A 288,358-nucleotide genomic window follows, 5' to 3' on the forward strand; every position below is an offset into this window, starting at 1 on the left:
GACACACATACACACACAGAGTGCTCAAAGAATGAGCTGAAGCTCTCTGTGCTGTAGAAAAAAAACCCACTTTTTTGAAAAAAAAGTAAATACTAGTTTAAAAAATATTCTCTAACTTAATCCAAATGTCAGTGTGGATGGTACCACATCACTCAGTGCTGGAGAGCACTTGGCTGATGCACACCAGCCTTGGAGCAATGGGAATGGCCACAGCATCATGCAGCTTCCCCTCCAACCTCCACCAGACACAGTTTCCACATCTCACCTGCTTTGTCCCACTGGTGCTTTTAAGCCTCTCCAAATCCCCTGCTTCTGGGGCTGTGGCAAAGGTTCCAGAGGATGTTGCAGCTGAAACGGGTCCAGACAGCGTGAATATGGGGCCAGGCAAGAATTCATGACATGAGTCAGCCTAGATGGTGCGGCTACCCTGACTCACCGCACTTTCACCAGTACTGTCCCACACCAGCAACCATTAAACTGACCCAACGCCAGGTCTTGTGTAACAAGCCACAGAACAAAAAAATTAACACTGAACAACACGACACTACCAGTTTCCAAACGTTTATTGTACGAGCCTAGGATGACCATAAAGAGAACCCAACTTAGCCAAAGCCGAAAGAAAAAGAGTTTTAGCTTGGAATGGAAGCCAAGTCAATTATTTTGTAAACAAGCTTGGTGTTCTTCCTAAAAACAGAGGTTGGATCCTTATCTGATGTAAACCAGTATGGCTCCACTGATATCAAAGAGCAGGGCAGGGGAAGGAGCCAGAACCAAACAGTAAAGCACTAAAAGTCACTTTATAATGGCTGTCCTGGTATTTCAAGGGTCTGGAGGTAAGATGCCATTTTAACACTGTTCGTCAAACATCCCCTGCCCTGACTCTTAACCTGTGCAGACTGCAGGACAAAACGGTCCTGAGACAGCTACATTTCCATCCCTGCCATTAAGCGTAACGATAAGCTATCAATGCAGTATAATAGCAGTTGAATAGCAAAATGCCTTAAAAAAGCTCAACATTGTGGCTTTTGCCATCGGAGGAATGTACCAATAGGTGATTAACACCTCCCTCTCTGTGCAGTTTGCAGCTTTCCTAGGGCTGTAGACAAAACCGGCATAGGAAGGTGAACATCAGATGAGATGACCCCCCCTCTCACGCTGCTCCTGAAGCCCACTAGGAAGGTGGCAGGATCTGGAAAGAGCCTCAGATGCCCGGCAGGTGACAGGCAAGGGAAAAAGGCAGCAGAGGAAGAGCCAAGCTGTTGCTCTGATGTGATTCATTCATTTTCCACTTGAGTTTGTGATAGTGCTTAGAGAAAAAAAGAGCAAGACTGCTTTGGAGTCTTATTTTAAATTTTTCTGACCCAAATGGAGCTTTACTTCATATTTTCTGGTTCCTCAGCTGCAATTTCATGCCTTAGTATGGGAGAGCTGGCATTTCTTTTCTTTTTTGTTTTTGTGCAATCTAATAGCTGCAAATGAGGTGGTGATATTTATTCATATTTATGTGAAACAAAATAACCCAACACAGAATGATTTTTATTTCTATTATGCCACAAATCTGGAATTTGGACTAAAACACATTTTGGATGGAAGACATTGCCTCAAAAACTTGCTTTTCTAACTCACATTTAGGAGATTTCAGTATGTTTACTAGCATTCAGCTGGTTTGTTTTAAGCCCACTATGCATTTTTTTGCTTTAATAAAATCAATGTGATAGGAAGTTATGCAGTATTTTAAGAAAAATAAAATAAATAACTCTAGTAATCTGCTTTAAAATGTAGTCTTTTACATTTCCTTTGACTCTCTTACTTAGTTATCAGGAGAAATGTTATACTCAAGCTCATTTTTTACTTTCTCTGTACAATACAATGTATTATATACCTTTATTATATCCATTTGTCTTCATCTCCTCTTTAAGCCAAGCAGCCCTGCTCTGCTGACTCTCTTCTCTCCTACTCTCTTCTCTCTTGCCTGACTTTCAGACTTCCCCATTCGCCTCTGTGGAGCTGTTCAGTTTTTGCAGTTTTTGAGAGTCCCTGGCAAATGTCTGTTACTTTTATTAAAATCTCACCCCTTCCTGACTAAAGATTTATATGGATTTTTTTTTACCTCATTCACACAAAACAGCCCTTTATATGTGTTTTTTCTCAAACACATGAAGAAAGGCTGTGTTTATTTCTGTAAACGGGGATCTGAACCTCTATTGACAGGAAAAATAGCAAAGACCCCCACACGCACACACACACAACCAACGGATTAATTTCTGCAAGAGCAGAAGGAAAACCTGGCAGATGGAGTTTTCATCCCTCTGAGGCATTTTGGCTAATTTACATCCCCGTTTCTGAGCTAAAGGCTCGGTGCTGAGAGCCCCCCGGCTCCCGCTGAAAGGCAGCCATGTGCTCCATTTACACAGGTAGATTGGATTAAAGGCTGGACTTCAGGGGCATGATCCTGCAGCCTCTGTTCAATCAGCTCCACCAAGGATAATGGGATTACTCCCAGGAGTAAAGCACCGCAGAACCAAACCCCAGAGTCTCACCGATTAATAGAAGAATATTCTCCTCTCCTCCTCTCCACCCCTTTTTTTATTGCCCTTAAAATACCAGGGGAGCTTCAGAGTTAAGGCAATTATTGTTATGGAGAACAGGGCATAAAATGAACTGTTATTGCCTTTAAAAGAGCTGGAATGTCTTTACCTTTCAAGAGGAGGGTATAAAAATCTGTATGCAAATGAATAAATATAAATGCAAATATAATCTACACAAGGAAAAGCTGTTTTTCCCTGAGCTAAGGAAGCATAACGATAATCACGTTCCCAACTGTAAATTGTGCTCAGTGTTTTGTAAGGGCTTTGGAACAACAGGGTGAGGGTTTAATCCACCTTCTCCTCGAGTTGGAGGAAACAGGTGTGGTGCCATTTGTAGGTAGATCATTATTTTTCATGAATATATTACAGGCACTCTTTACATGTTTCAAGTGGTAGCACATTTTGCCATTCCTGCTAATGGCAGAAATACTTGCTGGCTACAAAACAACAGGGACTGACTCAGAGGTTTAACTGTGCCGCTTTGCTCAACTTTGATGGTTTATGTAGATTTGAGTAGGCAGTAAAATGTCCTCTGGCAAACAAAGGCTTCCGAGAGGATGGAAGAGAAGTGCATCTTTTGCCTGCTCATGGACAAACAGAAGGGGAATTACAAGGCAGAATTTCTTGTGCAGAGGACAGGGAAATGCTCATGTGTGAGCATCCCACCAGGAACTGGGGTTCATACCGTCAAACCTCATAGACAGGGTCTTGTTATCAGTGAAGCCCCGTGAGGAAACACTTGCTTCAGTTCAGAATTCAGCACTGAGGCTGATTGTGAATTCACATCAAAAGCGTCAAGCACGCAGCTAAGCTGGGGCATGTGGGTATGTCCACAAGGCAAAATACAGAAACTTGAGCGAGTGTTGGACCAGGTAGAGCCCTGTTAGTCCAGCACAACTGAAAATACTGTTGATGACCTTGACTTCAGCACTAGGAGAAAAAGGAACAAGGTATTCTGTTTTGGGACCAAGACACAGGGAACAGTGTGGGGGAAACTTGACAATGCCATCGAAAAGGGAGAGAAAGTGGAGGAAAGAGTTAAGTGACTCCAAGTGTGTGGTATGTCCCAAAGTTCATCCTGATACGTGTAGTGAGTTGATTGATAGGAGTGAAGTCAACGTAATGGACAAAAAAGTAAAAGAAGCTAGAGAGCTACATGTGAAAAATAGACACATCATATAGGGAACAGGGAAGCAAAGGAATCAGAATGACTCAGAGGATACCAAACTTCTTAAAATTCTAAATGCATACACCAGTAAAATCTGGTTGCAAACAACACTCTGGGAGAAACTAAGAGTCCAGCAAACGAGACAGGTTAAAATCCTCCAGGATGTGACATAATTTACTGACAGAACAGAGAAGACGTTAAAAAGTGCCTGGTGGAACTAAAATTAAAGGGGATTATTTTGCTGCAAGGTTCACAAAAAGACAACAGGGAAACCAACATACATTTCCCATGGGGTGGAAAGGTCAGAAAAGAGACATGAACAGATGAACAAGAGATCGAAACTGCTAGAGACTCAATTGTAGCGATGGGATTGTTGCTAGCATTGAGAAGAATGGCAAACTTCTAAGAAAAAATTGGCAATAAGTTAGAGGGTCAGGAGAGAGTGACAAAAGTAGGACATGGTAATGACCTTAACTTCAACATTTGGGGTGGGTGAGGGAAGGCACAAGGTATTTTAATCTGGCACAGAATAAGGTACCATCAGGCTAACACTTAAGATAGGAACAGAAGAAGGCATTCTACAAAAAGGAAAAAGAGTCAAGAAGGAAACCCAGAAAGTTTCTTCAAATTTAAGGAAGACTTTAGCCGAACTGTATTATGGAGAGAGGAGATGGATGCTGAATGAAAGCAGGTGCACCCAAGGCCCACCAGCTCTACTGCCAAAATGGTGGCAAGGCATCAGCAAGGGTGACAGCCAGGAAAAAGCATGTCAGGGAGAAGCATACTTAGGAGATTGAAAAAACCTATAGATGGGTGGGAAGGACATAGAAGGTGGGAAGTAACTTAGAAGCTGCATCTGAAAAGAGAGCTTGGAGAGCATGTATAAGAGAGGAAAAAAAACAATATGCATCTCAGTATGGCTCTGTGCACTAGTTGATAAGCCTCTCATGTATAAAACAGGCAGAGAACACTACCTGTCCACAGCTAGGGAATCATCTGGGACATAAAGGCAGGGTGCATTTGCAAGGGGAACTGATTCAAGGCACAGAGCATGCCATCACAAAGACTCATAGCAGGCAAACAGATCTCATGTGAAGTAGGATGTAGTCAGCCTGGAAGAAACAATCAACAAATTTGGGGAAGCAATACCAACAAGATAGTTATCAGGTGTGACATATGAAAAGAGGCGCTAATGTTGTGAGCTGTTGTGCATAAGCAAGTCCCCAAACTCACTGAAAATACTACTGATTTCACTGATGCTCCATATCTCTGCTGGCATCAGTCTGAAGTAAGCTGGATGAGGGGCTTACGCACTTCAGTATCTCACTTTCTCTGCAGTGAGCTAAGATCCAAAACAAGAGCAGCCTCTCCATGGGCATCCACATATGAAATCCTGACCAGGATATAGATAAGTGGTTGGGCGTGGGGGGAATCATAGTGAAAGCCCAAAACAATAGGCACAGTTTTCAACAGAAACTGAAGAAATTATTCACTGGTGATTCACAAATTCTATGGCCAGAAGGGGCTGGTGATCATCTAGTCTGTCTTCCTGAAAAACAGGCAACGTGGGATGGTCTGGAGCATCTCTTTTAGGTTGAGTTCAAAGCCTCTAGAGACATAAATCGTCTAACCACGTGTGGGTGTCTGCAGTATGGCTTGGTGGTCCCTTTACATTTGGTGGGGATAGAGTCAATATAACCAATGAAGCTTTGGAGCAATGTGATTCACTTCATCCTAAATTAGATGCCTGCCTTTGGTTGGGTGAATAAACTCCTTTAACTCTACTGACTAGATCTTCACTGAATGGACACTAGACACAGAGCTTAGATATAACTGCCTGCTTTGTGGGCACTTAAATCTGGGTGAGATAAAGCACAGCCCAAAGGTCCAAGGGTCCAAAACATCCTTAAATATGTTCCAAATTATACTAGAAATGAGGTAAAATTTGTCTTCAGCTTTCAGCCACTGACTTTGTTATGTTTTTACCTGCTTAACTGAAGAGCTGTTCACTATAAAACCCTTCTGCTGTTATACTCTCCTTTTGTCTGGATCGGTAAAGCTCATTATGGGCTAGATCTGTTACCACTGAAATCTAGATGACCATACTGGATCACTAACGAGGAAAGAAATATCTAAAAGAATTTCTGAATCACACGCTGTTATGAAAGTTTTGGTTTGCCATTTCACTAACTTTTTGCCACCCTTCCTCCCAAAAGGACCTTCTACTTCCCAAACAATTATAAAAATAGAGAATGTGAATAATGACAGATAAAGCAGCAGTTCCTCTCACAGGGGAAGAAACGTGTAAGAAGCAAAGAACATGACAAAGGAATTTCCATTACTTGTTTACTCTGGTAGACTTCCTTCTGGATAGCATAAAAAAAAGTGTCCCTCTCACAGTGTGGTAGATGCTTCATGCCTCCAAAGACACCACTGGCAAACATAACAGCCATCAGGTGCTATTCTTCTCTCAGCATCAGATCAAAGTCTCTTCCCAAAGGCTGAAGATGAACCAAATGTTGCATCTGTATCAGAAAAGAAACCCTGAGGAATAAATTGTGAAATCTGCCTATAAAAGTTCATGTTCCATTATCATGCAAACCTACTGCGTGTTAGTGGAGAAAACTGCCACTCTAAATGTTGTATTCACCCATAACTTTCAGGAGAGGCCCTTTCTCACTAAAATTGTAATATTTTCTTCCTCTATTTTGTTTCAGAAAACAAAACCCCAAGTCAGAAGAAAAAAACAAACAAACCAACAAACAAACATAAATTGCCAGAAAAGTGATACATCATGTTTCTTACTGGTAAAGGATAAAATGAACAGCTTAAAAAACACAAGGTTAGCCTTGGTGCATCTTGTTTGCTTAATAAAAACTGATCTCTGCTTTGCAGTTTTCACTCTCCCATTCCAGAGAGCAGGAACGCAGGCTAGAGTTTCTTAGAGCAGGATCCTGGTGTTAATGATAACCACTGAAATACAGAGTTGGCAAGGACTTCAAGAGACCATCCAGTTCAATCCCTTGCAGGATCAGGAATACCTAAACCATCTCTGACGGACTCAGATAATGGATGCCCCGGAAGTGTTTTGATGCTGTTCTGGAGGCATTTGGTAGATCTGTGCCATGATAGCCCTGCTGAGACAGGAGGCGACTGGACAGCCCATGCATTTTGAAAATGCAGTTCACATCAATCTCAGGATCCTGGGAAGCTGCACACTAAATTTCACAGCCTGAGGGCTTCCCTTACCTCCACCAGCTGACCAGCTCCAGGAGCTCTAGAGGAAAACAAAGCCAACCACATCTCCCCGGATGGGATTTCCCCAGCACATGGAAAACCTTCCATGGATATAGAGCAAAATCTAAGCAGCTCCTCTGTCCCTCATGGAACTAGAGCTGGAGGGATGGTTAGGAAGTAGGAAAGTATATATACCTTACGGACCATTGGCTGACAGATATTTTTTTTTCATCTTCTTCACAGCATTTGTTACTGCTCCTTTCCTGCTTTAAGCCCTGGGGGGACTTGGTCATTATAAAATCAAACGAAGAATCCAGCACCTTCATAACATGGCCACACCCCAGAGGCCTAAAATATCCCTGACATCTCTTTTCCCCTCTCCCAGCATCAGGAGCAGGAGCATCAACAGGTTAATTCCATTTAATGCTTTGGTCTAGTTTATTGTCCCACTCTTCTTTTCATGATTGGGATCTATGCCAATGGGGTAGACTGTACTTCTGGGACATTGGGCACATAATCCATTAAAGGACCCTTTCAAATCCAAGTTACACTAGTAGCCACCCTGAGCCTTAATAGTGAATGCAGGCAGACATCTGATGCACTAAAAAAAAGAAAAAATATACGGTAAACATTAGAATCCCCCTGAAAATACCATAGAGATAACTCAGATTGGAAACTGGAAGTTGTCAGGAAAAAAAAAGCTTTCAGTTAAAAATAGTCTATGATGGTTTTATTCCACAGCATTTTCATCAAAATTTCTCCCATAAGAAAAAAATATATTGATGCTTTTGCATTTCAGGTCTGAATTCCAGCAGCTGCCAAAAAGAGCCCACAAAACAAATAATAACAAAAATAAACTAAAGGGCTAAAATCTGGACAAGAATAGTTACTAATTAATTATTATTGACAATTTGGATGGATTTATATAAAAGACCATGCTGAGCTATGTCTTCCAGTCTTTTTTAGGGGAGGAAGTTGCTGGGGTATTTTTTGTTTTGTTTTGTTTTGTTTTGTTTTTTTCGCAGAGGCCCACATCACAGAGATGGAGGTGAATACTCTGTGTAAAAATTATTCTTCACCATGGAGAGACACGTTCTGCTATTCCTTGTGCTTGTCTCTTCTTCTTTGTGTACGTCACTTCTGTGTTCCCTTCTCCTGGAATGACAATCTATTGTAATTTCTCAGAAAGCTGGTTTTACCTGTTTTTCTTCCTAGTTATCTCCCAGAGTCAAGCTAGTCTTCTGAACAGCAATATTTAGCCAGTTTTGAAATGGGCTTGCACTAAAGTATCTTTTAGATACCATCTATAAGTAATTCCTGTACTACTTTCATTTCAACAATTCTGTGTTCAAGCACCTCTGCTCAGGCTCAGGTATTCTGAGAGTTACTCTTCTCCCTCTGAAAAATAATCTTACTCATTTACAATTTCTTCTTGTTCTGATATAGTACTTTAATCATTGTCATCATCTTCTTTTAGTCCACTATAAAGCTTACCAAGAGAAGTGATGTTGCAGATATGCCTGTAGGGAGGCTGGATTGGGAACTAGACAGCCATCCAATTTACCTGTGAGCAGGTAGAATTACCTTTTGGTGAGTGATAGCTCAGGCTTCCTAAGCAACACAGGGCCTTTCTCTGATTAGAAGCTAATGTTATTTTAATTCAGTTATTTGTATTCAGTTATAGCCTTTGTTCTGGGAAGACAGCCAACTGAACTACTGAATACTTAGTGAGTATAATTAGAGAGGTAAGCAGCTCCAAAAGGGAAAAATAAACACACACACACACACACACACAAACACACACACACACACACGCACTCACAGAGTCATTATACAGGATGCATGAGGAGAAAGTTGAAGAGCAGAGGGCAAAGACTTGGGCATACACAATAAAACCCCCACACCCTAAGTGATTCATCTCTACAAAACTGACATCTCTGTCAAATGAACTCCATTCCCCTGATAATTTGGAGAAGTGTTTGTTTGTGGAGTGGGTGGGTTGGACTCATGACCTGTTTGCTGAAGCAACAAAAGCTCTTGAAAAAGAGCCTTCCTAAGATCTGACAGGCTTTGGCCTTCAGCAAACAGCATGTTCAAAATAAGCAAATAATGAGCAACCTTCATCGATGAACTGCCAGCACAGAATACCTTCAGATCTTGCAGAGCAGTTCTTGCTTGGCTGTCCTTCAGCTCTTTTCTAGCGGCCCCAGATAATAATGTGGCTTTTTTTTGCTCTCCAGCCTTCCTTTCAGTATTTGAGTCATTGCTACTTTTAACATTCACTACAGGTTCATAAAGAAACCAATTTATCTCTGGCCAGATTTTTCCAGGTATTTAGGTGCTATGTGGATCATGAGAATATCAACAGGAATCAGGTACCTAAATATCTTTGAGGATGTGGACCACTGTTCCTCCTGGAAATGTCTATCCATCTCCTGTCCCCTCCAGTTGAGTAAAAACATTACTTTTCTACTAATATTATGACACAGACTTTCTGTTCACCCACAAACAAAGATCTCCTCTGAGGAATAAAGGTTTTGTACTTAACTGGAACAGGTTGCAGTGACTAAAACTAGGATAACATGGTCAAAGTTGCAAGTGGCTGCAACCACCCAAACACTTCTGGGTGGTTTGTGTAAAATGGGCTTACTCAGATTGGCCCTTTGAAGTAGCTGTTAGACTCTGCTTGAGCATGTCAATCCAGTTTCTAAAACATCAGGCTGTCAGCCTCGGAGTTACCCGCCAGTTAACATGAAGAAATTCAGTTAGAGTCTGATGCAGAACCCACTAGAGGAGCTAGAAAGATTTGCACCAACTTAGATAGACAGCGCCTAACTGGTCTCTTTGTTGCCCATCTCAGTCCCATAGCAGTGACTAGGCAGGTTGCACAAAAAAACCCCCCTCTTCTTCCAAAAGTCAGGGTTGAAACCTGCTGGGTGAGGATTGGAATATGAAGGTATTTGCACTACTACTTCCCACCTTTTAGCACAAACATGACACAAGAGCATCGTGTCCGGGCACTATCAGTGCAAGACACAAGTTCATGAACTTCTGCAGTCCTCCTGGACCTGCCCTTATTTCTCAGGCTATGAGAAGCCGTTTCATTGTGCACGCAGGAAGCCCTCCTCCTCTCACAGTAGCGAAACATGTGCATTTCAGAAAGGAAATTCTGGAACCAACCCTTGTTCTCATTTGAAATCTCACATCTGACTTTACAGCCAGTCGGTTTCAGTGTCCTAGAAAGTATTTCTGAGAAGAGTCAACACCTGACAGAGATGGTTAGAGTACACACAAACTTCCAAATATGGCAACTTTTACTCAAGGGTGGACAAGAGTCCTGGTCATATAGCTCAAGAGTATGAGGGGGATAATCTGAGGTCAGGCTAACGCTACCAAATTTTCCATGCCCAACTTTGCTAGATTTGGACTGACATGTCTGAACCAATACAGGCCTACAGCAGAAAGAAAGAAGCACCATTGAAACAGTGGTCTTGTTAGTGGAATTTATTTTGCGATTGACCAGAAGGTAGAGGGGAGAGAGCTAAATTACCAGCCAAAGCAGAGCTTTAGCAGGATAAGTTGCATTCACAGCAGGAGAGCTTTTTGATATAATATCCTACCTGGCAACATCTTCCAGTGCAGACCTGGCCTGAGTATTTTAGAGACATACAGGTGCTGATTCCACCCAGGCTGTAGGGTTTGTTTTCCCTGACTCAGAGGTCACTCCCTAGAATTATCACCTCATCTTCTAAAATTGCTCTTAAACCATTGCATGTGTCATGGCCTCCCAGTTGCTTTTCTTGTTTCATTCCATTTCCTTTGTTTGATTTCACCTCCATCCATAAATAGTTTTGCACAAACTGAAATTCCCCTACCCCGCACCTTGCTGTTTTGAACCTTTAGCTTTTGCTGTGGCTGCTACCCATCAGAGCCCATTGCCACAGACCTCAAATGAAGCATTAAAGTTGAGCCAAACTCCAGCAGGCACAAGGCAGCCCCATTCAGTGTGGTAGCTATTCCACAGCTAGCTGAGGACCAGACCCAGGAATGACTCCTTTGATTTCATGACTATCTGATCCACTATGTTCAAGCCACCATCACCCACAACTGTGCACTTTCAATGCTCCTGCCTTCATACCAGGCTTCCTCTCATATCTACAGTCCGTTGAAGGGGGATATGTTTCACCTCCTAAGTAGCTGCAGGCTGAGGATGATCATGTGCGTTTAGCTCATTGAAGGTAAAGAACCTTGTGCAGGCACAAAGATATTGTTTCAACCTCTTGCCCTGTTTTCACTCTTGATCTGCTTCTCCTGAGCATTTTGGTTCTGTTTCATATCATCTTCCACTCCAGAGCTGCTGGGAGATAAGATTTCAGAGAGGAAACCAAGAAGATGTGTCATACTAATGAAGCCACTCACAGCCACCTAAATGGGAGGCTCACAGACACAGATGAACACACCAACAGAGCACAATACACCCAGCTGCCTCCCAGCTATATGATTTGCAAAGACAACTGTGTGTGCCTCACACACTAGAGAAATATGCCCATACACAGGAGTTTGCTTAACTTCTCTGCACCCATAGGACCCCCAGAACATGCTCCTGAAGGAAAGGGAGAAGGCCAGCGTGGGCCCAGAAGGGGGTGTAGAGATATCACGTGTTATGAACATATAACGATCAGGTGTTATGAACAGATGTTCAGGAGAAAGTCATGGGCAATGCTATGTCTGATTGCCCTGGACTTCACTAATTGACTCTCTGACTCCACTGCCATCTCCAAATTGACTTTCTGTGTGTGCAAAATATTCAGACTACAATGGTGGAAAATTCATTTGTATGTCTAAAGTTTGCTCTACACAGGTCATTGCTAAAATGCTATTTCCTTCCTTTTTTTTTCTTCAGTCAGAGTTCCATCTCTAGTAAAATCTCATTTTTGTTTATTTTTCTTTAAACCTAGGTTGCAAGGCAAGCTCCTGGGGCTGAGTCCACATAATCACTACACTTGTAGCATTTTAAGCTCCATAGAGAATATTTTCACCTTCAGCCTTTCTATTAGGTTGATTTGGACTGGGGCTGATCTCAAAGTCAGTATATTACTGTAGTTCCATTGCATTGCACTATGCAAAGTACAATCAACTGAATATCTAAGAGAAAGATTTACTCACCACAGATGCAGATCCGTTATTTTCAATTGCATACAATGTTTACATCCTTAATACAAGACACTGGAGAATATAAATTCTGTTATGTCAGTCTCCTGGCTAATATTTTAATCACTTAACCGTCCCTCTGCCTTTCAGTTGGAAGGGGAAGTCTTCACTTCCTGTCCTAGTATTTCTGCACATTGCTACATGCTGCTTCATTTTTATTCCAGGGAGGGCTGGTTTTCAGTTGTGGATAAAATGACTTCTGTCTGCAAAGAGATCTGGGATCTTTCTGGCTGAAAATGACTCTACATATCTGAGATCACTACCAATACTCTGATTTAAATCAGATTTTAACTTTATTAACAGATTAAAAAAGAAACCAAAAAAAGCAAAAAAAATCACAGAAGTACTTACACTACGCCCCAAAATAGTGCTTAGATTATACAGAACAGTACATCTAAACTCACCTTTGTCACACTGTGGTATCACTACCATTCATTGCCATCCTGTGTGATCTTTTGTGTCTTCTTGGTTAATTGCAATTTTCCATGGTATTTTTCTACTTATGAAAATGCTTTTTCATGAGCTAAGGTCAGCTTATCATCTATTTCAGTAAACCCATTTTGACTAAAGAGCACAGCTTGTGTTGGCCTCCTTATTCAGAAGACATCTCCCTGATTTAAACCAAGTCACCGAGCTGCAGCTCCCAACAAATTGTTCACAGTTTTGGACTTTGTGTTGCCTAAAAAGTATGTTTTTCACATAAGGATTAATTAAGGCACTTTAGTCATCTCCCAGAAGCTAGGGACAGGGCAATACGGTGCTAACACAACAAGCCTCAACTACATGGCAGAGCTGTACTTTAAACTGTGGCTAGTCATGTCACGGAAAAACTGCCTGAATCTTGCTTGCTATGGGACCTTATGCATTCTTGATGCACGTTTCACTTCTGCCTTTGGAAAAACTCCTTTTCTGGGCAATGAAACCCTTTTTCTTTTTTTTTTTTTTTTCAGTAGGTGGGTGTGAAGGTGATGAAACATGAGTGTACTGTGAAGTCACTCTGTAGCTTTCAGAAGTGTTAATTTTATATGCAATGTGATGCTAAAGTGCTAATCCAATGATAGACAACGGGCACGTGGGTGCTGGTCTGAGCCATTTTGATTGCTCTGTCACAAAACTGGCCCGAGTTTTGGCCCTTGTTAACCAGCAACAGTGAAAACTCATAAAGCTAGAGTATAACCATTTGAACTACACTTTTGGAGCTACAACCTTAATAAATAAAAAGTTCATCAACAGCACTTTCGCCTTTCTGGGAACTGACATGACCAGACAGAAAACTAATAGTTGCTTAGCTACTACTGAAATCTTTTAGATTTCATCAGGATTTAGCTTGTTGACGCTTAATTTGGTCTCATATAAGCAAAGGAGAACCACTGACCCTCCAAGAATCAATACAATTATATTACTGCAACATTATTTATATTAGTGCTATTTAGGCCATGTCTACAATACAGACTTTGGAAAACATCAGTCAGGGCGTGCTGGAGTGCAAAGTGTGACAAACATGACTGAGCGGGCAAGAGTGCCTAGCCTAAAGTGATCTCCAAACAGCTGTGATTAAGCCAGCACAGAATATGCAGCCCAGCTACATAGGCAAAAGAGTTTTGCACTATAACCTGCAACACATTTTCTATGCCCACAAAATGTTCCTTGAAAAGAGCTAACCTTATTCTGGCATAAAACACCCTTTTGCAAGTATAGGTCTATCCCTACTCATTTGTGCTCCAGCAAGTCTGTGTTGACATATAAAGCCTATTATTTAAGATTGGTGACACATCCTGTTTGACTGTACTTGGGAATGCCAAGCAGGGCCTCCCCCAAAACATCTGCTGATATTCCAGGGGCACTTCTGCATTTCCATCAGGTAGGATCAGCCAGGGTAGCTGAAACAGCTCCAATACTGTATCTAGACTAGCCCAGCTGATTTTAATAGAAATAATTTAGTCTGAGGGGACAGTAAATACCAACAGGAAGCCATGACAAATATATCAGAAAAGTAATCTCTTCTATAGGCACAACTAATCTGGAAGGACATCTGTCCAGCCCTCACCAGGTTCTCCTCTCTCTTTCCATGGCAGGCCAATGTACTATCATTGCTGATATTTTCTTTTAGCCTTCTTTCCTAAGCAAATGAGGCCTGTACGATCACACTGTGTGAGTTTGGGTGTACCTGTATGCTGGTCTTCTTTCTCAGAAATAATTTTAAAATCCATTAGTCCATTTAAAAATTAATAGATACATTGATAAAGAAGAGGAAGACTCAAAGACAGGAAGGTCCTGCAAATAAGTGGATGAGGAAGAGGAATTCCACTAAAAATCACATCAAGGAAAAAGCTATATTGCGTCCCATTTTAAGACCTCCATTATAAGGGAGGTAGATAAACTGGAGAGAGCCCAACAGAGGAGCACTAAGATGGTGAGGCGGCTGGAGCTCATGATGTCCAAAGAGGGGCCAGAGCAGCTGGGTTTGTTCAGCCTGGGGAAGAGAAAGCTAAGGGTGGATGGGGGGGATCGAATTGCTGTTTTCAACTACCTAATGGAAGGAATAGAGAAAATAGAGCCAGCCACTTCTCAGAGGTGCACAGCGAAAGGACAAGAAGCAACAATTGCAACAAGAGATATTCCAACCAGACATGAAGAAAATAATTTCACTCTGAGAAGGGTTCAGCACCGGAACAAGTGCCCAGAGAAGGAGGGCACTGTCTGTCCTTGGTGATTTCTAAACTTGCCTGGACAAGGCACGGACAAGCTTGATCTAATGCCAAAGTTAGCCCTGTTCTGAGCAAGATGGTGGACTGGAGACCTCTAGGGGATCCTTCCCACCTAAATCATCCTATGATTCAACTGTCAATAGACACCAGAGAGTCCACACAAAAATTCAACCTCAAGAAGTGACTCTATAGGAAATGAAACTTCACTGGCTCAACCACTCATGGAACTATCCAAGCTTTTCGGTTGTGGTTTTCTCTTGGTTTGCCTTTATAGAGCAAGCTGTGTTAAAGCAGTATCTTGGAAAATAAAGAATGGAAATATTTGTTCAACTTTCTCTTCATTAAGCAGAAGAAAGAAAATGTGTCTTTTTTCACAGTGAAAATCTGCTGCTTAAAGGATGGAAGGAATTTTACTGTATAGCTTGGAGTCCCAGGGACCCTAAGTAAGCCTATTGAAGACTGGGGTGTACCTCCATTTCCTGTGCAGGAAACAAAACACCATAACAGCGAGGTCCCAGACATCGCTGGTGATCTATGCCCGGTATGGCTTCTCTCTCTGTCTCATCAGAGAGGCCCACTGCCTCCGTATCCCCTTTGAAAACACTGCCTTTAGCTTTGGGTATCTGAAATGTGACCTGGCTCTGGACAGCCACAGGACACAGCTTTTGCCCCGGGAAAGCAGCTGTCAAACAAAAACACTAGCAAAAACTCTGGCTTTACTTTTCCCTGCATAGATAGGCCTTTGTGTACAAAAAGATGTCAGACCCCAACCTGTGATGCCAGAAATGGGGCAACGGTACAGACCTCTCTTGGCACTCCTAGAGAAAAACAAGAACGCTCAGCACCTTACGGACTCTCATAGAGTTTGACACATCCAAAATCTCACCAGTGTAGAAAAACAGGGCCTCCATTTTTGGAGGTTTGCAACACCTAAATGGATAAAGCCCCAAGCAACCTCACAGCTGCCTCTGCTTGGTTGGACTAGAGCCCTCCTGAGGTCCCTTCCAGCCTGAATTGTCTTATGATCATATGGACATTTATTCAAGAGCTCTAACCCCCAACTCATGCCAATCTAGTTCTGCACATCTCCACTCCCCTCCCTTAACCATCCACAAAAGAAAAGATGAATAAAAATTTTCATCCTATTCTGTTTGTTTTTTTAAACCCACTGAAAATATGAATTGGTATTGGCAATATTTTCCTGCAAGTTTCTGTCTATCCCATTGAATTGTTTTGATTTAAAAAATATTCCCTGGTCTAGAACCATTTCATTTAGGGATTTTTATTCAGAAAAGACATCTTTATACAGGATTTTCAACAGCCTTTATTTATTTTTGATTGAGAATGATTCAAAATGACATTGTTTCATTTGCTTGGACTTAACAAGATGCTTTCAGCTCTCTCCCAAAGTTTATTTAGATTGAGAGGAATACTATGGTCTTGACTTTTTAAGGTGCACATTGGGGGCTGTTAGTTCACCGAAAATATAGGTTAACATAATTTTTCTCCATTTGAAACAAATTTTGGCCCTAGACTTTCAGAGAACAGTCCAACCAAGAAGTGGTTCCTAACCCCTCTGTGGAGAAGTTGAAGGACAATGAACAACAATGACTCTCCTTGAGCATCTACTGTGCCCTGACCAGCTTGTGCTACCCCCAAATCTCTTGACCCTTTCTCCAGCTCACCACGGGCTTTTGTCTCCACCTCATCCATTTCACCTGAGGAACCGCTCTTAGGGTCATATGTTTTCCCAGCTTTCTGACAAAACTTTCCCAGGCAATTTATCTGGAACAACCCAACAGTCCCTGCCACAGTTCCAGATTTGCTCTCCCAGAAGACTTCTTGCTACCTCCTCCCTCTCATGGAGAAAAAAGGATGCTGTTGTTATTGCACATCATACCCCAACCCACTTCTACTGAGAGCTAAACCCTGACATAATCCCAAGGGGTTAGTCTAAGTAGGGCTGGTTACACAACACACTGTAAAAATGCCAGCAGACCTCTAAGACATCATCTGCACCAACAGCACTGCGACCTCCATAGAGACAGCAATATTTGTCAGTCTGGGAGAAGGAAAGGCCAAGTGTCTGTAAGTCCAGAAGACCAGAGAAAGTTTGTGTTGTTAGCTAAGATTGGAACTTCCTCAAAGAAAGTCCCTCACTTTGGTTTTCTTGTATTGAATGATATATTTGCATTAGACATGAGACTGATCGTAGCTATGCAGTTTGCAAAGGACAACAACTCCTAACCAAGCAATCTTGACTGACTCCTTAAATTATTGCTGAAAAAGTCACATATTGAGAACCAGTCAGCTGGTGTGCCTTCGCATCTAGAAAATAAATGTGATCAATCTTATATAATTACAATAATTAGATTTGTAGTATGTGTAGCAACCCATTTTATATGGCTTTTTTATCATTGTTCTTTAATTAAAAAGATCTCCAGCTATTGAGATCAGTGCAAGTGTGTCACACCCAAAAGAGTGAAAAAGCAACTTCACTCCAGATTCTAAAAATGAGTCATTTAGCATTTGGATACCCTTAAAGCCAGTACTACTTGTAGCTGGGATTTTGTTTCTCACTCATGTCTCTAGGTATTAGTCTATCTTTGGCAGATAAGGAAACAGTAGCAGAGCCAATGAATTTCCTAAGGCCACAGCTGGAGTGGGGATCAGCAGTGCCAGTTCTCAGTGTTTTGCTAAATCCAACAGACTATGCACCTTTCCTACTGTAACAGTTGTGCATATGAAAAAAAACAGATTATGCAACAAGCCAGATTTTTTTTGCCTTAACCTTTTAAAAATAAATAAATAAATACAGGAATTGCTATGTGGTTGGTGTATTCTGAAATGTATAGATTTGACAGCAGCTTGTGCAGTACGGTCCCAGGACTGAAGCACACAGTAAGGGTTTGAAGGTGCTTAACACTCATTCCATCTTTGTTCTGATTTAATTAGTAAACACCTTCAAAGGTAACTGACTGATTGCTCAGGCAAAGGGCACAAGCAGTCCAGCACCACAACAAGCAAACAAATGTTTGAAGAATGATATTTGGAACATAGAAGAGCTTGGGGTTTGTCCATGCAGAAATGAGAACCAAAGCCTTTCTGTGACTCACAACCCTCTTTAAAAACAAGGTAAATCAGTGCCTTATTCTGAAAGAAGTCTGCTATGAAAATAGGGTATTTATTCATAAAGAATTGTCTCTATATACAGATTTGCATTGAAACACATTTGGGATTTACAACTGCATTAGCTACATCAATACTGCTTTCCATGTAAACAGATTCTTTGTCATCAGTTATCATAACAATCTAAGACATATAGACCTGTTGGAAAATAATGTCCCAGGGCTCAGTAAACAGTAACTGGTGAGTTGTTTCCAGGTTTCTACAAAATATTTATGTGCACACCTCAGTGTTAGGCTTGGTGCAGAAAGACCTGAAGGAAGCCCCAATTCTGTAAGCCACAGACCTTGAAACCAAAGAGTTTCTAAATGGACACAGATATCTGCTTACAGAAGGACAATTTCAGGATTTGATCTTTAAAGCTAAATAGAAGTCTGCTTTCCTTCTCAGTTCCTAAATGTCCTGAGGAGTCTGGTAAGTCAACTTGATGATGAGGCCAGAAATGCTTGTGGAAATCAGTGGAAACTAGGAACCAAGATAACCTTGTGGGTCTCGTCCATAGTCTCTCCTGAGCACAGCCACACAGCTTGTCTCCTGCTCCTCACAGTGACAGAGTGCTGATGGCGAAGCTGCGGTAAGGCTGGGCTGAAGCAGAGGATCTGAACCATGAAACGGAGTGGCAGAAATGCAGGCACATATTCCCCTGCATCTGGGGAGGCACCTGGCAACCATTTCCTAAACCATTCCAGGAAGATTCACCAGAAGGTCTTTAGTCACCGCCCAAAAAAGAGAAAAACCCTTTCCCTAAATGCTGTGGTCTGACAAAACATGTGGAGAAAGACAAAATACTGAGTGGAGAGAAAGAGGGTTGCTGTTATGTCGTTTTGACTGCCATGATAAATTCAGTTCCTGATAACCTCAAATTTTCCCTGTGCTCTTAAATCCTTTCATCATTTCAATACAATTTGGATTCACTCTGCAATTCATATTCTATCATTTTTCCTATTTGCCACCTGTCAATCACATCTGTTTAGAATGTGAGCTCTTCTTGGCAAAGACTGTTTTACTGCAGAGAAAAGTGCAGACCTGCCACAACAGAGTTACTGTCCCATCTGGAACGCTTATATACCCTTGAAATGCAGTTTTAAAAATCAATGGGCTTATAAATCCTGTAAAAAGAACATTTAAGCAACCACAAGACATTTTAGGACTCAGACACTGATGACTCAAGAATTAATCATTGCTGATGAAGAACATTTTAGAAGACAAAATAATGGAGTAATAAAAATCCAAAGATTCTTTACTTTAAAATTATTATCTTGTAGCATTATTTCATAATCATATTAACATAGACCACATAACCAGTATGGAATTTGCAAGGAAGGCTTATGTCTGTAATTAAATGACATAAGCTAAAGCTAGTCAAGAATTTTGAGGCTTAAGTGAAAAAGCACAAATACTTTTAGGGTTTTTTTGTTTTGTTTTGTTTTAATACCTTCTCCTGTGAGATACACCCATGGCAAAACAAAAATTTTCAAATATTAAAAATGTGATTTTTTTTGGGGGGGGTAGGCTTTGCTCTTTTAATGGAACTTTCCCATGATTAAGAGAAAAACAGTACTGTTGAGAATGTTTCCATAGGAAGTACTTATCATTTCCCAAACAGCTCTCATCTTCTTTCTCTCGATTCATACTTTGGACTGAAGTTGACTAAACTCTGAGTCCCAAAATGATACTTAAGCACAGTAATAAAAACGGAAATAACAAAATAGTGTTGATGGACTATATGTGATGCTGCGAGTTGCTGGTTAAGAATACCTGTCCTGTTGTTATTTCTCTGATGCGGTTAAGCAGATGACCTCAGGAGAGCAGGGATTTCACTACAGTAATCTTTTCCTCTCCACGAGTTAAAACCCCACTTCTTGAACATATGAACCAGAAATCAAGTCAACCTTTGCAGCCTTCTCTTTGCCATAAAAGGCCTCCTCTCTCTGCAGCTAGCAGAGTCCATTAGCTGGGAAAGCAGGCAGGTGTAAAAGAAGTTCATGTTTAACCTCACTGGGTTTGAAAGCCAGCGCTGAAGTTTATCAGCTCACAGGCCCGTGAAGGGAGGAGGAAAGGCAGAGAATGGGATTTAGTCAAAGACTCACTCAGAGTTAACACAGGCCACTGGCGCTAATAAACAAACATTGCCAGACATCAAAAGGAAGTAAGTAAATCTGGGAAGGTTTAGTCCAAACAATGGAAGGGCAAGCTAAGCGTGTTACAGGGTGGGCAGCTCAGCGGGTGACATTGAGATGTTAACCCTTGCCTGGGCCACAGCAGCAGCATAAAGGGAAGGTTGGACACCAGATTTGTTCTAGGGAAGCAAGAACGGGTTTCCCCCTTGAAAGTGGAAAAAGACTACAGTCTGAACCTTCACATTTCTCTGTTTTCCATCCTAAATTAATCGGCTCACGTAAGCTCAGGATTCAGCCCAGTGCGGCCAAAAAGTCACTCAAGCAGTGACTTGCCGAAAGATTTGCAAAGATTGATGAACCCAGCCTGATTTCCAAGGTTGCAACCTGGCAAGTTTCACACAACCCCTAGAGAAGAAGTGGGTGATGACCTTACAGTAGATGCCATGGTCACTCATTGCACCAAAACACTGGTGGTGCTTTGTACGTTTCGAGGACAATATCTCCACTGCCATCAGGAAGTGAGATTGCAGCACATGTAGCTTGGAGACTGAAAAGCAGTGAAGATGCAGCAGCACAACCTGTTGCAAGTAGGTCCCCCAGGGCTCCAATAGCCTCATTCAGCTCTTTGAGAAGCCCACAGACTAGGTGGAAGTTGGGTTGTGTACCTCTCCACCAGTCGCCGTCACCCCTCCTGACAGTTGTAAATCCCCGGAGGCCAGCAGGACCTGCTGAAATGCTGCGGGTGCCAAGTCTTCCTTGTTAAATGTCTCTCTATCCTGGACCATGTTGATTCTGCACGCCGAATTACATACCTACATGCGCATTTCAGTGGAGGGGGAAAAGTGCCGTTTGATCATTTAAAGCTTCCAGATCTGCATAACTCCCTTCGCCTTTTTCTCTTCTTTCAGTTTCTATTTGCGTATCAGTTTTGCTCTGTCCATAGCATCGTGCCTGGTGAGCGCAACTCCAATCACGGCTCTGTGGAGGAGGGCATGTGCGCTCCCACCATCAGAAACAGACCTCTCCTGAAGGGGAAGGCATTGAGGAAGCACCTAGGAGCTGGAAGAAAGGAAATCTCTTTCTCAGGTGACAGCGCTCAAGGAGTAGGGAGGGAGATGGTTCACAACCATCAACAGTCTCCGACCCATCTGTGCTCAGTACGGTCTCCAGGACCAGCTTTCAGGACAGGGTTCACCACGGTCAGCCGAGGATCCTTGCCTCTTCCAGGTCTCTGCATCCTCCCAAGGAGCAGGAACTGCTGCCTTGCACTGGATGCCCTGAGACTGCCTGCCTCTCTGCAAAGCCAAGTCACTTCTTGAGTACTCAGGAAAGCTGGGAGCTGCTGCCTCTCACCAGGCAAGATTTTGCTTTTTTGGAGGCATCAACTCCTGCTGAGGGGGAACAGGAGACACTGGAGTTTGCAGTGGTGAGTAGAGCATCTGGCTGGCACCCCTGCTCCTCGTGGAGGTCAGAGCCCATCTCCCTGAGCTCTGGCTGCAGGAGAAGAGAGTTACTGACAATATCTGGCCTCATCGGAGGTAGATGCTCTCCAGGGACCCTGCCATGTGCCTCCTCCTGAATTCCCAAAAGCTTTTTTATCAGCTCATTCTTGAAAGAAAGAGCCGCACTGTGGTAATTCTATTGTAACGAATGGAGACTCGCATCACATCTCTGTACTTCAAGTGGGCTGGTAAGGAGCTGAAGCAGAGGGACTGCACAGCTTGTCTCCCTTTGCTTGGGAAGCATATAGGAGAGGGGAAAAGCAGAGCTCTCTTCTTGCCACTGGAGGCCTTAGACACAAGCCCATCCTGCCTAAGGGTCTTCTGCTCTGGCTGACTGCATAAGCACAGGCTCCTGCAGGCTATGAGCAACTTTACCCCTTAGGAAAGGACAAGCGTGAAAAAGGGAAAACAAAGGAGAAAACCTGAAGGATCCAGAGAGCACAAATAGAGGGCCCAAGCAGGAAAAACAGCCAGATGTAATCAGGTAGGTTTTGCTGCTTGCTGTGCCATTGCATCTGCCATTGCCTCAGCTCGCTACACCCTTTAGTCTGAGCAGCAAGAACAGCAGAGCCAGCAGTGCCTTGCTCCCAAAGGCAGGTGATATGTTAAAAAAAAAAAGAACAAAAAAGAACAAAAAAGAACAAAAAAGCCCATAGCAACCACGATCAAAATAGAGGTTTAAATAACATCATGCATAATACATTGCAAACTCCCACCTCCAAGCAAGGCAGAGATGACTGAAAGGGAATATAAACTGAGCCAAAAACAAAGTAAGGCTTTTTCCAAAAGGCAAGGGCTGGCAAATCCGTAAGAGCCTGCAATCTGCCACAGTGCAGGTTGTTTGAAGGCCGGGGTGAAGAACAGCAAGTCAAAAAGGCCCCAGTGCCTGAGGATTATTAACCTTTTTTTTTGTTATTCCTGCTTAGTCAAGGCTCAGTTTGGCACCTCATGAACTCCCATCTGCTGCGATGAGTGCAGCCATGGACTATCCGAAACAAAACAACCGCAGATCGCTGAGCCAGAGAGCTGTGTTGCTCCAGGCTGGGTCTTTTTCTCAAGCTCCCCCCCCTTCCCGCCTCCCCTTTTCGAAAACCGTGAGGCGGTGTTTGGCGTTGTGTCACCTCGCATCGCTTCAGCTCAGTCGTGCTGCCTTCCTCTGTCAGACAAGGTAACGCGATGACAGAGTGATGTGCAACATGTCAGTGTTTCTTTTATTAGGATCGTGTACCTGCTGTCACTTCAGATAAGGACTATCCATTTCAAGTGGTTTTCTGCGAAGTCAACAGGGCCGTGTTTCTCGAGGAGGTCAACAGAATTAGCTGGAAGCTCCGGTGTATCTATTTAGACCTTGAGCCAGTATCGCAGCGCGGCTGATTTCATTATTTCAAGATCATGTCAGATACACAAGCATCTAAAACAGCCATCAGCTTCTGATCCCAGGAATATAAGCACATATTTAACTTTGAGCAAAAGGATTCCTTTAGACTTCAATTCTATTACCCCTGTGCTTAAAGCTAAGCACATGTCTTTTGTGGATCCTAACAGCATCAATAATTTATACTGTGGAAGCAGCTAGAGGCCCCATTTAAGTTGAGATTGTTGTACAAACAAAATAATTGACAGTCCCTGCCCTAAAAATCTTTCAGACTAGAAACTGAATCTGCAATTCCCTTTGTAGCTTGCTCTTCTCCGATTTATTTTTCCCTCATATTTAATCCAACTTAAATATTTCCGAGTAGCAACATCAGCATGTTATTTTTAAATTCAGCTCTTATTGACTAATGAGAATAATTGACCCTTGGCTTTATTGTTAAAAGAGGGCAGAGGCAGCTGGACTCAAATCCTGAAAGATTTAGTGGAGAGAAACCAGTTCTGCTGAGACACAAATTCAGACGCAAGCCATGCGTTAAGATGCCTCTGAAATATCGCTGGATATTTTTGTGAGCTTTCAGCACCAGCCCAGACTCCTTGTCAGATCAGTCGTTTGCCAGTAAGGCAATAAAAATCTGCCCCCTGATTAACTCTTCTCCAAGGAGTTTGGGTTTAAACAACCCAGGATTTTTTCTGATTGCATTTGAATATATAGGAATCAGTATCAGCCCTCTTTTAAGTTGGATCAGACACAAAACCATAGTAATGACCAAAAGCAAGCATCTGGGATTCCATTTTCTGATCAATATTATCTCATATATTTGATGCATTTTTGCAGCTCTAGTCCAATACAGAGAGAGGTCCTGGAGGCACCTCTGCTAATCAGGTGCCTCATTTCAGAATCTGAGTATTTCAGTGTCTAATCGTCATGAGCTATTCTGGCTCACTTCTCTTCCCGTCAGGGGCCAGCACCCCTCCTCTGCAAAAACACCCAATCTCATTTTCCACAACTGTTCTGCTCTCTTCTCCAGACTGTCATTTGTCCTCTTTGATAATGCAGAGCCCAAAACTGAACCCCGTGGTCGAGACACTGCTGAGGAAAGCAGAAAACTGAGTGGCTGGGTGCTTTTTATCTGGTTTTTGAAATACACCCTGCACTGCCTGTTGCCCAGTATAGCAGCTTCCTTTAACACCATATTGCCCCACTGACTCACATTCAATTTGTCATTCTCTAAAATCCCCTAATTCCATGATAGGAAAATACTGGTTAAAAAACAGCTTATTTCCTCTTTTTGAGAAGACCGACAGAGCTATTTAAAGGCTTTTCGCAGTAGTCATTGTTTTCTATAGCCCCTTACAGTACATAAAGTTGACCAGCTTCAATATTCTTCTCACTGAATACCTCTGCAGCTGTAATAGAGTAACAGCTAGGAGAGTGAGCCAAAATAAATCAATAAATATACAAACATTCTGATTAGATTCCAGGTTTTCTGAGGAAAAGGACAAGTTCCTCCACAGAGTTATTACAGATTCACCACCACTTCCCCCACATTAGTCCAGGTGCTCTCCAGACTCAGATGCCATCCCAAAAAGCTAACATCCCATTTAGCGCAAGGAGATTAAAAAAAAGTCCCTGTTCTTACTATGCATCAACATTTCAGTAGCATCTGAAGGATCCAGTCAGAAATCAGGGCCTTTGAGCACTAGAAAAGGGCCAGTGTGCAACCCCACTGCCAAGCCTTGGAAGGGTTAGGTCTGGTCTCCACAGGCCCTTGCTGAAAAGCAGCAGTAAAATCAGCACTGTTCCCCACTCAAATGCCTAGGAGCATAGGTGAGAATCTCTAGGTGCAAGAAACATTTATTTTAGCAAGAACTGAATTAAAAACATGAAGTTCTTTCTTCAGTAAAAAGAGAGAAACAACGTATAGTCACATTTCCCATCTCACTGTTACCCCTCAAAGCATATGAAATAATCCTCCTGTTTTTGGGGGGTGATTGTTGGGGTACTGGCTGTTGGGGTATCCAGCCCTTATGGTTGCCCTTTACTGATATTTTCTTTGCCCAGACAGAAGCTGAGTTTCCAGATTTCACAGTTTTCCCTATTCTAGCAGAGGCTCCCAGGACTTGACTCCCAGAGGCACCCAGGACTTGCCAGAAGCACGACCTGATTCTCAGAGCAGAACCACCCTCCATGCTAGACCCATTCAGCACCAAGAGGTACAGATCAGAGGGCAAATAGCTAAAATTCAGGTCAAGATATCCCTGTTTCCAACACTGATGCTCCATCAGCAGCTAGATGCATCCACCTGGAGCTACTGGCTGTAGCTGCTATTTTTCCTGACCAGTCTTAGGCAGTAGTTCTCATAAGCTGTCCTCTTTGCTAGTTGCTCTCCAGTGATGTTTTGCTCTGAAGCAGGGATACCGTGGCATATACAATCCAAACATAAGCCATGACACAGAGGAGGCACCTGGAGAGCTTGATGCTTGGTCCTTCCACACATATCCCTGTTCTCCCTATGAAGCCAACAAAAACCCTCTACCCTTCTGCTCATCCATCCCTTTGGGACTTCTCAAGAGCAGCTGCTGTCCCAACTTAGATCTCTGACCAGTAGGACAGAAATAAAAAAAACCCTTCCCTTTTCATAAAAGACAAACCTCCTAAGTCATCAGGGTATCATTAAAAATAACATTCATTGCTAGTTCTCAGGCAAGATTTGAAGTCTGCTTCCTTAGCTAGCGATGTCAGGATTCCCAAGGTATTTGCCAGTACTGAATCAGACTCTTGGCCCATTTGACCATATTGGCATATATTAAATTGGGAGAGCTGACTAGTTTCATAGGTCTTTTATTGCAGTAAGGATAGTTAAAGTAGGTGGCTAAGAAGTCAACCACTATCATTCTGGAATCTGCCTGTAGAGCAGAGGAAGCAAGCTGTAGAGAAAGATTGCTTTATCTTCTGTGTTTTTCCATGTGGAGACAGAACCACAGCACAATGCTATACTAATCTGTTAGCTGTTCAATTACATTTCATAGAAAATACTAGAAATCATACTATATCTCAGAGAAAATTCTCTCCTTCGTTATCTCTTTTCTCTGGGATGCGCCACCCTTTGACAGATCCGCTTCAAGCAGAAGATCTAGATGCTACACTGAAGTTATTTGATTTCTGCCTTCCTGAGATCAGCCTTCTAAGAATAAGTTAGCTTGGTGCCTAGCGATTTCAGAGAGGGGTGCAAGTTAGGGATACAATTCGAAGCCAGCTGTTAACATTAGAAAGACTCCCCCCTTAAACTGAATGGATTTTGGATCAGATCCAAAGCCAGCTGATCTGAAGAAAAAGTAATAGAGTTAGAATATACCCCAAGTGTCAGAGACAGAAGCAAAGCTGCTTGTAATGGAAATAAGGAACGGCTGGCTGATAAAGATAGGGCAGCAGAATTTCCTTACAAGCTTTCCTTTGTTCCTACGACTTAGAGTATGCCAGTGTCTAACAGATTAGGCAAGTATCCATCTTCCTTCCATGCGAAACTGTGGTGAGCATCAGCAAAGGCTGAATATCCCACACTGCAGAAAAACTCTGCTATTCAAGGTAACAGCCCTTAGCAATGAGACTTGCCAGCTGGTCTGAACAGGAGGCAGGCACACGGCTACTACGCTGCTAGACACCCGGCCGTATTTGCAGGACACGGTTACCTGCAGGGCCACACAGGAAGGGCGATGCAATCCCTCTCATCCAAATACTGAGCAAAGGGCTCTGAGCTATTCCAGGCCACAGCAGTGATAATTCAATAGGCAACAAACTCCCACTATTCATATAGAAGCCATAACCCCACTGCAATCCAAAGCTGATGTTACTGCTGGTGCTCCTGCAGCCCAGACTGCACAGACCCATGAAAAAATCCCATAACCCTTTTACATGAGTGAATACAGCATTCTGACAAAATTCCATTTTTGATAATTACATGCTGCCTACCTACATCTTCCCCATTGCTAGCCTCTGTAAAAACAAGGCAGACTTCTTCCTTGGTGGTTTGCATTTGTGTGCAAAAAGGGAGGCATGAATCAATTACTGTTTATAAAATGCTTTTGGCTCCTAAAAGACTAGAAGTCCCTCTATAAACATACTGCACTATCATAAGCTTTCCTTTGGGCTCCAATGATTGATGAATTTTCAGGCCAGAAATGCCATTTTGATCAGCTAAGTCAACCCTTGGCTTAACAGAGGCCATAGAATTTCCTGTAGCAGTTCTAATAATCAGATTAAAACATGTGGTTATAGCTTGTGGCAACATCCCAGAGGTAGAAAATACACAAGAGTGTTTCTGTTTTTCCTAAAGAAAGAAAGAGGGATACCTGAAAGAGTTTTAGCATCAATATCTCGGTGATTTTAATCACGAAAAACATTTCAAGTGTTTTACACAAATTTTTCATTTAGGGACCGTAGGTCTGCACTGAGTGTTGTAAACTGTTTCTGTTTAGGGTAGAAGGTTTTTATCCTTCTTCTTCTCTTGCCCAAGAACCGCAAAATGTCTTTTCCTGGAATGGCTACATTGAGTATAACTATAAATTAAAGATGAGCTATCCCTATACTGAGGCCCTGTTCAAGACCCACATCAAAATATGTCCATGTCCCACATTTACAAAGTGCATATTTGCCTCATGCTAAGAAAAACTGACATTTGCAAGCAGCTGTGTGTTTTGCGTTTCGCTGAAAAAACATGTTTTAGCTGTGGTTTGTGAAAGGTGGGCTTCTGTAACCAAAGGAGCATACTTTCCCAGGAAGGGGAGAACTAGCCTCATTAAGATCCAGTTGAGAATGAATTGCCCTACTAAAAGAGGAATATTTTGCAAGTTCTGTGTCTAAATAATGAAGGAAAACACAGATTACCCAAAATAATAAGACCTGTCATTCATGCACAACTTTAATACGGAAAGCTGAAGCACAGCAGGTAGGAAGAATGAAAAACATTTCAAAGTTCTAGACAAAACCCTAAATGTGTCCTCCCACAGAGACATCTGCCCATCCCTTGTCATAGTGGTAGGGGTATCTTGATCTTATCGGTCTCTTCTCAAGTCCTCAATGCTTATATGGCAACACAGTGAAAAAAGTAATGCAGACAAATGTATATCAGGATGAAATTCAGCTCTCTTAAAATCAATGGGAATTTTTCCATTGATTTTGATAGAGCCAGATTTCACCTATAGCTAAAAAACCCAGACAACTGGTTTCCATGTTAGACCACTTACAGATCCCATGCATGGAAGTTATTCTTTGCGAAAGGAGCTTTCCACCTCCCATTTTAAAGTCCTAATTCAACCTCCTACTTAAAGCTCTTGAGAGAGATAATTCACAGCTTTACACAAAGCAAGTGCTTATCTTGTCCAACTGAGGCCTAAGATTGTATCTTCAGGGAAAATATACAAGTGAAAAGGAAGGAAAGCATCCTCACTAGGAAGATGACAAGACTGACTTCTCTGTAAACCTCACTCTCAGACATGTTTCTTTCTGGCGTCTGAGTGACCAAAGAAAGAAATGGACACATTTTTAATTTTCCACATTTCAGGGAAAAGTGGTGTTACTGTAACCTAGATAATGGTGGGACTTGAGGAGAAAATGCCTCCAGGGTCTCTGCTCAGTGTCTTATTCCTTTTAGCCACAACATCCACAATGCTTTAGGAGTCTCAAAGACCTGGAAAATCTAAAAACAAAAGTTAGCTAGGCATGAACAGAAGCTAGAGTAAGCTTCAGAGTGGCCTTTTCCAGTCTTGCAAAGTCTTCCCTCTCTGAAGCAGAGATCACTGGTGGGCTAGTCTCTGAGAACACCTGACCACTCTCCCTGGGAGCCTGGAAACCTGTCCTCTCCCCAGTCATTCCGTTTCTCCAGAAGGAAAAGAAATACATAAACACACGCTCTTGGCTAACAACACCTTGCTGCGTAAGACAGCAAGTAGTCCACTTTTTGAACTGAAGTGACATAGAAAAGGTCAATCAACACCCAACAGAAGAGCAAGCTGTTCTTTCTCTGTGTTTCCAGTTTTAGAAAGCCCCAGCCAGTTCTCTAGATAGAGCACATTTTAAAGAAAATGGGCCAGAGAGTCCTCTACAGCTGAGTCACAATGACTGAATATCAGAGCGGAACAATGGAGCTGTTGTCCTATCAGACCTGAGCCAAAAATAGTTGTTTTCATAAGCCTGTTACCTGATTCTTATTCTCATCCTCACTGAAGCCCAGTGGGGATGGGAGAAACAGGTTTACATCAACACTAAGTCCTTTGAAGATTTCTAGCAAAAGTATATTACACAAGACGATGTAGTCGAGACTGTTTGCAAATGACTAAAGAGTTAGCAAAGGAGGTGTCCTTAGAAAGGTAAGCAGAACATGGCATAATTTGAGGTTCTGTCTATTTAATCAAATGTTTCAGTATGCATTGCAAATATTTTCCTTTGCACATAAAAATCCCAAAATTTGGGTCTTAGCATAAATGAAAATCAAGCCTACTCTGGCTTGATTTTCCCCAACAGTCACATAGCTCCTGAAACACATAGCCAGAATGACTAAAAGTCTGCCCTCAGTTGTCTTTTTATTTCCAGTATCTCATGCTTATACAGGCCTTTCATAAAGAGTAAAACCCACTGTCTTGGAGGAACATGTGAAAGTGCCGTAACTAATATGGCCGTAACTAATGTAGATAGGACCGTAACTAATGTAGATAGGACCAAACTTTGTTATATCCTTGCAGACAAAACATGTAATATCCTGTCTTTTTATCACTCTCACCTTGATACAGATCTGTGCTAAGTTAGGTTCTGTGCCCAACCAAGAAAAAACTGTGTTGTAACATCGCAGGTGTGTTTGGCCTAAATTCAAAATGGGCTGCGGTTTTAGATGCTTGAACTGAGACACATTAAAAGGAGTAGATTTTCAGAAGTATTAAACATCTATCCATGAAGAGAAAGAAAAAAAAAAACTTGTTTCAATTTGGACATCAAAAAAAATCACTAAAACAAGCCTATATGACTTCCCCGACATGAAGAGCTCTTGAATAAGCCAAAAAATGCTCAAAGACATCGGAGAACCAGTATTGTCCTTATTTTACAGATCAACTAGCTGGCATAGAGAAATCAAGTGATTTGTTCAAAACTATCTTAGAGAGGAGAATAGAGCCCAAAAGTTAGGTATTTCAAGTGGTTACCACATATCCCTCTACTGGAAGCTGACAGCTAATTCTGCACGCATTTTTTTTAAACCATTATGGAAGTTGTCACGTTTTTGGACATGTTGATCAAGGTTCCCATCCAAGTAAGGAGCTTTTCTTAACCTCAGACCTGCTTTTGAGATGTGCACACAACCAGGCACAAACACACACACACACACACACACACACACACACACACACACACACACCCCAAGGCAACAAACCCACACTGTCATGGAACCAAATGATATTCTTTAAAAACATCAGGCTGGGAGAGGGGACCAAAAGCTTTTGGCAGTGCTCAGACCTCCCAGCCTGAGAAGAGAGGCTCCTAGGCTGCTTTGTGGCTGCATACATTTTGCCAACTGATTTTCAGACCACAGGAACATGACGAGAGCTTTAAAATGTCCTCTACCCTCTCCACCCTCTTCCCCCTCTTTGTTGTGAGTAGTCAAAAGATGGGATGTGCGAGGATGCAAGGCAAGGAGAGGGGGCATTTTTCCACATCCCCCAGTTCATCCTGAAGTGTTTGTCTTGCGTACTTTATGGTTAATAATTTGTTTGCATGGTTCTTCACTTCAGCATAAACATTTTGTAAACCATTGGGCAGATCCACTAGCTAGAGCACTTCATCTACAGAGATGCTTGAGTCAAGTTCTATGTACCTTTCTTCAGGGCTATTTATATTAAAAAGCAGAAAATACAAAAGACTGGATGGATACAAGACAAACAGCAAGAACGTTCAGGACTGAGAAAGGACCATCCCATACCCTGGGCCTACTGAGTTACCAGACAAATCCCTGCTGCCTGTAGATCTTCTCACACACTCACTCTCGCCCATGTGACCTATGATCAAAGGACCCATTTTTAGCAGGCTACGCAGGTACACTAACGTGTACAAACAGGACCCAGGCCCATTTCTGTTTTTCAAGTCAGACACACTATAGCCTTAATGCCTTAGCCAAAGCAATGCTAATTCCTCTGAAGGCATGGTGCTATGGTGCAGTGTAGGTAGGCAGAGTGCTGATGGCATCATGGCTGACCATCCTGGTTACCTGCTGTGACGAGATGACTGGCAGGGGAAGGCAGTGGGCGTTGTTTATTTTGGCTTTAGCAAGGCCTTTGACGCAGCCTGGCATTGTGTTCTTATAGCCGAACTGGGGCGGTATGGACTTGATCTACAAGAGTGTAAAATCAGCTGGAATGTCAGGCTCAAAAGCCAGTGATCAGTGGTACAAGGTCCCACTAGCAGCTGATTACTAGTGGCATCACCCAAGGATCAGTTTTAGAACCAATACCATTTAATGTCTCTGTTAAGTATCTGGCTGACAGTACGCAGTTCTCTCTAAGCAATTTTGCAGATGACAACAAACCGGGGGGAGTGGTCAACGTGCTGCTGGGCATGACTGCTGCTCAGTGAGACATTCACGGGCTGGAGAGGTGGGCTGATAGAAACCTCATGAAGTTCAACAAAGGCAAATGCAAAGTCCTGCCCCAGGATGGGAAACCCCCCTGCAACAGTACAGGCTGGGGACTGACTCACTAGAAAGAGGCTTCCCAGAAAAGGACTTATGGGTCTGGATAGATGACAAGTTGAATGTGGGTCAGTAGTTTGCCCTTGAGGGAAAGAAGGCCAGCCACATACTGGGCAGTATTGGCAAGAGTGCAGGTTGAGAGAAGTGACTATTCCCATTTATCTGGCACTTGTGAGACTGCATCAGGAGTACTGTGTCCAGTTTTGGGCTCCCCGGTACAAAACAGACATTGGCATACTGGACCAAGTTCAGGGCAGATTCACCAAGATGGTTAGGAGCTTGGACATACAAGAGATGCTGAGAAAGCTGGGTTTGTTCAGACTTGAGGACAGAATGCTGAGAGGACTCCTTAATGGGAGGGTATAGAGAAGATATAGCCAGACTCATCTTGGAGGTACACACTGAAAGGACAAAAGGCAGCAGACAAGTTTTAACACAGAAAACTCCACTTAGAAGGACAAAAACTTTCTCAACTAGGGCAGTTAAACAAGTCGCCCAGGGAGGTTGTGGACTCTCTGTCCTTGTAGATAATCAAGATGCAACTGGACAAGACCCTAACCAACCTGATCAAATTGGCCCTATTTTGAGCAGGAGGTTGGACTAGCTGACTTCCAGAGATCACTTCCAACCTAAATTATTCCACAATTCTATATTATACAGCCTGATAAGACACAGGCCAAGATTGGAGAATTAAATAATACACTGGATATAAGCAAGTGGAATTTATTCTGAAGATTTCTTTTTTCCTGGTATCTTCAAAAGGGCACAGAGAAATTCTGACATTCTAAGCAGCACTGAAGCCAGATAGCACCTAAGGACAGCAGGAGTTGGGCACTTGGCCCCCTGTTACTACTTTGCACATTTCATTTTTCAAAAATGAATTTCATCTGTAATTCCACTGTGCTAGATTCCAGGATTCATGGTTTAGGCAGAATGAGCATGGAGCTTTGCAGCATTGATTCAGATCACAATACAGGTTTTTCCCCCAGAACGTCATTCCTTAGAGACAAGACTATTTATTCATTTGTATCAACTCCAGCTGAGATTTTAAGGGCAGAAAATGAGTCATTTTTCAATAAAAACTGCAAGTACAACCAGTTTGACTGCAGTAGATGCTTTTTACTATGAGGTTATGCCTAATAAAAATGTAGACACAGTTACAGATATCTACAGACAAAGTCTACACGCTATTGTGTGAAGAATAAGTCCCCATACATCATTTTGCCTACTGTTTCTGCTAGATATATCCCACCTTTCTGTGTTGTCTTACCTTCTGTTTCTCATTCCTCTTCTCTCAAATAGGAAGATACCGAATGCTTTTTAATCATATCAGCACCAATCTGTGAATCTCTCACAGCTCTCTGTAGACCAGAACAAAACTTCCCCCCAGTCATTTCACATTTTTCATGTTATTTTGTTTTATGCTTACTATCTGAAGATGGAGGGTGTTTTCCTTTCCTTGCTCTATGGGAGCAATAATGTATATTCAGAAAGTGCAGGGATTTCAAAACAGACAAAGTGAACAGCACATACTAGGCGCAGTACCTGAAAGTTCAACAGAACGGTGTATTTCAAAATTGCATCCAGAATTGCAAACTTTGCAAACGTCGTATCTCACTGCTGAGGCTCCTGCATCGCAAAGTCTTCATCTTGTCCATACATGTAAATAAGACAAGCCAGGGACTGTTCCTTGGCACTGCAGCCAGCTGTCCAGCAGCTCATATCCAGACAGCTAAGCCCTTTCACCTCCTCAAAATAAGGTGCCTGCAGCCAAATTAGCTAATGGGAACAGCCCCTGGCCAGTACTAGTCCCCAGACAGTGCCCAAGCTTTGTCTGGAGAAGCACTAGCTGATGTGGGCTGAAACCACGCTAATAACTTTGCAATATGGACAATTACACAGCAGTGCTCAGGGCTATGCCTTGTCCCTGTTTAACCTATTAGTGTAGCTGTATAAGTGTATAAGCTATGTAAGCGTAGCTGTAACCTTCTAAGGCTTTTATAGTAGCATGAATTTCCTCTCTCTCTTTGTCATAGCAGAAAAATGGCCTCCGTTAAACCAAAGCACAACTGGAGTTCAAGAATCATGTCAGCAAGGGCAGAAAAATAGAGGGACAGTACAAAAATTCTTAGAATTTATCATTATTATTTATCAGAGCTAACTGCTTAAGGTGACTTTTCAGGTCTAACACAACTGTTCTTCAGGAAACAGACTGGTAGTCACATGGTGAGGAATCAGGGGTAAAGCCTAAGGTATCTGTCAAGTTCTGGAGGCACAATTATAGACAAGGTGGACCAGGAGACAGATCAAATATGGCATGTCTGTCACTTACAGCATGGTTTCTAAAGCTCCAAAAGACACACCTCTTCTTTTAAGGTCATGTTTCCAACCCCTTCCACAGTATCTTTGCATAACATGATGGAGCCTCATCCCTGAGGGGCACCTTTTATGAGCTCACGCTGCCTGCCATTTATCATCACGCTGGAAGTGTTCATGAATTACTCTCCACATATACTAGTTTATTTAGAGATAATTTGAGTTACTGTATGTGTGAACAGGGCCTTTCATTGAAAACCTGTGAGCAGCCAGACTGAGCAAGGGCTTGTGGGAAGCTGTGCTAAAGTGTTTCAAGCAAATGGCACCCCAAACAGTTCCAGCTCTGCAATGCCAACATGCAGCCCACAACGCGAGGGAAACACCGTAGTGAACAGCAGTCACTTTTTGCTTGGCCAAAAACAGAAATTCTACATATTTATTTAAACCCAGCTGACTGTTAAAGTATACACATGTAATACTGACCACAAATGCAGCAATGACATATTTCAGCAGTATCTTGTTTTCCATTAACCCTTTCTCTCCAGTCAAACCAGAAATGGGTAATTCTGGTGGAGGGGGAAAAAAAAAAAAAGGACATTAAATTAGGAAAGAAAAACCTTATTTCTCTCTATCTTGGAATAACTTGGGGTTTGTATTAACAGAGTCTGAGTGGATGTCAGGTTTCCTCCCTTCTAGAAGTAAGGCTTGAGGATATACTTCATTAGTAGAGATTTGAGAAGCCTATTACAGTACGGGCAATAGTTACCTGCTCTGTGAGTATTAATAGTAGTGTTAAGCAGTTTCACATCAATTGCTTCACAATTAAATTTGGATTCATAGCTGTGGAAAAAAGGATACCCATGTGCAGCTGTGCATTGGCAAATCACAGCCAATGATTTTGGCATTGGCCAAAATGCCTATGTGCATAGGCCAATCACTGCCTAGGGTGGTAGTACCATTCAGAGGCCACATGTGAACCTCCCTGGTCTTTCTGTATTTTCAGTTCAGCACTTGCTATTCTCCTTCTGCTCTTCTTAGAAACCAGGTTATGAGCTATCAACAGCTGATATATGGAGGACACCATCACTTGTTTAGCTGGAGCTGAAAAGTCCATCCTTCAGTAGTGGAGAGCACAGGCTAGTTCCTAGTGTCAGTCAACATGATGATTATTAAAACATAAAAAAGCAGTTTGCTATGCAATTACAATGGTATCATTGGATAAGTCCCGATATTTTGAAACTGGAAAATCTGGGCTAAAGATATTTAGCTTAACATCCAGGTCTGAGAGTGCATGTTGCTGTACTGCTGATGCTATAGTGGTGCTTTAACTGCATTGCCTATAACATACACTGATATCTATTATTATTGATATCGCCATCAGTCCAAAACTAGGCCACCTGCTGCATTGGTCCTTGCAAACTGATACCGACTCTTCAGTTAATAACTGACCTTGGGAGAAGGACTCTTGCTACTTCCTGGGAGTTGAAAACTCCATCTAGTGACCCCCCGCTCTTGGTACAAGACACCAGCATTCAATATCACAACAGCCAAGAGGCCCACAAAGCCAGGCTCACTCCTTCTTGTAGAGATCTGGTTTCCAGGTACACGCAAAGAGGCCAAAAACCTTGCCTGATGGATGCACCACCACCAAGTGGTCTCTGTCAATGAACACCTGCAACAATAAGGATGGAGGGACAAAACTGCCTGTTTTAATAATGGTTTATGCTACTCAGAACTGGATTTTATTTCACCTAGATTTGAAGAAAGAATTACTCATTATCTACCTTGATTTTAGGAAGATATCTGATATGGTCTCCTTGTTGACAGCTGCTGAGAAATGGACTGGACAGATGAAACACTAAATGGATGAAAAACTGGCTGAACTGCTGAGCTCAAAGGATGCTGGCTCAAAGTCAAGCTGGCAGCTGGTCACAAATGGAGTTTCAATATTATTCAATATCTTTGTAAATGATCTGGATGGCAGGACTGAATGCACCCTCACCAAGTTTGTGGATGACACCAAATTGTGAGGGGAGGTGGATATGCTGGAAGAACTACCATATATGCAGATCTTAACCAGCTGGAAGATTTGGCCAACAAGAATGAGGTTTAACAAAGATATTTGTAAAGGCCTGCGCCTGGGAGGGAATAATCCCAAGCAGTAGTACCAGCTGGGCACTGACTGCCTGCGTGGTAGCTCTGCTGAAAAGGTCCTGGGTGTCTTGGTGAACCTCAGACTGAACACAAGCCAACAGTGTGTCCTAGCAGCAGTGAGGGCCTACAGCACCCTGGGCTGGTTATCCCACTGCATTCGGCACTTGTTAGGCCACACCCCAGACACCTCCAGTTTTTCTCCCCCAAAGGTTGGAGAATCTGACAGATCAAGAAAAGTTGAAGGAACTGGTTTTGTTCAGCCTTGAGAAGAGAAGGCTCAGGGAGAATCTAATCACAGTCTTCCCAATACCTAAAAGCTAGTTACAGAGAAGATGAAGGTACTTTCTTCACAAGGATACGCAGTGACAGGACAAGAGGCAAGAGGCACAAGTTGCTTCAAAGGAAATTCCAGCTATATATATATATATGTGTATATAAAAAATTCTTTGCCATGCAAACAATTAAACAGTGGAATATGTAGTCCAGAGAAGTCAAATCTCCCTCACTGGAAATATTAAAGACTTGACTTGACAGGGCTCTGAATAACCTAATCTAAGGCTCTGCTTTCAACAGAAGTTGGACCAGATGATCTCCAGAGGCCCCCTCCCTAGACATTTCTATATTTCTATGATTCCACTCCATTTTTTCTTAATTTATACTTTGCTATGTATTTATGTCAGAGCAGACCAGGGAAAAAAACTGTCTTTGAATTTGGAGCAGAAAGCAGTAAGGATGCACCAGTACTTGTTCTGCACAAGAGTTCAAGACAAAAAGGGTTAAAGATCTCTTGCTAACTCAGACAGTAGCTCCAGCTCCTGCATACCCAGACGTATAGTGGCCCGGGTTGCACTCTAACCTGGACACCTGGCAGACATCCTCCACGCCAGGTTTTCGCCCAGTCGAACACTGCCCGGAGGGGCAGTGAGTCTCAGGCTCCTCACTGGCCCTGTCTCCCCTGACTGCTGGCTTGTTTCATGCTCCACGCTGTGTGCCAGGGCAAAGCACATGCCCTGCCCTTCTATCTCCTCCACAACGTGAGCCAGCACGCAGGGCTCAGCCTCTGAGTGGGTGAAGCAAGTCTCCCATGAAAGCTGTCAAAAGTTACTGGTAGAGTGTAGTGGTAGAGTAACTGTCTGCAAAGGGCTCAGCCCACCACAAGTCCCTACCACAGACTGATCTACATGCCATAATAATGAAAAGTCCATCACTGGTTATATCTTGGGGCCAGCAGCCTAAGGGTTAGCCACATTAGCAATAAAGCCAGAACGAGGCAAACAGGTTGCGCTGTGTGATTTTTGGCCGGGTACCATTAAACTCACAATCCCACCCGGCAACAATGAGCTGTTTCCCTGTTGGGATCCATACCGAGATTAACACGATAAGAAAGGTGGGTTTATCAATTGCATTAAAGCTTTCCTGTCCTGCACGTGGAGGCTGGAGGAAGCACGAGCCAGCGTTCAGCAGGAGACGGCCAGGAAGCAGAAGCAACAGCAAAGGGGGTGGCACGGAGCCAGGCCCGGATCAGCACGCATGTGCTTGGGGAGGCGTTGAGGGCTACTGAACGCCATGGCACACCTTTGGGGTGACTTATATCAGCTTGAAACCGTTTGTGTCACATAAGCCTCACCTGAAATACCACTCCAAAATTGCTTCAGACAAGCAGTGATTCCTACCCCAAGGAGTTAGACACATGGCTAATCCCAGCTCCTCCCTTCCCTGGCCCCGGCTCCTAATGTGCCTGAAGTGAAAGAGATACAGACAGCTCCATAATTATTAAACACAAGGAGATGTCTGAGTCAATGGGAGCCCAGTCAGTGCAGCAAACCTTGAGGTACTTGGGGTGATGCCCATCTCTGTTTTACTTGGCCCCATTCACGGGTTTCCAGTAGACCATACGTCACTATTCTCATCACATCATCACAAACTGGAGAGGAAAATGGGAGCATTAGTAGCTAGTCAGGCATCAGCCAAGCAGCAGCCAGGGAGCCATTTGGAAACTAGGAAGTGAGCACAGTAGGTACCCATTTTTTCAAAAATGATCTGCAACTGAATATCTATTAAGTGTTTCAGGCCACCCACAGGAAGACAACTTATCGTTGAAAAGGAGCATGAAACACAACTTCACAAAAGCAGGAAACTGATGGATATATATATATTTATACCAGTTTCCCACATAGCAAGGTCTAGCAGATCACTGTTCATTCTCCCCCTCATTGAATACATTTCCTGATTACGATAGAGCTGAAAGATAACAATATTTCTATCCATTATGTGAAAACAGCTGAGTAGAGCAGAGAAACCCCCAAACTGCCTGCCCAACTTTGGGAAGAGCTCCCACGCTGTCAGAGATCAGAGGTTTTGGATCAGGACTAGCTGTGGTACCTGAGGCTGTGAGCACACAGATGGCACAAATCCTGCTTGGGATCGAAACCAGCAGCTGGCAGGTGACCTGACTCCAAGGGGAGGTGTGACATGGGACTCAGCCCATGTTAAAGAGCAACTGCTCAGCGCTGGTCTCTGACAGCTCTTGGGCCGGGTGAAACATGTACAAAACTGATGTACCCAAAATGACAGCAAAGCTTGGTAAAAACAGCATTGCGATTTCCTCCTTACACCTATGTACACACCCCGTGGGATTCACTGGGCAGCATTTTGCATCTGCTAGTTTCTTAACTCCTGAAAACTTCCAAGATTGCAAATGTTTTCCTCTGCTCCATGCAATCAGAAGTCTTCAATACACGCACACAAGCACACAGCAAATAGCAAGGAAGGTGCAGCCACAGTGGCTGCCTCTTCCCTTCCCCATTCAAGAGCAGCTGAAACTGCTGAACCACCCATGTTTGCAGTAGTAGCATTTGGAGATAAATTGCCATGGCTTTGGGGTTTGTCCTAAAACACTTAGCTAGCAGCTCAGCAAGTGATTTGGACATAGCTCATCTCTCCCCTTGGATGTGGGAATCTGCACTTCAAATCCTCAGTACTCAGACATTATCATTTCTATTAGAGATCCCATCCTGACACACAATGACTTTTTGTAAAGCAGAATATCAGCCCAGGAGGACCACGCGTGAATGACACGGGCTGCAGTGAGATGGCAAATTCTGCATTCCTGATGATAAGAGAAACCAGAGCAGGCTGTGCGCTCACATTCATGGCCTCCCAGCTGGGGCAAGGCTCAACAATAAGCCCCAAAGCATGACGGAGACACAAAATAATGAAGACAAATGGTGCTGTCATGCAGGAGTGATAAAAAGTGGTGAGATTCCTCCTCTTATCCAAGCAAACCTTCAAGCACCTTGTCTTAGGAAACTATTTCAGTTCTCTCACCTATGATAAAAGGGGGATGTCCTAACTGAGGGTTAAAAATGGGAAATCCTGCAGCTGAAAGAAATAATGCTTCTCACAGGGAGGAAGATGTCACCTCCACAGTGACAGAAACACCAACAGTTTCACAAAAGTGCCAGACTTCTCAGAAATTACTACATTTTAAAGCTTTTCTCTAACCTGGGATGCTTTCTACATAACTTAGCAGACCCTCAGCTCCTAATCAGCACTGAATGGCTTGGCAATCTTCCTGAACACTTTTTTTAAAACGAATAAACTTGACAAGCGCAAAGCAAGTTACAAACTGCCTCGACTTCCAGGAATAAGGAGATGGTTCAGAGAATGCAGCCCTGGAGTCCTTGATGGAAAAAGAGCATATCTCACAGCAGTACCTTCCCATCCCCACCCTAATTTTTTTCATTCAATTTTCTACCGCATTCGCTTTGGTGATTAGGCGGTCGGGATGTCTCGGTGCAGCAGGACACATTCCAAGCAGCAGCCCTGGATCAAAGAGCACTGGAAACATTAATCACCCATGTGCCTAATCATTCCCAATCGCGAGAAACTTTTCTCTGTGACCTGGCATATAAACATGGAGTCATTTCATTCACTGGTTGACAGACCAGAAACCAAACAATCCTTATCGTGCCTAATTCATCTTACTCCTCCAGGTTATAGATGGATCAGACTGCAATTCTCCAGTGGTGGTGGCAAACTTGAGGTGCTTTACTTAATCAAACTGATTAGCGACCTGTCTGTAGTGCCTTTTATCTGTTGGTGCCAAAGTAGTTTACAAACATTAAGTGCATCTAATTTTGCGATCACAAAGCAAGATGCGGTTAGTATTTTCAAAAGCACCTCCAGGAACGAGGGAGAGTAACTCCCGTTTTAAAGGGTCGGGGAGGGGGAGGTTCAAGGCAGCAAGTTTAGCTCATGCATGAAAACCGCTTTGAAAATTAAATGAGCAAATGGCGAAGCCAGGGAGGGAGCCTAGGAATTTTGATTGCCAGCTATCTGTGCTGCCCGTATTACCATATGGTTTGTAGCAAAAGGAAAGGAGCAATCAGACGAGACATCTGTGCCCAAAGCCTTATCTATCTGGGCACCGTCCTCCGGACAGCCGCGCTCTGAGCACAAACAAAGACCGATGAGATCTCTCTTTTTGATGGGTCTGAAGAGAGACTTTGTGCCTCCTGTGCTGGTTCAGGTTAATGTGTGTGTGACAGCCACCTGTTTGGGAGTTTGCTCCCACGGTAACATTGATTTCTCACTTAATGCCAAAAGCAAAACAACAGCCTGGTTGCTGTAGCAAAGCAAGCTGACAAAAAGCTAAGGTTGCCTGAGCTTTCCTTGCTTTTCACTTGAGTGCCGCTGACTTGGGGGAAAAAAAGAAACAATTATGCCAAGGGTCAGCCTGTTCCAGGGCAGCTTGTTCCCGCTCTGAAGGAAAGAGAGGTGAGGGGTGGCACAAACCCTGGTGCTACACCTGACGGGCTCTCACAGATAAGCTGTGGCGACGGAGCAGGGCAGCAGCAGTTTGCAAGCTTGCATGACCTGCCTTGAACCTTTTCCAAATTGTCCTGTTTTCAGCTTGTACCTTCCTTGCTCTGGTGCATGGTGTCAGAGGCAATCTGGCTCCATTTCTGGTCTCTCCCAGGCACTGAACGATATTTCAGTACCTTTTTGCTTGAGAGAAGGGGTCTTCTGGGAGAGCAGGGCTGGGAGGAGGTGAGGGGAAGGCAAGACAGGGCTGGATGGCTGCGCAGCGACAGCTCCCTTATACTAATTCAAACCCTTTCAGTTCAGCGGATTCACTTTCCATTAAACAGAGGATTTCCTGGTGGTAAGGCTGCCAACCTGGAGCTTGGGAGAGCCGGGTTTCGACACCTGCTCTGCCACAGGCTTGCTGCCCGATTTTGCCCGAGTCACTCAAAAGCGGCACGTATAATGACAGTGACATATCTGGCTCCTGGAAGGAAGTCCATGACACCAAGCTGGCTGGCTGCAGAGGATTAGGCATCTATGAATAGGATTGGCAAGAGGCAACGCATCCAACAACAGGTGCCAACCTAGGCGAGAGGTAGTGCCAAAAGGCAGGAGCAAATCTCCACCAGTTCTCCGCGGTTTGGATCACAGCTCCGCGAGAGCCTGCTGTTGGTGCAGGCAGCGAAGGGCTGATTTACCCACCGCTGATCCAGCACCTGCAGTGGCTCAGGCCATCTTCACTCCCTGTGCCCATCCTTCTGCCCCAGGTTTCTGCAGCCCAACATAGACCCCAAACTGCGCTTTGTTTCTTTGATTCCCAGTCCCAATCATCTGCTGCACAGGCTAATAAACCAGACTGGGATGAAGGGACCGACCACAAGTGCCTGCTCCCTTCTGCTGCTTTTGCTCTGGGAGCAGCAACCAGCAGCAGAGGGACAGGAGGGACAGCTGGAAGCAATAATACTTTAACCTGCTCCAGAAAGCATTGCCAGGGCCCGTCCCTGGGTTGTTCTTCCCTCTTTGAAAATGGCTGGGGAGAGGGATTTTGTACCTCTGCTTGACACCTGCTGGTTGGACATGCTTTAGGAGGAGGGGGACGAGGCTTTGGAGCTGTAAGATTTTAGGCTTTGGTTTCACGTTTGTAGAGAAGAGCTGCAAACTCAAGGCTGCTCCAGGAAAGAGAAGCAGAGCCTGTCTCCCTGTGCTTGTGAGTAGAGAGCGCCATCTTGGTTGAAGACCCAGCTGAGATGGCGTTAGGTTAAGGTGGCGACTCACTTCCCCCAGGTGTGGGGGTCCCAAATGGGCAGGGGGGAGCTGGTCCAAAGGTGCTTGCTGCCATGCTCACTCCAGGCCTGGGCATTTCCAGCAGTGTTGCTCCAGGAGCACAGGTACTATGTTCTAGGCGCCTCTTGGGTTTGGTGCCCAAGATCTTTTACACAGCTGGTCATCTGGCCTGTTTCCTACCATCAAAATATGAACTATGAGATGTCTTGATATCACCGTGAGAGAAGCAGAGACAGCCAGAGGCTGGAATATTCCCACATCTCAACCATTTCAAAATATTCCTTCTTTGTAGGAGACAAGCCAGTACTACAATTTTCCTGGGCCTTGGCTATGGATATCTGTGAGGAAGGTCCCAGGACCTGCTAATGCTTCCATGCCCCTGACAAGTGACAAAAATAAATCAAGGGCTTGTATAAGGAAGCAGAAGTGCTGCCTCTTCTGCTGTTAGATGGAAACAAGGCATGCCAGCATGATCAGAAAGTGAACTGTTTTGACAAGGATGAAAAAGGCTGCTAAACCCTCCTTCACAGGATCTCACAAACATGAACCAAACTGCCTGTGTGAACAGACTTTGACAGAGCTCCTCAGAGCAGGGGTGTTTAATCTTTGTTTTTAGAAAAAAGACCCTCTGCAATGCTAAGCATATTGTGAGTGCTCATTAAATAATTACATAGTAGATAAATAAAAGCAACTACACCCTGGATGCAAAGTCAAGTGCTAAAGAAAGTCTATGTTCTCTTGTATGGACAACTGTGCTTGAAATAGTTAAGGTTTCCCAAGCTCTAAGCAATTGAAAACAAGGTCTTATAACAGGATGTATCAGACAATCAGCTACCAGCTGCCTCTAACACACATTGAGGGTCAGCTTCTTGGCTGGCATAAATCAACCCAAATCCATCAAGGTCAGTGGAGTTACACTGATTTTTTTTTAGGTAAATAAAGTGTGGTTCTCCTGCTGCTTCTTCAGGAAGAGAGTAACCGTGGGGTTGGCTTTTGCAAACCCATTTGAAGCTGATGACGTGCCTTCCCCACAAGCAGAAAGGCGCATCTACTGCGGAGAAGATAGGCTTAGCAAAATCTTGAATGAACCACAAGTAACCAAAGGTTCATTCACTCATGGGCCCAAGCTTGCTCTTCCCTGGGAGTTTTGTAACCATGTTACAAGCCTGAGTTAATATATCTTTCCTCTGAACAAGGCGTTTTAGTTCAGCCTTGGCAGTAACTACAGCTCTGGAGCTCACAGACCACAGCAAGCACCCGTCTGCCCTTATCTGTGTGGATGTGCCCTACATAAAAACAAAGTGCCTGACACACAGCGATGACGGCAAGATGCACGCTGGTGTCACCTGAGACTGAGCCAAAGTGGCTGGGGAATGGAGCACGACTTTTTCCTCATCACCTTCCACTTGCCAGAAATTCATACTGATAATACAAAGAAATGGTAAGGTGCACAAAGACACCCAAGTTTGGGCATAGTGTCAGAGCAGGATTGCTGCTAGTCCCTCCTGTCTCCACGCACGTCATTTTTGAAGTTTAAATGGTCACACCTCCCACTCTCTGTTCATTTGCTAATGAGATTTGAAAGAGTGTCAGAATGGAACATTTGCCATTTTGATTAGATTTAAGTAAAAAAGGGGAAAAAAAAATCAGGCATAATCAAAACCAAATGTTTGGCTTCTCCTCATCCTCTCCTTCCATTTGGCATCAACTGGTTTATCAGAAAACGTTTACAGATATGTACATCTTCATGTTTGAATAAATATTTTGATAAAAACTGCAGAAAAAAAAGGGGAAGAAAAGACCAACTTTCTTAGTCCCATGAAATACATTTGTATCTCAAAACTGAGAATGAAATTAAGGAATTAAAAAAATATATTCTCCCACGAAACCCACCATTCTCATGTGTTGCCGCAATGACTCACACTCTTCAGGCAGCTTGGAAATACCTCATGATTGTGAAGTTTATAATCACATTGTTACCCTATCAGCTAAAAACCAAACACAAAACCCTCCGCCATCCATCAATGAATGAATGACAAAGAGTTGAAAGAGAATTGTACTTAGGTTATTCACTCAGTCAGAAAGAAAAAAAAAAATCACAAAATCAAGGTGTGTTGTGCAGAGGGGGGAGGAGGGATTGCTATGTTTTGCTCTCGTCTTGCTGGAGTTTTGTGAGCAGGCGTGGGAGCATCAGCCTCCTGGGGAAGGGAGGCAAGCCTTCCACACTGCCTGCCTGGCACCTGTGCCACTTTCTAGGGTGAAAGCTTGGTGCTCATTTTGCAGTTCAGCAGCCCTTCCATGGAGGATGTGGAAATATCTTCTCAAGAAGGTCTCTTGGGAAGGGGATATTGATGAGAGCCTGCTGTAAATACTGTAAATATTTTCTCAAAAGGAAGCCCAGAGACTTTGGACTTGATTCTTATATTGGCATCGCTTTGTTGACTTTGATGCCCCAGTTGGAAGCTGGTGCCAAGCAGGGCCTTCACTTCCCCAGCACTCCTTAGGGGCCTCCACTGCAATTAGTCTTGCCTACAAACAGGGACATTCGTCAAAATATTCATGCTGCTACTTGCACCCATTCAGCAATCCTGATGGGAAGATAGTTCCCATCACCAGAAAGCCAGGCTACAGCCTCAATCAGGAGCAGCACCTTGATGCCAGGCCAGTAATGGCACTGGAGCTGAGCCATGAGGACAAACACACCGGCTTCCTCAGCTTCCTCACTTCATGGCTGAAGTCACTGAGATACGTCAGGGATGGATGCAGGGAGGGAACCAGGAAATCAGAGCTCATCATAGTAACTCGTTCAAATCTATCAATTGAAACAAGCTTTTAGGAGGCACGGCCCATAAGCAGGGCTGTGTTTTTCTCTGCTTAAATCTCTGCAGAAGCCATTTGATCAGGCTGAAAACAAATATCTCCAAAGATGTTACTCCTTTCTGAACATCTCTTTGCAGACAAAAAAAGAAATGTAGCACAACGGTTTGCATTTAGTACTGATCAAAATATCACTCATCACCTTTCCCAGAGCTGTGTTTCCTTTTCTCTTTAGATCACTGTCTCTTAATTTCTCCAAAAGGTAGTCGGCTCCTGGCGTCACACTGCTGAGAGTCCAGGAAGTGGGTCAGGTTTGGGTACAGGATCTACAGGGATCACTCAGCTTGTGAGAGCTGATTAAAGTTTCTGTATTATTTTCAGTGTGAATGGTGAGAGATCTTCACTAGGTGCTTTGTTGTAGTAGTTCCTTCTGACTAATGCAGGCAGCTAAAGCAGTAAGAGTGGGATCCATCTTGCTCCACTTCAGACATCCGAAGTGTAGAAGTTTACACCCGAACCGTCTGGCCTCCCTCAGTAGTCGCTGGAGAAAAGCAGCCATCATCAGAGGATAACTCACCTATTTTAGACATCTGCCTTAAGATGAGGTGGCTCTAAAGTCTTTTGACCGGATAGTTTAAACTACACGGTGAGTTGACAGAGAACACATCTGCCTCAGGGAGAATGCAGGGATCTGTGGAACAAAGTGCTGGGGATTATGGGAGCTCTGAATGTAAAGGCAAAAAGACCTAAGGATCCATCCTGCCTTCACTATACTGTGGGCCTCTCCCTTTCAACCCAAACCTCTACATATTAAACCCAATAGTTTAAATTGGACTAAAGCTGCAACATACCCAGACGACCCTAGAAAAATGGTGTGATTTCCTCCAAACTGTGGAAAAAGGCATAAAACTTCAAAGGGTTCCCTCTGCACCCTAAATCTGGCGATCTAATCTTTCTTCCATTAGACATGGGAATCAAGTCACCCCCTTCCAGCCATCTTTCCAATTAGCCAGATAAATTGAACTACTTAAACCTCACATCACACAGTTGTTTTGCAATCCCAAGTCATTTTGTGACTCTCCTTTGAATTCTTCTTGGCATTTCCCCATCCTTCTTCAAGTGCAGACACCAGTAACTGCATCTGCAAAGGGACAAAATCACTTCCCTGCTTCTACTTGCTCTCCAGAACTGCAGAGCTCCTTTATGTCACATTGTTCCACTGAGAGCTCATGTTCAGACAATTATACATGATGACCCCTTAAATTCCTTCTCTGACACTGTGTTCCCAAGCTAGTCTCACTCAGGCTTTAGACAGAACCTGAATCCTTGGTTCCCACCTGCACAGCAATATATTTTAACTTCAGTAAATGCATTTTTTTGGATTGGCTCTTTAACCAGATACTCCTCTACAAGGGCTGAATATATCTGTACTAATAAACATGGCTAGGGAATATACTCAGGCACTGGTACTCAAATCATCTCTGCTGTTACAGTGGTCCTTTGCATATTCTTGGCTCACAACAACTAGCACCTTCCTGAACAACTCCTGGATGTAGACTGGGAGTCAACATATATTATTCCCAATAACCAGCTGGTTGTGGTCACTTGATTGAGCAAGCTGGAGAGTTTATGCTCGGTGGATACAGGCTGTCCTGTGTTATTTTGACAAAGTGACAGAAAGCAATGTTGAATGCATCTAACTTAGTCACCACTTATTCTCTCTCTACCAAGTGCCAACTGGAAATTGGAAAAGGCTGTGGATAGCAAGTGCTCGGATTTATTTAGTGCTTTGCTTGTGCCTGCATTTTCATTCCAGTTGCATACTAGGAAAGAAAGCAACATTAGTTCACATTATTTTTCTTTTCGTTGTGTTTCTGCCACATCAGTTGTCTCTTCTTTTCTCCAATTACTGCATTGCTCTGGGCTTTCCTCAATTTCCCTATTGCAACATGGCCATGTGTAGGGCTGGAGTTCAGGGAGACTTAAACAGTCAAGTAACTAAGGTGTCTCTTACATTCCTGTCTGGTTTCCTGCAGCTCTCGGTTTGGCAGCTTGCGGATGGAGTATGTGACCACTAACAAGAGCAGATATGCTGCCTTCTGCGCTTGCCTCCCATCTTTGCCTCATTGCAGGATCACGTGGTGTGTAATTCCCATGGGGAACAGCAAGGAGATGGTTGCTGGTTATACTGTGGCAATGAGCTGCTCCTCAGATGCTGGTTGCATGAGGGCTGGCATTAGGCACCATCCATTCCTATGGTCACAGGAGGCCCATAATAATCAAGGTAGAGTTACTTTTGCCACCCATACTGAAATTTGAATAACAAGCTCAATTTTATCCTTCTCATAGGACAATTCAAAAGCAACACAGTATCATGAAAGGATGAGAAAACAGATGGATTTTGTTGTCTGCACCCTACCAAGGCAATCTTTTCATGGAAACTCCAAAAACCCCTGACTATGCTCAGAAAATGAATACGATTAATAAATTCTAAAAGCTGAGAGGAACCATTAAAATGATTTTGTCTGACCTCCTGCCTAATACAGACCACAAACCTCACCCAGCGATTTCTGCCTGAAGCCCAATAATTTGTGGTTCAAACAGAACATCTCGACTAGCCTATTGGCCAGCTTTGATGTGAGGACTTCAAATGAAGTGCTAACCACTTCCTGCGCTGTCTAAACTGGCTATTCTACAGGTTGTCAATATCTCTTCATTACTGCGTAACTTGACGTATCCTTCCAAAGGACACAAAAATTTTTATGTGTTTTTGCCCTTTCATAATATTACCAAAGGGAGAAAATGGAGATTTTTAAGCACACAACATCCAGCTAGCACGTGTCAAGAGAAATATAACTACAGTATCTCAAAGCAATCTTTTGCTGTGGTCATATAAATGAAATCTACATTAAAACGCAGTTCAAGGTCCACTTGTTTTACCACACTAGATAACACTGTGGAAAAGTTATTTTGGTTAGAAAGAAAAATTTTCCAAACATACAGCTATCTGTTTGTCTGACTTGTAAAGAAAAACATTTATTTGGTTATAAAAGTAATTTTTCCTACCACTTGTAAAGCTTGATACAGCTTCACACTGATAAATATTTCCACAGCAGAGACCTTGAAAGGCCAAAGTGAAATCCACTTCAAAAACCATTCATCATAAGATAGGCCCAGTAGAAAAACAGCTCTCTGCTAACTATACCTTCTGACTTTTTGCCTCCAGTTTTTTGTGGTTGGAAGCACCAATGGGGTAAAGGAGACTTTCTTTCTTCTTTCTTCCTTTCTTTTCTTTCTTCCTTCCATATATCTATCTTTCCTTCCTTCCTTCCTTTCTCTTTCATTTTTCCTTTCTTTCCTTTCTCCTTCCTTCTTTCTCAGGTTCCTCTCAGGTAAAAAAAAAAAGTATGTTGAGCACCAAATTAATACACATTCTTCCTTCCTTATATCTTGCAAGGCAGTTAAATATTTGATGGCAACCCTGGAGATTAAAGTTCTTCCACCCACAGACCTACAGGAGCCCAGGCAACAGCCTTGAGATTTCTCCTGTCTCCATAACATCAGTGTGCGTTCGAGGATGGGAAGAGAGTTCAGGCACCATGTCCTAATTTCACTCCCGTTCCTGCAAGCATGTGTTCCTCACTAAATAACCATATTCATGTTTAATAAAAACAAGCCAGAGGGTTCATTCCAACGGTGTCTCTTTTATTGACACTTTCAAAGAGACACCTTCTTGCCCTCTGTATCAAGCACTTTGCCTGCACTCGCTGCTATAGCAGAATCCAGGCTGAAAAGCAAATTCTCAGGGCAGTTATCTACGGCCTAATGGTTCAGACTCCTTCAGGAAGACCTTGGCTCAGTTTTCTGCTCCATCGCTGAGGAATCAGGGTCACCCGCAGAGCAGTTAAATACGCAGCTACCACTGGCGGACCTGCTCCGAGCTCGCTGCAGTCAGCGTGGTCACGGCACCGGGAAGCCCAACGGAGACGAAAGGTGCCGAGTGTTTACGTAGGGTCCCTCAGGGAGTTTTGACCCCCACAGTTAATTCCACGCTCTCATAGCCATACTCTCCGCGACACTTGAGCTAGCTAGGCAATGGCAGCTGGGCTGCAGCAATGCCTCTGGCTGCGCTTTTCTGACTCTCTGTGAGCTCCTGCTACCCACAAGGCGCTCGCGAGCGTGGTGAGAGGAGCAGCATACAGACCTAAAGAGCAGGTTACGCAGGCTTATGAGTTAAACACCTATCTAACATGCTAGGTCTACACAAAATATCTCCTGTTTTACTGCATATGAGACTTCAGAGTATTTTAAGGCACTGTTTAAGACACAGCCATTTTGTATGTGGATACTCTTAAATCAATTCAAATCTCATTTAGTTCAAGTGGACAGGTGCAAACTAACCTGATACAACCTGCCTGAAACCAAAATAACTGCATCTAAGCAAGAATGACTATATTCCATTTTTGTACCCATGAATCTGTGGAAATTAATGCTGCTCTCACAATTAAAGATATTTTATGACCATAAAACTGCATTGACACCAAGGGGATTCAAGCTGAAAAGGTATTACTTTTGTACACGGAAAAAAAACCTAAGGCACCCACTCTTTGGAGGTTCTGGGTAACCAACAGTTAAAGCTCTGCTTTTAAATCATCAATCATGAAGTAGTCATAGTGGGCAATATTAGCGATCCCAACAACACAGTAGCGTAGACAGACGACCGGGTGAAACGCCACAGCCAGTTTAGGTATTAGCCTTACAATTTCCATTACTGATACTGTAATGATTTTGCAGCTCTCATTTATTTTTCACTATTTAAGCTGCTAGCTTGTGGCAAATACTTTGCAAGAAAAAAAAAGAAAAAAAGAAAAAAAAAAGAAACAGAACCCAAAACCCCAGAGACTGCCCATCCTTGACAGGAACAGTCCTGGCATGCCTGGAATGTGTAAAACCACAAAAGAGCCATTTCTGTTCATATTAGCCCTTATGAAATCCCCTTTTAAAAAAGACTCAGCATTCGAGGCTTCAGTCACTTGACAGAGCTCTTTTAGGATTGTCTTTTGCTTTTAAGTACAACTTATCAGTTGAAACCCAGATGGGTTTGTGTATCTGACTGTTGCGTTCTTTGCTTTCAGCTCCCAGACCGTTACATGCACGGACACCAAACTGGTCAAGCCAATTTCCCTCCTTTGTCCCCACGTTCTGGGTAGATAAAAGCTGTAACAGGCTTCCTATCTACCAACACAATTTGACTGTTAATTTTACATAAAAGAAAAAAAAGAACACAAAAAAACAAAACCCAGCACCACACGCAACGATTATCACCATTACCCACACAAATGCCAGAGCAACCACAGTGTGATTCGATGAGACCCGGACCATGGTGAGCATCTCTGGACACAGACTGGAATAGTCTCCAGGCCACTAAGTTCTGCAGTTCTCTTTTGCTCTGAGATGTCCCGTTTTTTGAATTGCTTATAGAAGTCTTTTTTTGCCGCCCACAACTTCCCACTGTTACTCTAGCATCAGCACGCTGCCACTGAGGGCAGCAGGAACGGGAGCCCTAGGCATGCAGGGCTCGACTCAGTCCCTTGCGGCTATGGCGATATTTATACAGCGTAAGTGGGGCAGATGTGAGTTTGCTGCATCAGGGCAAGGAGGTGACCAAGCTCATGTCACCACATTAGTGCCGTGTTGAGCGTGACACCTCTTGAGCTGCTTCAGGAGGGTCAAATCCTGTTCCTATTTAAGTCACTAGCAAAACCCTTGCCAAGTTTTCCAATGAAACCAGGCTTTGCTTCTCGAACTGCAGCAACCTAAGACAGAAGGGACCCAAAATATATTGCTTCAACTTGATTCCTCCAGTCAAAGCATTTTCAGAGCTGGCTTCTTTTTGTTTTCCACCTCTCTTCTTTACTTTCCCGGGCTTCCTGAACAGTCCTAGGCACACCTTCCTGGACAGCTCACCACTACAGGCATATGGCAATTTGCAGTATGAGTTTCAAGTCTAGCCTTAGCATTAGGAAGCATCAGAGCAATGTGGAGCAAAGCTGAAACACAGGGACTGTTAATGACAATTTCCAGCACTTTCTGTCTTTTATTCATGTATATTGATATGCAGCCATATAAAATGCAAGAAACACTGTAATTGATAAATAAAAGGTCTGCCAGGACAAACATTAACTACTGTAAGAAAGAGCGGGGAAAGAAGTATCTTGCGTAGAGCTAAAAAAACCCCAAAAGTTAAAAAACAATAACCAGGAATGTCCCCATTGGTCCAAGTTTATCTTGGTGACTGCTTTCAGGGCTTTTTTTGTTGTTGTTGTACCACCTTGATTTGCATACAAAGAATCCACAGCAGATATCAGCTGTCTTGGAAAAAAATACAAAAATGATAAGGATTTCTGCTGTCAACACCGGAATGGGTTTTGGTGCTGTACGACATGCCAGAGAGCCTCTCTCATCACTAAAGCAATATGCAGCAGTACATTGCAGTTCTTCATCACTCCCAAATATATGCACACTGTTTTAGGGGCAGCAGCGCATGATGCAACTCCTCAGGAGAGCTTCCATAGTTAGAAAACCTGAAAATGAAAGAAAAACAAGCAGGTGAGTTTATTTGCATTCCAGATTTACAATTAACAAAGCACCAAATTAGCTGGTAGGAAGCAGAAGAGTAAAAAGGAAAACCGCCAACTTAAAATGCAAATCTTCACCCTACTACAATTGTAAGCCACAGCTAAGATTCCTATGGACTAGAAAGACATTAGTAAGAACACATTTTTCACCCCTTTTTCGATGCGGTCACTTCATGAACTTGACAGTGGCTTGTGATATGTGGTTTCAGTCTTATCCCGTATTAGTCAGTCTCATTTCCTGAAAAGAACTTTAACGGAAAAGCAGAAAACCTTTAAAACAATTGTACAGGTCTTTCTGTCTTTCCTTTCCCCTTTTTGTCTTTCTCTCTACCACACTCTACTGAAAAACACCATTTTTTGAAATTAGTACAGTATTAAAAAAATGGATCTTTTCCCAAGGCTCTTGGATCTTACAGAATATAGGTTGCCAGTGTCCTTTCAAGCTCATGCACACTAACTGTTGGCAGCACAAAATAAAACTTCAGTGCATTTGTTTCAATATGGTATACGTGGTTACTTGGAATCGGGCTTCCTCTTGCGTAGCAGGCATAGCAAGACAGTTTTGTTAAATTATACTTTGCATTCTTATTACAGCATCTCAGCACTTCATGGCCATTAACAGTCACAGCCCCACTGAAAGCACAGTGGCAAGTAAATACTTGCTTTACAGATGAGTAACTCAGACTGTGATAATTATACCACTGCACCTCTTTGCATTTTTCTGCAGAACTCAGTTCATCTCCTTATCTATCAAGGCTGAATCCTTCTCCCTTTGGGAGTCCGCTTCATTAGAAACAAGAAGAGGCCTTTGTTAAACTAGGGCTACTCCATGCTCACCCTCATAGCTTCTCTCCAGGGCACTGAGAAATATTAAGGCTTTCCAGCTGCAGTCACAGGTCTTGTTAAGAGCATCTAAGCACAAACCAGACCAGTAACCAGCAGCTCAGCTAACGCCGCACCGCTTGAGGGCAGGCTGGAGGAATGGGCCAACAGGAACTCTAGGAAATTTAGCACGGACAAATGGAAAGTCCTGCCCCAGGCAAGGAAGAGTCCTTGCTACGATGCAGGCTGGGACTGACTGGCCAGGGAGCAACTCTGTGGAAAAGGAGGACAGCAAGCTGGATGTCAGCTTGTAGTGAGCCCTGGCAGCAAAGAAGGCCAGCAGTATCCTGGGCTGTAGATGAAGGGAAGTGATTATTCCCTCTACTCAGCACTTATTAGATCAAATCTAGATACTGCTTCTAGTTCTGCCCCACCCCCCCAAATACAAGAAAAACATTGACAAACAGGAGCAAGCTCAGCAGAGACCACCAAGCTGGTGGAGTGCACCAAGATGGAGCACTTGCCCAGTAAGGAGAGGCTAAGGGAAGTCAGCTTGTTCAGGCTGGAGAAGAGACAGCTTCAGGGGCCTAACATCAGCCCTCAAGAACCTTTGAGGATGTTATTGAGAAGACAGAGACAGGCTCTTCACAGTGGTGCATGGCAAAAGAATGAGAGACAGTGGGCATAAATTGAAACAAGAGAGGTTCAGACTGGCTAAAAGGTGAAATTTTTTCCCCATGAGGAATTTTTCCCCCTTTTTTTTCCCCATGAGGTTATGCACTCTCCATCCTTGGAGGTCTTCAAGACACAACTGGATAAGGCCCTGAGCAACCTGGTCTGATCTCATAGCTGACCCTGCTCAAAGCAGAAGGTTGTAGAGATCTCCTGAGGTCTTTCCAACCTCAATCATCCCACAGTCCTATGATCCACCTTCTAACTGCCACCAGTCCAGAGGCTACTGAAGAAAGGATGGGAATCACTCAGTGTTTCAGTACTGTGATAATATCCAAGTGAAATGAGAAAGAAAAAAACACATCACAAATCTATGGTCAGGCCCATCATGAAGACAGCCCAGCCACACTACAGACAGTGAATCAAGGGCATGACAACTGCTTCTGTTTGCCCTTTCCTCACCTTCTCTCTAGACATAAGCCATAAGCTCTTCAGGATAGATCCGGTTCACCTCTTGAAGGCCAAAAAGGCAGCCCCTAAGGTCCATAACTTATCTTCCCCTTAGGACATGACAAACCCCACTTATGTCTCCAGTTCCATAGTGACCCACACACAAACTGTCCATCTCAGCTTGGAACGAGCAATTTGGGAATCAGTGGCCTAGGAAATTCTGTTCATTTTCCATCTACAGCACACATAAGAGCAGTGTTGGAGGGCAGTCACACCTCCTCCCTCCCCCATACACACATATTTACAGAACAAACAGGATTTCCTAAGACCAGTGTATAGCACAGACTATAAAAAGGCTCTCTGTATTGCCCAAGGCTGCAGCCTGTATTGCACAGGATCTAGGTGCTTCAAAAAACTTTCCCCAAAAACTACAAGTTGCAATGCTCTGGCTCAAGATGCACAAGCTACTCTGCCAGCATGGCTTTACCCCATTCTCCAGCCTTTGTGTTGTAAAGGGTGTTTGAGCAACATTTTGCTTCCAGTCAAAATAATTTATGTGGCTAAGAGACAGGAAATGTCACAACCAAGAAGATGAAAAGAGACATTATAGACATAGCTACTGAGTTCTTGCTTCTTAGAAGAATCCATAAAAAATGATGAGGCAACTGTCACATGTGTTAAGTGAGCAGGAGAGGAGGAGATGTAAAAGGGGATGTCCATCTTCTTGCCTGAGGTCACCCAACAGGGCAGTGGCAGAGCCACTGATCCTCCTCCCCTTGCTCCCAGTGTCTTGACACTCTCTGCCCTCTTCATGCCTCTGTTTGACAGCCAAGGTGTGCTAAGATATAAAACTACCTCCTGACATTGCACATAACCACATTTCTTTTTTGAGACCAAAGCCTAAGGGGATGCCAGCTCCCCACCAGAAGTCAGTCATGACCAAATAACATCTTTTAAAAATGCAAAACTGCGTGGACACTAAGAAACTGGTCCAACTTTGAAAATATACTTGCTAACATGTTTTGAAATGTGGTCTATTCTCACAGGGCCATAGAGGATTCTAAGGGTTTATCCACACGTGGTTTTTTTTTTTATACACTTGGAAGTGAGACCAGTAACCATTTTTATGCCTATCTATTCATAGATTTTTATTTTTAGTACAGAAGAGAGTATCGGATCACTGAGTTTCAGCTTCTGCTGAAACGCCTGTATAAAATAGGCTGGCCAATTTCAAGCAGCTATCTAGGTTTTGAGCCACTTTAATGACTTGTGCTGGCCTAAATTTCTGCAACTGCATCCATATTGAAGACTGTACAAATCAGCAAAAGAAGTCACAGCTCATGACAAAAAAAAAAGATACAAAAAAGATGCAGAAAAAAAGAAAGATTAAAAATCCTACCTCCTTCTCTTTGATAAGTGAGGTCTTCAAGCCAGATATGCCTTTGGAAACAGTGTCCCCCTCCTCTTTCCACCCTCCCACTCCTCTTTTCTTTGAGCAACGTCTTGGGGCCACACTTTGCAGCCTTGGTTGATGGAGGTGAAGGATGCTTTCTGTTTGGGAGGCAGGGAAGACTGTGCAGGAGCAGGGTAGAACCTGGGCACTCAATTACCCAAGCAGCAGCAACAATATGTTAATTCACTGGATCCGTCTGAAATGAAGTACAGTGCAAGTCCCTGGAAAAAGTGAAAAGGAGCCTGTTAAGGAAAATCTGTGAAGGTGTTGTGCGCAGCAGCTCCTTGGAGTCAAAACAAGGACAGACTTTGCACAGCCATCATTTTTAGACCATAATTAGCAGCCAACATGCCTTCTTTTCTTCCCTCAGTATATCAGAGCGCAGCAGGCAGGAGCAAGGGGAATTACCCTGACCACTGACAGGTCATTCCTACTGCGGCCCTCTGTGATGGCAACACATATGGCAAATGACATCACACATTCCCTTCCAAAATGCTGCCATTGTGTCTGAACAAAAAGAGCTGAACAAAGGACAGGGTCAGGGCTTTGACAGACAAGTTGTGCTAGATCCTGCTATGACAATATCAGCCTTAGCGAACCCAGCTGGAGGATGGGACAGAAAATGGGTATGTGTGCCCATGCCCTGGCTCTCCCATGTCCAGAGGGTGGGATTACCACTAGCCCATCTTCAGAGACAGATTAAGCTAAAACACTAGGCTAAGGACTTGAGTCACAGAAATGCAAGGTACATGCTCCTTCTGCCAACTCTGCTACAAAGCAGCTAACGCCAACATCTGATGTATGAATTTCACCTCTCAAAGCTTAATTTCCACACTTCTCAGATTTGAAACCACTGGTTTGAAAGGAGTTTCTTGGTCAGTTACTCTTTTGTACTTTTCTTTTTATCATTTTGACCAGAATTTTCAAAGGTTCCTGAGGAACCCAAGAGAAAGGTAAAGGAACGATTTTTGTAGGCAAAGGACATTGAACTGGTTAAACCATGGCAAGCTGATGCATCATTATTTAAAAAGCTGCACACACATTAAATAACCCCTGCAAGGAGTGCCTCATCTGTGGCAAGCTCACCCTGGATAGAGCAAGGCCATAATTTCAAGCACCCTCTCTCAGTGTCTAGAGGTTTCTCACACTTTCAGAAGTGCAGCTTCCTTATTCATATGTACAGCTGCCATGGCATTATCTGCTCCAAGTTTACGTCTTGAGTTTTGCCTCTCTGTTCAGGTGCCCAGAGCCTACAGCTCATTAGATAATTCCAGTCCTCTATGAGCAAACAAGAAAGCCAATGTAACAAGGAGAGAAGAAGAAAATTGAAATTGTCCTTTGATGAATTTACCGTGGGAACTCACCATCCTCAGCATGTTAGCACTGACTACCTCCTGGTGAATTACCCTGGAGGCTTCTGACTTTCTACTGACTAATTCTTCTAACACTCGATTATAAATTACAGCCCAACTCTGGTATTGTAATGGAAGTAGCCTTCCATTCCTAAATCAGAGAGGGTGCCTTGCTGGAGGCAGGAAAACCTATCATCTCTTCTCATGAAAAAGGGGCACAACAATGGTTAAGATCTCTGGTATCTCAGTATGCTTGATGGACTGCCCACATGCATGTTTTCAGCTTCCAGAGAACTACAAACCTCCTCAAGGAGCAATGATTTCCATCAAATACAAGCAAGGCTTTAAATTTGTGTAGCCTCTTGTACAGAGGTTTATGTTGTAATCAAGAGAAAGATTAAACCCTACCAGAAGAAACAGTTGCAAATTGAAGCCCTTTCTTCATAAGGAAATTTGACCAGTTGAACTGATATCTGTGCTGACACACTTGTTCAGAGACATAAGCACGGCCTTCATTCTCACATATAAGTGTTACCCTGGGAAGCAGGCGGCCAAACTGTTTAACTATAATAAGTTTAAATTCAGCTCTCAAGTTGCATCAAAAGGAAAACCACTGGGTTCCTGCATAAACAGGACCTAACAGCAGAGAACATCCACAGAAAGCGTTTACCATTTCTGCCACGTGCAAGCTTTTTTGGAGAGACTGTTTTCTGAGCACAAGACTAAGTAAAATCACATTGTTTGCCCTTGTTTAAAAAACACATGCATTTTGTATGGACTGACTTTTGACCTCCAAAGAGAAGATGGGGAGAGCAGAGAAGAACAGTGAACTGCAAAGGTAGCAGTAACAGTCCTGCCAGCATCTAGACTTGGGTCCTGGCATTTCACAGAGCTCCTAGTGGCCTTCCCTAAAAGACAGCACTTCATTGCAAGGTGACGTGTCTCAGATGAGATCGTTTCCTGAACAGCACTGACAACGCATGGTTAAAAGCTTGGTTCAGACAAGCGGTAAAACAAGTCTGTTTCTGGTTTTTGAGTGTCTCACACGCTGGGCTGAATATTCAGTGCTTTCCATGTTTGCTCACTCACAAGTTATCTGGGCTGCACAATCAGCAAAACTCCTGCGAAAACACTCGATGGGGCTCAGCTACCAGGCAGTCTGTAATGGAGCTCTTCTAGAGAAAAACAGAACTGTTATCGCACATACGACTGTCCCAATACAATTAGTCATACCTGATGGAGAGATACGAGTCTTCTCAGGGCTCTTACTGCCTTGTCAACAGATGAAGTCAAAATGAAAACATCCTAACTATCAACAACCAACTTGAAAGCTGAATCATGAATCCTCAAAGCAGCCTCAAAACTATGCAGAGAAGTCTCCTCCATAGAATCAGATAGCTGGTTCCTTCCATCTGTCCTTTCTTCTTCCACTATAATTTCCAGATGTTGCTCAGTGCAATAATATTTCTTCCTTCATCTCTCCCTCTCAAACAGCTGAGGGGTGCTGCAGGTTCAGGAGAAGAAGCCATGCTAGTGGCAGGAAGAGGAAAAGCCCAGCACTTTGATGGTGGGAGACGGCCCAGTTGTGTCCTCTGTGTGACCTCAGACAAGTTCCCTAACACTGCTTTGTCTCAATTTCCCAACTGAAATAGCAAGTTCCCAGTCATGTTAGGTGACCAGTATTACAATCTGTGAGGTAGCCCTGGTATTACCATCATGGGGTTAATGCTAATAATGCAAACATTAGGGGAACCTGCTGGCGTGCCTAACCAAACAACTTCCCTCCCATATCAATAAGCTCCTGCACAGAACCTAAATTAATCACATGAAGATCTTCAACCCAACTTAGACCACAGTTTCATACAGCACTTATATCTCTAGTACTTCACAAACTTCTCTGTTGGTCTCTTTTGTCTCTGAAGGTCTTGACAAACACTCACTACCACAAGACCAACCCTGTCAGACCAGTAGCTCGGGAGATCCATGTTCTCTCTGCACCACTTGACGGATGTTTTCTACCCTATAGGGCATTTTTTTGCATCAACACTAATGAATAATGCTTTTGATGAAAAGACTGGCAAATGAATGGAAGGAGTTAGACTCGTGACTGGTACAGGAGGCAGAACATCTGGATGCAATTCAGTTGTTCAAGCCTCTCTAGCTGGGAGGTTACCTGTCTGGGAGGTACCACACAGGGATACTGTGATTGCCATCTGCAGGGAGGACCTCAGGTCTTTGGCACAAATCTGCACAGGAGTACCACAAACAATACGGTGAGGCTGGGAGTAGAAAGAGTGGGATTCCTTCTGATAACCTTTATGAAATTTAGTTGGAAAGGAATTTTTTTATACGCCTCTTCCCACATACTGATAAATTCTTTACAGATGTAATCTACACTACCACCGCATCCGATTGAGGCAAGGGCTTGCATTAAGGTGCGATGTGGAGCACTGCTGGTTCTGAAGGGCTCACAAGCTGCATAGGCAAGGCAACAAGAGAGAGATGCAGAGCAGCAGAGCGTCTTGTTCAGGCTAATGGAGCAGGTCAAGGGCACAACTCCAGAGAAGCCAAATCTTCTAGACCTCAGCTCAGGGCTCTGCTGCTGATCATCTTGCAGAGATGGGCAATTCCAAGGCAAGTCTCTCAGCCAAAACCACACATGGGCGCACGCTAAAGAGGAGAGGAGACACACATCTACAGCTAAAAGCAATTGCTGTAGGTTGCCATGGTAGTGCTCATGGGTGATTTTGTCACCCTTATCAGCTGTAACAGCATTTAGGTCTATTATCAGAGAAGACTAGAGTATTTTTTAAGGGTGCAATAGGAGGCAGAAACAGAAAATCAGTGTCAGCCAGGAGCCAGCAGTCTGTACATAAAGCAAGAGCCCTCTCTCAGAGCAAGCTGTCTCACATGGGTACACAGACGTATACACGGCCCTGTATTTGTGTACAAGCTCAAGTGCGATTGCAGGGCTCCATGACACCCCCCAAGTGAAGGAGGAGAGCTCTCCTTTTTACGGAGGGATTCACAGCAGAGGCAGCACTCCAGAGAGCGGAGAGACAGAAAGGAAGCTCAGCGACGGCGGGAGGAGGGCGTTCATCTGCACTCCCTTCAGATCTGATAAAAGTAGGTCAATCTTTCTGCTTTGCTGAACCTTTTGGCAGGTTGGTACTGTGCTGCCGTCGCCGCTCGCAACTTATAATTTGTGCTGCGCGGCAGACACGTCATTCAAAAGTTAACGAATTCAATACATCTAATTAAATCAACCTTGGCATCCATTCAAAACCCATCTCGCTGCTTTTTTTTTTTTTCCGGTTGTTTTATTCTCTACTCTTGGCAGTGAAGAGATACACAAGAGGAGAGATGAAGAGAGAGGGTTGCTAAGGGGCAAGCTGGTTTCCATCTCTGGCTTATTTCCCTGTTGCTCACCCATCATCACAGAGGCACTTCTTCTTCCTTGAGGGAAAGTGACAAGCCCATGTGGCTTCCGTGTTTATGCCCCTCTTCTCCTCTCCTCCCCCCAAATAAAATGACCTTTTCTGTCTACTCACAGGCATTGTAAACAGAGTTAAATACAAGCCAACGGACTTTTGGCTCTGCTGTTGACATTTGCTATTCTCAATGCGTGCTCGGCAAGCGTGCATGTATAAACAGCGTGCCCGCCCCATCTCCTCCTCCCAACAGCATCTTCTCCTGGAGACAGCCCCAGAGACTTGATGCCTGGCTTAATGCATGCTTCTTTTGGTGGCAGGATCAGTTCACACCCTGCATGAGCACCCGCTTCGGTCCCCCAGCCCCTGCACCGCCTCTCTCAGCACCTCTGAATGCAGCACAAAATTAACCAGTACAGAAGAATAACCATTGCTCAGGCATGCCTGCACACTAGATTATTTTTAAGCTGGATCAGTTCCCTGGTTCAGCTCTCACAAATAACCATAGCAAGGGGCAAGCATGAGAGGCAGGGATGGGTAAGCCAAGGACTTAAGCTGCCATGGCTGGTGAAAGAAATGTACATCAAAGCATGGCCCGCAGCACTTAGGCTGTGCTGGACACAGTTCAAGGCATGAACACAATCTTCCAGCACCTGGCTGAGCAAAGCAAGAAAGCACCGGGTAGTCCTACTGGCCTCCTGGAGATTGTTCGTCCAGGCTAGATCCTCCTCCAGCCGCACACCCCCCACAGCTCCTGAGCTCCTCCGCATGTGAGACTTATCTGGCAGACACGGCCACATGGGCTCATGTGGTCCGAGCGGCTGGAGGAGTTGCCGTCTGTCAGCTGAGCCATGCTACTGGACTGCAGGGGTGCTCTCGCTTCACCCTAGCTGCAAGCAAAGGCAAGGAGCCACCGCTGGCAGCTCACCTGCTCGGTGACTGTGGACGTGCCCCACAAGCTTCCCAAGCCTGCCTTCTTCTGTGGCAGGACCGCAGATAGCGGGACCCTATCTGTCTGACTGTTCTGCTTCTTCACAGCAGCAGATGCTGCTTCTCAAACAAGCTGTTCCAATCCTTCCTCTCCTTCCTTAGACCACTGACTTGAAGGCAGGATTGTGTCACTGCCTGTTATGTTTTCTATGCTGTGACTCAAATTCCCCAGCAAAATTCCTATTTGTGGCTGTGGCAGTTTAATTAAAGACACTTGGATTGCCCCAGAAGAACACACCTGTCACATCCTCTGATCCTTGTAGCAAATTTGTTGTCTTTTCATATCCTTTAGTTTTTCCATATCCTTCCTGGGCTGGGGAACCAGAACTGCAAAATATTCCAGGTGTCACCAGATCAAGGCTATGTTCAAAGTGTTGTTTCCTCCTTCATTTGATATGCAAGATCTCTCTGGCAAAGATGACAGCATTTTGCACTGCAAACTCATATGCAGCCTGTTATCTGCTACCACCTCTAAGACATCCTTGGACTCACTACTCTAAAAACAGTTGTTTACCTTTTGGTATCTCTGCTATTTCCTCTCCTTTAACCCAAACCCACAGAAACCATTCCTAAAATACTAAAAATAATCTTGGGCAGCTTCCTTCTGACTCCGAAAATGACGACATATTGTGTTGTTGCTAGATGGCTGTTTTGCTCATCAGAAGAAGCAGCTCATTTCAAGAGCGACTGGAAGTTACTCCTGCGGCTGGCAGGGCTGCAGCTGCAGCGGTAGCTGCTGCTGCTCTGGCAGGGAAGGGCGTTCCACGCAAAACCTCTTGATCATCCCTTTCTCAGCAATATGAAAGCAGGCTGAAAAGCACTTTGAACTCCTCTGGGATGAAAGGGCCAGGGAGAGTGTAAAATATCACTCTTCCCCATGGCAGTGGATGCTACAAGACTCTCTCTGGGAATGCAAAAAGTCATTTCTCTGTAACCAAGCTCTTCCTGCTCACACAGTCATGACAATGTTCCATGTTCTCTCAGGTTCAGAGGGATCTCCCCTTTCTGCCCTCTTCTTTTCTTCCACCTGAGACACGCACACCTCAGGCTGAGCTCAGGTGGAGAAATACTCTTGGATCAGAGAAAAGAAATGGGAGTAGATGATACCAATTTAGGGAAATTACCTTGGCTGCTGTGAATCAGCACATCTTCACTGACACCACCACTACCAAACCATTTCCCACATGCTGGCCTGCTCTGTGAAAAATGCAGAACACATTTCTTTAATAACTACTGACTGGTTATGATCAGCACATTTATTGCCCCATCCCCAGATTCTGCCCTCAAAAACAAGGCCACCATGTGCTTCTGATCAAAAATGGCAGTATTCTGCTCTTCTCTGCCAGGTGGGATATGGCTATCAAGATGCAGCCAGTATTTTTGTGTGGTCATTAGTCCCACAAACATGGCATCTGTACTACAAAACTCTGTCCAAGCAGAGTGCCTGTTGTGCTAGGTGCTGTGCAAACACAAAGTTGGAGCCTGTCCGGGAGAAGAAGCTTGTGATCTCAAGAGCTGAGAGAGATGAGGGGCAAGAACGGCCCAACAACACGAGGCATCGAATTTCAAGCGGTGGCAAGTTGCTGAATTCAGCGATAACTGTCCTTCATGCAGAAAAGAATAGAGAGAGAATCCGGTGGTTTTAGCGCCTGAGTTGATGAGGGAGCTGTTGTGGCTTTCAAACTCAAAAAGAAATTGGAGGCGGTTTGCTGGGGGGTACAGAAGTTCACAAAAGGCCTTCAGCATTGTCAGAAAAGACCAATGTCTCTCCTGCACCTCCTCAGGCTAGACAAATCTGAAGGGCGATTGAAATTATAGAGGTGGGCTTGAAAAACCCTGCTCATCTGCTTCTCCTCACAGTCACAAATGGCTCCTTGTGAGATACCATGGCAGGGGACGTGCTCAGTGTATTTGATTTATTCCTGCAATGGGCAGGCGTTTCTTGGGCCATGTGAGAGCAGAGGGACCACGGCAGAGACCCAAGCCTCCTGGTGTGAGTCCTGCGAGCCTCAACATTGCAGCCTGTCAGCTGGCCCATGGCAACACAACCTCTGGTCCCCACATGTCAGGTGTAGCCCAGCTCAAGCCAACTGGCTACAACTGCAGTAGTGGGCACAGAGAGGGGAAGAAGCTATGGCACCTATTGTAAAAATGGAGGAAGCAGCCAATTTCACACACTTTGCACCCAGACAACAACCAGATCCCTGCTTCTCTCCATTCTCCTCCTTCCCTCTACCTGCCACAACTTTCAATAGTAACTCATGGAGCTTCTTTTCTGCCGAGATAATCAGACGGGTCACCATAAAGTGCACAGCAAACACCACTGCAGCCATAGATCTGACCTGTCTGCAGACATACAGTGGGGTTATGCAATAGGCTTTCTCCGATGGGCAAGCTAGTGTAGGAAACTCCCATCTCGGAGTTGTGTGTCACTGCTCCCTTAGCCATCAGAAAGGATACAGATTACAATGCTGTAAACTGGATTGCTGAAACACGTCAAGGTTCAAATCTGGTCTACAGCACGGACCAAACAGTTGTTACAGCACACACAAGAGGGCAGTGATTTGCAATTCCGGGGTGAAAAAGAAACCAGAAGCTGGTTATGGCACCAATAAAAATGTATTGCATAATTATGACCTCTGAGGAACAACAATCAGTTCAGCCTCTCCTTTGCACTCAGCTGTTTTCTCCACAAACTTCTGGGGTAAACAAGACAAAAAGATAAACCAAGCAAATTCTGATACATGCGCTCTTTTAGGACATCCATGGACCAAAAGAACCAAACTATGGACACGTGAACAAACCACATGTCTTCAGAGCAAACAACATCATCTAGGGAGTTTCACCATTACTTCAACAGCAATTTCTCTCTCTTGCATTCTCTTCTTGTGAGGTCCTAGGTAGAGGATCTAAAGTAATTTATTGACAGAGACAGGAAGAAAACGCAGAGGATCAATGTCCCCAAATCCTGTGCACCATCTCCTTCAGCAACTCTAGATACAACTAAGTAACAAACTTCAGTTGGCCCTGCAGCTGGCCTGGGTTTCAACAGATCTGGTTCCAGTCCAGACTCAGCCAGAGATATTCTGCATGGCCTTGCTACACTTTCAGCCTTTATACAATGGGATTGTCATCATTTCCTTGGGTACAGCACAGCACACTCACCAATGTCTACAAAGTACTAAAATAACTAAGCAGCGCAGGATAGCACACGATTGCTTCAAGCAGCCCAAGGCCAATGTTTAGAAACGTTTTGCACTACCAGTATCAATGGCCCAACGTCTATAGCCAGAGTGAGCCATATGAGGCTGCAACAGGAAATCAGTCTTAATCACTGTCTCACTTTTTATTCTCCACTTCAGTTCTGCTATTTTAGCAGCTGCTGAGCGCTGGCTCCACACTTTCAGATGACTAACCGTTATGACATGGGGTTTAGTTCTAGACTGTTTTGAGGTTGCAGCTCCAAAAGCAAAGAAAAATGTAAGGTTGTGGGGTAAAGAGGAAGAAATCAGACAGCACTCAAGGCTTTAAGACACAACTGAGCAAACACCAGACTCCTGCCCAGACTGACACTGCAGATCCATCTTTGCCCAGCAAATACAGATTTACTGAGGCCCCAACAGGACAACTCTCCAATTCCTGCAGGAAACCCCAGGTCATTTATTGATTTATCGTTTCCCTTGTCTCCTGGAGAGCAGTTACACCACCTGACTGTATTGCTTGGCTGTGAAAGCAATATGCACTGCCTGGTACAGCTGTAGCTGGTGCACTCCTCCCTGAGTCAAATTACCCTGCAGACCTCAGCCAGCCCTAGGTGTCTCCTGAGTTACAGCACTAGAGATGACATCTGTGGTTTACAGGAAAGCTGAACTCTTCAGATTCCCAAAGCAAGCCTTCCTCACAGCACAAGGTGCATCAGGCAGGGAACAGCCCATCTTTCTGCTTATCCACAAATTTGGCACTGGTTCAGAATTGAGTATAATATATCCTAAATCTCCTCTGCTCTTTGGGCCACACCAGATCACTCTTATGCCTTTGGTTTTATTCCTCTGCAGCCAGCACACCACCCTTTCGTTTAAGTTTCAACCCACCCCTTTCAATGTGCGACACCAGACCAAGTCTGCACTATAGTCTGTGCATGCTATGCTGTCCTCAGAGCTCAGAGTCTGGGAGAGAAGAGTCTGGGGATATTCGGAAGTAGCTCTGTCCATGCCCATTGCAGAACCAACATCCAGGCTGGCGAGTCCATATGTGCATGATACGGGCATTGCAGGGACTCACTGGCTTGGGTTGTTGCCTGCTTCGGACAACCTGCACTGGGTGACATGATATGATGCTATTGTGCCTTCAGGTGCTTTGCTTCCTCCTTGTTCACGACACATTTACAGACCTCTTGCAATACTGAAGCCAGACTTTATCACCGTAACTGCTCAACCTCAGCAGCAGCCAGGGAGAATTCACCTTGTGTTGGGGAACTCTGCTGCCACCCTAAAACCTGCACAGATGGCAGAGCCACCTCCTGTACACCCATAGCATCAGAGACCATCTAAAAAGGGACACAGGGTGATGGGACCCGGAAAGGAGCGTGGCCAGAGCTCACTGTCAAAACTGCACTGGAGGTGGATCACTCACCCAAGTGCACATCACCCCAGCTCTCCAGTGCTGTCATGGCTGTTGGCTTCCAGAAGCGGTAGCCAGTCCAGGAAAACAGAGGCTGAATTAACTGCCTGACTTCTTTCACTTTCTCCTTTTACAGCATCCCCACAGCAGCATGGCAATTATGCCAGTGGCTGTTTCTTCACTCATCCAAAGCCACTCAAAGATGCGTGCCTGCCAGACTGAACTGGAATAGGCTTCCCATCTTAATCAACATGAGCACTGAGGGACTTCAGCTGCCCTTACTGTGCTACTCAGATGAGCTGGCAGAAGATACTGGCTCCCCAAACCTAGGCACATTTGGAGGTATCAAGAAAGCAATCAAGGGATTGTACTTAATATCCCATGCCCCCAAAATCTCACCTGCTTCAGGCAAGCAACCCACAGTACACTGCAAGGAGCACTGCAGAACATATAAATGCTAGCGGTAAAGCATTACATGGTGGGATATCCACCCAGCACACTAAGCAGTCATTTTGAAACAGCACAGACCGGTGAGGACAGCCCAGTTCCAAAAGATGCTTGAGTAGCAGCACCATTTTGTTCATGCATGTGTGCTTCAGGGTAGTGAAAATGTGAAATGGAAAATCATGCTTATTTGGACATGCCTTTCAATACCTCCCATCAGAGTCACAGCAGCTCTTCAGCTCTTCTCATCTACACTGAATCAGCATGCCACAACCAGGCTCATCCAGACTGACACAACACAGTCGTGCAATTGCTTGGTGGTATTTTGAACTTGGGTTTCTGGGGCAGAAAGTTTTCTCAACATAAGTGCTGCACAACTCTTTAGAGTCCTGAGCATACAGACTTTGGCAGATAATAAATGGCCTGTGCATTTTTACATATGCTTGTGAACACACAGAGAGGCAAGTCTGCTACATGCAGCAACTGTTGGGGCAAGCAGAAGAAAGGGTTAAAACAAAAAGCAATCAGACACTGTTCTTGCTCTCCATTGCTTAAAAAAGAAGTCTCGACCCTCACCCGTAATAAACCACCTTCAGTGTGTTCTTGAAATACAGGAAGGTGGCAAGGAGACTTCTGTGGCCTTCCCCACAATGAGGGTAACTGGACAAGTAATTAATGAGATTTTCATCCCTTTCCATTCCCCCGAGCAGAGCCAGGTGACCCTGCGGTACAGCGTCAGAGCCCTGTCCGCGCTCTCACTTGCGGAGGCTGCCTGACAGGTCCAAGTCTTGCTGCCTGGGGAACGCAGGGCTGCTTTCAGCCTACCTCCCCGGCTGCCCACCTCGTCCCTCCTCTGGCTCCGCATGCCAACACTCCCTGTGACTTTTCTTTCAGCCCAGCAGGCCCCACTCCCTTTCCTCATTGGTATTCCTGGCACGAAGCAGGCTTGACAGCACATTATCAGGAATGCAAAAATACACCCTACACAGCTTTAATAGTAGCAGCTCCAAGCCCACTGGCATCCTCACTCAAATGCTACGCAGACCAGCCCCTGCGAGCCGCTTCCCAGGATAGGCTGGTATGCGTGGGGTGGAAATAGCGAGGGCAAAAAGGGGAGGGAAGAGCTGTTTTTGTGAAGCAGGATGGGGGTCCTCCTGGCTGAGTCAGAAGTAGGATGAAACCTTCCCTCATCTCTTCCGCTACCAGACCCGGCTCCCTAAGATAATCCTTTTGCTGCAGCTAGAATGCTTTATTTACTTATTTTTCCCCCTTCTGATCATCCATGACCCCAGTGGCCTCCTCCCTCCCTGACCATCGGCCTTTCCAATGTGAAGAAATCAATACAGACGATCAGAGCATAAGGAAAGGAGTCCTTCGCCTCACTTTCTGAGTCAGCAGCATTGAGTGGTACCCTGTGACATCCTTCCTCTCAATTCTGTCACACCACAATCAGTCGATATATAGAATTATAATCAGTATAAAATGATGGCATTCACTCCGCGAGTAAACGGCCCTTGCTTCTCAAAAGAGGATGACTGAGCTGATGTGGCTTATGGTGACGTAAATGTAAAAATCAGTCCCATAGCTGGGCGCTGCTTCTCTCCTTCTCCCCCCTTTCCCCCATAGGGAAACCACAGCACAGCAAAATGCAAATCGCAGCCAAGGAGGACAGAGAAACCTTTACAAACCTTGAATGGGCCAACAAAGCAGCGGAGGTGCCTGCCCCCACACGTCCCTCTTCCGACACAATACGCATGCTGGGCCCCGTCCCACGCAGCAGCCCGGCACCAGGGCTGGGCTGCGAGCGAAAGGCTGGAGCTGCCGCGGCACCTCTGAGTGGCACCTAGCTCGCACCAGCGAGGAGGGGAACGGGAGACCATCCTCCCCTCTGTCATTAGACACTGAAGGATTGCCCCAACGCAAGGGCACACCAGAGCCCTGCCCGTAATCCTGACTTGCCAAAGGAAGGTGGCGGTCTGAGGCAGGGCACCTCTCCAGCCACTGTCCCAACCACGCTCCAGAGTGGACGTGAGCTGGTGGCCTTGGAGCATGCTGATCCTCCACTGCCTTCACACGATTGCTCTGTATTTGCCCAGGAGGGACCGGGAGCTCAAGGGGGAGAAAGCTGTGAGAGGGCTTGGCTGAGGGCAGCTCCACGCACGCAGGCTGGAAGTCTTCCTGCTACCCTCACGTCAGGGCAGGACCAGCCAGGGTCACCAGGGGTATTACAGTGCTGCCTTCACTCGTGCTGGAGGAGCTGCAGTTAACCATGTTGCAGCCGTACAGTGCTAGAGATGCCAAAACTCTTCCCTGTTAATTTTTCACTAGCAAGATAGAGACACTGCACAGATTTATACTTCCGTTGCACTCTTGCACGCACACATTTCATCAGAGCCCAGTGCCAAGGCATCTCACTGGGCAAATACCAGCTCCTCCATAAGGCAAAGGGAATCTCATCACCAACTTACGAGGGCCTTGAGTTCCTCCCGCCGGCTGACTGCCAAGGAGGATGGTGATTCACCTCCCAAGACCCTGCCCTGGTCAAGGCCTCGTGTCAGACGGGAAAACATGAGCTGAAGTGGTTGTGATCTTGCCCTAGGTGAAAATGCGCTGAATCAGTCAGTTGAGGAGAAACTTCACAGCACTCCCTGAATGCGCTCCTTCATTGTGGTGAATCTCCTGAAGTCCACTAAGGCTCTTGCTATGGTGACTGATTTTAGGCAACAGGAATTTCTGTGCCACATTGATGGCTGCAGAGCAAAACTCTGTGACCGACCAGGAGAAGGAGCAGAAATGACTATGGTGTTTTAATAGATGGTCTAATACTTAGACAACGATGTGTGCTGGGTTGAGAGTTCAGAGTTCACTTTGAGCCTGTCACTTTCCTTTGATCACAGTAAGTGCCGAATATTTCTCTGCTGACTTCCCATCAGTTGTATGATTTCCCCCTAAAGCTATCACATAAAATTGACACCATTTAAAATACACTTCAGATTTACTGAGGTCTGCTTTGCAACTTAGATGGCCACTGATTAGCCTATTTGCTGTAGACCACTGTGATTTCATCCAAGCATTTTGTGACACTTGCACAGCACAATTTGCCCAGACATGATACAACACCTAGGCACCTATTCTGCATAACTTAGGTACTAAGAGTCATTAAACCAGACCAAAATGACAAATCTTAAATTATGGAACACTTGAGCCAAGACCCAAAGCAACCTTCACCATAAAACTAATTAAATCTTAGGGAAAGAAGAAAGTATTTACCTCTACCCCCCTCCCCCCCAAAATGCTTCAAGCAATATTCCTCATTAGAAGCCCTCTCCATGACTAGATGATCCTCGTGATGTGCCCTGAAGACTACAGTGGAATACCTACCCTGGCTCCCCCCTCACCTCCCATACCATGGCTACAGTGGATGCAGAGCCTGCGTGTGACAGAGTCACCCCTGAATTACAGCTGACTTATAGGAGTTTTCTCTTCCCTTCCCCAAGCTGGCCTGATATGACTTTCTTCTTCTCCAGAAATGGATGGAAATTAAGTCTTGCTGCAAGAGGGGCTCACAAAACTTGCTTTAAAAATAACCCTGAAAGAAACTACCATAACCTGGAGCATGAGCATTGCTATAGCAGGCGTAGGATTCATCTCACCTTCCTTATAGCCACCTAAAATGTATTTATCTTGTCTAACTTAGATGGCTAGGGCATGACACATCTGATTAAGGGAAGGTGTTTGCAGCATTGGTGTCTGCATCTGAACAAGTCGTCTTAGGCTCCTTTGGCAGCTGCTGAAGAGTTTACCAACGTAGCCCGTGAAGCTGAGGGTGCAATTTATCTCATCGTTCATCAGCTCAATCTCACCTTAAACCCACTGACAACACTGGCTAGATCTCCACTGACTATAATGGAAGCCAAATAGCTGGCACCTGCGCAGACACCTACACTGGGGACGTCGTGAGGCAAATGCTACCTAGGCTCACTGACTAGTCTGATGGAAACAGACACCTCCAGAAGGCAAAACTGCTCGCAAAGCCTAACTTCAGCATCTCTGGGCAAAGCAGAAATGCCAGCTGTTTTTCCTCTGGTGCCTCTCCACCACGTGGTGAAGAGGAAGGCAACCGGGAAGGACTCACATGTCCAGTTTTTGTAAAATGCCTGCCTGATGCCAGAGCTCCTCGGCAGTTCCCAGACGGCACCTGACCCTCCCTGCAGATATGCAAGAGCATACTTCCCCCTGCACTGATATCTAGACCGCTATCTCTGCCACCACTATACACATTCCCTATACACGGGAGCATGAAATGAGTGCTGTGAGCAACACTGGGAGCACGCAGGAGCATTGCGTTGCTCAGGGAGCTGCCAGCCTCAACTCACAACCAGACTCCCCTCTCCAACCCAGGATTTCAATCCAGCACCTGAAGCAACACCCCTGCATCCACCATAGTCCTTTGCAAGGTCACCGTCCCCACCTTGGCAGGTTGCCAGAGGTTGATTCCCATCTCCGTAGCAAGTGGAGGCAGAATAGGATATGCTCACATTTTGGCTTCCCTGCTTCACGGTCCAGCTCTCCCCGTGACCAGAGATGGCTTTGTGTCGACACACAGAGCTGTCCAGAGGGTGGTGGATAAGGTGAAAACACATACGTAGCCTGTCCTACTCACAAGCCTGTGCAGGGGGTACCTTCTGGCAACGGGGCAGGTAGGAACTGGGAGCAGCAAAGACTTACATCACTCCATCAAGATGCATCTATGGATAGTTGTCAGCGCACACAGATTTGAGTAGTACGTTCGCAATACGTATATGTGTTGCAATATGTATATGCGCATATCTTGGTAATACACCCTGAGATTCCAAGAAAGAAAATGCCGCATGGACAGCTAATTTGTTCTTAATAGTGCATTTACCTCTGGCAGAAGTTAGAGACTTCAAGTGCTTCATAAGCCATTTGGAATAACATTTGTAGGCATTATTGAGTAACTCAGGAATGTAATTATCTTTTGTGAAATGACCTGTGTGATTTAGAAACCCATCTGGACTTTGGGTGCCCCGGGATATGTAATCCCATCTAGTCACATGGCTGGCATGATCTTGAGGTTTACTATGCAAGTCATTCAAACTATTCTGATCATCCCTTCTACCTAGCCACCAAAACCACAGAAACACACTCCCTGAAATCTACTTTTTTCAAACAGAGAGAAGCAAAACTCCAACAGCCACGTCCTTATCCTTATCTGCTACCTGCTCGAACTTCCCAAACGACAGCAAGACTGCATATCCTCTACCGGGCTCAGAAAATTTTCAGCACATCTGAGTATCTAAAGACGTAAAATATATATATTTAGGGTAGTCATTACGCTTCTCGGAAACTTTTTGCAAGTTTATTATTTACAAGGCTGAGCAGCAGTTTTTAGAACTCACTGGCAGTTCACAGCTCTAACCAAAAGGCACATGTAAAAAGTGACTTACTAATAATGGCCTGCGAGGCTGGAAAGCCCCTTCTACATGCCACAGCAAGGCGACACGCCTGAGCGGTCTATTTGAATATGTATGGTTAAGGCAGCTCACGGGGAAGCACCAGAACCTGCCTGCTGAGCCGGAGTCCTGACACCCGAGTACACACAAGGGCAAAGGGGAGGGGCCGGGGCTTTCATTTCTCTAGCCCCAAAAGTATTTCCACTGAGCAATAGTAAAGAGCATTCATCAGCTCTTCAAAGACTTTTTTTTTTTTTTTTTTTGAAGGACATATACCCAAAGTAGAAAGCCGTGCCAGTAAAACTGCTAATTCCCCTACCTCGCATTCACCGGCTGGTGCTATATGAGCAAGGATTCCCTGAGAGCCACACTCCCACCCCTTCCCTAAAGAGCAACAGAATACCACTTAAAACAATTTAGTTGTGAGATCAGTTCGTGTCACATGAATATCTGATATACAGGTCTAAAGGAGAAGGCTTTAAAGGCATTCTCTGTTTTACTGGCAACAGACCTAACAGAGACTATGTTTTAAGCAGTCACACAGGGGCTTTTGCTGCACTGTTGTTCCCTAAGCTAGTTGCAGCACAGCTTATTTTTGTAGCACAAGCAGGTCACAGCCCTTTATTCCAGAATGACACAAAAACCTTTAAAGTATCACTCCCAGGAGTGCAAGTCTCCATATACATCTCAGCATAAAACACACTGTAAAGTGGATCTCATATCAGTTCTTGTAATGAGTACAGGAAAGTATCAAAATGCAGAGATACAAATCATGCAATCAGGATACAAGCATGGATACTCCAGCCAGACTTCTCTTCCAAATTAAGGCACTGGGGCTTTGGTTTATGTTCACTGAGAAAATGACGGCAGCACTTACTGTACTAGCACTGCCCCACTGGAAGCTCCTGACCCATAGCAGAGCTGGCAAAAGGCCCTGTGTTGTTTGTATCGCAGCTATTCAGGTTCACGGTCCAGCATCTTAATGGAAACCAAATTTCTTCAGCTGTTTAGTCGCAGTGTGAAGTGAAGGAGCTGATATGCAAGTGCGTGGACCTGCAGGGGCAGCTCAGCTGGCCCCGCTATCACCTCGTACGGGGCCATCAGTCAGAGCCATGCACACTCTGCCATCACTGGCATGTCACTCGTTTCAGTATTCCCCATCAAAATGTCTCTTCTGGACTCTGATTTTCCTTAATTCCTTTACAGAGCTTTGCATGCCTCAAATGATGTCTACCTACCCCCACAGTCCCCTGGCGACCTGGCCAAGTTAACCCCCCCAAGCAGTTCCTGCCGTCTCGTACGCACCCCATACCTTTACGGCTCAGCTCCATGTGAATCTCACCCAGGCATGCATTTTCCCCCCTTGTCTTTTGCTTCTTTAGTCTCATCACCTGCTGTTTGTACAGTGATAATGCCATTCCAGGAGGCCTCGTTGTACCAAACACTGCACAAAATGGATTACAGAGAAGTGTAAAAGCTCTTGGCACAAACAGCTAGCTACTGTACAGGGTGCATACAGAGGACAGGCCACAATTTCTGCTGGAGGGTGACACTGACTTCACTCATTCTTGTCTGCATTGAGGTTTCCTGGCTTGTGCATATCACAGCACCATGCTTGCGTGAATGAATACTTCTATTTCAGAAAAGCAGGGAAAATAAAACTCAGTATTTCACTGGTGTTTTCATAAATGAAGCATGGACTTTAAATAACGTAGGCCTAATCTGGTTTCATTTGGAGAGAAGCTTCAAAGAACGCTGGTGTTTTTGGAAGCGGAGGTGCATTCAGACGTACGGTTCCAGATAGTCTGCGCGTTCTGCCTCCAACATATTTATTCCAGACAGTTTAATGGGTCCGAGCATGTTCGGTAAAATTCTCACTGTAGTTGAGTCAATGGTGTTTTTTACACTGACTCTGCTGCAGCCAGTATTTTGCCCTTAGTGAATCAAATTTAACACGCTTAAACAGTATTTGTCTGTCTTACCTGTTTCTGGACCTTTTGGGTTGTCATGCTGGAAGTTGGGAGTAATGACTCTGGAAAGAAAACAAAAACACAAAGAAACAAGGAAAGCCACTAACTGCATATATTAAAAACAGAAAAACTGCATGTTGACCTGTAAAATAGCTACAATACTGCAGCCTTTCAACACTGTCTTCCATTTGAAGATGCCATCTACTAATGTTGATGAGTTGCCCCATACCCTGTACCCCCTTGAGGGGGGCAAAAACTCTTCTATGAGCTGTTTAGATGGCCAAACTAAGGAGTAAAAGGTGTCAGAGAACCAAAGCAAGTTAGTGGAAAAGCAAGGCGGGGGGGAAGCAAGTTAAGACTCCTGGCTCTCAGCATAGTGTTACAGCTCTTATAAAACAGTATATTCATGTCAGCTGCACATCTATCAGTATTCTGACATGAGTCATCCATAATACTTATCTAATAGTGAGTAAGCTGTTCTCACGGTTCATACTTTCCAGATAGATCTGTGAAGAAAACAAGGAGGAAAAGATTATCAGAACATGCTAATAAAGGAGTAAAATGAAGGAGGCACAGAGAGCACATCCGTGACAGCACCTATGCAGCAAGACAGCACTCGAAGCTGCAGAGAGAAACTGAACTTAAGAGTTATTAAAAAAAAACAACACACACATCAGAAGGATTAAGACAACTGTAAGAGAATTACCATGGTGTATCAGTGATGTACCACTAAACAAACCATACACGATTCTTCCTGCTGGTAAATGCTACAGCAAACAACTACGGCAGAGTCTGTGGTGTATGACACAGATTTTGTTTTGGGACTGGGACTCAGATTTACAGAAAATATTGTAGTTTGGGGGGTTGTGTTTTATCACTTCACTGTCACAAGCAGTGCTTGGCAATGAGCACTGAAGCATGTGTCAAAGCAAAGACAGAAAACCCGGTATGCAGGCCAGGACTCTTCAGCTTGGAGAAGACGTGCTTGGGGTTGGTGTCCATAAAATCACGAAGTGTGGAAAGCACAACTAGCCTATGTGTATGACGTGAAGAGATCCTGTACAACAGACCAGGTTCCTTATCTAAATGTGCTTTGACAAAGTTCAGATAGCAACTAAATTGCAAACATTTTCATTGTACAATTAATAAAAGAAAAAGACAGTCATCTTGTTTCAAATCTCTGTTTAATCAAAACAGTCCTAAAAGATCACGCTTACTCTTTCACCCCCTTTTCATGCGCGACCTTTGCATTCGCTGACTGACTGCACTTTGCCAAAGTCTGCTGAGCCACAGGAGCGGAGCGGCAAAGCCTCAGAGGACTTTCTCACCAGAGAAATTGCTCCAGGGGAGGCGGGGGAAATACCCCAAGGGTCTCCCAGCGGGGCTGAGTCATAGCATGGGGCCTCTCACGGAGATTTCGGAGGGGTAACTGGGGAGGGGGGAGGAAAGGGGAGAAAACTCCAAACACCTCCACAACTTCACACAACAAAAAGGAAGAGAAAACCCCAGCTATGAATCACTTGTGCTGTGCTCCCTTCTCACCCTGCCCCGACACCTCTCGCTACGAGCCGCTGAACCATTTCACACGAGCTGCCACAAAAACTCCCAAGAACAAAGCGTGGCCGGTTCGGTTTCCTTACAGCCCACTTTCTCAAGATGACTTTGTAAGGCAAAAAGCTACAAAAGAGGGCAAAAAAGCTTCTATACGAAACAGATATGTCTATGTTCATATATAGACATAAATATTCCACCTAAAAAAACCCAAAGACAGATGTCTTGCAAACACAGAAATGACCATTCATGTTAAAAATAATGCAGAGAAATACCCCTAATCGCATCTCAACACTGTGGTCTGATTTCTTGAAGCAAGGAGAAGCGACCAGGCCCCCAGGCGAGCGGGAAGCGGACACGCAGCCATGGCCGTGGTTTCCCAGCGCAGAATAGCAGGAGGCAATACCCAATTAGGGTGTTTCTTCCCCCACCTCCCCACGACCGATGCTTGCGGCCAGCCCTTGCCCTGACAGCCCACTCCTGCAGCCCACAGGGCGGCATGGCCCAGCGCTGCCGACCTCCCAATTGCCTCACCACCGGGGACAAATCCAGACTTCAAAGCCGAACCCGTCAAGCCCAGGCTATCCCACCTCCTCTCAACCTGGGAAAAATGCCCTCAACTACTGCCCCCAGCAGCTGCTGCGAAGCAAACTGAGCCCCAGGTCTCCTCCCGTCTCAAATCCCAAGCAACGTTCCAACACAACAGCCGTCACTGCTGACCTCCGTGATGACCACTTCCTTCTCCTTCCGCTGCTGCCTGCTCACGCCTGGAAAACAAAAGCACTGGTATTGCTTCCTATGTAATCAAACTGAACGGGCAGCAAAGTTGAGACAATTTAAGATTGGTCAGACTAGGGGATAATCCTTCTGCTGGGATGAACTTCCCCCTCCTGGGTTTGAGGGTCTTCCTTCCTTTCCAGTAGGACCTGCACAAGCTTGAAGGCAAGGAAGGCCCATTGCTATAACCTGGTTTTGCACCATCACTGCATTAACACCATCCCAGACTCGGGTGCAGTAGGACCTCCATCTTACCACATGACAGTAACCAAGCTAAACCTGCCTTTTACAGCCTTCCCAATAATGAGGAATTTTAATTTATACACCTGATTCAGACAAAGGGCTCGGGCTTTCATTCCACGTTTGATTTTTTCCTGCTGGAAAAGACAGTCTAAATGGTTCTTGTCTCCTCCTAACCCCAGCTGCTCAGCGCTATGACATGGCCTCCTCTGCCTGGAACTTACAGCCCTTTAGGTCTCTCGTGATTAATTCAGTTCTGTCCAAATGACCAGCGCCAAGAAGACTCCACTGTTCACAGGGTCTAGACAAATCCAGATCATTCAGCTGGAAGCAGGTCACCAGTGATGCACATGCAGTTGCACTGGCAGCTCTGAATTTGAGCAGGGGGGTGATACCACACATTTGGAGCAGCTACCTCTTAAGGCAGCCCCAATGTGCCATTCTCTGAGGAGACAGTTTCCCATCGCGCTCACCAACACCACTGAGGACTTCCACCCTTGTCCCGACCTGACCCTGTGACCATGTCCTCACAGGAGAGGTCAGATCAGCTCCTCGATCCGGTCAAAGATGATTCGTTTTGTTGGGTGGGCTCCTTGCCGAACAGCGGGAACGTGGCCAGAGCGTCGGCAAGCTCAGCCCAACACCAGCCGAGGCTCTGGGGAAGCTGCAAGAGGAGCTGCAGCCTGTGCACACGAGAGGAGCGCTCCTTGGGAGATCAAACTTTGTTCAAGTCAATCTTTTGATCCCAGTCACTGCAGGGCCACACGAACACTTACACCTGCACAAGGAATGGGTTGGCAATGATTTTGAGAGAGGAGAGTAAATGGGATCAGTCCCTTTGGTATTGGCACAGACTCACATCAGACGAAAGCGGCCCCGTACCCAAGGCCTCGGACAGTCGTTCTTGTCACTTAACCATCAACCTTGAAATAAACTGATTCCTTTATTTGAGCATGAGATCTGTATGGGGACAGTCATTTAGAAATAAAACTAGGCCAGTTTATTCTCTCCTGAATCCTGAAACTCATTTTTGTTATATACATTTTCTTCTCTCTCTTCTTTTTTTTCCTTACATAGGATTAGTAGGGCCTCCCAGGAGCATGAATTCCATCTACATTTATTTCAGGCAAACATATAATCTGGCCCAGAAACCAACCAAACATCCTGCTCCCACCACTTATTGAAAAGCTTCTCCAAAACCTCCTGTCTCATATGATTAAAAACTTTCTTCTGATTTCCAGCCCAGGCGTAAATCATACGAGGCAACATCCGTTTGTTCCTGGCCAACAACGTCCTTCAGCTTAAACAGTTCTCCTCCTTCCCTCATATACTTAGACAGCATCCATATTCCCTGCCAGCCTTCACTCTGTGAGGCTCAATAAGGCATGCTGCTCCATGGGCTACATGTGAGATAGGCTCTCCCCTCCTGGCCCTTCTCTCCAGCCTCTTCCCACTTGAATTTATCCACAGGAGGCAAGAACTGGATGCAGGAGTCTCACCACAGCTCGGCAAAGTGACCCGTGTCCCTCTGTCCTGCCAGGAAACCTCCTAGTCCTTTCTAGGAGCACATCTGCTCTCAGAACTTTCTAGCAAAGTCTTTCCTTCTGTTTTTGGGGTTTCTTTTTTCTTTTTCTTTTTTTTTTTTTTTGAGCTGTATGATCGAAATTGAACACATGTTTTAATTTCTAAATATACATTTCACAGGAAATCAGTATAGAGGGGAAGAGGGGAAAACCAGCCCCATCCTACTGTCAAGATGCAAATAAAGGGCTGGGTGGGAATTGAACTGGCCACAGCTGCAATCCAGCCCTAGCACTGCTTTTGCAGCACGTGAGATACATAATTAGACATAGATTAAGAGATTCTTGCAAAATAAAAGACCATCGTTTTGTCAGCTATAAAAAAACTTTCAGGAAAAAAGAGAAAAATAAGTCGTTCAGACCCAGATTAATTGAAAACTTGGCCTAACAGAGCATTTAGCATAGCCAGCTTTGTAGAAAAAAAGGAATCAATGATTATCTATGTAGCAACCTATCACAGCTCTACACATTTCTATCGGTAAATAAATGTAGTCATATTACAAAGACTGCCCATCTGTATTACGATATAAAGGCAAACAAATGCACACCGCCAGATTCTGACTGAGGCTCTGGAATTTACAGAGGCAAGGAAAAATCAACAGGAGTTTTCCCTGAATAAAGACTGCAGGTTTATGCATATATGGTTTGTGCTAGTGTTCAGTGAACCAGCTTGGCTCACATGCGTGTGTGCACAGTTAAAGATAACTATCTATGCATACTTATATCAAAGAGAGAGAGAAACAAAATCTTGCATGCAAAATGTGGTGACGTTTGCACAGATCTTGAAGATCTAGAGCAAAATGAGCAGTGCCCTCACAAGAGGTCACAGCTCTAGAGTTGATAACCTTTCTGACGCTGGCGTTTTTTGAAAGGTGAACACATCTGGCTGTCCCTACACCTTCTGCTTCATACACTGTTGGTGCAAAAGTCAAATACCAAGCACTCAATGAAGTGACACAGCACTGAGGTCATTTAGCTCCTCATTTTCTACATGCCTAAGCACATTTTTGTGCCCCTAATTTTAGGCTTTTAAGTCCGAAGACTGGATTGTTAAGAAAAAAGTCTGAAAAAAGTCTGTTCCTCTTAACCACTAATATGACCGTTTGTTTAGATAGTACCTTTACCCTGGAACTGGTAAAGCATTTACATTCTTTATGGGGAGAAATCACAGCCACCTTTGAGATATGAGACTCGTGCTTCAGCATCACCTTCTCTACAGCTAAGCTGCTTTTGGATATTCAACTGGTTGGGTTGCCCAGCTTCATACAGCTGCTCCCAACATACCTCCCAATCTCCACAGTAGCTACTAATTCTCATGTACACCGGGATGTAAATATAGCCATCACCCAGATGCTTGCAGCCATTAATTAAATTTCCGGGTTTAGGTAATGAGAGATGCTATCTTGATTAGAAAGCAGAAGCCTTGACGCAGCATACGGCAGAGAGGGAGAGATTGTGCTTGTTCACTTTCTTCAAAGGTCAGCAAGGTAACGCCCCGGAAACCCTGTGTTGTAACACCTAGTTCTTAACCAAGGTACAGTAGCAGCGAGCTATATTTATGCAGCTGCTTAATCACAAGAGCTACAAGGACACATATGTTCAACAATAACAAATGCAAAATACGGAGGCCTTTTATTAGCAAGCCTGGGGAAGAGAATGAAGTTACACAGCAAGCTTAAGTTTTGTTTGGAAGAGCGTCCTCCTCAGTTGGTGGAAATTGAAGCATCTGGAAGATCAGTTATCAGCAAAGTAAATTACAAATAATGCGGCTACTTAAGAGGGTTAAAAATAGCGTTGGTGTATTAATAGATGAAGCACAAAACTGGGACACTGAAGATGATTCTAGGCTCAAACACTGCAACATCCTACGTGATCTTGGGTAAATCTCTTAATCTGTGTGTTTCATTTTCACTGTTTACAAGGCAGTTAGAAAAAATTAGTTATCAGAAAGGCTGCAAGATACTGAATTCCTTCACATCCTGAAACACTGAAAGATACTCTGTTGTATCTCTACGCAAGTGTAAAATATTATCAAGTCGGTTGGACTGGCTCCTTGATAATAATTTCATGCCATTTATGTGGCAGCTCAGGTGACAATTCCCAGAGAGCCATAACATTTACCTTAAATAGCTGAGTTTACCAATCAGTGATCAAAGAAACAAAGCCTTTAGAACCAGTTTCCAGTTCACCAGCCTTTGCCTAGGCAGAGTAACAAGCAAAGCTTTCAGTGTAACAACTCTTTAAATAGCACCATTCTGGAGGCAGGAAGACCATTACTAAGGGGGAAATGTCTGACTCATTTACTCCATGCAAACTTTAGCCAATTTAAAAATCTTATGATTTGCATCTAGTTAATGACCAGAGTCACAAGGACTTTTAAAGACATTGTAAAACCCTCTGCCTCCTTACCAGAGAAGCACAGAGATTTTCAGCCCACCTCCTGAGAGCAGATATAAGAAATCAAGCCATCCCTTCCCTCAATTTGTAACCTCTCAGTTAAGCTGTAATAGCAAAAGCAAACAAGCCCCTGACTACACTTCCACGCTGGACAAATGACACTGCCCTGCTGGAGGACATCTCCTGAACGCAGGCCAAGCAGCAAGAGACCACAGAGGTCACGCTGAGAGGAAAAGAGCATGAGCACCCACAGCCCCTGTCCTGCGTTCCCTTGTCCCAGAGCAGCCTCAGCTCCCAAACACTCACTGGCCTCATGGGGGTACCAACACACATTGCACAGAGCGGCCCTGGGCGGCTGTCCTGCTCTCTGCCTGGGCTTCCAGGCTAGTGTCGAAGCACCGTATCGACGGCTACATGCAGCCTTCTCAGGCTCCTTGGAAGCGACCTCTGGTCCACCCATGCAAGCTGCAGGTGCATGGATGCAATACTGGCATTGCCCCAGGATTCAAAATAAGGCCCCTATTTCCTATCCCTCTGATGCAGTTGTTTGACCACTATGCAACACCATTTAAACACTTTTATTTCATGAAGATGCAACTGCTGCTCTAGGAGACTTGTCTCCTAACAACTATAATGCAATATATCTTACCAAGAGAATGGGAATGGAAAATTAACATGCTCCATCCTTTGCAGAGCACTTCATTTATATATTTAGAAAAGAGAGAGCTTGCGTCTGAAAAAGAGATGATGAAAACCCACAGTAAACTGACAGAACTTATCCTAAATTTGCACTGATGTAAAGGAGATAAGAATCTGCCCTTGAGTGTTTTGTTACCTTCTGCTCAAGAGTTCAAGATGATAAAAAAAAATCGGCAAAAAACATAAAAGCCACAAACCATAAAGGTTTCAATACAAACAAACAGGGGTGTTTTCTTTAGCCATTTTTACTTTGGCAGTAGTGAGATAAGTGGACCATTCATATGGGTATTGTGAAAATAGCTGCAGGAAGATAACAAAAATATGAAATATTTGTCAGACCTAACTGTCAGCTACCATCATCTCAAACTGCAACTGTTCCCACGTTTTATCTCCAAGAGAAGAAAACAAAAACACCTTAGCAGGGCTTGAAAAAGTCAACACATATTGGCCATGCAATTGGCCTTCTAACCAGAACCGCTGGTAGGATGCTCTCCTGGGCCAGAGCTGGGTCCTGAAGGCAGAGCCCTGAGCGGGTAGAGGAAGGAAGGAGCGGGGACAAGGAAGAGACACAGAAAGAAACACAACCTTCCTTCTTCCCCCACATTTCCCTTCCTTGCCCCTCTCATAGTACAGAATTACTCAGCCCTTCTGCTGCCCACAGTATTTTCTAGCAGAGGAATGAAACCTCCAAGAATAACACCAGTTTCATAATGTTTCAGGATGACAGCAAGCAGGTGGGATTTTGGAAAGGTGGCTCCGGCACACGGCACGACTGACATCTAAATTCCTCTCCAGCAGCACTGATATATAACCACGGCCCCACAGTCAAGAGCCTGGAAACAGCACTTAATGCTCAAAGTTTACGAAGCAATGTGACAAGCAGCTCTCAGTAGCTGTAGCTGCAGGCTTCCCAAAGCATGAGAAGTGCTGTGTAGTACTTATTTATAAGTACTTCCTTCTGTCATGCTTTTAACTAGTCTGCTATTAGCACAGAGACTTGCAGTGGAAGGGCTTGAGAGGTCTGGGTCAACACAAGTCTCCACCATCACTCACGTCAACTTAAATGGACTTCTCCAGATCTCATTCACCTGTGAAATTAGCATAACACCCAGTTTCTCTACTGGGATATGGGCATCGTATTAAATGTTTATGAAAGTTAACCTTAAGATCCTTAGATTCCAGGAATATAGAGGAATGTTATAATTCACAGAGAAAGAAATCACTATTAATAAAGATTTTTACTGCAGTACTATACCGAGGTCCTGATCATAGAGGGCTCTAAAAAGCACTACAGAAACATGCATGGGTGTAAGGGAGGGCCAGGCCATTTCAGCTTGTTCTTGCTAACAGGGAGCACTTTGGCCCAATCCATTCAAGGTCTTAAACCCATTCGTACTCTAAAAAAATGTGAGCAGGACTACCCGTGAACTTCAAGTTAAGTGTTTAGTGCCTTAAGAGAGGCTGGTGCTTGCAGAGTAAGGCCTTTATAATAACCCACACAGAGGTAATCCCTTATCTCACAGATTAAAAATTAAAAAAAGGTAAAAGAGACCCTATCATAATGGAAGCCGGGAGAGAAGAGCTCATTAATGAGGCTCTTAGGGTAATTCACACCCTGCTGGAAAAGAACATTATGTCCTTTATCAACCTTTGGAGCGGGCCCTCAAAGAAACCCAAAGGACTTAAGAGAATCAAGGATGGCCAGGGCAGCCCGAGCTCCCAGCTGAGCACCAGCAGCCTCAGGAGAAGACCTGGCACAAGCCCAGCTGCTGGGATGTCCTCCGGTAGAAGGGATTCAATCCCTCACTTTACCATGCAGTCATCCTGCTTGATTTCGGATGAACTGTGTAATCTCTTAGGACTCTACAGTGGAAAGAGGGATAATGCCTCTCTTCTGCACTTTGCCCATCACGGTCATCTCAACAGATGCATGGGGAATGCAGACCAAAGAGGGTCTTTGCTACTGCTTGGGACTTACGGGCAGTGTTCTGCAATACAAAAACAAGAGCGTGAAAGAGAAAGCTGCAGCAAGTTCCGACCTTGGAAAGAAAGAAGGGACACACCTGGCTGCTTTTTTTTCCTTCTTTTTCAATAGGTTGGAACATTTTAAGTCCTGTGACCTACATTTTTCTAAAATATCCCCAAGTTCCTTTTTGACAGGAGAAAGGAACACTCTGGGATGGAAGCACTCGCTGAGGCTGATGTCCACTGCACCTCTGATGGAACAAAGGAATTTATCTATTTCAAGGTAGAACGAGGCCCTTCAGAGTGAATTGCTTGTGGAAAAAATGCAGAAACTGTAAGAAAACGACTTTTTAAAGTGATTTTTAAAAAATAATCACCTAACTCATAAGCAAAGTGAAATTAAATTAAGAAAAGGGAAACTTCAGCTAGATGTCAGGAAGCATTTAACAATCTCATGCATCTTCCTGTCAGGAAAAGTTTCCCAAGGGAACGTCGGAGGCGAGGGAGGGGGAAGCTCTGTTACTAGGATCTTTCAAAGCCAGGCTGACAAAACACTAGGAAGTCGTACTGCATTGCCTAATCCGGCATTGGCAGGAGCCTGGAACAGCGCGGCCGGCTGATCCGATGGGTCTTTCCCGGCTCATGCGTTGCAGAACAGAGTTCAACTGATTTCATCGGAAGTGAATCTCTCCCCCTTTCTTTCACCCCCACCCCCTCATTCATATTGGGAATAAGCTTGACAAACGCTGGAAGAGATTACAAGGGAGTGGAAGCAGGAGGCTAAAATGCTCTGAGGCCCCTTTCAGTCTAAAGGACAAAGTAATCGTGAAGCACCTCTGGCTCCAAGGACCGGCAAAGGAAGGAAAGGCTACAGCTCCACTCACTTTCTGAAAGAGACGCTTTGCTGAAAATAAAGAGTGGTTTACGTGATTCTCACAGAGAAGCCAAAAAAGTACTGTAGAGTCCCAGGAAAATGTGAGCATCCTACTCTTATAAAGAGCAACAATACTTCAGTTTACAATAATATCATTACAGTATTTTGAAAAAGCACCGGAGGATTATGTATGTTGCTTTAAGTAAAGGACAAAATAGAGAGAGTACAAAAAAGAGTCCGTGCCACTATATCTGACACGATCAAAGTCCTGATCTTAAAAATAAATTTTTACAATTTATTTCTCTCAGTGGCACTGGGAAGACTCTGAAAAGAACAACCACCCGGGCACAAAGACGACCAATCACCTATTTAAATGAGCTCTGAACAAACAGAGCAACAGACGCCAAGAGAAAACACAAGGAGAGATAAGCCAGCAAATGCCACTTTTCTACGTAATTACGCTTGACTCCCATCTCATTTGGCAGGCAGATCTGTTTCCCTGGAGACCTGTAGAGCAGGGGATATTCCAAGGGAATATTTCTGTAGGTTCATGGACATTTGTATACACCTTAGAATTATCTTATAGAAGTAATTTTTTTTTATGGTCGCCAGAGTGAGAAGGGTGTTTTTGTGCGAGAACAGCCACAGCTCAGAGCCAAGGCACCGTCTGCCTTACTGGTGTACTTCAATCCAGCCCTGGTGAGTTCATCTGCACAGAAGAAGAAAAGACGTTCAGGCTCTGGTCACCTTCGCTCCTTGATCTTTCTGCTGAAACTGCCATTTAAGAGCTGCAGTAACTGCCAACCGACATAGCAGTTTCTTGCCGTGAGCACTTCTGCACTATCGAATGGACTGAAAATATTGAGTTACTTCCCCTTGTTTAGCGCGAGTGAATCAATTGCAATAGCTGGTCACGACTTGCAGGGTTTAAAAAAAATCACCAAGATAGATAAAGGCAGCTTTCCTGGAAGAGAACCCACCCATGGAGCTTAAGCTCTGTTTATTTATTTTATCTATTCGAAGAAGGATGCTTCTGGCTGCTGTGCTTGCTAACCTATCTTTCCGACATGCAAAAATGTCTCTGTATTGTCTTTCCCAAATCTTCGGGCTACTCCAGAGCTCCTGCTCCAGGCGAGAAGCTTGCTAAGCTGTGGAACGGCAGCACTAAGAGGCTCTGCTCTGCTTTGTGCTGCTTTCCAGGAAGCTGAAAGCACCCGTGAAACCATCTGGGGACCTGTCACTTATATTCTTCAGCAACCTGCGGGCAATTGCACCGAAGCTATTTGCTCTAGACGATGACCCATTCCCTCTAGATGCGTTTTTCAGTCACTGGCTACTAATATACACTGAATTTAAAGATGGAGAAAAAGCTTCCTAGTCTGACACCTTAAGCCATCTCTGCCTACTCTACCAGTGAGGTTTTCTGCAGACTTCTGTTCTGCATCTGTAGGTGATTTTTCATGCCCAAGTTCAAGCCGGCTCTGTACAGAAGTGACAGCCCCTATTGTTACATAGTTCTTACAGGGCCAAAAAACCTGCAGCTCACATTACAGCCGAAAATTCATCCTGTCCAGTGAAAAGAACTGCAAATTTTTCATACAGAACTCAGTGGCAAGCACTGGAGAAAAGGGAAAAAAAGCAAGGGGTGGGGGGGAGAAAAGGAAAAAAAGGCGGGTAGGAAGGAGAAAAGGGAGGGGGAAGGATAAAAGGGAGGAGAAGGAAGGGAAAAAAGGAGGGGAAAGGGAGACATTGACAAAGGATGGAAAGAACAAAAAGACCGGGGGGAACATCAGTAAGGCGCAGGCACCAATCCAGCACGATGGCGCTTCTTCGGCTGGCACACTGCCCGCTACAGAACAGGTATCACATTAGGTACCTGGTCCCACTGCGCAATACACCACCAGCCGCCCCTCTCACCAGGCCCATGGTTTTAGCCTTCATTCTGCACAGACGGCCTGTGATCATGTTTCAATCCTCATAAATTATTGACATCAGATATGAGGAATTGGAGACATTAGAGATGGAAAAGATGCACTAGCCCATCCCCTGGGAAAGAGGGTTGGATCCTTCCCTGGGTCACACGAGCAAGGCACTGATGCTCCATTTCTCCTTGGGAAGCTGTTTTGCTGCTCAACACCTTTAGCATTCTGCTCAGTGCAGAATCTCTTAAAGATAACTTTGCAAAAGTTGCTTTTGTTTTAACCTTTAAGCCTTTCTTCCTGGTATTGCTGCCTTCCATCTGCATCCCACACAATCCTCTGGAATCGTACAGCAGCACTAGGACACTGGTTTCTTTAATATTCTAGCCTAAGGTTTCCAGAAGAAATTAATAGTTCTGGAAACACCAGTGGAAGACACCATAAAGAAAAAGGGTTAAAAAATCCAAAGATCAGGTATTCAAAAAACACAAAAATTACTGACTGATTTTGAACACCTAGGCCCTTTAACTAAAACTTCAGTCTTCCTGCCTTCCCTTCCCAGAGGTCTAGCTAGTGATGCATTCAGTACAAAAATATTTCCAGAGCTACAGACCAATTGCTTTATAAGTTACTCTTGTAGCACCAAAGGAAACAAGTGACTTCAGCGAAGCTTCACCCTGTATCCTGAGATGCTCAGACAGCTGGAATTCATGGGACGGGACAGCACTGAACCTCCTCACCATTCAGCAAAGTTCAGAAGGCTTGAAACAGAAAACCTGTCCTTAGCATCATATTTTAAGAGCTAACTCCCTCCTGGCAACTAAGATACAGTATACAAAGAGCGTGTCAGGCTTTGAACTCCACAGTAATTCACCTTCTTGCCATAATTTACACACTCTTTTTGCTGGCTTGAAGAGTTGTCAATACTTCCTTCAGTTACACAAAGCTTCATGGAGATGAAAAACTACTGCCAAGAGTTTTTTGAGATTTACTGTAATTTTGTTTCAGATTAGGAAAACACACATGTGCTTAAATCACTACTGAAGTCAATGATTCATGACTGCATGCTCAGAGTCCAGCATATGCCTAAGGAAACAAGATGAAACTTCTTTTTTTTTCTTTAGGATAAAAACGTTTTGAGAATGTCAATTAAAAATAAATGGCAATTACCTAAATTAGCTGTTCATCACTGTGCACCTGATTTGTAAAAAAAATAAGGTGGGAAGATGATCAAGTACTGTCTCGATGTGAGAATAGAAACTGGCCATTAGCTTCCAGGGAAAACCCTGCACTGAAAGAGTTTGTCCAAGGCAAATATGAAATACAGAATAAAACACTGGTGAAGTTTCTTTGAAAATGGGCTCTACATTTTCAACAGACACTAAAGCTAAAGAGGGGAGGTTCCCAGTTCTTTTTTTACCAGATGACCTTCTGACAGACATTTTCTGACCTGCTGAAAACGAAAGGGACTGAGCTCATCCACCTCTTCCCTGTGGTGTACTATGTTTCTCCTAGCTCATCCTCCTATTTATGCAAGATCTAATGATGGCATTGGGAAGCCCTGAGCATAGAGCGGGTGTTTTGGAGACTATTCTGGACTAAATGACTCCTACCTGGCTGCCAGTGCCTGTGCAGAACAGGCTCAGTAAGTCGGGTATTTGGTAAGTCAGCCCTTTCCGTCCCACCTTCCTGCGTTCCCAGGTGGCTATGCGTGGGCGAGGGAGCAGAAGGCTGCTGGCTGCAGATGACCATGTCCGCAAGAGCTTGTCTGGTGGGTCTCTGCTGCAAGGTCTCCCCTGTGGCTGCTCCAGATCTGCATCAAAACCGTGGGACGGTCACATCCTAGCCGCTAGCCGGAACCGCTGCAAGCGTTTCCCTTTATGAATGTGCAGTCTAGCCCAGAAAATGGTTTCTAACATAGGCATTGCGGGTTCCATGTTGACTATGCCTTGGTGACTTCTAGAGAAAAAACATCTCAGCTGATAAAAAAAATGATAGAGTTTTTGTTGTTTTTTGTTTTTGTTTTCTTGGGGTTTTTTTTGCAACTGCCAGACCTGCAAACTCAATCTGGGAACCGAAACTGAAGAGGTGAGCTTTCCTCATCACCTCAAACACTGCTACCAGAAATCTACTCTTCACTGAAGTACTTGAGAGAGAAGCGCCACGGACATACTGACTTCGTATGACTCAGCGGAGGGTTATCAGCAATGGTTCAGAAGCCGCAGAGAGACGCTAGCTGACTTCCGAGATGAAGGATGGACAGTGCACACGGTTGGCAGTTAGCGGGAAATTCCTCTCATCTTTCTTTGTTTTAACAAGCCCAGTTTGATCCTGAAACAGGCTGAAGAGCGGGTTCCCAGCAGGACGAGCCAGAATGATTCAGCTGAGGGTAACCTGGCTGTGCCACTCATTTATACCAGTGGGGCAGTGCGTCCTCAATGCCGCGTTTCATGGTCACGGACTGCAAGAGTGCAGCGCTTCCCTGAGGCGGCCGCTGATTTTCCGGAGATGGGGCGGCTTTTTCCGCAGGAGGCAAGATTCGTCGGCAGCCAGCGGGCGCCGGGACAGAGCCTGCCAGCGCCGCAGCGCTTGCGCCCGGGCTCGGGAGCCAAGTCCAAGGGCTCTGGCTGGCCGCCAGCCCCGCGCCGCCGCCTGCTCGAGACCTCCGTCCCACCGTGAGGTCAGGCGAGGGCTACGCCGCCGGCATTGCGCAGCCCGCCACGGTGACTCAGCGGGATTTGGGGAGCAATCTGCCGAATCGGGGGAGCTCCAGCCCGTGAGCGATGGGACAGAAGGGCACCTGGGAGGGCAGTGCTGTCCGCCGCAAATGCGCCGGGTCCTCGGCTGCCGGACAGAGCGGGCAGGACACAGAAGAGCTTCAAAATCAACCTGCTGATGCTAACGAAGCTGTGCAATCTATATTAACATGATAAACAGCAGGTTACAAATTCCCAGGCACCGCGTAATCCGACAGGAGCACACCGCCTTGTCCCGGCCGGCGACCCAGCTACCGGGGCGTTGCAGCGAGAGGGGATTTCCAGGCTCGTCTCAGCTCCCGAGCGCCTGCTGCTCTCACACAACCAACCTGCCCCGCTTCATCCCGCCCCCACCACACGGAGATGTTTCATCCGGGAGCCAAAGCAAAGAATTTCTTGCAGGCTGAAGAAGAGGAGAGGCGTTGCAAATGGCAGAAGAGCCTCTTTTTAGAGTCTGCTATGGTGCAGGTTTGGCCTGGAGCCACACCGCCAAGGGCTGTTATCTCCTCCCATCTCACGGGGTGCTGCAGAAAGCGGTGTTGGTGGTTTGACTCTCTCTGAAATGAAGCGGTCCTCTCGCCCGTGCCAGGCAGCTGTTCCGCCTTTTGAGGAGCCACATTACGCTCCTGAGCCCATGTGACTGTTGAATAATCCGGGGCACTCACAGTTGGGCGTTCAGCCGTAATGTCCTGACCATACCCTGCACGGGTATTAACCTTCTGTCCACCTAAAAAATTCCTTTTGTTGGATTCAGGGACTTGACTTCCTGCTGTGCACGGTCAAACAGTTGCCACCAGCCAGCTTAAAGATAGTTATAATTCAGTAGTGTGTAAAATAAGTTTCTTTAAATAGTAACACAGAAAAAATACAAAAAAAATCATGTGAGACCCTTTAACAGAAAAAATCCACTGTGGACACTCAGATGTTCTCTGTGTATATAGGTGGAGGAGGACATTTTACTAGATTTATTCTGAGCTAAGAAAGTGACTCTGCTCTGGCTTTAGCACAACTCTGTAAGAGAACAATTTATCTGGTGAAGACACTCTCCCGAGAGGAGAAAACAAAGATGCAGATTAAGAGCTGCCTTTTCCAGGAATGTGTTACAGAGGGTTTGACCGCAATTGGTTTGCTGGTTTCATTTTCTACCTTTTCCCATTGAAGCCTCCTAGGGATAAATCCTGTCTTCATGGAAAGAGAACAGCTAGAGGAAAGGACAATTAATCAACAGGTCCCTCTGTTCTCCATCAGGAGCCTTGCCTGGATGCACTGGTGAAGCCAACCTCCCCCTACCATCAGCCCTGTACAGCAACACCTTCCTCGGGGCAGAGGCAAAGAAATGGAGGAGGACGCTATAAAGGGAGAAGCTATAAGAGAGAGCAGTCGTTTCGCCCTTGCTCTCCCCCATCCCCAAAAACCCAGAGAAAACTTTGAATCCTCAGCAGCTACAGGATGAACTCTAAAGAATGCAATAGAGCAAGAGAAAGAGAGGAAGAAAAATAATGTGTTATTATTTTAGTAGCTGTATGCAAGCTGTGGGTGAGTTTTGAGAAAAGTTCCTGCTGCAGGTGTAGAAGGGGAAGGTTATTCATTTCACCCGATTTTAAACACAGCCTTAGCACCCCGGTGGGAAAAGAGGGTCCCCTGGCTCCTAGTAGTCACAAACACTGAGGTTACCAGATGCACATACAAGGATGTTTTAAGTGAAGACGTATTTGCGTAGCTGTAGGCCTCTCAGTTTTGGTTAAACTAACAGCCTTGCTTTCCTTCCTCAATTTCATATCCTCTCGGGCATACAGACAATCCTCAGAGCATCAATTTGCAACAAAACCTTGACGCAAGCTGCTTTGACCTACAGACACAAATCCATTTATCGCCAGGGCTGGGACGCTGGACAAAGAAGAGCGGTGCCTCTGAGCTGGGTGCCAGGGCCACTCTCTGATTCAGCAAAGCCTTTGATAAGAAATGTCATCCTCCATTGAGTAATTTTAGCCCGTCAGATAAGAATCTCTATCAGGCTCAAACATATGGCTGGCTGCAAAGCATGCAGCAAAATGAGACGGGTAATTTATTTGCTTGTGCTAAGAGCACTCCCAGAGTCAGAGAAGCTGATGCAATGAAATAAGAAGTGCCAAATTACCCTCCATTCTTATTCGGAGATCCAGAAGAGGCTCCTGATAAATACAAGGGGCTTGTCTACCCAGCCAAACAGCATCTCCTTCTCTCTGCCTCTTCTCTTTTGAGCATCAAACTACCAAAGAGACAACAGCGCTATATGACTAATGAACAGAGGGCTGCACGGTGTTTTCTAAGGCCTGTTCCTCTCATTAAATCCCACTCATTTCCCAGGAACTTACACCCACAAGTATGCGTAGTACTTTGTTTGAAGCGTCAGTAAGTACTATTTAGGGGGGGAAACTGAGGGCTTAAGGGGCAGAATTACACAACACTGGCAGAACCATGAGTTGAACTCAAGTCTCCTGAGATAAGCCCTAGTCATTAGAGCACAGCTTAAAATTAATGGCCTGCAGCACCATCGGGGTACTCGATGCTTTGACATTCCAGTGCCAAGCATAACTTAGCACCTATGATTTAGGTGACTTGGGCTAATCTATATAAACATAATACTGGGCCAGGCATTGTCAGGCTTTGAAATCAGCTGGGCTACTCAGAGAGTAAAAGAACTATTTAACTTGAGTTACGGCTGGAACATCTGATCCATAGGAGCTATGCAAGGATACTCCTAAGATGCACTTAGCATATTTAACCACTGATTGCTGGAAGGATATACTGGGGAAGGCTCACCCTTAGTGAGCCCTGTTTCTTATATTCTTTCCTCATACACTCTCTCCTGGTTATCATCACGGGAGGTACCGGACTAGATGGTCTCACTCAGTACAACCACTTCTATTTCCTCTCATCTTCATCAGCACACCTATTATTAAAAATGTATTGAATACTTCCCCACCACTACCTTTAGATGGAGGAATTTCACTCCCAGACTGAAGATCAACATATGAAATTCCATTCTGAAGTAGAAACTTACACCTAACCTGCAAATACTTGAATTTGGTACTTATATGGAACCAGTCAGATCCAAACTTTGAAAGTGTCCTTCCTCCCTCTGATTCAAATCCACTGCAGAACAGTAGTAGCTACATACTTTTTCATAGATATTCTATTCATCAGTGTGAAATCAATGCTGTTTCCTGGTCAGCAGTATCTTCCCATCACCAGATCTACCAGTGTCATCAGCATTCTCACTAGAAATATCAGCAGTTAAACCAAAGACTGAATGAGTCAAGAAGATTAAAATCTTCTCATTAGAGATGATCCTCCCAGGTCAGGTCTAACACACAAGGGTAAGGCGAGCAGGGAAATTTCTGACCTGGAAAGGAAGAGGGGATTTTCATCTCTGGGGTGTTCAACCCAGTTGCTTTCATCACTGTCAAATTTATTAGGTAACCTTAAAATGACAATACGGGCCTAGAATCACATGCTGGCAGACTATCACAGCAGCTTGATACACAGCAACCTTAGAGGAAGGAAAAGTCTGATGAAAAGCATGATGCACTGCTTTTTGCTTTGCTGTTTTGAGGGTTTCCTTGTCACTTTGGATCTTACTGTCTTTTTGTCTCTGCTACTCTGCAATCTTCACAGGAACCAGCTGGACTGTGCAAAGCATTTCAGAAGAAAGCCAAGTGTCTCCCATGCCTGTGCAGCACTATTGCTAGGCAGGACCAAACCAGTACACCCTTCTAGAGCCCAAACCAGACTTCCTCTCACAGCAATGCTGCTGATGCACCAGAGCCCACTGGAGAAAAAGCGAGAAGACATGCATGTTCATTAGGAAATGAGAATGAGTGTTTGCAGCAGGAGGGAAGTTAAAAAATAAATCAAGCTTCAACTTTCCTTTCTGCAACCAACATTTTTCAATTATACAAAAGGTGGCAAATCTAAACCATGTAACTTTGCTCTATTTTTTCCTGCTCCTGCATTTTTCCTCTCATTGCTTTGGATGAGTTAATGTGAGAAGCCCAGTTATTTCAGCTCCCATTGAATCACATCAGTTTGGAAAATATAGCACTGCCATGCTCCAGACTTGGAGCTGCAAAGAGTGCAGATGAACGTGAGGGACTTGCCACCCTCACTTTAAAAAATAAAGAAGTTAGTTCCCCTGGAATAAAAAAAAAGGTACAAAGTCTCTTCTGGTAGTGGTATATCTTATTGTGTGTGGGGGGGCAGAGATGCTTGAAAAAATTAAGTCTGATATATGTGGACAAGTAAGACTGTAGAGATTTGATGACTGTTTTTACATAAAGCTTGTTCAAGAGTCTGCTGGCCTTTTTGATCTGCTCCGCAGAGGTAGGCACAGGTGACACAAAGTATAGGAATTGGGCAAGGGTATGTGAGGGAGATCAGAGACAGCAGGAGAAACCACTCAGCCGAAAAACAATGCCGGAACTCATACCACTTCTTGCCTGATGGATACTGGAGTGAGTCTGCATGGAGGGAAAAGGTTTGGTTGGGTTGGTTGGGGTTTTTTTTGTTTTTTTTTTTTAACCTCATTGTGAAGCATCACTCTCATTTTGGAGGTCAGGAAACTTCTTCATAGCATCACCTCGCCTCTCTTTCCTCCTATATATTCCCTCATGCACTCTTCTCTTTTGCAAAATCCATCTCTCTAAAGTGAGAGATATACTCCAGGCTCTTCTCCTTTTGAGGTCTCCCAACAGCAACACAGCATTTATTTTGTTTACTTGTGCCAAGCAGCTAACCCCGTACTTTCTCCTTGTGTGACACGGAAGATAAAAACTTAAAAATCATCCTGTTTCCAAAGGTTGTGGGGAGGGTTTGCTGGGACAATTCAAAATACCTTTTGGACAGTTCAGAATACCTTTCGAAAGGTGGTAATCCAAGCCAAAATCAGAGTTCATCAGACTTCATCATTCAAACTGTGGACGTGCCTATAAAGAAAGCACAATTTTAGGATCTGGATTTGGACAGATGAACAAAATTTCAGGTTTTACACATGATCTCTGTATTAAAGAGCTTTAAAGTTTAGTCCCATGGGAGAACAACGTCTAGTTCACTCTTCAAGGGATACCCTGACCTTACAGCACTAATGGAAGAACATCTTGCTCTTGCCCACAAATTCAGACAACAGAAGTTTCTGCTCAAACATACAGATTAACAAGGGATGTTAAACAAAGCTGGGAAAAAACAATTCTACCATCCTTGGAGGGTTTAAAGATCTTGACTTTTTTTTTTGTTCTAAATGAGTGCAAAAAATGGTCAAACCTTAAAACTTTGAAGGTCCTAAAATTCAAACCTGTTTTGACTTGAAGCACTTTGTTTCAACAGTTGGAAATATTCCCTTAGGTGTCATAAGCTTTTAATTTTTTCACTGTAAAGTGCATTAGAAACAAAGTCATTTCAAATGCAAACTGAAATACAAACACAGTCTGGAAAACACAGATGTAGAATCAACAGACATCCCTTTTCAAAAAATTACTATGCTTTTCTCAAAAAGGAGTATTTTTTGATACCAACTCTCTCTTGAGGGTGCATTCAATTTCAACATGTTAGTTTATTATTGAAAATCAGCTCCAGTGCTGAGAAAGGAAACATCTAGCTACTTTAATCAAATTAAATAGTTTTAATATACAATGAAATAATATTAGTCTTACATATAAATTCTATCCTAAATGGATTTTTGAGTTAAACGGCAAATTCATATACAGTTCAAAGAACAGCAAAATGACTACATTTTGTGTTGATTAATACCAATGCAGACATTGCTCCACTGGGCATAAAATATCGGTTCAATGAGGAGGCAAAAACAACTCAAAAATCAGATCTAGATTAAGTTCTAAGTTTTGTCAAAAATAGGAGTTGTTTGTATATAGAGTACTGGCCAGACAGGAATCACAGCATCTAGGTAAGTTAATGTGAATTAAAGTTTTTAATCTCCAGGAGTTCCTCCAGCTGACAATGGCCAAATGTAAGCAGTGGTAGCATAATGGTCCTGAGAAAGAAACAAGAAGCCTTCAATTGCTTCTGTAGGACATTTCAAAGAGGTGGCAGATCAACACAACAGAGAGGGTTACAAGGCTGCTTTGGATGGCAAGGGCAACAGAGAAGAAGGAACAGGCAGTCCATTCTCACTGGGAATAGACAGCAAACAGACTCCTACCCAACAACCATGGAGAACTGCCAGGGTAAGAGATAGAGAGACCAGGTCTAGGAGATAGTAACTCATAAATTGGTCTCACGGAAGAAGAGATCTCCTTTTTCAACAGGAGTGGGTGAAGAGCAGCACTGCACTGTTGGGGTCTGCACGCTGCAGACTTTGGTGGAGCGACAGACCACGACTTGGAACCACTCCCCCGCTGCACTGACGCAACAGAGTTGGTACCAGCACAGCAGAAATCAAACCAAGTAAGAAAGCCCAAAGGCGTCAGCAAGCCTGCCTTGCCCAGTGCTGGTAGTCACTACAGGGAGCCCCCAAGAGGAGGTACATTTCTATGCTCTTTTTTTCCTTAACTCAAAGGAGAAGCTTCCAGTGTGGAGATGACCTTTGTCTTGCAAGTGGCCACACAGACACAGGTTTTGGGTCAACTAACTGTCAGTCCAGGTATTTGCAGCACAGAGCCCCTTAAGAACTGATTTGTCTTGGCAGCTGGTTTCTCTCCTTCTCTTGCTTGTGTAAGAATCTCCCTCCTCCATGGAGTCAGCTGTGAAATTGTATCACCTTGATGAGGTTTAAGAGCTCTGACCCTCGCATAATTTTTCAGAATTGAGATGTGATATCCAGAGAGCACAAGTCTCTGCTGTCACATTACACGGGGAACAGACACGCTGCTGGCAATTCTCTCCCTGCACTCACACGCACACAGCAATATATGCACATGCCCACCAACTATCTTCATGAAGCTACTGAGGGAAACACCTTGCCACAAAACCACCAAAATCTAGGCCAAGGAAAGGTATTTCTCTAGCTGTAATTCTGATTTCTGCTTATGGGGCTCTCCAATCTGGAAAAGAGATGACTTAAGGGAGGTGGGCAATATGACTTGTCTACATATTCAGAAATGATATAGAAAGGATAGGTAATGATTTGACTGTTCACTCTTTATTCTAATATAAGAACAAGGATGTTTCAAATAAAGCAGGAGGAAGGCTTGAAAGAAGCAAAAGGAGGTGGTTCTTCACGCAACGGGTAGCAGATCTGTGAAACTCCTTTCCAAAGTATATTGCGGATACTCAATTTTATATGGACTTGAAACTAGACAAATACATGGCATAGAAACCCACAGAGGATTACAGAGTACAGCAAAAGTTCCTGAGCTGAAAACAGTAGAGTGCTGGTGGAGGGTAAGTATCATATATGCTTGTTTTGCCTTTATTTTTCCCTAAGCATCTGCTTACGGAAAAATACCACCATTGAAAAATACCAGCCACTGTTGGGGACCAGACTTTGGCCTGATGGGCCTTTGGTCTGACCTGGATCTTAGATTCTCAGCTACACTGATTCCCAGTGAAATGACAGGCTATCAGGAGAAGCAAAGGATTGGTCTCTACCTTCAAGGAAATACCTCCCTTGGGAGCAGAATGTGGCAAAGCAGGTAGAAAGCCTCTGAGGTTCAAATACATTTTTGCTAGAAAAGCTGAGAGATGTGGATCATCTCATTAGCAAAGGAAACAAGGTCATAACTGGGGGCATTAAAAGCAAATGGTTCTAGTGCTCACTGGGAGTGCAGTGAGGAGAGCTAGGAAGAGAGGAACCAGGAAATGGGCCCACAACGCAAGGGTGTCAAAACAATCACCAGCTCTGGAGAGGCATGTCTCTGACCTTCTTTCATGCTTTCTGTATCTACGTATCAAGCATTTACATGTCACACTGTCTCTCTTGCTCCAGGACCTGCTGCACTGCTTTTGGGGCGTAGCTCTCTAAAGGCCCCCATCACCATGTGCTGAGCCAGTGCAGGCTCCCAGTGGTCTGTATGAAGCTATACATCATGTACACCTCCACCATGTAAACCACTGGGCCAGGCCTGTTCCCTGCCATGTAACCAACCGCACCAGCCGACCCATTCTGGGTCAGGTCATGATGTCGTGTCCTTCATTAGAGAGGAAGAAACACGAACAGGAAGAGATCTACACCTTCAGGCCATGCATCGAATGGGCACCTACCACATCAACATCTCCTCCCCACCAAAGTGTTTTGCCATACCCCAAGTACATGCTTCCACCCTCTTCCCCCATATTAACCTGGACAACCTCCAAAGTCACCTCACCATCCCTGGAAGGTGTGACGCACTAGCCTAATTTTGAATGAAGGAGATTCTTTTTTTATTGAAAGAAGAACTTGTGGCTGCTGAGCGCCTTTCAAGATTGGGTGCCCATGGCAGTACTTAGCACCAAGCTCCACAGATTGGTCTGCTTGGAAGATGGGCTGTCTGTCATGCTGAAAATTAGCTACCAGTAGAAGTCATTGAAAAAGAAAGAGGTGGGAAGAGCGGAGCACTGTGAGGAGCTTCACCTCACACTACAGTAGGGTAGGTATCAGAAGAGCTGTGCACGTAAATCGAGGGCTTGCAGTGAGTGCCTATAAGGAGGCTGCCCAGCTCACGGCATCTGGAATTGCAGAGTGCTGTCCTCAGGCTCTAGAAATATTCCCCTCAGCAAGGCATGACGCTGACCCAGTGGCATTAAAAGAACAGCTTCCAGCATCCTGGCCATATGAGGCCACCACGAGGGACCCGATCTGTCCCGAACTCGACACTCCCCAGGAGGCACACTGCATGCTGACAAGCCTGGCAAGGGGATTAGCAATGCAGCGTTAAAGTGCTAAACACTGACACAACCACAGAGTGAAAACAGCTTCCCACAAATAAGAGGAAAGACCAGAATATCTTTTCACAGATCCACTGCTGCGTAAGTGGAACTTGCCCTGTTCTCAGCTGAATTCAAATACAGACTGTCAGTCCAAATAGACAAATGACTTGCCTGCATCACGGAGCTGCAACAGCACAGGCGCACAGCTACCTGCAGCCAGGCAAACCTACTGGGCACGGTACTCAGAACAGGGGAGGATTAAATGCACGACTACCTCCAAACATCCTACCTGAATGATAAAAGCAAGAACAATTTGGGTTAAGAACTGGATTCCCTTTCTCTCCTACCCTTCCTCATCAACTGGTTGTCCCCACCTCTACTTCAGTTTAAATTAACCCCTCCTGCAATCCTGCATTGCTAATAAATTAGCATCACACATAGCAGCATGTAGTAAAAGACACCAGCAGGGCTGCTGAATGCACCAACTTTGACAGTGGCCTAAGCAGACGTGCTAGAAAAACCTCCATATGTTACTAACAAAGGGCTTTCTAGGTTCCCCATCAGATCAACACCCTCATTTCCCCTGATTCATTATACATAAAATTAACATAAAAGTGATAATAAAACAACCTCAAATAGAAACACACTCAACCCTCTGTGTCTAATGTCTAGAAATATGCTAGCACTGACCCTAAATGCCCAATGGACGCAGCCAACCCATGACTTCCAAGCAGGGGGGTTGGTGTTACGCTATTAGACAGCAACAGTAGGTTTTGTTGGCACAGGGCTTTCAGGTTAACCAGATCTCTGGGAGAGAAAGCGATCCATTAGGATCTGATGAGGTCAAAAAAACTGCTGGACTCTGGGGCCCGCTCAAATGCACAGTCCGCCCTGTCCTGCCATGTATTACTGGGATCTTTTAGTGATAACTCAGTTTTACCTCCCTCCTGTGAACCACCTTCCTTCTCTCAACTCTGTAAAATACATATCCAGAAGCTCTCAGCCATATAAAGATTTTTGACATTTGGTTGGTACAGTGAGAAAGTTTGGACTAAAACTCTTTTAGAATATAAATTGAGAAAAAAAAAACATCAAAAATACTAATGAGATGCTTGGTGTATTAAAGAAATGGCTATATGGAAACTTTTCAAATGTATGAGACCTACAGGACTGGCTGAGGTAAGAGACATAATTAGCCCAACATGAGCTTGCCAGGCAGGTCCACAAGGCTAATGCAGTGCTTGGATGCACAAATGAGGGATGCCATGTACCAGCAGAGAGGCCCTGTTATCTTTGGGCCTTGGTGTTGGCACAGCGGACAGAGTATGAGGTTTAATACTTGTGCCCACACTTAAAGAAGAATGCTGGAAAACTGGAAAGAGTTCAGAGAAAAGCCATTAGAACAAAACCAGACTTGTATCAAGGAGCTCAAGGAAGTCAATCAAAGAGAAAGTTAAAAGGTACCTCACAGCCTGTAAGTACCTGTCAGGAAGAGGCTCTTCACTCCACCAGACAAAAGGATAACAAGACCAAAGGTTGAAAGTTGAAGCTGGATAGAAAACAGCCCAGAAATAAGACACGACTTTTTCAATACTGTAGTTAAATAACAGAGGGAAAAACCCTCCAGCTAGTGTGGTCAATTCTCCATCAGTGGCAATTTTTAGATTAAGATGGGATTCCACCTCCTGCAGCCTTTCTCCACCAAAGATGCATGTCTGAGTCCATTCACAGCTGCTGAACCCAGAGTGAAAATTAATTCAAGGAAGTCCTATGATCTCTGTTATACAGGAGGTCAGACTAGACAAGCACAATGACCTTAAAACCTAAAAGTCGATTAGGTACAGAGAACAAGAGGCCCAATTATCGGAGGTTTTGACCCCTCCAGCCTACAAGAATTCCTACTGGATTTGCAGGTCCTTTGCACCCCTTCAGCACCAAGACGTGGATTTTGCTTGTTGTAAAGCAGCAAAAGTGCCAGATCCTCAACACCAGTGACAAAGTGAGACACTATTAAACCAAGAAATCTACACTGATTTTTTTTCCAGCTAAGGAATTAGAAAAATCACTGTCAGACAAAACCAGAAACAAGTAAAAAATTACACTGACTGGGCAAAAACAAAGCATGGTGTAAGGCAAACAAAACAAACATGGTATTTTTCTTTTTTTTTAATCTCAGAGAAAGGCATTTAGAGGTGACTACTGGGAAGAGATTCTCTTTCACAGTCAGAAAGATTTCTTCTCAAGTGGTTTCCCAGCATGTGAATTCCCTTTAACTCCCCGGGAGCTGAGGTGATGGGACAATTGCTTCTCTCCAACGCTAGCTGTCCTTTGGAGGGATGTCCCTCCAATTAGCTTTCTGGCAGAGCTGAGTTAAGATGCTTGGCAGCCAGATTTATCAGTGGATGCAGAAATGTAAATAAAATTTAAAAAGGAATTGCTTTCCCCAGATGGCTATGCTAGAAAACCTCATCACAGAGCACAATCCTGCCGCCGTGCTGAGACCAAGAGGGTGGCAGGAGCAAACCAGAGAAGCCTCTGCAGGTTTTATGCTGCAGCATGCAAGAATCCAGTCAATTATTGGAGCAGGGTGACTTTCTGAGCTTGTTAGACAGCAGTTAAAGCCAGTGGAGACCAACTGTGTTTTGACATTGCTACTTAATTCCTCCCTTTGAGATTTCACTGGTTATTGTTAGTTTTTCAGGACAAGCTACCTGAGGGCTGTTGGGAGCCTCCGCTTTGACCGTAGCTTATGTGTTTTCATGGACACAGTGCTAATTTAAGCTGGAGCTGTGACGACTGCAGACAGGCAGTGCAATCTAGTATATAATAAACTGGACCAGGAGCCCTTTTCTTGCCTTCCCTGTGGTCTGGCTTATGGCAGTAGCAATTCAATTAGCTTGTGCCTCGGTACTCCATCTGCTAACGGTGGACACGAGGATAAATCTCAAAGAACGCCTCCAGGCTAGTCAGACGCGATGTTTAGGACAATCGTATAGAATAGCACAGCCAACGTGGCAGACTGTCCATCACCCCAAATCTGGTTATCAGAACCACGTCTTCCCAGCAGTTTTACGGCTGACGACAACCCAGGGACGGCTAAGGTGAGTCCCAGGATCTGCGTCGCTCCAGAGGCCCAACCAGACAACCCGAATGATCCCAAGCGGCCATCTCTGATACCTGGAGACTCTCAACTGCACAGACATAAATCAAGGGTCAGTGCAGTGAGTCAAAGGAGTAGTGCCAGTGATGACTGCGGTATGAATCAGGGCTGCGTGCATCTGCAACAGCAGCTGTTAAAGAAACCCTATTAATTCCTGCTGATCCATGTTCCTCAAAGCTAGTTTTACATTAAACTAATATTGGTGTTCTGAAGTCACTAAGCTCAAATGATGTGAAGTCCGCAGGATTACAGAACTGTCTCTCTGGCACCCAGCATTAGAAAGGCTCTGAATATTTTAATAAGGAGGATTACTTCTGACCACGCTTGGTCTTAATGGCTTTGGAAGAGGGTGGGGAAGAAAAGGTGGAAGTGGGAGGGCTAATTATCTTATACAAGGAATGGAGGCCTGCCAAAACTTTCTCCAGTAGCAGCAATAATGAAACAACATCATCAAAAGACAAATCATCACAGTCCCAGTCAATGTTATAGTAAGGCTGGCGGGAGGCCAATTTGGGATTTGAATGATGCAGATGATGACGTGGCCTATTCCCCCGTGTTTGTTTTTGAGGAGGAAAAGTACCCACTTTCCCCCTGAAACAAGGACACTGCTGTATTTAAAAGTGGTTGCTAGCACAACCTATAATACCTAGAGCTATACCTGCTCTGCTAGTGGGGAGGGGCAGAAATCAAAAGGACAGCAAGCATTTGGAGGCAATAACGTCCAGCATCGCTGCCACATCCAAAAGGAGCCATCTGTTCCGCAGCTGTGTATGTGTACGTTATCTTGGGGAAAGAAATCTCTGTTTTCCTTTTTTTCTTTCAACATGAGCATCACCAAATGATAAAGAAGATCTAGATCATACAATTTCATCCAGACCTGCACTGTCATATACGCTCAGTCACTCAAGATTTGGTGCATTTCTCAAAAGCTGTAGCTTCTGGAGTCATGTGAAAATATAAACAAAGATTTGCCTTTCTTTCCAAATGGGGGAAAGATTATCTAAATCCTACAGATAGACAAGTGTTTAAAGACCACAAAAAAATCACAGATATATAAGACTTCATATATAGTGTTATGTAAACATGCATATGGGGTTTTTTTTCAATTATCTGTTGACTTTTTATACCTTACTGATGATTTGACTTTGCTTGTATTATTGCCTTGCCTTAATTTTTCTGCCAGCACAGGCTGAATGTGAATAAGGTCCATATCCACAGACTAAGGCTACTTAAACTTAAGGTGCTTAAGCTCCTAACTCTGATACACTGAAACACTCCCTGAAGTTAATTATATTTAGGTTTCCAGCTTCCCTTTGTGCATCTGGACTCAAGGACTTTCACATCTGCTTGATTTCACTAAGACTCAGAAGACTGTTTCAGGCCATGGGCTCCTCAGTGGATCCGCTCACTTAGACATAGAGCTGAATACCCTTAAGGATTTAAATGGCCTGGGTCAGGTCCTTCCCACAACTGTGCAGAAACAAATAGCGCCTTCTTTCAGCCTGGCCTGCCTTCCTCTCTGCTCGCTCTCCACCTTCCCTGCCTGGATGCATACTCCAGGACAAGCCTGTCTTCAGTCCGCGCCTTCATTTGCAATACTTTCCCTTACCCTGGTCTCTTTCAGCTTTGGAGCTTTAAGTGTGCGGCCTCAACTCTGACATGTATAAGATTAAGAGACTAAACTATCCTGTAGGATAAAATCAATGAACTGTTATTGCCACCTAAGAAACTCGGAGGCTGCAGTCAAAATGAGGCACCCTCCAAAACGGCATGTTTAATGACAGCTTGAAAGTATGCGGGAACTAGGGATGAAGATGATAACAATTGAACATTTGAGGCTGTAAGGCATGGAAATTAGTTCATAAGACTTGAAGGATCATTTGATCATCCAATCTGATTCTTGCATAACAGAGGTCAGAAATTTCACTCATTTCCCTTTGATTTGAGCCTTACAGTTAGTGTTTGTCTAAGCCCCACCTTCCAGGCAGGCATGTAGGCTCCACACAAAGATTTCAAGATATGGAGAAGGTAACACACCTTTTTGATGGCTGGCCCAAATACTTAAAAGCCTTTGGTATTTAAAAAAGGTACTTTAACTCTGATTTATCTGGTGTTTCATTTGCAGATATGGGTTCCTGTGATATAGCTGCTGGCTGTAGGAGGTGCTTTGCCTGGTGATTTCCTCAGCTGTTAACAAAATACATCTCCAGGAAAAACGGTGGGGGCCCCTTGCCTCCCTTCCTGTGGAGACAGCCTGTCTTCTGCCCCCACCCTTTTTATTTATTTCTCATTGCAACGGGAGAAGTGGAGCTTTCAAAGGATTTAGTGCAAGTGTCTGGCAGTGTCTGACAGAGAATTGCAGCTCCGAGCCTGATGGGTGCCTGGGGATGACACTGCCATAAAAAGGAGAGAGAAGGAAGGGAAACGAAGGACCAAGCAAACACATCCATCCACACTTTTTCCATCCCAAGGTGAATCCATGCATTTTCCCAAACCACCTTTCTTTCCCAGGTTTCCAAACACCTCCTGCTCTGTAGCAGCTCTTTCATATACTCACACATTTTAAGGCGCCCTTCCCCAAACACCCTCTTCAGGTGCCTCACGACCACAAACTCCTGCAACCCCACTGCCAGTCTCCCTTGGCCTCTCATTAATAATAATTACCCACGTTATTAAACCTTTTGCCCTGTGCTCGCATCTTGATGGAGAACTTTAACCTGGCTAGCTAAGCTCTGCACTGAGTAGAGAAACCTGTGCCAAAAGAAAGGTCCTCAAAGTCACACAAAATAATTCCAGTAGAAAGGGGAATCTCATTCAAAACTCCTAAGTCAAAGTCGGTGGCCACATGGCTAACCCCTCTCGCTGAACTTGTTTTGTGTGCACGGCCTCTTTATTCCACTTGTAAGGACCAGCATTTTGAACCCATTGTACCAATGCTTTAGCCCGTCCATAAAAAAAACAACCTCTCACATTCAAAAGGTTTATTTTAAAAATGCATGCATTTATCTCTAAGCACAGACTAATTTCCAATTTATGCAAGCCAACGGAAAACACAAAACACAAAACAAACGCAGAAAAAAGAGCCTGCATGACTTAGAAGCCTAAAAATAGACCCACGTCTTGCAAATAGCAAACTGTCAGGTAAAGGCTTTGGATTGAAGGCTCGGATGAATAATGTGTTTGTTTTCCCTGCTTCAATACTTTCCTGCTGTTATCACTGTACAAATAAGTCAGCGCACGCTAATTACTCCGCTGTCAATTTCCTGGGAGCTGGTACTTAAGTACTAGGCCAAATTTATTACCGGGTATCACAGAGGAGTACTCGCCGCGCACGCTAAGCCAAACAAACACCGCCGCTGCCAAATCGCCCTACCGTTTCCTTCCTCGCTGCAAGCCCAGCGCTATCAACGGGGTCGTGCTTGTAACTTAGAAACGGGCCGCAAGCTCCGGCTCAAGGGACCGCGACGGCCCGCCTTTCCCAACAAGCCCGGCAAAAGCAAAACCGGTAGCGGAGAAGATGCTCTGACGTTGCCTGAACCCGGACTCGGCTCTGGCTCTGTGCAAACAGCTGATGTAAATGTTGAGGTGTTCACTGTATGCACAAATTACAGATCCAAAGGAGTATTTGGACCATAACAGCAGAGTCAGTCTAGGAGCCAAGAGCACAAGCGCCTCGTGTAAGAGGCCTCTACGTACACAAATTAACAGACAAAGGATGGGAAAGGAAACTTCTGTGAGACGGTTTTATAAGGCACCCAACAAACCAGTCTCAAGTCCCTGTTCAGACCTTTAGCCCCAAACCATCCCACGAGGCTCGTGGAGTTTATATTTACAGGTGAACTACATCAAAGAGCCACCTAAACAACGCCTGTGGGTTTTGTTGGTTTTTTTTTTTCTTCCCTACTTGGTATTCAAACAACCACGGATTTTGCACTGTAATTCAGTAAAACACATTAGAACAAAGATGAAGGGAGGAGAGAGAAGAGGAAAAAAGTGCTGCTACCTACATTACATCCAAAGAAGCATTGAGCTTCCATATAAACCTTTACTGCATCCCAAACATGTATCTAAGCCCACCACCCTGCTTTTGCAATACAAAACCAGCACCCTCCCTTTTGGCCTTTTTCAACGGTTAGTGTCTCTGGGGGTTGTCGGCTTGTTCTGGATTTAATGTGTTATCATTTCTTTCTGCTTTCGCTGCACTGCAAAGGGTTAAGCGACCTTTCAGATGCTCCCTGGATGCAACTCAATGCATAACAAGAAAGCTTCCAGCTCAATGAAAACAACTTGAAAGAAGGTCAATGACCCAGCCACAGGCTTAAATTTCGGGTCACAAAATCCCTGCTCAGAACCATCAGTCCTTCTCTGGCCACAAGTTTGCAGCAAGTCACCTCACATTAAAGTGATTCATCTCCAGGGTATACAGGAAAACACTTTTTCAGGGTCTAACTGTTGTTACCGCCCTGTCTTGAACCTCAGATCAGAACTGTGAACTAGCAGGGGACATAGCAGGTACACAATGATAAAGGATCCTGTTGCATCTGATAATAAGTGCTAAAAATACATGTGCTGTTAGGAAAAATAAATTAAAAAAAATAGTACTTTTAAGGACTGCAATAGCAAGCTTTAGTTTAATTCACTCTCAACTTCTGCAATACCAGATCAGGGAAACTTAACAAGGAAATGGGGGTTTATAACCCCTGACAACCTGGACACATGCACACCATATTGCAAGCCCGAATCAAAGCCATTTGGTGAGCGCAGGAGCACCATGCTGTTCTGTTAAAAGCCCTGGATCAAAGAAAAGAGAAGGTTTGGTGTTACTGCACACTGCGCCTGGGGAAACAGTACATCCCAGAAATACCATGCTCAGGGGGGAGGATGCAGAAGGAAAGGACATGCTCCCCCACCATCTCCCCTTTCCAAAGTGGACTCTCTCAGGCCAGTTAGGAAATAAACACCTGCCAGCAACAGGGGATCAGTTGCTCCATCTCTGTGCTGCAGCAACGGTGCTGGCAAGCAACCCGCTGCTGAGAAAACACACAGTGACCATCAGCAAAATGCTTAATACGCAGTTCTTCGATGGTGTTATGCTTGGTCCTGCACATTCATACCAAGGTGGGTGAGCACAGACCTGCAACCCAAGCTGCATAGAAATGAGGCCACTGAGAAGGGTATTGTGGCTAATCTTGGACCAGAAGGTCAAAAAGGGCCAGCGGGGGCATCCGGCCTTGACCCTGGCACTCCACTGAGTTCTTCCCTATCTCATTTTTGCTAGGTCTTATCTTGCTTTGGACTGATGCTGTTACAGAAAAACATCAGGATGGGATGCAAGTAAGCGAAAACATGAGGATGTGAAAAGAAATAGCATGGGAAACTCTCCCAGCCTCCACAACGTAGTGCTGTTGGTGCTGTTAACTCAACCCCAAGGTACAAACTGCATGTGCAGGTACCTGGTGCAAAGCTTTTTTCATTTATCATCATAAACAAAACAGCTATGGAGAAGGCAGCAGAGCAGAGAGGCAAGAAGCCCAAAGAGGTTCATGGCTGAGCTGGAACTCCTGAGGTTTCAACGTGATTACGCCCGTGACTCCCACACAAGATTTTTGGCACTAGTACCAGTTTACGATATTGTTTCCATTTTGTTTCTCCCTTTCAGCCATGCCCGCACATGCCGGTTTGTGATGCAAACCCGTGAACTGGATCGGGGAACCGATTCTACAGAATAACAACCTGGGGGAGAGAAAAGATAATAGTCATGTCAGCTGGATCAGTTCCCCGTTCCAGTTCACAGTTGCACTTTCACAACAGTGCGGTGCAACCTGACGGCAGGGAAAAGCAGTGCAGTGAAGCAGCACCGTATGCCAGCGGGAGCCAGGACAGCGCAGGAAGCCCCTGCCTGGTGATCCTCCTCCTAGGCTGCAGGTAAGTAGATTAAATGACATCGTTTGCAGTCAGCATCTGAAGGCACTTCAGGTAAAACAGTTAAGAAAGCTGCACAGATTTGTGGTGTTACCCTTTAATGTTGCTAGGTATAAATGACAGAACTTGACCACTTGCCTTTATTTTTAGTGACCAATAGTATTTATTTGTACTATCCAAACTGTATCCAAAACTGTATTGAATTCGGCTCCATGACCAAGCAATCTCATTTTTCAACTGACTGGCTTACTGTACTATTCCACAGCGCTGGAGAAACCAAGTATAAATATAGGCAGCAATCTCAGGCAAGTTATTTCTGACTAGATGCTAAAGAGTGAAACGAATGGCTAAAGCTCAGTACATCCTAGGGACAACGCCTTCACAAGCTAAAGTATTGAAGGACATGACTGCTGCACTAATTTTCCCAACCCATAGGCAAGAGAAGAGGAACAGGACACTGCTCCCTTCCAGTGAAGTTATCTCGTATGGCCTTGTATATGCTCAAGTGGGACAGATATGTGTATTTATTTTATTATTTGCTGAAGGTATTTATGCTATGTCCCAAAAATGCAAAGACGTCCTTCAGTGCCCAGGAAGAAACTTCCTGTGGAAAGCTAGAAAAAATGTGCTTCCCATCTGAACTAGGCTTTAAAAACAATGCACTTCACTAGCGAAGAAGGTGCATGCAAGCACAGGTCCGCGTTAACCAGCGCTGGCCTTTCAAGAAGGGTCCCAGGGACACCCAATTTGGGAATAATTAATCTCTAATTGAGAGATGTAAGCTCTCGCTCTCCCCTCCACATACACCAAGATCCTTTTGCTGCCCACCCAGCTGCCCACCAAGCTACTTTCGGTGGCTAAATACATCACAGGGATAAAAAAGGATCACATGAACCTTGCTGGCATTTCTGTTCACTAAGATTAAACAACTGGGATGACGCTACCCTGCTGGACAAGGATCTCTGCTGGCAGGTACCTGGCGTGGGAGGTTCCCTCTGCCCCGGGGCAGAGCACGGCTGCCCCTGCGGGCAGCGGGCACCTTGCCCCACAACCCCGCAGCTGCAAGCGGCAGACCTCACCCTTCCTGCGGGGCACGGGCCGCCCAGGGCCGGGATCTCCACTTGCCTCCTTTGCAAGGCAAGGGCAGGCTGCTCCAGCATGGGTCAAGGGCGAGCGGACCACGTAGCCACCTTCTCCCTCCAGAGCTCCAGCACCGCGGCAGCTCCCTCTGCTCAGGGCTGTTCCTAGGAGCTTTTGAAGCCTTGCTTTCTTCACTTGATTTTGAGGACTGAACAACTTACTCCTTGACATCAGCCACTAGGACACTCACAACTGCCCCTCTTTTTTTATTTGGGTACCCTATTTGGGTTTTGGAGCTACCTCAACCAAATTTTAAAGGGTCCAAGAGCAAAGCAGCACCAGAAAGGGGAGTCTTAACTTCTGCCCTGTAATGTTCATTCACCAAAATAGCATACTAGATTAAATATTTATCGACAATAAATCAAAAGAGGGAATCGCAGGAACGTTCAGGAACATCTGGGCAAGCGTTGTCATGTAACCCCAGAGGCCCAAGAAGCACAAGTGACTGTGCCAAGCTGGGAGATGGTGTTTTGTGCCAGCAATCTTTAAAACCACAACCATGGGACTACTAACAAGAAACTCAGGGAGAAGGGCATAATCTCAATCCCAAATCACAGAAATGCGCCAACAAAGTACTAGCCCAAAGAGTTTAGCTGAATAACCCGACATACAAAAGAAGGGTTTCACCATCCACGGCTACACCATCGTGTCAGAACATGCGTTAACTATAACGGGTTAATCACCGTTCAGCGCAAACCGGGGCTGCCAGCCAGCCAGGCTTAGACCCAGTGAGAACAAGCCCAAGGGAAGAAACCCAGTTCTCGCTGCCTGGGTTTGCAGCCTGTCTGCTACACAGCGAAATAAAACACGAGTCAGAAGGCGGCCTCTCTTAAGCATACGCCCTGCTAAATTAGAGTCGACCCATGAGCTATGCAGGTACTGCCGGGCGTCACACCCGTTCCCAGGCAGGGCTTTAATACCATGGAGAGCAAGTGCAGGAGCCAGGAAGCCTAGGAGAAAATAGAAGCAAATTGGTATTTTTGCTTTGATGCTGGCTCTCCCTTTGCAGCTCCCACTGCTCTCGGCACGCCGGCAAATTTAACCTTCCTCCGCTCCCCAGCTCTGCCAGCGCCGAGGAGGAGGAACACTAATCGGAAGGGTTGGCCAGCATTTACGCTTCTCCCCCAACACAGCCAGTGCGTGTGCGTACACGCGGGGCTGAGCTCATCCAGATGAAGATCACGGGAGAGAGGCACGCACCTGTAGCGTAACTGCTGAGCAAGTGCAGAGTCATTTCACCAGCTCGAGCTGCAAGTTCACTGGCACCTTGTGTAACCGGGCTTTTCTCTCCACTCTCAGCAGCCTTGTTTGGGTCGCGCATGATGGGCGCAGATACGGCTTTGGTACAAAGCTCGGAAATGGCAGCTGACCACCCGCTGCCAGATGATAAACCCAGTGGAGGACAGCTGGCACAACAGGACTGCTATTAAAGGACTGTGTCATATGACAGTGCATTGCCCTAAAACATTGTTATGACAAAAGAAGCACGTTTCAGTTTGTTTATTTTTTCAGTCAATAGAATCTGTACCTTAGTTACCACAATGGCGAATTCACAATCCAGAGAAAAGAACATTTCCCCAGGCAAATGATCTCAAATTGTTTTTTTTCTCGGCAAGCTCCTCCTTGAATGGAGGCATTGCATAGAGGCAAGTTGTTCTGAAGGGTTACTTGGGTGCAGGAATTATTGCAAAAGAAAACAAGAGACACATGCACAGGAAACTAAAAACCATTATCTGCAGCTAAATTTGGGCAAAGTGCAGTGCCAGGATATAAAAGACATCCTTTTTATCCTGAAAAGGTTATGTTCCAGAAGATAGTAATATTTTTATTAGTATTGCTACGGCTGCTAGCACAGTAATGATGTCAAGTATTACCCAGCAGCAACAGCAAGGTTCAGGGCCCTGCATTAACCACAGTCTTGATCTAGCTCTAGAAGGCTTACAGTGGCAACAGGAACAGAATAAATATAGAGATGACAAGATGGAAAAGATTTCCCAATTAAATTCTTGACGCTTACATCCTTTCCCTTCCCCCAGCACTTCTTGTATCTCTTTTAATTCTCCTCTATAGATCTCAAAGCACTTTAAGACTATTTAAGTCTTGCTGCCATCCTTTCCCTGATAGAGAAACTGCAAGATGGAAAGGTTGGGCAACCTATGCAACATTGCCCAACAAGCAGCTGGGAGAAGAGAAGACAGGGCTGGTTTAGTGTGAGTCCTAAAACAGTGCCGTATCCACTCGACCTGACTGTCCTCCTTGAGGGTACAAGTTACCAAGCGGCGATCCAAAGCAGTTATGCTGGAGCACTGTATTTCTCAGAGCAGGGTGTGACTCATTGTTACCTATGGTAGAAAGCTGTGGCCACTATCCCTGCTAAGAAGATGTCTGAAATATGTACCTTTTTTTTCCAGAAAGGAGCTCAGATTTTGAAGTTAGAGGAATGATGACTTCCTGGAGAGAGCATGGGCTCTCTGAAGGGAGAACAGGATGCCTCAGTTTCCCCATCCATGGAATAAGATCAATCTTTACAGGTGTCTGCAAGCAGAAAGCACCATCTGAGGTGCTGAGTATTTCTGCTCCTGTAATGTTCCCTCCATGGCAAATCTCCCGCTGCTCACTCAGCCTCATGGATCACAGCTTACACACTGCCAGCAACAGAAAGACACAAGATTAATCAAGTCAATTCCCAGGCTTTGGGACGTGTGCTGATTGCTTCTGCGGCAAGGCAAAAACAGTTCCCTTCCCTGCAATGTGTGCGACATCACAGATGTGGCAAGATGAATTACTGAGGAAGGGAACGTCTGCTCCCGAAATGGCAGGGACAGACAGCGAGAGCAAAACGCCAGGCTAGAGGGGTTCATCACTTGATGTGCAAGGGTAGTTTCCCTATCTTTTATTCCCCAAGCATTTTGCTTGCCATCAGCTTCCCAGCAGCATCCACTTACCACTATCCAGTTTTAAACCCTGTGGGTCCAAAGGGACCAGTCCAAATGTGCAACAGGATGACTGGGAGAGGATATTTCAGAGAAACAGGAGATACACAGCATGGATTGGATCTCACTGTCTGTAGAGTTCCTGTCAAAGCAAACAGGACTTACAGTTGCCCAAAGGTTGCAAAGTCGGATCCTTTAAGCAGCAGCTGAGACAAAACCAGTCATGCTTTAGTAGGCTAGCAAGCAATCAGAGGCGCTGCATGTTGCAACTCGTGTCCAAATCCTCAGCTAGAGTCCATCCAAACTGCTCCAGTGAGGTCAACCTGTGTAATTCAGCCGGCATCAGAGAAACAGCACTGATTTACCCCAGCTGCAGGTCTGGCCCACCACATCCAGCTCCCAAAGTTCATCTTTTCCCCAGTCTGCCAGCCAGACACTGCTTTGTTACGGCCATCGGAGAGACAAGAACAATACACAACGCAGCTGGTCGGCTCACGCTCCGAATGTGACAAACGGGCTTCCTGTTCCTTTCCACCGCGCAGCTCCCTGCGCAAATACGCCCACTCCTCTCCCACATGGAAAAGGAAGGGAAGTGAAGAGGAGACCTGAGCCCGCTCTCTGAAAGGAAGGGAAAAAGACGATAAACAGAGTATCACTACACGGATACGGAAAATAAAACCCGGGCCCAGGCCAAGCACTTTGGGACCGGGGGCAGATTTGCTGCCTGCTGTGGAGAGCGCTCCGGGTCGTGAGACAAGGAAGCTGCCTGCCCACCGCACGGCCCCTTGCCTCCAGCTCTGCCTGGGGAGGACAGAGGGATTTAATGTCTGCTTTTAATCTTCCCTAAAACTTAAGGGCTGAAGGTGCTCAGATTCTGGACCCTTTCTGAATAAAAAAACAGGAAAACCTGACAAAATGGCAGGAGGATGAAAGCAGCATTGAAAGCTAAAGAACTAGAGGTTGGCTCTGTTTTCCTATTAAGACAACAGGAATCATGAGGGGAAGGGAGGAAAAAGAGAGATGGAGGAGTTGGACTGATATAAAATGTATGGAAGTAGAAGGGGAATTTTTAGCTTCAACAGCGAGAAACTTGCTGAGGTCTTGCTGAGGTCTCCGCAGCTGTAGACTTTCACTAATAATAAATAACAGGTCAGTGTCGGAGGTCCCACAACCCAGACACTGCGCTCACCTGCACCTTACCGACCTTGCCTTCATTTGACTACAGTGCCCTAAGAAAAACCCAAAGCCTTCCCTAACTCCATGCAGCTCAAAGCATGCTCGAGCTGCTTCTCCCCAAGCCATGCCTCATGCGAGGTTACAGCTATGATGGATGCTCTACTGTCTAAGCACCATTACAGCTGACCATGGAGAATGTGCCACAGGGAAGAGGCCCACCCTGACTGAAGGACCAGCTATGATATAACACAGTACAGACAAAATAAAGTATTTCCGCTTGCCATATGTCTTCTCCAGAGTACTTTTCCAAGTAACTGCTTCTTTTCAATCCAGGGCATTAAATGTTTCACGGGGAAAGAGAGCAGCTGGAAAAGTCTTTCACCTCGCCACAGAAGCAAGAGTTTCTCATTTGTTCTTCTTTAAACCATCTAGTTGCCCTAGTGACCCCATCTCATCCATCCCATCTCCTAATCTTCCTCACCTTCCTTCTCTTAACCTCTTTAATTAGTATGCAAATGAACAATCAAGTAAGTATCATCATAGTGACTAAGGATGACATGTCCAAAGGTCATCCCTTCAGAGAAGTCCACCAACCTCATCAAGAAGAAACCGGACAGGAGCTATCTGCCAGTGATACCCATGACTAAAACCAAATCAAACAATGTTTGATATGGTGTACGAAGGAGCACCTCTACTATTGCTCTCGCTGCACAGATACGGAGCATGGGGACAAAGAAGCTTCATGTCTTGGCCTAAAATCCAGGAGTTAGCTACAGAAACACTACGCGAACATCCAATATCCAGGGCTGCTACACAAACTTCTTCCTTGTTTGATTCACCATCATCAAGTCCTGCTGGGAAAGAGAGTTTAATTAAAAAGTCACCATCTCAGTTTCAGTGAAAAAGTGAAATTGATATACACTGTCTGAATGCATCTCAACTATTAAAGTCCAACCAATTTTATTTAGTCTTTTAGGCACAGACTGTCTCCTTTTTGGTGTTGTGTAGCACTAGAAACTTTGGTGTCTCCAGCTAATGGCTGGTCATTAGATTGACTGAACTAGGCTGCTTCCATTCTCATTACAGACCTTACAGAACAGTGTCCTTTAAATGGAGACTTAACACTGTCTTAAATAAAAACCTACAAATGTCTGTATGGCTCAAATTCAACCGTACCAGCTTCTTCTATTACGTCGACACTTGCTATTGTATCTGAGTGGCTCATTTTTACCAGCAAAACCTCCAGCCAACCAGTCTGCGCATACACAGCTAACACATAACATTCATCTTCACCTTACAGATCTAGCGTTACCGGTTTCCCTAACTTCCCAGGCCCTTTCACTTTATGTGAAACTTCAGCAGTGGAGCTGAAAGCAGTCATGGCAGCGGCTGCCACAAGCAGGCGGGTTGCATAGAACACCGCATTCCTCTCCTGGGAATGTACAGCACGAATAAACCCAAAAGCTGATTTTATTGCATCTTTCAAATTCTTAACAAGCCAACAAAAATTATTGCCTTTTTCCCCCCATTTTTAAAGTGACAAGGCTTTTAAAAATCAATATTTAATTTTTAAATACAGAAATATTGTTAAATACATCTGGGGATGGTTAACCAGAGACACCAAAGAAATAAGAAAAAGGCAGAATAAATTCCGCAGCAGAATATACAAAAGCTAGAGAATGACTGTCCTCCTCGCCTGGTCTCAAGAGCAAAAGAACATACACCCCTCTTTTCTGCCCATGCCTATTTTGTGACAGCATTTTAAAAGCAGGGGTGGTATACAGGCCGGTGGTCTTGGCTCTTCAGGAAGCCGGGCTCCTCCAGGCTCAGCAGGGTATATTCAAACCTGAGCTGAGGACATTCGCAAGGCTCACGGCTGTAGGGGAGGAGGCGTCATCAGATTTTCCCTCCCTGGAAGAGTTAATACCAGGAAGAGCACAAAAGGCTTTTTGGAGGCAGGCAGCGCAGCCCGCACTCCCCGGGGCAGATAAAGCCTGGGAACGGGGTGTGAGCTGGGTGGGGTGCGCTGGGGTGCTTTCCGGGGGGAGGACGGCTCCGCACCAAATCGACAACCTAAGCTCTTTTGCTGCCTTCCTGGCTCCAGCGTTTCTTCCCAGTGCCGTGCCACCCGCATCTGCATAGGGAGGGCAGGAGTGGCAGCGATCCAACTGAACAAGTCAAGAGGTGTAATTATCATTAAAGCCAAGCAGGCTTGAGCAAGGGAGAGGAGATGCCTCCCAGTGAAATGAATAGGTTTAACGCTACTCACATTCCTACATTCCTGTGCTGCCATGTAGTGAATAAACCCTCACAACTGCTAAAAGCGAGGCGGTTTTGGTTAAGCTCTGTGTGTGCGTGAGTGTGTGTGTGTGTTTTGTAATCTTACACCTTTGCAGACAGAACCCTGCTATGTTTGTAATCTAGGAGCTGAAGTTTTCCAGAGCCAGGCTTGTGTAACCAGGCAGAGAGACGTCAGCACATGCCTATTTTATGGGAATAGTATCCCCACCACAAGTGCGCAGAGATGGGATAGAAAGTGGAGAGAGTCAACCAGACACCTCGCTGGACATGTATGCAGCACAAGTTCCCAACCAAAGCATTGGACCTACCCAAAGCATGTGTACACACACGCACAAACACACAAAACCAACTGTGATAATGTTATGCACTAACCTCTTCACTACCTGCTCCAGCTTATCTGCCAAGGATCCTGCCTGGATCTGGGAGCAATAATACTATTTATTTGTTCACACTTTTACTGAAAAGCTTGGTGACTCCTTAGCAGAAGCTCAGAAACCATAGGTCCCTCAGCTTGGCCTTGGCACGTCAAATCTGTCATTGATATCATCAACTGTAGTCTCTTCAGAAGCTTCAAAAGCTCTCCCTCCCAGTCATGCTCCCTTGCTACCTCTGCAGCACCCTTCAGGACTTTCTTCTGCGGATCTCCCTCAGGCTTCCCCCAACCACTCAGTCCCGTGGTCCTGTTTTCTTCTGTCTGCCCATCCACCTTCCCTTCTGGAAATCACCATCAGAAACACAAATTCAGCTCTCCTCACACAACTCACAGGTTTCCCTCCCTACACTGGACTGATCTCCTTATATTCAAAATAAAATCCCAGGACATCTTTTGGTGCTCTCGTCCAACGTCCAACTTTCCCATTGTCATCAATGCTCTTTGCCCTAAACATTTTCCTCTGTCTTCTTTCTGCATTGCAGTGTACATCGCTACAATCCAACTTTTCACCAATGCCCAAACACAAACCATCATCCTCGTCTTGGACCTTTTGCTAGTTCCACCTCCAGGCTGTGTCTGAATCTTACAGATTCTTCTCATGTAGAGCCTCTAAAACACAATCTTCCCCCTCCATTGACTCAGCTAAAGCTCTCACCTTCCCATATCACAGTCAACGCAACTACCCTTCCTGACCTTGAGAAAGGCAACTTCTCTCTACTCCTGACCGAAGAGTGTGCTGTCACAAAGGTCATTTTTTTCTATCCAACTTCACTCTTCACAAGGCTCCCCTCTTTCCTTACCTCATCACACAAGAGCTCCCAAACTTCTAAGCCACAGTAGCTACTCTCCGTTGTTTGCTCTTACAGTGTTGAATTCTACTTTGACTCTCCTGGGCCACTCAGCGGAAAAGCCTTTTAGATATCAAGTAAGAGTCTTAATATTTTCTCCCTGCCTGCCCTTTTCTTGTCTGGTTGGAATTCCCCTTTAATATCTGCCAAGCAACCTCAGCAACTTCATCAAAACTCTCTTTTGCTGCGACATTTACAAGAAAACTCAATAAATGTGAGGCTGCTGGTGTCCTGAGACGTGTCTGTCAAGATGATCAATACTGCCCTAGCATTTTCATTTTACTCCCCCATCTGCATGTATCCAACCATAATCCTCTGCCATTGATTCAGATTGTAAGCCCTTGGAGGGATGGATAGTCTTTGATTCAACATTTGTATAAAGAACAATAGGATCTTGGTCCACGGTTACTGTTCCTCGTGTTGCAGTGGTATAAATAATACATTTAAACAGCCATCCAGGTAGTAATATCTGCTCACACTAGGTAGCCTCCAATCCTCAAGGTTACAGTACGCAGAACACGGCCAAGAAGTTGATTGATGTAATGTTGCCAGTAAACCATGAGTTACTTGAGGGCATTTTGCAGTGCACCAGCAACCAGTCCATACCTCAGATAGCTGCTCTGCTGTTGGATCTAGTTACAAAGTCTTATTTGTTCTAAATCAAATCCCAGAACAAACCATTTTTAGCTCTTATTAGTAGTAACTCTTGACAGAGCACTTTTGGTAGCACAGAATGTATCCCATGAAGATTTTTAGGAAGTATGGAAGAACAAAATTTTAGCCTTGCTTGCAAGCACAAGCTCTAAACTGACTGTTGGACCATGACTGTACTTTAATAATGTTATCTCTACTGGACTGGAAATCAATGTAACTGCGCTCCTGCATGACCAGACTGGGTGGTCTGGATCACTGGATTTTTGTCATCCCTCCACTTTTGTCATCCAAAAGCGACCATGGCCAAGCACCCCCTGCTCCCGTGCAGCCCCAGGAGCAGAGGCAGCACAGAGCAAGTCCTGGGCGCCCCGATATAAACTCTGCCTGCAGTTCTGGCTCCCATGAAGCGCAGTGGTAGCTTTGCTAGCAGATCCTGGAAAGCCAGGAATTCACCCACTATGTAGAGCAGAGAAAAACAAGCAAACAGAGAACGTGCATGCAGCAATGGAGAGAGGAAACCCTTGTGAGCATGCTGAGCTGCAGTACCTAGAAAGCCCTCAGAGTTTTGTGAGGGCCTGCTTGTCCTTACACCGTGGTTCTCTACACAACACAGGTCACACCTGGGAGAGCTACATTTCATGTGGCTACACCAGACTATAAACCAAACCCAACCAGCAATTTCTCAATGTTGCTAGCACCAGAGCAGAGATGGAGCTTCAGACAGCCCCTGCTGTCTCCACAATAGTTGCTCTCTGGATTCACATGACAGGAAAGTCAAAATGCCTCGAACTAGCCTTGTCAGGAGCCATGACCAGCAAGAGACACCACTCACCAGACATCTGCTAAACTTGCAGAGCGAGATGTGGCTGGAGGAGACTTGCTGAGAGCAGAGAGAGCTGGAGATACAGAACTGGCCATGAAAATAACCCTGTAACAGCTCTCACGCCCTGGCCAGCTTTGACATTGAGATGCACAGGGAACTAGCTTGGCAAGGCTGCACAGATGCTACTCAGCAGCTGCTCAAGCATTAAAAAGCCCACGTGGAAGTGACTTTCCCTCAGCGGTGGATGTCTGGAAGATGTCTGAGGTGCACTGACACCTCAAGGCCAGTTCTTCCAAGCGGCTAAGAGGGCTAGCGCTGCCGCTGGCAGGAGTGCCGCCTGCCTCACTTCTCTCCCCAGCTAAAAGCAGCCCCGCGTGCTGCACCTGGCTCAGCTCAGCATGTCGTGCCTGTCTCACTGACTGATGAGAATCCAATAGCCACATGAGACCAGTGAGTTTCAGCACAAAAACGAGATGCACACGCAGCAGGGTTTTTTTTTCTTTTTCCTTTTTCTCTTTCTCACTCATCCTTTATTTGAACTTGGCCTGAACTGACACCGTAATGAGAGAAGCCAAGCTTGTGCCACAGACAACACACTAGACCTTAGAAATAAAGTGAGAGCTCTTCTAGCTGTTTTAGTGCTCCTTCCTGGGGCTGACCCACATCTTTGCAGATTCAGTATCGACCTGCCCCATGCAGGGAGGGACTCCACTGCCATTTCACTCCAGGAGGCACACTCTCCCTTCCCAGAAGGTATATTAGAATTGACAGCAGCCCCTAGAGAGAAGCAATACCAGACATTTTAGAAACATGCGCATGAAAGCATTCCTTGGGCAAGAACTTGCACTTATCTCCATGTAATCACCTGTCCTTCAGGTCATCTACCAGTGCTTTTGATCAGGGCTTCTCCAAAGAGTACAAAAATGAAAATGTTATCCTCTAAGAAACAGCAAAATTCTGCTTGGTTTAACACAAACAACTCCCTTTGTTTTATTAAACCAACAATTTTACTTTACAGGCATTTTCAGGATCACTTTGATTATAGCCATGCAGATTTTGTACATCCAGTGCTACACAGTCCACAGGTACAGCCAAAGGCAAGAAGGTCCCTTTAAGGCACTAATTAGAAGATGAAGTAGGGATCTCACAGGGTACTAGTGGGACATGACTACAGAAACAGGTGCAGACAGACCTGGGCTTGCTCTGCTGGTGCCCAGAGCTCACTGGACTCAATCCAGCCTACAAGAAAAGCCAGAGAGCCACATTAATGCAGCACACTGCCCAAGCGAATATGCTCAAAATGTGTGCCCTGGACAAACACCAAGCAGACGTTCGATTTTGTCTTCCCCAACAGTTACATGAGAACGTCAGGGTTATAAACCAACAATAACCCAGAAAATTCCTAACAACCAGAATTAATAAATATTAGAAAGAATAGAACAGATTCAGGGAAACAAGTGTAGTGCACTGCCTTGTTCAAATGGTGGCTTTCAAGCCAACTGGTTTGGGAACTCCTCAGAGAACTGTGTACTATACTGTAAGGGTATGTTGAAAATAATCAAGAAATGCAAGCCTACTATCAGGAGACTTTTCCTCAAGTTTCCTCAAATTTCCTCAAGAGGATCCCACACCTCCACCAAAAAAAAAAAAAAAAAAAATTAGGAATCCACAAGGTGAGAAAGGTGGAAAACCAGTTATAAGGTGCATAATGAAGGGAAATCCACCCTTGGGTGGAAACAGCTGCTAAAAATTCCAACCAAACAAAACCCCCACAACAACAATGACCTAATTGCTATGGGTGGTGAGGAATAGTTTATCCAACAAAAAAGAAATTGTTCAGAGAGAAGAAAGTGAGTTGAAAGTCAGACAACATGAAGATAAATGTGAATGCACAAAGAAAGGTTTTAAGATCCTGAGTGATAATCAAAAGGCAACTTCAACAATTTGTGTCCCTTAAACTGGGGGAAGAAGTAATTTGCAGCATCACCAATGTCCTTGTGTACAGACGGCCCCTGGAAATGCCTGATGAACCATCCAAGCAACCACCAGGCTCTGTCAAGTTTAGCTTGAATGGTTCAGCAAACAGATAAAAAGAAAGCATATTTCTATACGTACTTCAGTGGTGAGACAACTATATACTGAAATAAAGGGAGTTGATATTCTGTTACACTTTTCCCTTCTGTTTACTAAAATTATATCCTATGCTATGCTTAGTGATGGAGAGCTTTGACTAGTTTCAGGTAATTTAAACAAAAAATCAATGACCTACACCTATGCAGTTCCAGGACTCTTGATGCAGTTGACCTTTTTGGAGAGAAAGAAGGAAAAAAAAGAAAATCACTTCTTCAGATTACGAATCACACAGATGCAATCAAAAAGTGAGATGGAAATCGATGAAACTCATGGTTTAGTTCCACAATGCAAAGGGCGTCTAACTACCCACCATTGCCAAAAAATGGATACCCTCTCCCCATCTCCTAGAGCCACTACTGGCCCTGGTGCTTACCCAATCTCTCCAGGAGCTGACTTACCTCACTGAACTGGCAGAAAGCTACCCCCCCCCCCCAAAAAAAAAAAAAAAAAAGAATGATTGTTTTCTAACAGAGCAGCGGGCTCTGGACCGATCAGCACCAGAGGCAGCATGAGGAAGAGGAGCGCTGATGAATGGGTGATGCCATCTCCTTTGGAGCAGGGAAGGGCTATAACTGAGCACCTCCCCGCTCTCACCAGCATCCCACAGCCACCAAGCTGCAGAGTGGGGCGGGACGAGCAGCAGCAGGCAGAGGAAGGAAGGACAAACATATATGCATAATAGGCTCATTTTGTTTTCAGGAAACGGCTTACACTTAAAACCCCAAATCAGATGCAAATTTTGCACTTGAAGAGAATGATTTTGGGCTCCGTTTTGTTTGAGCTCCTACTTGTAGGTAGCTCATCCTAATGCAAATACTTCTGATTTTCCTAAGAATTTCAAATTGCTTCAAAGAGCAAAAACTATTCTCAGTTATCACCCATCCCCAGATTCCCTGGCCAAGAGCTGCTTCTTTTGCAAACACATTACTTTATCTTCCTTAAGGAAAACATATTTTGCTACTCCCTATTACTGTGTGAACAAACCAGCTATGAAAAAAGAGAAGACTGCTTAGCCAGGCCAGGAGAAAACAAAAATTGAATATATGCATGATGCTTTAAAAATTGCACAAAATACACAAGTGGGAAAGAAAAGCAAGCAAACACAGACAAAATACTTGCTCTCTTTCCTAGTCCTGTTCATGTCACAGCTATTGGGTACTGGGAAACATGAAGCTCTGATCACTCCTCCACGTATGTACAGTGCAGTAATTCCTGCTTTATAATCTATTCATTCTATACACCGTATTTTCTCTTTTATTCTTTAAAGCACACTGAAAGACCCTTTGAAGTGGTTTGCCAGCAAGGGCCCCGACAGATTTAAGGTGTGGCACCACGGCTGCTAGTCAATCTGAATTAGGGATGCTGCTCTGGGACCTCCCGTCTCCAGCCACGCATCTCCATCTGCTTCCTTGCACCAGCGCTGTCACCCCTGAGCAGCAAAGGTCACAAGTTAGCTGAGATGTCTGAGAGCTAACAGCTTTTTTTTTTTTTAATATATAATTTGGGGGGGGGGGGCCTTTTACCTGAACTGAATTCACAACTTGTCACTCAGCCATGGTTCAGCAATAGCATATATTTAACCGCATAAAAACTGGCGCGATTGTATACTGTTGATCCATTATAAACATATTCTGCTGCCTGAATTTGACTGAAGATTTTTTAACAGGTTAGCTTTGTGTTATCAGACTTTATTCCAGATCGGCCACGTCCATCTTCCCGCAAAGCTGGCATAAAGGTGCCACGTACGCCACCCCACGCAACGCGGCCAGTTTAACCCACGCGGGATCCCGCGCCCCCGACCCGAGCCGGCTCCCGGGGGCGGTGGGTGGTCGAAGGGGCAGCGCGCAGACCGAGCGCTGACGCCGTGCCGCCACGTCCTGGGCCACCCCGGCCTCTGCTAGCTAAAGCAGCGAGCAGACAGCACCGTGTGCTGCATTGCTGTGGCAGAGGAAGCGGAGGGATGAGTTGAAGGCCATGAGTTTGATGGAAAGACTCCAGCAGGCTTTGTAACAGGCCCCGCACAGGCACACAGGAATTAACAGCCACAGGCAAGGGAGGAGGGCGGTTTCAGCAGGGATGAGTCAGGGCACAGGCTGCGTTATACAGCTCTCTTCTGGGACAAGGAAGGCCACGAGCCAAAACTAAGGAGGAGATGGGCAGGAGGAGGCTCACTACAGGTAGAGCAGCCCAGCAGAGGCAGGAGGGTTCGAGCGAGCCCCTCCTGCCCAGGGAGAAGCTGCTGTGGTGTGTTCAGGACACCGCCAGGGACACAAAGGTGGCCGGCACGCCTGGGAGAGTAAAGCCACGAGACACGCTCAATCCCAGAGCGTGATTCCCAGCCCGAACGTGGGAGACGACCGTCCCATGGCCCTTGCTGCAGCCGGGACCTCACCTCCTAGCACAGCAGGGTAAATATGACGGGAATGAAGGAGTCTCATTGCAGAGTGGGAAAATAACAGATACAGAGGAAGGCAGATAAGGTGAGTACTGGAGGGACAAATCAGGCAGCTTGTAGCCAAGGTTGGTTGGATTAAGGCTCTGAGCTGGAATGAAAATCCCTAAGTAAATGACACACGAAAATCTACTCATTCACTTGCTTTTCAATACTACTTAAAAAAAAAAAGCGTTGCACAATTTGTATATCGTAACGTCATCTGTTGTTGGACAACAGAATAGACACAAAATCTGAGGCTGCTGCTCAGCAAGATGCTGAAATGGGCTTTCCAACATCTGTTGCCACTTCAGGACCTTTGCAAGGAAGTGCGATGCAGCGACTCCGGACAGACACACAGAGCTGGTTCAGATTTGTTCAAAAATGGTGGTGCATAAATTTTGCACTGGCAGGCTTTCTGCCACATCAGACATCATCCATGCACACCACTCTAATTTCATGCCTGATCTGGTATCATCTGTCCTCCCCCAGCCGGCGTAAAGCCGGCCTAAACACACAGAGCCAACATAACCTTTGTATAGAGAGTTCTGGCTAATCCCACTGAGAAGCAATTGAATGCCCATGTCTGATCCGGATCAAAGTCATACTGCTGGAGCCATCCAGCAGTGCCAAGGGCTGGTTTTAATGGTCACGAAACAGGGTCTGCACAGGATGTGGAAGAGGAAAAATATCGTAACGTCCAGTTCTGCTCCCTGAAAGCGGGTTCACACAAAGGAGGAGCAAGAAGTACAGTAGCTGCTGCGGTTAGTTTACAATCCAGAACACTGGGAAATGGTGGGTGTAAAGAAATTACAGAGGCTACAGTTTTGTGGCTTTTAGCTGTTCTCTGCATAAACCAAGTTAGGGTATTAAAAAGGAAAAGAAAAAAAAAAGCAGCAAAAATGATAAATGCCTTGTGTTTCAAAGAAACAATGCTCCCAAAATAAGCAGTGCATTGTTTTGCTGCTAACCTAACTTTGCAGAGAAATACATTCAGCAACCAAACAATAAAATAAATGCTTTACCCCCCACACCTTTTTTGCTCTTTATTTTTCAATGAGATGCTGACTTCAAAGACCAGCTGGAGTCATTTGCATGCTAATACTATTAAGCATCTGCAATCTAAGAAATAAATCATCCCCAAGAATCAACGCGCCTACCTAATCCACTCCCTGCTTTTGCTCTTTCAGTTTTTAGGTCCATCTTTCCCAAGGATGGCTTTTCTATTTCAGCATCCATCTACGGACTTTAACCCACCCTAACTCCCTCTCTCCCCAGCTTCCTTTCCTGCAGAGCCTGCAAACTGCCTGAGGCTTGTCCCCAAGCAGGAGCTGGGTACGGCACAGAAACAGCTGGATGATCTCAAAATCCTTCAGTGTTTGATTTTTTTTTTCTTTAAATAGATTTTTTTTCTGGAAATTGCTTCAGTGGGGTCACAGCTGTCCTATTTACCGCTTAGCCCAACCTAAATAGCACGAGGGTATTCGGGAAGGCTACGGAGGTTATTCCATTCCCAGGCACCTTCAAAGCGCTCTGTGCCTGATCTGTTTGCAGGTAACCATAACCCAGGGGTGAGCCTCCTTGCCGAGGCGTTTAGGTGACCAGCGTCTTAGTCTCCACCAAGGAATTCTCTTCTGTTGCTGGGCCAAGCGACGCGCTTTCCCTCGCACTCATCCATTCGCTTCCTCTCATCCCTAATTCCCACCTATTAGCTGGGTGCGGCTGGCTTGGCGCCTGCCCATCATGGACACTGCAGAGACTGTGACAGCAGCCACTCCTGCAAGGGGCAGAGTGGAAGTGCCTATAATGCCCAGAAAAACTAGGTCTCCCACCTTCTCCACAGGTCTCTCAACTCTGAATAAAATCCTGCACATGACATATCTCCGGGGAACCCCAGAGCTTTTTACGCAGCAGCACTTGAAGACCCACAAAATCCATGTGCTGGGGAAGAAACACCAGAGGTTATGCACCCCACGCATCATTCGGGTGATAACTCAGCCAGTAAAGTCACCGGGGCAGACTCCCTCTGTAATCCATGCAGAGAGGTTGAGTCACCCTCCATGAACCAGAGGCAGCCTGCACATTCCACTAAGTTGACTTCACAGGCACAGCTTGGTGCCTAAAACTGGCTGGTGTCAATACCTTCCATTCCTTTAATTTTACAAAGGAAGCAAGCAAAGAGAGGGGAGGTTACTTGCTCTAATTATTTCAAGCAGCATAATGAATGGACAAGGCTAGAAGTCAGGGGCAGGGCTGTGCACAGACTGTGACAGCTCCAGCGGGGTCGCGCCTGTCCTGCTCTCCCCAGTCAGCTCGCAGATCCCCAGGCTGTATTTCTGCACCTTGCCTACAAAAGGATCCTTTAAGCTTTCATCTAGCTTTCCTCACTCCCTGCAACTTTGGGAAAACATATACGTTTTGAAACATGACAGTTTGGAAAAGCTTTGGATCTAACCAAAACCAACCTTCTTTTGCAAATTCATGTCCAAAAGAGGTTCTCAGGCCACCACCTGGAAGAGGTGATGTTCTGCCTCTGAAGGTGTCCACCTGCCACCTCTGTATAACGCAGGTAACACAAGACATGAAGGTTAGGCTGAGAGGTGCTATGGCTATTCAGATCCATGCAAAAGTGGGTTATGTCCTTCATGGCTGCGGTTGTGCCAACACCGCACAGAACGAACCGCTTGACGTTCCCATCCTGGCCATTTTGGACGGAGGGCTGGGGAAACAATGAAGGCTGGGAGGAGAACACAAAGGAGAGAGCACGATGGGAGGAAAGGCGCAGATGTAGTGGGGACGACAGAGAGGAGGGCTAAGGAGCATTTGCTTTGAGCAGTTCTCCATCCTGTGCAAAGTCTGGTTGTACCCGCTGTATCCTCCCATGCGTATCCCTGCTGCCTCCAGAGAGGAGCTGTGCAGAGCCTTCAAGGGAAAGACAAGCTGCTTCAGTACAAGGAAGGAGAGGAGGTAGAAAATGCAAAAGCAGGAACAAGATCCAATGGATTACCCAACACTGTGTTTGATACTCTTCCGCAGCTGTTTGACCCTTTTTAAATCACAAAGGCAGGCATGGTTAGTTCAAGACTGGGCGTACAGACAATAAAAAGCAGTATTTCTTCACTCTGCCATGCTGCTACATTCCTGTGCTTTCTTCTTGGTCCCAGAAAGAGCTGTGAGCAAAAGGAGCTGTCTCTCTCAATCTCCACCTCTGCTACCTCCTACCGGGCACGGCAGAGCACTCGCTGCCATCTGCATCCGGCCAGGAGCAGCAGCAGGAGATGGCACGGCTTCCCCTTGAAGCTCTCATCCTGACTCCTCACCTCCTTGCCATGGAGATGCATTTGTCCCACTTCATGCCCTGAGCAAAACTAACTTAAGTAATACCATGGATTTAAGTAATTCCTTTAGTGAAGGTCCTCAAAGAGCTTAAAGAAAAGTGAGTAGCAAATTTTGATCTAGTCTCCCTTTACAAAGGAGGAGACTCATACAGAGAGATTAAGCGTACATGTTAGCGCAGGGTTTACCCAGACTCCCTGGCCGTTGCTGCTAATCCTCTGTCCATCTACACTTGGTGACCTCCAATACCAGCAGCTGCGAGGGCGCAAACTAGCCTGTCTCCCCTGGGCTTACGAGAAACTGTGGGAAAGCCCTGCGGGATGACTGGCACCAAGCCCCTCCGCAGTAAGGGCTCAGGTGAGCTCTGTGGGTGCCCGTGGTCCTTGCTGCTCTCCCACGATTCCCCATGCTCACGTAGTGGCCGTACAGGTTCTCCCATGATTTCCTGGGAAAGCATCGTAATGCAGCTTGGCTGACTGCAAACCAAACCAAAAGAGAGGACACGCACCCAACCGCCAGAGGGGCCAGCCACACTGCAACCGAGACCTTTGCTAACTGGTTTGCTCAGCGTCAAATAGCAAAAGCAGCGTGCACACAAATTCATACGCACGCGATATCAATAAAGGAAATCAGGAGTCCTGCTCCGACCCTTTAACTCCAGCCCCTCGATAAAACTGCATACCTGTTCAACAGGAGTCCCAAGCTGAAAGAGTCGGAGGTGGGATGGGAATTTTTATGGAAATCTTCCCTTTTTCTGCAAATATATCTATTAAACCAAAACCAGCCTGCAGGTAGACACTGGGAAACTTGAGGTAACAGCAATTATTCAATTGACATGCACTTTTAAACAAAATTAAAGGTAAAGCATTTAAACTGAATAAAGTTAATAGCACACCTTGAAACTTTTTATGTGAAAAAAAAAGTTAAAGAAACACAAAGCAGAAATACTTAAAATTATCAACAGAAATGGAAAAGGAAATAGAAGGGGAAACATAAGCAGAAATGGAAAAGGACATGGGAAAAGGAGATGGGAAATCTTTACAGAACACACTGGCTGTTTGCAACAGGCTATGTTGAACATTTATATCCTTTCCTTCAAAAGGTGAAGGAAAAAAATATCCAATAATATTTATTTTATTAACACAACAAAGTGAATTGGCAAGGACTTCCAATACACTCTAAATACTGGCTGTTTGGGCTTAAACTGCATCACAGACTCCTTGTGGGAAGAGCCTGCTGGGGACCGCTAGGGTTGGGACTTCACGCAGTACCGAGAAAAGATCCTCATAGACAGCTTTCTGCCAAGAGGCTTAAGGCCAATGGACTCCTGGCCAGTAGGTCTCTATCCCAACTCCAATCTCTTGGAAAGACATCAGTACATATTAGCAGAGTGCTGCAAGAAGTTGAGCTCATCAGCCCGAGCGAATGACACCCGCTTCGGTCTGGGAATGTCCACACTGCATCTGCTGTACATTTTTTAAAGTGCAGTCATCCTCCGGGACTGACTACAGGCACAACGCTAGGAACACGAATCTCCATGTTATCTAGTGCGTATCCTCTGTGGTTAAGCACCACGGGGACAAGCAACAGCACTCAGCAGCAAATTACACAATACCAGGCTGTTTACATTTTTAACTAACGTGCTGAAAATGGAGGGGGGAATTCACTGAAAACTAGTATTATAGTAACTGGAAGCAAAATCTGAGAAAGAACAGAGAGCCCGCTGCACACTAGCAATTCAGAAAGTGTCGAAATACTGGGTTTGCAAGGCAGTGGGTGTTGAGACAAGGTGGTAACACAATCCTGCTAATTTCAACCCTTCCTAGATAACTGGCAAGATAAATCCTGTCCCCTTGATAGTGTGAACACCATTGTGTGGTTCCCGGCTGTTGCATTTCACGCTGGCTGTGCCCTGCCATAAACTCCTAGGGAGCAGTCAGAAGGGAGGCATATGACTAGTCTGCCCCATCCACACCGAACAAAACCCCCCAATATCCTGTCAAACCCACATGTTTTAGATTAGCGTTACATCCTCTAGAGAAATTGCCTTGATTTAGGACCCAGGCTGGACCGTTCCCAGGACGTGGGTGGAGTTTGGATTCGTTGCGCTGGTTCAACGTTGCAGAGACAGATGGGAACCGCAGGGTTCAAAGCAGGAACCAAATCCCAGCTTCCACCCTTCCCCTGTGGTCAGATGCACATGGACTCAAGGAAAGGCACAGTCTGTCTCCAGGACCACTGGGGAGCAGGACACCTCAAATGATGGACAGGGCAGTATTATGGGATATACTGACAAGCCATTGATGGGGGCACCCAGGCACCTCTGCACCCAGCTGGCCCATGTCCAGCCGGTTTGCTTCGTTTAACCACCATGCAGTGCTGGCTGCTTGCATTTGAATTGCAACCCTGCAGCTTCCAAGCAGGGACCTCTCCGGGCTGCATCATGCTCAAAAAACAGCTCTGGTCTGGCAAAATACAACAGTTAAGGCTCTGTGCTGCTGAGATATGGCTGGTTCCTGGCTTGGACCAGCACAGGACGAGCCCAGCGGCACCCCCCCTGCCTCCACCCAGACCTCACCTCACCTGTGGTCTCTGCACCCTGGCACAACATGTCCACAAGTGAGTCAGAGAGAGCTGACTGCACGTGGGTGCTTCAGTTAAGAAATCTGGTCTGGGACTCTACTTCTTTGCATGGAGGCTTCTCTCCTCTCTCAGTCTGAAGCAAAAAGTAATGAGGTTAGTTTAGCCAGGGATGTTCAGCAGCATGGTAAGCAGGCACAGCGTTTCCCTTCAATTCCAGATGGACAAACACACGCTAAAAAATACTGCATAAAATCAACTCTTTTGGAATATGTTTGAATCTCCTAAAACACAGGATATTGCATCAGGCATTTCAACCGGGGGGGGCGGGGGGGGGGAGAAAAACCCAAAGCTCCCATTTTTGTTTTCACAACAGATTCTCCACCCTGTCAAATTAAAATGATATTGATTATAACACTCACTGGTCAATCAACAAGTCCAGTTGAGCCAACTGCTGCTTGAAGACCACTCCGAGGGCCCTGTGGTTCTCCTGGATGAAGACTGCCCACTGCTATGGGGGATAACTGACCACAGCACCTCATCCCGATAGCCAAACTGACCAAAACTCCTGCTACTCTTTTCAACTGCTTTATTCACCAGTTGCAATAAAGCTCCAGAGTGGTTTTCAGAACTGATTTCAGAGGTCCATGAGATATTTCCAGAGAATTTTTTTTTTACTGGCTACATATTTCTGGCTAAGTCAACAGTCAGTCATTGCTATTACACGCTGTCCTCAGGCTGAAGGCTATTTTTGCCCATGGCAAAAGAAAATGCAGTTCTTTCTGATTAATTCCACAGGAATGCCCATTGCTCAGACAGGAATCTGTAAAGCTGACTTGAGCTAATCATTGAATCAGTTCAAAACAATTATGCTTTGCAGACGAGCATCTTCTAGCATCTAAAATACCCTCCTGGGGGGGTTGTTTGCTTTTATGCTGTTTTTTTTCTTTGGTTTATTGTCACCATCAGCTTAATCACAGGCAGAAGAGAAACATCACCAAAACTAGTCAGACCATCGTGGCATAACCCAGAATAACACCACAATTTGTTTCCATGATTGGCCTCTCTGCAGAAGCACTAGATCAGATTCCAGTCCTGGCTCTGTGTACTTATCTTCATAGCATCATGATTCAATTTACAGGGGAAGAAGTCCACAAAGAAGCTGTATGAGTTACTGCAAACCTAAAAACTGCATCATGCAAAAGGCAATAAACAAGTGAGAGTCAACCTCAAAGGAAATTTGGCAAAGGAAGTGTTCTGGCCACGCAGGCAGCCTGCCCTGCTTTAACACTCCAGCACAGCTGAAGCAGTACAACTGGCTAACAGCAAGGACACAACTCAAGCAATAAATATGTTTCTACCAGTACAGACTTTTCATCCTCATGACAAGAAGAATAGAAAAAGCCAGGGCTGAAAAGCGCAAAAGTTGTGCAATGCCCCTTCACATACCTTTTCTCTAAAAGTCATGACATAAGAAAATAAGGCAACACACATTTCCCCATTTGCTGAACTTTTACAGGAGCAAAATGTCTGTCTCAGTGGTTTAAAGCTGATCCAGCATCAGCGCAGGTCCCCACCTGGGAAATGTCCCAGTGGGAATCCACACGCAACACAGGAACTTTCTTTTTCTCTCCTTCCCCCTTTGTTGAAACATCAAATGCAGCAAAAGCCTGAAAATGCATTAACTAGAAGAGTAAGAAACCAAATTATGAACTGAGCACGCAAAGCACATGATGACATTTAAAAGTGAGGCTGGTCTTACTCATTTGTATTTCAAAGGCCAGGTTGACACAAGACATTTTTTTCTGTTATAACTTTGTCTATTAAGGGAATAATATATGTTTTTGTCTGTTGCTGCAACACAGTATTAGCCAAAGCCTTACTGTAGAGGTATTACAATGGCATTCTGGTGGCGGGACTTACCTCCCTTGGAGAACTTAAGGTCTAACCTTGGAAAATCCCCCTTTTGCTGATATAACCCATGCTTACTTCAGAGGGTTTACCCATGTCAGCACGCTCACCAACCTCTCCTAAAATAGCTATGGCTTAAGTGAATATTAAGCTAATGATTTTGAGTGTTTTCTCTCCTACAGCAATTTCACACTGCTGAAACCTTTTCACCTTCAGCAGAGTTCTCACCAATTTAAGGTGGCACAAGAGATAGAAAATTCAGGCTCAATGTGTTAACACCTTTGTGGCCTGTATCAAACAGTAAGTTCTCTTTTTTTTTTTTTTTTTTTGGGGGGGGGGTGGTATTTTTGATACAATCAACAGTAATGACCCCAGTACCAAGGATGGAGGACCAACAGTTCTAATTGGAGTCATGGCCCTGCTGGTGGCAAGCTACGGTGCTCCTTAAAGCAAGAGCTTCGTCTTCCTTTCAGTCCGCCAATCTGATGGCAAAGTCGAGCTGAAATCCACTTCACAGTGTGCTCTGACATACCAGACCCACCAACACCCTTGTATAAGGTGGTGATACTCTGCTTTGCATAACACCAGCTTCAACTGACAATCTCAAAAAGGCAGTGGCAAATTCACACATAGTAATTTCATCTTCATATCTTCTTCCTAGCCAAAACCCAGCTTTCTCAGAGAAACAAACCATCCTCTCCACTCCACACCACACATATTTTTCACTTAAGTTGCCTGTTTTCAGCTCATCAATCTAGAAACTCCAGAGCTTCTTGTAAACTTTTATTTGCCAATAAGAAAGCAGCCTGTCACAATTCAGCTAGAATGTGATTTGCCATTAAGAAAACATGTAAAATTGACAAAGTCGCAACTGGTTTCCACTTCCTCTCCTGACACCCTTCTGACAGTGCAGAGACCTTAAAGGGATGTCACTGTAATAAAGGCTGTGAATGCTTATTCTATGAGAACATCTTCCAAGCAGGACAAAAAGTCTGGAAAATAAGTAGGCATCTTGCTCCATGGGTTCCTTCAGGTTGGAGATACCCTCTGAGGTCCGCTTTTCCTCCATGACTTGACCCCATGGTTCTTAACTCAGGCTCCTTTTCTGCTCTCAAAGCACGTTGGCACTGTCAGGTTCTTTCTCCCCTGTTATTACATTTGTGTACAGGATCCTAGCAGGCACACAGTCAAAATCCATCCTTAACCCTGCCCTCAGAAGGAAATTTTTCCTTGCCCCTGAACTGCTTCCCATCCAAAACAATGCAAAATTCCTTTTCTGTGCAGTCTCTCTCAACATCCCCCTGTCCTAAAACGTTTGGGGATGGAAGACAAGAGCGAAGGTGAGATTGTTGCGTCCAGTTGCAGATTGTTGCGTCCAGTTGTACTCTGTCTCCTCAAACCTTCTGTCAGTTGGTGAGGCAAAAGGGCAAACTAGGAAGGGCAAAATGAAGACTCAGCTGGCAAGAACAAACACTCAGCTACAGAGGGATTTCCTAGGCATTGCCATGGTGGTCGCACCCTGTGGCGGTATCTTTGGTTAAAACTCCAGCCGTTCTTTCTCTACTGCTGTTTGGTTACATGCTACACTTCTTCTCCACCTTGGCCCCAGCTGTCCACCTCAGCTTCACTCCAGGAAACTTCCCTACCCTACTTCCATCTTTCTGTCAAGCCAATAAACCCCACTACAACTTAGTCTTCTTTCCCCCCCCCCCATAAATAAGAACAATAGGCACAAAACATACATGTCTTCTTCCCTCTCCTAGACCTAGTGTCTTGCAACTTTCTGAAACAGTCCCTAGTGACAGAGAGTGGCCATCATTCTAGCAGGAGCGGACAGAGTTGCAGGAAGTTACAGGACTTAAAGGCTAATCAATGCACTTCCACTTCAGCAGAGCTCAAAACCACGTTCAGCCCTAAGTGCAGAGCTCCAACCACTGCAGGACCCAAGTTTTACCTGCAATGGGAATTAATGAAAATGTCGCAAACTGAGGTGTGCAAGTAACACCAGAGGAACCAGTTTCCTAGTACTGATCATCATATACAAATCAGGGTTTCCCTGTCGAGTTTCACACCCCGTGCAGAGTTCCTCCCTGCTGGTCTCTCCTTCACCCATCTCTGCCCCAGCCATTGGTCCAGCCTTCGCCCACACCCACGTGGCTGGAGGCACCCCAGGCACAATCCAGCACATTTCCCCTCCTCTTTCCAGGAGGGTTTTACCCCAGTTTTTAAAATCACCATTTCCCCGTTTCCGCTTTGACCGCAGGATGCAGCAGGAAGGCATTTGAGAACCCACGCCTGTTTGTACACGTGGCTGGGGAGCAGCCTTAACTCTGAGAGTCGGGGGCTTCCACGTGATGGCAAAAAAGCCCACGCACCCTTTGCCCACAGACAACTAAAACGGTGGATGGTCAATGTTTTCTCTTGCCCAGGAGGAGCAGTGACGTCAGCTGGGGATGAAGGGAAGCAAACGCGGACAGGCCAAAGAGAGGTCCAGCAACAGACTGGTTAGATCTGGCACATCTAATCCTAGATTCTTACCAGAAAAGTGAGAATGATTTCCCGGTGACAGCACAAGCAGTGCTAGGCTGTATATAAATCACATACAGCAATGCATACATGCACACTGAGCTATATATAAAAAAAAATGCACATCAAAATAACACCAAGGAACATGGATGCCAAAGTAGGGATAAAATTAGCTTATTAGAGAAGTGGCAAAATCTTATAAGATCATGGAAAAAAACTATTTTGAACTGTAATGATCATGTTTCAAAAATAGTGGCTATTCTTGGCTTGGAGCCCCACATACCGCTACAGACTATGATCAAGTCAGATCTCACGAGAAAAAAAATCAACCAGAATGTCCATGGGAGATATCCCAGGAAAAACAAGGTTTTGATATATTAGGGTTCTGCAACAAATGATTATCTTTACATCACACAGTGTACTAGCACGGTGTCAAAAACAGAGTTCTGCTGAAGAAATAATTTCTTAAAATCACATGGCCCTGACATGGCAAAAAACAGTAGAATCTCTTTAGGGCTCTTGAAAATGGATTTTCAAAATCCATTCTTTTATCACTAATTCTACTTTAACTAGATAAAAAGCAGTGTTGGCAGGGAATGCCAAGATTTCATTCCTGAGACTTAACCCAGACAAAGCAAAAATGTCAATAATGTTAAAGACATATAAATTAAGCTAAAATAATACCTTAGTTAGCTCAATTACTTCATAAAAATCAACTTAAGGTGCAAGATAAGGTTGCAACCAAAAGAAAATGTGTTGGAGTGTTTTCAACACTTGCAAATCTGCAACTTGGATAATGTGCCCAAGGACACACATCTGTACACCTGTCCCAGCACTGTAAAGCATTTAAGAACTCTTCTAGAAAGGTGATATTAATACATACAAGATAGTACTAATCAGTAATAAAACATATCATAATAGATTATATTAATGATAAAATAATATTAAACAATAATTAATCAAATATAAATTATAATAATTAAATTAGGCAATAATAAATGGAAAACACCTTACAGTCAGAACCACTGCACCCAAAAACTTTTAACGCATACCAAGAAGAAAGGGACAAAACGGGGCACATTTGAACAGGTAGGTGCTGCCGCAGGCTTCACAACCATCAGGACTTTTATTGTAAAACTTTGGGTAAAAATTCTCCCAGCATTTTTGGAAGAGAACGATATGCCTGATATACAAGCACAGCCCCGAGTGGAGTTCTCCCAGCTCACTTTACAGCAGTAAGTTTTCATAACTTTCCCATCCTTTTTGCTGCCATTTTACTGGCTTATTCGGTCGCCGGCACACAGGATAAATTACACACACACACAGTAACTCAATCCCTCACTCCCCCAGCGGAGCTGAACTGGCAGCCTGAAGCGAGGTGCTGACCTTGGTTATCTTACCCTCTTTTTTTCCCTCCCGTAAGAAACCACAACAAAAACCTCAAGTGAAATTGTCCTAATCTCTCCTGGAGACTTCGATTTCAATCCGACTTGGGTGCTATTTGAAGCTTCATGAAAGGAACATCCTGAATAAAAAGGTCTGTGGTGGCGTGCTGCAGTAAAACTGCTTTCAAAGCCTTAACTCATCAGTTCATCAGGAGAAACCCAAGTGCCTCCATTAACCCTTGGCAGGCCGTCATTGCTAAGAGGCTGCCCGCAGCAATGATCAGCGCTACCTGCGATCCCAAATGCGGTCACCCACTCGCTGCTGCAGCCAAGCAGCATCACAGAATTTTGCAATATTTATCCTCTGTTCCAGGAAAGCAAGGAATTGTTATTCTCATTTTACATACAAGCGACTGAGACATGAAGAAATAAAAGGTGGGACTGCTCTCTTCCTAACCTTAGCTGTCTAAAAGTTAGGCGTTTAATTTAAGTCAGCTGTCTAGAAACCTTCTCTGGTCAATGGAGAAACAGGCTGCTAGAAAGCATAATTTGTTCCATCTCCTTCCAGTGAACGTAAGCGAAGCTTAGGTTAAAAAAAACAGTCTTTCAGATTTATCACCTAACTTTACTTGAATCCTGTCCACAGTCATTTAGCAGTAGTTGTTTAGGACCCCCAAATGCCACGTCTAACCCGCACAATTATGCTGGGGAAGGGTTTTCAAGCAGACCAGCACTCAGGCTGCCCAAGTCCATTTCTGAAAACATTAGGCTGTGTGACCTGTCTGATGTCATGCATGAAGTTTTGTGGCAACATCAGAAACGGGGCCCACCTCTCTCACGCTAGGGCTCTTGCCTCCTTTTTGAAGATGAAATTACTTTAAAAGCCTTCAATTGGACACCCAAAGATGAAAGCATGAGCAACTATTAGTCACTCAAGAAAACTGTGCCCTAAATCATCTTGTGTTTTCAAAAAACACACAGAAATGAATCCCAACATGCATCAAGATTTTTAGCACAACTGCTACAGAAATATGAAAGTTCAGTTTGGTAAGACAGTCCTTTCTTTCCCCATTGCTTTGACAGATCTGCCCACACGGGCATAACCCGTAAGAATAACCCACATGGTAAGCAGTTTCCCAGCAAAAGGATCTGAAAAATTCCTTTTCTACCATGGTTTCCACCTTGTTCTGTTCAATCACTTGGCTGGAGGAGTAGGATCGACAACAGCAGCTTTCTCCAAGGGCAAGCTCTTGGGGAAAGGGGGTACAGCATTAGCTGCTTATTCAAAATACCAAACACATGTTCAGGCATTTGGGAATAACACAAAATAGCCGGGATCACCAGCCTGTCCACTCTTTGAAACCACATCTGGAAAGGAAATCTTTCCAGGAAAAGACCATTTACAAAGCATTACATATACAGTAAGACTTAATTAGTTAATCCCCATCACAATGTATATCTGGTGCATTCCCACAGAAGGGCACAACCCAAAGAACAGGTATTCTTGGTATGTTATTACACCTGGCCAATCTGCAGGAACATCAGCTCTCCCTGTCGTGATCCCAGGGAATGACAAGATAGAAAATCACCATTCATTTACTTCCAATTCAACAGCTCCTACTGTGCCTGCTCGGAGCAGTAAAACCCCACTTTCAAAAGTGTGACCCTTTCCTCCACGCCTTAGCTCCATCTATTGTTTTTAAAGACCTCTCAAGTCTTCTTGTTTTGGGAATCTAGATGACAAATTCAGGCAGAGAAGCAAATATGCTTGAATAAAAGAACAAAAAAAAAAAAAAAAGAGGAAAAAAAATACATACAGCCATTTGGCAGTGTTGCTGGTCTATGTGCTTTGCCACCTGTTTTTCAGTCCCCCCTTCCAAAACAGTATATTGAGTCTGAGTGGCTTTGATATTAGATACTCACCCACCAGCCACTTCTTGTAGACTCCTCAAGTCTTGTGCTTCACATAAGCATGCCACTTTCTTCAAGCTGATGCTGATCTGACTGCAGATTGCAATAGCACGGGCACTTCTGACTCAGGGTTATGGTTAAGAAACATTACCCGCTGAGCACTCATTTAAGCAGAATATGCCCCAGTTTTACCATTTAATCCTTCTTACTTTTCCCCCCACTTTCCTTATCTCCATATTGGTTTTCAATATACAGCTTAATAATTCAGAAAACAAATCTGCTTCTCTGCAGAAGGGTCAAATTTGTTAGGTGATATTATTCCCAGAAGGGGTTAATGGAGCCCCCCGCACAGGGTTGCCCAGCCCGAATGAGATGTCTCTGTGGGACACCTGAAGACCATTCTTTGTCCACCAGGTCCATCATTCATTGCCCCACGAGTGGCCCCTCAGAGAAGACCTCTCCCTGCCTCATCCCTGCCTCCTGCTAAAACCCTACATCTTCCTTAAAATTCCCATTGCAGCAGAGAGAGCAGACAAGATAACAAAAGGAAACATCCACAAACTGTGGTTTGGGAGGATCACATGGGACGCTGGGAATAACTTTTCTACTAGCAGGGTGGTGCAGCGTGGAAAGGGGTCACCCAGCAAGGTGGTGGCATCTCCATTCCTGGAGGTCTTCAAGACCCAGCTGACCTCATCCAGCGCTGGTGACAGCCCTGTGGGAGGTGGGACTCCCAAGGTCTCTTCCAGCCAACATTTCCGTGGGTCTTCCCATGGCCCTGCTGTGCCATACAAAGCCCCAACACCCCTGCCGTTCCCCCATGACCTCCCTTGCCTCCCATTCCAACTCCTCGCCCACTGCCCATTCCCCCCAGAGCTCTTCACTCCCCGCTTCTCAGTGGGGATAACGTCTGGCCATATGGTCATCAACTCCTCAATGACTCTTTCCCTGTTACATGCTCAAGTTTTTGCTAATAAACCTACTGCTGCTGAGTAATACTGGGGAGCTGACGGGAGAGCACTGGGGCAATCCAGGCACAAGCAAATCTGCATTGCCCGGGGAGGCTTAAATGTTGCAGCCGGGTCTGTGTACGGTCAGGAAGGCAAAGGCACATGGACAAGAAGACACTTAGAAAAGACATATAGCTGATGATACAAACCCCCTCTGAGAGCAGCTTTTCAGATACATTATTTAATCATCCATACACAAACTTAACTTTTATAGGAAGCAGCAAGACTGAACAATCCACTGATGAAAAAACTAAATGAAAGGCCAGAAAACATGTGGCTCCTTCATATTCGGCCTCTTGCCACCTCCAGAAGCAGATTCCACCTTACAACCAGTCATCTGCCTTCCTTTTTCCTTGTGCACATGCATGATCTACAGATGTTTGCTTTCCCCTGGATGTTGTCATCATAAATAAACTAGCCTACAGTCATTAGGTGGATCAGGTTTAAGCTAACAGTATTGTAACGTTCAACTGTCATGTCCAGTCAGAAGACATAGTCAGAATACTCAAATGACCATGAAATACATAAATATGGCATTTCTAACCTTTTTCTACATAAGCAATGTGCATCTAGCTCTGCCCATAAATAGCATACAATGCAGACATACACTTCAGTACTTCACCTTCTAGATAAAAAGCATTGTCAACTAAATATATTAATTCAACTAATTCACCAGCCAGAAAAAAAATCTACATCAGTCACCCTTGCAATCTGCTACTGGACCCCACGCACTAATACACGAGACCCATATGGACATACATGCCACACAATTTGCAAATGAGATTGTACCAATTTGTACCAATGCCGTGTTCTTTATAACGTGGACATGTGTAATCAATGAACGTGGCAAGTTGCCGGCTGCCTCAGATGATGGTGGGAACTGCTGATGAGGAGCAGCTGAATTTGAAGGGGAAAATTCAATGAGCTGAGGCAAGATGAGACTGAACATCACCATTTATTTTTTCCAGATTTATAGCAACTGTTTTGAGAGGATGTAATGCCCTGAAACCTTTGATCAAAGGTCTCCCTTTATAGGAGCACATGCATGCACACAGATGAAACGGTACAGTCCCTGCAGAACAGAATCCGCTAGTCCTTTCCCACCTTCAGATCTAGACATACACGCACACACATTTATAACCCCACATGGTTACTTTAAAAAAAGTAAAAGCACTTGAAACAGGAGACAGTTCAAATGGCTTTTTATCATTACATCCCGCACATATCAAACGAAATTGCAAAGGGGGAGGAGTAACCTACAATGTAAATAAAAGAAACATCGGTGAATAGGGTCAGACTCTTGGCTTACGGCGGGGACTGTGGAAGTGTTCACTAAACCAGAAAAATTAGACTGCTGCACAATAAAACTATCAATGAACTGAGGAGGACACATCATACTGCAGGACAGGACACATGACCACAATGACAGAGCGCAATGCAATAAAAATACAGCAGGGAGAGTGAGAGAGGGAGAGGATTATCATTTGTGGTCCAAGTGTTTGCTGAATAAGCTTGCTGGAAGGGGCACACATGCAGGCAAAAAAAAAAAACAAAACACTAAATAACTTTGTTAAGAGCTTGGAGACAGTGGCTGGCTATAATACTTGGCTGCAGCAGAATCAGGGCAGCATGCGAGGCAGGCTGGCTCCGCTAGCCCCAATCCCTTCCCCATTGCTCCCCATAATGTCACCCACCTCCCAGCCACTGTGCTGACCTAGAAGGGTCCCAAGTACGTATCGGTTCAGAGTGATGGGACACCAGTGGGTTATCACAGCTCAGTGAGTTACCACTTAGCTGAGCTGCTGTAACTGGTTAGCTTCGTGTAGTGTTATTGCATCAAACATGAGGCAAAACAGAGCCTACAATCTCTTTCAGTTAGGTTTAAACTAACTGCTCTCATGTCATATTTGCAACAGCGTCCCCCAGCTAACACACAGCAGCTCATTAAGTTCTGGTAATCCAACAGGATGCCTTTGAGTCCTTAGCTTGCATTTATAAAAGGTTTTAAGCTGCTATGCACACTCCTATACTAAGGATCAGCATTGATTCAGCTTAACCAGTTCACAACCTGAAGTGAGCTTCTTTGCTTTATTGTTAGTCATTGCCAGCAATCACTCACAGCCGAAAATGGTGCCCAGCCCAAGCGTGAGCGCTTAGCTTCCACAGGGACCCAGCCCACTGCCCATAAAACACAGATTCGGCCCTCCCTTTTGTGTTTCTTCAGCAAACGCCTCACACATATCCCCCGGCCTATCAGCAAATGGTCTGGCCTCTGGGCTTAGCCCCATTTTTTGCCTCTTTGCAAGATCCTTAGGTTTGAAAGAGTCTTCTTGTCATGTTAGACTCAACTGCCTTTTCTCAGGGCTGCAGGATGACCAATTTACATCATGCAAATTACTAGGGGTGGAGGTAAACTTATTCAGTGGTAGAAAAGGGCATTCAGATGGTTTCTTTTATGTTTTGTAGGTCATTTGCATCCTTATTCTCTGCCTTTAGGGCAACTCCCAGCAGGTCACACTTTATCTGCTGCAAAACAGATAAAAAACCTCCATCTCCACCCACCCCAATTCACATCCCTTCCTAATATTTAGCCTGTGTCTCTGAGACTTGCAAAATCCTACCCACCCTGATCATTTCAGACAGGCCACTCATTTTAATCTTCCTTAACACAAGAAGTGCAGGCAACCAGATCTGCAGCCTAGCTAGTAAGCTGTCCCAGCGATTTGGAAAACCTTCAGAAGAAGCACCAAGCTGGACCTCAGCATGCAGCGGGGCTAGGGATACGGAGATGTCACAGAGGCAGACGAGCCAATCCTCCTGTTTAATGCTGTGGCACTGGTGCCTAAACAACGCAAGCTGCATTTCAGAATCTCAGATTATCTTATATCTCTTGCTACCACCCACCCCAGTAAATGGAAACCAAGAAAAGTGGAGGCCCTTGCACAAGATTATTGGTTTACTGGACCTGTGGCAAATAGAAGCCAAGAGGCCCAATTTCTAAACTCCTCTCTCCAAGCCTTGACCCCCAAACGCTCTCACTGATGTCTTAGTTGTCAGTCCAGCACAAGCACACTTCCAAAGAAGGAGCGAAGAAGGAAAGCCAGCTGTAGTGTTGGATGAACTTAGTCTCAAAAGCACCAGCCAGACTGAGAACAGCCAAATAAAAATGAGGCTATTTGCTGCAAACCACTGATATTACAGAATGCATTGGTTCCGCTTAGGCACAAGGTTAGGATCTGTTGTTATATCGCTTTTCTTTAACATAACTATCACTACAAATCCAAAGACTCAGTTTATCCCTATTCTCTGGATGGAGAATCGAGGCATGACTTGAGAGCAAAAAGACCAGGGGCAGAACAAGCATCAAACCCACAGGGTAACTGCAACATTTTTCAGTCCACATGGCTGCAGTGGAAATGCTGCAACGACTAGTAACACAGAAAAGCTAACAATAAAGTAAATTGCAAAAGAAACTACTCACATACACTCTCTCTCTCTCGCTCTCTAGTTCTCTTTGCCCACCTGAAATCAAACAACAGTGAGGTAGTGCAGCACATCAGATAGGGCACACTCCTCAATTTAAGTGGCAATCTTGAGGATGGATTACCAACATCAAACCCTTTCTCAACACAGAGCAATAGGTTGCATCTCCAAGAGCATCTGGGCCACCACCAGAAACGGAAGCATACCAAAAATCTTCCAGAGCCCTAGCTGTTTAGGTGCAACAGCTTACATTTCTACATTTTAACCTTTTCTACTACACACTGCGTTATGGACTAGCCAGCACATGCTAAGCATTCTGCAAACACTGCAGAAAAAAAAAGTTCCTGTCCCAAAACTGCTTACAGTGAGGAGGTGAAGTGGAGGAGGCAGCCCAACAAAGGCAGATGGATATCTGGAGGGAATTTCCTGTGCAAGGAAGATGCAGTGAAATGCACAAAAACTCTCAAGGGAGATGCTAATCAACAAAGCCCTTACATGTAGGACTCATTTCTTCATATTTTTTATACCTGTGGGCTGTTACACCTTAGCCAAATTACTCAGAAGTCCTGCAGTTCAGAGCTACACTTCCACTACAGGTGTCAGTCTTCCACGGGGTCAGGATAAGCTTCACTCCAAACCTACCTGCGGCCAGAAAACCACAAGCCACATTATCCAAAAAGCCGAAGTACAGAGCAGTGCCTGGCCTGGTTCACGCGAGGTTCACTGTGAACCCCCAGGAGCCTTGCTGCTGCGCTGAGGGACTGAGCTCTTCATGCAGCAGCTTCTGATGCACGATTACATCTTGCCAGTCCCTATGGGATGCTGCAGCCAGTGTTAGGTGACCCAGATGGACTGCAAGTGCCTCAGCCTTGACATCCTATCCTCCAGGAACGCACTTACACTGCCGGTCAGGGTGTATAAACACTGAGAACAGGCTCAAAGGCGTGAAGACTGCTCAGATGTTTAGGCTGTGTCCAAACAACTCTCAAGAGAGAAGACAATTCAAGAGCACTTGGTGGTGTAGCAGAGGCTCAAGCTCTCACTCAGTTTGGTCATCCCAGGCCACTAGCAAATACCCTGAACTCAGGTCCTCCTCAGCATGGTGCAGACACTACATGTGATTCATCCAGCCAAGCACAGACCCTACATCCAAACCAGTCATCCCTGCTGCACTGGGAGTCAGTGCAGAGTGGCAGGTATTGCAGAAAGCGATTCATGCCATGCAGACATCTGCAGTAGGCCAGACTGCTCCCTGAAGAAAAAAACATTTCCCTCCACAGACTGTAAAAGGAGGCTGGAGGGGATGGGTTCAGTTGTAAATAATCACAACACAGGTCTCTAAACCTAGAGGAGCAAAGTTCCATGCTATAAATCAAAAATACAGTCAGGCAACAGCCACCAGCAAGGTCTGTGTGAACCACAGGCCTCAGCACGCTCAAGTTAGCCTTCAGCCCTTCTGAGACCCCGAGCTTATCATCAGCCTGAAATCCTCCATCAGGCCTGTCCCTGAAAAGGCAAAAGGCACAGAACCCCACAGCACAAAAAAGAAGTCTGAAGGTTCACTGACCTAACCCACGGGGTACAGGAAAGCCCAGGAGGGCTTGTATCTCTGAGCTTACTAGTGCTGAAAGCTGTCGCCACTCACCTCATTTCCTGGGAAACCCTGGCGGGATCTGAGCTCCCTTCCAGACGCTCTTCCTCTCTCCTTTCTGCAGTCAACCGAGACCTATACAACGTTACAATAAAAGAAGTGTCAGTAAGCCAAACCTTGCCCCCTCCCTCCAACCAAAAAGCTACATTTCCTCAGTTCTTCAAAATAATGCTGCGCTGTGAAGCAATTACATATAAAAGCTGTTTTTCTAGTCCCCAAGGTTGTTCTGTTTAAAAACAGTTTGCCAGCTTAGAGCAATCGACGAGGTAGGCAGTGAAAATCCCCCAGCTAAATGAATTTAATTGTACGCATGGCATTACCTGCCACTCATGGGGAAGAGAAGGGAGTACGCCTGCTAGCACCCGAAGAGGCAGCACGCTTCTCTGCAGCTCTGAACAGATCAGCGACAGAGCCCTACAGTGCTACAGCCCATCCAACAACACCTTTAATAACCAAGCAACGGGGCACCAAAATGAGCGTGATGCCTCACTCAGCTGCTGAGGTCCCCCTAAGATGTTTAGTGTCAGCTATAGAGGAATCCATCAGACATATGAGGAAAAACTTCTTTACTGTGAGGGCAGTAGGCACAGGTTGCCCAGAGAGGTTGTGGAGTCTCCTTCTCTGGAGATATTCAAAACACGCCTGGACGTGATCCTGTGCAACGTGCTCTAGGTGACCCTGCTTGAGCAGGGGGGTTGGACTACATGATCTGCAGAGGTCCCTTCCAACCTCAACCATTCTGTAATTCTGTGATTCCTATATGGAAAAAGGCTTTTATAAATGGAGGCAGCATGCACAAGTTGTCCAAGAACAGCAGGGAGCCTGTTAGGATGAAGAGATGCCTTCCGCCACACCGGTGCTACACTGCTGACATCATCTGAAATGCGAGGCCACAGAGATCCCACCCCATCCCCCCCAAAAAAAGAAAGAAAAAGGAGAAAAAAAAAAAAAAGCTCAGTGAAAATGGAGACAGTTAACGGAGATCAAAGATCTGCTTCTCCGAATGAGGAAACAGCATCTGGGTAGGTGAGCCTGGGGTACAGGAGACCTCCAGCTGTTGCACAGCTGCCCAGGACGCTCTGCTGAGGCAGGCTGCGGAGCCGGGAGGAAAAGGGAGGAGCAGAGGAACCCAGATTTGTGACCCAAAGCATACCCAGAGAATCCCCAGGCAGGCCAGGGCTTTTCCTAGGGGCGATCAAGTTCTCAATGAACGCTCACCCCCCCACATTACAGCCGTATCTTACACGACTGTGAGGTGCGCATGGATGGATATCAAGCTGCTGTTCGTGATGCCCAGCCCTGTCCTGGGCAGCAGATCTGACGGTCTGTTTTCTCCCACAAACTGCAGCGCTCCCTCCTCTTTTTCTCCCAGGCCATAGGACCCTTTTTAGGGCTGCCATATATCACACAGCCTCTTTGGTAGCATTAGCTTGAAACAGAGAAGGGTAATGGCACCTTCATTAACATCAAAATAGCCTCCTGGTTTGCACAACTAAATTTGGGAGAGTATGAGAAACATTCCTGAAGAATGGGACCCGGGGGAGAGACATCACTTTCTTATGGTCTTTTGGCCTCATTTAATTCCTCACCAAGTACTCCATAATTCAAAGTTCCCACTCTACCTTCAAATCCGGGATGCCACTCAAAACTGCACAGTAACGAACCAGATGCTAACGAACCTGGAGATATAGTGTGTTAACCTATTCAAGCCAACATTCGAGCTTGGTTATTTTAAGCTAGTGATCTAACTCAGGCTTTCTGAAACAGTGAAATAGCTACAGCTCCCCTTGAAAGATGAGGTTTCCAGGAGGTATGTGTGTGGGGGTGAACTCAGGACATCTACTTCAAAGTAACAAATGAGGTGCTTTACTTTACGTAATGAACTTTGAAGACACTGTCCTAAACTGAGATACTGCTTAGCCTGCTAACAGCTGGCAACAATCCTTAGCGTTCAAACTGATTTGAAAAGTTGTGAATGACAATTTTAGGGTGCAAAATCAGATGAACTACTCAGGAAAGATAGCAAGTACCTTCAGCAGGAAAGGGGTACTAGCACTAATATCACATAGTAAAATTACCCTCACCTGTAACACAGATACCTAAAAATAACCCATGACCAAGCTTCACTTTTGAGATCACAGAAGTAAAGCTGTATCTTGCTGATAGGTGAGGGAAGGAAACACAGGTTACTGTAATCTTTCTAGGCTTGTTTTCTACAAACAGTATCAGCACTTGCATTTTCAATTAGCTCCTGTGGAAGTCCACAGGACTCTGTCTCTGAAAAGCCAAGCCATGAAATGTCTTAGACTGTTTGTTGCCCACATCCAACAAATAACTATGTTAATTCAACCCAGACTGTGCCAAGTCTGATGGTGTACTAGGTGAGCCAGAAATCTTCCCTGGCATGCACACCAAGATATTAAAATGAGCTTTTGAGGAATCAAGGAGCGAGACCGTACAACCAGCTGCAGCCATAGCAGTTGAACTATTACTGCTCCCATGGAACATTTCCCAAACAATTCACATACAAAAGAGCTAGGCTTATTCTCAGTAGAAGTGGGCATCAAACACTGACATCAAGAATGATGATTAAAGACATTGAGTTATGAGGAAAGATTAAAAGAACTAAATATGTCTAACTTGGCTAAGCAATGAGTAAGAGGAGACATGATAAAAGACTCCAGGCATCTGAATGAAGGGAGTGGCACTGAATTAAAGAACTGAATAGTTTGGGTGAATAAAAATACCTTTCTGAGAAATGGATCCATCAGTGATCTCCCAAGAGATAAGGTACGAGCCTCATTTTGTAGGCATTTAAAACCAGTCGCTAGAACCTACATTTTTTGAGGAGAATTCCACATTGCCCTGAAGGGAGTATGCACAAAACTTTTCATCTCTGACACAGGATGCTATGAACAAAGTGTACAATGCCATAGGGAAGCACAATAAACTTCAGAAGGCAAGTGGCAAGTTTTTAATTCCATCTCACCCAAGAAACAGCAATAGGCCTTTTCACTGTAAAATAAAAAATCCTTAATCTTATAACTAAGGCTTTCAGTATCACCTATACATTGGACACTTTGCTGGTCGCAAAGTTTACAAGCAGGCAGGCACGAACAACCAAACTGATTTTCCTTCCTCATTTTTTCTTCAGTAGCCCTAATCCATAACATCTTGGGTAGCAAAGAGGAAAATAACCACCAACCCATTCAAAACTAACAGGTCTGGGGGCCCTAAAAGTAGTCTACTGTTTGCACAAGTAATTAAATATACGCGGGGTGTCAGATAGCACCATTAGCTACCGCAGAAGCAACACCACAGCTTAAGAGGGACTGTGGCATTTCCAGAGACTGCAAACCGGGCAGCTATCCCAGGCCTGCACAAGCAGCTGAGGTCTGAGACAAGCAGAGTGAAGCCACCAGTCGGAAACCCGGAGGTCATCAGCTGCACAAAGGACGAGGAGGCAAGTTCTGTGACGATGGACCTCGCTGGAGTCAGCAGTCACAACGTCTCTCTCCTCCCCCCACCTCTCCAAAAAGTCACTGGCGCCATGACATGATGAGGTAACAAAACCTTGGGAAGCACTGAAGCAGCTGGCTCTGCCGAGACTGTACCCCTGGGGACAGTACTCTGGCACCCAAGGATCTGATAAGCTGTATAAAGATCAGAAGCAAGACCTAAGCTCTGAGAAAACTTCCTGGGATGAGAACTATACCTGTTGCACCAAGTTTGCCCCCAAAAGCTGTATACAATGCAGGCACACGTACATACCTACCCATATCCCAAAACTACGAAGCCAAAATCAGTGGATTTTGTCCAATTTTACACAGACTATGACCCTAAAAAAGGTCTTATGAGGTTCTCCTGAATATCTCCCCCAGCATGGACAGGGAAGCATGTCCGGGGAAAGAACGAAGGAGTTACAATAGGCCAACAGTATTTACTGAATAAACACACCTGTGACAGTTAAGACAGGAGGGCAGAAAGTTTCTAGCGATATCCTCCACTACCATTTGATAAGCTATTTGGATATGCCTGGGGAAAGTCCGGTACTTCCAAAGGAAAGGATCTGCGCAGCACCCATCGCCAGCACGGGCAATTCTTCACAGCCACCCTCTAGCAAATACAACCATGGTGTTTATAATTAACCCACAAAAGTTATTTCAGGAGTTTCTGCCCTCGATATTCATGATGAAACTTGGTCATTGTAAGTCACTGGGTATGATTTACAAAGCTCTACAACGTCTCAGATTTGGGTACTTGAAAAACTCCTTCATCCTCAACAGGGAAAAGCCAAAACACACTTGCTGATGGTGCGATTCCAAATCATAGTTGAGTTCACATAACAGCTGTAAGTCATCAAATAGGTGGTTCTGTCACTTGTCCCCCAGTTCCACTGCCTCCCTTGTGCCGCTTGTAAGGCTCAGCCGACCTGGTGAGTCAATTCAGAGAAATCACTTCAGAAAACTAGCCGGGAGGGGAGTGAATAGTTTTCTTCTAATTAATTCCCTAAACCAGTTCAGTGGGGTTCAGACAAGTACTAGAAATCTTTCCCCTTTTGGCATGAGCTAGATCAGCTGAACTGTAACATGTGACCACAATCCAAGGCAACCTTTGTTTGCAAGACCAAGAGTGGATCTTTTTGATTTATTTATTTTTTCTTTCCCACAGCAAGCTCTTAAGTCTGTACTTGCCTTTCTCCATGGGAACAGGAGATCCACCATTTATTGACCGGTGAGTTTTACTGCGAAGTTAAGACAGGACAGTCACACAGAACTTGTGTGGGGTTTTTTGGTTTTGTTTGGGGGGGGGGGGGTTGGAAGTATGTTGAGCATTTTAGTAGGCAGTGAATCTTCTTGCTTTATTCTTGCATGTCTCTTTGAGAGGCTTAAGTACAACATCAGGCAGCCAGATTCATTTTATATACTGAAAATATATTAATTCTACCCAATCTGAAAGTAAGGCCAATATAACAAGACCCATTCAAAGTGAAAGAACCTCTGCACTTACACTTTGAGATGAAAAGGGAAAAATAAAAACATCTGAAGATATCATTATGTCTTCTATCAAACCTTCTGCTTCTTATCTAGAATCAGCTGTTTCCATCACAACAGCAACACTGATGCCCATGATAACCAGGCTTGGTAGTGTTAGCGTCATAAAGAATTAAAGGTTTGCAGGTTGTTTTTAGACAACGACTTCCTTTCCTTCTGAAGTTAATTTAGGGTATCCCTGCTCCGGCCAAACTGCAGTTACACTCTGCTCTCATCACGCATTCAGACACACATACCTGACAGCCCTTTGGCCCCTCAGCTCCTCCAGCCAGTGTGGCGGGAGCGCAAGGCCCCCTCCAGGACCCACAACCTGCCCTCACACAAACAGGTTTGGGGAGCTGAAGAATGAAATGTAGGAAGTTTGACATGGGCAATTCCCACCGCAGGGAGCAAGGATAATTTTTTCCCCACTCAGCTGGTTGGTAAGAAGCAATTGTCTCCCATCTGACTATTACACGGACAAGTTTCTGTGACCTGAAATAACAGTGGCTCAGGACATCGGCATATAAAATAAAACGGAGGGCAGCCTGGCACAGCAGCAGGCAGAGGAGGTCCTGGTACAGCAGTACACCATTCACCCAAACGCGCCGCGCTGAGGCAAGGGGTGACGGAGAAAGGTGAGGCCGAGTACAGTCGACTCACTACCACCACGGTGAGGGGGGCAGGAGGGCAGTCATAACCCAAACCAAAAGCGTGAGCGTCTCAGGACCGCGTCTGCACCCACGCAGCCCTGCTCCGGGCAGCTCGGTGCCCAGCATGACCATAGCTTGCTCCTGAGCTCCGGCACTTCCATGTAGCCTGTGTGGAAACAGCTTTTCAAAACCAGGGATTGGACAATTAATGACCTATACAGAAACCCATTTGTTGTTACTCCTTTTTGACTTGCAAAAGTGTCAACAGCAAAGTCAGCAGGAGAACCTGATTCGCACTGCACAACTTCCGGCCAGCCTGGGGAAACGCTCATATTTCTGTTTCTCCACCACTGAAAAAGGGTGGTGGACCTTCCCTGGGACACCCGGTGCAAGCCACCACTCCTAGCAGAAACCACCATTAGTCCCAGCCAGAATAGCAACTTCTGTATTCCTCTGTTGTTAGAAAAATGTAGCAGGTGCTTTTTGATGCTTAGCAGAGTTGATTGCCAACACAATCCTAAGAGTATCCTGTTCTCCACTAAACCGAGACTCGGGATACCTTCAGAGCTGCCTGGGAAAGATACGCTAATGTATTCATGTGGACAGCAAAGACACATGCACAAAACCCAGATGAATATGCATATTGGCAAGGAAGCATCTTTTGAGAGATGACAGGGAAATAATAAAAAGCAGGAACTGGCAAGGAAGGCCCATTCAACACCAAGGCAAATCAAAAGATAACCAGCCCCAGCACATCCTCCTCCCCTTCAGTTCTGCGCTATGTCCCAGAGGGATCCTTTAGTGAAAGCTCAGGGAGGGATGTGTTTTCTAGGAAGAGGCTGAGACCCAGGAACGACCAGTTCTCTGTGTCATTCCTAAGAAGTGCAGTTTCTCACACTGACACACACATTTTAGTATCTAAGTCAATCTCCACTGCTGGTCAGCAGAGGCTTTACTGGCAGCAGTTTTTCAGAGGACATTTTCCAAATGCTTATTCAGAGCTTCCCACAGCAATCCCAATTCTCTCACACTATAATAATTGTTATTCTATTTTTGTTTGGGATCTGAAAACACGCCAGGGAGGAACAAGTCCTTTTTGGGTAGCTGCCGGCGGTGATTTGGCGAGGGGAGCTGGGAGGACAGGCACCTTCTTTCACACTGCTGAACAAACAGCAGCGAATCAAAGGGCGATTTCTCAGCGGCGACGACCTTGCCAAGAGTAGTCCATATGGAGAGCTTGCCGTGACGGTGCCCCAACAGCGTCTGCCTCCAGGGACGAAGAGGGAGAGCGACTCTGCCTTCAGGAAACCCACGGGGCTGCTCACTGATTCACGGGGCTATCGACGGGGAGCACTGGATTTCGTTGTTCCCAGGACGGGAAAGCAGCTCTCTCTGGCTTCTCTCTTTAGCTCCCCTGAGTATGAAGCAGACACACTCTCTTTTTGCAAAGATCGAACGAGCAGGAGCGCTACGTAACAGCCCTAAGTGTTGTTGTTATGAGCCTGGAAAGAGTTACTCTGAGGCTAGCAGGATTTCTGCTTTCCCAACACTGGTAGGGGTGAAGAATGCAAGTGACGCAGCAGCATCCTGGCGGGGAGAAGAGGGGATAAAAAAAAAAAAGTAAAGCTCTTTGGATGAGATTCAGGATGACTACACTTTTACTGTAAGTGTTTAGTAACTCCGAGTCACATAACCCTTCTCTGCCCACTTTGGGGCCATGACACACAAATTACAAACTACAAGGAATGTTTCACACATACACTCACTCACACCTGAATCTTGTGTCCAAGGGAGGACAACAAAATATAACAAATTAAGTTGCGTTTCCCATTTAATAGAGACTGATCACTATTTATTTAACAATTTTAAAGTGTTATTTTAGCCTTCCAGGTTTGTGTGTGTTCAGAGGCTGTTTCTGGGACGCAAGCCAAAGTCGATTAAAGCAACTCGGAATCGGGAGAGGGAGGGAAAAGCAAAGAGGAAGAGAAAAGAAAGGCGAGCAGGCAACGATTCCCAGTGCGGGGACAGCGTGAGGTCTCCAAAATCAAAACGGAAGGGTAACTGGCAGCTCCGAGCGGCAGAGTTGAAAGGAGTCAAGCGGAAAACGTGGATGGCGGGGGGGAAAAGGCATGGAGAGAGGGCTTCCCTCTCCTGCTAACGAAGGCTAGGTGGTTGCACCAGAGCCGGAGGAGTCAGAGCAGGTACAAAGACTGATGCAGCTTCGTACTCGCTGCTTTTGCAGCGCTGTTACCTTGCTCTGAGCAAGCAGAGCCCTTCGCCAACACGTGCCTTCTCTCGCAAGGGAGATAAGCAGGTGGAAAACAAAGCAGCAGTAGCCATAAACTCATAAGCTCCCTTAGCGCAACCATCTGTCCAGCTCTTTGATTTTGGGTGACATCCTGTTACTCATCCGCACTTGCGTCAGGTGCTCCTGTGAACCTTTCAAAATGACGCCAGGTAGCAATGTTTGTAAATCAACATCCCCTCCCACCTTCTTCAGCCTCACCTGCCAGCGTGTTTTCTCCACCTCGGGTACAGTGAGACATCTTGTTGGGGGCGTTCCTTCTCTTCACTCAAAGCCAGGCAGGCCAGAACAAATCTCCTGGAAATTTATCTACTTCTTATGCAGCACTGCTTTTCTTCTCCACTCCAGATAAAAAGGTAGCTTCTCTGGATCCCGCCTATGCCTTGGTGTGCCCAGATCACACTCCTCCCAAGAAGCACTTTAAAACAACACTGAATGCCTTGCTGAAATCAGCTCGGAGCAGAAGTAACGACCTTGGGGGGAGAAACGACAGGGCTTTCCCACAGCAGGATGCCCCAGGCAGATACCGAGCAGGCAAGGCTCTGAATCCGCCAGAGAGAAACTTTTAAAGGAGAAATGACCACAAGATTGATTATCTACTTGGGTACAAACCCTGTTTGGTATTCACCTGCTCAACATGCAGCGCAGGAGCAGTGACCCTCATACAAACGTGTTGACAGAAGAACAAAAAAATTAAACATCATCTGGTGGGTACCAGGCAGGTACCTGGAAGTCCTGCACTAACCGCTGTCCCCTGTGCATGTCCACTAATGCATGGCATGGCCTTTTCTGGATGGCTGGCACCTTGTCTGGCCTTTGGGATCCATGGCTTTGCCACCCCAATCTGGGGTGAATGTCACTCCCCCAATTCGGAGGTGACTATTCACCCAACAAGTACCTACCATGCTTCCTCCTCTGCTCAGATGAGATGATACAAAGCACAGGACAACACCAGAAGCCCCTTACTGACTAGGAGGCAGTGAAGCAGCAGAGATCCAACAGAGAAAGGCAGGAGAAGAAAAGATGTCTTCTGCAGGGCTGCAGCACTGACTTTCTTAAAGCCTGGCAGAAGAAAAAGAGGCCACAATTGGCTGCAGTGGGAGAGAACAGCAGAAATACACATTTTCGAAAGGAAAGGTGCCTTTGAGTACCACAGCCTGAGCCTAGATAAACCCTTTGGCAGCTCAGACTGCAGCAAATGCAAAACAAAATGGGATGCTCAGGGAGCTGGCTGAGGAACTGAGCACCAAAACAAGAAGTTCAAGGGCACAAATTTGTTAAGAAATGCAATCTTCTCTTTTTGCCTCTCTCTCACACTCGATTGCTCTGAAGTTATAACCACAACAGCCATCAGGGCTGATTCTGGGTCAGGGGCACCCCTCAACTTCCCACCTCCTCCCTCCATCAGCACCTCCATTTGCCCCCACATTGGCGTTTCCTGACCGTTAAGGGTCCTGTGCTCATTCACACTCCTATTGTCACTGTTATTTCTCCAAATCTCTCTCAACTCTTTTAAGACAGGTAGAGGTGAGATGAGGTGAGACAGATGGTGGCTAAGGGGAAGTCACTCCAGACACGCAGCAATTGGTCTTACAAGGCACAGAGGGTTGCAGAGGTACATGGCTGGTTGAGCAGAAAACACTGCTAAGGTATCTCCTGTTGCCCACCTCCCTTGTCCGGGTAAGTAGGTTTCCTTCCCATGAAGGCTTGAACAGTCCCTCAAGGCTTGGAACAGATGAAATGCAGTGTTCAAATGCTAGAAACAAACAAAAATGCCATAAAATCAAATGCCAGGCCTCACCAGCTTGGCTAATACAGCTAGTAATGCTGCAGATTGCTAAAGCTACAAATGATAGCATTGGAAGCATACCTGCTACTTGCTGATATAGGTTTAAAAAACTTGGCTCAGACAATAACCAACTCATTTCACTTTCACACTAGCAAAGTAAACGTTTTATCAGTTAACACAAGATCCCTCTTTTGCCCGTATCAAAACATAAAAGCCTGCTTTCACTAGCAACTTTCTCCACTGTCTGGTCTGCAGCCTACAAGCCACAGTAAGACAGCTGGCTTGTGGTGTTGAGCAATACTTATTTGCAAGTATAAAGAGACAGTTCTTACTAGTTGCTTAATAAAGGTCTGATTCAGAGCCCATTGAAGTCAATGGGAGTCTCCAATTTCTTTGGATTTGGGCCTATGAGAACAAGGCTGAGCCAGGGCTACGAACTCTTGCTGCAAAGGAGCCATTAAGCTCCAGGGGCTCTTAGGTCATGGCTACCTGCTACTCCAAGCAGATGCGGTTTCTCAACACTCGCATGCTGATTACCAAATCTGCTGTCAGTCTGGGGCTGGCAGGCAGCAAAATGTTAGATTTTCTCCTTCTGCAACATAAGCACAGGGAGATTAAGAGAAGAAAATCCACATTAGCGACTAGTCCCCCAGACACCTCTTCAGGTGATCACAAACCTAAATCTCCAGCATTGCTCCTGCAGCCTGCAAGGCTTCTTTCCCTATAAAAGTCCCTCTTTCCAGTAGGTGTGTGTGGGTTTCTGCTAAAAGGAATGGAGAATTTCTGGTGAACGTGGGTGGAAAGACAGATGCAGACCTGGGGCCTGAACTAAGTGTGAACCAACATTTCCACAGGGGTTCAAATGGCTTTTGATCAAGCCCAAACAGAGTGAAAGAGCGCACACACCAGTGAGAACCCTGCTGAAACACGCAGGTCTTGAGAGCAACTTTTTAAAAATGATTATGGGATGAAAACCCACAGAAGAAGGGAGCCAAAACACAAGGAGTACCAGAGATAAGGCAAGATGCACTGACAGTTAGCAATAACTCTGACACCTGTAAGAGCCAGGCAAAAGGGCAGTACGCAGCCAGGGATTTAAGCAGCCACAACCACTTGGACAATCCCAGTAAACTAATTAATGCAAGCATACAGGTGTACCAAGGACATAATGACCCCATCCTCCAGCGAGGTTTCCAAATAAGACCTCAGCGTGAGTAGCTGACGGAGGACTGCCAGCCGCAACGCTGCTTTAGGCAGAGGAAGGTCAGGCACGGAGCAAGCAGGCCATCGTAGGGCACCACAGCACCGTATGCGCAACCCTCCCCGGTGCCTGGGCTGCCCGCCCAGCAAGACAGGCATCGGCGCGCCGAGCCCGCCCTGCAAACCCCGGACTGCGGAGGCATCACAGCCTGGTCCTGACCGAATTTCTTGACCCTCAGAGCTGCACAGTCCTCACCCACAGGGCAGAAAGTTCAGCGTTGCTTGCGCTGCTGAGAAACCCTGAGCTGGTACTGCCTCGAGGGCCAGGCGGAGGCTTCCTCGCTGCCTGAAAGCGGCAAGCACTGTTAGCATACGGACTCCATCGCGGTATTGCTGCAAAAGGAGTTTCTTCTTCCCACGGTGGATGGGAAAGTCGGGCAGAGACAGTGACCTAATGCAACCTGGAAGCTTCACAGCTCCTGTTAGTCCCATATTTATGTATGACACACGCTGCTGTACAGAGAAACACCTTGAAAATGCAGGGCAAGGGTGATGCTAACAAATACCATGCCTGTGCACAAAGGAGCGACCAATGGGCTATACGCTGCCCACAGCAGCGCTGCAAACTGCAAATCTCCGGGTCATGTCAGGGCAAGCGCACTCTCCTGCACCCATGCAGCAAGCCACTACTTCACCAGGGACAGGCGCTTTTCAGTCCCTGATCTCAGCTCAGGGTTGTCTCTGAAAATAAGCACAGGTTTCTGATGTCTACTTTAAAAAGAGAGCTCATCTCACTAACAATTTTTGGAAGTTCCGCAGAACACTGAGGAAGGTAAAACATGGAAAAATGAGCCACAGGCAACCCTAATCCAAAATTCATATGGGGGCTGGGGATGCAAGTGGTCAAAGGAAAGCAAATGGAGCTGAACTTAGGAACAGACACAGCAAACCCAGACACACTATTCTGCATGCTTTAAAAGTGCAAACTTTTAAGTAACCATAGTAAATGCTCCAGAGTGCACACAGTTGTAAATGCCAAGATCAAGGCATTGGGAATCCTTCCCTTACATGAGCAACACATGCCAGGACAAGCGGCCGCTTTCCTGACTTCCAGGCTGCAGAGCACAAGCGGCACAGAGCTAAGCGTAACTTCACAGAAGTAACACTTTCCCTGCATAAACAACAACCGGCTTATGTTACACAAAGACTTGGATTCTTCAAAAGCATTGAAGGAAGCACGGGACAAGTCCTGTTGAAATTCTGTAAGACCCTTAGAAAAACAAAACAAAACAAAACAAACCTCAAATGCTTGAGATTCTCCATGCCCTTAGCAAGCATTTGAGAAATAAGGACTTTCAGCATTGCCCAAATTACCCTCTAGACTTTGTACAAGCTGGGTCTTCTGTGAGCCCAAAGGAAAGTTCCCGTGATGCCACTCCTCTCACTCACACAACCCCAACTTGACTGACCACATCTAAAGAGCTCTAAAACTCTGCTGTCAAAAAGTCACACTATCCTAGCACTGTCACAAGTTCACTTTCCGGGCAAAAAGCATTTAGTGGTGATTTCCTTTAATGTTAGGCAGCGTGTAGGAACTGCCTAGGGAGCATTCAGTTGTTCTGCTGGCCAAAAAGTCTTTCCTCCTTTAGATCACATTCACGTGTGACAAAACTTGCACATGCTGTAAACCTGTCCACTTCCTGTATGATAGCTCTTTGCTTCAAGCTTCATGCTCAAACCTCTCTGGGTTTTCTTTACTCAGTGTGTTTCCTGCAGTCTGTCCAACGTCTTTGCCAGTTGCTTACCTCTCTGCAGTATGACTTTACAACTGCATTTGCATTTTAAGCCTCAGCCTGTTAACCTTGAAGAGGCTATGAATAGCAAGTTTCTTTTCTTCATCTTTACTGTAACCCTTTTAAGATAAATTACCTTCTTTTATTTTTAAATCAACCTAGATAAATACAAATCAGATTCAGTGCTTCCTTGCCAGCGTGTCACAATCAAGCTCTTTTTTCGAAAAGGGGAATTTTAGTATCAGCTAAAGCTAGTACTGAAACCTAGAAGTTCATAGCAAGGATCACATCTGCATTCTTTCAGACATCTGGCACAGAGGCTGTGCTCAGCTCCATACAGGAGCGCTGCAAAGCAAGGGAACCCTAATAAACATGGGGAAAGGTCTGTAGCCTACCAAAAAGATCAAGCATATCCAGTAGGTCTGCCTATCTATCATCTTCCTCATCAAGGTACTTTTACATCCTCCTGCGATTTTAAAACCCAGCACACACTATTTTAGCTTTGATGCTATGCTTTTATATTATCAACCAACCTGTATCAGAATATCCTTTCTTCTTGCAGTAAAATCCTTCTTTTCCCTCAGGGATACAACTGGTAAAGCAGAATAAACTAGGCATTTAGCATTTAATCATAAGCATAAGGTGTAAGTATCAACTTGAATCATCTAGGCTTGCATGGCTTGAGAGCATTCCCACCAGCCGCAGCAGGGAGCAAGCGCTAGCCAAGTAACCTCACTGTCAGAGGGCAGTTGCAGGGGTTTTTGGTTTAGGATTCATAGAGGAAGAAAATCATAAGCTTGCACCACAGCACAGACTGACCAATTTGTGGTTAACTAAACCACTCCCAAAAGTCAAAAAAGCAAGTGCAACGCAGTATGTTGGAAATCTAGACTCAGAATGACAGGAGACAACCCTGCAGTGTTCGGACGCCCAGCTTCAGCCAGACCCATGAGGGCAGCAGCCAGGAGCACACCAGAATCTGGACACAAAGACTGCAGAAACGCTGGGCCAGAAGGGACTTCAAACAGTCATCTAGCCCCGAACCCCCTTTTGGTTTATTTGTCTTCATGCCACTCTCCAAGGCAACAGCAGCTTAGTTCCTGCCAAGAAGGAAGCCAGACTCAGCTGCGATTCCCAGCTACAAGACCCATTCGCCCTACCATCCGGGAAGAACTGCTGTGCTGCTAACAAAACATTTTCTAATACTTTTTGGGCCTGCTCCAGAAGCATTCATTTCCCCCACCACCACCTCCAGGCGCTGGAACTTATACTTTGAGAAATACTAGCCTATCCCATTGCTATGAGGCACAACCGAGACGATGCACCGAGAGAGACTGTCTCCAAAATCACTTCCTAATATGTGATTTTCTTCTAGTCCTGTCCTCCAACAGACACGGAGAAAAACTGAGGGCTGTACTCTTTATATCGCCTTCCTGCACGTCTTGAATCTGTTATATTCCCTTCAAGCCTCGATTTAAAAGAAATGTTCAACCACCTGTCCTTTCTCTGCCCTCTTTCTTTCCTCCCACATGCTATCAGTTGTCAGGCAAAGCTGCGCAGCCCGGTATGAAACAATTTTTGGTACACTTTTAGGCTTTGTTTTCTTACATTAATATCAGCTCCTTGTCCCAATTCACACGGTGGACATACAGACCACATGATGAACTGCAGCACAGGGAACCTGAGGAGAGTAGAAATACCTGGCTCCATAATTACTGTTGAGGATGCCATCCCATCAAACCGTGGCCTAACACTTGCTTTTTTTCTAGGTCTAGCTTTTGCAAATCTTCCAGCTGTTTCTCAAAAGCAAAGTTTCCCAAATGGAGGTGGCTTCTTCCTGAGCTGCCTGATTTCACATTAAAAGTGCAGAGGCTAACACTGGATGCTGTACCCAATCGAGACTTCATATGACAACTGAGACTGAATTATTACCTTCTCTGCTTTCCTGTGGGCTATTCAAGACCTGCCTTTCTTGTAACAGCATCAGCCTGTTGATTAATGATCAGTTTTTGATTCACTGTAGCTCCCGCATCCCTTTCTGCAGTTAATCAGTTATTCTTCATTTTGGATATGTACATCTGATTTCCAAGTGCTCTATTTTACACTTGTCTTTATTGAATTTTCATCTTCTTGTCTTCAAAGCACCTTGGCAGCTCATTAAGACAATTTTAAAAGAGGATACTGTCACCTAAGGTACCTGCAGCGTCTCTGGTCATATTCCAACTTCTGTATCTTTTGTTGCAGTCTACCATACAATTCACTAATAAAACCAGATCCAACAGACCCCTCAAAAGGCCTTCCTGGTCTGACAGCATTTTTTTTTTTTTTAACATAAAGCTTTTTAAGTACCCACTTTGTGATGGTTTCATCTTCAGCATATCTCCCTAGTTTGCTTATCAGGCTGTCAGGATTTTCTCAAGAACTACTCAACAACTTTCAGCACTTTTTTTTTTTTCTTCTTTTTTTAGGTAAAGTCACAACATATATCAGAATTGGTATGAATTTTCCTGGTAGCTCTGCAAGCCCTCCATCCCTCAGGAGAACACACTGCACCAGGAGGTATCATGGTTGAGAGCTGGTAACTCAAAGGATATGAGGAAAAACTGAAGGATTCTGCAGTTATTTGAAGTTTTCTTAAAAGTCCTGGACAGATCAAGCAGATTATCAAATCTACATTAACGACCAAAACCACAATTTTTCTTCAAGTCTTGCCCTCTCTTACACTCCTTTTCACTGACCTGCTGTGTCTTCATTGAGATTTCACTTGGATGAAGGAGCTTACAAAGTGCTGCAGGAGCTTACAAAGAAAAGCTCTGATCCAAAAAGGGTTAATGATGCTCCTCCGTGATTTTTAAATCATAAATATAATTTCCACTTGAAAGTGGAACACTGCATTTAAAAGGAGCAACGACTCTGAAGGGAATGTAGGACTTAAAGGAAATTAAAATAAAATAAAGGAAGCAAGGGGAGAAAGCAAAATAACACTTCCAGAAAGTTTTCCAAAGGAAGTGAGTAACCACTTGTTATTAAGTGATAAATCACAGGCCTCGGGAAGTGGCATTGTCTGTGGTCTATTTTTAATGAGAAAACACCCATGTCACTAGCATGAGGGCTGAACATGCTGATGGGATGACTTTGTGGACAGTGGTAGCATTCACTAGTAACTATGATTTCATTCCTGTCATCCCCACCACTTATCAGGAACCAAAATGGCATGAAAAGCAAGTGCCTTGGAGAAGAAGAAAACCTCAAAAATGCATCCAGGACAACAAACAAGGACTACTATTTTCCAGGGAAGGAGAACACAAGGAAACGCTAGAGATCATGAGAGGGAACCAAGTCACATGTGTTGTCCTAGGGCTGGTTTGCTTTTATTTTCCGTGAGCAAGGGACGCGCTTGAAGCCACAGCCGACGCGCCTCACTGTCACCTCTCCCCAGGAAGCAAACCCGTGACAACCTCTGCAGCCTCCAGCAGGATTTAGGAAAGCGTCTCCCACACGCGTGTGCATCCTCTGGGGTGTCACCAAGCTGCGGGCTTCACACACGCAGCAACGGACGCAGCCTCTCAGCTGCTTTTCCCCGGGGGCTGCTGCAAAGACAGAGCTTTCCGAGGAAGCTCACGGGTATTATGGCACCGGCACCTTACGCTGCAGCTCCACCGAGTCTGACACAGAATACTTCAAAGCCGTAATTAGCCTCATTTTATTTCGATAATGAGCCTCAGATTCCTGTGTCAAAGTGACTCAGGCCTGCAAGCTGACTGGTAGGAAGGCACACGGGTGCAGAAGGGCCGTGCCAGGGAAGGAAAGCAAAAGTCAGCTCAGCTAGCTGCAGGCTCAGCTGCAGGCACAACCTCAAACCATTTCCAGTGAAAAGAAGGAATCTGCTCTTCCACTGAAAGCATTCGGGCTCTTGCCATCGCGCTCGCTTGAGAGCGGTTTGGCTATGCAGAACAATCCAGCAGCGCTAAACGAAGCGAACCGAGCGAAGGACAACCCTTCCTCGAGCAGCATTCCTGGGATGGATGGGGAAGGGCAGGGCACTGCAGATAATCTCCGCATGCCTCTCGGCCTCCACGTACGGGAATACAGGATACAAACCTTGCACAAAACACACTCTGCGCCTCCAGGGACTTTCTGATCAGACGGAAGATGCCTGGGAGTGACAAGCCAACGGGAGGCAATCGCCGACGTTTGCGCAAGTCAATTTGCTGCTGTTTATTCCATGATTCAGAACCACCAGAGTGACCAAGAGCTGTCAGACACGCTGCCTTCACACAGCAAACCTTCCTGCAGACGGGAATCGCAGGGATCGTTCCTGGCACCTTACACGAAGCATGACCGGCTCTGGAGCACAAATCGACCGCGTTTTTTATTGGGGAGCAGCCCAGGCCACAAAGTGCAGCGGCAGACCCATGTTCCTCCGAGAGTTCGGAGGAGCCTGCCAACGCTGACCAAAGCCCGTGCTCATCTGCGTATCACACATCTCTCACACATGTAATCACACAAAAACACACACGCACCCACTAACTTCTGAGCTGTATCAGTAACTGGTAGGAAAGTATGAATGGCACGCTGATCTGGGCAAAACATTCAGCTTAAACCACCCGAGATGGAATGTACTGCATTATTCTTAATTTCAAAGATGCTTTACATTGCAATTCTAAATCTTAGTTTTCACTGACCTGATGCAAAAAGACTATAATTATTCAATTGTTCAATTATTTCTGACATTCTTTCCATAGATGAGGTTCAAGCCTTTTTCTTCCTTCCTTTTAATAGGAATGAAACCCCACAGTTTGCAAGAGATTTTATAATACGCACACACACACTTTACTGTTCTAAAACAGTGCCTGAAAGCATTTGTTTGACGATTTTTTTTTTCTCTGTAAAACACCATCCTGCTGGTCTCATTTATTGTGTGGCATTTTGCAGTGAAGCGTAAAAACAGTATTAATCATAGCTCTGAAAAACACAAACTTCTTCCCTGAGGTTTAAAGTAACCATTTGGAAGGAAAACTTCCAGGAGCCAGCAGGACTGACAGGACTGGAGACTGAAGTCCCTCTTTTCAAAGGCCAAGTGTATCCCAATATATCCCTTGGACAGCTGCCTTAAGCCAAAGTTATAATACTTTATTCTTTCTGGTTGTCTGCGGATCAGTTCAAGTAGCTAGAAGGACATTTGGTACAAAATCAGGACAAATACCCAAAGTGAATGGGGAGGTTCAGCGTGCAACTGTGTCATAAAACTAATGGGAGGCTTTAGTCCTAACTACAGCTTTTGCAAAGGTAAACATCTGAAACTTCAGCTCTGGTCATGTCTCCCACTTCCAGGATGCTGCAGGAATTGTGGCCCCAGCAACCAGGTAAGTGGCCTTCTTGCCTTGCAGGCAACACTCAAGCATCCCACAACCAAGCGTCGGCATTCACCCTCGGCAGACATCGTTGCTTCAGCAACAATCAGAAATGCAGAAATCTGAAAAGGCTTTGTCAAAAAAACAAACAAACAAAAAAAAGTTATCATCCTAAAGTTTTCTGACCAGACATCATTTGAGAATATTACCTTCTACATAAATCAACCTCTTTCTCCACTTCTGCAGTTTTAGCACTTCTTGTGAACAGAAGAAGTGGCTTCTATCAAAGACGAAGTTGAGAAAAAAAAGCCAGGTTGTTTTCTACATTTGATGCTTCCGCAAAGATTTGCAAAAGGTTTTGGAATCTCTTAGCTTAGGAGGTAAAACATTAATAATTTAACCCCCCCCCCTTTCAAATTAAGAAGAGCTTTAAAAGAAGCTATTGAAAGAGAAAAACCATCAAGCCTGCCTCTGCATCCAACTTAAACATGAATATTTTCTCTCAGACCCAAAAAGTGGTTTCAATGAGCTGGCAACCAAGGAATTCACCTTTTTCTTACTAGCCCTTCCACCACATTTGCTCTGCTGCCACTATCCATTAATCTTCCACTCAAAGCAATCAAACATCAGGACACACACTGCATGCTGAGCAACGGGCACAGTTCACTGTTCGGCTGAATATTCCCCCAATGTTCAGCAGTCCAGAAAGCCAGAGGTTGCCAGAGCTAGGGGTAGGGATGGTGCAAGCAATCACAAAACATCTCACAGGGTATGCAAAACATTTGGTTATATTTGCTTTCCTCCTCTCTCAAGTTATCAGTTTGTTTTTTTTTTAACTTTGCAAGTTAAGATAAGATCAATCAAATGCTTCAGGCTAAAGGCTGACAGCAAAAAGGTTCAATTAATAATCTGGCTCTCTGGTTTTTCAGCATATGGTACAACTGTGTGAGTATATTCCTGGGCTTCTCACCTTCCTTTAAAGGATCAGGCATTAGCTGGTGGAGTAGCTTGGTTTTACAGCCAAGTGCTTTGCTCCTCAAGGCAATTCCTATGCCCCTGCGCATTCTGAATCTTTTTTTTTTTTTTTCCCTAGCGACATTAGAGAGCTCTTCATCATTGAGAAAAGCCTTTTCAGGCCCAGAGCGCAGGGCCTCGAGTTGGCTAGCACGCAGGAGTGATTGATGGGGGCAACGTGTTGGCAAAGGTTCTCTGGAATGAAGCAGCCTTGCAGGCACCAGGCAGAAAAGGGGAAAAAAAAAAAAACTATTGTTTTAGAAAAGCAAGGGAGGAGAAAAAGAAAATAATCAACGATCAACCTATTTCTCCTTAATCAACAATCCCAGACTTGTGCATGATGAAGTTCCCTACTCATTTGAAGCATGTGTGCGCATCTGCCCACCTCAGCTACTGATATGGTTTCTTATCACCGTGTTTCATTCTTTTCCATTCTCGCAAGAGCCTTGCAAGGTAAAAAAGGGATATTATCTTCACATTTAAGAGGCAAAGAAAGGCTGACTGGGATAGGTCTATGTCGCTATCAAGGTTTTTGCAAGAGCAGTAACAATGTGGCAGCCCAAGATCTAGCGCAGCCTCCACAAACCCTGCCGGGGACCCCAGCCACGAAGTCAGCAGTGAGCCTGTGCACAAGTCTCTGCCCTGGTATCAAGGTAGCTAGATGAAAGCACACTCAGATACGTCCTAAGGCACCACAACCACATCTCCAACTTCCATGCAGGTGTGCAGGAATGACTAGTCCAAATTTGCAAAGAAAAAACGCAGAGACCAAGAAAAATTATTTTCCCCCATACCCACGACAAGTACTGTAATGTGCCGCTGGTCCTCCGGGACACAGAGCTCGACCAGCTGAGCCCAAGGAGATCTGAGCACTGATCTGAATCCTTGGTGCTGCATCATCAGACTGCAAAGCCCCATTAACCTCGCTTAGTACTTTTGCCTGTTTCCCTGCACAGCTGAACCACTGAGCTCAACAACCCAGGGCTGAAGCCTGAAAGCCCCAAAGCAGGAGCCCGCTGGCCTCGGACCCGGCCCGAATGCAGGGCGGCGCTGCGAGGCGGCAATGCCGCCGCTGTCCCGCTTCCTCGCACATCTGGACGCTCAGACAACCGGAGAAATGCTGCTTCCAAAAGCCAGGACACAGTCATCGAGGTTGCCTCAGCCACGTCTGCCCATTACTATGCAAACAAAGGAAATTTAGTTACCCACTAAAGAAATTATAACCATCCTGAGGCAAGTCTTGCTGTCAGTGACTTTCAGGGCTGGCTTAATTCACCCATGACTTGCAACAGCAGTTGAGAAAATTGGAATTATTCTTGTTCTTTCCACTGGTATAGTTTTGGACAAGCAACATATGTAAATACTAAATCAGAGTGCAATCTTATTTCTCTCCAAAGGATATTTAAATATGCCCTTTTCTTTAGGGGGAAAAAAAAAAGAAGAAAATAAGGAGGGACTTCACAGAGGAAGAGATATCCAAAACCTATGTGCCGATCATGCCAGCTGACCAATGACCAGTGCCATCCTCCCACAGCTTTTTCAGACAGTCATGAACTTGAAATTTATTTTGTCTCCTGCTCTGAGCGGTTCCTAAACAGTGTGAACTAAATATTTATACAACAGGGACCGTTTGTTTAATTTTCAATCTGTACTTGCTGAAGTCCAATATGCCAAGATCCTGAAATGACAGCTGATTACAGAACAGCCTGAAAACCAGGGAGAGGAGACCCTGACACTTAACAGACCTTTCATCTGTTGTTGTTTTGGGTCGCCTTTCGTCTTTGTCACCGTTACCGCTGCTAGCCTTAGTCTTCCACACCTCACTTTAGCACAGCAACACACAAGCGTCCATTTACCCAAAAGACATGAAAGCCTCCAGATCCGGTTTGAAGAAAGCAGCTTGTAAGCAATGCTCGCGACTGTCGGGTGGAGGGGACGTGCCGGTTTTCAGTGGATCACAGAGCTTCGTCTGAAGGAACAGGCTGTGTTGCAACAGGCGCAAAAAAAAAGCGAGGCACAAAAATGCCTCACTCCAGTATTATATTTGCCTTTTGGAGGCCCTCCCGTAGGGAGAGCTGTTAAAGTCCGAGCCTACACAGCTAATCCACTGGAAGTCATCTGCAGCACAGACTTAAGTCCAACTCACACGAGTACTAGCCTGAACTATCCCTTTTTTCTTGGATTTAGCAATGGGGTTTTTAATTTAGCATAGTGTCCACTCCACTGGTACAACCAAGTCCTCCAATATCTAACAGAGTAACTGAGGATGCCCAAACTTTGGGGGCTAATTGGATAACTTGCCAGAAGTTGAAAAGACACTTCCATCTGCTGTCACACACTTACTGAAAGTTAGCCAAGTTTAACAAGTTACACTGCACAGCATTACAGCACCTTTGCACATATGGTGTTACGCCATCTTACAGGTGAGCCAAAAAAGTTATACTGCACTTTAGACATGGTGATTTCAACTATTTATTCATCCTATAAAGTTATGCGTGGGTACAGTTAAACAGTCTCGAGAGTCTTCCATTTGTGATATAAACGGAGACTCAACCACTGCTGTCACATACTTGGGACTTAGCTCCAAACACAACGTGAGGACAGAGCATCACTGCACAGGTTTGCTGCGAATGCTTTCGCACCTAGACAGAGCTTTTTACCCTGAAGATGCTTGGCGTTCAGCTTTGAGGAGTCTGCTTTGCTGAGAACACCCAAGCAAATACAGTTCTCAGTGTCTCCTAGTGACCGCCTGAGGCTGATAATTCCCTGCATTTTTATGGTTTCACACAAAAGTTCCCTCGTGAGGAACTGAGTGGAACTTGGCTTACTTGCCCCGGATGGGTGAAAGACTGAGACACCCTTCCCGAAGTGTAGCTACTTCAAATTAACACCTGATTTGTTACCAACCCCTCTGATGAGCGTGTGTTGCTGAACAAGTCAAGAACACCAACAGCTACTCAGCTCTGCTCCTCAGATGAAGAGGAAATCTTCCAGCACTGCCCATTACAGTTGCTCTCTGCTGGGGCTCCCAGGGGGATAACAGGACCTATTCGCCACTACACGGGGTGTTTCAAGACTTTTTGCCCCGCCAAAATAGGTGACGTGGCCAAGACTACAATGCCTTTCTATTCTGTGTCAGGCAAGAGGATGACTTTTGTGATCAAGCACCAAAGCGGGTATCAAATTCGGGCTGCATGCTGTCACCTTTAGGATTCTCAAATCCCAAATATCCAAAGTGAAAGCCCTTGTACGGATGAATAATGCAGTCATTCAAATAACCGTGCCACTGTAACGTGTGCATGCCCTACCCCTTCTCCTCGTACATATTTTCTATCTGTGCATGCACATGGACACGCATACACGTAGCAGAGCACCTTGTCAAGCTTTACGCATGTGCTCATATGTACATTCCTGAATCACAGCTCTGTACGTGAATATGCACGAGTGTACGGGCGCACCGCAAGCAAGCAACACTGATAGAGGAGATTAAAGGGAACACTGAAACATGGAGGAGGTTGGAAATAATGACAAGAGCTTTCATCAGTAAATCCCAAATTACCCAGTCTGCACACAGCCTCTCATCTCCTACAGAGCAAGCAAAGCTACTTATTACAGAGCTGCCTTTACTGTAATCTGACTTTTACAGAAACGAGAGAAGCTTCCAATGCTTTCAAATGTTTTATTTTTCTGGTTCTCTGGGGATAGATCAATTGTCGGAAACACATGCCTCACCGTACTGAAAAAACACACACATAATTGAGTACAGTGACCATCTGCCGGAGAATGCTGAGTAATAGGATACACGGAGAATTCTCCGCTGCCCCACTTAGCTGACTCTTGCTTTTCGCGTCGGCCACTGTCTGGAGCACAGCGCTGCCAAAAGACAGCCTTAACCAGAAGTTCGAGCGCACAAGCCGATGACCAGCAAGCCTTCAAAACCACAGCTGGCCTCTTCCAACATGATCCGCATAGTTAACTCCGCAGGGTCGGCTTTACCATACACACACACTTCAGGCAGGAAAGTGAAATTTTACTGGGATGCCAAAGAGAGACTTTTCTACTTGACTTCACAAAAAAAAATAGTCACCCCTTTTCCCTTTTACATAAATATTGGATCTGAGTGCTTTGTGCTTTTAAGAAGTTAAAAATAGGATAAAATACCAAGTCTGTGTGCTGCATCTTTTATCAAAGCCTTTCACAAACATAAAACCAGCTTCTCTGCACTCTTTTAGACTTTCCTACAATCACTCACAATTCATAAAAGGGAACTACAGAGATACAAAGGGAAAGACGCTTCCCAGCACTGTCACAGGAAGCCAGGGACAGAAACAGCTTTTGCTCAAAGCTCTGAAGTCTAACAGCAATTTTATGATATAATGTCAGATTTATCACAAGAGATGAATAATAGATGTCCAAAACATAATAACAATTTCACAAGTAAACAGCGCTTTTCAGCATCAAGCCTTTTCAGAAGCACTGTCAAACCTTTTCAGAAGTATTAACATCGAAATCACAGAAGCACCACTGGGAAGCAAATACCGTTAGAGTAAACATGTTTAGCCAAAAGGCATGGTTTCTCAGAGGCGCTGGTATGTCCAAACTCCATTTGTTTTCTCCAGATACACACATCCAGATCCTCTCTGTAAAAAGAGGAGGCATGGAGATTAACAAGATGAACCAGAAACTCTTTAGACATAAACTTGACTTTGACCCTGCCATCTCTTGGAGACCTGTGATAAATCAAAGCCTCCTCCCTATCTGTAAGATGAGCAGGCTTACTCTCACCTATACGGAAGAGATGATATGAGCTTTAATTAAGTTTGAAAAAAGCATCTGAAAGATGGTAACCGCTAGAATATTCATGATTCTTTCCCAGCCTGCTTAGTTGTTAAAAATACCCAGGTATGGAATTAATTCCCCATGAAAAACATGGTAAATCTAAGAGAGTCATTTAAATATTCTGCATCTTTTCCACGGGAGACAAATTCCACAACATAGAGTCACTATTATTTTTTCTCTTTTGTAACTGTACAAGTTACAAATTCCAAGGAAAGGAAGTGATAAACCTATGATAAAAAGAATTTCACTGAATTCTCAGCATTACACTAACCAAAAAAGAATTTCCTCCTTAGTCATCCAAAAGCAGAGTAAGCTAACTCCCACATGAATTACAGAAGAGTATGAAAAAAGTGCTTATCTATGAGATTACTTCTCTCCTAGTACCTTGTCATTTAATTTTTAAGCAGGGCAAAGGTGAAACAAAACCCACCTGATACTGATATAAATGGAAAACTGCTTAGCAGCTGATAAAATAGTCGAGGAATCAAATCAGAAAGAGTCTGTCCTTGCAAAAATCCTAATGAAAAGTAAGCTACCGTGAGAGTATGAAGAATAACTGCAATTCTGCGCTGATTTGCCATAAGGATGCTCTTACTGCGTACACCCAGCCAAATCTCCACGCAGGGAGCCAGCGCGGAGCAGAGACCCCAGCTAACACCAACGTGCAGCAACGTCCCCCGCTGCAGCGCCCCGAGCCAGAAGCCGGGCATGGCATGGCAGACCCAAACCTGCGCTCAAAACCAGCCCTGTTTGCTACCCACAGTGCTTATATGCAACCACACGCTCAGGCTCTGACTGCGGCTCTGTGGCATGAGGAGTGCTGAAGAGCAGGGATGGTTTAGGCCCTTCTTCCCATCCCTGCGTCTCGCCCTCCTGCAGCACCCGTGCAAGCACCTGCTTGCACAACCCCAGCACCAAAGTGGTTTGCACGGGGCGCCCGGCCAGGCGGGCGAGGACGAGCTCACCGCTCCCAGGGCGCCCGCGTGTTCCCAGCTCTGCTCCTCCGCCACGTGCAACGGGCACTTTGGGACCAGGCGGGAGCCGGGCTGGCGCCGCACCCGGCCCGGTGCAATCAAACGTGCTCTGGGAGATGCTCTCTCACCTCACAAACACAGCTCCGACTTTTTGCTGGGTTCCCAAAGGCAACTGGGAGATAAACAGGGCCCCCGTTACAGACACCAGAGAAGACCGACGAAGGGCACTAAGAAAACTGCTGGCACCCCTGCTGCTAGCCCCCGAAAAGCAAGCGCTGGTGGAAGGCAAGCAGCAGCACCCCAGGACGCGCTTGTCATTAAGGCTCCAGATCAGGACTCAGAAGAGCTGCGTTTTCTGCTCTGCCAAGGGGCTGTCACTTGTGAGCATCAGCAAGTCAAACCGATTCCAGTCGCACAAGTGATTTTGTGCTCACAAAATACCCCAACGAAGGCAGAGCCAGCATGGCCTGGAGCGCTGGGATCCACTTCCCGGCGACAGCAGCGCTGGCATACATCTGTGCCTCCTTCCCTGACTTATCCTAGACAACCTATATAAAACACACACCCTCCGGAGCTGGGATTTTGATCATGCACCAGCACAGCACACAGTAAGGTCCCCTTTTTGCTGCTGGAGCCTCAGGCCTCTAATTTGACCTACCGATTTTGACGCTGCAAAGGTAAAAGGGGAAGGAGGCGGCATAACAATCGTTTCCTGCAAAAGCAAAGCTGGCTAAGACGGAGATTCCAAAACGTTCTGGACCCGAAGATTTGGCAGACACGGCTGCCGTCAGGACGTGGTGGGCTCGCAAGGGGCCTGCACCCCACCATCAGCATGCCAGGGCCGGTGGGGTCTCAGGCGAGGGCAGTCCCTCCACAGCCGCAGGTCCAAGTCACAGCTCCCTGAAGCACCACGCTACCAGCTCCGGGGGCAACACGCGTGGCGAATCTCTCCATGCATCCCAAAGTCTGGCCAGTCTGACTCCTCCTGACCTCTGGCGAACCCCAGTTAACATCCTCCTAAATATTCATGTGAAACGGCAAAGTATGAAGAATTCTTCCTCGGAGCTCTGCACAGGGCCCACGAGCAGTAACAGTGTTGTGAATCCAGCCATCATCCTTCCCATTCGGCACCTCATGCCAAGAGGTTACATTTGCATTTTTGCAATAAACACGATGAGACAACCATGATTTCCATCTAGCCCCGAACACAAACACTGTGTGGGTGCTGCTTCCTAATGCATCGGGAAGTCGTCGGTGCTGCAAGTTTCAGAAAACATTTCCAGAAGTCCCTCATGTGTCGTGCAGCTTGACATTTCTGCTGGAGATGGCACCAGTTTGATCATGTGGCAGGTGTTTCTGTGTGGCAGCCTTTGTTTGCTGCCTGCAATCAGCAACCAAGCTGGTTCGGAGATGATTTGACTAATTACAAACTCTTCAAATTGTGTCTAGTTCACGTACAGGGGGCTTCAGTATATCTCAGATGCTGACACCTTTACTGAAAGGCCCCTCCATGGGCCTCTTGCAGCCTTGGGATGCCAGCCAAATTCAGAGTTTCTACATTTCAGTGGCATAAGACAAATTTCACTACAAGTTCCTAAATATTAATTCACATGATGTTGCTCAGCAGATGGGAGCGCACGAAAACAGTCTGTTGATACCTACAACTCTGCGGAGCCCCTCAAATTAATATTAGGGATTCAATATTTACCAGATATTTTTGTTTTGCTGGTTTTTAGCAATACATCTTGTGATGCTTCACTGTTTCCTTAAAAAGACAATTTCAAGTAGCATGGTAATTCACCAGCTCTCAGCAATTGCAGATATGGTTGCTCATAGCAAAAGCAATCATCTATTAAGAAAAGAAAGAGCTGTACTTTGAAAGTAACTATTATGATGTTTTAATCAACATAAAGCACTGAGCAACATGTTGAAGCAATAAACAGAGAACTATTCAACACATGGTAGCATGATTATCCCAGATCTTAAAAAAAAAAAAAAAAAAAAGGAAGGGGCATCATTGGTAGGCAGAAACTTGGTCTTGCATACCCCCAAGAAGATGACAACACGCTGTTGAACTTCAAACCCCAGCAAAGAGCATACCAAGTCTGGTCCTGAACGCTGAGACACTGTCAGCAAGCGTTCGAGAGAGGTGCAGAGTGCAAAGAGTGAAAACGTATACTGCAAAAGGGCACAAAGTCTGAGAATAACCTAACTGAGATCCAGATGGAGAGTGAGCCCCAACATCACCACTCCTTCAGACGCGCACACAAGACAGCAAGAAGCATCCACCCCAAACGTGCTGGCCACGAGAAGAAATCTCTTGGAGGGTCTCGGCACCGCTGCAGATATCAGCTGGGGCCAGCTAGCTGCCTTCCCAGCCCGCGCTTCCCGCGGTTTTCCTGGAAATCAGGCAGGGAGAGAGCAAAGCCCGAGAGCCACCTCCCTTATCAGCGGGCAGCAGCTGAGGAGGTGGTGGGCAGCGCTGGGGGGAGATCACAGCCCCGCAACAGACTGCAAGCGTCCAGCGGTCGGGCAATGCCTGCCACCCAAAGGGGGTAGCACCCCGAGAAAGCTGCAGTTAATTCGCTTTGCTTGGGCTGGCTCTTGCCGCTGCCCGGTGAGCGCGAGGGGAGGCGGAAACCCACCTGTCCAAACTGTCCAAACACGCAAAAACAAGCTCCTTGCTCCTGGATGTTAGCAACGTGAGCAAAAGAGACATGGCTGCACCACAAAACGGAGCACCCAGAGGTGATCACGAAGCTGCGGGAGACACAGCCTGGTCCCGGCGGGACAGAGGGAGGTAACCCCAGGACTCAGGGCAGCCCTGTGCCGGGGAAAGGAGCAGCTCGTGCCTCAAAGCTGCCCGGCCCCGTCAGCACCCCAAACCGCAGCCCTGCTGTTACAGCAGGCGGGATGAGCACGTGCCCATCAGCACCCGCTACTCCAGACAGGCTGTCCTCCATCAACCAAACCCGTAAGGACAGGGGAAGAAGGACCAAAGCCAAACTGAAGAGCAAATGACATTGGTACTTTCCCTGTCTAGCATCCTGAAGGAAAAAGTGAATACCAAGATTCAGCTGTAAATATTTTAAAAGTGGCAAATGGACTTTTAGCACCCAAGACAAGAAACTTTAAAAGCACTTGCCTTTATCCCCCAACCCTTGAAAACCCGGCCTGGTGAAGTGGTACAGTAAGTACCCACAAACAGAATGACCCAAATCTATTTTTAACAAGTTTCAGCCCCAGTTCCAGAATTGCAAGTAATTTTTAGAAGCAGGAAACCATCAAGCAAGAGATGGTGTCTGTAGATTCAAATCTCTTCCTTTGTCAAGCACCAACACAGTCAGCTCACAAAACCATAAAGAAAGTAAAGCTCCATAAAAAAACTGCATTGTCAGGTTTACTTTATAGCTTTGAGGTTTTTCCCCCTTAAACCAATAAATACTTGCAATTCCTTTATTTGCTGCCAGCTGGGGATAGATTTGAAAACTTCTGCAAACCTGCAATTTTAGTGTTTGCCTGTGCTGGGCACTAAAAAATTCCTCTCCAGCGAGAGTGAGAGCAGTTAGTCATGACAGGAACATCTCTGCAATGTGCCAGTGCTGCTTTTCACTCTCATGTAATCGTTGCTAATACTGACTTAGCACATCTGCGATTTGTATACGGCTACTGCAGTCCCAAAATTAGTTAGGTGTTTTTGAAATGCACACACTTGCACGCCCATATACATCACCCCTATGAACAGCCAAACTGAAGCTCTTTTTTATTAATAACACGCATCAGTCTATATACCTACACACAGCGTGGAACCAGAGTAAACGTGGTCCATTTACAACATACGCGGCAAATCCATGGAAAATTTACTGTACAGCACTCGTAACTCAGCTTTCCCTGCTGCAAATGTTCCCAGCCCAAAGAGGACAAGACTGTTGTCTCTGTCAACCAAACAACCAAACCAACAAAAAAATTTCACTGTCAGAGGCAGAAGTGTGACTTTTTTGTTTGCTGCCAGGGAACGGCCAACAGAAGTGGTAGGTGATAATGTTGTCCAGCCAGAAAACCACTGTTTTGATGGTGTAGATCCTTTCTTGCATGGAAGTGGTATGCCATACCACCTAAAGGACATTTTTACCACACTACATTGCACCCTGACTAACAGGCTTTGCTATTTTACCAGCAAGCATTTTAAGTGCTGACGGAATTAGTCTTTTAACTAGCACCGTGCAGACACATTTGGCAGGTTCCCCAGCCTGATCGAGATGCAAGCCCTTATAGTACACTCTCTTTAAACCTACTCAGTGTCTGTGCAAGGACACCTATCACGGGTTCATCAACTGAACAAAACCTGCTGAACTAATTCTTTTTCTTCCCCTATAAAACAGAGATGTAAATTTTCAGCAAAATCATCACTCTTTGTCAAGCTCTGTTACTCATGTTACCTGCAGATAAAGCCAGATTCTCAGCTGCAGGAAAGCCCCTGCGTGCAGTTCCAGAGTTTAAAAGGGAGACGCAAGTGTCTTTGCAAACGGCAATGCAGAATACAAGATCTGGGGGCTCATCTGCTCGTGCGGGACAGAGTGGCGCTGCCCAGGCCAGCACTGACCATGCTGATAACCCCTCTTGCAGTTGGACGAAGGCTGCAATGCGTTAGCATGCAGCTTGCTTGGAGAGAGTGCCGTGCTGCAGCTTTCCTCCTCTTTCCCCAAGAGCCAGTGGAGAACCATGCAACACCGAGCCTTAGCACCACTGAGGCTGCTCGAAATTACCCTGGTGACGAGATGGGTTTTGGTCAGCCACTTCAGAGGTACCAAAGTGACTGCACCACTGGAGTGGAGCAACTGCAATTCTACTCTGTCTTATGGGGCAAACTTGAGCACCACCTGAACTCCAGAATTGCAGTCAACACCCTATCTTATACTGAAGATCCACAGGCAAACTCGTATACAAGCACTAATTATGCTTACTTTGGCTCTTTAAACAAAAGAGGAAGCTCAAGGAACTCCCTTATGTCAAATTTTAAAGATGCTGTTCCTGAAAGGCTGAGCAGCGGGGTTTGGGGTATGACCAACAAACAAATTTTGCACATACATGCTACGTCTTCTAGAGGTGTTTAGGGCTCCACTTAGGTTTTTCCTTGGTTGCAAGGAGGAAGGACCAAGCCCCTAGTCAAATACAAAAGATAAAGTTCATTTCACTGCAATATACTGCTGACAAAGGACCTTTTCAGACACTTACAGTAACAAGTGAAGAATTGGTTTGGAACGTCTTTATCAAGCAGCTCACCACAAAAAAAGAAAAAGACTTCCAGATATCGGCTGTGTTTGTTTAAACTGTAGTTTAAAAGCTCGGACTTCTGGTGACCCTCCTTTCTTGGGTGCTTTAGAAGTTGCTAGGAGCTAGTTAATAAAACACCAGGAATTTTTGTGATAGGAAAATAGTGTTCTATATTTATAAGAGATAAAATGGGCTAAACTTTCCTGACCAACTTGCACAGTGGGGCTTGCCTACCCTTGAAAGTCAATTTAGGTTACGGAAGGAAAACAGTTACCCTGAATTGCGGGCAGGCCCTCCATATTCCTCCTAAACTCTGAATGAGAAGCTGAGACCCAAGCCAAATCAGAATACTACCAACAGAGCCAAACCTCGGATTTTTAGTGGTTTATTAATTCAATGCACAGGATCAGGGATCAAGACTCTCGGAGCAGAGCACTCACCGAGAATTCAGCCACAGCTCCCTGATCCTGAGGGCACACAGAAGTCAGGGCTGCTCCAAACTGGCTCTGAGCGGTCTGTTCATCAGGGGACAAATCCAGCACAGTCTGGCCGTACCTCCCCTCTCAGCTACCTATGGCACCCAGGAGGATGGGGAAGACAGTCGGGTCCCAGAAACACCAGGATTTCCAAGGTATAGGAAACCCCAGTGAGGAGCATGGGAGCAGACGATCTCTGCTTTGCAGCCCAACCCACAGGAACGTACCAAACGAGAGCCACAAATCAGCATTTTGCATCAGATCTAAACAAAAGTGGAGTTTTGCTTAGTGAAATCAGGTGAATCTGAGCAGCTTTCATGTGGTTTTACTAAATTGCATCTGTGTGCTGAAGGACAAAAAGCTAGGGGAGAAGAGAAAACCTACCTACTAATATACAACACACTGATATCGCCCCTGACAGGTGGACTGAAACAACAAAAAATTACTTTGCAACTTTACCAGAGGCAGAGAGAGAATCTCTGGAGGATTCAGTTACGTAATACATATTTCCTAAACCTGTTTCTTCTCTCTCTCAACCATCAGAGAAAGTTGCCTTCAAACATACAGAAGATGCAATGCACGATGCAGAAAGAAGAGCTACTGAAAAATACCTGTATTCCCAGTCATTTGAGCCAGACCATAACATGCCAAGTGGGTAAAATGGGAATATAATTCAGCATAAACACTGAATAGTACAGTACCATGGCATGTCACAAATCCTGCTGCCTGCCAATGTAGAGCCCTTCATAAAGCTAGGAAGCACAAGCAAACAGCATCGAGGGTCTCAGCTCCAGGACCAGATTTCTCTCCAAGAAATCAAATCTTACAGATGCTACCTTCCTCGAAATAATCTTCCTCCACACTTTCAGAGAGCTGCTAATTAAAGTACTTTCTTTATTTTCAATCCTTGTCTACCACTGTTAATTTGGCCTACAGATCACGTTCAAATTCAGGAATAAGTTGACAGAGTTTGTTTTTCCCACACACACTCTAACTCTCACACATTTCCTTCCTTTAATGTAATTTCGCTTACAAAGCAAGAAAATGAAACTTTTAATGCCTCGCAAATGCCGATGGGAATGCAGAATAAATGTATAGCAAAGCATTTTCATTTTCAGCACTTTCCCTTTAATACCTCTTCTTTGTATAGTAAAAAAAATAAATAAAACCGGAAGCTAGACTCAAAGAACTAACTCCCCCTATCCTGCAAAAAAAAAATAAATCAAATGCATTTATCAGAACATACGAACAAATGAATCACAAAATAGTACTAGTGCAATTGTCAAAATTATGATTTTCACAGCAAACTGACACCCACAGAAACCAACAGAACCATCCAGTTCCGGTATTAAAGAAGGGGAAAAAAAAAAAAAAAACACTTGTCACCTTCACAAAAGCATCTAATTCATTGTAAATGACTATAAAAATGCAAATTCAATAATTATCACTAAAACTACTGAGTTATCTGTGTCTATATTGAACAAGAATCATTTTCATTTTAAAATTCAAAGCCACCTCCTTTTTTACAGGATAAATCATCCTCTAAATGATGCCATTCTTCAGCAGAAATTCTGTTAAATTAAGATGAGAAAAAATGTATTAAATACTCATATCATCTCCTTTGAAATTACACGACAAAGTCTGATAAGGAGATTCATACACAGCTGATGTCTACCGCATGTTATAAATATATTGGGTAATTGGATGACTGTCAAGGGGCGATCCAGGAGGAAGAGTAACGAATGATAGATACGAGCTCATCCTTCTCCTCAGACGCAAGGGTCAAGCTAGGCATCAAAACGTTCAAACGCTCTACTGAAATCCACTCCTACGCAATTATATCAAATAGCTCACGCATGTCCGTACGAGCGCACGTCCACCGGTCGCACGCGAATGCCCTTCACGCCCCAGATGCAACACCTCCGTGACTTACCTCTGCACGGTTTGAGGTTCACTCATTTCTAGACTTACAAAGACTAAGCTTACGGAGGACTCCTGGGACTCGACAATACGAGCAGGTGTCACCTGTGTGGGGAGGAGGGGAAGACACGGGGTTTGTTGTGTGCCCTTAGTTTGTATGCCTTCGAGGTCAAGGTTATCACCGAACGGAGATGAAGAGACAAGCCGCAAGGTACGTAACCCTGCGCCCACGGCAGCGAAAGAGAGTCTTGCAAATAACACAGGCAATCCGATGCATGTTTTAACCGAAAGAGCCCTAAATGAAATTCTACATAAAACGGTAGGATACTAAGATGTCGGAGAAAATCTCCAGCCTCTAATTTCTGCACGCTGCCCTGCAGGACCCCGAGGCGCAGGCACCGCGCTGCTGCGGCAAGGCAACGCGTGCTCGCAGAGCCGTTTGGCACTCCCCCGAAATGCAGTTATCAACCCAGATACCTCTGCTGCGAGAAATGACAGCATTGCACAAAGCTGCCTTTCGAAATATGCTCTGTCTCCTTTTAATGAGGAAAAGGAATCTTCGGAGCACAGTGCCAAACACTTAGAAAGGCCTTACCTTTAGCAGAGGCTAGTAAGGAGACAAAACCGTTTACTTCCTAAACATGAGGAAACCCCATTAGGCAGCGAATGAGAAAACCATCTACGTACCTGCTGGACGAGAGCACCGCTGCGCTCTGGGAGAGTTCCGGGAGAAGGGAAAAATAGCCTTCTGCCACATGTAGTAATTTCTCCATCCTGGGAAAACTTAGCAGATGTATTCCAGTGAGGGTGGCAAGTGGCTGGTTAGACGTAATCCTCCAAGAACGGAGAGGCTCCCTTCCCAAACGATGTGCAGGTCACCCAAGAAGAAACAAGAGGTAAGGAAGACGGTAGGCATTTCCAGAGGCTTTTATCCACAGCTAACGTCCTCCAGAGGTTTTCGCGGGTCTGTAAATCCTGCGATCCTAAAAATCCTTGGAAGCTACGGAAAGGACCAGGCTGCTGGGCTCCTCCAAACGTTGCTCCAGACTGGCGAAAAGAGCGGGACCAGGACCTTCGGAGAGAGGAAGGGGACAGGCTGTTATACAGCAGTGCCAGCGGGAGCCGGCAGCGAGGGCTCTTCCCATGCCAGGCAAGACTTCTTCCCATGCAAAAATCTTTTATTTTTGCACAGTAGGAAGTTTCCTTCCCCTTAATTTTCTTGGTTTATTTAAACAAATGTCACATTTTGAGCACGTGCAGACTTAAAGCTCTGTGAGGCCACCACAAACGGACACTGAGGAGGTAACTCCGTGGTGCCTCACAGGGCGCAGGTGAGGCAGGAGAAGTACTATGCAGAGCCAGCAATTGAAACCAATTTCCCACTTAACTGTCGGATCCTTCCAAAAAGCTCCTTTTTTTATCAGAGGAAAGGAGACGCATTTTTGTTCCCATCTTTTTTTTTTTTTTTTTTTTTTTTAAACTTAATTGGGTGTTTGACTGCTCCAAATGGGAGTAACAAGGAAACAACAGATGGAAGGGCTGATAAGGACACAGGGTCAACATGACTACCTGCCTTTGTAATTCCAGAGAAAAACGGCCGCCCATGGCTCGTAGCAGCGCTGCTTGGGCCAAGCTGGGGAAAGTATCCCAATGCGTCAGCTCTGCGCTAGCACTGGCATCTCAGAAACACTCAGTTCTTGAGCAAAGCAACCATATTTGTAGTTCTTTCCAGCTATGGTTCCTACACTCATTTTCAAATCAAATAAAAACCTCCTGGGACAGTGTCTCAAAAATACCCAGGGGATTAGTCATAAAGATTCCAATTATTTGATTTGTACAAAGCCATTGGAATCAGGCTTTTTTTGTTCTTTTTTTCCAATCTGATCTTACTAATTATGCTGGGAATAAAGTTGCTGGGTTTTTTGTTTGTTATTTTAAGATACGAGAACTATCGCACAAACATAGCCAATTGCCAGGCCCGGAAATAAAGCCTAGCAAGCAGTGAAAGGAAACTCAAATAACTCTTTGCCCAGTGCTGCTTTCTAGTTCATCTGTAATAAAAACTGCAGTGAGCAGCTGAGAGCCAAAAGATTTTTTTTTTTTTGCTTTGTTTTAGCTCCTGCAGCACAGGAAGGTGATATCATTGTGTAACGTAACCAAGCAAGTGAGTAATGAAAGTGCAAGCAAACAGATTAAATAGCACAGGGTTAAATAAAAGGTGTGATAATCATTTGTTTTGCTAATTGTGTCAATAAAGTCCTATCTGTCCTCAAACAGCTGAAACGTCATCAGATATGAAAAATATAAAAAAAGTAAGTAGGTGAACAATTAAATGTACAAAAAAAAACACTTTTTTTTTTCCCCAGAAACCCTCTTTAAAGCCTTGATTTAGGAAAACACATACTTATTTAACATAAAAGTTAAAATTCAACTTTGATCATGTTTAAATCATCTCAAGTACGGAACCTGCCTCGAATCAAAAATTAATTCTCACTAGGGAAAACAACGAAAATTGTCTTCTCTCAAGTGAAGATGCAGGTGTAACACAACTAAAGAGGCCCAAGCTAACCTGGGTTGCAACTGCCAATAAATGAGCCTGGAGGACTGCAGCTCTCTAAAATCTGGTGAATTTGTTAAACATGTTTAGGGTCTTAACTACAAAATATAAAACACTAGTCAGTATAAGGCAATTCAAAGTCTTCACAGATGTTAGCAGATCAAGTTAAACTTCAGACCCACAGACTAACTCGGTCTGCTAATTTGTGCAAAAAGAATCTAAAGTGCCTTGTCCTTGCTTATGGTTTTTTCTGGTAATAAATAGAGTTAGGAAATCAAATATTCCCTGACCTCCTCCCAGTTATGTGAAACAAAGTTTGAGAAGGTCTGATCAAAACCACTGAGCTGATGAAAAAATTCTGGAAAAGGATTTGAATCTCCCAAAATAACTCCCCTCCCACCAATTAAACAGTGACCCTCAGCAACTCTGATGACTAGATGACACTCAAAATGCCTGTAAAACATATTTCTCAACTGAAAGAACACCTGTCTAAAATCCTTGAGCTAACGGTTTTCTCTATAAACCAATTACCTGCAAAATATGAGCACGCAAACAGACATAAATCTTTGTCATAAGAGAAATTAGACTGGAGAGGAAAAAAAGAAAAAAAAAGGGACTTGCATTACCCATCTACTCCCTATCTATTTCCAACAGAGCACTGTACCTGGAGTACTAGGGCTTTTTCCTAGCTCCACTATGGATATGTCAATATGTACTTTGTCCGCTTCTCCTGGGAGACAAGCCTAACAGTTCTCACTGTCAAATGAACAAAAATGTCATTTTCTTCCTTTTACTTCTCTCCCTTTCCCCCCATACAACCTCCGTGCAGATTACTTCCGTTATTCGCCTTCCTTTAAAATCCTGCATGACAGCAGGACCTGAAGGCTATGGAAGAGATCAGAGATACTGGATGCTGTACGTTTTTACATAGACATACAGGACTTTCTAGCTAGGTTATGAGGGTTGGAACAACTGATAAACCAATGACAGATAATTAATGTTCATTTTAAGCATCTTCCTTAATGGTACTGAGGATACAGCGTTATACTCATCGCCTTCCATCCTAGGCTGTAAAGGACAAGATTCAGATTGTCTCAATTTTGCCTAGTTTGGGATACAGATAAAAGTTTAAACTTTTCTGCTCAGGACAGAGATCCAAAAAGTCAGCTTTCCAGCTCCTTGGAAGTTGGCCTTAAAATGCCCTGGATGTTTAGGGCTAAGGACTCTGCATGCTCTGAAGATCCTGCCTCCTGCTCCAGTTCAGTATTTCCACAACTTTCTGCTTCACAGACAGATTGGAGGGTCTCGTGGACCGGCTCTGAGTATCACCTAACGCCAAGGGTTTCGAGACTTGCCCCACTGACTTACTGCAGGTCACGTGGTAAGCTGGTAGTAAAGCCATGCATTACATCTAGATTTTAAAAGTTGCAGTCCAGCTCTTTTAAAAACACATTCATCCCTCTCACCCCACAATGAAGGAAAACTCAATTACTTGTACTCAGCAGTGGTACAGTCCAATCACCCACACGAGGAAACGCGCAGCACTGAATGTGCATTCAACTCCAAATAAGAACGATCAGCCTTAAAACAGAGAGCAGCACTCAGAGCCCACAGCTCTTTCTCAAGGGCAGCAGGAACAAGTCACATGAACTGAAGGAAAACAGCAGCAAGTTCAGCATGCCCCACTATGGAAAGTGGCTAGGACAGCCCGAGATGATTAATAGCCACATGAAAAAAGTTAAAGAGACTCGTCGCTAATTAGTTAAGAAATACAAGGGAAAACAGAAAGGAATAAGGAGTTCCACCTGTTAAATATTTACCGTTAAAGAGTCCCAAGTGCAATGGCTTGTTTTAAAAAACAAAGGGTGTTTTTTGTGCCTGTGTTTTTTGTTTTAAGGATAGGGCTGTTTTTCCATTTCAGCATGTTCATTACAGCTCAACCATGTGAGTTAAGTGCAGTAAGGGACCTGTTAAACTTCACTATCCGCTGTAGTAATCTAGAACAGTAATTTTATTACGGAGGAGAATGGAAATCAGGGTGTTTGTCTCTCTTACTCTCCATACACCAGGCCCCTCAGACAACGTGTACTGAACTCATTGACTTTAAACTCCCTTCCTAGAAACAGAAAGCAATTCCCTAAATGGTTTCATTACATCACCAGGCAGAAACACATCTCCAGGTGCAAAGATCGCTTATCAAAGTCACGTTACTCAGCAGAGGAAATAAAAAACAAAAACTTTTCTCCTTTGCTATAAATTCTCCAGCATCTTTTACAAGAATGGTTTCAGGCATATTTCCTGAAAAGGCAGCAATGCTTAGGATGAGATTTCACTAGGCTGCTGAGCTGATCTAAGAGCTGTCACCAAAACACCCAGTCCTACCCCCTCTTCCTCCTTTATCTTTTGCTACCTTGCATTGGCCTGATCCTTCAATGAACCAGTTCAGTTCACTGTTGAGGGTAACCATGCCAAAAAGGAAGAATGGTTTTCTCCTTGTTTACTGAACCAAAGTAGGATCAGCACCAGCACTAGTGGAAGGAAGAGGGCAAGATCAAAGCTCAGACCGTGCCTCTCAACAGCATCCAGCTGGTGAATCAGCTCAAGCCATCACTGAAACCTCACCTCAGGTGTTACCACCCTGTTCTTAAACACATAATTTTAAAAGAGCTATAGACTGGACTTTGGTGTAACAATGAGTGTTATAAAACCACCAGTTTTCAGGTCAACAGGGTTTGAACTTTTTATCAGTGGGGAAGCATACTTGTTTACTTTATGGAGTCATGGAACAACACCGATAACAGTCTCTTCTACTATTCTGCTCATCTGACCATCATATTTATGTCCTTATAACAGAGAAATCAACAAAACATTAAAAAAACCTTCAAATATTCCATTTTCCCCCCAAATTTAAAGGCTTCTGCTCCTTTTCCTCCTCACTCAGCAACACCAATTCTCGAGTAGCTTCACTGCAGCTTGGCCATCAGCCACATCCTAGGCTGTCTCTACAGCTAGGGTTTCAGCTCATTGCTCAGAAAAAGCAGCTATAACCAGGAAAAAGATTCATGAGGAGATGTTCAACCATCCAGTGATTGGGCACACTGATGGCACATGCATGCTGGACTACCAGTGCCAATCAGAAGGAGACAATTAAGAGTCCATTCATTAACCCCCATTAGCCTTTAAACCTGGCTCTGCCTATCAGTTTGAAATACCCTCATATGGACTGCCAAAACCACAGTTTGTATTATAGCTTCTCACTCTTGCTTGCATATAAAAGATGGCTTTGGAGAGAAAGTGCAGAGCTGGCTCTGAAAACGAAGTGCTGGACATTCATTCTACTGACATCGCATGCTTTGCTCCCTTCACTTCTGCCCTTGACTTGCAGAGCATTATGGAGAACAACGTAGAGGCAATGACCATGGATCACATCCCAACTTATCATTTTTGGTTCTAAAAGTCACTTTCTTTCTTTGAACTCCAACCAAAAGAGGCTTGAAGGAGAAAGATAAGTATGGAAAGATCATTCATAGATTGAGAACTCCAGTCTACACTCTGCCCAAAGCCAAGCCGTTTGGTGAAACATAAAGAGCAACAGAAACACACTTTCTAGAACTACTGATTGTTACATCAGTTCCATAAGGAAGCGCACTTTTTAAAATGCAAGCCTAAATATCCCATTTAAGGTATTATCACACATCCCTCTCACATCCTTCTTCCCATTCAGAACTTTTCACCCACACTCAATATGGATCTGCCAACCAACCTGAAGCTAACACCCAGGAGAATGGGAGACCAAAAATAGTCTATTTTTACAATCTAAGCTCTCACACAAAATGCAGGTCATGACCACACTAAATTGAAAAGCAGGTTCTCTTTCTAAAATTATTTGTGTCTTCATAAAATGATTCCAAATGAGTAACACAAGAAAAGATATTATTTAAAACACTGTTGATTACAAGGGCTCTTCTAATCCTGAAGGGGTTTGAACACAGAAAGCAAATTTTATGTAAATGACCTGCAATCTGACATTTTAAGCATCTAATGTCATCTCGGACCATTTTTAATGTAAGATTTAATAAAGTTTTGCTCCATCTGCACCAGCTGACAGTTGTATTAAGAGAAATATCTTTAAAATGTTCCCTAACAGGGAGAGGCGGGAGAGACTCCCCTAACAGGAGGGAGACCATTGCACAGAAGAGACCAAAGGAACAAGTTGTAAGGTAAATATTAATTAGCTTTTTTTATAGTATTTGAAGAGTGCTGCTGCACCAGTACTAGGAAAAATCATTTTATTTGGTGTTCTCAAAATCATGTCTAATATGGAAAACAGAATTCCATATGTCCTTCTCTTTGCAAAGCATGCCTTACAGTGAATTAAACAATGTCATTCTCTAGAGACACTGAGCTGCTTGGTCTGGAAAAACTAAAGTTCACAAAAAAACAAGTCTTTCAAAAATGACAATTTCAGCCCTGAACCGCTTCAGACAGACACGCTATGTTCTGTTTGAGATTGAATTAGACTGCATGCTCCTTGGGTAGGAATGCATACCTGACTGCTCAGTGAAGCTCAAAGAGCATGGGTGATTCTCAACATACAAACAAGGAGATCCAGTAGAAGTCCGGCATTTTTTTCTTTTGTTTCAGAAGGTCTGTGCAAGGTCCCAGCACAAAGCTGCCCCTCTCTTGCAATTACATCTTCAGCTGGGTATGGGTAAGAACAGGGGAGCCGTAACCAGCTAGCTCTCTCTCCCGCTGCCCATTGCCTTTATGCAGAAGCAAAGGCTGTTTTACGGCATGCTGGGGAATGCACTGGTGATTTCAGCTCCCAAATGCTCCAAACAGACAATGCTGCCCACACTGGATGTACAGGAGGGGAAAATCAGACTTGCAGATCTGACGCAGAGAGATATAAAGCAGGGGACAGCAATTCACGCCTCCTGCTCTCTCAGGGTGAGACTGTGGATTCTAGCTTTAAAGCTGTTTTATAGAGATGTTGATCCCCAGGCTGAGCTTGGAGAGATAAGTTGTGCCCCTTTAAGCGGGGGAGGAAATGGATTTTTTCCTTGTTTGCTTTCTTTTTTAAATAGTCTCTCATTCAAATCAATAATCTCTACCCATCAACCTCAACTACTAAAAGAAAAGTCAAGATCGTGCATCAAAATGAATGGCAGGTTCCCGCAGCTGGGAGGAGGAAGGGCCTTTTTCTGACAGTTTTGTTAAGTGAAATACATCAATACAGGGAGAATGTCTTGTGGGACTCCCACACACACACATGGTACCCAGTCATGGCGCAAAAGTAACTGCAGATTTTTCAGGTTTCTCTTTAGCACAAGAGGTATTTTACACTTCTGCTCTTCCCTTGCCCCAGGCTCTTCTGCTTCTCTCCACTGGCGAGGAAGGAAGAACAAATCCAGACCTTGCCGAAAACCCATGGGAGTTTTGCCAGGGGCCCCGGGAGCAGCCAGCTGGCCACAGATCACATCTCTGTGCCCTGGCTGGAAGAACGGCTCCTGCAGATCCAGATCCTGCAGGAGCAGCGGAAGGCTTCTATGCAGAGACTCTGAAGAAGAAAGCCCAACTCCTGGCAATCTCCTTAAGCAGCACAGGAGACTTGGAATTTACAAAGTACAAAATCCCACTGTATGGGAAACAGGTAGGTCCTCTCAATCTCCATACCCAGAGTTTCTCAAGTGGCAGTGCCACAGACCTGAAGGCCCTGGCGTACTTGCGATTACTCTCCATATCCTTGCATGGACTCCGCTACGCAACTTGCAGAGGAAACCAATACCTGGAACAGACCATTCTGCCATGCACGCAACAGCAAAGCCACACATCTCCCAGCTACATCTCAATTTTCTCTGCCTTTTATGTGGGCCTTAAGAGAGAAACAAGAGGCCAGCTAAGCTGTTCCACGTTCCGCAGTGCTACAGGATGAAATAAATAGGCAAGCCAGTGCCAGGGTGCCTTGCTGCTTGTTTGTGCCTCGCAGAGTTCAATCCATCACACTGTTTATTTTAGGATAAGTGAGAGTCAGCAAATGCTTTTTGTAACACCTCTCTGAAAACATGTCAGGGAGAGCAGTGCCAGTTGCACGCTGAGCAGGGACAAGAGTGCAGTATTGAACAGGACGTAATTCCTCATCCTCCCCCAATCCAGCCTGTAAAACCTCATACTTCATGTCTGGATTTTCTTCCACTTCAGATTCTTTGTTCTTATATCTACACAAACAGGAAACCATGCCTTAGGAAAACCACACTTGAAGGTCGGGTCTACATCTCAACCCAGCCCTAATTAATGACATGGCTGGACCTCACTAGGGCTTTTACCAGTTGAAAATGTTATGAAGACGCTATAAGCTCATCTCACTAAGAGCATCTGACACCTGACAGAAGTCTAAATTCTCTTACGGTTGTCTGCCTGCTACCAGGTAGGCACAACTGCTTCAGACAGAGATTCTTATCTGTATTTCCTGTCTCTTCTTAATATCTGGAACCGGGATACAGTCCGAGAACGAGCTTTTCTATGCACATCTCCATGGCATGCTTAATCTTGACTCTGGTGCTATCTGAAAGCAGCTACCCATCCAAGCATGCACTGGGAAATGCCTAGGGAGAATAGCAGCTCTGGGTGAAACCTAGGTTGACTGTGGTCTCTGAAGGTGATCAGAAATGCCATCACAAAATCCATGGCTAAAATCAAAAGCAGAATTCACTTCCAGTTTCTTGTAACCAAGACCTAAACTACATTAGGACTGCCCCACACACAAACACACCCCCATCCTCTTCACAGAGAAGATGTTTTAAAAATACACAACAGTGGCAAAAGCACCTTCATGACGGTAAAACTGGGGCTTTTGTTGGTCTACTCTTCTATTTGGGAAATTCTTACAAGCTTAATGGGGCAAAAGCACTCCTTTCCCCAGTGCAAGCCAAACCTCCAGAAGTCTGTGTCTGTACAGCTCTGCAAGCAAAGTCCTTCTGGCGAGACCCTGGTCTGAGGGAGGTACTGGGAGCAGGACCTCTCCGCTACTACTACTACTCTTGCTCTTTGATCTGTGCCTGGTCTTGGGGACTTCAATTCTCTGTTACAGGAATGAAATCTCCCATGGCCTACAATGCTATAAAGCAGGGTTACATGATGGCTGTAAAATCACCGAATTCCTGCCTTTCTTTGTAATCCCCCAACAGCTGAACCAGAGGCTCCAGGAGATGCCCACAGTAGATACAGACCAATGTTGTCTAACTGGTCGTCAACATGTGAGGATAATACAATAGTGCTTCTCCTCCCTATTAAAAGGAATTTAGGGGATTCATATTTGGAAAGATTTTATAAAGTGTTACCAGTACTTCTATACTCCTTCTCAGATCAAATATTTAAAAAAAAAGAAGTCCACTTAAAAGTAGCTTAAGACACATGAGAGGTTTCTGGCCACTGAAGCACTTAAATATCTACTTCCACATCTGCAGTAGCAATCCCCTCAGGGCAAAGGCTGTATGGGCCTGCAAATCCAATAGTCTGAGCAAATTGTCACATCACCTGCTACAAATACAAAAGCAAATTGGCTGGTAATTCACAAAAGAATCTGCCACTATTTCTAAAAAGATCTCCATGACTCTACAGCTCTGCACGTGTTACAAGCAAGCAGGAGTCAATCAATAGCCATGACACAAAAATCTAAATCAGAGATTAGACATGATGAAGAGTTCAGCCACACGGAAGAGCCATTTTACCTTAACACTGCTAGTGGACAGCCCTCCAGAACAGCTGATTTCTCTACTTGCAAAAGAAACAAAAGGCACTTTTTATATATAGTATGGATGCAATTACTTTGGAGTTTCACTTAGGCTCATTGGAGTGTGTAACAGTTATAATGGTACAAGAACTCTACAGCGTTTATGGTCCAGTCCACAGGAGAGGAGAAGCTACAAATAAGCCTGAATGGGAGCCTAATTAGTACACAGGCTAAGCCTTTTTTTTTTCTTTTTTTTTAATTCTTTACAACAGAATAGATATTTGGTATTCACCCATCCACTGGAAACTGGAACTTGCCCAGGTTTCCATTCCTGTGCCACTGGTTCACATCCAAGTGGGCAATATTTAATCTTCTGCATCACCAGTGGGCTCAAACAATAGTCTCTTTCATTCTTTGGGTCCCACACACAGGCACGTGGCAAAAGGAAACCATTAGCTGTTGAGCCCACTTCTAACCCCAAAGGCCTCAAAGAGCTTTCACAGGTGCCAGATGCAGTTGCCAGTCCATCTCCAAGGCCACTCGCACACTTAGCTCTGTCCCCAAGCACAGGCTGGTGTCAGGGCATGAAGTCCCTCACTGAGCACTAGTCTGGATTCCCGGGAAGTCTCATGCAAACACACTTCTATGCTTTTGCTGCAATGAACTGCAACTTCCTACATTTGGCTCGATCACTATGAACCATCCGGGCTTTCCAGAGCTTTGGTCAATCTGAAGCTTGCAGTTGCTTTTTGCTACCATGTATTTATGAATTTCAGTTTACAGCTTAGTTACCAGTTTACAACAACAACATCAAAACACAAAGCTGGCCACAAAAATAATCACGAATCTGGTCATTACACTTTTCACAGCATCACAGAATAGTTGGGGTTGGAAGGGATCTCCGGAGATCATCTACTCCAACCCCACTACTCGAGCCATAGCAGCTGCAGCAGGCTGCCCAGGACCATGGATTTTGAATATCTCCAAGGATGGAGACTCCACAACCTCTCTGGGCAACCTGCTCCAGTGCTCAACCACCCTCACAGTAAAGAAGCATTTTCTTGTGTTCAGACAATTTCCTGTGTTCCAGTTTGTACCCATTGCCTCCCATCCCGTCACTGAGAACCACTGAGAAGACTCTGGCCCCACGCTCTTAACATCCTCCCACCTGATATTTATACACACTGATAAGGTCCCCCCTGAGCCTTCTCTTCTCTAGGCTGAACAGTCCCAGCTCTCTCAGCCTCTTTGGTTCTTTATGTTAGATCGATTCTTTAAGCTTCCAGCGTTCACAATTTCAGGATCTATTCTATCACCATAAAGGCTAAAAACGTGCTTTGTTGTTAAACAAAAGCTGAAATTCTCACATGACTACATCACTCCAGGAGCTAAGGAGTTGTGCTAAAATTATAAGAGTTGCTAACAGTGAGACTAATTAGATCCTATTTAAAAAAAACAGAAGAGACTAGCTCCTTACTTTTCATCAACGGTAAAATCAACCAATTCTAGGCATTTCTTTTGCAGTTAATGGTTGCTTTCATCAACCCCCCACCACCACAGTCTCCTGAAATTCCTTTATTAAACTGGATTTGCAGCCCACTCCATTAAACCATCCACGCTGACAGTGTTTAAACAGCACAAATGTAACTATAAGAACCTACAAATGTGTCTCTCTTATTGGAGCCCAGATGGCAGGTTTGGTGCTGCAGAATACACTGACGCAGCCCGACAGGCAAAGGCTCAATGGGAGACCCCAGCGTTGGCACATTTTGGACCCTGCAGCAGCTGCATCAGGCTGACGTGGTGAGCTGTCAGAGTGGCTTGCCGTGTACCATAAATCAAGGTCTAAGAGGACAAAAATACCTTGTGACTGTCTGACATCAGGCTGCACGGACAGATCCAGTGTTCTCTGATGAGGAAAAGACTCCAGACATACGGTCCATACACGTTTAACTCCAGCCACGTGGACAAGCCCACTGGAATCAATGGCTCTACCCACCTCCCTTTAAGTTATTCCCATACTGAAGTGCCTTGATGAAATGAATTCAGAGGGTGGGAAAACACAATACAGGAAGTATTTTTTGTGGGTGAGTAACACATACCAGCCCAAAGCTAGGCAAGAAGAAACAAGGGGGTGGGGTATAAGAAGGAAAAAGCCATTTTTCATCAGTTTAAATCACTATTTGCATGGATGGTGAATTTCAAGCTTAATATTTGGCTCCTTTTAAAGCTTCATTCTTGGTAGCTGCCTCTTCCAAGAAATGGATAGGAATTCAGCGATAATTACTTTCTCTGCATACTGTCACACTTGGCTTGACGTCTAAGCTCTAACCTCGGTGCGCACCCACATCCCCCACTGCACGCAAGAGGAGCCCCACATGCTTTGAATTGGCACATGATTCGACAAAGGCAACTGAGGTGAAGATTTCAAAACATCTCTGGGAATAGCAATGCAGAGAAATTTTGGCAAATTAGGCTCTATCTTCCTGTTACTTTTTTTAACTCCCATTTATTAAGGGCACATGTTCAATATTCTGTAAATAATAACAGAAAGCGTTTTCACTTAAACCAAAGCCCATGGAATAATTTGACTCATTTCAGCAGTTGCTGACAAATCCAAATAAATGCCTACCCACTTTTACATGCGTCTTTAATGTGCAGCTCAGTGAAGGCAATGGGCACTAGACCAGAATCTTCTTGAAGTGAAAGAAAATATTATTATTAGGAAAGATTTCATAACAGTGAAGGATTAGGCTTTGTCCAAACATAGATGTTGCATTGGTTTAACTAAATCCAGCATGGAAAAGTTTTACTTACTGCACCAGTACTTTACATTATGAAGCTATAGCCTCACAACAGTACTTTTTTTTTTGCTAATACCCAAAAGAGAATCTCTCTTCTGCTTGGAAAAAGAGATGCAAACATTCCCACCAAGGACTGAACTATATCTCTACCTGCCCTGTCCCATGCATTTGTGAAAACAGGTTTCGCTCACTGCATTGCACCTATGAAGCCACCCTTCCCTCAAACACAGACTATAGCAGAGTGCAGTCACTCCCTTCCCTGTATCAAGATTTTAATACTTCTCACCAAAACCAAAAGGCAGTTCAAACAAGTCCCTGTTCCCCTCTGCCTGCTTTCTCCTGTATCACATCTGTCTTTTGCCAGGATTTCTCCAGCCACATCAAGAGGAAGAAAAAACACAAACACAAAAAACAAGACCCCTGCAAACATGTCTGACTTCTGTGTAACCCTCCCTGTGTTTGCCAAATAAATATACCGTCTACTACTAGCACAGAGCTCCAGGTACCAGCTGTTTGCTCCTCACTCCCAGAGCTGGCTCCCATCAGTCCTACACTACATACAAACAGGGCAGCGGTGAAGTTCCAGTTTAGCTGAACAGATATGCTATTCTTGTTGGGATTTCAGTCATTTTGATACGTGAATGTGCACACAAAAATCAACTAAATTTCCTGCAACCCAAAGAGCAGATTTTTTCAAAATTTCTTCCAAGACCGGTGATCTACTGAGCCTCTTCTGACCCATTTGTCTGTGTTATTAGCGTTTTTACTGCTGCAGTGTCACACAGTCTGTGCTCTTAAAAGCTTAATGTCTACATTTTTTTTAAGATTTTGCATTCTGCTTCTTAAATGAATTCCATGTGTTGGTGTTAAGACTAGAATAAAGAGAGAAATAAATAAAAAGCAGTAGGGTTATTTTATTACTACATTAGCATCTAAAGGCATCAAAGGAAATCCTAGCCATATAATACCATTCGCCGTATATACATAAATACGGTATTTAACTGTATTTATAACACCTGCTCCATGAATGTCACACAACTTGCAATCCAAACAGTTTTTAACCAGATGACAGCGCTCTGCAAGGTGCAGAGTTCACTCTGCCAACTCTTCTCATGGTTAGGCATCGCTGCCCCTTTTGCTACTTGTCACTGCCCCTTTACTGGAAACATGGCCTCTACAGCCTTGCCCAAAGGGTGATTCACCCAAGTGCTGTTTGATTTGCTTCAGACAAGGGAAAAATCAGTAGGTCAGATGAAACTCTTTAAGGAGGCGATCTGAGCTAAGTGGGCATGGAGGCTGAATGCCTGGAGCCGTGTAACCCCTCCTGCCATGCTTTCACGGCATTGACCACCATGTTGATGGCTTCCCTGCTTCGCTCTGACTAGTGCATACATGCAGGTTTACAGTCTCATGGGGGAGAAAGGCGCACAGCTTGTGCCCACCAAAACATACAGGTGCAGGCACCTGTTGTGTCTCGCCTACTAGGCAAATGCCTTAACATCAAGAGCAGATCCACCTATCACCATCCTGTGGAGATACCCTTAATCAGCCCACCGGCAGCTGCCCCCAAGCGCACCCATTGCTTTCATACACCACCCAGGAACCGGGGGAGCACTCTGGAAAGCTGGCTGCCTGGGGACACTGAGCGCCTGAGTTTCTCTCCCCTCATTCCCAAGATCTGCATAAGAACAAGATCAGCCTTTCCTTAAGCATCGGGCTTATTCTTGTCGCTCACCCTTGCTAGGAGCTAGGAGCGAATCCTAGCCCCATTTAAGCTTTGCCGCTGATTTCAATGGAGACAGGATTTCACTCTCATGGTCATAATCTTCTCGAGGGACACAGTAGGCGAATAGGAGATCTGTTTTCATGCAGATGCCCTTCCTTTATCACCAAGAATGGGAAGAGATTATCGCAGGTAGATACAATCTTTCCTAAAGCGAAGCAATGGTAGCTCCAATCCGTAGCTCCAATCCATAAACCCGTGATTCAACTCACAGAGATTTGGAGGCTATCTGGCTGAAATATCTGGCATTACCTCCTTCTACAGGCCGCTCAACTCACGAAACCCTCCTTGCCAACTAGCTGGAACGCATTCCTCTCAGGGGCTATGCTAGAGCAAAGTCAGACGCCTTTCTAGACAGCTTTCCCAGTTTATACAAGATACCAAATGCAAAACTGATAAAAGGCAATATTTTTCCATAACCAGACTGTGGGAAATATCTGATGAGAGAAGTTCCTGAGGTTAAAGAAAAAGATAAGAAAGGAAGGAAGGAGTGGGCATTTATAAGCATATCGAGGATATTGTAATAAATAGCTTCGTAACATTTGAACTTCATGATTCAGGGCTTACTAGCAGTAAAAAATAAAAAAAAAAACTGAATATAGCAGATGAAATCTACTGAGCCTCTTCTTAAGAAGACGACACCCCCTGCCCTTCTCTGACCCGTCTGCTGCTGCTTTCTCGTGGAGGCAGGAGACCAGACCAGGCGCCTTCGTGGCTGAACCAACACGGCAGATCTCGCGTCCCTACGCACCGAGGCACCCGCTCGCGCTCCTGCTGACCGTACGGCACGTGGCTTTCCAAAAACTTGCCCGGTGATCCCAGAAGAGCCCCAGCTCAACAGCGGTGTCACGCCGAAGTTTCCGGAACCGAGTCGCTGGCCGGTTGCCGGGATCCCGGGCAGCAACGGAGACGCCGCCCTCGGCCCAGACGCCTGGAGAAGATGCGCAGGCGGCTGACAACATGGATTTAACACCGCCACACGCGTGTTTTAAGGAGTAGCCAACACGCCTGCACTCACAACACATCAAACCACCACGAATGCGACCATTTCCGCCCGGGGACCCCGCGTCGGGGAAGGGCGGAAACCCTTCCGCACTGTCCGAACTGCCCTCGAAGGCCCCGAAATCCCACGCGCACCCCAAAAACGGAGGGGCGGCGCTGCTGGCGAGCGGAGGCAGCCGCGTGGGGCCGCGCGCCCGAGCCAGCAGCAACGCCGGCCTCGGCTCTCACCCAGATCTGCCCAGCCCCTTTCCCGATTAAATATCTCGGAAAACTAGTCACGCCACGGCTGCTGGCCCCGAGAGGTCCCGGCACCTGCCGGGCTGCCTCCTCCCAGGACACAGCGCGCTGCGTGATGGAGGGACACCCTGGGCCGCAGGTTGGAAACACACCAACTCCCGAGAAACGTGCCCAAAACTACCATTAAGAAGGATGTTTGGAGCCCGAGCTGATGTTGATTCAGTTAAAATATTCTCGCTGCCTTCCGTGCTGAACCAGGCTTTTCATGCAAACCACAAAACCCAGCTTAGCTCTCCGTCGCGTCCTCCCCGGTGCCCAGACGGCTCCTCCAGCCTTGATGTGCAGCATCCTGGGCATCCATGTGCTGCAAGAGTCCAAGTCCAGCCACACAAACAAGTCCCTCTCTTTTAAATGAAGCCCATGTGCTCATTTTTAGCTCTGCCATCCAGCAGGGCGGACTTCTGAGGTATCAGAAGTGCTGGAGCCAGTCAGTGAGATGTCAGAAAAAACATAAAGTTATGTTAGCTGTTTATTTGCTAAACTTTTGGTCTGGGTCTGTTCTATCTGGGTTCATTTTGATGGCATTTTCTTTGCCATTTATCTTTTGTAAGTCCTTCTACATCCCTTTAAAGTCATCCATGCATTATTATTATATACCCATCATCATATCAAAAAAAAAAGTTTACAACCATCCTGATAATACAAAAAGCACCACAAGTATTTTCTTTCCAGGTGGATAAGCTGATATATCAAAAAAAAAAGAGCAGCACACAACACAGCAACAGGCCTGCAATCATAATACTGGCAGAAGAGTCAGGACCCTTTACAAATATACTTTCAGGAAGACTGCAGAAAAATCCTAGTAGATATTAGTATTCTTCCTACCTCAAAAGCAGTATAGATGAACAAAGCCAATGAAAATTACCTGGAAACCTACACTGGGAATTAGAGTGCTTTGGCCTTGATGTTGATCTTGAAATAACCTGGCCCAAGCTCAAGAATTATTTTTCCTGTTTATTTTTAGGATGCATTACCTTCAAACCTTTAGACCTGTCTTTTAAAATATGTTTGACGCATTAGATACCTTTTCCAATTTTTCCACTAGGCTGAAAATAAGATCTGTGAAGTCACATTTATTAAGAGAGACTTGTCCATCACCGATATCTCAGTAAGTACTTTCCAAAGAAAGAGGTGTTCATTTTATAGCAGATGCAGGTTTCCCAACACCAACAACGAAGACATGCATCATGTCAATATCCAGATATGCCAAAGCCAGCCTGAATTTTTCCACGGCTATACTAAATTTTTGGCCTTGGGTTGACAAAGCCCAATTTAGCTAGTAACTGTTGTTCTCACTGAAACAGACTGGAGCTAATTTGCGTAAGAACAAAATATATTAAAGGCTACATTTTCTTAGAGTTAAGTTAGTCAACTTGATGCTTGTGGCTTGCTGCAAACAAGAAGTAAGTATTTTCAGTAACTTTGAGCACATACTTATTTTACTTGTGGAGTTCTGACTGTTTTCAGCCAGGTTTGAGGAACATAACACTGCCACTATGCACTTCCACAATTCTTGTACCTACACTGTCATTAGTCAGGACCGGAAAAGAGGGTAATTGGTGGTTTTCTTTTAACCAAAACAGTTATATTGGTACGGATCTGCATGAACGCAACAAAGCCAATATGACGGCATTCTCTTTTCCTTTCTTTTCATTAGAGTTCGTGATGGCATAAAGCCCTGCCACTGAAAACAGTGCTAATACAGAACAGGCTCTGTGGGACTTGGAGGAAATAGCAGGAGTCCATTCTCCTCTGACCCCTAATGCAGTGGAACGGAGCGGTATAAATAACACACTGTGTCACTTGTGGGGAACCAGGGGATTAGAGACCTTGTGACCCTCAACTGTCTTAAGATCATCACTTCCTTCAGCCCTCCTCCTCATCATGCCCCCACAGAAGCAGACCTCTACTAAAACCATGAAATTGTCTTCTAAATCCAAACCCACGAGTATCCCCATGACAACACACAACCTGGAAGCCTGCAATAGTTTACTGTATGTTATTGTAACTGGTTTGGTTGCGTTGCATTAATGAAGTCCTATTTATCTGGATGCCCCAAGGCATCTTAGGCAGAAATACCTAAACATTATAGCTGTGCATATCTAAAGGAACCAGGAATAACTCTGAAGAATCTAAACTCTCCAAAGAGCATGTGATGAGCCTTCCAGTGAAAGGGATGCTTTTCAAGTATAGTAACACAGGAATCACCAGAATGGATCAAAAGCAACCACCCTTCTTGCTCAGCATCCAGTCTCCAACCTCAGATGCTGAAGAACATACCCACACAGCAGGCAAGCAAGAGAGGATCCTCCAGCCATCACCCACCCTAGGATCCCGGCAGACACAAATGGCTTGCTGCATTCTCTAGCGTAAATCATCAGTTTAAACTAATACATCAGCTCAAATGTACAGCAGCTGAAGAGCTGACACAGTTCCCCTTTTGTCACCCATCACAAGCGCAGCAGCCTCCAGGAAGCAGAGCAGACAGCTGACAAAGATAACAACATAAACCACTGCAGTCACTTTGCAGGAAGAGCACCTGCCAGAACCCCAGCAGGTCCATTCAACCATAGGGTCACTGCTTACACCAATCATGCTTTTTGTTTTTTAATATAGTTTTATTTTATCTCACACCCAGTTTTCTTACTATGTTTTTGCCCCATATAACCTATTCTGAATCTCACCAGGGCACAGCTTCATGTCTGGCAGCAGGTGAGAGTGTTGACACCCAAGCACAGGTGAATTCAAGTGAGACAACCCAGGCATTTGCTACCCACCGCTCTCTACTTCATCCCTCTTCCCTGATGACACCACAGAGCCCTAAAGGTAACTCATTTCAGGTGACTTTGATATGGCTGGTTATAAGGCATGACAATTCATGAGCTGCTTCACATGAGCTTCTCCATTCCCACTCCCAGAACAAAGTCCATGACAAGGGCTGCATGGGTGGCTGGGTCTGCAAGTGTTTTGGTCACCCCAATTGAACCTCCTGCTAGTCAAGACCTTGTGTGTTGTGTCGCTCTGGTTACTTCCTGTGCTGACCTTAATTGCACTGCAGATGCCATTATTTAGTAGCTCAGGTATTACCTCTACCGATATTAATTCCTGTGAACATCTTGTACTGACAACCCTTCATAAAGGCAGAGCCGTCCAGTGACCTGGGAAGCACCGAGGCGCAAACAGGTTCTGCATTCTAGTAAATGGAAGTACATCTGGTTTCAGTGAGTTACCAAGGCAAAACACCAGGTCTTGAGAATGGTCCTTCCCACTGCCAAGCCTGAGAAATAATAAAAGTTGGAAGAGGAAATGAGGAATGAAACAACAAAAAAAAAAAGAACACCCACAACATCACATTGCAGTTCATTTATTGTTTCAAACAGCTGCAGCAGAAATTCTGTTTTTGTTTTTGCTGGCTTTTCTCTTTTTTCTTCCCTCTCACACAAATGAAAACAAGCATGGAAACCAAGGGCCTTGTCAGTGTCTATTTTGTCTTGATTGTTCATTTCTAAGGGCTTGCCAGGGAGACGGACCTCAATTACAACTACCACCAGTACAGCTGAACAGATACACTTTTCCCAGTGATAAAGCCCTTATTTACAGCAGAGTTCACCCCTTTTTCAAGCTGCAGTGCTGCAAAAAGCATCTTTGTCTATCTATAGTAGGGGCTGTACTGACTTCATTACATGAGTTGCAATAAATCCACAGTGCAGAGGAGGCCCTCTTGAAAGCCTGGCGAACCATGGCACTGCCTAAAAGCTTCAATGTTTCACTTCAGCTTCTGCAATCCCCATTAAAAAGATGCAAATAGTTTAACAAAGAACTAAAGCATCTGTCAATCTGCAGCAAATTGGAAGAACAAATTTCATTTTAGCAGCAGAAAGTCTCTTATAAACAATAACGTTACAGAATTACAAGCATACATATCTTCCTAGTCATCTATAAGTCACTACTGAAAATATATATACTCCCATATTGCCAAACAATCCCAGTGAATAAAACCCCATCATGAAAAATAAACAGCTGCTTTTGTGGTCCTTCTAAATACTGTATATTCTTCCACAGAGACTCCAGGTTTGGGGCTTGGTTCCAGAGTTAGGCATAGGTCAGTTTTAGTTCAGGCTGGTCCCACTACAAATTTTGTCACTATCTCCAGGTGGACTGGGATCAAATCCCCTCTTTCTCCAAGAGTAGATTCAGCAGCAAGACAGCTGACACTGCACCCTTGAGACCATGGCCATTGCCAAGGGGCAGAAGAGCAGGAGAGAGCTGGGTACATCAGCACAGCACAAGGGCAAGCCACCAAGGGCTTTAAGGGCGGCCAGCATGACTCTGGCGAATGTTGGAGGGCAAAGTATTTCTGGTAGATTTAAGGAAGACATAAGGCTATACCACTAATGACAGAATATCCTTCCTCTAGGATTTTACGTACCATCTGGCAGCTTACATTCAAGAAAGATGCATTTTAACAGACACCGTTACAGGAGAGAGCTGCTAGATCATACAGGGAAGGAAGAGCCCTCTTACAATAGACAACAGAGCTGGCTTTGTTCAACCCAGCAGGAGCAAGGCTCCGAGGGGATAAGACCACTGTCTACATCACAGAAAGAATGATTTAAGCGAAAGGACAACACTGGCACAAGAACAAATGAGTATAAGCTGGTTACAAATAACTTTTGGCTGGAGCAAGAAGGTCCCTAACCATGCCTGGCTCTCGATGCCTTCCAACAGGAGTAGTGGGGCTGGCAGCCCAATCAGTTTTAAGATGCAGCTTAATAAATTTATTATTGAGATTATACCCTTTGGCTGCTCATAAGGATAAGGAAGGGGCCTTCATGATCCCAGAAGTGTTATACACTCTGGTGTTCGTCCTCTTCTCTCATCAGCAGCGTCTCTTAATTGGTTTCTTGTTATCCTGTATCATCCGTACCCCACAATTTTTACAATTAACCACTGTGATATGAATTGTCTAGACATGTAATAGGAAATTCTGGAAACCCAGAGATTTAAAAGGCTATGGTAGAAAAAAGTCAGGTGCAGAAATCAGGCTAGCTGAAGTCTGCTTCTGTAGCACAGAGAATCACTTCTCAGAACTGTACTACTTATGATTGACGTGAATTACACATCAAGCCCAAGATACCAGCAGGGACAAAACCTCACACTGACCAGAAGGACAGTGCCATATATTTTATGAATTACCCCCCCTCATCTAAACACAGCCCCCAAGACAAGAACGCCCAAAGACTTCACAACGGATCTTGCTCTACTTTTTTGTCACCCTTCCCCATCACTTAAATGACAAGCAAAGCTCCATCACCCCCATTTATCACTGAATGCTCTTCATGTGCATACTATGATAGATTCCAAATAATCATCTCCATCTGAGTATATTTTAAGAGAGGGACTGTCCCTACCACTTCCCAATGTGTCTCCATCCCACTAGCACTCCTGCTATGGCAGATGTTCTGGTTTCTTATCCGTCAAGTACTTCCATCTCTTTCTGGGGATGGCTTTGGAGATTACAGCTCAGTGATATTCTAAGCCATTTGTATCCAAAGACATTCAGATACTTCATAGTTTGGCCTTTCAGCTGCAGATTTTCAATGACCAAATCTTAGTTAGGCCAGTAAACGCAGCCTTGCCAATGTGTGACATCATTTCCTCCTGGAGATCCCCAGTGGCTTAGATACAACTATCAGGATATGTGAACTGATTCATTTCTTGTCTTCCACTGCCTTCTAACGCAATGCTTGATTTGGGAGTTGCGAGGGTTTTCATTAGATCAGTGGGTTTCATATGAAATAGTCAACCCCCATCTTTCTGCAATGCTGGGAAGTCAACGTCTGTACTTGTGTGTTTGCTGAGCAGTCACGCGGGATTCACAGCACGCAGTCAACTTGGAACTCTGGGCTTACCTTCAAACTCGCAACCAAGCGTGCAGGAGCACCTCTGGTGCATGCTCCAAAGGCTTTCCATGCCTGTAGACAGACACAGGCTGGATTACAGTCTTTACTCAGGCCAAAATTTAATTGGCAGCGAGGACACAGGGAAAAAGAAAACCCAAGCACAGACAATCATCCAGCCCCCAGAAAGGATAGGCAAAATCGGCTGGGAACGAATCCTAGGGCATCCCAGGCACAAAAACCACAGGTACATCCCCCAAAACACTCCAGCCACTGCTACTCAGGAATAGGTGGGAGTTCTACTTTTAACTTAGATTAGGGTAGCATTTGAGTTTCCTTTCAAATACAGCAAGCCTGAGCTTATACAGGTCTTGCTGTGCAACATGCAGAGCCAGGGCAGGTTGTCCCAGGCACTGACAGCTGGGTCTCAGTCACACCGGTGAACGGCAAAATGAATAATCCCTTGGAAGGGCTCTACCATCAGCAAAATCTCATCTAGTCCATCTCTGCCGAAAGCCTCCCCACCCATCAAGACAGGAAACTGTAGCCATCTATAGCCCCAAGTTGCTGGGGATTACTTAACGTTTGGACAAACATTTGAAAGTGAGGAGTGCTATGAAAGTGTTAAGAATTATGCAAATACAAGGAGAACAGAAACCGCAGGCATCTAATAAGAGTTTGCCCTCATTCTATCAAAGCCTCACAGTAATAATGTATTTCTCCAGTAAAGCTGCTGGAATAGTTTCACCTCCTTTAATTCACTAGTATTTAGTCTTTCGTACATGCCAAGAGTGCATGAAATAAATTAGTACCTACATTTCATCTAAATTTACTGTAACAGGTATAGGGGGAAAAAAAAAGAAGAAAAAAAAAGAAAAAAAAAGACCCTTGCAGAGGGAATCTGCTTCTCATTTCAGATCTTTGGCCAGGCTCAAACTGAGATACCACTGGATGGATTTAACATATTACCACTGTCCCTGACCACTCAAATGCTAGAGGTTACTCTCCTCATAGGTCAGATCACTTCAAATATGAATTCCCTAATCCGCTTCAGCAAGCAAGGTTGACCTAAACAGTCTAAACAGGCTGAGAAAACCTGCCTGATTTTTTCTTCAGTGGATTAGGCAGTAATCATATTTTAAAGGTGCTCTAGTTGACTCAGAAAAGGTCTGTCCTCAGTCCAGGTCAGCAAAACAAAGCAAGAGCATTTACACCAAGACCTGCATTGGTATAGGTAATGTGGCTTTAAAAAAAAAAAAAAAAAAAAAATCAAATTAGCAAAGATTTTTCATGTAGACAAGTGCTTTAGTATCTTAAAAAATAATCTTAAAAAATAACTTCACTATCCAAAGACTTACTTTCCCCCTTAAATCTCATGCACAGAGGAAAAAAAATCCATATCCAGGACTTGCAAATTCCCTATCCTCACATGCAAAGGCATATTAGCTCTGTTCCACAGACAAGAAACTAAGACATCTCACATTTGCCTTGGCTTGATCTATGCTTAAGATTTGCCAGCAGCCTGTAAAATTATGGGGGCGGGGGAGAACATCAGAAATACATGCACAGCCCCAACCGGTGTATTTATGCTGAGAAAATGCAATTGATTCAGAAATAGCTCTATGGAGGCTGGGGAGGGAGAGAGGAAGGAAACAGAGAAAGAGCTTTTTTGCTGAAGAAGCTCATTTCGTTCTGGGAACCGGTTTCGGCTACACCAGCAGAAGAGCCAAACGCAGCGGCAGAGGAGCGGGGTAACCTCACCTGCTGGGTACTTCAGACCGCAGAGCCCTAGGTGAAAGCTCTATCGCCCAGATCAGAGGTAGACAAACTCCGCTTGCCAGCATTTACGCTTATTAGCTTACCACAGATGTTGCTTCACAACAAACTTTCCCCCAGAAATGCTGCCTCCTCTTTTCCTATAGATAGACAGCAAACTGGACCGGGGAACTGATCTGGCTGAAAAATAACCTGACAAAAGGAAAAAGAAAAGAAAAAAAAACTATAAGCTTCATAGTGTCGATAGTTGCTCTATCAGACCGGTTTTAAGTGTAGGAAACACAAGGAGCAGTAAAACTCGGACCAAACATCAGGAATCCCTAGCTTCCACTCCTGGACCCAGATCCTACCAGCTTTTCGATGGGGAGAATATTAATTCTATCACAAAAACCCATAAGGAAAAATTAAGAACACTATGAGGCAAAAAGAACAGCCCAATCCCCCAGTGTAACACTTTGCCCACTGAAATCTAGCTCCTCTCGTCTGTGTGCATGTGCACAAGTATGAGTGTGCATCAGTGTGATAAAAGTTTCCAATTCTGTACAGTAACCTTTAAGCAAAAGAAGTACTCTAAAATATTTTTAAACACATACAGAGCCTAAAACAGCAGCTCTTATTGGTAATATAACATAATTAATGTCACTTGGTTACATCATCCAGGAAATTAATCTAATCAGCTAAAATAACAAGACAGTCAAAACTTGGCTCCAAAGGGAAAAGCTGCCCTTTCTGAGCAGATCTGCTTTGCCACACACCGCGGCGCAGTTTAACCCCCTGCTACCACGGACGAGGCTCTCAGCAAGATTTTTGGGACCGTCTGCTGCATCTCGCCCTGCAGCCTCTGGGCACAGCACCGGTCACAGGGACTCGGCTCAGTAGTCTATCTCTGACCCTATTTAAATTGAAGCAAAGGTCTACAGTCATGCGCTTTTTTTTTTTTTTTTTTTTTTATGACTACTGATTTTGTACATCTTTGGGGGAGGAAGTTCTAATCAAAACTAATTTAACGGGGGGTTTCTCAGGGTAGGAATCACCGCTCAATCTGAATCTGAAAAGACAGCTAGAATCAGGTGAGAGAAGGAAATGGCAAAAATCAGTTGCCCTTTAAGAATACACATTTCTAAAATTATTTGGGGCTGCAAGACCAAGGTAGCTGTAGGAACTGATCTCGAGGGAACGATAGCCACTTTACTTCAATTGCAGTTTACACCGCTGAGCTTTCAGTGCTGGGTAGGCGTCATTATCCTAAGCCTCCTTTGTAAACCATTCTGAGAAGCTCAGAGGAACAGGTGGCAATTGCAAAACACAAGTATGTGCAGGCACCCCTCTGGCTGCCCAGCGACACCGAGGCCGAAGGAGCACAAATGCTTGGCTGCCGTTTGGCTGCCTCCAGGCGCATCCCCCCTCTGCGTGGCCCTGCGGGCAAAGCACCGCTGCGGCTCCCGCTCCCGCTGCGGCTCCCGCTCCCGCTGCGGCTCCCGCTCCCGCTGCGGCTCCCGCTCCCGCTGCCGCTGCCGCTCGGGCTTTTGAGCACCTGCTGGAAGAGGGGGAGCACCGCCAAGCGGAGCGGCTGGCCAGGCTCGAGCGATGCTCACCGCCGCGGCACGCACAGGGGCGGGGGGAGCCCGGCCCAGCTCCTCGCTCCGCTCCGCTGCGGTGGCGAGGAGAGACAGCGCTGCATTTTTCATTGATGAAACAGCAGAGAAAGGGCTCTTGCTGCTTCCCTGCACATTAGTCAGCACACGAGAACAAAAAAAAAAGAACAAATCCGCTTGGTAGCATTAGGGATTATGACTCAGACTTTTTTTTCCTGTGATTCATTCGGAGCTCGGAGTCGTGGCACCGATTCGGAGCGGCCCCGTCATGTCAGGTTCCGGCCAAAAACAGAAAGGTTTTTCCCCTTCCCACTGCTTCATTCCCTGGAGTCGCAAGTTATCCGTTCAGACCCCTCCTCCCCCCCACGCAGGTACCCAGGCCCCGACGGGGAGAACGCCACGCGGGATCCGGGCACGTGCCCGGCAGGCGCTCATCACCCCCGAGCTCGTCAGCACCCCACGGGACCCGCGGGACCAGCCCGTCCCAACTCCAGCGTAAACGTGCCAAGTCTCGGCCCTCCGGCAAGCAGGATGGCGTTGAACGCAAAATAAGTCGGGGCTATTAACGGCGAGCGGGAGCGGGACGGCTGGCTGCAAACCCTTTGGTGGGAGGCGAGGAGTCAACCAAAGATGACGCCGGAACGGGGGCGCAGCTTCGGAGGAAGCGGCGATCATCTGTCAGGGACAAGAAATGTCAAATCCGAGCAGAAGCGACTCACCACGTCAATACAAAGGACACAATCACCCTTTTCACTCTTCCCCCCGGCCCCTGGGGTCAGGCGTCAGAGACGCCCACAGCAGTTTCTCGTGACGCTGCCCCCGCTCGCACATGCAGCAACATCAGCCCCTGCGACAGGAAGGACACCGCAGGGTCAAACAATACCTAACCAGCGGCTAAAAGCCAACAGGGGATGACCAGAAGCACCTCCACGGGCTGTCCACACGGTGGGGCACCCTGGTCGCAGGGTCCCGCACCTTGCCCCACAGCTGCCCCATTACTGCATTCATTTCTCCAGCACATTTTCGAGATATCCCGCAAGAAACGGTGGTTTCTTTGCTTCCGTCCCCTCCCTGGAAAGCTAATTATGTCCCTTAGCACACGGCATGCTCAGCCAGCCCAGGAGCGCAACCCTCGCCGCGCTGAGCACTGCCCCAGTTCAGCAAGGTGTTTAAGTCAAACACATCCTTCGCCGTCTTGCTCAGACACAGCTGTGGAAAGCACTTTCTTGGTAGGCTGGTCTTCATCCAGCAGACTTCTGCGAGACTGTATCACTTCCACGGGTGAAATTTCTTCATCCCTTGGGAAGGGACACAGTTTCGCCCCTACGACGAGCTCAAATTAGCTGGGAAGGAGTCCAGAAGCAGGAGAGGGGGCTCACATGTGCTTTCTACCTAGAGAGACCATGTTCTGACTCCTCATGCTCTAACCCTTCCTGTGCATCTGTGATGCTGAAAGAAACTTCACCACAGGGAATGAGACTTTCAGAAGCGTCACGCTCAGCCTGCCATGCCACTTGCAATTTTTACCGGAAAAGGAATTGTAGCTGCAGGATAGGCTGCTGGAGAGCAGAAAGGGAGAAATAGGATTTTGTGTGTTACGTTGCATGAGGAGCCCCCATTCCGGACCCAACCACGCTAGGTGCTGCACAAACAGAACAAAAAGCGATCCCCGCTGGATTTAACACAACAAAAAGGCGAGCAGCCTCTCTGCATTTGGATAATAATAGCAGCAGATAAATTCCACATTTCAAACACGGCTAAGACATTAAACAGAGCCTCTGTAGAAAGATTAGGTAGAATAAAAAAGAAAAAAAAAACAATAAATCCTTATGTTCTTGTCCATGAACTGATTGGCAGCAAAAGCCAGCAAATGTGGCCTCTTTTCCCCTGATATCATAGTGCCCTGCATAACCAAGCGCACTAGAGCTTAACAGCTTGCCCAAAGGGCTGCAAAAGACAGCTCACAGTAAGACCTGCAGTACCTTCCTTGGAGTCTGCTCAGAAAACCAGTGTTCCCCCGCTCAAATGCATCTGTAGGGTTCCTCCTCTTGCTACCCCACTGTTCCCCGACAGACCACGTAAAGGACAGGCAAGCAAGCTTGAGATGCCAGGTAAAAAACACACCAAATCTTCTCCAGCACAAGAGGCTGGGCAAGCAGGGCATGAATACAATAAGGGGAAGAGGAAAGTAACAAATAAATTGTTTCCCCTGGTAGAGCCGCACAGAAAGAAGCTACAAAAGCATTAAGCCTTTTCCAGGCTCCTACAGGAGGGATTTTGAGTCTGAAAAGTCAGAAACAAGCATATGTAAAGGAAGGCGGGGCAGAAAAGAGAATGAAGTGGAGGAGTCTCACCTAAATTAATTTTTTTTTTGACTTACTGGTCATTTCTGTTCTGCATGCTCTAGAGAGAGCCAGTGATTTCAAACGCCGTTTTCATCCTTTCAACAGACTCCTTTGAAGTGCAGGTTCCTATCACCCTACCTAGCATGGAGACACCTCACACTCCTCCTGCCCCCCTCACATCTCCCAGGGTAAGACATTGAGCTGTTGGTACGCAAGATGGCAATGAAAAAGAGAGACCTTCCACTGCAGGCTACGGAGAAGCATCCTTCCCCCGAAACACTACAAAAGCCAGTGAAGTAAGTCTGCATCTTAGTGAGAGATTTTGTTCCTCTGTTCTTGTTATCTAACTTCAAAAAAAACCCTGCCCATTTACAGTTTTGACTAAAATTAATCAATGTCAACAATTAAGTTTTCATTTAAATACTTTTATTTAAAAATAGCTTTCAGATAAATGATTTAAGACAACTAACTTCAAGCTCTAAATTTACTATGATCTACTAGAATCTATTTAAAGACATTTAAAGCATGAAGCATCAATGAGCTTTGCTCTAATTTCCATTAATTAAAAGGTGCTGCTTTTTAGTACACATGAAACATGAAGGCTCTGGAGATCAACCCAAGTCCCATAAATATATTATGATGTCATGTACTGCCGTAGGTGAGCAAATAGACACATTTCATCTTTGAACTGCATCCTGGAAACCCTGTTTCTGCTGCATGGAAAAAAATATATATCAATTGGTTTAATTAAAGATCCAGTAAAACTAGCTGGTGCAGAGGGACTGTCCTTTTCATTTCCACAAGGTAAAGCCAAAAAATTCCAAGAGCCGGGCAGTCAATTCTCCTCTTCTGACAGACGAGCAATAGCCAAGTAGGTGAGGATAAGAACTGCTTATGCTAAAGTCAAGTATTTTCAGGGATGTTTAGGAACCTGAGGATTACATCAGCAAGATTTTCATATGACCTCAACCATACCGTATATCTAAACCATGTTAGGTCACCGACAGACAATCACCACAACATACTGAGCCCGACCCATGCCACCTTGGGAAGTCTAGCCTCTCATAACTGTAGTATCAGTTAATATTGTCTTACTTTGCAATACAAACCAACTGCAATACCGTAGCACATCATGGGGACACATTCACACCTAATGCCAGGTTTGTTAATGCTTCTGGTATCACTGACTGTATAATAAAAACATTAATCTGAATAACATTTGCTAGAAAGGGCTCTCAACTGTTTCTAGGTCTTTCTAAAACTTATTTCTTTACCTGGATTACCATGTCCCTTAGTTAGTTAGTTAGTTATCTGCCCAGAAAAAAACTGTCTCCCCTTTTACAGCCCACAGGACAGGGGAAATGGGGAAGGCAGCAGCAGGTATTTACAGAAGGATGAATACTGACTCCAAAAGGAGAAGCAAGAGCTGGGAGAAGACAGACAGGAAATAATGAAAGGAAGAGAGAAGGTATTTATGAGTATGAATCACACATTTCTCTAGACAGACATCTTTCCATTAATGATGAATATCATAATCCCCCTAAATAATGCAAGGAAAAATTGTTTAATCATTTAAAGGTATCATCAATAATAAATATGTCAGCTCCATATGCTAACATCACTCTTCTCCCCTGCTCGGGGACCGTTTTAAGGAAAAGACTAAGATCACTGTCACCTTTTAATTTTGCAGAGATGCTTCGATATTACAATCACGAGAGCTAGGTGCGTGCCCGAGATAAAGAAGTGGAAATCAGAGTGTGCTCACACTGTGTAAGGTGTAAAAGCAGTTCATACCACTGCTGCCAGTCCTGAATGAGAAAGGACTCCTAGCTGGACAGCTGGGACAGGGGAGGAGTGACGGCAGCGCTCAGACCGAGACTACAGGTCACTCCTCCCACGCAGAGTGTGCAAAAGAACAAGCGGAGGTATGATATTAAGTGCAGGGCAGTTGTACTGAAAGTTTCCGGAGACAGCACATCAAAGGCTCGGGATGTGCCAGCTGCACTAGCAAGCAATGCATGCTGCAGGAAGGCACCATGCTAAGGACAAGCAAGGGTACAGCAACGAAAGACGGGGGACTAACAGGACACAGCGTACTCGCTGCCCGTAGCACAGCAGGCACAAGAGGTATCGCTCGTAAATGGTACTGGGGCTCTTCAGGTGGGCTCAAGAAGCCCACCTGAACCCATTACTTACAAGGGATAGCTACGTGAGCACTAAGGAGTATTTGGAAGGGAAGGAAAAGGAGGAAACGATGCAGGCAGCCTTCCACAGACTGGATTTGTCAGCAGCACATCGCAAAATGAGCTTAAAGCGCTTTAAGCCTCATATTGCTGCGATGCTGCCTGCAAAAGTCCCTGCATTAGAGGCAGGGAGCAGGGGTGCTGTTACCCCTGCTCCCTGGGGAAAGCGGGAAGGTTGCTCAGCTCACCTCAGCCCGGCATCGACCCGCTTCAGCCAGCCACTGGCTCGTCTGCCTGCAAACTGCAGGGCCATTTTGATGTGATTTTGATGGCGTGGGCCATTTTGTCATAATTCCCTGTCATGACGGAGTCACAATTGCCAGGACTGGTCGCAGCAGCGGCGCGCCAAGCAACCAGGAATGAATGCAAACGGCAAGACATGCAGGACCGGGGGCAGAGCCGGGGTCCGGTTTGGAAAGCCCGGCTTGCCTCAGCAGCAACAGAGCAGAGAGAGGAAAAGAGGTCAAAACCCACACACGACCCACATTTCCAAAATACCAGCATATTTTCCAGAAAGAGTTTTCCCTACAAACAAAAGAGGAGGAAGGCAGGCGGGGGAATTAGGCTGTGTAAAACTGGCATAGTTTGCAGAGGTCTTCTAAATGAATTTACAGTAATTCCTTTAAAAAAAATGGAAGGTAACCACCAGCATAGAAGATCCAAATCTAATTCCACAGAGAAATCTAAAGCATGCAGTGTCTCACAGTGAGGAAATCCAGCCTTCTGCCTCTGCCAAATTTCTATCAGGGTTTGGGGTAGGACAAAAGGTTTGTGCCACCAAACTATGATTTGTATTGTTTCAACTTTTCTCTTTTCCCCTGGAGTCACTCTTCCGATTCAGAATCGGTACTATTTTAAGCAACTCTGTTAAAAAACAGGATTTAATGCTTGTTTGGACTGCCCATAAAAATCTTTTCCACTGGAACAAAGATTTAAACCTGTGACTCAAAATGACTTTACAATGGGGGGTTGATTATCAAGAGGACCAGAATATCCTCTTATTAGAAACACGCTCACTGGTCTTTCCTGAACTTTATGTGGTGGTATTAACTCAATGGCTTGTTTGGTTGCAGACAGGGATTAATGGTTGTATTTGATTCAGGGGGAAAAAATACATATTTTTTGTAATATATAAAAAGAGCAGGTGTGTGCATGAGTGGGTGTACATACATGCACATATATGCATAAACACACAGCCCTACAGACATGCACGTAGAAACGCACACACCCTCCTCATCACTTTCAGCAACAGATATATAGGAAAGAAAAACACCAAATCACAGGAAACAAGATTGGAAGAGACCAAAGGACATATGCCATCTGCTTGCCCCAAATAAAACAAGCCTATTTAAAGCATTTTTTTAATTAAATTAACATATTTGTTTATTACAGTAGCAGATATTATGGGGGGAATTGCAGCCTTATTGATACAGGCCTTACACAAATACATAAGGCAGTTTTGAAGAGATCTACACGTGAGAACTAGACTTCAGTTAAACTGATAGAGTCCCTCAGGAGTATCCTGTATTAATTTTAGCTTAAATCAGTCACCCAGCACACTACGCCCTAGGAAAAGTTTTCCAAGCACTGAGCATACAGATAAATGGGGTGTTGCAAATCCCTCAGATTCAGCACCAAAACCCCCCTCAGGCCTCACCAATACAGGAGCATTTAACCACTTTGGCTCCAAGCAGCGGGCAAAGAGCAGACCGAGCCTCTCGCCGCCTCTGCTGTATTTTCCCACATCGTTTCCGTGCTGTGACCACTTCCCCCGTTTGACAGCTATTTTTTGGCCGGATCAGTTCCCTAAACGGGCTCGCTGCACTGCCACCGGCATGCCTGTGCCAACACAGCGCCCAGGGCTGTCGGGGCACATCTGCGGCAAGTGCTGTCCCAAAGCCCTCCCTGGGAGGCGCTGGTGCTGCCCGCGTGGCGACGGCACCCGCACCAGGATGCAGCGCTGTTTCCCAGCAGTCGGCAAGCAGATGCAGCTCAAAGGCAAAACCGCCCCTCTGCTACCGCTTCCCTCCCCAGCGGCAGGGAATTGAATTCAAGCCGTTTCGGCCACCGAGACGGGGCTTCGGCACCCGGAACAGTCGGTCGCACGGAGCGCAATGCCACCGAAGTCACAAAGCCCGGGGAAACTGGGTCAGGGCTCGGGAAGGGCCCCCGGGCTGCAGTGCCAAAGGTTCGGGGAGATAAGGCAGGGCACGAGCACACAGCCTCGGAGCGCGCGGGGAGAAACCCTGCCCACTTTATCACTCACCGCTGACGAAACATCAAAGGAAACTATGCGTAAAATTCCTCGTCCGCCGTTATGCAGAAGGGCAGATTAGATTTTAAGGCCACAAGCTATCAGCTACAAGCCTATGGACTTGCTTTAGAAATATCAAAGCGGCATCATATAAGAGACTTCTGTCACAACCGTAGCGACCCAGATCTGAACTAGCACCCATAAAGGAAAAGATTTGGGCGACTTCCTACTCTGCTTTAAGTCTTAGAGCCGACAGGTAGCCAAAGTGTGGCCTCCTGGCAAGCAGAGAGAACATACACAACAACTTCGTCCAAATTAAAAAATTTACTAAGGGGAGAAGAGCAGACTGTGTAAAACTTTTGTTTGAAAGTTTTCTGGCTGCTCTTATGTCAGCAGAAGTTACTGGAAAACTCAAAAGCAATCATTTGAAAAGCATGTTTTGCCCTGCGTGGTTCCAGCATAAAGCTCTGCATTGAAAACGTCAACAGGGTGACATGAGCTGATTGCCTCTTAAAGCAGCTGCAACATACGTTTCTGTTCCTATGTCAAAAACCATCTCTCAATTTATACACTATGCAATAATTATTTTGCTAATCACAGGGTGCTCTGAGCTTCTGATCCTGAATTATTGTTATTATAGTTGGCTCAGCTGCAAATGTGCTTGCCTTCCAAACACATAGTACTAGGCTAGAAAAGAGGAGCAGGGGTTTAATCCTTCACTGGTTGCAGCATAAGTCAGTGAATGGCATTCTGGCATGCAATTTCTTTTAACGGGAAAAATAACATCTTTTGGTAGGCTTTCCATTTTAAGTTAGAACAAAATCACCACAAAAAAAAAAGAAGAAAAAAATACTGGGTAAGGCAACATAGCACATACTATGGCCTTCTTTCAATTCACCAGCTCAGAGCTATATTTATCTCTCAACTTCAATGCAGAAACACATTCCACTTAGAAAAACTATTGAGCTGCCTAAAAGAGACACTCAAGTAGCAAAGGCCACACACTTAGATACTGAAAAAAAAAAAAAAGGATTTTTTTTTTAGATGCTCTAAGCTAACTGAAATCTGCCACCTACAACCCATAAACAATCCCTTCAGTGGGCAGATATGACTTGGACCCAAACCAACCTTAGCTTGAAATGGTTTTGCAAGAAACTATCATATGATCTGGCTATTTTTTAGCCATCCACTTTCACCTACTTTCTTCTAAAATGTCTGGCTTTGGCCACTGCTCGAGGAAAGACATGGAAAAGACAAGCATCTGCCCCTATACAGCAAGCCTGTTGCATTGAAGTCCAAAATGTAGGAACAGCACCTGGAGGAAATGCTAACCTGGAACAACTTCGGTTGATGATGACTCTGCATTAGGCAGATCTGGCTATCTCAGACATGACCTGCACCATATCCCTTTCAAGGCAGGGTCCTCTGCACCTCCCAGTTGCAATGGTGTAATTCAGCCCCATGTCCCATCCTGAGTGCTGTAGCTATGAACTATGGGAGTTCAAGTCCTAGTTTCATGGGGAGTGGATTGATGGTGGTGCTGAGGTTCAAGTAGATAAACAGCTCATCCCTGCTCCAAAGTACATCGGGCAAAATCTCATTTGGGAGCACAAGGGAAATAGGATCGGGCCCGAGTGTCTTGAAAATAGAAAACTACCCTAACAATTGGCACTAATTGAGCCTCGTGTGCAAGAGTCGTCAGAAAGATCAAGTTATGAACATGCCCTGAAATACCCCCTCACCCAAGGATTGCAGAGTGCAGGGGGGGCATGCCAGGACACTGGTCAGAGAGCAGCAACCACTTGTGAAAGAAGTCTGCGTTGCAGAGACATAAAAACAAAACTAAAAAAAACTGAAAAAAAAAAAAAAAGAAGAGTCATCCTGAATGAAACATGACACTGAATGTTTACACTTCATATGAGAAGCCTCACATATTATCAGCAACAGGAACGGGAAGGTCTGAAGTCCTATTTCTGTTTATTCACCTTGACGATACCCCGAAAAATTGTGATCACGTTACATCTTCCAAGAGGCAATTCCTATCCAAATGAAAGCCCCCTCCACAGATATGCTTGCATAAACTGGGCTCATTAGAGAGATCAACTGAGCTGGCCTCCGAGGCCCACGGTCTGAGGCACCTCTGGAATTGGCACCTGTCAAACAAGCGCTCTGGACACAATCGCCAGTCCTGCAAACAGGGGTCTGGAAACAGCCTGCTTTCCCAGCACAGAAAGTGCCGCGCTGGATCCTGTGATTTCTTGGAAAAAAACAGCTGTGTAAATGAAGCCATCCAACTAACTCACTTGCTGTCCTCAGCCCACGAGGCCGAGGCAGCCAAGAGTAAGATGTCTGCCACGAAGCAATATTGAGCGTGTTCTTCAAATTGCCAACATCAAAGTGTTTCCTTATTTCTATAATCAGAAGCAGTCAAAACACTCAGCTTTACAGTCTACGAGTCAAGCCCTAAAAGACACTGAGCTTTACAGCTCTCACCGCTTTCACGGAAAAGGAAAGTATTGTGCAGGATCTGGCCTTGCTTTCATTCACAATTCCCCCTAGCCCTAGCGCTGCAGGACAGCAAGGCCAATACTTTTTCTATTTGCTTTCCCCAAGCAGCATTCTCCTACGGCTTATTGGGATTGCTCAGATCAACGAAGCCATTACTAACACGCACGCAAACCCGCCTGCTCAACTGATCCCGGCGCCCGAACGCCGGCTCCCGCAGAAGCACGCCGAGCGTGGCCCGCCACGCGCTGCAACGGCTGAGCTCAGCCCATTCGCATTCGTGGGACTGCCGCAGCCCTCCAAAACCAGCGCCAAACCCCTCAGGAGAGGGGAAACAGGTTCAAAACCAGGCCGAAAAGCCCTGGGCTTGCAGCATTAAAGTTAACAGAGAGCTAACGACAGGAACTCCGCGCTGACAAACCCACGCAGCTTGCCATCGCCAAGCAAGGAAGGGGAGCCCTGGCCTTCTCTTAGCATTAAGGAGCCTGTGACACAAGGGAAAACCACTGTGGCCACTAACCCTGCTCTTACTCATCACTTCAATTTAACAACCAGATCTGAAAAACATCTCAGCCGTGCAAGCTGCAATCTGAAGTTGACAAGGGAAGAAAAAAAAAAAAAAATGACAGACTGATACTCATCTAGAGCGAGGGGAAATGGGAGCAACTCAGACCTCCTTATTCCTTTTTTCAAGCAAGAGGAGGAGAGACCCAGTTGCGGCTGCTCCTCTAATCTGCGGCAGAGGCGACAGCCAACGCACAAGGGGGTTGCAGAGATGCTAACGGGGCGCATCGGTTGATTTGCCTCTATGAGAGAAAGGAGGAAGTAAGCAAAAGACAAATTGTAAAACAACTCGGAGCAGAAGGAGACAGAAACACATAAAGGAGAAGGTAAAGAATGAAAAGCCAGAATAGGAAAGAAAGAGGAAAGAAGGTAAGAAAAAAAGGGAAATACACATATGAAAAAAACCACAGGCATAAAACTCAAACATGAAGTGGAACAGAAAAGGGGAAGTGGAAGGAAAACTTAAAAGCGGAAGCAAGGAGAAAGCTAAAGCTAAACAGGCAATAATGTTTCCACACATATTATATATTCCACAAACACACATATAAAAATTGAAACTGTGCTATGCTCAATCTAACCTGCGTGAATAAAAGCAAATACAGGCCTCTGACTCTTACAGGTCAGCACTGGCATTTTTCACCTGTATGGGGATGCTTTTTGCACACTTCTTGTACCAAGTTGACTCCCCTGTTCACTGTTACTAAGAGCAAGAACAATGCAGAAACCATGTAAGCAATTCACCCAGAGCAGCACATGAACGAGAAGGCAAGCAGATGTCACATCTCTATCATGTTTGCACAGACAGCCATAGACCCTCCAGAGGAATATCAGCACTATTTGTTATTGGTATTACATATAGCACCACCACAAGCTTGACATACCAAATGTGTCTGTGCTAGACGTTACATAAAAATAGAACATAAAAGCCATTCTCTGTCCCAGAGAGCCAATGACCTAAGGTAAAGACACGATACAGATAGAAAGTAAAAGCAAATTAAGGCAGGCTGACCAGACTAGAGTAAGAGTTGCCAAAGGATATACCATCATCTCACCATACATGGCAATCCTGGAAGGGCACATCTAAAAACCTTGCTTCAGAACAGAAGCTGGGAAGGACTAAACCACAACAGAGAGCAAGCAAAGATCCACCCATTCCCTGTTCTCAGAATTCCCACTTAAACCACTAATGTAGATGGTGTAAAGATCCCCCATTCCTGAAACAGCAAATACTAAGTAGTAACCTACATAAGAATCACCATATCTATCAAACCACCCAGAGAACAACCCCTAATGAACATGACCACAATGTCCACCATGATCTTGACTTCATGATTCCTTTTTTGCATGCTGGTTTGTTTAAAATACAGTATCACATTTTTGGGCATCCAAAATTGATGGGGACCAAGAGTCATACATGAATTACCTTAGAATCTATGAGTCTGTTTACAAGGTGATAATTAAAGATCTTAATTAAATATCTTTAATTTAATTCTTAACACATGAGCTAGAAGAAATGCCTTGCCTGGACCAGTTGATATGACAGGGTGTTACAACCCAATCTTGTCTGTGCGGAAAATTTCTGGTAATTAACTCTAGTTTCAAAGGGGTGAAGGGGGAGAGGGAGTGTAGAGTTAAGGATGTTTGGGCACATGTCTTAATCCTGCCATTTCCTAATTTCATATATTCTGAAAAGGCACAAATCATCTCAGGTAACTGGAATTCCAGTTGAGTATATTCTCCTCAATGATCAGTTTTAAACACTGCACTCATCACCAGATTAACTTTCAGGTAGTGTATTAAGTGTTGAACACCATCTGGTATGTGTTATCTCTCCTCTTTGCTCCAACCCAGCAATGGAGGGTCTTGTTTTGGTTGTATGTTCCCCAACTGTCTTTAAACATTATATATAATATTGCTCTATACTTAGAAAAATGAGAGGCAAGAGAACATACCTCACACTTGCAGCAGTATATGATGAGTTTGGTGGTCCTTAGCTCCTGGTGTAGTACAGTCACACAGTGTGAAACTGGGCCCTCTGAAAGCACGGGTTCATTGTGTTGCAGAAAGCTTCAATGGTCTTTGGCACAAAGCTTCAAGCAGCCTTTCTAATACCTGAGGTCCATATAGGGAGCACCTTGAAAAGAGAATAAAGACCTCAAACTTTATTTCTACAGAAGCCAAAATAGAGAGGAGGAGACTCCTGCAGAGGAGATAGGCTGCAGCTTTCTGTGCTGGTTGGAGCTTCCTTTGCACTGCAGGCTGCATACCCAGGTGCAACTGCTGTTGTCAAGCCAAGACACCATGAATGCCAGCATAACCAACATCAGGACTCTGGCCAGAAAGACGGAGCAGTATCTCTTAATCAGCTGGAGATGAGAGAAACAGTGACACTGCTATGGAAGAGCTTATCACCAGAAGAAATCCAAGAGTGCTCCCAACCCACAAACTCAACTGACCAACTGTGGATCCGTGTCTTCGGCCAACGGGGAGAGCAGCGCAGCTGGAGTTCAGCTTCGAAGAGCTATTCTTCACCATGAGCTCATTGCGTCCAAGCGCTGGGCTCCCTGGCAGCAGCTGTACCCAAAAAGGTTAAATAAAGCTAAGGCTCCTTTTCATGCTGTGGGAACTGGACTCTATTGCCTGGCCAGCTCACCTACTGCAAGGTCTGCAGGGGCTCTAAGCAAGGAGACCGTGGGGATGATGCAGTCTCATCACCGCTCCCTGGGTATGAGCCTCCCAAAAGGGCTTGCCCACCATTTCAGGCTCCTTATTCTGGACCCACGTGCCCTGTGGAGGCAGAGGGAGGTCGGGAACCTCTCTGGACCGACCTGCTCTGCCTGCCAGGCCTCCAATAAAACTGCAGTTGCATGAGCTCAGCCTTAATACATGCCAACTCCTGATGGGCATAGAAATCCTTTAATATCTTCAAATGAAATATTAATGTTATAAGCAGTATTTCATGGACTTACAGGCTTTGTCATGCCTCAGGGAGGCCTAAAATAGACATAGTCCAGACTTCAAGGCTTTTAAGGGAGTGTGGTGTAACAGAGAGAGTACAGGCCTGGGAGCCAGCAATCCCACACGCCAACCCCATTCCCCATGTTATCTCAATATCTTTGCGAGCTTTAGCTCTCTTTCTGCTGCCAAAGTGCAACAACAGCATTTTAATCTGCTCATTATCCAGACTTTCCATCTAAGCAAGACAAGATACAGGTGTTTGTTCCTAGAAACATTAGTTCTCCTAATATTACAAGGAGGAGAAATGCATTAGCGAGAACAACTATAAGCTCTCCAAGTTAGGATGGATCAGCACAAGTGACTGCAGGCTGTTTAATCCCTCTGCCTTATTTTCCCCTCCCATACCACCTTGCTCCATGAGGCAATGTTAGCAGTTAATTAACAGAGTGCTGTACTTTTAAGTCCTATTTATTAGAATTTGATACAGAAGTATCCAAGAAAAATATTCATCAGAAGTGACTGAGAACATCCTGCAAAATAAGGTCTTTGATAATCTCTTATGCTATCAAGATTTATAAGGAACACAGGGACACTGAGTACCCACAGCAGTACAGCCTACAACACTAGGCAACATAATATTATGTCTTATGCTAATGAATAAGATTTGGGGCTCCAAGCAGGCTATGACTTGTCTGAAAGATGGTTATACTCAAATTACCACCTAGAAACCTGTACATTGTACTTGATAAACTTATCTTCAAAATTAAAATTACAAAATTATTGCAAAATTCCCTTCCTTTCCCCTCTTCCTCCCTCTTCTCCCCCAATACGACGAATGTTAGTAGATCCCACTAGGAAAGAAGAAAACAATAAGCACTAGTTTATCTTTCACGCTAAGCTAGGAGCTAAGGAAAGTTTTATTTCCAGTTCTTCAACACTTGCATGACCCCAGGTAGTTACCTGGTGAAAAGTTTTCTAAAGCTTTTTTCCTGCCTAATTGTGTTGGTTCCAGTCATCAGGCCTCCCCCTCAAAGACAGCGGCCGATGAAAATCAGCATTGCCATTCTAGACAGAGCTCAAGTAGAAGCACCGGACCTCGATGCTGTTTCTGTTGGTACTACAGTAATACTGGGAGGGCCCAGCTGGTATCAGGGCTCTCACTGTCCCACACTATGAACAAATGCACAAGAGGCAGCGTCTGCCCTGACATGTTTGCAGGCTACAGAAACAAGCAAAAGAGTGGAAGGGGAGAGTTATGAAATGGCTTGCCAAGGGCAGAGTCTCCTAGATCCTATCCCACAGCCATGAGCTGGGAACCCCATCATCGATCCAAGTTACTTCTAACAACCAGGCCTGGCATGTCTCCAAACTAATCAACCAAGATATGGAAAACATTTTCAAGACTAACTTCTCATTGCTTCAGCTTCTTGGACTGGGAAGTAAGAGTAACATCACTGCTCATTCACCGAGGTGCTGGGAAGCTTCCTTCAGTGGTATTTGCAACGCAGTCTGAAACGCACCATACAAGTGCAAGGGTGATCCTTCACATCGCATTGGAGAAGCCAGCAACTACATTACTTACGGAGGGCAGTAAAGGCAAGCAGTGCATTACAGGTCCTGGTTAAAAGGGCAGAGCAAGGGAACTGATTTTACGTATTCACTTACACATTAAAATCCTGACCTGACTCATGCCAGCAGACATTTTGTGGTTCCACTGATCCAAGATATCAATCCTACCTTCAACAAAGCGGTTTCATGTAATGGATTAGTCTTCACCCATTCTAAGAGGCCTATGTTTAGAAAGCACCTTTTTCTCTAGTGAAGACAATGTCCCATTAGTCAGTCATACAATGTATGTGTCTACTGGGAGACACCTCCTTCATTCTTGGTCCTCCTTTCACACAGATCCAAACCGAAGTCTTTCCCTTTCAGCCCATGAGTCTATGTTTCCCTCTGAGAGAAACCAGGACACAGAAGCATCACTGTCTCATCCCAGCACTGAATCAGGACAAGAAAATCAAGACATGCATTGGGCTCTGGGAAAGGCTCTTCATCCCCTCAGTGAGACAGAGGAATACATATTCTTCTTTCCACTATGAAATTTCTAATCTTAATTATATTTATTTACTAACCTTATACATTCAGAAAATATGGGCCTCTTCCATTTTGTCCCACCTGAAGGCTTAAAACACAAAGTTTAAAACTGATGAAGAATTTTGATTCCTTTGCTTTTTCTCTTCCATTGTTTGAGCTCATCTTTTCAACTTTTTCATCAATAACCACAGAAACAGAGACCTGAGGGTGAGAGGAACCCTCCGCATTCTCTAGTTGAACCCCCCACTTGAAATGGGACCACTGTCAACACTAGGTCTTGTTACCCATGCCTTTGCCTAGATGAGTCTTAAGAGCCTCCGAGACTAGAGATTCAAAGCCTCTCCAGACAGAAATGTTTCCACAACTTGAATCCAAGAGCCAGGGTTTTTAAAAGAACATCATACTGTTTTAAATCCAGAATAAAATGACATGAGCTAGCAACACTGTTATTTCTATTTGTATTGAAAGACACTTGATTGAAGTGCAAAAAACACTTGGATTTTTAGCTTTCAGGTATATTTAGTCTTTTTCTCTATAACATCAAGCACTCATACTTTTTGTGTTAGTGTTTTTACACAATCTAATACCACTCTTTTTAACATTTAAAAAAAATGTAAGCCTTTGCCCACCCCCCAAAAGCCATGCAATAAGAACAAGAGGCCAGATGTGAGATACCTATAATCAAATGATTGAGCAATGCATATAGCAAACATCCTCCTCTAAAAGCCCCTGAGCAGTATGTCAAGTTATCTGCCCCACAGCACTATGCTCTTGGCCTTTAAGTGAGGCTGGAAATGTCATTAAGTATTTCCAAAAGGATGTACAAATGGAGTTTTTTGTTCTGTGTGCTAAACGACAGGTTATTTTCTTGATATATGCAACTGACTATTTAAAACATCAACTGAAACACAGGGTGAGGGTTGATATATAACATCTAGGGTCTGCTCTAGCTGGACTATATTCATATATAATACACTTGATGAGGCTTATAACACAACTAATATTAAAAAAAATCACATTTTTATTAATACAGAACTTTAACATCATCAAAGAGGGATCCGTGCCAGAACTTTTTCCATACACAGCAGCCATAACATAAAGGGGTCCAGCACAGAATAGGCTTTGGCTATTGCTCCACGTCCTGCACACTGTCTGACGCAGGTCAGGTATGAACTCACAGCTGCTGTTCCCGCCACGATACCCAGCACACACAACAGCACATTTACATCAGTGGATTACCAGGCGCCGAGGACGGGCGATACCTGATCCAACACCAGGCTCCAACGATACAGCACCTGGCAGAGAGCTCACTGGGCAAAGCCACCTTCTCTAAACAGCTTTCACAGCCCTGAAATAGCAGTGTTTTACTCATTCTGCATTTTATGTTGTACAGTTGCATTTTTTATCAGGTCTAGGCTCCCTGAAAGCAGATTTACCGTCTCATGTCGAATGCCTTCGAAAACAGGCAACGCATCCCAAGGAGTTTACATGCTCTTCAGCTGCAGGCACAGGCAGGGAGGAGTTTGCACGCAGGCACTGCAGCCCCTGCAAGTGTCAGCCAGGCAGCAGCGGTCCAGCTGCTCTCGTGCCACGCACGTACCATCCACTCCTCCGTCTCCAAGCATGCAACTCCTTTCTAATGACGCACAGAGAGAACTGTCCCACATGGCTCACGCTTTGCCTGGGGAGGAAACCGTGCAACGCAATGCAATGCATTTTATTTCGGCTGGGGTTTTGCTCAGTTGTTTTTTTTTCAAGAAGAGATGTCTACAATATTATCAAACCGAGGCCTCAAAATATACAGTATGAAGTCTATCAGGAGACATATCTTTTTTTAACTGTTGTTAAGTTGGGGTTTTCTGCTTGTTGTTTCTGAGTTACTGAGTTACCTAATCCCAGCTGGGCTTTATACAGGATCGCAAAGCATGCTGCCCCTGCAGTACTGCTGAAAAGGTCACAGCTCAAGAATACACGTACTGTTTTCAAGTTTTTTCTCACAGACATGAAGGATAAAAGGGAGGCAACCAAACTCTTAAGTTCAGCTGTTGGGGGTCAAGGAAAGACACCGAATGTCCTGAGACCAAAGGCAAACCATATGCAAACTGGCAGCACTGGAGCTGGCCCATACTTGCTTCCAGATGATTTTGCACCTGTAGGGGAACCTGTGGAGCATATCAGTTCATCTACCCAACATACCTTTTGGATATGCTCACCAAAGGAAATCCCTCTCACCATGCATGGCTGCCGGGAGCAGAGATTTTGCCACTAAGCCATGAAATGCTGAATGGAAGCTATTCCAACCCAGGAACACGTGGATCCGCACAGGATCTGCGGAAACAAACTGGGACATGGAGATTTCCAGGTCCCCTTCTCAGACTGAGGTCTCACCTGTTGCAAGAGCCCTGCCAAACCAAACGCAACGGCACAGCTAGCCTCACAAAAATTCTCCAGTGCAGAAGGACTCAGAGCAGTCCTAACACACTCAGCTTCTACCAGTGGGAGGAGTTGGGACAACCCATTCACATTAAAGATTTTACTGGCATAATGTACCTAGTAATCAGCTAAATGACAGTGGTAAAACTTAGGTAAGGACCAGGCACAAAACCAGCAGTTATTCAGGGAAGCTGAGCAGCACAGAAAGGGCACTCAGAGGAAGCCAGGGTGGAGTGGACTGCATCAACTGGATGGATGGAAGACAGTTGTGGGTGGTTATGAGAGCTGGAATTGGGACCAGAGTTTTCCACCTTTAAAACTCACAGCTTAAAATCAGTGTGTTGGTCTACTTCAGAGCCTGGGGTTTCCCAGCACAAGCCAGACCATGCCGAGTGTCTCTCCAAGCCACCCTATGAACAATGCGATGGGATATGGTCTTGCCTCTCCCTGCAATGCTGCTCTCACCACAGGGAAATCCTCTCCTCAAAATTGAGGAACACCTTTGGGGGCTTTCTTTAGGCGCCTCTGCCTCCCTTTGATATGCCCAGGAGATGATGGAGGATCCCACCAGCTGGGGACCCTGGCGACTCTGTCCTCTCCCCTCAGGGACGTGCTCAATGTCTTGCACCTTCAAGACGCAAACAGATTTCATCACGCAACGGGTAGTTCTGTGAACCTTGGCCACCCTTTGCTGGGACACTGCCTGGCACAATAAGGACCAACCACAGCTATGAGCAGAGTTATTAATCAGTGGTAGCTGTGCCAACACAAGCACAGCCCAGATATGTCCTCTTGCCCCTTTCCCTCACAGCAGGACCTACCTTACAGAAATAGAAGAGCCTCCATGCCCAAGAGCTTTTGTATTTATTCTTTTTCCCACTCAGGTTTCAAGGCAGAAATCATCAAGAGGGAGAATCCATCCCTTCTCCTGGTAACTTGTTCCGGGGCCAATCACCCTTGCCATTAAAGACCTATGCCATGCTTCCTCATCCAAACAGTTTCTGTTCTCACATCCCAACCATCAGTTCCAGCTATGCCTTTCATCATGGCCTCAAAGAGCCCTTTACTGCCCAACATAGTTTCCCCAGCAGCAATTTGCCTACAGATCGCTTTTCCTCTGAGGTGGCGGGAGTGCAATCACAGTATCTGCCAACAAATATAAGGTATCAACAGCAGCGAAGATGTGACAGCACGGGCTTCAGTGCGGGCAGGACAAACCTGCCTGGAAACCCCCGCATGATACTCAGCCCAGCCCACACTCAAATCACTGATTTCCAGGATACAGCTCCGCACACGTCGTCACATCCGCACCATGAAATCACAGGAAGAATACAACACTACCACTGGATGCATTAAAAAGCATTTTGATCACATCCATCTGGCTTGCAGATAATCCAGACGGCTCCATGTGGCTGGCCTGTCCTTACGTTGGTTTATGACCCTGCCTTCCTGACATAGCATGATGGAGCCGACACACCAGGTAACACCTCACTGCTCTTCATCTGTCACACTTGCAGCAATAGGAAAAAGTCAAACGCAGAGCGTCCTTTCTTAAATGACCTCCGGCACTCGCCAGAGAAAAAATTCAAGAAACGCACAGAAATGTTGTGATATCTCAGCACTGATAACTCCCAGAAATGATGTCCTCCACTGAACTGCATGCACACAGGAAGCGTACAGCAGGCACGGTATCTCCAGGTATAAATAAACCAAACACTGCTGCACATTTAAAGCAGTGTTCCTCACCAGGGCACTAAGCACTTTGCTACATAAGACAACAGACTGACTTAGGAACAGATGCTGCTGTGACAAGGGAAAACATGCCCTGCAGACAGTGCTAATGGGTCCAGGACAGGGATTACTTCTTTATTCCCCCTCACTCTCTCCATAAATCCACCCAGGAATGAAGCAGGTGTTTAATACTAAAGCATCAGCCAGTAAGGAGGCAAACACAAACACACCATCCTGTACTTCAAAATAAGATCTGTATCACCTGGCTGCAAACAATCAAAGCTTCCTGATCAGGTTCGTGTTTTCCTCTCTGCAACTTCAGTTTGCACCTTTGCACCCTTCTCAACTCCCCAAGCGGGACCACGGCCCATGCGGCCTCCTCCTCAGCCGGCAGCGAGGACCACGGTGGCATGCCCTCCACGGCAGCCGCTCCAGCAGAAACACAGCTCGAGACAGACCAACCTGCGCTACGTCACCAACGGAAATACAACTCAGTTTGTCCTCATCCGACATCCAGTGGACACGACACGCACGCCAGAGCTGCGTTCAGTTGTGCGACAGCGGTTTCGCTGAGCACGTCTCTGAATTCCTGGCACTGCTCCAAGCTGCAGCACATTGCACCGTGGGTATCAAACACGATCCTTTGCTGAACTTGCATGCGGTGAGCAAAGGATGAACCCCCAGAATTCCTGCAAGCCACAGAAGTGCCTCCCAGTTCACGAAAATCAGCTTTTCCACTTCCCATATCCTGCCAGTGCTATTGTCTGCGCAGAACAGTTTAAAAAATATATATATAGGTAGATGTTGTACTTGAAACTCCTACCTTGCAATTGGTAGTGGAGCTGCACCAGCATAATTACTGAGAGAGCCGGAAGAGGCCAGTACAAAAACAGTGATACTGTAGTACCCCACTGAACATCTTCATCTGCAAAGCAACAAAAGAGCCCAAAATATACTGATATATTAAATGCATATAGATATACCATTTTTTCCCCCTCTAACTTTGCGCCACAACTATGGCACTATGTGTAGCGTCCCCTGCTAGGAATTCCTGATATAAAAGTTAGTGAAATATATACAAGTCCTTTTTGTGAAGCATTTTGATTAAAAACAGGAAGATACAGCTCTAATTCTGCAAAGAATTAAGCACAGGCTGAAAGTTTCAAGGATAAAGTCCTTCATTAAACTGAAATCTCTGCCTTGGTTAGGCAGGGGCACAGGGAACAAAAAACATTTTTGCAAAGCTCCACAACTGAACGGCGCCGGCAGGAGACACGACTCACAATCACTTCAGAAAGCAGTCAGCTCCCACGAAAGCCGTATTCCAAGCATGCAAGTTCATACAGGGAGCCAATCTTTCGTTTTAAAAAACTAATTCACATACATAATTCATTTCTGCAACAGATGGGCCTTTCAACAGCAGCAGGCCTAAGCTCTTCCTTATTTTCGCTATTGCTGCATTCCCGTGACATTGCATGGACATCAGCACACACGCTGGGCAGGGTTATGGAAAATCCTTAGGCCTTGCCGGAGCAGGGAGCTCGCGCTGCTGTAGCTGTCCCCGTCTCGCGACGCCGGCACGGCCCCTCTAGCATGGATGCTGCTCGTGCGGCACAGCTCATTCCTGACAGGCACATGGGGTTCCCATTGGCTGACAAATTGCACCTGTACAGCCACGTTAATGCGACTTAAAACGCACAAAAGCACAGTCACATCTATCAGAAATATAACAACACAAACCTAGGTGTCAGCCAGGTTTAAGACTTAATACTGTGAAAGAGATAAGGAAAGGAAAAAAAAAATACAGGTGTGTTTCTGAAACGGCGCAAACTACATATAAGATCACTTTAAACTCCCTGGGGTGTGAAGTGGCGTTTCCTACAGACATGCAGCACCTAGAACAACAGAGCATCCATCTGACTGGTCCACGTGCTTGAAAAACATACATATTTATAACATATTTTTTTCAAATCACAATGGAAAGGAAACTGTACATGATGTTTACAAGACCTTCCTGGATATTAGAGACTGATTGTATCGTTATTTCTTACAGTGATTTCAACACTTCAGAGCTAGATTTTTTTAACCTACTCATGTTTTTAAAAATAATATGTATGACCACTCTCACAATAATCCAAACTAGTTGGCACAAGCTGACATTAGTGACAATGAATAGATAAATACTCTCATTGCACATAGCTGTAACATGTACACAATATATTGTGCTCTATACATTCAGCAATGTCTAACACATTCTAATATAGCCCCAGAAAAGCATATAGGCCAAACATATCATTCTAAAGCAGTGACTTAAATAATATATATTTTTGGACATGCTGCATATCAGTAAAAAGGAACTAGCGCTGGGTTCACGACCGCCTGTGTCTGACCATACGCATGGACAGGCGAACATGCCCCAACTTGCCAGCGTGAAGGCGATCAAAAAGATCTCACTGAAGGGCTCCAACATCTTTCCGATATGACTGTCAGCTCTGCTGGGATTTTTCCGCACCGTATTTTAAGATGCAAAAAACAACAGTTCAGTAGTTTAAGAGCAAAGTCTTAAAGGATGAGGCCTATGAAAACATTTTAGCATTGTTCAGGTATAAACACGAAATGCGGCCTCTTAAAGAGAAGTTGTTTAAAAATCCGCAGCTTTTTAGGAGGAAAAAAAAAGGCCTAAGCAAAGGCTTTGTAGAAGCATCCTGGGGCGCCTGCTGGGAGTGTCGCCTCGCGCTGCGCCCTGCCCGGTTCCGGGCGCCCGCTCCAGCGCCGTCCCGGGCGGCCCGAGGGGCGGCGGGATGCGCGCGGGGCGGCCGGGCGCGGGGCAGCGGCGGCCCCGCAGCAGCGCGCGGCCCCGCCGGGCCCGGCCGCGGCGCCCGGCGCAAAGTGGCAGCAGGAGGCGGCGCGGCCCCCTCGCCGGCGCCCCGGGTTTGGGCAGCGGCCCGCCGGCGGCCAGGTGGCCGCGCCGGGGGATGGGCGAGCCCCGCCGGGTCACGCCAGCGCCATCGGCACCCCCGAGCGTCGCCCGCGTTATCGCGGCGCTTTATTGACGTTGGAAAGCAGCCCGAGCCCTTCGCCTCCCCATCCGCGCAGCTTTCGGCCTGCAGCGGCTATTTTTAGCCGGGCTTCGACCCAGCGCTTTAAAAAAAAAAAAAAATCTTGCGCCCCCCCCCTCCATCTGCACGAGCCACGCGACGGCCCCGCGGAAAGCTGCGACCTCGCTGGCAGGCTGCAAACCCCCTCCCGGGCCCCGGCGACACACCCGAAACAAAACAAAACAAACAGAACCAAAAACAGAGGAGGGGGGTTAAAAAAAAATAAATAAAGCAATCAAACAACCTCCCCTCACCCAACCCCCATTACTCCGCAGCCCGGCTACTCACCGCGCGCCGCAGCGGGAAGGAGCGGCGCAGGCCAGCCGGCCGGCCGCGGGCAGGGGCAGGGGCAGGGGCAGGGGCAGGGGCAGGGGCAGGGCCGGGGCAGCGGCCGGGCCGGGCCGTGCGGCGCGGAGCAGCGGAGCAGCGCGGCGCGGAGCGGGGCCCGCTGCCCATGTGCTCGCCGGAGCACGCGCTCGCCTCAATGGAACGTTGTGCTGGCGAGCGGCTCTGTGACGTCACCGCCCCCCGCAGCCGCCGCCGCCGCCGCCGCCGCCGCCGGCTGCAGCCCGGGGCAGCGCGCAGCTCCCGCCCCCGCGCTGCTGCCCCGCGCTGCAGCCCCGCGCTCCGCGGCCCCAGCCCCGCGCCCGCTCCGCGCCGCGCCGCCCGCCGCCAGCGCTGCCTGCGCCGGGAGAACGCGGCCCGGGAAGCGAGGGGGTGGGGGGTGGCGTTGCCGCTCTCCGCGGGGAGATGCGCGGTCTTGTGTCGCGGCGCAGCCGGGGGGACGCGCATCTCGTGCAAGCGCGGGGCGACTCGCTCAAGCCCTCCAAAGCCCTGAGTCAGCCAGCCCCGGAATAATGAGATTAGCTTCAAAATAGCCGAATGAAAAGTATTGGTCCCATTTCTCCTAAACAACCTTTTTCTTTTTCTTTTAATTTACTATTCCCCCAGATTTCAAGGGCTGAAATATCACGGATCCCTCAAAATAATCACAAGAAATAAGGACACCAGCCCCTACATACAAGAAGCCAAATCCTGCAAGCACCTTGAAAAGCAACATCAAAAATACAGAACAGGTTGCGAACTAGTGAAACACTGTAACAGAAGCAGACGTCCGGTATGTGGACCTAGCAAGTTTTATTTTCCCAAGTCCAGGAATTTTATAAACTAAATGAAAGTGAAATGTAGCTGCTTCGTTTCCAGGTGGAACTGAATCCACGTAGAGGCTCCAATGCCACAAGATTTTTTTTCCCCCGTGCATTTTTTGCATTGTGCAGAAGGGTTCCTAAAATTCTGTGATGCCAAAGCTTTCACAAATACACAGGGGTTTAGCGCGCCTTTCCAGCCATATGTTCAACCTGGGAGTACCTGTTAGTACCAGCATCAGTTGTGGTGCCCAGGTAAACTAAGCCCAGGAACTTCCTCTGCAGCACAAGACTAACGACCCTTTGCATAGAGTAAGCCTATATCCAGCCTAGTGAAATTTGCAAAATATTCTTGAAAATATGGATAACATTGGATTTAATTTCATTAGTAAGTATGTTACCAGCTCCCCTGGAATGCTTTGAATATTGCAGTAAAAAGCAGATCTGCTGGGACAAGCTGGTAATCACAGGAGAAGTGATTGCTAGTGCAAAAGGTACAGAGCTATGGTATAAAATGTGGTTTTATCCAAAATGCGAGTTCTGTGGTCCTGCAGTTTAAGCGAGACATGGACTGCTGGAGTCAATGAAGAGGCTTTGCACGTTCCCAGGAAGAGGGGTGAGAGCCCTCTTGATCAGCTAGATTAAAGGCCTCTGTGAAACACCCCTCAGCAACCTGTTGTGGCAGAAGTGGGGTGGGCACAGTGACAAAAAGGTAGCTTTGGTCCTCCTGAGGCTGGCTGGAGACCAAGTCATAAATAAATGATCTACCAAAGTGAGCGAGCTTGGGAGAAAGACCGAAGCACACAGCTGCTTGTGAGATCGCAGGATCATTTTGTCTGCTGAAAAAAGTCTAAGTGCTGGAGCAGCCTAACACAGTTCTCAAAGACCATCGGCACTTTGGAGGCTGGGAGAAGCCATGGCATGAAACTGTTACTCTGGCTCCACAGGCGTTTTGCCCTTAAGTGGGGCCCTGATGGCCTGTTGGCCACTTGGTAGCTCCTGGCAGCTGGAACAGGGGAGAAATGTGTATCAAGCAGCACTGAAAACTGAATTTTCATTCCTTTCTCCCCAGGACTCCCTTCCTTTCCCTGCAACACACACACAGAATCTGCTGCTAAACATCAGCTCAAATTAATGCTGTTTCCCCCAACACCACAGACTGGCCTGTGTGTTACCGCAGCGCCAGCAGTGTGACTGTGAACACAGCTCTCCGCGCTCAGATAGGAGATAGGCATCTCCAAGCAGAATTCCTGGCATGATGCAGCCAGGAAAACTTCATTAAGAGGAGAGTGAAAGCATCTGCATGCCTGTTTACTCAGTGAAGTTGGACCACAGTCGCTGAGGTTTATCCATGACAGGACAGATCCGGTTCCTGGAGGGGTCCCTGAAATCCTGTGGCTCCCTGGGCGTGCTGCTCCAGTCCATGGCTAAGCAGCCCCGGGGGCTGAAAATCATCCTCCAGATCCCTGAAAAATACACAAACCGTCCATTATACCATCATTTTTAACCATCAGGAAGAAATTACATGACTTCTCCGAGCGTCCGAGGCGCCCAGCCTCCCACACGGAGCTGTGCCCCAGGTCCCTGCCCCATTCCCATGGGGGCCGCTGTGCCCAGCCGCACATGCTCCCACTCTGTGGCCTTCTCCTTCCCCAGCCACGTGGCGGTCCCCTTCTCACCAGCCCATTTCAGTCCTTCCTGCAGCCGTGCAGAGGGCAGCTCCAGGAGTTTTGCCAGCTTTTTCCTTTTCCTGTGCCAGGGTGCCCCAAGGCAGTTCTCATCTCCTCTCCAAGACTGCTTCAAAGCTGCAGAGGAGTAAAGCCACCTCTCATGCAAGGAAATGAGCTGAGACACTTTCAGTTTTCAGACTCCACTGGTCCCTGCCTTCCCCCTTCTTGGAGGATACGCCGCTGTTTTTCTCCTTCAGGAACCTCAAGCTCCTATCTGGTCCTGCGGAGTTTTTACAAGAGCAAGCGTTTTGGGGGAATTTCGCAGTCTTCTCCAGCAATAGAGTACCTCACCAGGAGACTGGAAATGGGATAGCAGGTGACCACCAAGCATTTCCCCCTAATGTCTGGAGCTTCAGCGGTCACAGGGGACCTGCCATTTCATTGCATGCAGTGACTTTTGTTGCGGATCCTAAGGCAAAGGTGGTCTTTCCATGTGCATGTAGAAATATCTGCCTTGTGTTGGTGCCACTCAGCTCTACAGCCTTTCTAGAGGCTGTACTCTACAAACTCTCCGGTATTACTGCCTGAATACGCACAGCTCGTGTTGATGAAGTACCTCGGTGTAATCATCCTTACGACAGCTTAGCACACCCACACAGGGAGGTCGTACCGCTCCAAGTTCACCGCTGCAGTTAAACGCAGCCACAGACAAGGCCAAATGACACAGCACGCTCTTAATAGGTCAGAAGAAGATCGGAGGCAAAGATCAGGGGTCACGCTGCCAAAAGCTGTGCCAGCTGGAGAGGCGCCTGCCCTCCAGCAGCCTGCTGTAACTTCGCTGCCTCCTGCCCTGCTCACTTGGCCAGCTGCGGCGTTCACGTGAGCGCTTCTTAATCCTGTCGAGCAAAGCTGGCCAGGCTGGGTGAAGTGCCAGGGGAGCGATGAGAGCCGTGATGTGCCCGCTGCAGTTAGCCCTGCCACCAGGGTGTCAGCCTCCAGTGGGGCCAAACAGCCAGAGACCATGGGGTCCTCAGTCAGGGCACGTAGGTGTGGAGGAGGCTGCAGTAGAAAGTGCTGCATGCCCCCTCTGAACACGGACCCTGGAGAGAGACAGTGGAAAAAAAGAGCTGGGGATGTGCCATCATAGTAGTTTATACCTTCCCAGAGCCAGGGATTAATCTTGGTCAAGGTTAATTCTGGAACTGTCCAGAAACGTAAGTGATCTCCGACTCTCAGAAGAAGAAAGGGCTGGCTCATTGCGCCTGCTTCGCTGCTACTAGCAGCCGTCATTTCACAGAGCCTGCCTGTAAATGTATCAAGCTGAGCACTGGTGTCTTGTCCTCACTTCCCCTTCTTGGATGTTATCTTGGAGCTCTGCTTCTCTGAAGGTTAAAAACCACCTAATTTCCATCCTGAATGTATTCAAACCTGGGCACACCCGTTTGTTCTGGAGCAGGTGTTATGATTCAACTCAAGCAGCTCTTCCCCTCACCCATAGGCAGACTTCCCTGATGTATTTACCAATATCAGGTTCACTCTGCTGCAAAATACTGGTACAAGGCAATGGTGCTTATCATTATTTATTTATACTCCCCAGTCTTGTAATTCAAGTACTCATATTAATCTAAAGAAAATGCATTCCTGTCCCCAAATGGTGATCCATTTCTAGACAATGGTGACTCACCTGCAATTTTGGTGGGTGCAGAGCTCAACTGGTGCGATAACAAAGCAGAAACAAGGACTGGAAGTTTTCTGAAGCCAGAGAAAAGACTTCCGCTGCCTTCAGGGTGCTCTCAGTGTTCAGTGCAACACACAGGGAAGGGGAAGGCATCAGGGTAGTGCAGTGGCTACTCAGGTCTGTACAGAGACATCCCCGTCCAGAAATGTAGCAGCAAATTACATCATCATCATCATCACCACTTCCACTCCCCCAAACATATGTAATTTTGTTCCGATATAACTACGTCACTAGAATTCTGCCTGTCTCTTTCCTCATATGGATAATCCATAAATTTAGGCTGGCACCTCTCCTGATGGCTATATCGAGCACAGAGAAATACAGTGAGTAAAGGAAATAGATGATTCGTTTCACGTCAATCATCTTCACTCTGGTAGCATAACTTCCTTAGTGAAGCTGGGCTCAGTTATGCCAGGCCCCTAAAACGCATCATGAATCTTACTGCAAGAGGCTGTAAGGAGGATGCTCAGCAAAGAAGTGGGAGCCTGTTCCAAGGACAGGGAGATTTCTTAAGGCTCTAATTCAGGATCGCTCAGTGGTGACTATCCCGAGCAGAGAAAGAGGATAGGCAGGGAGAATTCAGGACAGTGAGGCAGCACCATTTGGGTCCCAGGCATATTTCCCAAGGAAACCTCTGAGAAAGGGATTGACTGAGCCCTTAGGGAGAAGGAATTGAATTTGTTTGTTTTGCATGAAAGGCGAAAGATCACAACAGGAGTTGCAAGCCTGGGAGAGGAAGTGGAAATCAGGGATGTCAGCAGGGATAGAAAACCCAGGCAGGGAAGATAACGTCAGATGAAAGATGAGAATCATAGGCCTGGCTGCAGGAGACGGCACAAGAGTGCTGTGCACCGTGCCAGGATTGTATGTCGCCATGCTAGCAGAGGACAGAAGAAGGAGGTAAAACACCAGCAGCCTTCCTGAGAACAGTCTCTGTGCCCAATTTCCTATTCCCAAAGTAATCAGCTCCTGAGAAAACAGCCGGAGCCCTGCCCTACTCACCCAAAGATCCTGTTGCTAAATCGCAAAGCGGAAACTGTTGAACTTGTCGGTTATTCTTTGGCACCTGTGACTGTGTCAGACATTATAAACAGGTTGGACCAGGCAAGCTGGCATAAACCCCTGCAGTATCCCCAGGGTCCTTCCCTTTCTGTTTACCTTGCTTTCCTTCACGCTAATCTCTCCATCTGTAACAAATACACAACATTCATGTGAGCTATTTTTGAGGGAGCATGACACCGGCAGGCTCCGAACTGCCACCGCCGGCCAGGTAATGCAGCGGTGCTGCGCTGGTACTGGCAGCAGGGCCTGAGCTCTGCTTCACGGCCAAGCCCTGGAAGCACCTCTGCAGCTCGGCCGGCCATGGCAGGAGCTCGGGCAAGGTCTCTCAGGGTCCTATCAGGCCCCAGCACTGGGGTCTTAAAGGTGGTTACGAATCTTCTGCTCTTTTTAGCACAGGTGGTGATGGCACCACTGCTGCCCACTTCTTACAGAGCAACCCAGAAGCTACCTAAGAAGTAGGAGATGTGGTTCAACACTCTCCTCTGCACCTTGGATCTCCTGGAGGGAGGCTTTCCCCCAGCTGTGATGTGCAGGCTTGGCCATCGGCCCCTTTCTCCCCATCTTCCCTATAGCAGGCAACGGTGAGGACCAGAACAGCACACAGTGCTGTAAGAAGCCCATATCACTGCCACAGAGATGCTGCGCCCTTACCACCAGGCATAGGATCCCCCTGGTACAGACTTGCTTTGGGAGTGTGCATATAGGTAAAGAGGTTAAAACACACCAAATAAACTACACAAGTGCTGGAGAAAGCTGCTCAGGAGGGAGGGTGAGGGATCTGGTGTGGGTGTCTCTCGTAAGCTGCTCACCAGCTAACCAGCTTAGTCCCAGCCAGCATCCCATTTAAGCCATGAGCCTCGTAAAGGGATAGACAACACCGTAGTCGGTATCGCAGATATACCGATCATAGATTTAAGCAATTGCATATTACAGGCAAAAATCAAAATCAGAATAACCACAGTACTTGCAACAGGTAGAAAGCATCAGGTTGTGTCCCTTCCACATCACAGACAATGATAATGAATTTTTTGTTGTGCAGTGGGAACAGAAGAAAAGGAAACCCTTTAGCATCATTAGAGATCAATGCCCCTAAGATGTATGTATATATTACTATATCTAAGTTCCTAGATATGTAAACCGAGGCACAGAGATGTAAAGCATCTTGCCTGTGGTCATACAGGGAGAGCACACTGACTTCAAACTGGTGCAACTGGGAAGCAGGCGCCTGGAGTCCTGCCTCCCTGTCTCCCGCTCTCAGCATTAAGTGACAGACGAGGTTGACTAAATGAGTGGGATAACCATAGCTGACATCTTGGCTGTATCATGATTCACAGCCCTTAATCACTGTTAAACAGATCAAAAATTAAATTACACATAAAGAGATGGGAACTACAGGGTCTAAAAAATGCAAACGTTCTTCCCCTTCAAATCAAATTAGGTTTGTCAAAATCAGTGTGCACTGATCTGTGATTCAAACAGTATGCTGATAACAAATTTTCCTGATAGACATGGTTACGAAGCTACTTGACTAGACTACGAATCAGTCCCTCAGTACATTTTGTCAGGGCGCTTTTCCACCGATTGCTTTCTATCCAAAAATCAACACACAACACTGTTGTTTAAGGTTTCTTGGCTCTTCGTTGAGCACCCAGCCAAGAAGTGACGCAGGCAGCGTGTTCATGTTGACCATCAGTTTCTGTTATTATCAACACACTGGTTTTAGCCAACCATCTAATCAAACTGTAGCATGTGCTGGGAAAAGGTCTTTCTACCATTCGGCAGAGAAGCTTTTTTTGTTGTTGTCATGCTGCATAGCTTCACCTCAGTGAAGATGGGTATAAAAAGCAGTGCTTCTTATAAACAGTGTCACATAAATAGAGTATCATTCCAGCAAAACGGCACCGCACAGATACTACACACTGTTATTTGCCTTCCTGCCAGCATCCAGGCTTTGTCCTCAGGATCTAGGAACATGTAATTTTTTTTTTTTTTTCTGGCCCATAGTGGTGAAGTCATGCTGATCTTCAGTTTGTCTTGGTGCCAAATGATCACAATAAGTACAAACGAATGGAAATGAGAAAATCAGAGGAGAGCAGGTGAGTTTTAAAGAGGTAAAAGCAAATCCTGAAATGCAAGGAGAGACAGAAGGACAGGATTTTCCATTTGTGCTGAATGTCATCTGAGCTTGGCATCCACTGACATCTGAGAGCTTCTGAAAATGTGACTCCCCTGAGAGTCAGAGTACGCCACAGAGTTTAAAGTTACCCAGAAAAATGGCAGAGGGCAGGCAGTGCACTCGTATTTGTCCTACCCTAGATTTATCCTTTCTCTGGTAGCTTTTCATCCAGAAATCATCATTGCTTCAGGAGAGTAAAGCCATAGCATTTTTTTGGCTTGATCTTCAGAAGTGCTGAACATCCACAACTGGAGCTGAAGGCGATGGGATCTGCAGAGGTTTAGCATCTCTGAGAGCTGACATACCCTGTTTGAAATCACGCGCAGCAACAAGAACTCTCCCAGCACCTGAGATGAAGGCATGGGCAGGTCGCTGAGAGGGATGCAGAGAGATGAGAATATCCGGTATGCCCCAGCTGTCTGATGGTGGCCAACTGTAAGCACGAGGTAGCTCAATGTAGAGATTGGCTCCAGGCATTTACTAGGGGGACCAAACGGCTAGATCGCATACAGCAGGGTGGAAATCACTGTGTAACTTCACAGCCTAACTTGCCTCAGCATTTTCATGAGCCCATTATCTCAAGATTTATGCTTTTTTAAAACCCAGTGGGTTATAGCAGTGCAGTGTGGGCATAGTCGTACTAGTATAAGTGTACTTATATAAATAAGTGCAGCTTATTCCACCTAGGAAGAGATTATATCAGACTGAGCATTTTTATTCCAGTAGCGTAGGATGGACTGGGGTCCTGGTGCAAGAGACATCAAAGTTTGCAACCAGGCTCCTCCAGCCCCGAGGCAGCAGCACTGCCTGTGCTCTCAGCTGGGCCCCTGCTTTACACCGCCGAGCCATTGCCACCCCCAGGACGAGAAGCAGAGGGGACAGCTTGTCTGTACTTTGATGATGCTGTTAAGGTCAACTGCATGTGTGACAAGTACAGCATGTTTGTGCGGCTAGGCAAAAAGTTAAGGCATCAGTGCAGCTCACTACATAAACCAAAGTGAGTGGACGGACAGCAAACTATTGATAAAAGCTACTTTTCAACCTAAACTGGCCCAGTGTAAACTGGGGATTATAGAGATTTCCTGCCTGCACAAGAATTGCTCACCAGAGGCTGTAATAAAAAGAAAATCACCAGTTGAGATTTAGGTGTAGATTCATGGTCTTGAGGTTAGTTACGTAAAACTGGAATGGGCTGCCTGGTTAAACTTTCTGAAAACCTGACCACAGTTTGTTTTTTAAATTTAATTTGGCTGAACTTGTTTTAAAACTGGCTGGAAAAGTTTATGTATACCCTGACCGTAGGGCCAGAATGGGCCAGTAGGATCACCTAGGAAAGGCAGATGTAGAAATGCAGTTCCCAATGCTTGCGTTTCCCAGAAGTGTCTGCTCTAGCAGAGAGGGTGGAGTACTTTCCCTGATAAAAGGCTGAGCCAAGCAGACATTAAAGGAAGGTTGTTAGCAAAGATCAAAAGGTAGGAATGGGAGATAGAGCCAGAATATTTGCAAAGTTACCAGAGCCTTCCAGTGAGAATGAAGAGATAGCTGCTGTGATGCTAAATTAATGGGGCAATCTAGATAATGATATCAGAATTAAATTAATTAAGAAGATTAAAGAAAGATTGCAAAATTAAGGGTTGAAATCCTGGCCCTGCTGGAGTCAATAGGTGTTTTGCGGCTGTCTGTGGAGATTTTGCTCCCGATGATACCAAGACAAAGGAAGTTGCAAAGTGAAGGCTACTTTACACAGGTCAACTTAAATTAGGGGATTTAAAAATTGTGCTGGCATCATAAGCACAGAATTGGAGTCATGCATGGCTGGAGCATCCAGCAGGATTAATACGAGCTGGATCAAAACCATAACTGACTGGCACACTTATCCCAAGCACACTAGGGAGCATCTGTAGTGACTTCAGCCAGGCTGTAACAGGACAGACGATACCCAATATGCCATAAAGTCTGGCAGGACAAAGCTTTCTGTGCAAAGTTTCTACTCTGTTATGGTAGTTCATTGACATTAGGGGGAACTTGGCCACTAATTTCAATAAAAGCAGAAAAAGACTTGAAAAGGAGTTAGAAGAATGGGGGGAAACACAGGCAGCGAGGCCACGTGGCGCAGTCTTTGCAGCTGCACAGACCTCCATGGCAGTCACCGACTTGTCTAGATACCTTGCTCCCGCTGCTAAGCAGGTCATCAAAAAATATATGGCAATTGTTTCCAGCCCTGGAGCCCCGTTAACACTTTCCCAGCTTGCCTTCCCTGTTTTGGGTGTTATCAACAAGTCTTGGTTTTAGGAAAGCATACCAAAATGTTTGGGGAAGGAGTGGGTTCATTTTTTAATCAGGCTCCAAAGACCAAAATTAAATTCTGAAGAAAAGTGAAGATGTTGATGAATACATTTGCTCTTGTAAAACACGGAAAAATGCTGTTTTATTGCAGAAAGGTAGGATATTCTTCTTTTCTATCACAAACGCAAAAGGAAGAAAGTGTTTTTCAGTAAGAATTCAATTTTGCAGGGAGAGAATAATATGTTACACAGCTGAATCATTTTGATGTCAATTTTATTTTGCAATCACTTTATAAGATATTCATATAGCCTTTTACATTTCCTCAAAATGTAAAAGTCTAGGCACAATACAATATTATCTTACCCTTTACCATAATGATGAATGATAATGAGAACATATAATAAGATTTTACTTGTGCCCAAAGAAAAATCTGCTTTACCCCAGATGAGAGGAATTTTGCAGATCAAATTAATATTATAAAATAGTACAATTTATCAAAATAATATGGCTTTTCTTCTCTGAATCCATTGCAAATCACAATGTCTACAGCCAATACATGGTGAATTATTAGAGTCTGAGGGATTTTTTTAAAATTCCCTGGCCGTGGAAAATACTTGGTTGATAAAAGTAAAAAAAATAGCCCTTTCCCACTTCTGTCCATCACATTTATACAATGTAAAAAAATCTAATATTTGAAAGCTAGGTTGTAGCTGTTATATAGCAATGTTGGTTACTGCTGAAAACCCAGCCTAGTCCAAGGTAGAAGTGTCTTCCTTCAGTTTCCTCAAAAAAAAAAGAGAATCAAATTTGGTCTCTTTCTGAAATGTATATGTGCAAGGAACCCAGGTTATAGCATAGTGCTTGCAATATGTTTTGTCGCATCAGTTTAATTTAGCTTCTGGTTACTCTTCTATTCCTGATTTTAACACTCAGCCTAAAAGCCAATTAGCAGAAGTGTGAAAGAGTGAAAAAAAGATGATAGAAACCGAGTGTGGAAAGGTTGTCTTTGCTGTCTGATCCAGCCTCCTGAGTATCTTCTTCAGGACATTTTTCTTTGGTTTTGCATACCGGAACACAAGATTTCCAGGCACGCTTTTGGTGGAAAGCCTTGCTTTGTGGCAGTTGTTACTGAGCAGGTTCTGGTTTTTATGATATAAATAATCTCAGTAAAAACAAATTATTCAAAGAGTAGTTATAGTGCTGTCAAAAGAAAAAAAAAAAAAAAAGAAACAGCATTGCCCGTATCAGGCTGAACAGACCTTATGTCGGGGAGCTAAGCCCGTGCAGTGCCTGGATGGGAGCCCACCTGCTGCTGCAGACCCTCCTTTTCTGCAGGGAGAGGAGAGCAGAGAGGCTTTTGTGCCCTGGTGTTGCATGCAAGCCTTTGTCCACGCATCTGCACGGTCACAGAGATGCTCTCTCTTCCCCTAACACACCCGTAGCACAGCACAGCCCTGGTCACCAGCCAAAAAGCCTTTGCCAGACACTCAGCCAGGCACTAGACCACAGAAACTACCCGCACCGAGAGCCTTGCTTTGCTTCTGCTGTCGTTGCCACACAGATTAATGGGAAAAAAAGGAGTGGAAGGAACCTGTATCCAGCAGCTGTATCCCTGCAAGCAGCCCTGCGCGCACGCCTGGTGCTGGGAGGCCGAATAGGCACCACGGGCCGGGAGCGCTGCCGCGCGACTGCGAGGATCCAACGTGCCGTGCGAAGGGGAGCAGCGGCAGGAACGGGGCTTTGGATGCGCTCGCACAAACCCTCGCTGCAGCCTGCAGAATTTCTGTGGGTTTGCCTGCTTGCAGTCGCTGCATAAAGCACAATTCCTGTAATTTTTCTTTTTTCTTTTTCTCCTGCTATTTCTGTCCTCTTTCATCATGGATAAATTAACATGAAGGAAGCTGATGGGGCTAATTAGTTCCAAGCAGGGAATTGGGCTGTGTTAATTTCTCTGCTTGGAAGTCTTTGTTATCCAGTCAGATTGTCCCATTTTTTCAGCTTATATTTTAAAACCTCTTCACTCATAGCACCTAATCCTTTTTTTTTTCTTTTTGATCCTGCAGGGAAAACATAATTCCACATAATTGCGACATAGAGGCTTGCGATGGAAATTATGCATGGTTGCAAGAGAGGTTTTGCCTTGAATGGAAATGTATTCAACAAAGCAGTAGCCATGGCAAGAGCCATAGAGAGATGCACGTGAAAGGTGAACTTCGAAACAAAATGCAATCAGCTGAACAGTGTGGCAGAAGCGTCACTGACTTACCTAGCTGTTTCTTCCCAGACTTGCACAGAATAAGGAATAGCTCCACAATTTGCACATCAAGCTGGGAATGGAAATGGTGGTTGGGGAAAGAAGATGGTGCGTCATCAAAGTCAGCTGGAGTTGTGCTGCTGACATCTTGCCAAAGAAGACTTCCTTGCATCGCAGGGCTTAAAGCATGACCATGCAGATGCACCTCACAGCTTGGGTCCCCAATTGTAGGCGGTGACTTGAAACAAGGTTTGTTCAGTAACTGCAAATACTTAACTAAGAGTTTTGGCCAGTGGCAAAAGAATCTTTTGCATATGCACTGATTTAGCCCCAAAGGTCATACCATTACTTTGACAGTGCAATTAACTTCATTCCTATCTCATTTCTTAGGAAGATGGGGTCTGGACATACTTAGAGACAGGTTGCTTGGACCCTGAAGAGAAGATGCGAAAAAAATACCCTATTGCATAGTCAAGAACTGATCAAGAGGTGGTGCTGCCCTTGTCCGGCCGGTCTCTCACCTAGCCCATGTTCTTGCCTGGATGCGTGTTAACGCTGACTTTTTCATGATTTACATCACTTATGCTGCTGTGCCCAAGGCACTAGGCAAAGCTCTCCGAACACCTGTGCCAGCCCCAGCACTCTCCCTTCTCTCACAAGCTCTGTAGAAACAGAAGGGCAGAATTAGGAGAAAAAAACCTTTAATTTCCCAATTATTATTCTATATCCTGAGCAATGTTTCTCTCAGTGGTCCCCCCAATGACTGTAAAACCATGCCTGAAATGAGTAAACGACATTAAGGTAGGTAAAACTTGGCAAATGTTAAGTGTTTTGTACCGGAAATAAAATCCAGCTTCTGCAGCCCAGCTATCTCATTTCTTGATCTTTTCTTTTCGCTAGGCAGGTTTACGCCTAGTCTGTGTGGAAAGCTCAAGGGGAAATCAAGGGTTAGTTTTCAGTCAGCAGAATCTTTTTTCAGAAGCTCCCATAGATGTCCTTTTAAAATGAGGAAATGGCAAAACTGTATGACAGGCAGTAAACCCTTAGTCTCTCCCAAATGGTCTGGCTGTGTTAGGCTTACCTATCATTCAGTGATATTTTTCTGATAATATGTTGGCAGATGACTCCAATACAGATCAATCAAAAAATGAGTAAAAAAAAAACCCTGCGTATTAAAAGATTGTTCATCTCTGTAGATGCAAAAACCACCTCTACCTTCCACTTTGAATAAATTCAGATGTTAAAAGAAGTGGCCTGGCTTATTTCCAGTTTACAGTAATTCTATTCCACTTACCTGAAATTCTCCTTTTAATACAGCTCTGATGAAATATTTGTCATCTCTCAACTGCCTGCAATGGTCGCGAAGCATTACAGGAGCAATATTGGCTATGGCAGTGGTAGGTAAAGAGACTTCTTTATATGCAGGATAACATTCTCAAAACCATCCTCCCATGGCACAAGTCTGTTTCCCTAAATGGGAGGTGAATTAAGCTAACATAAGTGCTTTTGAACATCCCAGTACTCTCCTAATGCATTTTGCTCTGATATGTTACATTTCTTTAGATTATTAGTTGTCTTGAAAGGCAGAACTTAACAGGCAAGGGGGAAAAAAAAAAGAGGCTGGATCCCTAAAGATCAATATTATTAAATGTTATTGATCAGGGTATATGGTAAGGGCAATTTTATTCTCGCCACGAAGGTTTTTTTCCTAGTTTCCTTCACTGTCGTATTATTTTGCCTAATGCTTTTCTGGAACAGAAGTGGCTTGAAATCTCATAGAGGAGCAGAGAGCTGGAGTTAAAATGCACCTTGTATTTTGGTTTTGGTACAGCTGTTTGGCAAGCACTGTGAATGCTATTACATTTTATTTTAAGATCCAGAGGTTTCTTTTATAAGCTTATCTCCTTTATTGCTCCAAAACAGCAGCAAAAAACACCACTTCCCTACCTATATACAATGCATTACTAAGTGAATCCAGCTCAGAAGTTCATGTGGGATATCGGTGTCTTCTCAACCTCTCATGCTACGTCTCAAAGTAGAAGCCACCTTCCTCTTTATCAGCAGCTTAATGACAAGGGGGATTTTTTTTATCCCTGCTCCAACAGGCCTTTTTAACTTTTTTTTCCCCACTACGTTATTTAGGTACCTCATAATCCCTCAAAAAGTAAGAAATAGCATAAATATGAAGCTTCATCCCCTAAATACCTAGTCTTTGTTAGAGTGGCAATGTGGGATCATGTTCATGATCTGGTGTACTCTCCCAGCAGTAAACTGGCAAATGCAACTGATGATCAGTTCAAAGATGAGAATAAGAAACTAAATAACTGCAGGCATCCTATTCATCAAAAGACCAAAGACCTTCTGTACATAGAAGACAAAAAAAAAAGACCTTCTATTCTCCAAATGATTTAAGAAGCCGACAAATATGGAAACATTTATTAATCATTGTGGTGTAACGTCATTTAACGGGAAGAAGTGAGGGAGTTTTGCTAGCACATGAAACTGGGGTCCGAAGGTGACAGACTTTTGTCATCGTTCATGGATGGGTCTGCACTCCTCTGTTTCTGAGGATGGGGCTACCCTTTGAAATTCTTGGGCAATAGTTTGCTTCTGCTTATAACCAAAATACAAACTAGAGTGCATGCCAAAAGTTCAAGCGAATTACGTATTTTTTTGAAATAAGCTAACCTGTCTAATAAAACATAAATCTATTCTGTGGGTAAGAGCTGGAAAAAAAAAAAGCCCTGATCTACAGTTCAGATACAATTTATAGTTTCATTTCACATAATTCTGTTTCCTCATCAGTGATCATATGAATCACATACTCAAAAAAGTAACTACAGACCACATTTATAACTAGGCAGGAAAGAAAAAATAAAGGAAAAACTTCCATTTTCTCCATTTTTTCTGAAGGAAGGTGACTTTTTTCCCAAAGAATCCTAAGCACCCGACACTTCAAGCATCTACTACAATGGGATTTAGACAATTCTCCTGTCTTTTTTTAGAAGTCCCATCCATGCACAAAGCTGTCAGGACTGTTACTGTAGGTTCTTCAGAGCAGAGACCTTGGCATCTACCATGTCCATAAAATGCTACCTCCCCCCCATATAGCCTCCGCGCAACCCTCCCTCTCCACCCTCCAAACAGGCACATAAGAACTTATTTCTCTTTTCGGCTGGGTACAATAGCAACAGAAAACGCGTACCCTCAGCTCCCTTCGACTGCTGGCGCAGGCATTGTCTGGCAGCATTACTGCTCAAATAGTTAGAAGCCAAGCAAATATTTATTTAATGGGGAATTATGAAAAGCTAAGAGTACACGACTCAACTTTTTTGAAAGTACTTTCTTCCCCCCAGTCAAAGGGCTAATTGATCTCTTACTTCAATTCTGACTAAAGTGGAGCTAAGTGGGTGAAAGAAGGGGAGAAAAAGATCAAAGGATCTGGTCTTAGGAGTAGTGTCAAGCAAATACGTTAGGGCCTATAGGAAGCTGACTGTGAGGCAGTTCCTGAATTGAAATACCATTGAATAGGGACAGGCAGACGTTAGGTCAGCTTCAGTCAGAGCACAGACTCCAGATAAGAAAAAACTATTCTTTTTTTTTTTTGCTCTAATTTGTGGAATTCACATAATAATTACCACAGTGTGGTTTTGGGTGCTCTGTTTTGTCCTTGAACTTTGTATTCCTTGAACTTTCTAGTAACTATTTATATTAATAAAGTACTAAGCCGTTCGCATAGGAAGAACTGGCTTGAAAGGGAAATTGTTCTGTTGTTTTAACCATGTCAACACTCACCATCTTGGTTTATTTTGCTATCCCATTTAACTTCTGTTCAAAAAAATCAAACAGGAAGCAATTACGGTGAGTCTCCAAGACAGGCCTTGCAATACTTAGTTGCATCCCTAACACAAAATGAAGGTCAGGGCCCTAAAACACCGCTAAAGGTTTTGAAAGGATTACAGAGTCTTATGCTGGGAAGACTGGTGGAGAAATTCAATGCCGCAACTTCACTTGCAGCAGATAGATGATCACGTCCAGGACAGACATTGCGTTGCCACCTTTGTTGGGGCATTGGGGTCAAAACTGGTTGAACTGACAAACCCCATTAAAGACCATTGGTCTAAACTACTTGAATCGATAGGAGGGGGGGAAAAAGGAAAACTCCCTATTAAGCTGCAAAACCGTTATCGTTTCTTCTCACCTGACTTAAAATTATGCTTGGCTTTCATCAGATCACTAGCATGATGACATGTAGAGGAATAACATGCAAATGAGCATCTAATGACAAATACTGTAAGACAAAGCAAAGTCTACACAGGATTTAGCTAATTATATTTTGGGCAAATATTTATTTATCTAAAAACAAAATAAAAATCATTTTTAAAAGAAAAATGTATTTAAATAAAAAACAAAACTGTGAAATGTTATGGCACAGAAGTTCAAGACAAGTATAAATCCAGTTGCCACAACTGTTGCGTATTAATGTTGCACATTTTCTATAAAGATTTTATTAAAGGTATTTACATGGCAATAAGATGTGTAAATATATACAGCAATCTGGGGACAACTTTTTGGAATTCTCATAAGAAAAAATGCCTTAAATACAAAATTCTGAAAGAAAAAAAGTTGAAGAGTTCATCCCCAAGCATGAAGAATGTCCCATCATCCCTTATGCCCAAAGTATCAATTATGAGGCAGTTTTGAGGTTCTGGCTAAACCGTTCAGAGATCTAGCCAAGGTTGTGTAGTCTCAAGTTAAATCGCACAGCATGCAGTTGCAATTGTTCCATTCTTTATGGACTGGGTGTAGTTCATGAGTGATATTAGAAACATTAATATTTTATCATAGTTTCAGTCTAGTTTGGGTTATTCTAAATGATGCCCAAGAGTTCCTACACACAAGAGTTCCTTAGCTGCTCAAGTTTGTGTTTCAACTGTTCCCTCCGCCTCCTCAACTGCTCTTTCTCTGCGATCAGTCTGTGTTCGTCTGACTGGATAGAAAGAACATATTCTGTTGCTTTTTTCAGGATGACAACCTTGGGTGCCTTTTCGTTGTTGGCCACCTCCGGTATCTGATCACGCAAGGCAAAGAAACTCAGCTTCAGCTCATTTCTCCTCTGGCGCTCCAAGACATTGTGCGTTCGCCTCTTATCGTTCTCTTCTGAGTCTGACGTGCGGGGACTCGAGCATTTGCGGTTATTACTGATCTGTTTGAGAACTCTGCCACTGTCCAACTTTAGCCTTTTTGCAGCTGGATAGTCAACCTTGGTGGAGGGAGGAGCAGCGTAATTGTGCTGATGGATGTTGACGTGACACCGTTTGAGAACTAGCGGGCTGTGGTGGGGCTTACTGTGCCCTTCTGATGCTTCTGTGCTGGACTCCGTGCTGGATTCGGATTCATTCGCTTCAGCTAGGGTAACAACATCAATTTCTTCATCTTCCTCTTGTTCTTCTTCTGCAAGGGGAAAAAAAAAAAAAACACGTAAGTGGATCTGCGCAAATAAATAGCATAAAGAGCACCATATGTATAAGGGAATGTTATTCCGAGCCACGCAGTCAGGAAACCATTGACAAAGCCATATTAAAAATGTTTTGATGCCGAGACTCTGGTGTCCTGAAGAGGCTTTCCTTTAAGGAAGCCACTCTTTCAAGCGCGATAGGACACAGACTGTGTTCTAAGCCCCGGATCCCTGATTTCAAAAGTTGCAAAGATCTTGCGTAATTCTGGAGAACGTATGAAAGATAGCAGGAAAGTTTAACCTCGATTGTCAGCAGCACAGCGCAATAAAGCTTCCAGACTCAAGCTGCCCTTAATTAAAGATTTAGAAGGCTTTGGCCACGCCTCAAGAAAACTTACTTAACACACATATGTGTGCAGAGACATTTTATGAATCTTTCTCGATCGCCTAATTTGCGGAAAATCCAAGAAGGGGAAAAAAAAAAAAAAAAGCGAGGGCGGTAGTGCTTTGAGTAGCAACTCGCTTTCAACCCGAATTTACGAGCAAACGGAACACGCTGTCAAATACCTAAGGAAGCATTTCTAAAACTTTCCCAGCCCCATTCACTGCGCTGCAGTCACTTTCACTAGCACCTCCCTGCCTGCACACACTCTCCCTGCGGCTCCGGCGCTCGAGTTAACTCCTTCCCAGCCCGGCGATGTCACTGGAAAGCAGCTTCACTTGGACACCGCTCAAGCTTTGGAGACCAACTCGGACCCCGTTATGAAAGTTTCTCCCCCCCGCGTTTTTTTTTTCCCCCTTTATTCCCTTCACTTCTGGAGGGAAATCTGGGCTAGTTTTCCAGGAGAAAAATTCACCGGGAGTCTCTCGGTGCGCCTCGCTAACGTGGCATTTAAAAGAGCACACGCACGGGGAGGAAGGGGGCGGGAGGGGAGAGGGCTGAAGTCCTCGGGCGGCGCGGCGAGGAGGGCCGCGCCGAGCGCTCGCCGCCGGCCCCGCCGCCCCCGCGCAGCCCCGCGCCGCGGCTCCGCACTCACCCGAGTCGCTGCTGGTGGTGGGCGGCGTGTCGTCGCCCAGCAGGGACGCGGGGCTGGCGCCGGGCGCGCCGGCCTTGGGCGCCCGCTCGCTGAGCGGGTAGGGGAAGACCACGGAGGGGTCGATGCAGTCGGCGGCGGCGGCGCCCAGGTCGTGCAGGTAGAGGCCGGCCGAGGCGGCGGGCGAGGCGGCGAGGCCGGGCGGCGGCCCCGGCGGCGGCGGGCCGGCCCGGGCGCCGGGGCCCCCCTCGCGGCGCGCCGCCTGGTACGAGGCCAGCTTCTCGGACACCACCTTCTCCAGCTTGGCGGCGGCGGAGAAGCCGCTCCACATGCAGTCCTGGATGATGATGGACTTGACGAAGGACTCGTCGTCCGGGTCGCAGATGAAGCTCTGGTTGACCATGTCGCCCCCCAGGAGCTCCGTCACCATCTCCAGCTGGTCGGCGGTGGAGGGGAAGCAGGAGGCGGCGGCGGCCAGGCTGGAGCGGCGGCTGGGCGAGAGGGGCGGCGTGGGCAGCAGCTCAAACTTCTTCCAGATGTCCTCGGACGGGGCGGGCGGCTGCAGCTCGCTGCCCCGCTGCTGCGCCGCCAGGTAGAAGTTCTCCTCCTCCTCCTCGAAGTAGAAGTAGGGCTGCACCGAGTCGTAGTCGTAGTCGTAGTTCTTGCTGGGGAAGCTCGCGTTCAGCGGCATCGCGGCGGCTGGTGCCTGCGGGCCAGAGGGGGACACGGCGGGCGCCGGGTGAGCTGCGCCCCGCCGAGCGGCCGCGCTGCCCCCAGCCCGCGCCGTGCGACAGCCCCCGGCGGCGCACGGCTCCCCCCTGCTCCCCGCGCCGGGCGAGCGGCAAAAAACGCGATCGCGATGATGATAATAATAATAATAATAATAATAATAATAATAAAGTGCAGGGCTTCCCCCCACCTCCTCCAAGCCCCGACAGGGCAAACGGGAGGCACGACCCCTCCCCTGCCCTGATCCGGCTGCCGGGCTCGGCTGGCGGCCCCGGCGCAGCCCGGACCACCCTGCCCGGGGCCGGCGGCAGCGGCTGCCGGCGCCTCCCCCGGCAGCTCGGCCGCTCCGAGCCGCCCCGCCGCCGCGCACCGCTCCGCCCGTCCCCGCCGCCGGCCATCAGCGCCCCCGGCAGGAGCCCCCGTCCCTCCCGGGGCCGCCTCGCCATCCCCATCCCTCCTCCTGCGGCCCGGCTGCCGGGCGGGAAGGGGCGGCCGTCCCTCCCCAGCCCCTGGGAGAGCCGGGCTGCTGCCCAGCCGCCCACCTGGGCTCGTGTTAATGCTCAGGGACGGCACAGACCTTGGCAAAGTTTGCCAAATTTTGTCATATATATATAAAAATATATATATTATATATATATACACGTATATACACACAGACGTATATATACATATATATTATATATATATGTACATATATATATAGCCAATACGTGCAATAATCATAACCTGCCCCTCCGTAGGCTGGGGATGCAAACGCTTTCCCCCCGAATTTGAAAGCCCGAGCGCAGAAAGAAGGATGGGGAACGCCAGTGCCCCGGCAGAGGAAAGCGTCCCTCCGGCTGGACCGTCGGTGTCTACATCCACGGCGCGCAGCCCCGCCGGCAGCCCCGGTGTCACCAGCCCGTGTCAGTCCAAGCCACAACCGCGGGGGGATCAACTGATGGGCAAGCAGAGCTCCGCAACTCACCGGCTTCTCCAACGCACCAGCTGCGAGGCGTAGCGAGGCAATTATTGCGGACGGTGCGGGGAATAACAAAACAAGGAAAAAATATATAAAAAATGGAAAAAAAAAAGGAGGAGAGGACGAAAAAAAAAGACAAAAAGCAGGGGGGAATATAGCTGTCTTCCTCCCACCACGGTTAAAAAAAAAAAAGGAGCAACGGAGAGAGAAATCGCCCTTCCCGGCGTGCAGCAGAGATTGTACGGTCCAAGGCAGCGCGGCGCGCTCCGTGTGCGGGTACAATAGAAGTTTAGTTGCTTTCCTGCTTTAAAGCGCCGGCGAGGGACGGGGGGAGGTGCCGCGGGGCGGGGGCAGCACCGCGGGGCCCCGCTCGGCGCCCGCGCCCGCCGCGCGCTCCCGCCGCGCGCCGCCGCCGCCGCCCTTCAGAGCCGCCCGCGCCCCCGCGCCGCGAGGGGGCGGGCGGCTCCGCGCAGCTCCGCGCAGCGCTCTTCTGGGGCCTGCGGCGGGGGGTAGCGTGGGGGGGGGGGGAAGAGAGAGGAAACCCCCCCCCTCCGGAGGGGGGCAGGCGATGCAGCGCGCCACGACGGGCTTTTTACTACGAGGAGAGGTCGGAAGTAAACATAGTAAAAAAAAAAAAAAAAATACGAGCAGGGATTAAAGGCCGCTCCTCGCCGTTTGCCTCCTCGCTCACCATTTCTCCTCCTCCGCCGCCTCCCTTCGGGTTTCCAGTGCGAGCAGAGCGCGCCGCGGCCCCTGCCCGCTGCGGAGAGCAATGCCCCCCTATGGCAGCGGCAGGGCCGTAGGGGCTTTCACCTTTTTTTTTTTTTTTTTTAATCCCCACCCCCACCCCCCAAAACGAGGCGGGAGCTAAAAGCAAACTAATGCGACAAGGAGGACAAGGGGTATGGCAAAAGGGTGAGGATGAGGCAGGCGAGTGGGCACGGGGAAAGGCGCTGGCTCCCCGCACAAAGGAGCGTGTGTGGCTCGGGCATCCCCGCGCCTGCGGAGCATGAACAGGCAGGGGGAGGCGGCGGGCGTGGGGGGACACGCAGCCCCACGGGGGTCACCTTGCAGCCGCCCCCTCCCGGGGCAGCCGCCACTGCCGGCACAGCCGCTTTGCCCGTCCCCGGCAGCACCCGGGTCTCCCCCCCGCCCCCCCCCGGCCCGGCTGGCCCCCAGTTGCCCTCCCGACGGGGCGCCCGGGCTCGGCCCCCCGGTGCCGGCGGGCAAGTGGGCTCCGCGGGCACCGGGCCAGCCCGAAGGGGTGCCAGACCGTTAAGTCTTCGCGGCCGGCACAAAATGCCCCGTCCCGCCGGCGCGGCGCGGCGCCCCCCCCCGCGCCCCCCGCGCTGCGGCCACCCCCCTCCGCGCACCCCCCCGCGCTGCGGCCAGCCCCCTCCGCGCTCTGCCCCGCGCCCTCCCGGTGCCAGCACCCCCCGCGGGAGACGGCACCCCCGGGCGCTCCGCACTGCTTGCGGCCGCATAGCCCCTTCCCTACGGCGGGCACCCCCGCCCGGACTTTCCATACATTTATTTATTCACTGCCAGCCCCCTCCCCCCTTTAATTAGTTAATTAATTAATTAATTTATTTATTTATTTTTCCGGAGCAAACCGCGAGCAAGCCTCCTCCGGGGGAGAAGCCGCGAGCCCCGCGCTGCCCCCCCCCCCCCCCGAGCCGCCGCGGAGGGGCCCCGGCGAGGCGGCCGCCGGCAGCGGGGTCGGTCCGGGCAGCGGCCGCGCGGCCCCGCCGTTCCCACGGCCCCGCCGCCGCCGCCGCTACCGTGGGCCCATCGCGCCCTCTCCCGGCCGGCCCGCGCCCGCGGGAGGCAGCGCGCAGCCCGGCGGGCACCTGCGCCTCGGCCGCGGCTCCCCCCCTCTCCGCGGCACCTATGGGCCATCAGCGCCCCCGACCCCCAAAAAATTTATTTTCCCACTTTTTTTTTTTTTAAGTGACACTATCTACTGAGCGCAATTTCGCCGCTCAGAAGATTCGCCAGCATCAAACTCCTCGCAGAGCATGGCGCCCCGCCTGAAATTTTGGCCCCGTTCTGCTGCCCGGCTCTATTGCGTTTGTTACCTAGCAGAGGAGGGACTGGTTTACAGAGGAAGGGTAAAAACCTGTATGGAGCTTGGTCAAACAACGACCTGAGCCATTGTGCAGTCATCATGTGGATGCTTCACCTACTGACATTTTAAGAATCACATTTACCCTTGCTCAGAGATGGCTTAAAATACATAGTGCTATTAAAAAAAAAAAAAAAAAAAAACCTCTGTCTGCAGCAGACCTTCAGGGTTGCTGATGTGAATGGAAATAACGTGACAAAAGGCAGGCCTGAACTCAGGCAGAAAGGTGCAAGATCTGAATTAATCTAGCTATAACTATAGTGTAAAACTTGGTGTAGGCACTTTCATCTGCTTAAGCACAGCATCAAAGTAGCCTGATACACAGTAAGTGTCCTCAGAATTGTTAATGCCATTGAAACTCAGCTGGTGCTGGTAACAGTAGAAATATTTTTAAATTACTCCAGTGCAGACAGGGTTGAAAATCATAATTCTGTCTGTGATGCAATATAATCATATACAGAGCAATTAACTGTAGTATCACAGAGGATTATGACTTGAAGTGAGGAATAAGTAACATGAGCAGATGGACTTCTAAAATACCCTGTTTTCATATGAATTGAAAAAGAAGAAAGGAGGATTGGAAGAAATGTGCTATTAAAACAACACAGCTTTCAGAGGAAACATTCTCTAAAATATTCTGTAGGATTCCTTCAGGTCTCATCAGACTGTAAGTTTACTTTTTCTTGGGGAACCAGCTCTGAGGTGTACCAGGGCAGCTCTTACATGCTAGTTTTAGCACCGACGAAGAAAGACATTTAGCTGTGATTTCTTGTGTCCAACTCAAGCTGTAAAAGAACACAGGGTAAGATATGAAAGGAACAAGTATAAATTCCCAATAAAAAAGGTCATTTTGAGAAAATAGCTGTTATAGGAGAAGAATAAGTACACAAGTATAACATTAAGGATACAGAATCAAAGTGTTTGCTTTGACATGGGGAATTTAGTGATAAATAGGAAATGGGAGGGTGCTGAGCCAATAACCTGGGTGGAATTTGTATGTAGTGACCGAATGGGAACTTGTGAAAACCAGAACGAAAGCAAAAAAGGAGGAAGAAGCGGAGATGGTGGAGAAAACTCTCACAGCTCTGTGTGTCTGGAAACCCCTGAGATAGTTCACAAAGTTATTTGTGCCCATGTCACTTGCTGTATGTTGTATTTTCAAGGCATATCTGCAATTTTTTTTAGGGAACTGTATAATAATTTTAGGGTCAGCAACGATTTAATAGCTTCCTTCAGAAATATCTGCCAAAATTCTCGCTTGAGCTCTTCACAGCTTTGCAGGTTGCCGGCCTTCCTCCCAGTGAGAAGCTGTAAAGTGCTAACTACATATTCACTTCTCCCTGGATAGGCGGTTTACCCAAACAGAATTGGTCCTCACACTCAGAGCTATTAAAATAGGCTAGCGCACCTATGCATATTTGATTGCATTCATGCAGGGAATCATTAATCTCCATGGCTGCCCTAAAAGATCCCAATGCAAAAAGGAAAAAAAAAAAAAAAAAAAAGAAATCAGGCCCAATGGTTTACAGAGGCAAAAAGAATCGGATTTGCCTTATTAATGTAAGACCCAGGAGAAGAAACACATTACTTTTCCATTGCTTTGAGCGGCTGTGATTTCTTTAACAATAGGAGATTAGATATGTGTAGGCAGAAGTTGACAGTGTTTCTGCAAGCTGCGCAGCATCTGCTAAATTAATAACATCTTCCTACCCCTCTCTCCCAGGCTCAGGAAGAGTCACACGCTGCACGAGCAAGTATTTTCTGAATGGACTTCTCCGGCGCGAAGGAAGGACGCGGGCTTCCCAGAGGGCGACTGTCACTTGTCTGCGAACCGCGGTAAAAACTGTAGACCCAGAGGTGCCACCTGCGGCAGCTGAAGCAGGACCAGCATCGTGGCACCCTCTGTCATTGCTGACGCTGCCACCGCAAGTCTCGGCTGTGGACTGCAAGTCTGCAGAGCGACCGTACATCAGCAGAGGAGAGCAACGGCTTTTCTGTATGATTTGTCATCGGCAAATGAATATGAAGATCACAATGTTATGGGGGGGGGGGAGAAATGTGCTGGCTTTAAACCGGGAATAGGAGATATCAAATAATGAACGCTTGTCTGCTTGGGGAAGCAAAGGCTGTGCTTCTCCTCACCTTGTGTCCATCCACCTTCACACGGCGATTTCGTGGGGTAAGCTAAAGTGGAATCTGGCGCAACTTTACTCTCCCTAAAGCTCACAGCTTTGAGCCCAAGAGCGCTTGCAGCAAACATTGCAGCCTCTTCTTCCGCGTTGTGCTTCTCCTAATCCGCCGGTTTATAATCCTCACTGCAGAAAAGTTCAGTCCATGTATTCCCAACAGGAAAAGAGAAATGCACAGAATGAAACAGGAGAAAAAGAAAGAGGGGAGAGGCCCAGGGAAAGAAAGTGTTATGATGCTGTGTGTCATGCACCGAGTACCTTATACCTCACAGAAGCCCACTGAAATCCCAGGAAAGTAAGTTTTGTCATCAAGAGAATTAGGACAGAGCCTGAATTGCTTCAAACACCAATCTCCAACCCAAACCAGAGCACATTTGAAATAATCCTGCTCAGGATCTAGCATTAAGACTTTTTTTTTTCCATTATTTTTATTGTTCAAAAGATTTTAGATATTGAGTTTGCTTCATAGTTAATTTTTTTATCTGACAGTGTGTATGAAACCAAGTCTTTAGAGACACCAAAACCTTAGAATAATTTGTAAAGCTGTTTTTAAAGGTGATTTAGCATCATCTATCTGTTTATATATTTATATGTATATGTTTATCCCACTTTATCTTATTCTATGCAACTGTAAAATTGAATACAGCATCAGGACAATATCTTCAATGTAAACAACTTTTCTGAATACTGGGAATAAAGTCCTTTTCACTGGATTTGGTCTTTGTGTTGTACACGGTCGTTACCTTTTGTGTTTCTTTGTAAATTACCACAGCTATTAATTTTACTTTGTTTACATAGAGTTTCACTTTGGAGTTCTTTCTGACTATTGCAGTTACTTGGGTATCAAATATCAGTTTGTGTTCAAACAGTGCAGTTCCTGATTAGTTTATTTTTAATTATAAAAAAGGAAACCTATTCAGACTTATATACAGCTCTCTTAGTTTAAAATTTCAATACCAGCTACATAATTCTAGCTATTTTTGTTGTTTTGAATACCTTACCTGTAAACCAATCTAAGTCCCATTGAAGCAGCCCCAGAAAATATGAGTAGACTTTGTAACAGCCCTTCCTACAGAAATTAGCACTTCTTGGCGTGAATGATTGGGAGGGAGCAGAGTTAACACCAATAGTTTTGGCATTCCTTAATAGAAGAGAGTTTTCTCCAGCTGTGGATTAAGGGTGAATTACAGGAAATCTGCACTGATTTAAGTGCATGATAAATGAGAAGATCTTCAAGGCTCTTGTGAAAGATAAACAGTTATTTTTGAAAGTCTGGTTAATTTAAATTTCTCTTAAAAGAAAAAGAAAAAAGCTGTTTCAGAACAATCAGCTCTGAAAAGTCTGTCAGGCGTTCGCTTGGCGTCTGCATTCCCTGCATTTCATTCTGCAATTATCAGATTGTCGGAATGGCCTGGCTCTCCTTCATTAAGTCCTCTTTAAAGTATTAAAGCTATTTGCAACTACTTAGTGATCCTTTCAGGTACCAACACTGTCAAGGCTTTCTTTAATTTTAAAACAGCCTTGATCTTTTAAGCTCGATGTGATCAGAACCTCTCCCATAGCGTTGCTTCAGTCCCTTAGCATAACCAGGCAGGACAGGGTGTCCTTCATGGAAGCCCTCTGCATGGAAAGACCCACATGGAAAGAGGAGTGTGTGCAAGGCAGCCGGAGCGAGTCCTGCTGCACCTCTGCGTGTCCACAGCTGACCCCCGTACGGCATCCACAAGTGTGCAGAGTTGACATTAAGCCATTGGGGAAACCCCACAGCCCAGAAACCCAAGGAGGCCTGCGGTGGGAAGGCGCTCCAAAGCGTGATCACAGTTGGAAGGGAGTAAAGGATTGAAAGTTATTAGAAAACAATGTTCAAGAGAAATAAACACACCTTCCTGTAGCAACTTCCTTGCAAGTTTGGTATGAGAGCAGAAGAGCAGAGACCTCACTGTAGTTCTCATGGCACATCCTGTGGAGGCACAGCTTCAGAGATACCTGACCATATCAGATATTATCTGGAGGAAGGAATGCGTCAGCTGACAGAGAGGCTGCAAACTATTGAAACTATTGTCAGCTGGACCATTATTATAATTATCTCTTGTCTCTTAGAGAATTAATATCCCACTTCCCTGTCCCTTCTACAAAAAGTTGAGAGTATATAATCTTTCCAGGAATAATGCAGCTAGTTGCGAAATAGCTGCCTTAAAGCAGCTGATTGCTACCAAATTAACAGGTTCTGCCACAGAAAAACATTCTGGGAAAGAAAGTAGCTTGGTAGAGGGGGAATTAGTAAAGAAGTAAACATGTATGTGCTGTGAAAATACTGGAGAAATTTGAGGTGTTACTGCTCTTGTTCCAGCTCCTAGCTGTATGTACCTGATTCCTCAGGATGTACGTAGTCTCCTCTTCTGAATCAATACAACCTCCAAGGACCTTGTTCAAGCTGCTAGTGAAGATAGTCTGAGGTCCCTTGGCTGGTGCTGTGCTGAGCAAACTCGAGAGCGCTCGCTAGTTTTGCTCATCTTGCTCAGCAGGTGCAATGCCGATTATCTTGTCTTCAGCCATTACAGATCACCCTGGGACTCCTGTTTGATCCTGCCTTTATGGAAGGGAGGAAGATGAACTTGTAGCAGGGAGTTTATACGTATTTACAAGAAACGTGTCTGACTTTAGATGTCTGTGGTCCTTGTGTTTCTGCTACCATGTCTTGTTTGGCCTGGTTTACAGATGATAACAGTCACATTTAAGAAGGATGTTGCTGAGCTGATGTTGAGCACAGATGGACTCTTAAGTGCAGTCAAGGACAAACCTTTTTCTGTGCTCTCCTTGTTACAGGTAAGCTTCCAGCAACATTCAACCAAAATGATACTGCCTGAGCACTGAGAAATACCAGCTAATAACTAGAAACATTTCTCCTCTGCTCAAGTTAACAGGATGCTGACACCTTTCCCTGAAAGCTTTCTTATGGGTAGGACTCTAGGCAAAGCTTTTGGGAGCTGCTGTTCACAGCGCAGAGTGCTCTGAAGGACAGCACACCATCAAGAAGATTCCTACAAAGGCCCCAGAATACCGAGAGTTTCTGACTCTTCTCACCCAAAAACTTGCTCATGCATTTAGTTGCTGTCCTACAGTCTCCTAACGATGCCCCTTGGCTGATAACCACAACTTCAGTGTAGCTTTATTACACTGGGCAGTTAACTCTGAATCCCTTTGGGCATATGCAGCCAGGCATAGCAAAACTGCTGCTGTGGTTAGATCAAGGCTTGCACTTGCCTATGTCTCCTTGTCCTAATTGTCTCAAATCAGACACCCAGAATTAAGGGATAGTACAGAAAAGTGTGCTCCATGCCATTAATGATAGTCATGTCAGCAGGGTTCAGCTCTGCAGTCTTACAGTCTCTGTGTTCCTCTAATCTCTTTGGATTACTCTTTTAGCATCATTTTTGTTACCTTCGGTGTAGTTTCATTTACAAGCAATCAGAACAAATTCAAAACTGCTTAACAGCACTTAAACTAAACATCTTGGGGAGATGAAGCATGCTTATCTGTGGCTGCTGCTGCATTTTGAAATGAGCATGAGAGAGGGAAATACATCCACGAACATTTGCTGCCAGTATGGATTTAAAAGCAAAACACAGTCAGAAAGGCTACCGAAAAACTACTTCACTTGGCTGATAACTCAATTTGTTGATAAGAAAGAGGGAGTGTTTTGTCTCTCTGTATCAGATAAGAGACTTATCACTCCCTGCACTGTTGATGATGAACATGTTCATCTGGCAGATAGTGGCAATAAAGCTGCATCTCCCCTTTGCACTGCAAGACATATGCTGCATCAAATGAAATTAAGGGAAGTGGATTTAAAACACTTCTAGGTAAATGCTTTTTAAACCAATTTATAATTAACCCGTGGAACGTCCTGCTGCATTTTACTGAAAAAGGAAATACTATGCTTAAAAATGTATGTTTCCTGTGAGCAATAATATGGGGAGATAAAAAGTATAAAAGAGGGGAGAAAGGAAATCATTGCTATGGGCTAGGACTGCCAAATTTAGCAAGAGGGCTGTGCTAAAAATTGTGAGGATGTATTTGCTTCCTATGCTATCCAAAGGTAGGTCACTGCTGGATATAGATGCATTTCTGATCTGGCTGGCATTTGTGTCATACCGTGCAATCAGGCCAGCAGAACATTGGGGCCCACCTTTGCCAGGAGAGCAACTGTGTTTGGGAGGGAGGGACCTCCTGTCACAGCTCTTTTCTGAGATGTTTAAAGCACAGTTTGATCCTGCAGTGCAGAGGATGACTTACTGGGTATGTGCTTACACCTCTATTGCTCGGGCTGAGGAGACCTCAGCAAGAAGATGACAGGGTGCATTGCAGCACTACCCAGACTAACCATCTCAGGTCCAGGTGCAATGCAGCTGCCAACAAAAAAACCCAGCATGAGTACAGGGCCACCTGAATGCCATTTACTTCCACTGCAGAGGGCAATGGGGACAGAGAGAGCCTGGGTCTGTTGGTATTCAGCAATGCAAATCAGTGCTGTGGGTTTACCACACATCCGCCTTGATCTGCTCCTCAAGATCAAGTCTGAGCTTCAGGAAGCCTGCGTGCTAGTCCTGGCTTTGACTTCATATGAGCCATGCTGCTTTGCTGTGCCCGTTTCTTCTCCTTGCCTTGGTTGAGTTTTTGCGTGACAGAAGCCAGGCTGGGTCCCCAGAGTTGACTGTGCCCTACTGACCAGGACAGGTTATTCCAGGGAACTGCTGAGATTCAGCCTATCAAATTCAGCTATAAGGGAACCAAGTCCACAACCCTCAACTTGAAAACTCCATTATGAGAGACCTATTTTCATCCTGTTACTAGTTGGTCCCTCTGCAGGGTGTTGGGTGTTTTGTTTTGTTTTCTACTTCAGAAGACTCTAGCCAGCTGTTTCTCCCACCAAAGATCAGATTATGTCCCTTTCTCAAACTGAAAAGTTGGGAGCTATGCTGCCTTGCAATTGTGACTGCAGTGGCAAGAAAGGCTTTGATCAGAAATCGACCTGACAAGCACTGTGCTGAGGGATTAATGTAGAAGTGACTTCATCAGCAGCTGAGAGCCCTGTGGAGGAGGAATCTCTGTGCTTCTCCCACCCTCAACAATGCAAAGCCGCAGTCATCAGTAAGGTGTTCCCCGGAGGATGCTAATCACTCTCCTCCCTCTTGATCAGCAGTTAAGAGTGTCTCTCTTCTTTCTACTTATCACCTAGTCAAGCATGGCAGAGGTATCTCTTAGAAGACAAGAACATTATTTACATCCAGCCTTAGACTGGAAAGAGGAGGTCCTGAGCGAGCTAAAACCATTGTTGTGACTGTTATCATTTGTACTGCAAAGGCACTTTAACCATGCCCAGACCTCATAGTGCAGGGCCAAGTATGTTGTACTGCCCGTACCAACTGCCTTTGCTCTACAGAGACTCCAGTGTGAGCAACAGGAATGGGGGAGGGAGATTTAGAAGAGCAAAGAGCATTTTGTAATGTACGCAATGTTTGACATTGTCCAACCTGGCATATGCATACAGGAATAGAGCAAGGGAATCTGGGAAGCACCCAGTGTCCTGTTGCTCCCTGTGTGTTTGGGAAGCTGGGAACATCTCCACTTCCTATTCACTTCCATTAGGACTTATCTGCAGGTCCAAATCATACCACTTAAAGGATCTAGGATAACCCTCCTGTACCAATATAGCTCAGTCTAGTTCTTTTAGTGTAGATATACCCTCCTGTGCATGTCATGGGAAAGCAGGGTGAAGTGGATCTAGTCATTGGTGAGAACAGAAATGAAAAAAAAAAGGACATACCACTTCTGGCACCATCTAGCTCTGCTCCTTATTAAAGGCTGTGTGTTCTTGTTTCTTTTATTTCTTTTTTTTTTTTTAACAGTCTGACACAAAAAGATTACATGAGTTGAAACTATGAAGTGCTTCAAGAAAATCAAGTTGTATCTACATGCGTGATCAGAAGTTTAGGTAGGTATGGATGCTAACCCCCACAAATAATGTGCTAATATCTACAGCTAATATGTTGTTGGTGCTCTGATGTCTAACCAGAAGATTTCTCTGCTTCCAGGTTATGCTTTTCTCATCTTTCCTTGTCATCTTTTCCCCCCAAAACCAAAAAGAAATGATCCCTGGTGATGTTACATCCGTGAAGCTAAAGGCTGTGTGTGTGTGTGCATGCACGTGTGTGCAGTGGAATTTAGTCATGATATTTCTGACTGGAAGGGACAAGATTATCATTATGTTTACATGTTCCTTCATTTTCTCTTGCACCACTGGCAATGTGAGAGGTGTTATACACCTCCCTGAAGAGGCCCAGAAGCTGCTGTTTACTAAATGCTGAATAGATGGGATATTTCTTGGAGTCCAGAAATGGGAAATCTCCCAGATTGTTTTACATGATGAATATTCCTGATTGCTGTTAGCTTTTCTGGACTTTGAACATTTAAGACCCAGTTTGTAGATCACTTGTTTAAAATGATAGAGTTGAGAGGGTGTAAGTGTGTTACGTGCTTGTAAAGTTATGGTTGAGAAAAATATTGAGCAGCTTTAAACCATCAAACCTCAATACCTGGTGCGCTGTAGCAGCTCAGAACTCAGGCAAAGTTCACTTACCTTGCTTTGCTCATACAGGTTTTACACCCAATTCTGAGATCAGTGGACAGTGAACATGGGCCTGTACCAAAGCTGGACAGCCTTGAGATGCCTCAGATATGTCTATGCATCACTGCATTACTGTTTTGAGCAAATGCCACAGCGTAGACCTACCTCTGCTACCATATAGGTTAGTCCTGTTGAAAACCTGAGGAAAAGATCTGGGGGAAGAAGTGTGGTAGTCAAATACACAGATGTGTGTTGGTAATGTCTGTGAGGAGCTGCTGGCCCTGGCACAGTGCTGTTACTGGCAGTTACCCTTGGTGGCATCACTTGCTTGGCAATGCCAACTGCCCCTTAAAGATCTCCCAGTGCCAAGGGTGGTTTCTTGCGTTGGCCATGTGAAGCCCTCGGGAGAGGGAAGAAGTGAGGATGGATTTCTTCATGTCCCTTTCAACTGCCTCAGGAACTTCATGACTCCTTAATGCCTTTATACCTGTTGATGTTAATGAACATGTCTGTCTCCTACCTGTATAAGTATCTAGGAGAGAATACACCATTGAAGGTAACACACCAGGAATTCAGACCTTCACTTGCCTCTTAGCACCTTGAGGGTGGGGTGGACCACACAAGGGAAGAGCAGAGGAGATCTTCTGGTTCCCTTTGCCACCGTTCTTTGCAGCTATTTCACGGCAATAAGAAGCCTGTGGTAAACTACCTTGCTGCAAATTTGCACCTTGTCTGCATATCACATACACCCATGAAACTGAGTGATAGCTAGTTCATATATTCATACCCAAATTAACTACAGGGAGATTTAAGTTTGTTCAACTCATCCACTCTCACTGCTCCCTTCTTGTTACATCATCGCCTGTAGGCAAAGACTTTGGTGAAGCTAGAAATGCTGGAAGCTTCTGAACAGTGTCAGCATCTGGACCAAATGATTGTTTGGTGGCTTAGAGCAGGGAAAGTGGGGAAAAGATCACAATGACACTTTATATTCATCCAGAAGAAGGGAATTCTGTGAGTGAGACACTACTTTACACGACTTTTCAGGTACGACATAAGGAACAGGTGATTGTTCACCAGGCTCTGGTGCTAGCTCAACTCCTCCGAACATGAGAAAAGCCCAGATACAAATTTTGTGGCTTAGTCCCATGTTAATACATTTCCAAACACTGATTAAGAAGGGTGAATGAAGAGAGAAATGCAGGTTAATGTAACACGCTGGCATTTTCCATACTCCCTGCCAAATTAATGCTTTGGAGGTGACGTTTAAATAGAGGCCAGCGACCTGCACATAAGTGAGCTGAAAGGTTTGGGCTGGTATAAATGGTATTTCCTGTGGAAGGGATAAACATGTAGACTGCAGTGTGGTAGTCTGTGGGCTAGAGAAGGGGAGTGGGAAGGGAAACAGGCTGGGACATGAGACAGCTCAACATTCTTCCTGAAGGCAAACTTTGGTGCTCCACATTGCCATAGGCAGAGTCTGCAGGGAGTGGGAGGGAGATGAGTGTAGCTTGGAGCTCAGAGGTGCGCCTGAGGGTGCTTGTAAATCTACGATGGCCTGATGCTCTATGGGTCCAACCTGCTGATCCCACTCCTGCTGGGGAGCTAAAGAGACGTTCTTAAAATCCCAGTCTCTGGGTTGGATTTCCGCTCCCTAAGTAATCCCCTTTTTAGCACAACCCCTATAGGCAAGGCTGCATTCCAGTTGGACCTACAATCTCCTGATCTGGAAGCCATATAGGTAGTTGGGGAAGAGCTTTCCCTTGGTAATGGGCCATTTATGTCATTATTCCTGTAGCTGGAGTGAAGCAGAATCAACTTTAGCAAGTGGGTGAGGGATTTTTGCTCAGGAGTCGGGAATTCTGTGGGCTAACAGCCAACACGGATTCCCTCTGTCCAGCAGCAGTTCTGTCCTGCCATTAATGAGAAATCATAACACCAGCTTCATTACACCAGAATATATTTCTGGGTGATTACAATCATGGGGTGACCAATGTGTTTAGGGATAGCTCAGGTTCCTCACTTGGTGGCAAGCCCCATATTGATACTGTGTCTCTGTAGGTAAATGTGGAAAACTAAGATTTGCTTCAGTCCTGGTTTACCCCGACTGGAAGCAGAAATGGAAGCTATGATAGCAAGCCAGGAAAACAGGCAAGGCCAGCAAGCACTTGCTCATAGTTTGTGAGGATGACTATGAGCAAGGAGGCAAGCCCATCTGTTGGTTTGCCTTGGGCTCTGCAGCCAGCTGGCTGCCTTAATAGCTGAGCTGTGTAAAGTACAATCTCTGTGGGACAAAAGCAGGAGCAGGAGCACAGGAGGAGCTGGAGCCTGTCTCTCCCACCCACAACACTTCATACAGTGCCTTTGTCAAAGCCAACCTGGTAATGATGACATCTGAGTGTACCAGGGCACAGCAGCTCCCCTAGCAGCAGAGCAACCAGACCCCTTCAACACTGCTTAGCCATCAAGGGGATTCAGTTCTGGTCACCTTTGAGCCTTTCCTCCACTGCAAACTGATTTCTTGCAATCAAGGGCCACGGTACAATCATCTCCGTCTCATTCTGGTGGGTCAGGAAAGTTTTTTCTTCTCAACAGAGGAACTGCGCTGTGCTTGGCTTGCTGAGTAGAAAGGTCCTAATAACTGCATTATTGTTAGGCTATGCCACAGGGAGCTGCAGCATTGTTTGGGTTCCCCCAGTAGATGTGACTAAACCATGTTATAAATAGGGTATCTCACGGGGGGGGTGGATCACACAGGCCTAATGAAATGTGATACATACATGGGACTTAGGTCTGATGTGTACTTTCTCTGTGTTAGTGCAAATTGGAATAATTCTTGGAAAATGGGTGAGTACCATGATTAAACCCTGTTCATTAGGTGGCTAGTCTTGAGGAAATCTTGTTAGAGGAAAACTTGCCTGTACTGATCATTTTGATGCAGCATATTCATTACTTAGCACAGACCTGAGATGTAATGAGCTGGTTTACCATTCAGTTGTGTTTGTATTAGAGTAGCATTTGAAGTTTGCACATTAAGAGTAGATGAAGATTTTTTTTTTAATTTAGAGTAAATCTTTAGGAAGTCCACTGCTATTAATAGCTTACTCCAATTTTGCATGAAATCAGGATGTAAGCTCTAATGGCAGATAAAGGAATTAGATTTGGTGCATTATACCGTTACCATTAAAACCAATGTATTAGACTGTGTAGTATAGCTATTATTTATCTTAAGAAGCACACCTTTATTCCAAAAGAAGTTGGACTATTTTGGCTGAACTTAAATCCCTTCACAAATGGCATAAAAAAAAACAAGAAAGAATAGAGAGTTATGCCTATGCAATTATATCCATTTGTACTCTTACCTTAAGTTACAGTGAAAATGCTTTCCCAGATATGTCACTAAATTTTAGGAGAATTAATAACAGTGATATCACTATTTTTTGGGGGGTATTCATGAAGGTTCTGGGATACATCAAATACAAAAAGAAATGTTTTAGTTGTTAAAAATGGAAACACATAAATCCTTGTCTCTCACACCCCAATTGGGTGGTCTAAAAAGGGTCTGTATTCTACATGAAAACAAAATGATATCTAAAAAAAATATATTGTCTTCCTTCAGACCTTTTCACCCTGTGAGGAAGCAAAGTAGAAGTCTGAGAAATGAGGGAAGGCAAGGGGAGGCTAAGTGAGGGATGACGAAGGGGTGGCAAGGCTGGGATTTGTGAGGAGCTGTATTTACACCATGCTGCATTTGTTTTGGAAACCTTCTGCAGAGGGCTGCAGAACACACTGAACATCTGGACAGTGTGCTCACCGCTGTCTGCCCAACCTGTGCCCCCCCCCCCCCCCCCGCACAGGAGTAACCAGGCTCTGTCTGTAGGGAAAACACGTTGCATGAACCTAAACTGCTGGAGCTAGTCATTGCAGTTCTCTGCGTGGATGGTCTTAGCCTTAGCACTATACAGGAGTGACACCATCAGCGCAGGCACGGAGAATGCTATCTCAGCAAATTCCTCCTAGTCTCTGTCTTGTTCTGTGTTTCTACCGGCATCACTGCACCTGCTGGCACCTGAAGAAGTACGGACTCCCAGTGCCACAGCTTTTCTGGCAGAAATTCTTTGTCAACACAGTTTATACAGGCAAGATTGCCCTTTCAGTAGTATATCTTCTTTGCCCACAGGGAGTGGTTTTCCTGCAGTAGTACAGTCATTCCAGGAGTGCTTTATTTACCTGTACACCAGAGCACTGTAGATACATACAGCCCTTGTGTGGATCCTACCTTACTAATGAAACAATGCATTTGTGCTATCACTTATTTTACCATAGCTGAACAAAATAAACCACCTCAGAAAAAGCCTGTAGAGCTTTCTCTGTGCTAAGGACACCTGCCAGCAGAGCTATCTCTGTCCTGGATCATGCCTCACCACACCTCCCTCCAGCATAGCTGTGGTTGCACAGGTTTGCAGTGCAGGTTTCTAGCATACTGCTGTGTCACCAGTAAACAACTGGATAATTTTTAACCTCACATGGGATTGGTTTATCAACAGCAGGTAGCCAAATAATTATATACACTGCTCTCTATGAAAACTGGGTCAACAGGATAGTATGTCTTTTTATGTCCTGTCAGGCTCCTCAGATTTATACCTAGGGTCAGGCTTCAGGGAGAAAGATGTTTGAGCTAATGCGAGCAGCCATCACATCTCTTCAGATGATACCACTTTTCTAACGTATTTACTGGCCTCTAATTTTTCATCATAATGTTTTCTATGATAAAATCATGGCTCTTGACAAAACAAGAAAGAAGAGCACAGAGGAAAAAAATATTGATATTTATTTAAAACAAAGTATGATAGATAAATGCACACCCTCATTATGTCAGGGCATGAAGAAGTGTGGACTTCCAGCACCACAGCAGAAATCCTAAGGGCCAATGTGGCTGAAGCAGTTTTCCTGCACCAGTCCTGAATGAACTATGTATATGTGTATTATGTATAGGAAAGCCATAGGGTGACAGCCAGTCAGCTGATGGGGTTATGACCATTTCCACTGGGTTGTATGTATTAGTGGTTAATAGCTTCAATTTTGGAATACAGAAGGCTAAGAACCACCGTATCAGGTTGATGGTTCATCTCATCAAGTATCGGCATTAGCAACTTGTGAAGAAACCTTGTAGGAAGGAACCTGGAATAATGTGTGTCAAGCTTATGCTTCTTTCTCACCTCCAAAAGCGGTTGGCTTCTGCCTTCATGCTCTCCTTCCCCGGCAAGCACAATGCCAGATCCCGATAGGAAGCTCGCACCTTTCGGAAGCCTGCTAGCGTCTCGGTCAGATGGGCCATGCCGGGGTGCACAACAGGCCAAGGCCTGCTCTCCAGCCCACAGGTGAGAGGTTTGGCATGGCTTGTGGTCAGGGAGTTAAACTTTCCCTCTCCCCAGAACAAGGCAGCCTCTTCCACAAGACCTAGTGGGAGCTGCTCCTGGCCTGTGCTGTCCCCCAAGCCATCCCCAGAGCTGTCCAGGAAATGCGAACTGGTGTGGACCAAAGCAATGCCAGGGATGGTGCTCATACTGAAGCAGCAGTGATGGTGCTGGCCGGTGTTCCAGCCCACAACCAGGCTTTGCTTCATTTACCATTATGGCCAGGGACCTGTGATGACAAGGAGTTCTTCAGGCTTTTTTACCCTTAGAAACATCCATCTGTGTAAGCGTAATTGCCTTTGGTTAGCTAGGTGTTCCTGAGCTTGTGTGTTGTGAGAAGTGGTAGGTGGCCATAACATCTCTAGACCATTAATTCTTTTATATGCTTCCACTATGTCACTTCTTGTTTGTATAATCTGTAAAGGAAACAGATGTAATCTCTTCCACCTCTTCTCATGCTGACGTCTTTCTGTACCGCTCATCGTTCTCATCAGCTGTTTCCGAACCACCTCTTGCCCACATTTGGAAATTCAAAGGCAGGTTCCTCCCGTGCTGCCTCTTTCATGTTGCTCTCACACATGACGTGTCTTCTCCTCCCCTTTCCTTTCTCCACCACCAGCATCACTACCCTTTGAACATGGACATCGTGATAAAGTTTACAAGATCACTTCCCATTAGGATCAGGGCACTGAACCCTGCGTATCTGAGGACAGTCTGCTACCTCTGAAACGGGCACGGAACAGTAACATCCAGCAGAAGGACGGGGCTAGGTTGCTTCAGTGTGGAATTGCCACAGCTAGTGAATCAGAGCCCTCAAATAAATGCATAAATACTAATTAAACCCAATTTAAAAGTGTCTGATATTTATCAAGCTTCATTTAGTTAGCGATCAAAATTAAATTATTGATTAGCTACTGAGTTAAGTCTGTGTCATCCTCTAAAGCAAACTGAAGAACATCTACCTAAAGGGATTAAATCAATTCTAAATCAACTTTAGAAAACATTTGATTCAGTGCCACTTTCCTAAGCCTGAAAACCACAGGTTTGCATTTAAATTATATCTGGACTTAAATTTCAGAGTTTGTATTTGTTGCATAATTCAGTTCTCTTGAAAGCTAGAGCTTGGATACTTCCATCTTGGAGCTTTTGTTTCAACCGTTTAAGAGAAAAGAGTCAGTGAAGTCTGCTTGCTCAGCAGTTTGCAGAAGGTTTTTCAAATCTGGCTAGGTGAGAGGGGAACATCAGTGATATCACTGGCAGATTACATTATAATAGTTGCTGGAAAAGGCCTTCAGAGGAACAGAATACAATAGAAATGCTGGGGTAGAGTCAGAATTACAGACAACAGTCTGGGATCTGGTCTTGGAAGATACCCAGTACTAGCAGCTTCAGTGAAGGCATAAAAATGCTACAGCAGACATTTAGGACCAATTTCTGTGCAAATGTTGTCTTAATCCCCATAAATTTAGGGATAACTTATACCAGCAAGGATAAGAGGGCTATCTGGGAATAAAAAGAATTTCCTGGAAAGGAAGAAAAAATAACTTTGGAATTTTTCTTCTTCTTGCTCTTCAACACTATTTCTGTTTTAAACAGAAAAAAAATATTAGCTGTGGATCTGCTATTACTACTAATTTAAAATTAATAGCTCCTTTCTTCCCTTTTTCCAAGTAGAAATTTTTAACTTCTTAGTAGTTGGTGAGACATGCGGACCTGGAAGCCAACTGGAGTCTCACTATTTACATTATGGCAGAGCCTGGAGATCCTAATCAGTGTTCCAGGTGCTGTGCAGTGAGAAACTGTCTGCTCCAAATAGCCTCAAAATAGGTAAGGGGTGGAAGGGAGAAAACAAAGATACAGGAAAGTGATGTGAGTTCAGGCTGCCAAGCAGATCAGAGCTGGGAGCTGACTTCTCTCCTGTGTCCTCCATTGCCCTGTGCACCAGGAGGGGTTTTCCACTGTTTTTCTGGTTGTTGTCTTTGAGTAGTTCAAGCTGATTTCAAACTCACAGCACTGATGTGCTCAAAACTCTTTTTTTTGTGTGTGTGTGTGTGTCATTCCCCTTGGAGGTACAGACCCCATGAAATAGAAATGCTGCCAGAATTTTCACTCTAACGGTACAAAGGACACCGCTACAAAAAGCCTGGCTGCTATTTTATCCTTCATTCAGTGGCCCTCCATAGCTTTCTGTTTGTATTTTCCTTTTTTAGTAGACAGCCTTATCACCAGGCGGAGGGTAGGGGCTGGAGCTGAGAACCACCTAAATAAAGCTGACTGCAGGACAGAGGTGGCTAGCTATGGGAGTGGTGGCAGGAAATTCTTCCTCCAGAGTCTAGCTTTGTCTGTAAACTGTAGTTCTACTTAGTAACCTAAATTGCCTCAATTTTGCCCAACTTCCCCACTTCACTCATATAAAGAGCGATAAAGGAAGACAAGGGTGAAACAACCTCTAAATAAAAGATGAGGTAATTTTGAAGGCACATTAGACTTTTATGTGTATTATGGCTTTTTATATAAGCCCACTGAGGGTTGCAGCATCTCCACTATGGAGCTGTCACCTGGTATTTTCCACTTTACAGCAGTCTGCATAAAGTGGGAGCGTCTCTGATGCAAATTACTCAGAATTCCTCACGAAGTTTCTGGGGTGGGGAGGGAGGTGTGTTGAGGGAGACGATTTTGTTGTTGTTGCCTGCTGTTTTCCTCCAAACTCAGCCACCATTTTCAAAGGAAACAGAAAGGAATTGTATACAAATCAGAGATCTCACTGAACTGAAAGAAGGTATTGCCCAAACCATCTGCTGAACTGAATACACTGGGACTGATGTGGGTAAACTTCTGGCTGAAATTCTGTGGTCTGTATTATACTGCCTGGATGATCCTAAACATCTGACCTTAAAATCCGTGAACCATGCATAGCAAGATTAATGCTGGTATGGATACCATAGCAATCCCTTGAGTGTAAACTTCTGTTGGTCTGATATCTTAACAGTTTTGGAGCTTCAGAATATTTTATACTAGCTGAAAGGGAATAATTCTTGCAGGGATTGCTGGCTAGGGAATTTCTAATTTGCCTCTTTTCTCTTTTGTAACTTCATTTTCTATCTCGTAAATTTGGAGGATGGGCTGATATGCTCATGGCAAGGAAGAATATTTAAGCTAGGCATAGGACAAAGAGGCCAAATGCAACAAGAACATGCAGTTAGCCAGGATATAAATTAACCTGTAGGCCAGGTTCTGTTTCTGCTCCACTCTTCTCTGAAGGGCACAGGGGAGAAGAGATTAGCTGTGTCACCTTTGATGGAAATCAACCTGCTTGAAGGGAATCTCTGGAAGTTCTAAAACCTACACGTCTACATTCAGACTTGTCAAGTCTCATGTGTTATGCAGGAGAGCCTCTCACTTGCTCACTTCACAGCTCATCTCAGGCGCTGGCAGCAGGGTGACCTGACCTCACTCTTGCTGTGGGACCTTCAGGACCAGTGTAGTTTGCTAGTGAAGGTACCACCAGTACCAGGAGTAGGAGGGAAGATGGGAGTACGTGCTCTCAAGAGGGACTTCATGTCTGTAGGAGCCTTGCTGGAAGAGACGCTCTTCCAACGCTGCTTGCCAAAGTATCCAACATCTGAAATTTCACATGTGGCGTTAGAAAAATGAGAAAGTCATTGGTCCTCCAGCACTCCCTGCACCTCCTGTTTGAAGAAGGATGTGCTGGAGAAAGGAGCAAATGTATCTGACTTTGTTGCACTATGACTGTCATTAGCTATGGCATGTTCAGAGACAGATGGATTCTAGGTCAAGGAGGAGACAGTGATTAGCCAGCTTCATCCCTCTCTCTTCTGGGATAGACTGTAGATTTTCTATGCAGAAATGGAATTAAATCATAGGTTTCATAAAAAGATCTAATCTTCTTGTAAAGAATTTGAGCAATGTGAATCCTCCTCTCACTTGGCAAATGGTTCCAGTGTTTAATCATCCTCACCTGCAGAAAACTGCATCCTGTTTCAAGGTCAAGTTCATCAAATTTCCACTTCAGCTACTGGAACCTTTCAAGCCTTTCTAGGAGGCACTGATGAATGCCCTTCCTGCTTTTCTCTGTTCTTCCCCACCCCAATCAGATCTTTTTTCCAATGTACCCCCACACAGCCTTTTCTTCAATAATCCATTTTAGTCAAGCTTTTAAATCTCTACATTGCTAAACTTTAGCCCAAAGGATCTGCAGCATTGCCAGTACTCTGCTGGAAAGAGAAATTCCAGAAAGAGATATAGTGCTGCCAAGGCTGCTCCCTGTGATGTTCCTTTTTCCATTCAGCTAAAGACTACCTGAGCTCTTTTTTCGCTCCTGTCTAACAATCTGAACTTATATGGACATGATTATCCTCCCTTGCTCTCCTTTTCCCTGATTTTACTACTTTAATTTTGCTTCAATAGCTGATACACAGGATACAGGACCCAGAAATGCAACAAGTCTCTCTACCAGCTCATTTCTGCTGAAAAAGGGACTTCTCTTCCCCTTTCCCCTTCCTTCCCCTGGCTGTACACTCCCACTGTTTGTATTGAGCTGGCACCAGGACTCATCAGGCTCCTTTGAGAGCTGATTTAACTTACTGTCCTGAACTACCCGGCAAAAAGTGATGGATAGTTTTCTGTCACTTCAGTGAACTGAAGTGACCTCTAGATTTGTCTGCCCAGCTTCCCGACTGACCGGGGGGGGGGGGGGGGGGGGCAGGCCCAGCAAGCCAAAGGAGGGGAAGGTGCCAGGCAGGGGATGGGAGGGGGAGAGTTGCTTGTCCTTGGGGAGTCATTCGGTAGTTGTGCAGAAGGGAGCAGAGAGCCAGGGCTTAACCTCACCAGTTAGCTCTTTTCGCTCTGCCCTGGTGCAAAAGTCAGGAACTTATTCATTGCTTACCAGAGGGAAAAATGAATTCATTAAAGGGGATAGATTTACACTGGAGTGCTACCAATGGGTGTCCAGGTTCTGCTGGTTACATGATATGACACTGATCCCACCACTGCAGAGCCCATCCCTCCCTTCTTTCAGGTCAGGCTGGTAGCTACCCCGGCCAGGTCTATAGTAGGAGTGTTTGCTGGTCTATCAAACACCAGGTAGGACTGTGGGATTTTAGGTAATGTTTCTAGACTGATCAAAGCTGTTGTGAACATTCCCTTATCCCTTCATAGAAGTGCTTTGTTTATTTCGCTCGGGAGCCTGGCATAAACTTCACTGGCAAAAAATTTCTTTTACGTGGGCTTGTTTTGGCCCATAGAAAGTGCATCTATGCTAGGAGGTTTTGAATTGCCAGCTGTACCCCTAGAGTCAAACCTTCAGACCTTTTCTAGCATGGCCCTGGCCCTGGAAAAGAGTCAAACCTGCTGTCTGCTGTTGGCTGAACAAATCACTTATTATTCCATTCAGAGCCTTCCAGCTCCCCTGGCCTCCTTTGACCCTGCACTCTTCAAATCATTATTGCAACAGTGACAAGCAAAGACTCAAGCCAACCATTCAAGAGATGCCAAAGCAAATGAAGAGGACGCAACGTGTTCTGGGTCCGGAGAGCCAAAACCTTTGCTCACAGCCTGCAGGGAGCCAGAGACTAGGGTCTTAGGCTCTGGCCACCTCCTAGCGGACTTGGAGCCAGAAACCAACTTCACGTCGCTGGAATCCAACCACAATGGAGAATTCAGCCGAGGTAAATCTCCGGAGTCCTCTGCTGAGTAGTTTATTGGTGTCTTGGTTAACCACTTGTGGGATGAGCCAAGTATGTCGTTGAAACTGACTGCTCCAGAGCTGCCAGACTAAGTGCCTACGTTCTCAAGAGGAGAGAAACATGGATTGGAGAGAAAGGAAGAACATATAATCCTGTTTGTAGTCCTGATGGTTAGGATGAGGGAGCAAGAGACTTGTGTGTGGTGAAGTGAGGACATTTTTGACTGAATCATTTAGTATATTTATTATTGTCATGAAATGAATGCTTTTTTTTTCCATGTAAAGCATATAATGCCACTAAGTCTTGCACAGCATCAAAGACAGAAAAAAGGCAATGTCCTCAAATGCCTCAAGAAACTTCTCCTTAAGTGTGTAGGGTGTGCTGACCCCATCAATATCTCTAGTTGAAGCTCCAGTCTGTTGGTGGCAGGCCATCACGTGGGCTCCTAACATATTCTTCTCTCCAATCTTTGCAGCATTGTCACTATACCATCCAAAAGAAATAGTTTTGCAGAGGCAGCTGGCACATATTTGCTTGTGAGTCAGTCCTTTGGTTAAAAGTTGCTAATGGGTGTGGACAGCCTTGTCATCCTGGATGTTCCTGTCTTCCCCTGGCTCACCTTCACTACCAAATAATCTGCAGCCTTTCATCTGTGCAGAAGGGAAGTGTTGTGAAATTCCCTGTGTCATCTCCAAGCCAGCCCTTTGGTTAATGAAAAGGGGAGTGTTTCCATCTTGCTCCCGTGTGTTGACTAAGTAAATCTGGAACTGATACTTCAGCTATTGCTGCTGCATCCTTTTTTTTTTTTTTTTTTGGATAAACCATTGAAGCATAGGAAATGCTGATAATTAGTAGGGTTAAAAAAGGCCCAATTACCTGTGCTTGTTTTAATAAATAAAAGGATTTGTGGACAGAATAGTTAATGTTGGTTAGAACACTACAATGTTTTGCTCTTAACAGGGAAAAGAGGTGCATCCTTCTGTAGATCAGTTAGGGTTGTAAGCTCAGCATTTAGCTAACCAAAATACTAGATAAATAAAGGTGTAACAATTGCCCTCAAGCATCTGCTGTTCAACCAAAGAAAATGTTAGTGAAGCTATTCGTGCCTGTCACTAAAGTGATTCAGTCATGAACACAAGCAGATTAAACTGAGAAGACTGAGGTTATTACTACTTCTAAGTGTCCTCACTGTTTCTGTTCTGGTGGTCTTCATCCTGCTGAAATGCTTGAGAAGCTGATCGTGAACTGCTGTGGCTGAAACCCCAAACCAAAGTTTACTTTAGCATGCCTTGCTGTAAACTGCAGTGGTTTGGGGGGCATTTAGGGCTGCCCCGGTGGTAGGGGTGGCAACCTCTGTGAGCAGTAACTGCTCCAGCCACCTCACCAGTGTCTGAAACTAACTTGATAATGGACTGATTCTAATTTACAGCAGCTGAAGATGCAGTCTTGTCTTGTTTGATTTCTAAAGTCATGTGTGGCTCTGGTAGGTAAATACAGTTTGGCCAACCAAATCATTGTATCTGATCTGAACGTAAATAAATATCCATCCATAACTTGGCCTCTGCTGTCTACTCCAGTCCTGCTTCTTTGTACAGGGACTACTGACATTAATAACTAGGGTTCTGCCTGTGACTGCATAAATAAAATCCTAAGTGATTTTTTTTTTTAATATCTTCAGCTTTGCAGCTTTTCCTCTGGAATCATTCAGTTATTGTCATCATTCAGAAAATCATCATTGATCTCAGGCAGTAAGTGTGTATGAAAGAAATACATCCACAGTGACAGCAACAAGTCAGTGGGCTTCCACTCAGCTTGAGTTTCTGTCTGGTCACTTTTGTTTGCCAGATGCAGTGCCCTACCCAGAATGGCACACGGAGACATCTAATGGTTGAATAACAGACCACAAGGAAACTCCTCATTGTATGTCTGAGTTGATATTTTTATCAGAATTCGTTTTATCTGCCATTTCTCACCTTAAAAAAATTGACCTTTTTACTGATTAAATTGTTTCATTCTCTCCTTTTTTAGGAATGAATTGTACTTTTAAAATGTAATTTCAACCTAGTTAGCAAGCTCCTTTCTTCTAAGCGGAAGCAGTAGGGAGAAACCTAGGGCTGCCTATCTGTCTAATTTAGCAGGAAAGATACGGAGGTGACTTGACTGTGAAGTAGGAGTATTCTAGGAAAGCAAATACTGGATATTGAAGGCTCTTCAATCTAGCAAAGAAAAGCATAATCAGAAGCAATGACTGGAAGGTGAATTCAAGTTTTGTCACTAAAACAACATATTTTATATATATATATATATATATATATATATATGTATATTTAACCTGGGTTAGGCTTCTCAAGGAAGAATCTGGGAAAACTTCTCAAGATCTTCCATTTCTTGATGTTTTCAAATCAGGACAACATACTTTTCTGCAAAGTGAGCTTCAGTCAAACCCAAGTTGCTAGGCTCAGCCCAGGAGTGGCTGTATGCAGTTTGACAGTATGTGTTATACAAGAGCTGGGCTAAATCTTTTAATGTGCCTTTCTGACCTTTAAATTTATGAAGAAATGTATGGTGTTCTCAGCATGTTTATAAGACTCTCCTGACTGCACCCTTCTGTTGACCACACTTCCTTGTCTCTTCTCTTCACGGGAGCTCTTTACATTACCTGGGAATTTGGCTCTTTGTGCTCACCTTTAGGTGCTTCCTCTGTCCTACACTTCAGCCTGAACCATTTTATTCTCCAGCAGGGATGAAGGCTACAGATGTCATAATGTAATCAGGATATATAGTCCTCTTGGTCCTGCTTTTGATTCTTGCGTGTCCTATCTCTTAAACTGGTAGTGGTGTCCAGATACTGGCTGATAGTTGAACAAAGCCATTGGAGAAATTCTTACATACTTTGTCAAGTTTTCTATCTGGACCTTTATACTGTGAAGAATCTTTCAGGTTAGCATAGCTGCAGGTTGCACAATATGTGGGAATGTTCTGCGATGGCTTGGGTAGGCAATCACATGGCTGAATTACTCACTGGAAAGCAGAATAATTAATAATGTTAATTCAAATCTAACCTAATCTAAAGGTGTAGCTGATTATGTGCTTATCAACATACTTTGCTGATTTTTATCAGGTGGAAAGTTGTATCTTCGAAGATTAAAGGAAAGAAAAAGAAATGAAATATCCAATGATGAAAGTATTGGTGGCATCAGTGCAATCCACTGATCTGACATAATATTTTTTTTGAAAATGAATTTGCTGGCGCATCCTTGCTGTTTCAGAGTATTGGTGAACTTGCTTGCCTCTGTGCATGTCTGAGGTTTTACTGTCAAAAGAAATACCTTGCAGAGTTCCTCCACAGCAGCCCTAATCTGTTTTTTTGCATGAGTGTAAACAAATCTTCACACCAACATGGAGCCAAACGGAGGTGCCCGGCTCCAGAGAGGCTCAGGAATCCATCCGAACAGATGAGATCGTACGGTCAGGCCCTGCATTTAGCTGTGATATGGCAATGGGTAACAAACAGAGGGAATGAGGCAGGATTATGGGATACTGATAGCAAGAAATTAGGACATGAGGTATCCGCCTGCCTGTCTTCCTAAAGCCGTCATTACCATTGTACGAGCTGGGATTGGAAATGAATGTGTGAATGGAGTATATTATGTCATATCACAGGGCGGTGTCTCAAATGAAGGCCGAAGCGGAAGTTGTTGATGGAAGAGTGGATTCATTAAAGTTGTATTAGGGGAGGCAGATGCTTTTTCTGAGATATTTAGGGCTGATATTAAAAAAAAAATAAATTGCTTTGGCTTCTTGATTTGCCAGTGCAAAGGGAAATGAACAGTAGGTTACCAAAATAAAGCAAGATCAAGAGAATGAAACACAAAATTTATTACGTTAAAAAAAAAAATCTTCATGCATCTTGTGGAAAGGAGTAAAACTGTTTAGTCACTGAGGAAAGGTAGTAGCCATGACCGGGCTGAGTTGGGCTTGTTGATGATGTTTGTTTGTCTGATTTTTAGCTGTGTGGTTAACACAGCTTGAGATGGGAGCAAAGCTTCCATTTTTGCAATTACATGCAGATCAGCCTTGAATGATCAAAAGTTAAAGGCAATTTGGCAGGCACTTTGTGCAGTGTCAGATAATGGTACATTTTCTGGAGGGATAGTTCTTTTATGACTAACATTTCAAACATCTCATTCATACTGGAACACATGACTAAAAACACAAAGGACTTCAAGTGTGTCAGGAAGGGGCTTTTGTAGCTTACGTCTGGGTAACATCAATTTGAGTATGGAAAAAAAAAGATAGACTAGATGGAATGAACTCAGATCTCTAGCTAGAGAAGGTTATGGGCATATGTAGTCAAGCATGACATTTCTTAATGTATATTTGTGAAATATAAAGGTGGCAAAGGTGATTCAGTAAGCTTTGATGGTACAGAGTTACATACATCTTTGGATATGCAACAGATGTTTGCTCAGAAATTTCAGCTTCAAATCTCACAGATTTGAAAATGATCTACAATGCACCTCAGCGTGTTTTTTCTCTCACTTAATACACTTGCATTCATTTTCTCCAAAGAACTGTTCTCATGGAAGAGAGCTTCTTCCAACCTCTCCCATTAGATAATGGCTACCCCAAAAATGTTTTTAATGTACAATGCAAGGTACGACTCCAAAGACCTCTGTAAAATATTTACAACAGGATCTGAAGCTTGGCACAATCCATCTAAGTTTTTGTATTCATCCTCAACATAACTGCTGAGCTGGTTTTGAAGTTGATTTTGAAATCCATTTAATCCATCCCTCTGTCCACTGCCCACTTTTCCTGTAATATGAGAACACCTCAAAATATGTGTGGAAAGTAAAGGTGAGGCAAAGAAAGGCAATGTAATTTAAGGTCATATGGGAGACTTGTACTCAGTTCCTTGTTCTGCAACAGGTTTTGTAAATTCTGGGCTAATAGTCTAATTACTGGATTAACCTTCCACTTTGAGCCAACCCTTGATTTCTTTGACTGAGTTCTACTCAAAAGTTTTGCTTTTATTTGAAATATCTAAGAGTGGGCACCCATTTGAATTGGAATGGGAAAAGAAATTCAAATGTTCTCTCACAGTTCATCTTTAAATTGATTCTCTATTTCCTGAGGCCAAAGGAAGTAGAAAGAAAAATTAGACTTTCCTGATTAAAATTTGTTTCTCAAATTCTGTGCTTTTACAGATAAAAGACCCTTTGGTTCTCTTGTCTCTGTCACAAAATGAACAATTTCCTTAAGAAATCCCATGCTTTTTTTCCCACCAGCCCCACATTCTTTTTACCTTACACACCCTGGATTTAATGTGCAAAGAGAATGCTTATAAAACCTTGCTCTGGCACAGTAAAAATGACAGGTCACAGAAAAGTGGGCAATAATTGTTTTCCTTATGCCAGAGCTGTAAAGGAAGGCAAATGGCACCATCAGCAAAAATGGTGGAGCTGTCAACCATGGTTAGTGTTCCTGAAATACAACCTCTTTCGCCATCCTCCACCAGAGCGGAGAACAAGTGCATCCTGCAGCAACCATGGGCACTGGGATCAAGTTTTTGCTCAGAGGCTTTTGCAGCTCTTTCAGAAGAATTTGTGCCACTGGAAATGCCATGGTGGGATGGACACAGCACTCCATCCACTGTCCACACCTCAAGTTGCGAAGAGCACAGTCACTTTGGGCTTTCCAGTTACCAACAGAGAGAGAAAGGCATTGCTGGGAGGTGATTCTCATTTTTCCTGTCTCTGCTGAGTATAGAGGGGTCTTCATCCAAACCTTTGTGCTCTGCTGAGCGCAGGAATTACTCCTGTGTCAATCAGCTGGCTGAGCTGTAGGAAGGCTCCTTGTATCTTGAGTCTTGAAGCTACATTTAAAAAATAAATCCTCTTGTGTGTTTTAATTTATTTTCTAGATTTTAGGACAGCTTCTTTAGCTTTGTTTTCTAAGAAAGAGAGACTTATGTTGCAGTGCTTTATTTGGGTATGCCCATATGTCTTCATTATGGTGATATATTTTGAATCTGTTTGCCGACTCTGGTTATATTCGACAGAAGAGAACATAACTGCAAACATAACCAGGTTTTGTTTAGTGAGAGTTATCAGCCAGATAAAAAAGAGATCCTGTACATGTTTAGCTGCGGGAGAGGAAGTGGAGAATGCACATCGGGGAAGGCTCCTGTAGACACCTCAGACATGGGAAGAGCTTCAGCCACAGCTTGTGTCTTGGAGAGCAAGGACAGCCAGCTGCAAGGTGCAGTTCCCTCAAACCAGCTGCCAAGAGCACTGGTGTTCATGGAGATACAGTTTGAACCAAAGGAAGATTAAACAGGGCTCTGTCCCTAGTGCTAGATATGCACATAGACATCAGGGCTGGCAGCTTGGGTCTTCTGAGAGGATCTGGATTTAATAAAAAAGCAAGTGAATGTGAGCTGGAAGGGTCCAATGCAAATGTGAATTTCTCTGCCTCTTGTGAATGTCTACTCAAGCTGACTTTAAGACAGCTGGTACAGTCTCTGGTATCACCATATCAACGCAAGGTTAAGGTACACACCAAATACAGGCAAGCACTGGAGCTGTTAGCCTCTACTAATGCCGTAGCACCCATCTGTATCTTTGTTAGCACAGTTTCAGCAATTTAGTTGTAATTCATTTTTGCATATCTACTGAAGAAAGAATCGTATCTGTGGCTTGCAGGATAACTCTTTATTGACTACACTGTTTACTTTTATTATTTTTCTGCAGAATTTTTTCTTGTAGCATACCTTTCTAGGGAGTGTCCCTTTAAATTTGGCAGAAAGAGCCTGCAGAAGCCCTAAATAAGCCATTTTCTGTAGCAAGACCTTATTCCGTTCTTTCAGCCAAAGTGAGTATTTTTATTTCTTGTTACGTTTTTCCCTAAGCTTTTCTCAGTTTGTGTTTCTGGATGTACTAGTGTATTTTTAAAAATGGTGTCTAGCTGAGGCAGCACAACAAAACTCTACTGCCATAGCAGAGGGAAGAATTAAATGCCAGCAGTGATGTCTGAGATGTTTTGATGCAGATGCTTTTCATCTCAGGTTTGGAAGATCCCACAAACACAAGAAAAATATCTGTATAAGCCACATGGAAAAACCTAAGGGCCAAACAGATATGTGATATATAAGTTATGTGTCATGGGTGAAACTTTAAAATTTTAGAACTGTTTAAATCTCCTGTAAATGTTCAAACTGGAGGCTTAAGGATATGTAAAATTTGAGTTTTGCATTTTGCACAAGGATAAATTTTGTTTGTTTCAGTCATAGAGTGGGAAGTGAGCTCCTGGTTCATTGAATCTGTTCCCATCCTGTTGGAGGCAAATATACCGTAAAAATGTCTTTTGCAAATTTATCAACTTCCACCATAACTCTGCTTTTGCTTTGGGTTTTTTCCTATGGAAATCTCTAGAGATTAATTACTCTGATAGTTAGAAATTTTCTTCTAATTTTGAAACTGACTTGTATTTATGGTTGACATGTGCTTACTCCTTCTTGAATCAACAAAGTCCTTCAGCTTAAATAACTTTTTTTTTTTACCTCCTAGTTCTGACCCCATAGTTATATGGAAAAAAAGCTGTATTCCTCTCAGTCTGTTTTGCCGGACTGAACAAGCCAAATACTTCTGTGTCGTTCTCATTTGATAGCTTTCTAATTCTCCTGGATTATCCTAGTATTTTTTCTTCCTATCCATTCCTATTTTAATTTATTTTGAAAATGCATGGTTAGAATTGTACTCAGAGTTCTCAAAGTTCTGTGTGGGAGCATTAATTATTATTATTATTTTTTTTTTTTTTCTGGAAGTGCCTCATCCGATAACAGTTTAGGATTACATTCTCCTTTTTCGTATCTGTAACATGATGTTGACCTATAGTTCTCTTGCAGCTGCATGCACTATTTTTTCTTCTGTCTTTCCTAAGCTCCAATTTGTGATAAATATTAGTGGTGTTAATTCCCAGATGTGGGACTTTGCATTTAGTGCTTTTGTATTTCACTCCATCTCTGTTATTCAAGGTTGTCCAGTTCTCCCTGTGTGATAGTCTTGTGCCCTGCTGTGTAAACAGGCCTCCCATTTGTGCATCGTGAATTCATTGATTAAAATATCCTGTCCTGAGATTGATGGCAAGATCCTTGAAGAACTCTGCTCTAATTTCTCCCCCTCTCAGATTTCCCATTTACCCCAACCTCTTGTTGTTTCCTTAGAGAACTGTGAAGGTGTACAAAAACTTATCTTTTATTTCCCATTTTGTTCAGTTTAAATAATTTCCATAGTAGCAATAACCCACATTACTGCTATATGCTAAATGTTGTGTCTATTGCACTGGAGAGTAGAGAATATCTTAGTACAATTGTATCTCCTTCTTGAAAGTATCTGTTTGAACTAATAGATAAAAGGGGAAGGTTTTATGGTTTAGCTTCACTTCTGCCTTTGCAGTTGTATTTGTGATAAGGGGCACAATGTGCTTGTTCGGTTTCACATGAATATCTGGACTTTTTTCACTTAGGTTAAACATCTATCCCAAAGGTTTGTTAGCTATCTCATTGCTGCTATTTTATTTACACTTGCACATTCCTTTCGGGAAATATCTGATTAAATAACTTCTGAATGAACCATTCTAAGGCTTTAACTAAGAAGTATAAAACCTGGGGAGTCCTGTTCTTACTGTAAATGACAGCCATGGTAAGAATATCTGTTTAGCTAGACCGGGAAGGAGGGAAGAGAACTTCTTTTGCTTTCACAGGGATTTTAACATGCTTCTAGCTCCTGGCCTTTGTCCTGAGACCATGGTGGGTACCTGTATCAGGGGGTGAAAGAAAGTATTCTTCAAGAGTCCTGAAGTAAAGATTAGGACTGCTCTGGGCTCTGATTTTGCTGTGTGGGCACTGCAACATCAATTTTTCATGAGGTTAGCTCTTTTTTTTTTTCACTGTAAATTCTGTTTTTCTCATGGCACTGCTGTGCGTAAATGTGACAAGACATGACTGAGAATTGTTTGGTAACTTGCAGCACCTACCAGTGTGTTGCTCCTTTTAATCTATATGAACGTAACCTTGTCACTCTACAATGATGGTGGGCCACCGCTAACTTGTTGCAGATCCAGTTATCCCTCGCTATACTTCTATGTGAAGTTCATTTGGTTTCCTTCCCCTTTCTTCTTCCCAGATTTTGCCTATTCCAAAGTATATTGTGTATGCTTCTGGTGGTACTTCGCATATATATTGTCACTCCTTTGCTAAGGCTTTGTGATACCAATATGATTAGACAGCCTGAGACTGCTATGTATTTGTACAATGCCAAGCACTGGTGAAACCCTTGGTAGACTGCCAAAGCTTCTAGGTGTTACTGAGATACAAAGGATGAGAGATAATGAAGGTGTGGGAGAGAAGAAAAATGTATTGTGTGGACAAAACTTTCCTCTCTCTCTTCTGTATGAACCTGAATGTGTGCTGACAGCAGAGAAACATAGTGGGCATTTTTGATGTTCATGTGGAAAACAAATTGAAAAACAGAGAAATGGATGAGTTTGGGCTAGATGGGATAGTGCTGAATGGCTGCAAATATAGCTGGTGCTTAGAGGAAGATGCTCCTGATGAACAATCCACCGTATCAGTCGTATTGGACGCATTAACCTCATTACCAGGAGGGATGTTGCAAACATACTGAACCTCTTCTAAAAGCAGTTTCACTTAATAGATAAACCATGTTATTGAAGGAAAAGATTGCTTTTATCACGGACACAACCCAGCTTCCTGCTGCACCTGGCAGCTTCCTTAAGATAAGCGACGTGATGTGAAAGGATGGGAAATGCACTGAGTGTTCAGGGTTGGAATGAGAACACCCTTCTCTACTAACGACCTAAAAACCCAAATCACACAAGGAGTGACAGTATGAGAGAGCCTCTCCTATTGATGGAGACTTGCAATTTCCATGGACCCAGGATCTTGGTTGTCTTGCATATTACTCAATCTGGAGATAATGTTCCTGCCCTTCTTTCTACTGTGATTCAGACTCCCCGCCCCCCCGCAATGGCTAGATTCTATACTGACTTATGCTCATGTAAATGTAGCAACTCCACAAGACACAGATGGCTGGTACTGCTATAAAACTGATAGCAGTGAGATCAGGATCTAATTCCTGCAGACCTTTACTGAGGTTAATATAGGTGCACACCATAATTTCTGGGAAGTCCTTGAAACAAAGTACATTCTTAACTCAGATTCCCGCCTTTTTTTCAAAGAGTTTCGCGGCAGGCAGCCTCCTGTTAATCTGTTCTGTTTGAACTCCGGCAACATGCAAGCCAACAAAAGCAATTAAAGTCTGCAGTAATGATCAACTCTGGGAAATGATCGGCATGGATTAAAGCAAATTTAAAGGGTAATTGCTTGGCAACAAGTTCCATAACCGTGAGTGTTAAGTACAGGAGGGGACTTTGAAACCCTGGTAATTAAATCAGAAAACCTGTTTGTATAATGCATATTGTTCTTTTAGCTTGATTGAACTGAAAAAAATATTCTTTTAAAAGAATCCAGTATTTTGTTTGCAGGAGATTTTATCTATCTGAGATACTGCTGCAACTTTATTGCCAAAATATGTGGGTACATCATAATCTTTGATGTATTTAGCCTTAGACAGGGAAGTGCTGCCCTCCTTGTTTGGCTGGTGAGAAGGACAGGGCACAGAAAAGCCTAGCTACACACCCAAACTTACATAGGAAATCTGTGGAAAGCAGTGTTTTGAAGCAGGTAGCAAGTTCTAAAGATCCAACTTCTGAATCACTGTTTTATTCATGTCTCTGAAGTTCTTGTGTCTTTGCACTTGGTAAGTATGGGTAAAAATCTGTAGTTAGAGTTCAACTGGACAGTGATTTATTGCTTTCGTATACAATGCTTGGTGGGTTTGGTCAAGGGAGGAGTTCATTAGGGTCACTAACATCATTTGATAAAGAAATGCACAACTTGTGTCTTGAGAAGGAAAACAAAGTTCATATTCAAACCAGGAGTACAAGATGCTGCAAAAGCGAAGAGGTTAATCCCTGTGGGGATCAGCACTCCGGTTTGCTCATGCTCCCTGATTGTCCCAAATTCCAGCTCTCCATGGACTTCGAGGCTCAGAGCCATGGTCACAAGCAGATCCAGGTGGCATGGCTACAGCAGATGTAACCTGCAACTGTCTTCTCCACCCTTTTGTCAGGAAGAGTTGGTCAGGACATGTTCCTCGTTGGCTGACTGTCATATAGGTTAGTGCAACAAGAAGGTTTCTGGCCAACCATCAGTGAGATATACAAATGGCATCACAGGGTGTTTGTTTGTTTGTTTGTTTGTTTTTCTCAGCTGTCTGATGCCTGAACTATGGGATAGAGGTAAATAATTTCATCTCTTCAACATCCTGATGCTGTGCCAGCATGGAGTTTGTATATGCTGGGCAACTGGGTATTTACAGGTAAATTCTTCCTGTGTTCTTCTGGTTCATTTTTGAAAAGGTTATGTATAAGTAGTTAGGCTGGTTGTGGACAAGCTGGCATGTTATTATGTGTCTTGTACACCTACATTATATTTTTTATAAAGAATTTTCAGGCACATGAATTTTATTGTGGCATCATACCCAATGCAATATCTTAGTAAAAAAAAAAAAAAAATCTGTTGCAGTGCAGGCTTCTAGGGGTTCAAAGAGGCTCATGTGACAACTTCTTGACACAGGTGGTGGAGGAGCCAACCAGGAGAGGTGTGCTGCTGGACCTCGTACTAACAAACAAAGAAGGACTGGTGGAAGATGTGAAGGTCGGGGGCAGCCTTGGCTGCAGTGACCATGAGATGGTGGAGTTCAGGATCCTGCGAGGAGGAGGCAGGGCACTAAGTAGGATTGCAACCCTGGACTTCAGGAGAGCAAACTTTGTCCTCTTCAGGGACCTACTTGGAGGAATCCCATGGGTTAGGGCCCTAGAAGGAAGAGGGGTCCAAGAGAGCTGGTTAATATTCAAACATCACTTCCTCCAGGCTCAAGAGCAGTGCAGCCCTATGAGTAGGAAGTCAAGCAAAGGAGACAGGAGACCTGCATGGATGAGCAAGGAGCTCCTGGCAAAACTCAAGCAGAAGAAGGAAGTATACAGAAAGTGGAAAGGGGGACAGGCCACTTGGGAGGAATGTAGGAACGTTGTCAGAGTATGCAGAGATGAGACGAGGAAGGCTGAGGCCCATTTGGAATTAAATCTGGCAAGAGATGTCAAGGACAACAAGAAGGGCTTCTTCAAATACATCAGCAGCAAGAGGAAGACTAGGGAAAATGTGGGCCCTTTGCTGAATGGGGTGGGTGCCCTGGTGACGAAGGATGCAGAGAAGGCAGAGTTACTGAATGCTGCCTTTGCTTCAGTCTTTACTGCTCAGGCCAGCCCTCAGGAACCCCAGACCCTGGAGGCAAGAGAGAAAGTCTGGAGAAAGGAAGACTTTCCCTTGGTCGAGGAGGATGGGGTTAGAGATCATTTAAGCAAACTTGACACCCACAAATCCATGGGCCCTGATGGGATGCACCCACGAGTGCTGAGGGAGCTGGCGGACGTTATTGCTAAGCCACTCTCCATCATCTTTGAAAGGTCATGGAGAACAGAAGAGGTGCCTGAGGACTGGAAGAAAGCCAGTGTCACCCCAGTCTTCAAAAAGGGCAAGAAGGAGGACCCAGGCAACTACAGGCCAGTCAGCCTCACATGCATCCCTGGAAAGGTGATGGAGCAGCTCATCCTGGAGGCCATCTCCAAGCATGTGGAGGACAAGAAAGTGATCAGGAGTAGTCAGCATGGCTTCACCAAGGGGAAATCATGCTTAACCAATCTGATAGCCTTCTCTGATGGAATGACTGGCTGGGGAGATGAGGGGAGAGCAGTGGATGTTGTCTCCCTTGACTTCAGCAAGGCTTTTGACACTGTCTCCCATAACATCCTCATAGACAAGCTCAGGAAGTGTGGGCTAGATGAGTGGACGGTGAGGTGGATTGAGAACTGGCTGAATGGCAGAGCTCAGAGGGTTGTGATCAGTCGTGCAGAGTCTAGCTGGAGGCCTGTAGCTAGCAGTGTCCCCCAGGGGTCAGTACTGGGTCCAGTCTTGTTCAACTTCTTCATCAATGACCTGGAGAAAGGCACAGAGTGCACCCTCAGCAAGTTTGCTGATGATACAAAACTGGGAGGAGTGGCGGATACACCAGAGGACTGTGCTGCCATTCAGAGAGACCTGGACAGGCTGGAGAGGTGGGCAGAGAGGAACCTCATGAAGTTCAACACAGGCAAGTGCAGGGTCCTGCACCTGGGGAGGAATAACCCCATGCAGCAGTACAGGTTGGGGGTTGACCTGCTGGAAAGCAGCTCTGCGGAGAAGGACCTGGGAGTGCTGGTGGACACCAAGTTAAGCATGAGGCAGCAATGTGCCCTTGTGGCCAAGAAGGCCAATGGTATCCTGGGCTGCATCAGGAAGAGTGTTGCCAGCAGGTGGAGGGAGGTGATCCTGCCCCTCTACTCAGCCCTGCTGAGGCCACATCTGGAGTACTGCGTCCAGTTCTGGGCTCCCCAGTACAAGAGGGATGTGGCACTACTGGAGCAAGTCCAGTGAAGGGCTACAAAGATGATGAGGGGACTGGAGCATCTCTCTTATGAGGAAGGGCTGAGAGAGCTGGGCCTGTTTAGCCTGGAGAAGAGAAGGCTGAGAGGAGATCTTATCAACATGTACAAGTATCTGAAGGGAGGGTGTCGAGAGGATGGGACCAGACTGTTTTCAGTGGTGCCCAGCGACAGGATGCGAGGCAACGGGCACAAACTGAAACACAGACGCTTCCATCTGAACAGGAGGAAATACTTTTTCACTGTGAGGGTGACAGAGCACTGGAACAGGTTGCCCAGAGAGGTTGTGGAGTCTCCTTCTCTGGAGATATTCAAAACACGCCTGGACGCAATCCTGTACAATGTGCTCTAGGTGACCCTGCTTGAGCAGGGGGGTTGGACTAGATGATCTCCAGAGGTCCCTTCCAACCTCAGTGATTCTGTGATTCTGTGATTCTGTGATTCTGTGTTTACAGATTTATATACACTTTCTCCCTCTCAAATGGTGCTGCATGGATTAGAAGTGCCTCCACTGAGGATTTTTATGCAGATTTCCAAAGAGAGACGATTCAGATTAAATACAGATGTGAAAGTGAGCTTTGTTTTGTATGGACCACAGTGGAGTTCCTCCAGCGTTGGAGAGCTGAGAACATCCTGCAGGATCAGGGTGAGCTTCATCATTTTTTGATGCCTGCATCATAAGCTTCTATTACAGCCAAAGGAGAGCTAGTCGAGGCTGTTAACAGAAGTAGGGATCTGTTTCAAGGTAAGATGAATTGTGTTACTGTCTTCATTAATTTGTATGTCTAACTCTGCCGGCTATAAAGACATTTTCAGGTGTCCTGGCTGGGTACAGACACATACTTTGGTAGATACTCGTATCAGGTTAGGAGAATTCTGCCTCCCATCCCATTTTTTTCTTCTGTATGTGTGTATGTGCTCTCTCTATTTTAGAGGTCTGGAGTGATATTTAGAGATTTATTACTTTGGTCACTCAGTGAATAATGATCTGTGCTTTTCTTCTTCTTCTTCTTCTTCTTTTTTTTTTAACAAGGCCTTCAAACCTGAAGCAATGCAAACTGAAAAACACACACACACTGTGTTCAGCTCTCCCAGGAGAAGCTGTTGTAGGAAACAAACTCCATATAGACGTTATTTCCATAATCAGAAAATTAATAGCTTGTCTGATGTCCTAAGCATCCCCACAGTTTTTCACAGTTGATAATATATTAAACCCAAGATAATGGTGGTGTGAGTGGGACAAAGTCCCCAACACGTATTATTTAGAAACATTTTAAAGGTATAAGGCTAATTGTAAACAATAATCTCTCTTACAGTATTGCAAATTAGTATATCTCTACAATATGAAAATAATTCCTCACAGGTGGTTGGGTGGCATTTTGCCTCCCTCTGTGATTTCTTAATTTGTTGCTCCAAAAGTGAATGGTTCATTGGCCTGGATAATCTGCTGTGAAAATGGTGAGCGAGCCACCCACCCCCAAAGCTGAACAAGATTCTTGTGATAGCAGGAGTAACAATTGCTTCTTGATGTTGTTATGGGTTTGGGTTTCACTGGTTACATGCCAGCAGCGGGCTTTGTGCTGTGGAACAGCTAAAGGGTGATTTGCTTTTGCATAGGGGAATTTAAAGACTGGAGAGAGAAAGATCAGACAAAAAAAAAGAAACCTGATCTTTGCTGAGGGCATGTGCAGATGAGAATTTTTCTTCCAAAATTAACTGATTGCCAGATCATTTGAGTTAATTCATATATTAGATAAAGGCAACACAGACACTCCTCTAACATTTATTCTGGGACTGAGGGGGGTCTAGGTTACCCTGTGGGAAGATAACTCTAGCTCATTTTAGTTTGCTGACACTCCATTGAAGTTAATGCATAAGGAAAACCTTCAGGTAGATGATACTCTACAGAGCAGTTCTGGGATGTGCTGTCTTCCAGGAATCATTTTACAGAGGACATGTTGCCTAAAATACAATTTCATATTACACTTGATTCCACATAACCATGTTCTGTTCCTGAAAAGAGACATCCTTCTCCTGCTTCCAGCTGTGGGTCTCCTTGCTGCCCACCCTGCACTAGACGCCAGGTTCTTCTGGCTACTGGATGAGCAAGCTCAGGTCACGGATCCAATGACCAAGGGATAATTTTTTGTCAGATCAGCGAGCTGAACTGTCTCACTTTGCAACCTTGAGTCCTCTAAATCCCCTGTAAAGGAAGTGATGGGAGTACATTGTTGCTGTGGGAGAGGAGAGGTGGCAGCCTATGGTTAAAGAAGATTTGGTCAGATGCAACATGTTGACCTTGAAGGTTCAACTCCAGGGCTGTGTTTCAGTAAGAGGTTGAGGGCAATAATTTGTGAGGACCCTGTAGCAAGTCCCCTTCTCATGGAAGGGGAAAGAAAAAAAAGAAATGAACAAGAAAAGAACAACCCTAACTACTTCATCTGGGAGCGGGAGAGACGGAAAGGGAGGAATCAATTGTGGATGCAGCCCCTAAACTCCCTCAAGCCTTGGAGATGTGAATCCTTGGTTTAAAATGCAGAGCAATTCAGGTCCTTGCCCCAAAAGGTGGCTGGAAAGAGGGCAGTTTAAATGGACCCAGAACTACGATGCACATGGGCAGACAGAAATTCTATGGTAGGAATTTGCTATTTAGAGGTGCTGAATCCCTCCTAAAAACACTAACTTCTGGGAAGTTAAGATTGCTCAGCAAATTTTGGCCCAAGGGAAATTTCATAGAAGAAGCACCATGGGCAAAGCAGCAGAAAAAAACCATAGGCGGATAGCACTTATTGCTCTGTAGTAAAGCCAGATAGGAAAGAGGGGGAGTAAAAATGAGAAGGAATAAGTAACTTTTTTTCTCAGCCTCTTTCATCCAAATAGCTCTTTAAAATGTATACTTTTGAAAAGTTTTTTATTTTTTTGATGCATCTCCTTTGGTTTTATTTGATACTTTAAGGGCTTTTCCCCACATTGGTTTTATTCTAGTACTTCCTTTGCTAGTAGAAAAGAGAGGAAAAGTCAGTCCAAGTTTTTTTTTTTTTTGGTTTAGATAAAATAAACTAATTCTATCTGTGGGCTTATTGCAGTAACTTTTTCAAACTTAATCTAGGAATATATGCCCCGTGCATGTGTATATGAGATAAACATATATGGCTGATTTTTACATAAGCAAGAAATTCCTACTAATGTATCTGTTTTTCTCCCCAGTCGTGTTAACATTTTCTTTGTTTCTTGAACCTGTTGGCTATTTTATATAATGTGTAAAAATTATAGTTAAGAATATAGTAAAGACATATACTTTTAACTGCATCTCACTAGAAAGCTTGGCAGCTTTTCTTTCCTTACCATCATTAAACAGCCAGCCAGTTACAAAGCCAAAATTACACCTCAGCATCTCACTTCAGTGATTAAAAAACTCTTGAGTGAAATGATCCATATAAGATTAGAACCTCATATCTCACAAAAACCAAACATTTTCTGTCTTCTAATCTTGCTTCAATATTTTAGTTAACATTTGGCTAGTATTTTTATCTTTCCTGGGAAAGGCTATGCATATCAATATTTTGATATTATAAGAAATATGAAAATATCTTTGTGTAGACTTCTACAGCACATTCAAAGACATCACTTGGGAAATGTGGGAAACTTCTCTTGGGAAATGAGAAATAGAGATAGTTAGCAAGTTTTTCTTTTCAGAAACTTTGGTGAAACAAAACTACAATTTCCTCTGAAATTTTAAGCTTGAGCTTAAGCTCTCCATTTCGCCTAACAAAAAAAACCCAGTCACAAAATATTGCAGCCCAAAGGAATAATTTTCTTTTACAGTTTTACATTAAAAAAAAAAAAAACACTTTTAAGGAAATCAGAAACTTTTAATACAAAATTCAATTTTGTACTTAATTTTTTACTCAAAATAATTTTCAAGGGAATTGTTTGACCTCTTGTGGGAAAGGCAAGTTATCTTTGTCACAGGGAAAAACTTCTAGGCTAAATGATATTCCATTGCATTTAGAAATGGCTTTTTTTTTTCCTGCATTGGAGATAACAACATCAAACACAATCTAATGATATCAACTTTTGTTCAGTGAGTAGCCATTAGTCATTAAAGAAATACCATTAGATTAAGCAGATAAAAATTCCATACTTTCAGTTCCTAGCAAGTAAGAATTAGTAATATCAGCTTCCCAGTGGAAGGAAATACCCAGATGCACCCTCAGTTGATCACCTTGATGTTAGAGGAATGAAGGTGATGTAAACCAGCTGAGGATCTGGCACACACTGTGAAATTCAGTGAGACTGGCAATTCAACTCAAATCTCTCTTGCATGTTTCTGGAGGCTATTAGCACTTCCCTGTGGGAGATAGACAGCTCATAACCTTTTGCCTTGACTGGGTCAACTGAATGTAGCCAAAGCAACAAGCACCCCAAAATTCATATCACCTGATGTTTTTTCAGTGGCCTGTGTAAAACAAATTAGTGACTCTGGAGCTGCTGAGACACCACCAAACTGGTAAGTTTGTCATCTTTCACCAACTTAAAAGTAAATTAGAAGAAGATTTCCCTGTACAGACTTAGTAATAAGAGAAATAAAAATATCTTTGAAATAACCCAAGAATGGCTTCCCAATAATATTAATGTGGAATCTAGTATTTAGAGAGATGGAATATGTAGGCATGCGCTGAAGACTGAGGATTTTGAACTACCGGCATACATCACATCAGAATTTCTAAACTGCTACAAAATAATGATGTGAGTTGGAGATATTTCAAAATGGTACTCAGTAAAGTCAAGATATCATCAGAGTTGTGATCTCAAAGCTCTAGATCAACTTCTTCATTTTATTTTATTTCTTAGAAGTATGGCAGGAACATTAAAGGAGTTGGTGAAGTTGCCCCAGGTATGGAATTGCCTCACAGACCAACATAACTTAATGAGCAGTTAGTTATCACCCCAACTTATGAATCAGTGTTAGGCAGAAAGACATAAGAATGGGCATTTGTTCCCCTCTCCCCCAGTTTAGATCATAGAGATGAATTTTAAAAAGCAGTTAAAAATCTACTGTTTTCATATTGCAGGCCTTCTATTACTGTAATTTGTAATCAGTGAGAAATTAAAAAAAAATCTCAGCTTGATGCAAAATTGTTGTCCCTTGAAATTCAGAGATACGATTAGCTTATTTGCTTACAGATGTACAACTGGTTAATTAAGACTTATCTCAATTTTAATAATAGCTGTGGTTCTACAGTCTGTGTTTATGATTAGGTGTGAATGTTCAGCAATCCTAAAAACATAGAACAATTAGGATGGTAGTTTTGGGGCTGGGCTACTGATTTGAAATATATTGAATATGATTTGGAATATAATTACCTTCAAAAGCTTTGCCTTGATATATGCTTGTGCAGTGTTATAAGCAGACTGTTAAAATCAATCTACTTGTAGGTAGAGCTTCTCTCATTTTTTAGAAAAAGATTACCTGCCAGGTTAGAATTGTTAAAATACTTTATTTTTCAGGAAAATGCTGATTTTGATTGTTTTCTATTTTGAATGGAGAAGATTCAGAGAAACTATTTAATTTCAAATGGACAAAATAGTAATATTTAAAAGTGGAATGTTGAATTTTGGTTTGGAATGCTCACATTTTGGATCCAGAAATACAAAATAAACTATCAGAAAGTTGGGTTCAAAATCCCTCTTCCTTCTAGTAAGACTAGCCTTGTGCAACTAACTATGGGTAAATAATCTGTTAGCATATTCTAAATTATCTAATGGAACCATGCATCAAAGAGCAATTCCCAACTGTCACCTCTTATTGTAGAGTTTGAGACCCTTTGGTCTTTTTGCAGTCATATTCTCCATGAGTTTTCCAAAATAGCACAGAAAAACAGGGGGGAAATCTGTGTATGAAATGTTCCTTCACTATACCAGATTGTTGTATCTGTAGCACTCCCCAGACAGTACCACTTGGACACTCAAAGGCTCAAGATAGCAAGGATCCTGGGGAAGACTGAGCAAACTCTTGGAGAAATTGAAATGGCTGGAAACTTCCTACCATGTTAGATGAAGCTGGGCTAAGGCTTGGTGGGAATAACTTGAGCTTTCCAAGGGCAGGCGTCACTTTTCTCCTGCTGGCTATGTGGTCCCACTCCTCCCTTGTCTTGTCCTTGGTCCTTGTCAGAACACCATTTTATCTTCCCCCGCCACCCCACAACATTATTTCTGCTGGGTTAGTGACATGAACTGGCCCAAGGAGTGTCTCAAAGGCCGTCAGAGGTAGCCCAAGATAAGAGCAGGGGGGCAGGTGCGGGGAGCTGGGAGGGAAGGGAAGGTTGGGAGAACGACACCGCACTTTGGTGTTGACAGTGTGTCACAAGCTGCACCCTAAAACCTGCTCCTTTGAACAGCTGGCCTCAAGCTTTTTTCAGGTTCTTTTGCCGTGTTGATACAGCACACAAAACATTTCTTCTATATGGTCCTTTGCAGTGTTGTTAACTTGCTACACCACTGAAAAACACCATCAGGACATGTCATGTATAGTGGTAAAGCACTAAAATGCCAGAAGGATAGCATTAAGATTTTACAAGAATTGAAGAGAATAGTGGAGTTAAAATGTAATTGTCACTCTCTAGGTACCTCACACTGTATCTTAAAACCACAGAAATCATCTGATGGCACCTGGGACTTCAGTGGCTCATGTTGTTCCTACACTGGAGGAAACCCGGGAGATATGGGTGTTCTTAAATTATGGGAAGTGGGAGCTGTAATTGAGGAATTCTTCTGAATCCTCCTGGATGACTGAGAAAGTAACACCTCTACAGTGGAGATGGCAAAATGGGGTGAAGTTGCTGAAATCCACAACTTAAACCAAACACAAAAGCAGATGAAACTAAAGGAGCAGGTTGGACACCATGGTGTCTGCTGTGTGGATGCATATCCAGCTCTGTGGTGTTCGCTGGGGAGAGCAGCCACTGCTGATGGGCAAGTAGACAGCCGTGATAGCACTCTCTGCAGCTGAGGAGGCAGGATGTGGCAGAACTTGTCTGCTGAAGCTCTAGCGCAAAGCAAGACCCTTTAGGCTACAAGGGTTACGCAGTTTTCAAAGATTTGTCATTCTGATGGAAAACCATAGGGCAGGAGGTCCTGACAACTTGCATAAAAGCTGTAAACAGTCTTTTCTTCAGTAGGATTTTACTTCATTAATTCAAGGTAGTCATTCAATATTCTGCCATAAAGCACGCACTCCCCAGATAGAATATGTATAAACTGCTTCAGACCTTGTCTCAGATATGACCAGAAACTGGCACAGGATCAACGCACAGTGGTTTAAGAGGTCATGCTACAACTAAAGATGGTTTTAAAGCAATCTATTTATATTTTGTCACAATGGTCTATGAACCAGCACCTGGTTAATTACTGCATCTCATTGGAGGGCCAATGACTTCTAAAACTGCTTTGGCTGACTGGCCATATGTTTAGACATAAATAGGTTAATATTAAACAGGTTTAAATATCAGGTAAGCACGTGGAAATATCTTGTGTGGACATTTTAAAATTGATTTACCCTCTATTTGCATTTGAAGTCAATTTTAGGGCATCAGTGTAGGAGGTAGAACTGGTTCAGCTAAAAAGGTTTAAAAAAATCTTTAGTTAAATCAGTGCAGGTTCAAGTTTAAACCAGATCTTAGATGAAAAGCACACCAGCAGTGTATCGTACTTACAGTAAAAATATTACGGCACTTGTTTTATTATTCATCTTTAGCACAAACCTAGTTTTACAGTGATAAATGCAACAAATAACCCTTTCTCCCATATAGTTCTCCAACTATAAAAAAGAAGCAAGCAGATTTAGTGTTTCACTGGCAATAAGTCAAATGTTGCTTAAGACATAAGTCAGTGCCATTTGACACAATTGATAGTTTCCACTTGAGTAAAATTCATAAATGTTACCAGCATGAGGTCTGAACGGATTTTTAATCTCTGGAGTCATTGGCAGGGCAGTCTGAGGAAAACTAGGGTTATTTTGATAGACTTACATTTGGCTGATGAATAGGAAGGACCTTTTTGAATTCCGTGCCTGAGAGCTTAGCCTGATATTTATCCATCTATCTTTGTCTGTTTTTCCTGTACATTCCTGTTTTATTCAATTGTGATTTTTTTTTTTTTAAGGGCTTGTGTGTGTATGTGTGGATAGCCACACAATATTGTAGTTTTCTTCTTTCGGAGATAGAGATTGTAATTGGTTATTGATGGCCTATTTGTATGCTAATGTTGCTCAATAAAAAAAGCTAAAGAATAATTAACGCTCTTGCTTCCCCCCAAAAAAAAGGGAAAAAGGAAAGCTTGGAAAGGTCAATGGATTTCTTATAATAAATTACTAAATAATGGAAGACACGGAAGCTACATCCTAGAATGTAATGCTTTCACTATTTATTAGCTATTATTTATTACAAATGCTGACTATACTTACTTTTTGGTAAGTATTTTCTATATATACGATGTATTTAGACATTATGATCCTGTGGTTCGTGGTATAATGTACTGCAGCCTGCCAAATTTCAGATGTAGTGGCTTTCAAGAGAACAGCATCTCTGTTTATTCTCCTATATTTCATTAACCCACAATTCAGTAAAACTACAGGTGAGGTTGGCCAGCTCTTCGTTCAGAGACACAAGTCAGAAAACCTCGTGTCAGATCTTGCAAGCACTTATTCACAGAGTAGTAAGCTCTAGCCCTGAAGACAACACATGCAACACATTTTACTGCTGAAGTGAATAAGGCTTGGCAGAAGTGGCTCCTTACATACTTAAAAAGCAAGGAAAATTTAAAGCTCAAACCTTAGCTCATACACGTGCTGCAGTCGGATCCGGTGGGTTTTGGATCATGCTGTTGGACGTAGCAACAACAAGCACCTGAGCTAGATATGCTGCAGTATGGGCAAGTGCAGCACTGAGCTGGATGGACAAGTGCATGGTGCCCCTGTTCTTATTCTGCCCCAGCTGTGAAACAAAGTGGATTCAGATGCCTTACCTGAGATCAATTAATGCGTATAGCTTCACAACCGGGATGGACCAGATGTGATGTATAGGTGGTTCTCTCTGCTCTGGCAGGAGGGCAACAACAGTAACCTGTTAAATTGCCACAACTCTATTCCATTCTGGCATATGCCTAAATGGCCAGATGCTGTTTGGGTTTTAATGTCAAAATGACACCAAACTTCTAGTTGGAAGAAAAAGAAATGAGAGTTGTAATTGGAGTGATGTGACCTTTACACATATCTTTTAAGCCATTGTCTTGTAAATAAAGAATCAATGCTAGAATGATGGCAGCTGTGGCTTCCTGTTAGCATAAAACACATTTTTAGAAATATCACTCACAAATTACTGAATTTTAAAATTGTTCCTTCAGCACATTTTCTTTCTGTATTGTTTTGTTTGCAATGATAGAACATAGGAGATATGGTCTCCCAAACTTTGTAACTTTGCCTCTTTGGATGTATTACAAAATACAGTTCTTGCACTTACTGTTCCTCATGTAGCTCATCTAAAGCAGTTGAATATTCATGGAGTAGCTGTACAGTTTAAAAGCAAATAAAAGACTGTTCCAAGAAAAATATTACATTCCTTAAGAAAATTAAGGATAACAATAAAAAAGTTTAACCATATGTTCTTTTTGTTCAAAACTAGCAAATACAAACTCTGTTTACTCAGAAAATCAGCAAAGTTAAAGCTTCTTTCAAATTTATTTTCCCTTTCTACCAGACCCCAGTCACAGAAATCATATTTTGCTGTGCTTCAGAATGATTGCTGGATGATGACTACATGTGGAAATTGAATTTATATGTCAGATTCTGTGTTAATGTTAATCAAAATATGTCTTTTGTAGTTAATGGAGCTATTTAGTACACTCAGGTAAGGATCTGGTCTCCACCATAGCATGCAACCTTTGGTTCTGGGAAAGTGGTGAAGTTCGTTTGTTATTGAACATAATTATGCTCAGTTAGTGGAACTTCATACTCCTTCTTCCAGTCATTCTTTAATGAAAGGTAAATGATGAGGTTTAGGATTTTAGTTTAGGCACACAGAACAGCTTATGTTGAATCAAGGAATACTTGCATGAAATAATTGACTTTGTTTATACCTTTCTGCAATTTATCTGCAACAACAACATTGAAAGGTGACATTTATCTTATGAGTTTCTCATTCATTTCTACACTCTGATCTCATCGTTCATGCAGCTCAAGTGCATGATACATGTAGATGAATATTTATTATAGATGATGAAGTGTCCTTTTGGCAGTCTAATATACTTCACTATAAAAATAAACAGATTCTACACCAGGCTGCCTGATTTGAGTGTTGGCATAGATAGTACCTCTTGCTCTTATCTAGTGCTTTTCATCAGTCGATCTCAATGCAGTTTACTGAAAAGGGAGGTATCATTATCCTTTCTTGGTAATTCCATCCCCTTTATTGGACTGTGAAGGGCTTGAAAGTCCTGGGACCTCAAGTCATTCTCAGAGAGTCCAGAACATTTTAGTCAAAACTATGTTATAAATTATTGGAAACACTGTGATCTTGTAGAGGCTGAAGAAGGTCTATGTTTTGATATTCTCAGGGGAAAATACAAGTTTCAAGTGAGATTGTATCTAGTTCTTGAATAAATAATGTAATCCCAACAGTCTAAATTAAAGCTCTCTTAAGAACGTTTGTGTAATCTGCTCTTTTATTACAAGTCATTCCTGGGGTGTTAGTGGAAAGAATTTATTAAGTTTGGCCTTTAGTTTAACTCTGATCTAACCCATGAAAATGAAGGCCAAGTCTCCCAGATTCATACCACACCAACAAAACAGGAGTATATAGAATGACAAAATATTAGCTAGAAAAAAGAATTAAAAATGCAGCCAGACTTCACTCTAAAGAAAATAGTAATTTGGTTTAAATGTGTATGCTTGTGGATAGGTAGCTAAAAAATATTGCTAACAGATTTATGTAATTTATACTC

General features: G+C 45.0%; 1 protein-coding gene and 2 long non-coding RNA genes across 7 annotated transcripts; 1 reads left to right on the plus strand and 2 right to left on the minus strand.

Annotated features, from left to right (window-relative positions):
- Window positions 1-51,287: 51,287 nt before the first annotated feature.
- LOC106496312 (uncharacterized) lies at window positions 51,288-221,524 on the minus strand. Of its 3 annotated transcripts, XR_010883267.1 has the most exons (8): window positions 210,796-210,926; window positions 197,323-197,529; window positions 174,174-174,558; window positions 140,857-140,937; window positions 93,172-93,241; window positions 73,532-73,581; window positions 55,185-55,459; window positions 51,288-51,787 (listed from the first exon to the last, which is right to left on the minus strand). It is a non-coding gene; the product is annotated as an uncharacterized lncRNA (long non-coding RNA). The 3 variants fall into 3 exon arrangements; XR_010883268.1 differs by lacking the exons at window positions 197,323-197,529; window positions 210,796-210,926 and adding an exon at window positions 221,446-221,524; XR_001294586.2 differs by lacking the exon at window positions 197,323-197,529.
- A 16,456-nt stretch (window positions 221,525-237,980) lies between these two features.
- On the minus strand, window positions 237,981-241,753 carry MYC (MYC proto-oncogene, bHLH transcription factor). 2 transcript variants are annotated; one of them, XM_067290160.1, is made up of 3 exons: window positions 241,677-241,753; window positions 239,984-240,686; window positions 237,981-238,942 (listed from the first exon to the last, which is right to left on the minus strand). In XM_067290160.1, the coding sequence occupies exons 2-3, from the start codon at window positions 240,669-240,671 to the stop codon at window positions 238,380-238,382; spliced, it is 1,251 nt and encodes a 416-aa protein (XP_067146261.1). In that variant the 5' UTR covers window positions 240,672-240,686; window positions 241,677-241,753; the 3' UTR covers window positions 237,981-238,379. The 2 variants fall into 2 exon arrangements, with proteins under 2 accessions (XP_067146261.1, XP_067146260.1); XM_067290159.1 differs by lacking the exon at window positions 241,677-241,753 and having other exon boundaries at window positions 239,984-241,456.
- Window positions 241,754-241,767: 14 nt separating this feature from the next.
- Window positions 241,768-246,697, plus strand: LOC136991252 (uncharacterized). Of its 2 annotated transcripts, none has more exons than XR_010883269.1 (2): window positions 241,768-241,946; window positions 245,519-246,697. It is a non-coding gene; the product is annotated as an uncharacterized lncRNA (long non-coding RNA). The 2 variants fall into 2 exon arrangements; XR_010883270.1 differs by lacking the exon at window positions 241,768-241,946 and adding an exon at window positions 242,510-242,585.
- The last annotated feature ends 41,661 nt before the right edge of the window (window positions 246,698-288,358 follow it).

The sequence above is a fragment of the Apteryx mantelli genome, chromosome 2 (genome assembly GCF_036417845.1).
Source record: "Apteryx mantelli isolate bAptMan1 chromosome 2, bAptMan1.hap1, whole genome shotgun sequence".
Taxonomy (NCBI): Eukaryota; Metazoa; Chordata; class Aves; order Apterygiformes; family Apterygidae; genus Apteryx; species Apteryx mantelli.

Coding starts and splice junctions, on each gene's coding strand:
- MYC (XM_067290160.1), bottom strand. CDS start 240,671: ATGCCGCTGAACGCGAGCTTCCCCAGCAAGAACTACGACTACGACTAC. Junction 238,943..239,983: donor CACCACCAGCAGCGACTCGG/GTGAGTGCGGAG, acceptor TTCCCCTTGCAG/AAGAAGAACAAGAGGAAGAT.